The 288358-nt window shown below is 39.2% G+C and overlaps 1 protein-coding gene across 1 annotated transcript; it reads left to right on the top strand.

The window, feature by feature from the left end:
- Window positions 1-78654: 78654 nt before the first annotated feature.
- NXPH1 (neurexophilin 1) lies at window positions 78655-218128 on the top strand (the record flags this gene model as incomplete). Its single annotated transcript, XM_082015299.1, has 2 exons — window positions 78655-78823; window positions 217367-218128. The coding sequence occupies exons 1-2, from the start codon at window positions 78770-78772 to the stop codon at window positions 218126-218128; spliced, it is 816 nt and encodes a 271-aa protein (XP_081871425.1). The 5' UTR covers window positions 78655-78769.
- Between the last annotated feature and the right edge of the window lie 70230 nt (window positions 218129-288358).

The raw sequence follows: 288358 nt of genomic DNA, 5'->3' as shown, positions 1-288358 counted from the left end.
CTGACCAACCTGATCTAGTTGCAGATGTTCCTGCTCATTGCAGGAGGGTTGGTCTAGATGTCCTTTAAAGGTCCCTTCCAACCCAAACTATTCTATGATTCTATAGACATAGCTATTAAAATTAGAAAAAAAGGTAGAGAAACATAATAAAGGAATATTTACTTGAGCTGGATGTAGTTGATGTGCTATTACAGGAATTCTCATGTTTGTATCCGAGTTCTGCAAATGTATCAATTTTTAGCTTGTAATGTTAGGATTTTATTTTTAAGAAACACACAGTCTTGCTAGATAGGTCATATGCTTAACTGGGTTTTCAGGAGGAGCTCAGGACAACCGTGTGATCTTTGAGGTCAACTTTCTCAAAGCACATGAACAGCTCATTTCTACAGGGAGAAAGTTGAGCACCTGTGGCAGAAGGCCAAGATACATTAATTTTAATGAACTCAAATGCAAAACTAAAGCATGTAAAACATGGAGGCAGGGACAGGTTACTCAGGAAAATGCAAAAGCCTTCCCCGAGTCTGGAGGGATGGAGTTACAAAAGCCATGCTTTGGAAGGTTGAACCTAGCAAGGGATGCAAAGGGCAACAAGAAGTGCTCTGTAAAAACAGCAGCACCAAAAAGCAGGCTAAGACACAGGCCCTCTGCATTACAAAGAATACAGAAAGATTGAGGTACATTTTTATCTTGGCTGTCACTGGAAGGTCCACCCAGTCGCTCTCTAGTTCTCTGAGCATACTGTCAGGGTCTGTGGGTAGGTATCATTACCCATATTACAGAAAGACCAAGTTAAAAGGCACCTAAGCCATTTGAACATACACAAGTCCATAAGACCAGATGGGATGGCTCTTGGAGTGCTGAGGGAGCTGGCTTCTGTCATTGCAATGATGTTCTCTCTGTTCTCTTGGAGGTTATGGTGATCAAAAGAGGTGGCTGATGACTAGAGAAAGACAAACACCATACTAATCTTCAAAAAACATAGCAAAGAGGATCAGGAAAACTTCAGTCCCATCAAGTTCACCCCCAGTTCCTGGAAAGATCATGGAAAAAAAACCCTCCTGGAAACAATTCCCAGCCACATGAAAGACAAAAAAAGTGAGTGGGAACAGCCAGCATGGATTTATCAAGGGCAAATCATGCCACACTAACTTGATTGCCTTCTACTATGAGATGACTGCCTCTTGTCAATGAGGCGAGAGCAGTGGATGCTGTATGCTGATTTTAGTGATCCGTTTGTCCTGGTGTCCCATAGGATACTTACAGTCTCTTGTGGGACCACATGTGGAGTAGCATCCAGTTTTGTGCTCTCCATACAAGAAAAACACTGGCATACTGGAGTGGGTCCACCAGTCAGTTCCGGATTCCATAACATACCTGTTCAGCTGTAAGACCACCAGGCTAACAGGAGGCCTTATTGCTGTGTACAACTACCGAATGAGAGGATATAGAGCAAACAGTCAAATTTCTCAAAGATGCACACTGGAAGGACAAGTGGCCATGAACACAAGCAGGAACATGTGAAATTCCAACTTAACATAAGCAGGAAGGTTTTCACCGTGAGGATGGTCAAGCACTGGAACAAGCTGCCAGGTGAAGCAGCTTGTTCAAGAGTCTTTAATATGATACTGAACATGGCCCCAACCAACCTGCTCTAACTGGGCCTGGTTGAGCAGGAGGCTGGACTAAGTAATTTTCAGTGGTCCCTTCCAACCTATGTGATCCTGTGAAAAACAGTACAATGTAAAAGAAGATGAGATTGGAGCGCTGCAAGTTTGCTGCTAACATTGGTTTAATACAGACAACTTTCCACAAGAATGGTGTAAATGGACAGCAGAGTAACATTGCACCATGACCACTGTAGTGACACAAAAAAACAACCAACCACAAAAAAGAAAAAAGACTATAGCATGTTTTCTCTCTAAAAGTTATCTACAATTTTTTCAGCTTTTAGTCATATTGTTTATTTTCATTCATAGCTGAAACTTTAACATTAACAGTTTTCATTCTTCAGATATTGCTACATGTACAATGTAAATTGTCCTTGCAGTCATTTAACAGGGCCATAGTTTATGTATTTATTTTTATGATCTGTAACTTTATGTGTTGTTACTGTCTACTCCAAGTCCAAGAACCAAAAGAGGGTTAATATACTGGTTCACCTGTAACAAAGGACATTATTAAAAGCATCTGGGATAGCTGAAAGCAGTGAGATTTTTAAAAGAAATGCTAGAGTCATAAGTCTAGCCACAAAAATGCTAATAAAAGGGGACTGGAAACAGCCCAGGAAAATTTCAAGGAATTAAAAGGAACACTTCATAACCATGTACAAAGAATCCCTACAGTCATGAAACACGGTCCCTGAGGCTGCAGAGAGACCAAGGAACGAGCACATAACCTTTGACTACTTTAGGTTTTGAACTCTATTACGCTTTCGAAGAACAAGACATAAATGTCCCAAACAGAAGTAACAAGAGAGTTGCTGTGCTAAAGCTGACTACAATGGAAGCACATTGACACTAACTAGAGTCCACCAATACCTTCCCCGAAAACTGCAGTCAAACTAAAAATTATCCTATCTTATCATACAGTTTTATATATAAAAAACAAGCTTAACTTGCCACACATGGAGTTGATGTAAGGGTCTTTTTTTCTTCCCAGTGTACTAAAAAAAAAATTTTTCAAGAAATAACATTATGCTGACATTGATTAAAAAAAAAAAAAACAATCATCATTCACCACCCCATCAAAAAGCATTTGTGTCAGAAAGTTTCCCTTATCTTTGATGATAAAGAGTTACGCAACACTTGTGATCTCTGTGACAGCCAGCCTTTATCTTAGCTAACAAAAGGTAGGGATACTCTAGATAATATGGGGGTACACACACCAAACACAGGTGCTCTAAAGCGTGCTAGGGAACGCAATGCTACATTACAGCTGACTGTATGCAAATCCTCATTCACTGCTGCACAGTGCTGGATCCGAGATTTCCTGAAGAAGTTCACACACAGCTCCAAGTCATTTTGGAAGAACTTCCCAGTGTTTTGAGACAGACAGATGTTACCTCAGTTTCAGCATTACACCTGAGCTGGCCCTATTCATAACAATTCTGACCAGAACACAAGGGACCAGAGTGCCAAAACATCCGTTTCCATATGGAACCAGCTGGGTTCATAATCCTGCCAAAACCTTGAAAATCCTGATCTGGCCCTCTGAGGTGTCACCAAGGAGCCTCAGCATCATGTTCCACAAATGTCTCGGTTCGCAGACTGACACCAGAGAGGACTGGCACAGCCTATTGGCCTGGATACTGTGAAATACAGACAAAGTGTTTCTAGACAGCCTGGTTTCAGCAGCAGTACAGATGCATTCACGCAGTGCTCTGCCACAGCTAACAAGACATGCTGCAATCAAGATGGCCCTGCAAACAGCCAATTATGGCACCTCTGCACCTGTAGCAGAGTTTATCTGGGTTGTAGGCTATTTACCCACAAATTATTTCCACGGGTAGCCAAAATAGCTGGAATGCACACAGAACTTCATAATGTTTCTGGCATACCGCATGATCCTGTTTTCCTACTGAGATGTTTTATTAGCCATGATGCTGGAATGAAACTTGATGGGAGGGCACCCTAATTAGTGAATGGCATTTCTATTCCTATGGAAAATCCTCTGATTCTGTGTATTTTCCAAGACTATTTGAATACACCATATACATTTTTCTGTAGAAACAGGAAAACACTATCATTGTGTTTTGAATGATTTGAACTCCTGCATACCGTAGGCTTACCTTCCAGCTCATGCTCTGTACAACATCTGTACAACATTTGTACATGCCCGCTTCTCTTTTTTTAGCTTTGTTATATTACACTTTGTTGCAGCATAAGTTGTCCTATTTCCCAAGAGCTGAACAACTTTATACAAGTAGTACCTGAAGATTATTCATAAGAAAAAGACAGTGCCTTCTCTCCAACAGCTACATTGATAATTCTTCTGTATATCAATGTCACAGACAATTTTTCTTTTCCAGTGAGCGTAAATATAAGAAGTGTCATGTGACAAGGTGAAATTCAGATCTTAATGCTCTCCTAGGTTATGGGGAAATCAATTAAAAAATAAAATAAAAAAAATCTTTTTCCCCAGTTGAAACGTCTGTCCTTGGCTGAGCATTGGTTACACAGCTCTTACTGTGCTCTTAATATCTTAGACAAGGTCTTCTAGAAGAAAGCAGGAAGCAACCAGAGACAGCAAACAGGAATCTTTAGAACTGTGAAGACTGTATCTAAAACAAACTGTTGATGTAATCACAACTTCATAGAACCAGGAGATGAGCTGAAATCTCTGCAAAAATGTTTCAAATGCTGACCTACAGATCAAATTTAACATCCAAAGATTATCTATCATAGTTACGTAGGAAGGCAGTAGATTGAACAACACATTCTTCTGAGATACATCCAGAAACAAAAGGGAACTGAATGAGAGGCAAAGCAGAATTCAGCAAGTCTTATGTGAAAGTAATGTGTTCATCAAAAAAGACACAGATGAATCTGTAACTTTCACTGATAGCACTGTCCTCGCAGTTTACTATCTTTTCAAAGCAGCTAATACGTTCTGAGGTTCTGCAAATCCCAGCAAACTCTCTGCACCCTAAAAATACTGCAACTTATAACTTCAAACATGGCAGAATCATGCATCGCAGTCAATTTACTTAATCTAACAGTGTTATCCAAATGAATAATCTTCCAAGAAACTTTTAATACAGTAACAGTAGAGTGGTATGAAGTAGCAAAAGATAAAAAGAAGTTTAAGGAGTTCTATGCAAAAAGGTAAGTGTGATAGTTTCATTTATGCAAAATACTCTGAAGGGAAAAAAATGTGCTTAGGTGAGGGAATCAATGCCATCTGTGCCTTTTCAACAGTTCTTGGCTGACAATCCATCTCCCCCACTCTACTCCCTGGAAGCTGTGATAAAACTGAATCAAGTGCTTGCTTCAGCAGCACATATACTAAAATTGGAATGACACAGAAAAGACCAGCATGGCCCCTGTGCAAGGATGACATGCAAATTTGTGAAGCGTTCCATATTTTTTCAGCAGGTCAAGGGAGCTGATTCTGCCCCTCTGCTCTGGTGAGATCCCACTTGCAGTACTTGCGTCCAGCTCTGGAGCCCTCAGCACAGGAAAGATACGGACCTGTTGGAGCGGGTCCAGAGGAGGGCCACCAAAATGATCAGAGGGCTGGAACACCTCTCCTGTGAGGACAGGCTGAGAGAGTTGGGGTTGTTCAGCCTGGAGGGGCTTATTGTTCAGCCAGGGTGACCTTACTGCAGCCTTCCAGTACTTAAAGAGGGTTTCTAAGAAAGGTGGGGACAGACTTTTTAGCAGGGCCTGTTGTGATAGGACAAGGGGTAATGGTTTTAAACTAAAAGAGGGGTAAATTTAGGCTAAATCTAAGGAAGAAATTTTTCACAATGAGGGTGGTGAAATAGTGGAACAAGTTGCCCAGAGAGGTGGTAGATCCCTGGAAACAGTCAAGGTCAGGCTGGACAGGGCTCTGAGCAACCTGATCCAGTTGAAGATGTCCCTGCTCACGGCAGGGGAGTTGGTCTAGATGACCTTTAAAGGTCCCTTCCAACTATGCTACGATTCCATGATTCTAAATGGGCTTCCAAAGCAAGTAGTCATCTTATTGCAAGATGAAGATTAGGTAGTGCACAGTTACATCTTCTCTAATCTGTCTAGAAACACACAGACCCAAACAGTCAGGAGCTTCAAGCAGTGTTCCACTCTGCCTTTCCCAAGCAAAAGAGCATAGAGCAGCCTATTGGTGTGAATGATCCATACTGTCAATGCAGGAAAAGAGTGAAAACTGATGTCTGGGTCTATATGGGCATTCTGCATCAAGATTATACACAGACTTGTAAGTATTCCTACTCTAACTGCATGAATAGCTACCACTGTATTTCAGCTAAAATGAATCTAGAGTTTAAGTTATATTAATATATGACAAATGACAAGATTTAATTTTTCCTCTAAAGCTCTTAACACTCACCACTGATGTTCTAATCCTGCTGAATCATCTGTGCTTAGCTTTAAATCCAAGAGTATTTTCATTCTGTTAGACTACTCACTAATGCACTTGTTTATTAATTCAAACAGTTTGCAGAATTGGTCTGCAAGTACTGCATTAGCAGTTCCTTCCATCCACTACAACTTTTTGTCTATTCCTTTGTCTCAGACAGATCCACAGCTTTGCTACTTATCCTGAGAAGAGCATATCTTACAATTAGCTACAACTTCTCAGGAGAAGAAATACTGCAATTTTATAAGGGAGTTTTATCAACAGAATTACTCTTTCAACCTATTTCAGGAGCTGACATCCTGTTTCATATATTCTGAAGAGAAGCATAGGGAGAAATGGCATCTGTTAAACAGAGAGGGACTGCTGCTATATTCATACACCTGGGAGGTGCTGAGGGGGAAGAAGATCATGCTGTTTGGCCCCAGTTATCTAACTGTGGTGCCTAAATTACCATACAAGCTTCTCGATACTTAAGCCCCTGCACAGGTCATGAATAGAACCTTCAAAAAGCAACTCTGAGCACCCGAACCAGAACCTCACCACTGTCCTCTGAGTGCACAGAAATGATGGTTTCTGCATGAAGCACCTGAACTACACAGCTAAATCATACAGTAAGAGTACTTTTCTGCTCCTCTTAGAGCTGGGATTTCATGGTGGTCTGATGAATTACTGGGGAAGAAAGATGCAGCAGCGTACTGAGTAACACATCGTGCTTCAGCCACAGCCACATCCCAGAAGCCCACTGGAACCAATTTTTTCTTTCACTGCAAGCACTTCTGGAACCAACATTTCTATACACAATTTCTTGCATTTCCTTCTCCTCTCTATCAAGGTTTAATGAGATACCCCAGCAAAAAGTTCATTTACCCCATGCCATTTATTCCTTTGTCTTGATCCTTCAAAAGCATTAAAAGAAAAAATAATAAAAACCAAAATTTGACATGCAGAAAAACACCCTCCATGTACTTGAAACAGAAGTATCGGAGAAATTGGAGTATGTTTTTCAAGGAGGTAGTTTGAGTCAATATAACACTCCCTTTCCCTCCATTTTCAATCTACTAAAATGCATGGAGAACAAACAAGCAGGTACCTTAAATAACTAAGATTGCGTGATTAACGACTTGTACCATTAGAAACCGTGCACAAGGTATGAAGAAATCTGGGTATTTTGGGTCTTCTTTCTGTCATTTTGTAGTACTACCTAGGCACCTGTCTGCAAACAGTACATCCAACAAAATGAGTAGTACTATTGACATCAAGTATACAAATATTTGTCTTTCACTGAATTTTACACTCACTTGTAATACTCTATGCAGGGCAGATGACCAACAGCTACTGCAGAGAGTACTGTTAAGAGTTACTTTATTCCTAAAGCAATTATCATGCTTCTAATGTGGAATAATTATTTCAGAATACACAATTAACATAGGAAACTATTCTGCTTAATTTCCTGGTATAGTCTAAACAGAGGATGATATCCAGAGCCCTGTTTCTTATGCTATAATTTCGTCCTTTTTTTTTTTTCCCTCCCTATGCCCAACTCTGATACGTACGTAAGTTATTAGAAGACAGCAGCAGAGAAGCAGAGCAAATTTGCACATTGGTAATTTATTGCTTACTTATACCTAGAACTTAAGAGTATTAAGCCATCTGAACTGCACTGGTTTCCAGTACTTGAGTGGTTAGACTAATTTTTAGCTAACATGAAAAAGTGGAAATTTGGCACTATGTCACCATGCATTTTAAAACCTGTTTTTGATCCCACAAAGTGCAAGCACCAAGTCAACTGTTAGTATTCCTCTCTAAAAAACATTTTTGTGTCTACTAGGTACTATATGCCTGTCATATTATTCCAAAGACTATAAAGTCATAAGCTTACAGGTGTAAGTGATCTCCTCCTTTCTAGAGCATAACATGTTATTGAAATGACACTTGGAGTGGGGCTTTTTTTTTCATTTTTTAAACAGTTGAATGACCAATTCCTAAAAAGAGTGGTTTATTTCAAAAACACTGGTAAGAATGGCACAGGTAGTCATGACATAGTACATCTAGTTTCAGAACAAAGTATTTCACATAAGTGCTGGTAGACTCACAGTTGGAAGGATGATGAGCAAACAATAGCCCTTCCTAGATAAGTTAACTTGCATGCAGAACTTCATCATTGTCATAAAGACAGGGATATTTTGTTACACATAAAATTAATTTTAAATTTATTTTTCAGATTATACTGATTTTTCAGCTACTTACTGTGAAGTAATGTAAGAACAGCACATAGTATCACCTTGCCCTCACGTAATATCTTTTACTTGATTACTAGTTTTCCACTTATATTTATTAAGAACACCAAGCATATTTCCTTAAGAAAGAACCAGGTAAATAACCTAAAGTACTGTGTGTGTTTTATGGAAGAACAATTGGAATATAAGTTGTCAAGTGGCGGGTCTAACCTCACTCTGCAAGTGAGCAAAGCTGGGGATATATGCAACCGGTATTTAATCTCATTCTGAATGCAGACCGGCTTAATGCCTCTGAAATGACTATCAAATTGTTTTGTAATACACATTTGTTCTCTTAGTTTAAAAAACAGTATTTTTAAAGTTAGTAGCCGAATACTATGAAAGAAAATGCCATATGGAACACCTGCTGTGCATAGATTATAAAAGACAATATGAAAATTATTTTTGTGACACATTCTACCCATAATCAGTCTAGAGCCTTAATCTTAGGAAACCTTCCCTTTGTAGAAACTATGAGAAAAGCAGTGGATGTACAAAAAATCATGAAACTTTTTTCACATATATACTATAATAAATACAAACAAATACAGTTTTAGAAGTTCAGGCTAATGGCTCTTTTATTTAGATACCCCTTGTGCTGACATAGACAACGCTCTCAAGTTTCTGCCTCCCTCCTCCCTTTTCACCCATGCAGAAGCCAGGAAGCAATGCTATTATACCTGAGGGGAAACAATGCTGGGGGAGGGAACAGGGGAAAATAATTTTCCCTAGATTCCCTCAGGAGATCATTTCACATCCATGGATAAGAGATTTGATTAACAAAACAGTTTTAGCATGCACAGCAACAACAATACAGGGTGATCTTTCACCGCCGTTTGAGTAAACACCACAATCAATACCAGATGTATATTCTTGATAGACCCATGGTCCACTCAACTTTTATATTACCGTTCTCAGATCCTGGCACACCAGCTAACTGTTCCTAGAGCAGCAGTGATCCCTGTGAAGCTACTCGCAAGATGGACGTGAGTACTGTTTCAGTGACTCAGAACAGACAGTTCCCAAGGTTGACGTAAGCAATTGCGTAACCGGTCAAAATGCCCCTCAGTTTGCCATGGCTAACAATAGCCACAGGAAAAACTACCGTGAGACTATTATTACTAGCAACACGTAAAAGATCAAATGTCTCTACTGTTCTTGACTGCTTGGTTCTTTAACATTCTTCATTCTCCAGGCTTTTGTATTTTTAATGCTTCTACATCACATGGCAGAATTGTGTCTTTTTTTATGATTGAGAAGTGGTAAAACATCTTGAAGAATCTACTACTGCAGAGCAACACTGTTGGAGAAGATGTTGAAAAAGTATTAAAAAGAGTCTTTGAGGACATTTCTTGGCTTCTAGTTTTAGCTGAGATATTAGCACTTTTTTTTCTGCCAACTCATACCAACAGCTTTCAACAGTAGTTTAAGAGTGAAAAGAGCTGTTATTATTCATTTCTTCCAGAAAAGGTTACTTGGGAATTCATCAGAACAATTTAGCAGCCCTGTAGAGTATGGACAACAGACAAGAAAAGGCAAGATGGGTGGCCTTGAAACTCTACTAAATGGAAAAAAACCACAACCCTGTAGTAGAGTTCAACAGGAATTTTACTTGGCACTGTGGGATTTCCTCCACACCCCAATAATATAATCTTGTGGAAAAAAAAATTTCAGGAAACCTTTCCCCTTCCATACAGTCATAACTGGTCGCCTTGAACCTGCAAACCTTCAGTAACGTGCATATTTGAATTTGAATCTCAGCTCCCACAAACACAATGGAAGAAATCACCATTAAATAAAAAACACTTAATTCTTTCTAAGAACGCAGCAAATTCCAATTACCAGCATCTAACACTTGAGTAAATGTTGCTTGAAGTTTTCTGGAAATAACAATGCTTCACCCATGAAGTTTTGACAGTAAAGAAACTTTAGAAACTCGTTTAGACCAAGGTTTGGCAGCGTTTAACTGCCACATCATCTTCCCATACAGCTTGCCATGGGAAAACCGTGACTGGTTATACCAGTTATGGCAGTTCACTACGCAAAAGAAGATCTCTGGCTTTACGCTGAATTTCTTCTTTACTGGTATTAACATAAATCATAAATTTACTCTGTTTAAATCAATAGGCTACCCTATTCAAAGAGCAGTAAAAAAAAATGCTAATGTCTAAATGAGATGGTTTTGGACTTCATGCTAAGTACCACCAAGAACTACAACTCCTAGATCAGTGCCAGGCAGACAGCACTGTCAAGTGGTACTTTCACTGACTCCTCGGGAACCCTGGATAGTCAAAGTGGAAAAAGAGTAGATCACCAGAAAAATCAGATGAAAGACCATAACCAAACACAGCCTTCACTGTGGACTCCAAAACCCAGCTCACCATTTTCTCCACCCAACCTTTGGAAAAGTGATCAAACACAGTTTTTTTCTTTACAACAGCTGCCTTGCTAGACTGAAACATGAGAACAGTTTATTTCCAAGAAGCCTGCTCTGGAAATCTGCTTTCTGAGACCAAATTTAATAAAATCCATCCAGAAACCAAAAGAAAGAGGACAACAGAATGAAACGGGGGGGGGAGGCAATCCCCAAGAAATAGGTGCTTCCTGGAAATAAACGGTCGCCTTGTCTTAAAGCAAGGCATGGGGGCAAGGGCAAAATATTATAAACAACCAAACAGAAGAACAACTCCAATACCAAGCTTCCAAAATATCCACACAATGTAACTTGGGAGTAGGGTGTTAAATGACATACCCGAGATTACCCAATTCAGTTTCACATTTATAAATTTGAACTGTATTACTGTTTTAAGAGGGTCCATGCAGGACCTTGAGACTATCAGCACTATGCAGAACAGTGTGGAACAGAAGACTTATTTACATTTGGCACTGAACATATACACAATGATACCAATGAATAAAAGAGCACAGTGCCCTTCACCCTTTCCTCTCGCTAAAAACTGACCCGATGTTTCAAGTAATTTTCTTTTTTTCCTTCTTCTAAACGACTAGATAAACAACATTCATATGCCAGGTGGACGGATGCAGATCAAATCTGATTATCAAGACCAACCTTTTCACAAAATACAAGCTTTACATCGGAACTTTGGGTTTTTTATTTCCCACTTCACTAGCTGTTAACGCCTCGGTGCCTGGTTTGACAACTGACTATCTCAGCCAGAAGAAGCCCTGCCACCCCTCACAGCCCAGCCGGCCCAAAGCCCTCAGGTAAAAACAAGGGCCGCCGCCGCCAGCCCGGAGACGCCACACACCGCAGCCGGGCAACCTGCGCCTCAGTCCGCAGCCCGCCAGCCAAGCCGGAACGGCTGAGGAGAAGCGGCCGTTTTCCTCCCCAGCCTCCCCGCTTCCAGCGGGCAGAGAGCCAGAGAGGATGTACGGGAGGAAGGGAGGCAGAAACGGATAAATGCAATAATCATGGCGAGATAACCGCACGGCAGGAGAGAGGGAGGGCCGGCCGGCGGGGGGGGGGGGAACACAAGGCAAAAAGGAGGGGCAGATGCCATCTTGTGCCTTGGAAATTTCACCGCTGGACAGGTCCGGTCCCGGCTACACCCGCCACCAAGCCCTGACAGGCACCAGCGCCGCAGGCCCGGCCGCCGCACCGCCTCCTTCCCCCCAAGAGGCGGGCGGGCAGCCCACTGGGGAGGCGGCGCCCACCCGGGGCTGCCCGACACCGGCTGCAGCAGCTGCTGGCGGAACCCGTTTTCCGCGGCAGGCTCCGGCACGGAGCCCGGCGGGTCCCCCCTTCCCGCACTCACCTTGCCCACGGCGGAGGCGAGGGGAGGGGAGGGCCGGGTCGGAGGCGCCACCGCCCCTCCAGGTGTTCCAGCGCCGCCGGCGTCACAGCGGCGAAGGGCGCCGCCTCTGCCGGCAGCGGGCGGCCCCCGCAGCGGGGCGGAGCCGCCGCCGCCCGCCCAGCCCCCGAGACGGGAGGGCGGTGGCTGGCGGGTCCGTCGGCGCTTGGGTCTGCCGGCGGCTTCCTGGCCTTGGCCTGGGCCGGGTCGCGTTTCCTTCTCCTTTCCCGGCCGCGCTGTGAGGGGGAGGCCTGAGGGGAGCGCGGCGGGGAAGTCTCCTCGGATTCGGGCCCTTCTGGGGCTTCTCTCACCGCCTCGACCAAAATCCCAGGCCCTTCTCCTCAGCCCCAGCCTGCTGGGGACCGCAAGTGTTCCACGAGGAGCATCGAGGAAATATTAAAATGTTTTAGCTGCCACAAATAGGCAGTTGTCGTCAAGGTAGTGGAAAGGTGGAGAAAAAGGGCCTTTGACGTAGCAGGCAGGTGTCAGTGTCAAGGGAGGTCAGGAGAGCGTTGGTTTTGAGCTCGGGTCAGAAATGGGTCATTTGGAATTTTCTGAGAGTTGTTTTGCATAAAGTATTTGAGGTGGATTTTGAGCTGATTTCAGAGCTTGAGGGGAAAAGTTAACAGGTGGCATTTGAAAACGATCTGTTGGATAGGTGGGAGGTAAAAGGAGAAATGGGGGAGCAGCAAGATAGGGTGAAAGATCATCCCACGTAAATGGGGAAGTGTTAGCTTGCTTGTATTGCGTGTGAAGGGAATGACAGTTTGAGCACAGCACAGGGAATGAAGGCAGGAGTGGAGGAGATGAGGTTGAGTTGAGAGGGCCCAAGGAAAGGGTGGAGGGAACTATGGAAAATGACATGAAAATGCGGATGGCAATGGGGCATCATCTGCTGACCCTTAGCGAGGTCTGAAGCGTACATGTCAGTGTCTCCATGTTTCTTTGAGGCGTAGCTGAACAGCTTCACTGGAAGTCACACATCTAGGAGCAACCATGCAAGATATTTACAGCAACAGAGACTTTACTGGGAGACTAGCTCTGAAAAAGACTTAGGATCCTAATGGGTAGGTAGCCAAAATTGCACTCCCAGAGCCCTGAAGAAGTCAAAAGGGATAATTAACAGCTGTATAACTTGACAAATTTCAAGTAAGATTTGGGAGGCTGTATAATTTCCCTGTTTGACACTGGTGTGACCTCTAACAGCAGGTCATACCTGAGCGTGGTGTATATAGCGCAGACGGTGTGCTGACAAACTACAATGGGTTTACGGCAAGAAATACGGGATTGCTTTCCACAACTGCAGAAACTCTAATTGGATAGTCCTTGTGTTTAAACACAGTAACAGTGAGCAAATATTTTCATGGGAGACAATCTCTTAATGGGCTCCTCAATCTTGCAGAAAAAGGTAGAACACACTTCAGCAGCTGGAAGTTTGGCATACAGGAAACCTGATATGTTAGATATCTCATTTACCTTAAGATATTTTACTGTAGACACTGTTAAGCTGTGTTGGTCATCTAGAGCTCTTTTTAGAGCAAATAGAGATGAAAAGGTGCATTTTAGGATGTGGTTTATCTGATATATTTTACTTTCAAATGAGATGAATCATTCTCTGGACATGAGTTCCCTTGACTATGGAAGAGTAACAGGCTCAGGTGTAAATACTTGCATGTTACTCAGTCAAATGAATTCTGGGTATTACTGTTTTTGAGAGAAAACATGTTCATGGAGTTACTTCTTACCTCTCCAAAGGGAAACAGTGCTAACAAGTGACAAAAGGTCTCTCTGCAGTGGATGGGGATCTGGGATTCCTTCAGCCAGATCTGGCATTGTCTTTTGGTAGTTTTTCTTCATAAGTTAACCTGAAGAACTCATTGTGTCTTTTAATGGGATTTGTACGTGCAAACCTCCTAGAGGAGAGTGAAAAAAGAAAATCTCACAGCATGTGAAGGAAGTACTTTAACCACTGCAGGAGCAGAACCAAGACACAAAGGGAGATTTTATTTGGTAAATTTAAAAGTATTTTTTTTCTTGGTTGCACCAGGATAAGGTAGGAAGGCAAGTAGTCCTGAATAAACCTTGCTTCTGAAAAACGTTTTACTTTTGTAATCATGGAACTATTTTTATGCCAGCCATTATGTATGTGTGTGAATATACCTAGAATCAGGGACTTAGGCTAGCTCATTTCTAGTTTACAAGGCCAACATTCTGCAAGACAACTTCTAGCATTGTCCAGCTTAAGGTCTTAAAGCGTTAGCTGAGATTACTATATAACCTCAAAAAAATTATTTTTAAACCTTTATTCCTCACTATAGTGCAGGCATTTCTTAATCCTTTATGATATTTCATATAGTTTATCACCAGACCTTATATGTTATAAATATAAGCAAGTGCCATCTGGTTGTTCTAGCACCTCTCTTATCTCCCATGGAGATATTTTTAGTGCAGCAGAAATAGAGAAATGTAACTACAGAAACCAGTTATTGCAAGCAATGCATGAAATAAGGTGTACTTACTACTTTTCACAAGCTTAGTTCCTTGGCAAAGCTGATTGGATGCATGAAACACCCTGAAGCATGGTGCTACATTCATTCTGTTACTAACATTTTTTCCCCATTTGGGCACCAAAGTACTCTAGTTGCTTGACTCAACTAAGCAGTTGATCCACTGACCTTAAGAAAGTCCATTTTTGCTGTTCTGTAGAACGCCAGATCCTCTTGTAAACTGAGGTTGTTTGGATGACATCGTTAAAATTGTGGTAAGATTCAAGTAAAGATAAAGTACAGCCCTCTGGGGTGTAACTATTAACCACACCACAGTTGGAAATGTCACATTTTATGGTAGAGAACTGACTTTCCAAGCCCCCAATCACAAAAACCTACAGCTTTTGAAAGGGTGAGCTAGCAATAAATATTAGCCCTCTTCTTGCAATATCTTTTCTGCATCTGAGCCTTGTGTTACACTTTGACCTAGCTGCATTTAATTTGTGAAAGGACAAATAAAGATTGGAATCGTGTGTTAACTCAGTGAGACTCACGATGCAGTCATGTTTGCTCTATCACATTGCTACTACCGCATACTATGGGATATGCTCCTCTTGTCACTTATTTTGGTACATTCTCCTGTATTCTGTGCTATCTGTATAATACAATCTTAACAAATGTGTGTGTGTGTGGGGGGTCCAAACCTAGGTTATTATATTTCTTTAACTAATAAGACAGAAATTCAAATAAGAAAATGGAAAACCGTCAGGAGCTGGAGAGAGTAAACTAGAAATTCAAGTATTTTGGAAGCCCCGTGGTAGTGAGCTATTATCAGTTGAAGCAATAGGAATGATAATTTTCCCTTTTGTATGTTGTTTTCTTAAGATTTCTTAAGATTTGCATGTGCTGTAATTCTATCCCCCATTTAGATGTATCTGTGAATTAGTTACTTCAGGAATTTACGTAGTATCAGATATCCCAGAAAGGATGTTGAAGGTTTCTCATCTTCCCTGGGCTGTAACATTATTATTAATTGATGGTTGAACTTTCACACATTAAAATGTGTTTATTAATCTTCCCATAACATGTCACTTTCCCTCTCTTTCTCATCCACATAAAGAAGTACAGACATTTTCATGCTGCGTTTTATGGACACAGGTGGCTGCCTGTTTGAGTTTCTGCTCAAAATTTGGAAATCAGGGGGAGGGAAATGATGCTCCCCTTAAACTTCCTCCAGTCCCTTATATTAATATTTTCAGTCTTTTGTGTCCTCTCTGATCTATCTGCTGTTTTTTTATTTTTCTTGCCACACTGCTCCCAGTGTCTGGAACACCACTGCAGTTTATAAATAGCTTTTCAATCTTTAATCTGTTTTCAAATTTCTTAGAAAAATTATCTATCTAGTTTAATGGTGTTTAATTCTTCAGTTTGTGTTCTGCTGTTTTGTATTTATTTCTATAGTTAGATAGTTTAGTTCTATAAGGCATGTTGTTTTGTATTGCTTGTGTGACATACTTGTAAATGAAGGGCCAGTGGAAGGTAAGGCATATTCTTTTGGGCATTAACATATGAGCTGAAGGAGCCAGTCCATACAGAATGGAAGAGAATATAGAGTGTTATACTCCTACAAGCAGATTAGTGAGAGGCTAATGCAGACCAATTCTAGTCATCAGTTGAGGAAATTATGTTAATATAAGGACTGCTTGGCCACTTGTGTTTGTGATAAACATTATTCCAGCTTAGTGATCTGCTGAAAACCTTTAGCCTATTGGCAGCTTCAGAGATTTAATTAATTAATGATTTGTTTCTGCTTTCATAAGCTGGAAAATACATACTAGGACAGTGAAGCCACTGAAATGATAGCCAGGTTTAGAATTAGAGGGCTGGCGTGGTGCCAGCATCTCTGACCGTCAAGGTAGGACTAAAACTTTGCTAAGTAGGAGTCAGGCTGTAATAGTGGCTTTCATGAAAGCAGACTTAAAATGAAACAGTTGTGAGCACAAGGGCTTGTCTGGATTTTTCTGCATGCAGGATTGGTTTCGCTTCTAGCTATTGTCCAAAGTCCTAACTTTTAATGTTGCTGTCCAAATGGAGGTTAATATACTGGTTTTGGCAATTCATGATCAGTGAGCTGTGCAATACTTCTCTTTCCTCTTGTCTGGTTGACACCGAACATTGTTGTTACAGTTTTCCACCTTTTTCCACTATTCTACACTATTTCTCTCCCTTATTGTCATTGTCAGACTCCTTGGATACTCCCATAAACAGCATAAAAAATACTCTTTCCTGTTAAATACTTTTCATTTGAATGACAGGGATGGAGCATGTGGAGTGACCATCTATTTTTCATGCCTGACATTTTGAATCAAGAGCTGTGTCAGTTAATCTGTTTAGATGGAGTTGGTATTTGTAGAAATTCACCAGAGAATTAGTGAGGCATTCAAGAACTGGGTTTATCTTTAAGTAGACGGTAGGAAGGTGAGAACTGGCATGGTGACAATTTGCAGTGATTTCCATCTGAGAACAAAAATAAAATAAATCTCCTTTTTAAGTATTTACTTGAAAATACTTATTTAAACACAACCTGCAGTCATCAATTGTATTCTGAAATGCAGATACACTTCAATTGAGGTTATCTTCATCTACTGTGGACTTGGGTAAGCAATCCAGCCCCTGCAGTATGTTCTTACATTGATTTACCACTGCCTTTAACCATCCCATCTTCCTTCCAATGTTTTCAGAGGCTAGAAATTCATAAAATGTGCTTGTCTTTTCCATAAGGTTGGGGGTGAGAAGGGAGCAGGGTACTAAGAGAAACTATGTTTAATAAATAAAACTTCTTAGGAGGAGATTGTATCAACAAAATAGTTCTTCACTGAATAGATTTGCATGGTGGTAATATGAACCGAATGGCACATTTGCTATTAAGTACAATTCTTTAGAAGACATTAATATAGTAAATACAGGCTGAAGCTCCCGGATGTTACCACCTTCTCTTTGATGTGTTCATGAGAGTTGTTCCAGCTAAAAAAAAAAATCTTGTAACAATGGTAATATTAAAATATTCTTGCCCATTAAGAATATGAGTCACATAATTTTCAAGGCTCTCCTGGAGATGTTTCATATGTTAGGAGAAGGAAAGTCTATTAAAAAAAATCTAACAGCTGTTATGCTGTCAACTTTAGATACTGCTTATTCTCAGAAGTGTGAGAATAATTCTACTACATCAAAAAATGCTTGCAACTATTGCAAGCAACTGCAATTGATTTACTTTCAGCCACTCATATCATATAAACACTTCTATATTAGAATCTATACTTACTGAATTTTCTGAAGGTATGATCCTTAATAGATATTTGTTATCAAGTGATACTATGGCTTGGTATCTCTGGTTCCTACTGAGCACCCTCAACAATACAAACTGCAGATAATTTAAAATATTTAATTTTTTTCCAAAACATGTTAGTGTTCAATTTTGTAAAGTATTCTGGTATTTGCTTGAAAAGAAACTAAAAGGAAGTCATTCTGCTTAATAAACCGTTGTCATATGTGCCAAAGAATTCTTAGTAATAAAATGGAAGTAAAACCAAGGATCGTGGTTTAAATAATCTCTAAGATTTTGACAGGTTGAATCAGATTCTCCAATGCTGTATAATCTCTTTGCCCTCCAAGGCAATCTGATCTGGCTGTCCCAAGATAACCACGTTGAGACAGAAGATATTTTTCAGTTCCTTATGACATAAGGACTTTATGTTATTTTTACAGTCTAATAGAAACACTGTGGCATTGCTTGAAATTGAGGAAGAGGACATTGCTGAAGTTTCATCTTCTAACATCCTGAGATCTCCTATCTGAGGGAAATAACTTTACCAATCATTTTCTTTTTTTTTTTTTTTTTTTTTGTGTTGCCCCAACAGCAGTTGTGGAGACTGTTTTTCTGAAAATACTGCTTAGTCCAACTTCAGTACACTTGCATTTGAAAAACAAACCACTTTAGAAATGTAAGTGTAAGGCAGAGTCTTTTTAGGTGATGGGAAATATAAATTATTATTGAAAATTCTATTTTCCAATCCTTTTCATACTATTCTTTTGAAAAGCACTTCACCTCACCATAGGAATATTATTGAGCTGAACAGAGGAAAAAAAACGTTGAAGTGTTCTTTTAAATAGAGAAAGTATTTGTTCTTCAAAATACTGCTGCATCTCTCATTCAGCAGTGATTGTTTTCCTCTCCTCTTTTGGGAACAGCATGGATCATTTGTCCCAGGAGACAAGCTGTACTGTCACTGAGATTCAATATTTTCTGTTTGTACTGTTCTTTTTTCTATCACTTATATGTATGTGCCACATAACTAGGGTTGAGTAGGTTTTTTTTGTGAGATGATCTTCAGTCTGATTCTGTGAGAAGTGGTTTGATATCCTCAAAAACATTTACAAAGGTGAAAATGTTGTGGGCAATTAAACCATTTTGCTCACTAGATTGATGTGCTGTAGCTCAGCTCATTCCTGCTAAAGAGAGATTAACGTTTACTTGGAATATACATTAAAAAAAAATCTTGAGATTCAGCTTCTCTTTTAATGCAGGGTTTGAAAAAGTTTCTTAAGCTTCACAGATACTGTTAATAAGACGACTTAAAATATCGTAATTTTGGAGAAATCATCTTACTTTGTTCTGAAAGCACACTAGATTGATTATTTGTCATTTTGGGTTACCAAAAACATGGATCATCTTAATAATTTTGAGATAAAGCTGCTAAAATTTGCTGTTTTCTCATGATCAGCTCAGTGATTTGTACCACAATAGTTTACTGTGCTGAGCTGCTGCAGTGAGAGATCTGTCAGCTTTTCCATTATCACATCCTTTTTGGAGACGTTCCTAATTCATTCATTTCAATTCCCATCAGGATAAAACTTGGCTTATAATACATATTATTGGTAGTTTTAAATTTGTTTGCATTTGGAAATGCAAAATATGTCATATTCTCACAGCTCTATTTATAATCTGCTGCCTCTAACAGCAAAATCACAGAATCACAGAATCACAGAATGGTAGGGGTTGGAAAGGACCTCTGAAGATCATCTGGTCCAACCCCCAGTAGTATTCATATAAATTCATAAAAGTATTCATTAGACTGAATTCTGGAAAATACAATATTTGAGGCTAGACTATTCCTTTCAGGATAGCTTTGGTCCATGAATGATGTGCAATCTGTGCAGCTCAAAGACATTGTGCCTTCGAGACACTCTCCTCTAGTATATTATACTCTTGCTTCCCTCTGGTCTACACCAACAGCTCATTTTAACTTCCCCTATAGAGGTGGTTCCTGTGCAACGTAAAGAAGAGAGAGGTCTATCTATTCTCCTTCCCAGTGAATCTGAACAGTGAAAAATGTGGTACTTACTATTTCTGCATACTAGAATACAAGATCTAAGTAGCCTGCTCATTGGTACAAAGGCAAACCTTTTACACACCTAGCTGCTCTGATAGAGGAACATAACGCAAATGTTATTTTTCCTTTTCAAAAATGCAATTAACAATTTTTCAGCTAGCTGTATATTTTTTGTATTTGATGGCATATGTTATAGGGATGAACAAGTAATAACACAGTGCAAAATTCCACTGAATGTATTCATTGTGGGTATGTACAAATTTAGAGTTTGAGCCCCTTAAACATTTTTTCAGGAACTACAGGTCAAATCCAAAGTCTCAATGACTTCAATGACTGCTGGTTCAAGCTCCTGTAGTCCTTCTGTTTATGTAATTTTAGAATCTCAGGTCTCTCAGTGAGCTCAGTTCAGTCCCTTATCAATGTTTTTTACATGAGTTGCTTAAACCTGCAATGAATGCAATCTAAACCATCTAAACCAAACATTAATACTGTAACTTAGACTAAACCAACACACATTTATGATGCCTATAACGTCATCTCTCATGTTAAGAGTTCTCTTTTGAACCAGGAAAAACAATGCAGAAACAAATATTTAAGTTGAGTAATGTTGAAGACATTGAGCTATTTAGCCATACCAAACATGCACTACAAAATATGGCCAATAAAAAAAAAAATCTATTAAAAACCTCCTCCCTTCCTATTGGTTTTATACCTACATTTATAAAGCTTTTTTGAGAGCTACAGAAGAATGCATACAATCATAAGTATCTTTATTGGTACTTGTTGGCAAGATCTGCTTCCAGGCCTCCCAAGTACCTGTGCTTTGCGGCAGAATAGCGAGGAGGGAAGTACTACCCATGGCAGAAAAAGGCTGGGTTAAGGACCACTTAGGCACGCTGAACATACACCAGTTCATTGGACATTCATTGGACAGGATGGGATGCTAGCTGGTGTCATGGAGAGGGTGCTGTCTATCATCCTGGAGAGGCTGTGATGACTGGGGGAGATTTCTAATGACTAGAAAAAGGCAAACATCACACCTGTCTTCAAGAACGGCAATAAAGGCTACAAGGAAGCTGCATCCTGCTCAGCCTGGCCTCAGTCTCTGGAAAGACTGGGGAGTGAATCCTTCTGGAGGCCGTTTCCAGGCACTTGAAGGAGAAGAAAGTAATAACAACCAGCATGGATATTACAGGGATGAATCATCCCTGAGCAATTTGATAGTCTTCTGTGATGAAATAACTGTCCCTGTTAGTAACTGGGAGAGAACAATGGATGATGTATGCCTTTACTTTAGTGAGCTCATGTCAAAGTCTGCCATAGCATCCTTATAGCCAGATTAGAGAAAGGGATGGATTACAAGGCAGCTTGGAAAACTGGTTTAATCACTAGGCTCAAAGAGTCAGTGGTTCAAAGTGGTTTAAATTTCACGTAGCCACTAGTGTAGCTCTTCTGAGGTTGCTACTGGGCTGACATTGTTTAATGTCTTCACTAACAGCCTGGATGATGGGGTGGAACACCCTCAGCAAGTTCATGGCTGCTGCAGCAAGGAAACAGCTGATCCACTTGAGGGCAAAGCTGCCATATAGGTACATCTTGAAAGACTGGAGAAAGGGGCTGATGTACTGCTTAACATGCGTGTGTCTTACCTAGTAGATGCATATACATAGATTTACCTCATGACAGATATTACACAGGAAATGTCTATTATCTATTCTGCAGTATGACTTAATTATGATGAAGTGCTTTAAGTGTGGGAACATTATTCCTGTTTAATAGAACTATTAATCAGTGACATGGTTCAAATCTCTGAACACCTCTATGCCCTGCTTGGCATTTAAGATATGCAGCAGAACACCTGTCACCTAATGCATCCTAAAATGGCTGCGCTGCACCCAGGTATAGCCAGATTTGATAGACAGGTTTCCAAAGAGCTGTAACCTAAATGTCTCTCCACCAATTTCAGTCATGCCAGGATTTTACTTCTAGTGGTACAATCATGTCAACTGAGTATAGCTTTCAGAGAAAATAGCACCAATTTACCTTATAACCTGTTGCTCAAAAGCACAGAACAAACTTTGTCCTAAAAAATACGTATATTTCAGTGCTGTAGAAATATGTAAGCGCTGCTACTTGCTTTCTCTTTCATCTTCTCTTTCATCTTTCATCTCTTTCTCTTTCATCTTCTGTTACATTGCTATAAATGTGAAATGAATTGACTTAAGAGTTTCAGGTATATATTTCTAATTGAAGTCAGAATTTGACCCATGAAGCTAGAATAATCAAAAATCAAAACAGTCAAAAGACATTCAGTGATCCTTAATGTGTCAAGCAAGTGTGGCTGTTATGTGGAGAATCACAAAGAGGACAGTAAGTCTTTCTTTTGCAAAGCTTATACTCAGGTTCAGTAGGAATTGATTGAAAGAAGTCTTGATATTTGGCATGGATGGGAGGCAAGATAGGTGCTCTGTTATGGCATTACAGTCAATGTATCCTTGTAACATGAAGTTTTATTTGTTCCAAATTAACTTCTGTGATTGAGGAAGGAAACTCCATAAGGCCCTTGTTGCCAAGAAGAAATAATACTGTTTTGTGGTGAGCAAACGATTGCTTTGTAGGGCTAGTTCTCTCCACTTCTGAAAAAAATGGCTTATTTAATTGCAACATATAAAAGTGCTCCTTTCTATTTCAGCATACAGATATGAACTTACTCTTCTGGCCTTGTTTAAACTTATTATCTTGTATACTTTTCCAGAAAGATATCATTCTCTAACCCTATCACTAGAAAGCAATAGTATATCAGTGTGAAAGAATTTTTCAGTTTTCTGCATATTGGCTCTTGAAACAAAAGTAAGCTATGAGTACTTTGCATCTACATAGACTTAACATTATAGTAAACTTTTTTCAATAATGGCAATCATCTCATCTTAGGTGTTTTCAAGTAAGATTTAATAAATAATAGACATTTTTTGCTGTGGTTGGTATTCATTAGTGTAGCTCATAATTTCTAAACTCCAGTGTGCTGAAAATAATGAAATTAGATCAATAGAGTTGTGTTTAATGGCTTGTGTTAAGCAGCTCATCTGAAAGAGCTCTAAACGTACATTTTCATAAGGTCCGCATTACTCAACTCGTTGAGCAGACTGTGGTGATGAGCTAATGGTGTTATTTTTAGTTCCTGCTGGTTTCATCCAAGGCATTTTGGAGATAAAGAGCTAGAAGGAAGGACTGCACTGAACGGGGAAGCAGGATACATTATGAATGATTTTTAAGTTCTGTTTTTCAGGAATGAAAGTTAGTCAGACTTGAGTAGCGTTGTAACTGCAATTTCCTCATTTTAAGGACTCCAGTTTATAGGCTTGGGAATATGCCCATTTTCACATTTTTATAGACTGTGTCCACTGGCTAAAGGAGCAAAGAAATTGCACTACTGGATGAGACCTGTATGCTGTCCTGTGTCTAACCATGGCCAGCACTAGGGGAAGATGCAAAAAGCTGTACAGGAGCTTAGTTGCAGGTCACATATAGAATCTCAGCCTGATCCCCGAACCCTCAATTTAAGACCATAACCATGAAGTTTAATTACTTCTACCTGTTTTTTACTCATATTGACCATTAGAACCTTGATATCACTAGCACGTAGACATGGTTAGGATTACAAGGAGGTAGAACTGAAGTGCTTTTACTTTAACTCTTGTTCATTTCCTTTCTAAGAAAAGCAGTATCAGTACTTTAAGTCTCCCTTTGTAAAACTCCTCTCTTTTCTTTTTTTCATTCTTTTCTGAATCCCCTGTAATTCTGCAGCTGTCTTCTTGAGACACTGTGTACAATCCGATGCACACCCAACGCAGCGAGGGGGCTATTTCTGAGGCTTATCTAACAGCCTTCTGGTATGCCTGGTGATTTTCTCTAGCCTGTGTCTCACACCACCTGCCACGTTGCCTGTTTTTGTGAGAAGAAATGCACATTAAACAGAAGCTTACCTTTTTTTACATTTACCATAAAACTCCCTTTTACTCTTACCCAGTCATCTGCTTTGGTCAGGATTACTTAAACTTCCCCATCACCTTCTCTGGACTTCATTAATTGTAACTGTGTTTCCTAATTGTAAAATGCATATAATTTTTAGACTGACCACAGAGTTATAAAGGAATATCGAGTTTTAGTACCAGTGCTTTAGATTCTCATATGCAAGGTACCACACAGAGAAAATGGAAAATGATAACGTCATAAAAATAATTAACTGTGTTCCATTTCTGGTTGGAATTTTTTAACTCAGAGGACATTGTGACTGGTCCAAAGGAAACCTGGTTTCCTAACATTGTCTTTGCTCTTGTTTGCATTGTGTTTATAAAGACATTTTAAATTTACATGCAGAACCTGGCTGAGTGCGTCTTAACGAACCTTGTTGGCTCAGGTTCAAACTGTTTTAAGTAATTAGAAAAGTAAATATGGGGCCCCACAGGATATTTGCAGAGGCACAAAGGACAGTTAAGTAACCAGCCCCCAGGACAAATCTAAAGCTAGCTGCAATTTGTGCCATTGAAAAAGCCCCATAGCTACATAGCTTTACACAAGCTGAGAAATCTGGTCCATAGAAACCAGCATATTTCTGCAAACTAAATCTTGAAAAACATCTAATAAAATGAGTGAAGAGCGAGAGCTGGAGCAGTACACTGTGTCAAGACGTAAGAGTCATAATTACAGCACAGGAAATGGCAGCAGGTTATGAAAGATCTTTGGCCTGAAATGATGTAGCAAAAATCTCTAAGCAGCTGGTTAAAGAGGCCTATTAGCAAGTGCCTGAATTTCACCAGACCTTCTGTGTTATCTGATGTTGAGCATTTTCAGCTGATGAGAACAAGCGAGAGTAAGATGGCAACTTTGATTTTGCTTTTGATAAACAGTAGGAAGTGCTAGTAATTGTCAGCTTGTGTTTGTTAAGCTGGTACTCCATAGCATCAGCCCAGCAGAAGCAATTTCTTTGGATATATCTGGAAAGCATGGTGGAGCTTACTAGAAATGCCCAGCCTTGTACTGGCCTGTGCTTGTGAGCAAACTCTAACGCACCAAGCTGAGAGGTATTTGGTGGTGTCTGACCGTGCTGTCATCCCGCAGGCATGGCCTTGCTTCCAAGCTAATAAAAGACAAGTTAACGCAGAGGCAGCATTTTGATAGCGTCTTGATACTGCTCTGGTTCCCTTGCTGCTTAGCTGTGCTGCTGCCTCTGTATTCGCAGTCTACGGACTGCGTGGTGTAAATATGCCCAAAGAATATTTGGAATTTATACATTTATCCTCTAATTCTGATTGGTTGCCAAGATGATAGAAAAATGTTTTATCTTTACCAGTATCTCGTATTTGATTTGATTCAACTTTCTCCTGTTCTGGTCTTATATCAGGTACAAATCCAAATCACACTACCTGTGTTTGTAATAACCTGCATAATAAGAAATTTGCATATGTTTTAGTGTCATTGAAATCAATGTCTTTCACTTGTAAGGTCCATAAATTTAGATGTGGTGAAACTGCATTGATGTTAAAATATGACAGTTAATTAACTCCTTTATTGCATTCCAATGTACAAACAGCAATTCCCTGCATGAAATTCCAGTAGGACTAGATTTTGAGATTTTTTCTTTAAAAATTAAACACGTTTTTACCTGGAACTTTCATTACGTAAAGGGAACTGAAAAGGAAACCTGGACAAAAATTGTCTGATTTCAGGAAATGTGTAATGTAACATCATAAAAAAAAAAATTAAAAAGTCAATAAAACACGAGATGGATGGCCTTGCTTATATGAGCAAAACTGTAAAGCTATTTTCAGTGAGTTGACATTTGCCATGGTATCTATGATTTATTAATAATGTGGTTGTAATTGTTAGCAGAATAGCTGCATTGCTTGAGCACTCAGATATCCTGACAATATATGGTATCTTCTGTGTAAACACAATGTAAATAAAATGGAAGGCAATCTTTGTCTCTAAATAATCTTAACAGGCAAGACAGAAAAAGGATAGCAGAAAATGAACAGAATTATAGTGAGAGGAAGTGACTTATCTGTGGTCCCATCATACATAAGTGAGAAGGCTGAAAATAGAAGGCAAGTCTCTTGAGCTTTAGCCAGCTGAGTCTCAGTCGAGTGGTTTGTTTGTTAGTCTAATCTGTCTCTCACATACCTCTTGATCCCACCTAACTGCAATATCCATTAAATTTAACTGATCAATTTTAAAGGCTATTTTTAGTACTTGTGGTTGCACAGAAAACCTTCCAAATTTGCAGAACTGGGGTAATAAGGAGGCACTAATACACAGGCTCAAAGAAAAATGCTTTTTTCAGAGGTCATATAGACATACGGTAACACTGACAGGACAGTATTAAGCTTCACGTTGAGTATATGCTTACTATGAACATCTGCTTTGACCATATCCTGTGTGACACGGGGTATTGCTTTGCTTGATGGTGGTGCTTGTTGGCTGACCTCAAAAATACTGTTGGGTGTGTATTACTACAATTACTTCTGCTTTATTCTAAATGAGGAAGCCGTTGAATTTCCCTCTTTTTAATGCTAAATAAAGCAGTAGAAACTAGTGTTAAGCTGAACAAGGCCCAAGTAGATTTTTAGCTGGGCAGCCAAAGGGACTTGCCTCAAAACTGACTGCAAATTCAGGGACTGATGCATCAATTTGGTGCAGTTTTCTGCCTGAAGATAAATAGGAGTAGAAAATAAAAATAACTAGAGAGCAAGGGAAACTGTGAATGTAGTCCTGGGTGGAAGTCCTATTAGAGAAGGGGAAGCTAATTTTGAGCAGACGGTTAGGTGGAAAGCCAGACTTGGAAATTTATCAGTGGGAAACCCTTCCAATATGTTTTCATACCGGCTTCTAAGAGTTTTGTGTATGTTGTTTGTATGCGTTTATTATAAAAGGGATGAGACCATGGAAGTAATCCGAGACACGTACTATATCTCTTTTTCAAATGGAAACAAGATGGCTTGGGTATTAACTAACATTTGAAGGTTTTTGTGGTCGAAGCAGATTAAAGGGTTTCAAAGTGTGGGACCCAAAGGACACTTTCATATGAGGATAGGCCAAAAAATGATTTGGGGATCTCAGGAGAAATGACTAAACGTCCCTATGTCAAATAATGGCATGACTTAAAGCAGATAAGAAAATTAAGAGTCAGGAGTCTTCCATAGACACATTTTTGCTCTATTCCTTACAGGTGCTTCCTATGGGTTAGACTGTCCTGGGGAGTGGGGTGTGGGTTTAAAAGATCGTCAGAAAAGAACATCAGAAATAAACAGGTTTGGATGCTGCATCCATCAGAGTGACTGAGTGTCCCTGGGAATTGAGAGCGCTGTGGAAATTGCAGCGAGCAGGAGATAAGGAGCCTTTCAGAAACTAAATTGCACAAGGACTGGGCTTTTTTCACCTTTAGCATACAGAGTGTGTTACAGCATTTTGTCTTTATAAAGCTATATCTTAAAAATTATATTCCATGCATTTTTAATGAAAGAAACACTATATTTTGTTTGCATGTTGTGACACAGCAGAGTGATTACTGGCATTACAAAACACTCCCTGTGTGATGTGGATATCCTGAATGAAAGCCTACACATCATTTCACCAGTTAGAATTCAGTGTGAGGAAAATAAATGTCTTTCTCAAGTGAATGCCTTGAAAACAGGCATACATATAAATCTGAAGGAAGCATAGAGGTATTATGGACACCATTTTCCTTCTGGAGAAAAACATCACATGTAAAATGTGACTGCCAACTCAGAGGAATTGCTATTTAGCTTCTGCCTAGAAATACTGACATATTAATTGAATTTCTCATCAGGAAGTTGCTCCAGTCTCCTCATTCACCTAGTTATAATCCATCTGATGCAGCAGTTGCTATGGTAACAGCTGTTTCAACATTTTAACCTATACAAATATTGCTGGATATAAACTTCTTTGATAACACAGTTAACTTGTGTAACTGTTACTCCTCAGAAGAAAATTACTGTCAATATTAATAATCAGATCAAACAAATTTGCAAGAATTTGCTTGAGCCAGGGAGAGGCTGGTTGTATAAAGCAAGCCTGACACCTGCCGGCTCTTCCTCTCGGACACAAATGCATTTTCTGCATATGGGACACATCCAGTTTTATTTAAAATAGTCTTTTTAATTCTCTCTGCATCGGGAGAATTTTGATTTTCTAGCATTGTCCCCTATTTCTTATTTTATCCTTTTTTTTTTCTGCAAGTTGTGAACAATTCTTCTATAGGGCTTATAGCTCGTATTACAAAATGTAAGCATATCCTTAGTAAAAACCCACTCAGAATTGGGGTATCCAGTTCTAACTTCCCAGATTGCTCATTCATAAAGTTTGACATTTAGGACAAATTCAGTGGTGCAAATTGGCTAGTTAGGCATGCTGGTGGACTCTCTGATTCGAGGGTGAATATGGGTTTTTATATTCCTTTTAATACCCTTTGCAATTTTTTGAGGCAGGGAAAGAATGAATACGTAAGAAATAATCTCTTCCAGGCAGAGCCTATCTGAAGCTTATATCTTATTAAGCATCATGCATACAGCCAGTGCTTAAAAACACCATAAATAAATCCAGCAATCGGACACACACAAATCCTGTGTGATACCTATTCTCCGGGCACTAGCAAGGGCACAGCAAAATCAGGGGGAACTGCAGGTGCACTGCAGCGCTGGTAATTCCTGAAAGCGTTGTGCCTGTCGGCTCTCAAGGGCAGACGGGACGTCTCAGTGTCACGGAAAAGATTTCTCCAATGGCCAGTAGTTTGTACGTCTCCTTTGTGGGGGTATAGCATAAACTCCCTCTGTTTAGTTTGGTAGCTAATGTGAGAGAGAGCAGAGCTTTAACTGCCCTCCCTTCTGCTCCACTTTCCTTTGAAAAGTGTTCTGCTGCTGGCATTATTAACTCTGAATCTCCCTATACAGCTGTGGACTGCAAGGACTGGCTCTCCTATGCAACCGTGGAGGAGGCACAAAGGTTTCCTTGTGACCACTCATTCTTTTTGTGTCCCCACAAAAGGCCAGTCACAATGTAGTGTGCTGTTAATAGCTGAAGCACAAGATGCGGTAATGTAAATGAAGCCTGAGCAGCTGAAGCTAAGGTTCGGGGGAAACGGGGGCCTAAATGGCTGTGCTTTATCATCTTCCTTATTGAGTCACTGCCACATGACTCTTTTGGCTTAATCCCTTCATAGCATTTTATGCAGAGGCACTCCGTTCAGACGTTTAAACACAAATTCATTCTATGCCATGTATGCTCGGGTGTCCTTGCATGCGAGTATGACTTTGTTATTACTCTGTCCTCAAGTATATATTTCACCTGCCCATGTGAATACCGAGGTATTTTGGCAAAGTGCTTCCTTGCAGGGCTGTACTTCCCCCTCCTTGAGCTAGCATTACGCTCTTCTCATTAGCATGTAGGAAACTGCACTTTTTGGTTTAATAAGAGGTTATTAAGAATCTGCAAAATATCAATGTGGAAGCAAAGAAACTGAGCACCATTGAAGCTATGCGTGCAGTAGAGATGCAAAGAGCTCTGGCTTTTCAAAGAGAGGAGAGTCGGGGCTGGAGGGGGGCTGAGAAGTGTGTGCATGCCATGAATGTCCCTTCTGTTTGTTAGCCCTGCAGCAGTGTCAAAGAAGCTCCTATCTGAGACAGGCAGACCTGACAGACAGCATTGTTTTTGCTGTTTTTATTCCTGCCTCATCTTCCATTTGAGGTTCATAGATCCCAGTGCCAGGATACATTGGGGCTAAGTAAGTGGTCTCACGGGTCCTGCTCTTCTAGGACTCAGGAGTCCAGGATGTGGGTACTACATGTAATTCACATTTTGCTGGCAGGGACTCTGAGATGAAAGTGAAAGGCAAGATTTTTTTGTTAGGATGGATACAAGGCATTGTGAGGATTTGAACCTATTTCTAGATACAAAATATGTGACCCTCCATAGAATTCCTAATTTGTGTACTTTTCTGTGACAGCTTGCCAAGGTAAGGGAACAGTAGCAGTACAGGCTAATGCTATAGAGGCTGTGAAAAAAGAAAGAAAGAAGAAAGTCAGTCTTGTTGGTGCTGTGCAAAAATCCCGAGAAGTTTGTAATCTGCTGTTGCAGAACTGTACTGTTTTAGGACAACTGACAACCTCACCATATTGGTTATTATTTTATGGCAAAGGATTTCTGTTTGTTACCTGATACATACTGCTAGCCTGGATGTCTGTGATTCCTAAAGGGGAGAGCTACTGGACAGAAGCATCTGGGGTGACAAGAACCACAGTGGATTATTATTGTTACAGGAGTGTGAGCGTGTGAGGCATGGTCAGATGTCACTGAAATTGTAGATCTCATTGCAAGGAATCATACACAGTAAGGGATAAATATGGTGGGAAACATTTTCATCATCAGCCAAAGGATGTCCCAGTTCTCAATTTCTAGTGTAAATTGGTTTCCTAAATCCCTCAGATGCCCTTGAAAACCACACCCCACAAGCTGTCCCTGCCTGCTTCCCTCCAAGAAGAATGTCTCCTGAGAGCAATTTCCTGAGAAACCTGTATATAACTAAGCATAAAGCTGGAAGATCGCTGAAGACATGCAGAAACATGGGAGTTCTCTAGTTCCAAGTTTCTACTGCCCTTTTTCGTCTCAGGGGCACTTGAGAATTGGGCTAGAGCAAGCAAAGATGCTAAATTTGAAGAAATTCATCCAGCACTGTGTTCTTCATCAGCAGTTCTTAATTAATAGTTTTGAATTGCTTCTGTATCCCAGAGCAGCTCATAGTTGTGTTTTTCTGTTTGCATCTCCATGTCAGCACATTCTGATGTTCACATTCATATATTTTGAAGCAAGCATTCCCGATGCTGATACCTTTCAGGTACTCACAGTAAAGTAGCCACGGAGTTATTGTCTAGAAGGGTTCCTGAACTCACAGCATCGGAATGGCTGAGGTTGGGAGGCACCGCTGGAGACTGTCTTGTCCAAGCCACTGCTCAAAGCAGGGTCAGCTGGAGCAGGTTGCTCGGGCCGTGTCCAGCCAGGTTTTGAGTATCTCCAAGTATGGAGACTTCACAACCTGTTCCAGTGTTTGACAACCTTCACTGTAAAAAAGGGTTTTCCTTGTGTTAAAAATGCAATTTCTTGTATTCCAGTTTGTGCCCCATTGTCTCTTGTCCTGCCGCTGGGCACCAGTGAGAAGGGTCTGACTCTGTCTTCTTTACTCATAAATACTCAGGTATTTATGCACATTGGTACGATCCCAGTGAGCCATTTCTTCTCCAGACTGGGCAGCCCCAGCTCTTACCGTGTAAAGCAGGCAGACTGGGAACTCAGGACATCTGACATCTGGAACTGACAGCTTTGAGCAAATCAGACGAAACTCTGTGTCCTGTCTCTATGGAGTAGAAGCACAGAAGTTATGACCCAGAGGGAAGATAGGTTAAAGTAACTTCAAAATACTTCTGTGCTCCTTTAACTTTGGATTGCCCCGGGGTCTGATGAAAGCTCTAGTGTAATCTGTTCAGCTCAGACTGTGGTTCCTCTGCAGTGTCCTATAGGGATGTGAAATAGTATTGCATGAAATAGAAATGTCATGGCTGAAATAGCCGTAATGCTGTTCCTCTTGTCCCCACTGTAGCATGCTCCTTATGTAAGACCTTGAGAAGGGCTATTAGGAACAAGGCTTATTCCATCTTGTCATAGTGCCTCTTCTAAAGAAACTTTACTCAGTGTGAAGGATTTTTAGGGCTCCTTTAGACCTCCACATCGCTTTTGCATGGATAAGAGTGAAGATGAGACTTTTCTGTTTAATACCTCTAAGTCTCAAGTATAAGATGCCTGAGACTTGTCACTAAATTGTAAGATTTTTGGATTGGGTTTGGGTTTGGACTTTATTCCATGTGTTGGGCCTAGCAGAGAGAAGCCTATTTTTTTCTGGGGATTCCTACTGGTGCTGGAGAGTAAGTAATTGGGACAAATAATTCAAAACCACAACACCTGACTTTGTATTAGGTCATTTTACTTTTGGGGAGTGGAAAGGGCGGGGGGCCAGCAAATGACTCATTTTCTCTACAGTGACTTCTGGTTGTGAGGACAATTTCCAGAAATGTCACCGCAGTGGCAATGTAAGTCCAAACTTGTGGGAACTTTCCCTTAAGAGCTCTCCGATCAGAGGCTGCTTTCCTCTCCACGCTCCTTGTGCCGAGTTGGAGTTGCATCTTATCGTCCTGGTAATTTTGATGCAGGTCGTCTTGGCAGCTGCTGACTTAAAGGTGTGATGAGGGAGTTACATAGACTTTTAGTTTCTTCTCGTTGGAATACTTCTTGGTCTTTTTGCCAAATGGCTATTCCTTAAGTTGGTTTACTTTAAACAGAACAGCACAACACCAAAGGCCTTTAAAACTTTTGTAAAGTGGTACACTTCATCACCTGGAGTTTGGTGTATAAGAACTAATTAAAGATCAGTATACAGGTAGTGAGAAAATCCGGATTTGTCCTTGACCTGGTGACATGTCTGTTCCCCTTCACTTTACAACAATAATACAGCTACCATATTACATGTTATACTTTCACACAGTTACTCAATATTTGTCAATATTCCCATTGTTATTCAAATCATGTGTCCAACTCATGTATTCATGCAGCAGTTAAGATTGCGATTGCTGGATTATAGCAGCCTTTATCATCATAGCTGAATTTTTTACCTTGATTTAACTCAAAAACTTTAATGCTCCATTAATGTACAGTACATTGGATAGAAGAGAGATGATGAGATTTGAATGAGCTTCTATCTCTTGATATTTTCATCTCTATGAATATGCATGGGATAGGAATATGGTCTTGAGGGCAACAAAAGTTGGAAAGATAATGGAGAGTAAAAGAGTATTTGGAACTATTGATTTAAATATTGGGGAAGGAAAATATTTATAAATTATAGTATCCTTGAAGTCCAATGGTGTCGAAAAGACAATAAACACTGACAGCAAAAGAGAAGTAATTGGTAATAAAACAGTTGTGGAGTTGAGATTATGATCTCGCCACAAATAGTTTCATTCATTTCCACTTTAATCAGAAGAAATAATTTTTTTAAGTGACATTGCGAATAGCTCTTGGTTCTCCATGTGTGAAGGAATTCTCTGTCTTCCCTGAGGATGGAAGAAAAATTCAAGGGGTAAGTTAGTACCCATGTGAACTAAAACCACTTTGGATTTTTTTTTTAAGCCTAACAAATCTTGGACAGAATAGGAGAATCTGTAAGTACTGGTAAAAATACTTCAGCTCTGCAAATCGGAGACGACAAGTGCTGTCTCATGTGTTCATGATGATTATGAGCTACACTAAAAATGATCAAACTGTAATTATATTACCTGTCTGAAAAATTGTCATAATTATCATACAGGAAACTAAGATAATTTTGCATCTTTTCTTGCTAAGATTTCTCACTAGCCTGTAACAGTTTGGAAGGCCAACTTTACCTGTGTTCTCTCTCATTTCTCAGATCTCATGTTTTAGCTTTTGTACCTTTAACTTTTGGGATGTGTGGTGGTTTAGCCCCAGCTGGCAACTAAGCACCACGCAGCCACTCACTTGCCTCCCCCCCAAGGTGAGATGAGGGAGAGAATTGGAAAAAAACTTGTGTGTTGAGATGAAAACAGTTTAGTAGGACAACAAAGGAAGAGAAAATGACGATGGTGGTGGAATACATGATAAAGGAATATAAAAAAACAAGTGATGCACAATGCAGCCACCTGGTGATCAATAGCCCATCCCTGAGCAGTGTTTCCCACCCTCCGGCCAACTCCAGTTTTATATACTGAGCATGACATTACATGGTAGGGAATATCACAGTGGAAGTGTCTTATGTTTAATGCCCTTATTAAATGCCTATGAATGAGGGCAGTATTAACAGTTTATCACAGTGCATTGTCAATTTGGTCAATACAAGTCTTTCAGATAAACCACATTTTTCTAAAAGATCAGGCTTATCCGCCCCTGAAGTCTACTGATTTTTTTCAGGACATGCTTTAAGAGTCTGTTTTAAAATTCAAGGAGTGAAGATGACTCCTCATTTAATTTGTCCTCTCCCGGTGAGCTGGTGTGTAGTATACAGCTGGCAGAACAACGAGCAACAGCTTCCGTGCGCTCATTCTGATTTTTTGAGGCTTTTCTCAGTGATATTAAGACAGTCTTCATTTCCAGTTTATTCTTTTGGAGTTTTGTACTGAGCTCATGACCAAGGCACCAGAGTGACATGCAGTAGAGCACGGAGCAGCACAAGGAACAGCTGGTGTGTGTTTGTTCTCTCACCCTCTCCTTGGGGGGATGAGCGTGCGCAGCCAAATGTTTTCCTTTGGAATAACTTTTAATACTGTGCTAATGAGAGAGAAGCAAGGGTAAAAGCAATGTACTTGGTGTTCAGAGTATGATCAGGGAGACTGGTTATGTCCTTATTTTCTTGTTTACCCCAAGCATTGAACAAGTCTCCAGGAAATACCTGTCTACTTCACAGACAGGCTTTACTCTTTGTAGAGAATACGTTGTGGATATTATCTCTTTGCTGCTCTAGGGAGAAAAAAAGATGTTGTTTGTTTGGGTTTTTTTTAGTAATCTGAAGGAAAGCTCAAAAAAAGGTAATTTCTCTGTCTCCAGATCCATAGATGGCTATTTTTCCAAGGAAAGTGGATGCTCCTAAATACAGAGAAATAGCTCTGCTATTTCAGTGAAGCCAATGACAATTAGGCTTATCTGTGGTACAATCTCTCTGTCTGGAACCAGATGAAAATTGGACAGGAAGCAGCAGTGAGAATTGTTCTTCTGGAAATGAACTTTGGAGCCATTACGTATTGTCCATGGCATCCTGTTCGGAGCAGTAGAAATGAACCAGAATGAGGTTACTGTCATTTTATTCTCAGATACTTCTTTCTGTCAAAGGATATTTTCTAAGCTAAACCTCATCTTTAATCAGGCAAAATTTGATTCCATTGTCCTTATATTGTACTGCTACAGCAACACAACATGAAATGGTGTTTTGGGCTGGCTGTCGCCAATTGTGTCCCCCGTCGTGTCCAGTGACTGGCCTCTATTATGGACTCTGCGCTCCCCTGAGTGCAGGGTCCCATGTCTCCTGTTGCCTCTGGCAATGCTAGCTTAGCTCTGTGAAGGAGTCTGTGATGACTCAGAATAATATCATGGACATTTTGACATGTTTATACTTCCACAGGTACGGAGGCACATCAAAGGACCTGTTAGTGCAAATGATCTCCCGGAGCTGTGTCACTCCTCACGCCATGAAGACTCCTGGCTCCCAGCGGCCAGGGCATTACACTAGCTAGCTCGAGTGTGAGGAGCCGTCCCTCTATGGCAGCTGAGGCTTCACAGCTCAGCACTTTCCTACAGTTTTAGGCAAGACAGTGCAGTCTGAGAGAAGCTGCGCCTCTGCTGATGTGCTGCTGTCATTGCCAGTGGTGGGCAGGCTATGCCTACCAGAGCTGTCGTCATGCCCCTGGGTTGACTGAACCCTCAAGACTCCAGTCTTCCCCATGTGCCCTCTCGCCAGGGGAGGCTGGTGTGAACTCACTGCTCAGCACTGAGCCAACGCAGCCTGCCCCGATTTTACTTACTCCTTAAAGAATATGATAGTAAACCGATGTTTCTGTTCTAGAAGGGTAATAATGATTCTTTCTGGAGTGAAATTTTATCTGCAGCAGAATAATTACAGTGAATTAGCTGGGGGTACCATTCCAAGGCACTAGTTCCCAGGCACTTGCTTTGAAGAATGTACCTCTGCAAATGTGAGAAGGACGGTTTCTGACAATCTGCTATTGATTACAGAAAATTGTTGAGTTCCAGTTTCACCCTCAAACATTTGTCTCTCTGCTGCCTTGTTTTGGAAGATGAAGCTTCACAGAAACTGAACAGTAGGTCTTATTGATATCGACTCTATTTTACCTAACAGCTCATTTGCCCCCTTCTCTCTGCCTGCCTCCCTCCCTTTCCGTTCCTTGCTGCTGCTGGCAAGCTAATTAGGCTGCTCCCTCAAGAAAAATTCATCTAGGGCCATAATAGCCTTATCAGATGGAAGCTAGGATAAAACTCTCCACAGTATAGCCTTATAAGTGCCTCTCAGCTTGTCGTAATGTTTCCCTGCCTGCTTTCTTTTTATTCCTCACTTTGTAGGGAGAATTCTCTCACCCTGGGTTCTATGCAAGTATTAAGTAAATTAATTAAAAGAAATTATGATGTGTGTTTTCCTGAAATATGCCCTCTTATTTCCTTTTATCCCTCTTATTTATACATTTTAGGTGCTGAATCTCAAGCTCTATCCAAAAACCCCACCTTGTATATTTCTATATCTTTCCTTTTGTAAATCCTTCACCTTCCGTTAGACTGATATATTAAAATTTTTCAGACACAGAGTAGCAATGTTCATAATCTCCAGCTTATTATCTTAATTAGATCTGTCTTATATTATCCCACAGTTTATTCTCATTACTTTAAAGGTGATCAGCCTTAGAAGGGAATGTGAGCAGAATTTAGTGAATTCTATTGTGGCAACATTTCTCTGATCTGTCTTTGGATCTTTCAGGTGCAATAATGATAATGCTGCTGGTGCAGTTAATTAAAAATTGCATTTGAATGGTATGAATATTCATTTTGGGGAATGAACACGGGATTAACTCAGGGGGGGAAAATGTCTGCAATGGCCCAAGGATGTGAAGTGAACCTGGATCCCCATTAAAACACAAATGAATCATTAAAAATGATGGAAATTCAAAATCCTCCCACCCTGCAAACTATTAGTGAAGTATTGCCCGGGTTGAACCTGTCTCCTAAGGTGGCAACAGACATTAACGTTCATCCTTCAGTAACAAATTATATGACATATACCTGATGTACAGCTCTGCCCAGCGGCTAATAACAGTGCTAAATCTTCATTAAATAATTAAGAAGGCCTACTGGCTTTTTAAAATTCTCAGTTAAAGTGCTATATCTGTAAGATCCAGGTTACTTCAATAGCTTTCTGTGGAAGATCAAAATTGCTTTCCCAGAAAGTGATTGTGACATCCAGGATGCTGTTGGGGAGGATACAGACAAGAAGAACTGCTGAGACCTTTGATAATGAAGCTCTCTATACCCAAATCATTTCTCTGGCAAAACCCTGGACTTTAATATTCTGGGCAAGAATGTTAAAAATGTGTCTTTTCTTTGTCTTGTGAATAACACCACTGGTAATATCAAAGTGGTGTCTGGGTTTTTTTCCCCCAAAATTATTTGTTGTCATTTTTTCTGAACAAAGGAAACATCAAATAATGAACAGCTTTTTTAAAAGCTTATCTGGTGCTGCAGGATGCTTTAAAAAAATGAGTCTACAAACTAGAGATAAAGCTTCTTTGGTGTAGGAACCTTATGTGAAGTTTAATGGGCATTTGCCAGAGAATATTTTGCCGGCTGTTAGCTAGTTGCCAAGGGGATTCACAGGATGCATGTTCTAGAATAAAATGCTCTGTGAATAAACTGGGGTCAGTTAAGGTAAATTACATGGTGCTTTTGACTGGAGCACCAGGGTCCGGGCTTGCTGTGCAGCCAGAGATGAGGGCACTGATGTGTGTCCTCTCCTTCCTCACCTTGCAGGTAAGTCCTTCCTATGCCAGACACCTCTAGTTTCAGGTCTGCACTAGACATCTGCCTGGGAAAGCCCAAATCCGCTCATCACTTATCCCATGCAACACAGAATTTGGCATTCCTTGCGCAAGAGAGAAACAGAAAAGCTGTGTCTTAGCAGTCCAAGCTGTATCACTAAATAAAGGAAAAGGGGCTTTTCACAGTGAGAACCCCTTCCTCCTATCCTCCTAAACAGTGAGGATAGGTAAAAGTAGAAGGATTCTGCTGACTCCCATGTTTTCTTGCTTATGCTGAAGAGGAGGTATGGTCAGACTTTCTCTAGGGAGGATGTAGCAGGGATGTGGGTAGTCTTGGAGTCAGATTCTTTTTATAGTGGGGATCTCTCAGATAAGCTGCTCCTTTTCGACCCAGTGGGGTAGGAGAAGGGAGTTCTGCCTTTGGCCTTGCAGTTGTTTGTATTCAAGAGGAGATCTTTTTGCTAGTCCCATGTGGGTCATTTGGAATTGAACTATAATTTGAAAATAGTATCATAAGAGTAAATAAAGGAAAAATTAACAATTAAAAAAAGCTATTATAAATATTTAATCTGATTTTTGTTAGCAGCATTATTGTTTGTATATTAGGCTGAAGGAATGTGATAAATAACTCAGGGTCATTGTGTCTGAATACAGCATACATAAAAGCCAAAAATATCTTTCTTTGACTTATGGGGCACATTCAATGTTCCTAACTGTTGGTGTTTAGTGTCATTGAAGATTCTGTAAGGTATTGTGTGACTGGCAGGTCTGATATGGGGATCCACAGTGGATCTACTGCCTCTAGAACTGCAACTAGTTGATTTGCTCTGGATTGTCTTTGACATCTTAGTCTTTATACAGAGAAACTCTCTGTGTGTCAGGACATTCAGCCCTTTCTGAAATGAGATTCCTCAGTATCTAAATACTAGCAGAGTGACTTAAGAAAATCTCTACCATAGCACATTAGTGCAAATGTATGCCACATGCAAACTCTGCTGAACAGAGTAACATGAGGGCTTAATTTGGCCTGCTAATTAGACTTGAGAAGGAGACTGTGGCCAGACAGCAGCTGTGGAAGGAAAGAATGAACAAACTCAGACTTTTTGTTCATCTGGTCATGCTTTTCATCCTTGTTTAACTATCTGGCAATTATTGTGCATATGCTTGTGTTGTTCTTTAAAATTTATCCTGCAAGTGAATGCAGATAGTGAGAAACTGCTGTTTCTTTCCTCCCCCATGGTTTCACCCCATTGTGAAGGCCAGGCTTAAGGTGATAGTGTACCTGGCCTTGCGTTAGTGCCAACAGTTTTCCTTGGGCTTTCTTTGGAGGAGAAATCACATTAATTTATTCATGGAATGTCACGGTGCTCAGTTCCAAGGAGGAGCATGCGCTTGCCTTTTGTACCCTGCTTCTGTTTTGTATATTTTTGTGGAGTCCATGTGTCTACTGCCTGATAGCTAATCCCACTGATAGTGTGCTTTAATAAGAGGAAAGAATGATGTGGCTGCATCCTGCCATTATGCCCTTAGGAAGGGGATTTTTATTTGCTGTCAGATGTCACTGATGGAGCATTTGGCTTCCTTTCATCAAGTGACAACTGCAGTTTTAAGAGTACAGTACAGAGTGCCACTTTAAAGCCAAACGTCTCAATTCACAAGTGAGGGAAGGATAAAGTTGTGCAGCTGGAGGATGCTATTTCTTCTTGGCAGCTGTCATTGAAAATGCATGTGAATGCTGTAGATGTCAGGTGTCATAAATGCTCCATCCAGGGTTTATCACGTGCCTGGTAATACCATGTGAAGTGTTGGAAAGAAGTTTCTCTACACATTGAAATTCTTTTGCAGACAAGTTTGCCCTGGAATTTGCTATGCTGAAGTTTTAGAAAATGAGAAACTAATATAAATAAGATCTGCAGCAAACTCGGCATGTTTTACCAGAATCACAGAGCCTTTTTATATCACTCACATCAAAATGTGTGACTTTGATAGGAAAAATGTCCATGACAAGTCCTCTGCCCTTGCTCCAACTCTCCAAATCCTTAGATGTACCTACACGGCATCACTGACACCTTCTAAGGACAGATGCATGTATACAGTGGTAGCCATGAATTCAAATGGGGAAAAACCAGCATTCCAGTATAAGACAAGACTTTACACTAGGAAAATGTTACATTGCATGCCCTCTGTATACTCTACTATCAGTTCTTAAAATTTTCCTTATATGCCTCTTTCTTTTTTCTCACTCTTCTTCACTGGGAGCAGACTTCATCACTGGGGTAGAAGAAAAGAAGAACAGCTGAAGCCATGAAGAGCATCCAGCTCTTTTCACTTGATTCCCATTCCTGTCTTCTCCTATCGGGTCCTTGCTCGGAGGACTGCAATGGTTGGGGGAGACAATGTGTGAAGGTGGCTGGGAGCTCTGGCTACCTGAAGGATCCCAAGTCTCAGGTGTGTGATTGGTACATTAGGTACCCTAGCTTGCCTGTGGAGTGGTTCCCAAGCTTGCTTTTGGTCTCCAGAAAATAGATGTGTGCTGAGTTGCACTCATTTTGCCCCTCTCTTTCTATTCAGTGTGATCTGTGCTTGACAGCCACCGTATTGTCCACATATAGGAGCACTAAGAGTCAGTGAAGAAAAACATGAACTTAGGAATTGTTTAGGTCTGATGTCTAGTGACAGCTGGGTCCAGGAAAGGGTGAGGTTTGAATCTTATTTAGTGACCTGTTTGGCCTTGGACTCTGGTGTTAACATACAGGTTTTCCGTAATGTCCTGTTCCTTTTCGGTTGTCACTGGTTGGCTTGCTCTGCATATCAGTTCTGTCAACTATTGAAATCAGAGTGTCTTTTCCTATTCCAGCTGGCAGTTGCCAAAGCTATGTGAAACAGAACTGGATATACAGAAGAACACTTTCATTTGTTGTTATGTCAAGTGAAGAGGTAACACTAGAAACATAGGATGTTTATTGATGCAGGAGCCACCCAGCAGAGTGCTGGAATTCTGCTCAAAGGAAGCAAGCCAGATGGGAAGAGAAAAGAAATCCCCAGCTGTCAAGTGTCATATCGTTATAGGCAAGTCCAAAGAGTAAGAAGTGGCACCTTCTTCCAGTCCATTAGTTCCTCTGCACAAGGAATCCTTTGATAACACATGCCTGTGATTCATTTAATCAATTTTTAGATGAAGATTATGAAGACGTTATATACAGTGTGACTTGAGTCACTGTATATATTGTAATATTGCTGCATGGAGTTCGTATCAGATTTTATGAGGTAAGAACTGGACCACACTACACCAGTTTCCCTTCTGTTCTCATGACCATAGGAGATTTAAAGAGTTTAGATCAAGGCCAACAAGGAGGGTGAGCTATGGAAGTACCAGTAACATCTTACTCATTTTGCACTGCAGATGGCAAGTCAGTGAATATTGTGGGTGACTGGAGTAATCATCTGCATGGAAGTCTCCTAAAGAAAACTCATGGTTTCACTTAGTGCCTCAACAGGATACAACTGTTTCATGGTGCTGGTTTAGATCATGCCTTGGTTTAGATCAAAGATGAATTCAGGACTGTAGCTTTTTATGGTAATGATCTTTGTACTCTAGTCAATACAGAAAGACCATTTTGGATTATCATCAGAAAAACTCAAGCTGTTCAGTTTACCTGAGGTGATACTCATTGTTGGTTCAGAATTAGACTGATGAAAAAGGAGGCTGGCTGGACAAAAACCCCTTTTGAATTCTCTGGCTTCAAAATCCAGTTTAACTGAGTTTTATAGGAATTAATCAAAATAAACTGGAAAAAATTACTGCTAACTGCAAAAAAGTCTTTGCTGTGTGCTGTAGTTATGAAGCAATGACAATGATATGCTTTTAAAAAAATGTCTTATTCGTTTGAGCATCTTAGATACTGTGAATCATTTGTTTATGTACCATTAAAACACTTGCTGAATTTTCTACCCTTACCCCTATTGACTGCATTTCATTATTTAAAGGAACACTACATATAGCATTTGAAGTGTTTTGGAATCATACAGGATGAAATGAATTAAGATGACTTGATTTCTAGTGACAGCTGCCTTTAAGTTGATGTATTTTCGTTAATAGTAGTTGGGTGTTTTTTTTGAAGTTGATAATTTTTCAAGATGCTCAACTTTGGAGGTAAAGATTTCAGGACTAGACTTTGATTAAAGTTGATCATCTTTGGAATATCTGAAGAGAAAAATGTCTTCTCTATTTTTAAATTAAGGTGTAGTGGTATAACTAAGAACAATTAATTTATTGTGCAAAATGAATCTTAAAGTTGTGCACAGTACCTTTTAAGTGATAGCCATTGAAATAAGCAGATCTGTGATAGTTATAGCCTTATTCCCTGGGCACTTTGTTCTAAGTTTCTTTGTCAGTTCTTCTCTACTGAAATAATGAATTAACCTGTAAAGTATTTTTCTAGCAGAACATACTGGGTTTTGTAGACTTTGAAAAACAGTATCTACTGAAATAGGAGATGATTTTCTCAGTGGTCCAAGAAGAAGTTGCACATAGAGTCTTATTTTGGATATTTCTAAAGGCTGATCTATACCTTATAAATGTTAATGTAGTTGTAATGAATGGTAAATACTGCATGTAGATTTGAGCATGAGATTTGTGTCCCAATTTGTGTGAAGGGTAAATAAATACTCTGACCTCTTGACCGCATATCTGGTCTTACAATTTTCTGTGATACACTTGTATTTTATGTTGAGCAAAATGTGTCTTTTAAGATGAAAGCATGGTTTAATTTTCATATAAAAGTAACAATGACAGGAAGACAGGTATATGTAAATGTCAATCTTTAGAATATAATGAGAACAGGTGACATTTGTATTATTTCCTGTGCTTAAGTTTCATTACAGTAATTTTCCCAATGAATACATTGCATAGTATGCTATTTCCTCTTCTCATTACCATCTTTGTCATGGAGAGGAGGTTATAGAATCTTAATGATTCAGTTATTTAAACCTTTTTGATAGTCTCTGTATTTTGAATGACCTCTCTGTTTCACCTCTTCCCTAAGGTTACTGAACTTGAGAATAGAAGTTGCTTTCAAATAAAATTACTCAACAAGGAAAAGAACAAGGTAGTTCAGATTGCTATTATCAAAATTACAGAGATTATAGCAAGGATAAGGAAAAAAAAAACCCAAAGAAAAAGCACAGTCTGAATCTTCACTAGCTTTCCACTACAAAGCAGAGCAAACAATAGTTATTATTGTATATGAGGCTGATGCAAAGCTCACTGGAAATCACAAATCCCCACATACCAGTGCTAAGAGATTGCTCAGGCTTCAGACAGTATCGTATCGGGCAGTGCTGGACTTGGTGTCAAAAATCACAGTCCAAAACACCAATAGTCACTTACACAGTGATATCTAAAAGTTTTGCCATCTTGAAAAATGTAGAAATGTGATTTGTTGTGTGCATTTGAAATATTGCTCATAATTTATGAGACTTCTTTGTATTCAAATAAGAGGAGAACAGATCCCTCTACATTGGGATTCTGGCCCATGAGCTGGCCAGTGATATGGATTGAAATGGGCTGCAGACTGCTTGGGATCCGTAGTCCCTGGGTATGTGAAAAGTACTTGGTAAAACCCAAACATTTGTGTCAAGATGCAAAGTATGTTGCCACACAGTGTGACTGAATGGACTCTGTCAACCAAATAACTCTCACCATTTAGAGACATGACTGGGTAGTTTGGGATGCATCACAGACATCTGAGATGCTCAAGCAAGAACATTAAATGATAAAAGCTGAGATTAAGGATTCAATACTTTCCAGTATCATTAAGATCCTGAATGTGTTCACTGACCATTCTAAATGGTAAATACACTTCACAGGCGTATGCCCTGTACTTTCTATAAAGCTTGTTTTCCTACAGTGGCCAGGGAGATTGCATGAGAGACTCATGGAAAGTGCACAAAGAACAAATATAGGCAAAGGGTTTATCTGCAAAGAATTTTTAGAGTGCAGGGATGCTGTATTTACTCACATTCTCCAATCTTCATCTGAATAAATAAAGCAGTGTCATAGGACACGCTGCAATACTAATAATGAGTTTTATACTCATTCACCCTGAGAAGTTTCAACAGATATAGTTTGCCTATCAAATGGATTTAAAATTGTATTGTCACTGCCTTGCTTTCTGCACTGATTGCTTTTGTATTGCAGCTCCATGCCTCAATAGACATTTTGATTGTCTATATCTGCCACATTGTTCACATGAGTCTCCCTATAATCTGTAATATGAAACCCTTCGTTTTAATACTAAAACTCAACATGTGCTCCTACAATGGTTATTAACTTAAGGATATGACAGCTAAACTGATATTTTGCTTTCTGTTCTCTTTTTTTTTTCTGTGTATGTTGCATGGTAGGCAACAACCTTAGTTCAACAGCTCATCTTAGTGAAGGAAGCATTTCAGAAGGGGTGTTGTGGGTACAGCTGCAGGCATTTCCATGTGTTTGATTACCATGCTGCACACAGCTATAATAATGAACCTTGGCTACCCTTGGCTTAGCTATTATTTTAAATTCATAAAATCTGAATACTAACTTTCAGCACAAAGTATGACTGCAATTTAACAAGTCGTTTTAGCCTGTAGTCCATCTTAAACAAGTTACCTTAAGAATGAATGTTAAATGTTTTGCAGGACTGAGGTTTTAAGACTTGGTCTAATACACTGTAGTCTGATTTTTATCAGAAGTGAATCAACCTCCCTACAATTCCAAATCTTTATTCTTCTTTTTCTTATACTATTTGAAGTTATTTCAAACATGTTCATCTCAGTGTCCTTAAGAAAGGAGTGTAATGAAGTAATTGCTGGATTAATATGCATGTGGATACATGTGTGTGTTTACTGTTCCCTTCTCTCATCTCGTTATTACCACTTAGTTTCTTGGCCTATTCCAGCCAGTCTGAGAGAAACACATTAATTTCAAAGATAAATTTCCAAACACTTTATGAAATATGCAGCTGGGTGGAGACAGAGAGAAATGTCGTCTTCTTGGCCTGAGGAAGGGCTGCAGTGTGAGCATAGTCCTGATACCCAAAAAGATACCAGAGAACCCAGTTGTAGGACCCAAATCCATAGGGAATCTTCTGTATTGTTGCTTTTTTGTGTTGCTTATTGGGCTCCAGGGATGACTACAGTTCCTTCTGGAAGGTGTTGAGGTGGTGATGGCAGGTGTTTACCAGTTAGAGTCTCCTAATAAAAAGAAGACTATTTGAAGTTGTTTCAGTCCAATATGAAGAAATATATCAGTGGACTGTGCCTATGATATTCTAATTTCTTGAAATAAATACTTTGCCAGGAATGAGAAGTGGTAGGCACAAGGAATAAAAAGAGGCAAAGGTAAAATTTGGCTAGGAGAGTGAATTCACAGAATGAATTTTGAGTTTTGTTTCTTGCTGTGTGGGTTTTTTACTTAGGTCTTTTAACTTGAGTTGCATAATACTTTATAAAGGTTAATTATACCTCATACCTTATGCCCCAATTCTTACTTCCATCCCGTCTTCCACTCTGTCAACAAGAAAACTAAAGTACTGAGAGATTAAGTAGATGGCTGAAGGCTCTGCTGCAGGTCTCTGGTTATATCTTCAGAACACAGTGCTCTGAACAAGCCTACTTGGATACCAGAAGAACCACAGTCATTCTGATAAAATGGTCTTTCTAAGATTAAATTACCCTCAGCAAGTGACTTGAAACTGTGGTATATAATATAGATACATCCTCAGTCAGGATGAGGATAACAGTCTCTGATTCCAGTATTTATACCTTAGGTGACACCCTGGAATTTTGCCATTTCTTTAAAAGAAGACCAAGTTTCACTTTTAATCCATTAGAATACACTGGCTTATTGTGCTAGCCCCTGGATATAGGCTTTTAAATATGTACAGTATAAGAGACCTAACACAACCCTAACACTTTCTTTAAAGAAAGGTGGTATGTAAAGAAAGAATTCCATACACTGAAATAGAAACATAAAAGAACAACCAGATATTTCGCATTTTAATTCTTTTTGGGCTATGCTAGCACCACAATAACCTGACATAATTTTTACAACTAATTAAAGCATAATTTTTTTTGTGGGCAGAAGAAGAACCATACACTTTTCTCTTTGAGGTCACTATGTCTTCTGATTTTTGTATGCTTCTGAGCATTGACTGAAACACCAGAGAATTAAGTTTTAATATCAGGCAAGCATATTCATGTCCAGTAAAATTAAATTGTACACACTAGTCCTCTTTATGCGTTCCTTTAAAGTGGGAGCTTAAAAGAATTCCTAACAGGAAGACTAGAAAACAAGAAGGATATCAAAGAATCACTTAGAAGAAAGATTTTATTTTCCAAATTCATGTAATAAGGCAGCATTTGTAATTCTTAATCTTTTACCCCCCCAACTAAATTCAGTCATCTATTTAACTCTCACTTCAGGATTTGCATTTGAGCTTGATAGCAATAATAATCAAGTGAGATAAATTAATATCCTTGCAGATACAATTAGTTTAATAACTTTGCCATTTCCATTCCCTTTTTATCTGCATTATCACAATTCATTAACATACCACAGTAAACCAATTCTTCAATGAATTTCTGTCCGTCCCCAGCATGGAGAGATTAGGATTTCTTATTTTATTGCTCAGATTGTCATATCTTGCCTTATATAGCACTTTTTATTGCAAAAGCAAGCCAGTTACTTTAATATAGAGAGGAATGACATTTCTCTGACTTGATATGTAGGTACTTCTGGGGTGGAACAGAGACCTTTTTCACAGCCACCAACAACATCATACAACCATTAAAACAGAATGTCCAGAGAAATTGGATCGGGAAGTAACAGTTTTGCTGGGATCTTGGGGCTTCCAGGACACAAAGGATGTACAGAAATGCAGGTACATGAATACTCATGTACATTCAGGGGGTTTGATGCTTGATACTGGTACATCCACCCTGAGGGCTGCTCTGCTGTTATAGCCTGAGTATTTGGGCTTTAGGTGAGTGGAACGTGAATGGTCTGCAGAGGACAAATCTGCTTTTTAACCTCGGGCCACTGAGCAGGACCATGAAGCTCCTGTTGAAACCAGTGCCAACAAACTGCAGCCTCCATGCATTCTGCGTGCTGGAGTTACTGGATTTGAGCGAGGACAAGTCCCACACTATTCAAGATGATCTTCTCTATTAGGTGTCATGAAGAGCTTTTCTGTGATATTTTTTATATTTCTCAGTGTGAACCTAACACCAGTTATATACATAGGTATATACAGAAACACTCCCTCATTTTGTGGTTTTTTTTTTCTCCCTGCAAAACTGATTTCGGTATTTCTCATCCAGTTTCTGCAGGATGTGAGGGCCCAACTAGGATGTCCTTCTCAGCAGAAAGGACAGATACCTGTGGGAGTTGTGCAGTAGCAATTGTGTTGGGTCAGCAATCTATTAACACTGGCCGTTTAAGCCACCATGTCCATAATTGTCCTCTGTATGTTTGCAGAAAAGATTAATATATACACATAGAAACCTTTCAAGCCCATGTGTGGGCTGGTTAATAGTTTACCAAGTGTTATCAGCTAGCTTAGTCCTCCCACTTATCCTTACTCCTGCTGCCGAGTATGCCTGGAGCAATTTTTAGTGGAAGGGTTATTCATTATATCAACAGCTAGTGCTTTGGTCCTCAAGGCCATTCCAGGTGCGCTGGAAGGGAACAAGCCATTTGAGGGAAAGAGTTTCAATCCCTCACTCCATCCTAGACTTCTACATGACCTTGGTCAAATCTTTTATACTTAGCTTTTCACAGATAGGTTCAGATCTGAAACCGGACTGGCTCTGGGAGTGGAGTTGACAAATTTGAGTTAGGTGCCTAATGTATGGGGAAAGTTAAGCCCCTCAAACAGGAATTCCTTTTGTTTATGTCTCCATGTCAACTCACTAGAAAAGATAATTAAATCCTTTTTTTCTTTGTAGGAAAGAATAGGGATGGCACACATCTTTTGTATAGTGGTTGAGAGGTGAAAGCCTTCCGTCAGGGAGTAGAAGACCCAGGTAAACAGCTTTTGTAGGTGTTCATAACTTTTTGCCTTGAAAAAGTATAGCAAAGAGCAGAAAAAAGTGGGAAAGTAAAATCCATATAGAAGGCTGAACACACTGTGGTTTTCTTGTCATTAATTTCAATAGTTTTTCCTCTGAGCACGATGTCACAGTTTATTACTTCTGGTGTAAATCGGCTTTTTTTACTCAGTAATAAGGGGGAGGCGGGATATGAAATGTACATACAAAAGCATTACTTTTTTATACTAATGTGATTCCAGAAACATTTGAATGTTGCTGTGCTCACGTACACTCTGCTGAAATAGTTTTGGTTTCATCAGGGCCCAGAAGAGTGCTCTCCCGAGGTAGCTCTGACAGGCTATTTAACTCTGCAGAGCTCCGTGACAGCTGAAGCTAAACACATTCAGCCTTTGCAAAAGAGCTTAAGCATACCAATAATGAAAGAAATGGAAAACAAAGAACATTTGTAGGTCTAAAAAACATATATATTATGAACAAATGACACATATTCCGCCCTTTAGGATTTTTTTAAAGGGTGATTAATATTATGGTTAAGGTTTCTCAGGACTTCTGGGCTTCTCTCTGCCAGACCCTCTTTCCAGTTTTAGGTTTTTTTTGTACTACTTTTGTAAGTGTTGCTTGTAAATTCCAGTTTTAAATATCTCCTCCTCCTGTCCTTCCTCTGTGTTGTTTCCATTCTCTATCCCATCTTTAACTTGCTGCTTGAAATTATTAAGACTTAATATTAGGCTCAGGCAGTGACTTCCATTATTTTACTGGGAAGGAGCCACTCCAGGCTCTCAGGACTCATTTCTGTCTCTCACGCAGGGTCTCTTTTTGCATAAATTTATTCCATGTTGAAAATAACAGTCATAAACAGGGTTCATAAATTAATGAGAATTCATAAATCTGTTGAAAAATATTCTCCAGGCCGTCACACAAGACCAAAAATTGGAATATGAAGAGTTTCCAAAACTCTGTAAATTGATGATTGACCCTGGAATAAACCCCAGGAATCTTTATTACCAGCTCCACTCAAGATCAAATACCTATTTACTAAAATAAGTTCTATGAATACATTTTGACTTCGCATATGCTTCAAAACTTTAAGAAATAAAAATATCTGAGCTTGAGAGAAAAATAATGTAACAGAATTACATTGGACACTGAGTTTATCTTTTCCTAACAGTGTGTGTCTTAGACAAGTTACACTGTTCCCAAAAGGTAATAATTTAACATATATCAGTTGCTTCACAGTGTGTGGTCACTCAAGGTATATACAAGTTCACAAGAAGAGGAATGGTTTGATTGGTACCTCGAATTTTCCTGAAGAGGTTTAAAGCCATATGCTCCTCTCATATATTGATCTATACATAGCCACCTTTGAGCCTCGGTGGCCTGAGAACGTCAAGTGGGTCAATATGAAATTTAGTTTTATTTGGATGACACTCTGTGGGGTCTTGGCTATATGAATTTTGTGTGCTACTATGCTACTATGCTACATTGCTACTATGGACACTGACAGCAGATCCCAGCAGCCCCAAATTTCTGGAAAGCATTCTCAGAGCCTAAGGATCTAACGAACAGAGCAGAGTACCAGCACCCACGAGAAAAACAAGCAGAAGGGACTAGAAAAACAGGAGACAGAGAAATATGTGTGGCATGACTGAAGGAAAGCCAAAGGGAAAAAAAGCAGCTTTTGGGGTGAGTGATTGTTAAAAAGACAGATTTAGGATGCTGAAAGAAAAAAAAATTACATTATATTGCTCGTTCCTGCTGTATCAGGGATTTATGCTTGTTCCTGGTAAAGAAAATGGGTTGTACCAGAGCAATCACAGGCTCTCTCATCAATTTATGCCCCTAACAAAACAATTGAGAAACCCCCCAAATATCTGGTTAACTACTTGGATAAGAAGAATAAGGATATAAAATACAGAACAATATTTCCAGCTGTGGAATTTGCTAGATAAGCAGTGAAGTGTGTTGTTCAGCTGAATTTTGAATAAGAAATACATTTATGTTACATTTCTAATGCAAATTACCCGTATTTTACATGGACAGAATGAATCCTTGCTGGCTTGATCTTCAGCTTTTCAAATCAATAGAAAGACTCTAATATATTTTCAATAGACTTTGGAGCAGGCCCTTCCTCCCATGCACTCAAAATGACTTACAATCAATTTATGGCAAGAATCCACTTCAGAAAGCCTGAAAACTACGAATATGCAGTTTCATGGGGAAGCTAGCATCAGTCGCCTAAAAATAGACTCAATTTCAATATACTGATCCAGATGCCCGCCTGTGAAGAATTTACTCCCTGTGCATATGCTATCTAGCTTTTAGTGGTTTGAACAAAAGAAGCCGAAGACTATGTTTAAGGAAGAGAAGACAAGTGCCTCTTTTTATCAAATGTTCTCTGCTCCAAAATGGAAATACTCAAGGAGTTCATTTTGATGACATGTTATTTCTTCCCCCCAGTAACTTGTCAGGCGACTGATATCAGAATTGTTATAGAGAAATGAATCAGCCACTTACATTCATACAGATGGGTCTGTAAAGAACATTTTTATATGGTCTGTTCTAATGCAGTACCTTTTTTTTTTTTTTCTGGCTATATCTGTACCTTAGGATTTGGGAGTATTTTGCAGCTCCTGGCTGTGGAGGCACACACCAGCAGTGTCCCGGCTCCTTGCTGAGCTAAACCTTAGGAGAAATATTTCCCTCCCTTTGTGCCTCAGTGTCCATGCGAAAAAACATTCACATGCACTGGCTGGAAGGGGGGACACAGTTTACACCAAGATGTCTGCCAATCTGAAGAATCAGGGGATGATGTTTTGCAGAGTTCACATCCCCAGTGATACAGATATAGACTCACAACAGTAAATTGGGGAATAGAGCATATGTGCTAAACTCCAGAGCATTCCTGCTATTTATAAAGAGGGGAGGACTTGAAGGAGTTGGTAAGCAGAGTGACTAATAGAAAAAGATGGACTAGCAAATCCAAAAAACCACAGAATATTTTGGAGTTCAAAAGTAGGATAAGAAAAGATGATTAGCAAAGGAGATGGTATGTTGCTCTGGGGAGGCAAATGGCGGAGTAGAGAAAGAGCAATGGGTAGTTCAGAGTAGGAAACTACCTGCAGCAGTCTGTGAATAGAAGAGGAGAAAATGGGTTGAGGATGAAGGATTAGTATTCTGTTTTAGGAGCTGATAACTTACTGTTGTGCATCTGGCACCTTGCAATGTGAAATAAGGGAGTTCAGGGAGTCCTGATTGGGGTTGAGAGGGGTCATGGGAGTCTTATGTTCCAACAACGCTTTTCTTTGCTGTAGCAGTTAAAGCACATCTTATCAAATCCATACTATGACAGTCTGATTGGACAGCAGGAAAATTGGTAGAGAGATTGATTAAAAGGTCCCTGGCAGATTTAACTATTCCATAAGAATTGTAAGAAAATTGCAATCAACCTCAAAATGCTTTGCAAGGATCCCAGCTCAGGGATGAACAGGCGAAAGGACTGAAGTCTTGGTGCACAACTAACAAGCTATGTTAGTCAGACAGTTAATCCTAAAGCAGTCATGAGACAGAGCAATGCTGGGAAGCCTAACCCTGCCAAAGCAAAGAGCAAAACTCTGGACAGAGAGCCACCCTCATCACCATGACTGTAAGAGAGAACGACAAGTTTCACTGTGAAATGCCTGCCACAAGGACTTGGCACCACAGGTACTTGACCAGGTTCCTTAGTATCAGTCCTTTAGGAGACAACTGCCCAGCAAGGAGGATGCCCAGAATGATGATGAGAGAGCTGTGAAGGTGCCATGTACTCACTCGGGTACCAGACAGCGCAGCCGATGAGAAAGCTGTACTCTGGAAGCTGATGCAGAGATCATTTTAACCTTGCAAATGACAGGAAGACAGTTCTCCCCTCTTTTTGTTTTGTTGATATAAACCCAAGATTTCTTAAAAGTATCCACCCAAGAAAAATAAAGCTGAAATACACCCAGGCATTTGTAACTACTGCAAAAACAGCCAGCGTCCTGCTGCTATAGACAGGGATTTTATTGAGTCAGTGGAGAACAGAGCCAGCACCTGGTGTGAATGCACCTGCTAGCAAGGGTTGCCTAGGATCACTTCCTTCCTTTTCTCTCCCTCTGTCTCTGTTTTAAAAACACTCCCCACCATCTCCACCAACTGTTGATGAATAATTTTCACTGTTTACATCCTTATCCCTCCAGACTGTGGGAGAGGTGCACAGGGAGACTGCTCCCAGCCCACAGATTGGGTGCTCCCTGGCATTTGCAAACTCCTGCTGTAGAATTACAATCTGCAAATGGTTGAAAATGTTGCACTGAGCTGGGGCTTTAGTGGGATTACATCAAAGTGGCAGCTTCATCTGTGAAAGGAATAGAGACAGCTAGATAAAACATAAAATGTTGAGGAAATAACTATGCTTTTACATAAAATGAGGCTTATTCTGAATATACATCCTTTCATCAGAATACAAGAATTTTAACAGTGGTGTTTTTAAATCAGCAAGAATGTAACTCCTCAAAAAAAAAATACACTGGAAAAGGAGTTTCCTCCCTATTATTTTTACTTTTATTTTTACATTCCATTTCATCCCTAAATCTGTTGCTTCTAGGCAGTGAATCCTGGCGTACGCTGCCCCACAAATGCATGCTTTCATGCTGCTAGTTCAGCTCTGGACTTCTCTTTTCTTCCAGACCAGATGTTCTACTTCTCCCTGGTAATGGTTAACGTGGAGCTACCTCATTATATGCCTCTCTCTGGAAATTATGCCAGTGCTACTTCAGCATCAGCCAAGAGTCGTGCTGAATCAATGAGGCAGCTGGCGCCCTCCCTGGGGATGGAGTGCTTTACCTTTTGGGTTCAGGCAGCCACTGTGAGCTGAGATCCAGGATGCCGCGAATGATTTTTCATAGACAGGTGAGAACAAAAGAGCTTTGAAAACCTAATTCAATAGAATCTGGAGACATGGAGCTCTATTGATTAAAAAAAAAATACACATACACAGTCCAGTTGCATTTTCATCTTAATTGATTTTTGTATGAGATGGAGGAGAGAATTCTGTCTAACAAGAGTCCATAGAAATCTTTTCTTTACATGCCATTAAGTAAGTAGATTTTTTCATGCACAACAGCTGTGTTGTGTTTGCAAAAATCAAATAATTCCCTTATAAAGCTCACAAACTGTAAATTGATCTCTTTGATCTTGTCCATAACATATGCTAATCCTCAAATATCCAGGGAAGAAGGGGATGAGATAATGCAAACAAAATAAATACCTGGTTAACATAAAATATTTGTAAATTAGGGTTTGAGGCCAGCCCACAGTTAGTATATTTACTTTTGGAAAGAAAAAAAAAGTTAAGACTTTAAAAAGAGAGTTTAAACAGGAACAATTTGGTTTTGTTCTGTGAAGTCTCATTAAACAGAAAGTTGTAAAATTCTCCTGAAAATAAATGAGAATAGACTGCACTTAATTTTCTCCCTACAGTGTGTATACCTACTTTCACAGGAGTTACTTGACAAAACCCATCAGGAAGAAAGCAATCCATTTCTACAAACATGGCATGGCTAAAATAGACGGGAGGATTCTCAAGGTAATCCCTAACCTTACTTAGGAGACTGCCTGGCTGATTTACATCATCTAGTTCAGACCATCCTAAGGAGCGCTCTGTACATTGTACTACTTTCCCTTCTCTGACTTTATATTTAATTTAGGACTATAAGGTTAAGGACGGGTCTTTCTTGCTACTTGAAAGTCTCTCAGTCATGTTGCATGCTGCCAGAAGCAAGGATTAATAATAGCCATTATCCTTCCAAGGCAGATGCTCCTCCTGTGTAATAACTAGAGATGTTTCTGATGTCTCCCTCTGCCAGCACTGCATGGAATAACATCTAACCATATGTCTGCTAAGTTTGTTGAAACCAATGTTAACACCCAATTCTAAGCACATTCCCATGTTTCACCCCAAGGGGTTAATTTTTATGAGATTGCAAGTCTCCAATCTGCAAAATTCAATGAAATAGGAATGAAAGTGCAAGGTGCCAATGAAAACTAGGCATCTGCCATCGTTTTCATCAGGAGTTGCACTGGTTTGTGACTGCTGACAGAGATCTCTCTGTTTCCTTTTTTTTTTTCCTTTTGGTATTCAAAGCAAGCACTAGTTTTGCTGAATAGAAAGAAATAGAGCTGAGTCACATGTCTTCAGAGAGGCTGCAGGAAGAGACCTGAAAATGCATTAATATGACAGCCGTCTTTCACAATCGTTTTTATGCATCTTGTTGAGATCCTGCCTCGGCATGAGAGAGCTATTTCCCTTAAAGAAAAGCACCGTGGTTGGTTTTTCGTTCCTGTCTGGATTATCTTTCAACTGCTTTTATTTTGCTTAATCAAAACCAACTTCCTCTGATCAAAAAATGATGAAGGAAACCGAAATCTCAAAAAAATATGATCTTTATTAATTGCATTTGAAATTTGTGAATTCCTTGTAAATACACAGGTCATCTGTGTACCCATGGTGTTTTTTGTCTGAACCCTCTTAAAAAAAAAAAGGCTTAAACTTCACAACATTCCTGTGAGGCAGGTAAATCTTTTCATAAAAGGATTATTTCACCATTTACTGAGATACAGGCACCTCCAGGGTGAAACACTGTGGTTGTTTAACTGTCTATAGCCACACAACACAAGAAGTGAGGGTACAGGAAATGAAAACCATCCTATCCAATTTAATTTTAAGGAGAAAATAGATCAGAATGTAAGGTTCACAGCTGGGATTTCACCAGTGTAGAGGAAATAATACATCTTAGAGAAAAGTGGCACAGTCTCTTTAGTGACTGCAAGTAGCAGACTCTTGGTTTTACACCTTATCTGGAAAGCAGAACCCTCTGCAGGTCATTGCTCCTCACATCATCCTGCAATATCAAAATGAGAATTAGTGTTGGAAGGGAAAATGCAAGCTACCAAATTGCCATTTTCCCTTCCCGAGGGATCTAGATATTCCTTAGAGGTTTGCAGTGCAAATTCCGCCTGGGCATCACTGATGGGTTATGATGGTATCGCCATGCAAGGTGGCAGGATACAGCAGATGTTTGAAAGTGTCATTGCAGGAAAACACCAGAGGAAGGATTGTCTACCAAAAATGTTTATTCCTTTTCCCTAGAGTCTCACGACCTGTATCTGCCTGTTTATCCATAGGTCTGCAGCAACTGTCTTAGGATCATTTGGATAAGTCTCCCCGTCTGGGAATGGGCTTTTGCACCCAAGGTACAGCTGGGAATGGAGAAATGAGGAATGACACATTGTAGCCCTGAAGAGGCCCAAAGGTGTAAGCAAAAGTAAAAGTGGCACAGCAGGGACAAAAATATATAGTTTGGTCAAATTTGATTGAAGTGGAAGAAACTGGAAGAAAGGAAGATGGGGACAAAGAGTAAACACTTGCTGCATTCGGGCTGCGCTTGTCTTTGTTGAGAGTTACCATGAAGGTGCTGCTGCAGAGGAATTACTCAGTGCGGCTAAAGAGAGACGTAGATGTGGCCACAAGCAGAGCCTGTCTGATGAGGAGAGCCTGACTGCTGGCAGTGGGGTGGGATGGGGCAAGGGAGCAGAAACAACTAAAAAGACCCTGCCCCTGTCACAGCCAGAGGTGGGAATTGGTTTTGAGAAAATCAGGATTTCATCCAAGTTGTATTTTAGTGAGGAGGTAGGATAATTTATTCTAATTTCTGTACTTGTATCCTTTTCGTCCACTGGATGTGTGTGTGGCTTCTTTAGCTTTTAATGGTATAGTCCTTCAATAAGTCATTAAGGGAGTGTTTTGGACACATAAAAAGAAGGATGAAACCCATTTATGGAAACTCTGCTTTGTACCTTTTCTTTATGAATAAGTTTGAAAGGAAACCAAGTGTTTTTTCTAGAAACGATTCATCAGGAGCCACAACAGCTGCATTTGGAGCTTGAACGACCTCTTTTTCTGCACACCTCTTCCATAAATCAGGCATTTATTTCTGACTTCCCTGGGTAAACCCAGGCAATCTGCTGTGCTGTTTATGGGTGGCCTTCATGCCTCCCACATCAAGTTACAGCTATTTCCAAGCCTCCCCAGGATGTTCCTCTTAGCTTAGGAAGTCTGCAGGGCTGCAGGGGACTGTGGCCAAAAGGTGTGTGCTGTATCACACATGCGGCTTCTATGCTTTCCCAGTGAGAGGGAATTATTTTAAACAGCGGAGTCTGCCGTGATTTGTACAGGCATAAAGCTGTAAAACGTTCTGCAGTTTAAAGAGGACAACGGCACTGATAACTGTGGAGATTTCAAATAGATATTGATTTCTGAGTTACACAGAGAAGAGCCAGTGTTATTTATTTCCGGATCAAAAGAAGTGGGAACTGAAATACCCGTTGGGTGATGAAAATAAAGACCCCTGAGGATCCAGGCACAAAGAGGTTGACCAAGTCAGCCTCTGCTCTGAGGAATAACGTTCAGCTGGAAGCCACGGCAGCAGTGCCCACTGCAGCGCTGTCAGCTTCCCAAACCTGGGGTCAGTCCTGCAGTGGAGAGGGATAGATCTGACCCCACTTCAGCAAAGCAAGCAGAGCTTGGAGAAGCAATGGCCAGCTTGCCTTCTGGTGGTCAGTAGTGAGGCCTTCACCTTGCCTACAAAGTGAGAAGCAGATGGAGATGTGCCAGAAGATGAGGAAGAAAGGGAATGGTTCTGCTAATCTCTGCACAGGAAGAAATGGAGATGTGGCCTTGAAGCACAGAGGATACTGTGTTTAAAATGGTGGAGAGACCAAGATGCAGAGTTTTCACAGGACTGCCAAAAGATGGAAGCTAAAGGTGTGGAAAATGTTGTGTGTTATCCATTAATTCAATTTCAGTATTATATACTGGAAATTCATGATGATACAGTAGCCATGGAAAGGTCTCCGGCAACTGGCAGTGTAAAAAAATTAACTTAGCTGTCTTTCCTTTTATTGCATAAATGCCAAGGCCTAATAGATAGAATACTTGTTTTGAATCCATGATCTAATGCTCGGAGGGGATAATTCAAATTCAGCAGCTGAGACAGTAAAAAAGAAGCCAGTTTGCATGAGAAACCTAAAATGATTTCAGTGGAGTTTTGCAGAACAGACCAAGCTGGTGTCTTTTACAGATTAGTCAAGTGATGCCTGGACCCAGCATGAATAAAATCTTCTCATGATTTCTTTGATGTAGACTCCCATCTCCTTCTCTGCTTTCCCGCTATGTGAGCTTCTTTATCTTCTACTCTGTCTGGTACTTTGTTTGCCTTCTCTTTAGAAAGAGTGAGAGAGGAAAATGGTCTCAGGACTCATTACTTTATCCCCAAGGCAACACTGGAATGAAGACAAGGGACATCATTGTTGAAAGGCAGTAAAATGATGGGAAGTAACGAGACATACACTCGGGGAATGCCAGCTAATGCTCACAGCCCTCTCAAGATAGTTGTAGCACAGAGCATCTTGCATTTGTCACAACCAATCATCCTGAAATCATTATGGTACTTAACAAATGAAGAGTTTATAGCTATGCATATTTTATTGTATGCTCAATGAAGAATGCAGAAAGTAGTACTGCAAAGGCAAAAGAAATTTCTGATTAAGATCAATAAAAAAATTCAAAAGTTAAAATAGGACTGTGGATAACCTGAGAATTAATTTCATATCAGTGTCACTTACTTGAGATAACTAGGACTGCCTTCTAAAACAGGTCTTTTGAAGCATGTTGACGAAATATTAGCTTATTTAGGAGCCTTATGGGTCACTTGATGCTACTTAGTTGTTCCCAGATAATCACACTCCTACTCGGGGAAGCCAAACAGGTGTCATCAGCAGAAGGTTGGAAGGATGCTGTGATGAGGTAGCCTGGACCCAAAGGGAAGAGACTCAGCAGAGGCACACATGGTGTTCAGGACAGAACATCTTACATCTCTGCAAAGGTAACCGAGGGGTATTTCAGATCAGGTCTATATTGGACGCACCATGGGAAGCTAACGGACGAAAAGAAAAGCACAGAGGTTTCGGTGCTGTGAAGGGCACAGAGGGGTCTCACCACCCTTTCTGTACAGCACAAAATTAGCTAGCTGACACAACTAATACATTTTCTATCAGGTGCAAATACTAGTGACATTTCTGTGTTTTCTTCCTATTATTATTCAGAGCCACACTACCCAGCAGCTGCAGCTTCCAGAAAGTCCAGCTGAGGCTCAGCACTGTGAACTAATCTCGCTGTACCTTCAGGCATCATTTCAGCGAGCATCTCTCATTCTTTTAGCTTAGCTAAGACAAAAGACTGTCTTCGGAGTCCGGCTCCCCTGTTTTATGTGGGCAGGAACATACAGGCAAACTTAGACTCACAAAGAGCTACGTGACTGAATGACAGGATCTGCACACATGGAAGCCCTGCTGCTCTGGCAGCCCCTCCTGCAGGATGAAAAAGGAGAGGGGGTTGTTTCGGTCAGACTTTAGAGCTTTTTGGTAGGAGTAGAGGGGGTCAAGAGAGGAAGGCAATCTGTGGCTCCCCTACATGGCCTGTGTATCCTCCCCTCCTTGCTTGCTGGCAGTTCCTCTTCTGTGTCCCTTCCCCACTCATCTGCTCACGCAGCTGCTTGATTGAGCTTACCTACCAGTGCCTCACATTTTTACCACTGAGCTATCTTGGGGGCAATACTGCCGTTTGCACAAGTTTGCTTATTCCAAAGACATTTGCAGTGTTTTTCTCTTACTACTTATTATTCTTTTTTACTCTTTTACTTTCTTACTCTCTTACTGCCTACTACTCTTGCTCTTCTCTTTGATTAGAATTGAAGTGAAATGCAGGTAGACACCTCAGTAGCAGCCCCTGTAACAGGATTTTGGATTGCATCTGAACCCAGGTAGTCACCAGCCAGCTCCTTGAGACTTTCTTCAGTGGCCTGGCATACCTTCTTTCCATGGTTTTGCAGAATGACCAACTCCAAGCCAACATCTCTGCTCACTACCAGCATCATTGGGGATATACTGCACACCGAAGCTGCATCTTTTGCTGAGCGACAGAGACCCTCTCCCAGGCTGGCCTACCAGTAGTGATGGGTTGAATAACTTGTTTTCTTGGGAACATTGAACAAACTCTTGCCCTTGATTTCTTGTAGCTCTTTCTCAATGGCTGCTTTTGCAGTGTGCTCTGATGAACAGGTAACATTTTTGTAAGGGCATACAATGGCACTTTCCTACCACTCAGTAGTTTTTTAAGCAGTTTGGCAACAATTCCATGCATGCTCTAGTCTTTTAATCCACTCTTTTTTCCCGTTTCTCTTTGAGTAATGTTACTTTCATACAGTCTTTCACTAGCAGCTCATCTAGTATCAGCTGATACACAGTGGTACAGTATTTCCATTTTCAAGAACCTGTTGCTGTACATAATAGGGATCCTTTCATCACACAGCATTCTCTTTCATCTTTGTCAGTCACTGATTCCAGTCCAGTGACCCTTTCACTTCCCTTTACAATGAGCCTGTTTACAATCATAAACCATTTCTTGCTTTCATCTCACTTGGCTCGTCCGTTTCCAATCTTTTCCCTTGCAAGGCCAGTGTCACATCACATCTCATCGGTGCGTTGTTACCTCTTTATTTGGAACTGGTCTTCTTTTTTTTCTTTTCCTTTCACCCGTACACAGTGGTACCTACAGCAGTATCACTGGGAAATTCAGAATTTTGGCACTTCTCCTCCCAGTGGAAGAAAGCGCAAAGTTAGGACAAGTGAAGCTCAGCCAACATCATGCTACCGCTGCAGATTATTCTTACAGTATTTGATCCAGTGAGCTTCTTTCAAATTCTTTTGCAATGGTCTCTCAAACATGCAAGTTCATTTTTATGTAAGTGCTAAATACAGCTGTGACTTCTTACTTTTCCTTCAGTCATAAGCTGTATGTCACACATTCTTGTGTGGCAAAAAGGAGATTTCTGATTGAAGAGCAGCTCAGCATGTTGTTCCTATAATTAACACAGGAGAAAACTCAAATCTTGGTTCAGAAATGCTTGAATGCCTTCAAACACAAGGATGTTCTGACAGCTGGGTATCCACTGGGAGTTTTGGATAAGAAATAGATACAAACGGAGTAATTTTTCTTCAGGCTTTTGCTAATGAGGACAATGGCTGAGTGAAGCGGGCAGCATATAACTCAGCCAAATGGTACACAGGTCTTTTATTTATAAGTTTGCTTATTGGCAGCAGTAAAACTTGGAGGGGACATTGCCAGCAGAACTACACAGTGAATATTAATCTATTAATTTATTGATCTATTATTCCTCTTCTAGAGGAGGCCAAATGCTACATAAATTTGAGTTGCTGCTCCACCACACTGATTTTTGCCACATTCAGACTGTTTGTCATTTTTTTTGATGCCTACTAGGGCATCTCAGTATGAGAGAGCAATGAAGGACACAAGACAGAAATCCAAAAGTTGGAGACTTCCAGGTACTGGTTTGCTGCACAGTCAAAGGTGGCATCTACAGTAGGTGTATGACTACACTACTCATCGACTTAAATGTTTGTGTTAAACACTGAATGGGAAATTGTTTTACCTAGAATTAGAATGGCAAAGGTATCCCTGAAGTCTTTGTGCATTATATTATTCATTTGTTTTTATCTGGGTGGCTGAGGTGGGCTTCTCAGCAGAACAGAGCACTGTCCTAGGGAGCTTATAAAAAAGCTGCTTGTTGACATAAAGCAGCATGTGAACAATTCCACTGCTGAAAGTACCTGGGCTGTGTTTGAAAATAACTGCTTCTCCCTGACAGTAAATGTTCCTGGTTCATTCCATATATACATGGGGTGATGTTATGTAGATGCCTGTATCTCAGCAAGAGCTTTACATTATCCCTTAGCTGGTGACTGCTTAACATCCGTAGTGGAGAAAAAGCAAGAGGCTTTGAAGTTTGATCTTCAAAGTAATTTCAGATTGGTATCTCAGGCCATTTTTTTTTTTTACATATCAGCTTCTGATTTTGACCATTAAGTAATTTGGACTTTAAGGATAGGATTTTACTGTCTGGATGATGTATCTGGAAGCAAAGTCAGGCAAGGGGTTGCCTAGATATCATGTTTAAAATCCACAATTAATGATTCCAGCAAGTTAGAGGACACAAGAAATGGGTTTCATTCTCTCTAACTTTAGTTGTCTGAAAAATATGATCTAATCTATGTTGGCCCCTCTTCTTCAGCCAGTGGAGAAAGATGGCATCTTCAAAACACAATATGCTCTGACTAAAGTGGTGCTTAATTGGTGCCAAGAACCTAATCAAATGTCAAAGAGCTCTAAAGCTTCATGGTTTGAGTTAGGCAAGATAGATTGCCCTCTGGAGTTTCCTGCCCTGGTCCTTTGACTGTGATGCTTAGACAGCTAGCTAAGTCTGCAGGCTAAATTTCTGATGGCTACACTTAAGTGTGATGAATCCCTATCAGGAATGATAGCTATGAAAATACTTCCTAAACTAGATCCATTTTGTATGTTTGGCTGTCCGTACTGATAACACTATTTAAGAGCAAGGGATCAACTGAACAGTCCCTCTGAGAATAAATTATCCTGGTTCATGCCCAAATTGCACAGGGGAATGTGAAGAATATGAAGATTTTTACTTTGTATCACAAGCTCAGCAAAAACTTTGGAAATTTCATCCATAGCAGCTTCTGTTCGCATAACGAAGCACCAGGTTAGTTGCTTTCAATAAGTACAAACCACAGTCTAGCCTTAAGGCTGGAGCTAGTCATAGCTTTATGTTGAATAAACTAGAGTTTGTTTTTCTATTGAGGTTAGAGTATATTCAAGCCCTTACATTTTCCAACTTGCAATTTCCTGCATAACCAAACTTCTCTGCTTCAGTTATTGTTGTGAGAATGAGTTGTTTAATATTTGTGAATCTCTGTATGTGCTGAATATTAAAACATATGAACATTTCACACAGTTGAGATGAAGCACTGGGCATTATATAATTCAGTATTTAAGGTCTGTTAAAGTACTGTTATATCATAGACATAAGTACGCTGAAAACTCCGTCAGTTGTGGCTGCAGCTACGTCCTGATGGCTATATTTTTCAGCAAATTACTTCTGCAGAGGAGTCTATGTTTTCCATAAATAGGAAAATTAATAAAACCTAGATGATACTATAGTTAATCCAAAGTGTAGATACAATTTTGTTCATAGCACATTTGCCCAGCCAGCAGGGTTCTAGAAGGATGCCCAGACTTCCTTTGGTGAGAAGACACCAGAGACCATCTGAGATATGAAAGGTTCCCTTTTGGGCTTACAGAGTGGTCCATGCAGTGCCATGAAGAGGTGAAAATATTCACTATAGAAACTAGAGAAGCTGGGTAGAGCAAATAGTGTGAAATCAATTTTGGTTGGGAATTTTATGTTTTACAGCACCTCAGGAAAAGATGATGTAGTTTGTCCACACACAGGCTATTTTGTAGTGAAGACTTCTGCAGACACACGGTTTCAGTTACGTCATCTTACATAGTAGTACATGCCTATACCTGCCAGACACAGCTGGTCACACACCTGCAGGAATACAAGCTGTGATTCTGAAAACATTTAAATGTGTGCCTAATTTAAAGAGCGCTAATAGTACCATTAATACATGGTACTGCTTAAGTGAACAAAATTAAAGCAGTTGCTTAAAGGCCCTAGATTAAACAGGGGTCTAAAAAACTTATCTCTTCTCACAGAGTTGTACCAAAAAATCACATGTTCTGAGTGAGTCTGCAGAAACATCCCAGAACTGCCCACAGCATTGCCTGCAGGGTCACAACAAACCCCACAGGGACAGTGAGCAACTTTCAGCTAGAAATCTTCAAAACCAAAGTGCAACTATCAGCCTGTTTCCTCAGATAGATTATCACTGATTTCAAAATAAATTATACTACTTTTCCCGCTCTCTGTAAATGGACTGATATGGTTTTGGTTCTGGGGAGCTGAGCTGTGTGTCAGCTGTGTGCATTACTGAAGACTAATCACTGCACACAAAATTATAAGACACAATTAAACTTCGAATGTAGTACTGAAATGATTGGGTTTTTTAGGGGTTTTTTTCTGTTTTGGAAAGCTGTTTTATTTTCATAGTGCTTTCCTCTGCTCACTTATTTCTTCTTTTTTTCTTTGCAACAGTGGCTTTTGGGATGAGACCTGAATCCTGCTGTAGTGGATCTTCTCTTATACACTTTGCATTAGCAATTTCCTGCTTCACTGCTCCTCCACTATGAGACAAGCTTTAAGATTTAGTGATCGTATAGCAGAGTTGAATAACAGCACTTCCATTTCCTTTTACAAAAATTGGCCTCTCTCTTGCCTTCGGAGAGCCTTAGTCACCCAAATGCACTTAAACAAAAATTGCAACAGAGAAAGGGAAAAATGACATCGGAGTTTTTAACAGTGGCTCTTAGGCAACTGTATTTTTAGGAATATGAGACCAAAGAAGGTGACGCATTTGCATTCAAAGGGGGTTTTTTTCAGCCACAGTAGTTCAGCAACAACAACTGTCCCCCCCGCCCCCCGCTGGGTAGGTGTCATCTGCTTTTTGCAATTCGACTTTACTAGGGGAGGGATGTAGGAGAGGGGTAGAGCCCTTCATCTCTCTCGTTCTCGTCTGATAATTCACTGCAGTTGTGTCTTTTTGCCTTTTACTTAAGTGTTAAGCATGAGGAAGCTTTTTACATCTCCTGGAGGCTGCTGGTTCAGCAGAACCTTTCTGAGCCAGGCAGCTGCTGTCGGAGGCTTGTCCTTCTGAGGACTGGACTCAACAGTTTAAAGGGTTTCTTCTAGTCATGTTTTGTGCCTCTGTGCGAGTATGATATAAGGATGACTGGACAGATAAAAGATCTGTTTAGCCTGAAAGTCTGCCTCTGACAGTAAATACTGAAGGAAAGTGTGTAAGAACAAAGTTTCCCAGCTTCATGTAACCAGCAATTTAAACACTGACCTAGAAGGGTGCAGCTGGGTTATTGTCACTATTTAATAGCACCTGCTGGCTCTATCATCCATAAAGTTGTCTCTTTTTCAGTCCTTTCAGACGTGCAACCTGCATATCCTTTGGTCATGAGCTCCAGAATTTGCTTACATCTTGACCTTCGCTTGCCTTTAAAAAGACTACCTTCCCAGTTCACTGGGTGAGCATGTCTTCTTGTATTGAGAGGAGGAGTGCAAAATCATTGCCTGCTTACCTTCTCCACATCATTTTGTTCCTTTGCCATTGGTTTTACTAGGAGAGGAGGTAGTCTGTGGATGCTTTCCTTATGTGGAAGCTGTAACACAGTGGTGATCTTATCTTTTTCTGCAGCTTTCCTGCTTCTGTTAAATCCATTTGCAGATAGAGTGAGCAGACCCATGCACAGTCAGCAATGGGGACTGTGGTAACTGTTTGTGAGTGATGTAGTCACATTTTCTGACTTCTTTGCTCTTTATTTTTTTAAAAATTATTAAGAACTATTTGTCTACGTAATTTCCACTGACTGTTAAGCTGAACTTTCCACACACCTCTTTCCTGAGTGGAAATAGCTAGTTTAAAGCACATCTTTAAATAAGGCTCTACCTTTTTGATTTACTGACATTGAACTTCACTTTACATTTTATTACCACTTTATATGCAAGCCACTTTGTAAATGAGATCCCTTTGCAACTTTTCACTGCCGTCTTCATTTTTTCCTATCCTGAGTAATTCTGTATCATCATAGTGTGCAAATCTTGGCACATCACTATGATGATCCTTCCAGACCATTTGCAAATCTGTTGAGCACTGAAAATGCCTACACAGATCCCTGTGAGCCCCATGTCTAAATCCCTCCATTGTGAAAATTTTGAATTCATAGCAGGACCTCCACCTTCCTCCAGGCAAGCTTAGTGTTTTTAAAGCCCTTACAGAGGGTTTGACAAAACTTTTTAAGAAATCCGCATGCTCCTACTGCACTGCAGTATCCTTGTTTACATATTAATTGACTCTTCAAAGAAATGTAGTAGATTTATGAAGCATGACTACCCACCACAAAAGTCATACTGGCCCTTTACCAACATATCATGTTTATTTCTGAGTCTATAGATTCTGTTTTTTAAAGATGGAAAACAGATTTCCTAGGTTCATGTCAACAACTATCTAAAAAAATGGGCATCACACTTAACATCTCTGGCCCTGAGACCAGTGTATGTTTTAGGTTACGAAATGGGGTTGGTTCTTCAGCAGTTCCACACATTAATTCCTTTAGGAATGAATGTTATTTAGTCCTGGATCCTGATTTGTTACAACTTATTTTATAATTTGTTCTGAAATATTTTCTTCTAACATTTTGAGACAAATCATCATATTCTTCCCCCATATAAGGCACTCTGGTGTCTGAGCCTCCCTCAGATCCTCCACCATGAACAGCAGTGGAAAAATTCATTAAACATTTTCAGCCTTATCTTCCATGAGCACTCCTTTTACATCTTGATCATATATCTGCCTGATTAACCAGCTGGCAGGCTTCCTACTTCTGAGGTGTTTAAAAAGAGTTTTTATGAAACATTTTTATGCCTTCAGCAGATTGTTCCTAAAAATATTTTGGGCTTCCTTGTGATTTTCTTTAAACTTGCCAGTTTTTATGATCTTTTTCTCTTTTCCTCACTTGATTGTTTGAATGTTTCCAGGGATGGGGCTTCTACCACCTCTCACTTGGATGAAACTTCTTTTGTTGTTCTTTTCACTTTAAAAATCTTTCTTCACTCTGTTGTTTACTATAACTGACTTGTGATTTTGTTCCTTTTAAAGTTTTTTGATAGTTGTTACTGGCTTACCAAGAGCCTTTAATATGACATCTTAAAACAATTTCGACACCATACAAAAATTTTTACCCTTTTTCCTGTTACATTTACTTTCCTTTTCCCTAGCTTTCTCTTTTTTAGGTAGTTCTCTTTTTGAAGTCAAACACCATTCATGGTAATTCTTTCAACTCTTTTGCCCCTATGGGCATAGTAACTCTCCATGTAATATAAGGTTATATTACATTCCTTTTGCAAACCACTTTGAAGCAGCCCACTGCTTGGAGCTGAGTCAATAATGACTTTTTCTCATGTGAGCTCTCCAAGCCGTTATGCTTTGCAATTGTAAGTGGGCAATGTCTACACTGTTTTCTAAGGCAATCCTGAGGATAGGGCACAGCAGGTACCTCTGACATCCTTCTGCACAACAGCGGTCCCCAGGAACCTTTGAGCACCTCTTCAAACTCTTAACAGCTCACTGACCTGACTTTATCACATGCATTATATGATCCTATCCTGCCACTGTATTGAAAGGGTCCTGACTGATGTATCCATCAGGATCTTGCAGCAGAAGGAGGGAATGTCTGAAGTGAATGAAAATTCAGGAGCAGAAGTCTTTCTTCAGGGTATTTAGTCCAATGAGGAGAGAGCTGTCATCAGATGCCACACATTTATTCCTTACGACTCCTTACTAAGAAGGGATCCTTGTTTTTCAGTTCCCTAGCTACGGCCGCGAGCAAAGAACAGACCCTTGCAGTTAGTCCTCGAGCTCACTGTGCTTTCAAGCCTTGTGTTTATCAAGAACATCTCAGAATCATTAAGGTTGTAAAGGACCTCTAAGATCATCAAGTACAACCATCAACCCAACTCCACCATACCCACTAAACCATGTCCCAAAGTGCTACATCTACACGTTTTTTGAACACCTCCAGTGATGGTGATTCCACCACCTCCCTGGACATCCTGTTCCAATGCCTGACCACTCTTTTAGTACAGACATTTTTCACAATATCCAATCTAAACCTCCCCTAGTGCAATTTGAGGCCATTTCCTCTCATCCTATCGCTGGTTACTTGGGAGAAGAGACCAACACCCACCTCACCACAACTCCCTTTCAGGTAGTTGTAGAGAGCGATGAGGTCTCCCCTCAGCCTCCTCTTCTCCAGACTAAACAACCCCAGTTCCCTCAGCCGCTCCTCATAAGACTTGTGCTCCAGACCCCTCACCAGCTTCGTTGCCCTTCTCTGGACACACTCCAGAGAACTCAGTGTCCTTCTTGTAGTGAGGGGCCCAAAACTGAACACAGTATTTGAGGTGCGGCCTCACCATGTCCCAAAGCTTTGTATGCTCCAGCTCCCAGCCCATCTCAGGATACTTTGAAACCAGGCACTTAGCAGTTTGCTCTCAGCTGTCAGTTCTGGAGCTGGGCGTCACGTCATGGACAGGGGTATCTGCTGCCTGTGAAAGGACTGGGAAATTACAGGTGCTTGGGGTGTTTGAATCGCTTTGGCATGTCATTGTGGAAGTGAGGAAGCTCTGCCTCCAGGGGTTGTCATGCATATAGTCCTTTCTTAATGAGAATTTATGAGTCCTCTGAGGGACAGAGAAGAGAGAGCATCCCTTCAAATAGCATGGCAGTCAAATACACCACACAGTGAGAGGCTTAGATGCCTTGCCAGAGCTGTGGACTTGGTGGAGAGGAATGCCATTTGTTTGGATAGAAAGAGAGAGAGGTATAACATTACAGAGGGTTGGAAAGAGTATGTGCTTTTTCACAAGCATTGATTTTACTTGAGTTTTATTTTAAAAGTTCTCTATAAGTGTTTAGATGAACTAAACATGGTTCTAATTTGGTTTTACTTTGCTTCTTATATAGCTTTCAGCCATTCCAAAAGAGTTCCAAAAATTAACCTTTTTGCCTTTGCTGTTTTCTCAATCATGCTTTTAAATGTATCTTTTCTCTGGCTCCGAGCATGGTACTGGGGGTATTTCAGAGTACACTTTAGTCCCCAGCCTAAAAGATTATGTTTTCTCCCTTTAACATTGATACTCTCATAGTCCACAGCTACCATATCCTCTTTGATGTTGTATAAGAAACTGTCTAGAAGCCTTCAGAGATCCAGCATCGTCACATGTGGCATACAAATCACTGGCCCATTTTCCATGGCATTGGAAACTGGATTATCTGTGTGCCTGACAATTGACTCTTTCTGTAGTGTATCTTCCTTGCAATGTAAGCTAGATTCCTTGTCCTCTGACTGATATCCTTGGTGCAAAAGCATATATGGACATCCTATGGTTCAGGGAACCCATTTACTGAAGATGTTCACCCCTCTTCAGATGGATGCTGACCTACTGTAGGACTATTTAGTAGCACAGGTGGCATTGGCCGGCATCTGAGATTGCAGTGGTGTCTCTGTAAGTATTGGTAGTGCTCTTCTGTCTCCCCAAGTTCCTTCAATTTGTCACATTTACCAGGCCCAGGAGCTCAGTTGCTGTTAGCGCACCCCATCTGCTCAGAGGGCAGATAATTGTACAGATAATACCTGTGCATTAAGTGAATCAACTAGCTTCCGCTCTCCTTCTGGTCTCATTAGATAGTTTGCTGCAAGCTTCTACAAAGGAGATAGTTAATTAAGGGTAATTAATCTACCGTTGCAGTGCCCAGCACTCAAATGAAAAACAAGCAGCTACCTATTTATCATTCTCTCAGACTAGCTTTATACTGGATCCAGTTAAACATTGTTAAATCTGTGAATTTAATTGAAACTAGGAGTTTAAACTACCATGCTCAAGGATTTGCTAAATTTTAGTCAACAAGGGCTTAAACTGAACCAGTTCTAAAACTGTGAGTCTGTTTTATCTAAGTACACTCTACCATGCTGGCAATGTTTTAAATTTAGCTGAACTTAAAGCCTTGTTGAACTATGCAATCCCCACCCCATCTTAAATTTAAATGTAATGCCTCCTTAAGACTAACTGATTTCTAGAATACAAATTTACTCAATGTATTCTACTGCAGTGTTTGAAACTATTAAGCTCAGAAAAGCTGATTTTATTTTAAACAGTCTGTTTCTATTGCATAATATATACTATATACTGCATATCTGAATCTGGAAATATTCAAACCTGAAAAAAATAGTGCATCCAAGTTCTGATGTGTACATGGATGCCCATTTAGTCAGCATGTGCTTGGCTAAGAGTAGTATCATCATTCATCTTGAGACTGTCCTCCAGATCTGTAAAGACAAAATGAGATTGGCAAGCCTCAATTTACCTGGGGAGCTGGAGTGATCATGGCCACCTTGCTAGATTTAAACACCATTTTTGTTTAGATCAGGCCTCTGTCAGCCTCTGATAGTCTCCTTAAATCTATGTGTGGATATAAAACCATGGACACTTCTTATGTCCTCAAGAGGAAGATGAATCTTCTGAAAATGTGCTTCTTACAATTATGTTTTATGATCCTATTACCTTATGAGTGGTACGCTACATAAGCTCAGCATCTTTGAAAACGGCATAATATATACTATCGACAGATGACATGAACCAACAGATTTGTCAGCACGAGCCTGTAAGGAGTATAGGCTGAAAAATAAAAGACGGATCTGTCAGTAGGGTAAATGGTTGATTCTCCAAAACAGGAATCCAAATTTAAAAGGCCTGCTATGTAACGCTTGCCTGGCACTGCATGATAATCTAAGCCATAATTATCCAGGAATGATTTTGATCTTATTAGTCAATTCTGCCTTAGCAACCTGGAGATTATTTTCATACACGTGTCATTTGCGAGTTTCATGGATTTTCAGACTCATGGAAAACAAGCCACTTCATTTCCCTCAGTTTAATTTTTGATGTCCTCCAAATGTCTTTGCCATCACTGCAAGTCTTGTGTAGCTGAGACTGGCAGTTTCACAGCAGGATGTGGGGTGAGCCAGCCTGGGGAACTGGATAATCACAGTTCACAGTACCAGACTGAGCGTGAGCCGGTTGGCAGTTATTGCCAGTGTCACTGCCATTGCCGCTGCCATCCCTCTGCCTTGTACACTTTTCCTTCTCAAAGATATCTTTCCTGGTCAAAAAAGGCTATGTCCTCCGGGATATGTGTCAAGGAAATTGATCGATTTTATTTCTGGATGATGTGTATCTCTTCACTCCCAGCTTTAAGAAGTCCACTTATATGTTGGTGGAAAGCGCTTACCACCAAGGTACTCTGTGTGTGTGTGTGTGTGTGTTCAAGGTGTTCTTGCAGGAATGTGGAAGGGCTCTGCTCAGGAACCATGATCCCATTGCTGTAAGTGTGATGTGATAACGTAGCCTCAGATTGCAGCAAGGGAAATCCTGGCAGGCTTAGGAAGAAAAAGTCTTCACAGTGAGAGTGGTCAAGCACCGGAATAGGTACCTGCATGTGGTGATGCCTGCATATGGTGATGCACTTGGTTATGTTGTAAAATAAGAACAGTGGTTTAAACCAAAAAGTATATCCTTGCTGCTAAGTTATATGATGTAGACATGGAGCAATGTTAAAGTACTTCTGACGTGGCCTGTTGCAAAACCTCCCTGGCAGTCTTTTTGCAGTTCACTTTGGGGCACCTTGAGTAACACCAAATATTAGCATCAGGTGCGATGGGTGCAACTCTGTACCAGCAAAAGCTGCCATTTTGTTGTGGCAGGAGCAGAAGCTTGTTCAATATATGAGGAAAAACTCTCTTCCTGCTCTCAGTTTGTTATCTTAACTTTATGGACTGCTGCACGCATAATTGACTGCGTGTGCTTGGTGAATGTGAAGTTTAATATCGGATGTGTTTTGCAGTATTATGCTAAGCCACAAGGTGGCACTGGAAGATTGTAATAATCCAATGTAATTAAGCTTCTCCCCCCCAGTCTTTGACAGAGAAAGCATGAATTTTTACATTAAATGGTGCAAACCCTGGGAATTGGTTATTTCTCTTTCTTCTGGTTTTTGGCTTCACTTCCCAGCAATTTTTAGTAAAGTTTTCACAAAAGTGAAATGGAAATGCATCTATGTGCTGTATGGCTATTGCAATGGCACAACAAAGTAACCCTATGAATCAACATCCCTTTGTTTTTAAATATGTATTCATTAATACCGGTGATCCTGACAGCTGTCTCTCTTTTTGTAGCCAAGTATTCACACCTCAGTTGCAATTGCATGCAAAAGTAGGGATTTCATTTCCTCTGTAATTTCTTTGATATGTTGCCTGAAGCTTTCTCTTCCGTTGTAAAGATGAAAACCTATTTCAGGTTTTCATCAAAGGTGAAAGTTCTACCAAGATTTGTCCATTTCTAACAAAGATTTCACAATATTCTGGTCCAAAATATCTCACTTTGTTTTAATACCAAATGTAGGCTTGGGTATGCAAAAGCAGTTAATTATTGTGTTGCTATTACAGCTGAAATTTGACACATTTTCACATGGTCAACAAAGCATATAGCTCCTTCCCATATTCTCACATTTCTTTTTTATGCTCTAAATAGTGAAAATATTGAAGCTGGTTGGTAGTTGAGTAAAGTAACAAGGTACTGTCCGTTTGAGTGGGCTAACGTCTGACTGAAGATTGTCCTTTACAATTATGACTAAGAGAATCCCCCTCTAGTTAATAAAAAAATAAACTTTGTTGGGGCCTTTTCAGCCCTAATTACTGTACTTGCAATGTAAAGTCCTGATCCTGAAGTGCAAACAGCCTTGAATGGTTTTAAAGATATTCCTTGCTGGCTTTAACACCTGGCCACATGCAATCATTTACTAGATGAGGGACTTGGACAAAACCTGTCTTTAAAAATACTTGTCATTGCAAAAGGTATCCAAACGAGATTTCTTCACACAGGCTCAACTCCACCTCATTTGGAGGAAGCCTCAAAACTTTCATTTATCTGAAGGGAACAGACTGGGCGCCCAAATTTACAGCTCTTGAACAAGAAAGGCAGAATTGTTTCTGAGTTTTTTCCTGATGGCTCCTTCTGCCTTGTAAGAAAAAGGGTACGAAGTTATGTCATTATGAAAGGTAAAATATCCCCCTCACTCAAGTTCTGCTACTCACTGAGCTCCTAGCAAACTCAGCGTGGTAGGTAGTTTATAAACCTGCCGCAAAGTAAAAGCAATCTGGAAGGGTGCAGAACTCCACGTACTGCACTGAAGACTCTCCTAGGAGCCCATTTTTTCTCGGCTACAGCCAGTGGCAGCAGTACGGGGCATGAAGAGCCCAGTGCCTGAGCTCAGCTCTCAGGCTGTTCTAACTGAGAGAATTTATCCCTTTATCAACTGCTTTCTTAAAAGAGAATAAGCTTCCTTTTGGACAGTGGCAGTTCCAGTCATTCACCACCCGTACTTCCCTTCCTGATGTCAGCAGAGATCTGAGGCTCTTTATTCCAGTGTGTAAAAGCTGTAGTCCCAGCCTGGCTCCCCATGAACGGGTGAGAGTGTACCAGAAGACCCAGCACCACCGCCTGTCAGCCTTGCTCTTACGTGCTTGGCCCAAGACCCAAGGGATGGAGAGGTGTGAGGAAGGAGCTGCGCTCAGAGACATCAGTGGGACAAGGAGAGGCCAACCAGCGGTGCAGCCTGCCGTCCTGCCCCGCCTGGCTTCTGCCGCAGCCGCTCTGTGGAGTGACAAGTAAATTTTGTCTTCGGGACTGTTGGCCCAGCACTGCTGTTGAATGTACACAACTGATACAGTACGAATGAGAAAAAATGGCGGAGGGAATGACACCAGGAGATCTTTCAGTGACAGTAATGCTGTGTTAGGGTGTTTATTCTTGCTTACAATACAGAACAGCTTAAGCTGCTGCAAAAGGGGAAGATACATGGTGTCATTTTGGCACATGTGATGTAGAGCCAGGATGTCCTACCCTACCTGGCTTTTGGGGAGAAGTTTTGCCATTCTTTGTCATACTCCATGGAGTGGCCTTCTGCCCTGAATGCTCAGGGTTTGTGCAGCTTTCTGGCCCAAGCCTTGAAGAGCACTCTGCTCCCAAGAGCAGCTGCTTCAACGGTGCCCTGGTCTGCAAGCATCCCTCCTTCCTCCTGCCCTGCAGGTAGTCCAAGAAGTCTTTGGGGACTTCCCTGCTTTCTTCCTCTCCATCATAGAGAAAATGAAGACTACTAGCCTTGTAGACTCTCTCCCACATCAATTCCTACTTCAAGACAATTTAACTCTCATATTTTAGCTCTCTTGTATAAAGCCTTCCCAGCTGACATTATATACATTGTGTTATTTTGCAATTAAAAACCATACACACACAGAGAGAAATTTTAATAAAACTTCTGTTATCAAGTTTTATTATTTCAACAAGTGTTGCTGTCAGCTAATGATCCCTAGAGTGGCCATCATGAAGTATTTGAATAATTGAATTTTAATTAAGAAATTCAGTTAGTCCTACATTATTTTTGAAATCTAATTATGTCTTCAGGAAACTCACCCAAGCTGTGGTATTTTCTGGACAATGTACAGACTTGGTACAGACTCCCTCCATTACTTTAAGTACTTTTTTTTTCTTTTCTTTTCTTATGGGTATTATTAAAATTCTTCTATTTCCTCTACTGCCACTGCAGAAAATTGTCAAGATCTAATAGACAAAATAAACATGGAATGCAAGTAGAAATCTCTATTATGTTAACGCATAACACATTATGTTAGAAAAGACACTGCCTATGCAAATAAGGTTAGAAAGCTTTTTTACTTATGATATTCATGATCTTGAGATCCCCCGCCCCTTGATTTTGAAGCCATTATTAATGAGGAAATCCTGTAAATAAACTTGGCTCTAAATTTTATTCATATAGACAATAATTCATGTCTCACCTCATCTCAAGTATTTTGGGAAAAATCCTGAGTATATATGTACACACTGAGTGTCACCTGGAATAAGTCTAGTGAAGCCTGTAGGCTTGCTCATGTTTATATCACAGAAGCACTGAGTGATCCAGACACTGCTGTTTGTACATTACCTTTTAGTCTTTGATGTTGAACGTCACATCTCACTCCAACATTGTGTGAGTCCTCATGACATAGCGACAGGAGAAATAATTAAAACCACCATGAATTCAGGGCTTTTCTCTTGAATTGATTGGCATATTCCTGTATTTTTCCATATGGAATACAGAGGAACACCACTTAGTGGTATGTCTTTGACTGTAAGTAGGCAGAAATCAATGTAATAAAAATAAAAGTCTCGCAGAGATATTTTTATATTTAGAATTATGAATGGTACATACAGTCATATTCTGACCTTGAAAGAATGGAAATAAAATGTGACAAGGGATTCTGTTTGTAGTATTTATTCTAACCATAAAAATACTCTGTTCAAACATGAAGATTTCCTTGAAACAAAAGAAAACTATTTAAAATATGAAGAGGGGAAGAGTTAAGAAGAAAAGGTCTGATGAATTAATGGTTGGCAATATGAACGTTTCAGTAAGATTATTTACATGAGTGATATGAGGCATCTGGCCTGTACACTGTATAGTACAAATATAGAAAAGCTGTGGAGACCATAATCTGTCATTGTAGTGCATATGCAACTCCAGTTGAATTCAATAGTACTTCAACATGCATATAGATGAGATGATATTTGCTTATAGCACAGGATGATTTTTTTTTTAAGACAGCCATCGTTAACATTTTAATATATCCTTTAAAGAGATGGGACAAAGCTTCCATTGACTTTAACAGAGCCAAAATACCCAAGCGGGGTATGGGCTGTAACCATGAAACACTGAGAAAAAATTTGATTAAGAGCAGACCAAAAAATTGTGGTTAAGCTGCATTGGTTTTTCACCTTCTTGGACTTGCCACAGCCCTTAGTACTCTGGCCCACCTTTGCCTTCTTGGCTTTACTTGCCTTTTTTCCAAGCAGTATGTCCAAAATAAGACACATAGTCTATATGAATTGTATAATTAGGCTCTATTTACTATATTTATTTTGTATATAACTGTCCCTGTTTAGTCAGTTTAGCTACATTGCACAGTAAGTTTAGCACAGTCATTTGATACTTATCATTACAGCATTGTATTTTCTTCTAGTGCCTCAAGCAATTAAACCATGTGCCTATCTTCTGTTGGAACCTGTAGCAATTATTAATCATTTGCCATTGTCTTGGATTTTCTGCTTGTGACCCTTTCAGTTCTGCAAGCCAGGAAGCTATCTTCACAGTAACAAGGAAGATGTCTAAAGGTTAGAAAGTATTTAAAAGCTTTAAAAATAGTCCAATTGTGTTTTAAAGTCTAACTGGATTTTTTAAAAGTTCATTAGTAAACCTGGAATTTGTGATTCTGTAAAACTTCACTAGCTGACACTACCTTACTGGAGACCTTATTGCTAAGATTACAAACAGCATCCAAATGGTTGAAATGAAAATTCACTTAAAAAAAATCTAATATTCCACTTAAGCTGCTGTACCAATATTACAGAATCAGATAAAAGTCAAAAGACTGTGTCCAGAAATCCTAAATGTCAGATTTTCATAAGCATTGCATTCCCTTTGAAAAAGTATCACATGTTCACAACTGGAACACTTTGGAGCCTGCTTTTTGGGGTTTTTTTTAATGCAAAAGATCCATCCAGGCTCACATATGTTCCTTGCTCCTTTCTTCTGGGGTCACAATGGAGGGAAGGAGCAGTCCAAACAGCATTTCTGAAGGAAAGCTCAGTTCCCCTGTAGTTAACGAGTTTGTCCCAGTGGCCTTTGGCTGAGGAGGTCAACTGAAGAACAAAGAAGCCCTCAGTGAAGCCAGTGGGACCCTGGATCAGTCCCAACACGACAGAAAACATGTTCGTCTGTCCTTAAGAACTTTGCCTCAAGAGCCTGATGACAACTCAAGTAGATACTATACAGACAGGGCTGTTCATAGATGACCTTGCTGAATTTACAGGGGGAGGAAATTTTAGTGGGCTGAAGTAAAGAGGAGCCATGCTTGTGAATCCAGCGGAGCCAGGAGCTCCTCCACAGTGCTCCCCTAAATGAGACATAAGGATCTGGATGAGAAAGACTGGGAGGACCTTCTTCTATTTCGGAAGTAAGGAATAATTCTTCTCCAAGAACTACCTCCTTGTCACATCCAATATGAAGACTTTAAGGGTCAGGCTGGGGAGAAGCTGAATCAAGTTACACAGACCGTAGAGTTGAATCATTTCTTCTTAAAGAAATGATGTCTTCGTCAGGAACAAGACTCACTGAAATCTGGCAGACTTTGCATTTGCTTTTCCTGCTCCATACTAACCTAGCAATCTCATATCTAAGGTAAGAGTAACCATGTTGGGTCTAAATATGTAACAGCAGTTTATTGCATAGATCAGCAATTATGCTCCATGCAGCTTATAGCAAGTTCATTCTGTGTGAAGAGAGCAACGTCCATCTCTCTCTTTCTCTCTCTTTCTCTCTTACTAAGTGTGGACAAAGCCCCTCAGTTATGGGGAAGTAAGAGTGGAATAGATAGGAAGGAGGGAGTTAAAAGGGACAAGTCAGCTCTGATTTTTTTATTTGTTGACCATTTGAAACAAGAAGTCCCTAGGCAGCTTTAGCCTGCACTGTAATGCAGAGGCTGTCTGGAGGGGCAGGATGACAGTATGATTCCTTGCAGGCTGCATGCTTCTGTTCAGAGTTGTGACGTGAGCATCCCACATGTCTAGCAGAGTGATGGTGTTGGAGACATATGGAGGTCTCCATCCTCCAGGTATTTGGAACAGAAATGGCCATGGAGAAGGCTCTGGTGCAGCTCTTTCAAAAAGTACTCATCACCTTCCCCCTCCTTTCCCTGCTCCCCTTTTACTACAGTGTTCCAAGCTCAAACGCCCCAAATTAAAACAGTGTTTTGCAGCTTGGTACTGAAGCCTGAGATTGCAGATATTAATTACCAGGACGTGCTCTGAGGGAAGCAAGGATTTGGCAGGACAACTGAAGTCCTCTTTTTCTTTCTCATTTCCCGCACTGTACAGCATACCGGCTGGCTTCTTGGTTCCCCTTTGGGAGGTGATAAATCTAAGCTTTGCTATCGAGGCTGGGCATCTGGTAAAGGCTACTCTGTGCTGTTGGTATCCTCCCCTTCACCCTGTCCCAATGTCACACTGGTAATGATACAGTTTGGGGGATAGAAGAGGGCAGGAAAACACCCCATAGGACTCCTTGTAAAGAAGAAGGAAAACAAGGTCGATGAGACCTTTTCCTTTTGCGCGACAGCTGGCGGGATTAGCCACAGCATCGAGCAGGGGCGAACTTTCCAGCTTCACTCCGAGGGGCTGTCCAGCTACAGGTTCCTGCTTGCGGGGGAGAAGCAACCCTTCAATCCCAGAGCTTGGCTCCCGCAGCCGTCACCTAGCTCTGCTCCAGGCTCCCGGCACCTCCGCGCCCGGCGGGCGGGCGCTGCTGCCCCCACAGTCGGAGCAGCGCCGTGGTGGCGCGGGACACTCCTCGGGGAGGTGGGAAAAAACCTAAAATGACAGAACAGAAAGAGGAAAGAGGTCCTTTCCTAGGCTCCTTCCACACCGGCGGAGAGGGAAAGGGGCTGTATCCCAGGCGGCAGCGCGGGCAGCAGGGCAGGCAGCGCGGGCAGCGCCGGCACCCCGATAGAGACAGGCGAACAGCGCGGACAGGGCGGGCAGGTGGAGCAGCCCGGGCAGGGAAGGCAGCACAGACAGGGCAGGCAGCGCGGGCAGGGTGGGCGAGGCAGGCAGTGCGGGCAGCGCAAGGCAGCTCGCGCCGCCCGGGGAGGGCTCTGATTCATCACCCCGTTCAGAGGAGAGGATGGGACGCCGCTGAACTCCCTTTCTCCCTCCTCCCTTCACCCTCGCCGAGCAAGCCCCCCCCTTCCTCCCCCCTCCGCTGCTCTTTCTCTCTCCCCAAGCAGTGAGGCTCGGACAGTGCTCGGCTCCGGCGCTTTATTTTAAGATGATCGGTCAAGGTCTTTGCAGATAGATTTTATCTGAAGTTAAATAGCAGACGCTCGCCGCTCCCTCGCCAATAAGTCATTTTTAATAGAGACAAGTCGCCCTGGACGCCCCGGAGCGCCGGTGCCGCCGCTCCTGCCCGCGCCCCTGGCCGAAGGCGAGCGGGCAGCCCGGGCAGCTCCCTCCTCCCGTAAGTGTCCTGCTCGGCGGAGCGGGAGCGCGGCCGTGTGCGGAGAAGGGGAAGCGTGGGGGGGAGAGCCTGCCAGCCGCCCCGCCGTCCTGACAGTGTCTGCGCCGGATGCACAGCGGCCGCGGGACACCTCGGCGCGGAGCGCGGCGAGGAGATGCGCAGGGGCGGCGGGCTGCGCCGCGGCGCTCAGCCCCTCTAGGCTTGCCCATGGAGCCCCCCGCGGAAGCCCCGGCCGCCGTCGGACCCCCCACGCCGTACGTATCCCCGCCGCGCCCCCCTCCCCCCCACGGCGGCGGGGCTGTCCGCGGGGCGCGGGAGCGGAGGAGGACTGGGGCAGGGGATGGGGGTCTGCGCCCGTCGTGGAGCCCCCGGGGCGCGGCCCCGGTCCGGGGCAAGTCACGGTGCGCCTAAGGAGCGGCCGAGGGAGGTGGGCGCTTGTGGGGTTAGGCAGAGCCTGCTCGGGGGTCCCGGAGGCGAAGTTCCTCGCCCTGGCTTTAAGCACCCAGGGGCATTCGGAGCCCCGACCCCAGTCGTCTCCTGCCCCTTTTCTCCCCGCTCCGGCGCCGCTCCGCTCTCCAGCGCGCTGCCGCGGCTTTGCGGCCAGCGGCCGGGCGGCTGCCGCCCGGCCCCCGCCGAGGGCGCGCAGGGAGGCAGGCAGGCAGGGCAGGCAGGGCTGGCGGCGGCAGCCCCGGGCCGTCCCAGCCCACACCACGGGGCTCTCTCGCCCAGTAAAAGGACTGAGCGCCGGGGAGCGCTGCCTACAGGCGCTCTGCAGCCAGCCCGGACCGTGCGATCACTTTGCTCTGACGCTGGATTAACTCGATTTTAATCGGTTTTTGTTTTCCCCCACCCCCACCCACACACCCCATCTCCTCCTTCTCTCCCGCCCCCCCCTTCCCTACACACCTCTCTTCCCCCCGTGTCTCAAGCCTAACCTTGTCTTGTGGTCATGGGGTCTATAATTTCATTTTTGTCTAGGCTGGTGAGAGCTCTGCTTGTTCTGTAAAGTGGATGTCAGGTGGATCTATGTTCTGGAAGGAACAAAGAGGCAGCGAAGGCAGCGCGGGGGAAGTTTGAGCGGCGAGGATGCAGGCTGTGTACTGGTACGCGGTCCTTCTGCTGCAGCCTACCCTCTACCTGGTGAGTGCCCCGGCCCCTCGCACGGCCCGGGGAGGGGGCAGCTCGGCGGGGAGGTGGGCACCAGCCTGGCGGAGAACGAACGAACTCACGGCAACTACCGGCGCCCCTCAGCCAGCCCTGCTCCGTCCTCCCGGGATCGGGCCGGGGCGGGGAGGCGCGGGGATCGGCCGGGAGCTCTCGGCGGGGCGCGGTGAGGGGCAGACTCACAATTGCTCCTCCGCGGGGAAGGGGCGCGCCGCCGGGCGAGAGCAGGGCCGGGGGCTCCCGGGCCGGGTCCCCCGGTGCCTGCGGGGACACCAGAGCGTCGTCGCGGGGGCGCCCGCCCAGGCTGTGGGCTGGAGGCAACTTCTTGTCCTCTGCTCCCTCGTGAGGGTGGGAGCCCCTGAGGACGGGACCCCCCCAGCGTGCCACTAAGGGCGGCACGGCACTGGCGTGCGGGCACTCGGGGCCGAGCACAGCTAGTATTTTCTGGGTGAAGTGTCATTGACTTTCGTAGCAAATCTCCTTTAAGATTACCGGGGGAACACCAGTAAACAGCGCCGTTATCTCCTTTAACACACACTTTATTCCCTCTACGATCGCAAGGAACAAAAACAAGGCAGAGGCTGCTCCTTTGCAGCCCGTACCCTCGTTCTCCTGCGATGCATTAAGCAGGCAAACACTTGGCGGGATCTCGACCCCGTGGCGGCGGGGGCGAGAAAAGCCCCTTTGCCAGGGGGGCGGCCGAGAGAAGCACCCTTGCGCCCGTGCCGGGGGAGGCGGCGGCCCCGGCCCCAGCCCCAGCCCCGGCTCCGCGGTCGCCGGGCGCTGCCTGCGCCGCCGCTCCCTGCGCTGGCGCGGCCGCGCCGCCTGGGGGCGCTGCGGGGCAGCGCGGCGCGGCGGAGCGCGGGGCAGCCAATCCCGAGCGGGCGCGGGTCGGGGGGGCCCGGTGGGGAGCCAGGCCGGGCGGCGCGCTCGTCCCGCGGCCGCGCAGCGCCCAGCGCGGCCGCGCAGCGCCGGGGGTCGCGCCCCCACCCCGTCCTGCGCCCGCCCGGCGTGGCTGCCTCCTGGGTGCCCCTGCCCTGCAGTGCCATGTCTGCCGCGGGCGTCCCTCCTCCCCGCGAATTTTATAGGCGGGGGGGGGAGGGAGAAGAAGCGGGGAGAAAAGTGCGTGGCAAATAATCTATCAAAAAGCCGGAGCGAGATCGATACGTCGTGTTAAATTTTAAATGTGTTTGCTGGCAGTTAAACTGCTCTCGACTCATTACAACAACAGTGCTGGATTTATTCTAATGCGCTGCAGTCTGAACAACAAGCGCATTAATTCTCCTTTAATTGTAAACTGGGAGCATTTGAAAACCATTCAGTGTGCAAATTATGCTGATTCAATTACCGTTTAGTTACAGACTTCATTACCTGAATGCCTTTTTTTTTTTTTTTTTTTCCGAGGGCTTGGCATTGCAGAGTAAAGGAGACGATTTTCCAGTTTCCCTCGAAACAATGCGAAATATGATTTTTAAAAATCGGGAATAAAAAACGAGCTACGGAGAGGGGATGCACTCTTCGGCTGGGCTGTGTCTTCTGCCAAAACACTCGGGGGGGATCCAAAGGGTTTCCCTGTCTAATCCAATTCTTCTTTCAGAGTCGATACTTCCACCTTTATGCCAATCTCTTCCTAGTCTCTGTATTTAGGGAGTGACTCTGAAAGTTTGCATTAGGCCATTGTGTGATAATAAACTGTTTATTAGCATCGAAGCATGAAGTTTTGATTAAAGCTTTAATCTGGTGTCACAAACCAGCAAGGTGCAGCACTTTGCTGTGCCTATCCGTGTGTGCGCATCGCTCTGCGTGGACTACAGCAGTTTCAACTGGGAATTAAATTTCCAGTACCCAACCTGTTAGGAAGAGCAAATGAAATGGCAGCACAACCAGCTTCCTATCGAGTTGGTTAAAAAATATTTTTTGAGAGGGGTTAATAAAACGGGAGAGAGAAAACAGCTTGTTTCCCCTCCACCTAAATTAGGAGGTGTTCAGTGATAGTGAACAGCCGCAGTGAGGCTGGGCTGCCTCCAACTTACTCATTTACAGACACTCGCTGGCTTGTAATTTCTCGTCACCCAGCAAACCACTGCTCTTCCCCCCCCGTTAAATCTTTTCCTGATGAAATCTTAGGGAAAAGAAGTGCTTCTGCTTTTCTGCCCCTTTTTAATAGAGCCACATGCCATCCAGCCTTATTGCCTGAAATTTATAGAGGTCACGGCTGACTAGAACGAGTAGGAATTTTGCTGGGGTAGAGATGGTTCGCCCTATTATGTTTATTGATAAGAACATTAGTTAGCCTCTGCAAGACATGCATTTTCTCCTTGTTTCGAGCTGTGCAGTCTATTGAAAGTGTTACATTTGATTTGCAGTGGAAGTGCATTTCCTTTGGCCTAAACGGATAACTTAGTACTTATTTGGTAGAATTAGGAGTTAACCTTTAAAGGCTTGCAGTTATTTTGTTTCTTCAGATTTAGAGAGCTGCAGAAAGTCTTCAAACAGCTACACTTGGTCTTATTTACCATGAGACTCCACTTCATCGTCGTCTTTCCAAAAGCATCTTAGTCCTATTCTAATGGGTAATGTTTTTTTAACTAACAATGCTGTGTCGAGATCAAAATGGTCATTAAGTAGGCACGTAAATATTAAGAAAACAAAAATCACCTGGTGATGGTAGACTCTTTTAAGGTTTGATCTCTGTCTGTTTATAGGACACTGGGGTTTTACACCATTCCCTTCTCGTTTCATTCCTGCCTAGCTGCCGGTGAATTTCCAGTCCGACACCACAGGACAATAAAAAGCCAGGCTGTTTCTCCCCATTTCTTCCTTTTTTTCCTGGGTGGAAGCAACACGCTGTAGAAGCCACCACAAAACGCGCGGGCTGCTGGCAAAGACGACAAGGACCTTAGCTAGTTATTTCTCAGTGGGACAGGTCAAGGATGGTCCAGAAGGAGGAGGCAGATCGTTTCCCTAACGGCTGCTAAGGAGGCCCTTCGTGCGGGTGGGGACCGGCGGGATGTTGGCCGGCAGCTCCCGGCGGCGACGGGCGCTGACCCCGTCCTGCCGCTCCCCGGCCGCATCCTGCGCACCCCTCCGGCAAACCCGCGGCGCCGGGCGGCAAAGCACCTTGCAGGTTGCAGGTCTTCACCCCCACCCCCAAACATGTTCACGGGCTCTGCCTTTGCATGTTCTAGGGAGAACTTTCTGCACGGTACAAGCCTGCGGTGCGGGGATCGCCCTGGCTTGAAGAGACTTCGGCTCACTACCTAGGTACTCCTTACCAGGAGTAGGGGGTACGGAACTAAAACCAGTCGGAGTTTTGCGATGTATACTGCTAGGGTAAGGATCCCTCGCGCCTCAGCCCCCCCCCACGTCCGTGTCCCGCGTTTCGCACCCCTCCCTCCCTCCCCCCGGCTTGTCGTTTTTTACCCAGCAAAATGTTTCTTTCACCGGTGGGTTTGTAAATGAGGATATAGACACTAGAGCTGACTGGCAGAATACTTTAACTCCATGCAGAATTTAAGAGATCCAAGACAAAATGGAGAGGTGATTTTTCACACTCCCTCCCCCGACGAGGGCTGCGAGCAGGTTGTTTCACGGGAGGAGCTTTTCTGCTTCTCTCTGTCAGAGAAGTGCAACTGCGGGGCTCCCGAGGCACCTTGTTTTACAGGGCGAGGGCTTTGGCGAAGGGTTTTGGAAACAGCCTGCTAACCTCCTGCCCGTGCCGGACTGGGATTTTAAGGTCTGTTCCACACCGCCACTGTAGTTTGGAGGCCTCCTGACAACCGAGTGGAGCTTTTCTGCAGAAATGTTGTGAATAATAGAGGTTTAAAATTGTCCTCAGCGGTGGCACACTTGGTACGGTATTTGCTGAGAGGGTAAACAGGGAGTTAGTGGCTCCAGAGTTTGTGTACATTTCATTTCGCTCTGCGTTGCACTGTTTGCGGTCATTTCACCCCGGTTAATGAAAGCTATGGAGAACGTGAAGAGGTAACACGTGCCAGCGAAGATAAGTTGATTTTTTTTCTTCTTCTTTTTTTTGAAAGATAGTTGCTGATTGTGTCCTCCTTTGCCACGGGAAGAAAAACCCAAACAACTCTATAGGCAGCAAAGATAAAAGAAAACAAAAAACAAGAGAGAGAAGGCATTGTCCTATCATAATCACCTCCCACAGTATTTTCTCAAAGGCATTTGGTGCTGAAAGCATTCGGGTATTGCTTTTTTCCCCCCAAATAAGCGATTTCTTGCCGTTTCAATTTGACGTCGGGGGCGAGGGGGGCGGGGGGGGGAGAGCGCTTGGCGCAGAGGGAGAGAAATGTCTTTTTGTGCGAGAGAGTTTACGTAGCCTTGAGACGATCCCGCTCCTTCTTTCTAAAGAAGTTTGAGAGGCGCTTTCGCGGCGGTGTAGGGGGAATAATTACTCTTGCGGAAGGTAAGACACGGGAGTAGTAACCGGACTCGGGTCTCGTGTAGGCGAAACAGACTTATCTGCATTCTAGTTGTTTTTTGGTGTGGGTTTTTTTTTTTTTGTTAAGCGGAGGATGGTGCAATCTTTTCGGGGCTTCCTTCCTTCCTAACCACCATGGACCTGTGCTAGGAGTTTAAGAAGGTGTTTCCCCACACTGAAATGTCATTTTCCTAGTGCTTAGTACACACGATTTTTATTTCTTAAATCACTGGAGAAAGCAGTCTGGAACAGATTTCACCTTATAGGGAGGCACCTGAATATAATCCAATATCCCCGCCTCTCTTTGACTAGCCAAATCTTCCAAGTCAGTACCTAGAGGTATCCATTTTAAGCTCTTTAATATTTCCCTGCATCTCTAAACCGCCATTTTAATTAACAAAAAGCCAATTTCCCAGTCGTCTTGGAAAGTGCGGTGAAGCAGGTTAAGAAACCAATTGCTCGGAATAGCCAGCACTTGGAGAAAATGAATGCTTGAGACATCCTTTCCTCCGTAGGATTGGCTTCTGTACTCCCGATCGGGCTTGGGTGAAGTTATGCTGTGATTTATCAGATAGTTTAACTCCCAACTCGCTCTTCTTGTAAGTCAGCATTAAACCACCTCCTGGGTGCTTTGTAAATACAGCTTTAGCATTTTTTTCAGGCAGCAGATTGACATGTTGACGATTCTGCTTTAAGGAATGTGACAATAAAGTGGAAAACCAAAGGCTGGCAAGCACTTCATCAAGGATAAAAAGGTTCTGCTGTAAGGATGTCACTCAATTTATTGTGAAAGTCGAATGAATTACGTTTAATGAAAGTGCTCCCCAGATGAATATTACCAGCAATTTCCTGAGTTGGCTCTGTCAGATTGATATGAGGAAATGCCAACCCATATCAAAAAAGATCTCCAATCTCAATTACTATGCAAGCTTTCGAAGAGCTCCTTTTTATTGATATGATATATATTGGCGGGTTCTCAATGCTGTGAAAACTGCTCTCTGTTCAACAGGACAGCATATTTTCTAGTTTATTGTTTAACGCTACGTTTTTCTGGCTTTTGTTTAAACTTCTGCGTGTGCCCTTCTTTTGGAGGGGAAAGAGCCTCTCATCCTCTTTTCCCTTTCCGTGACCTAGAGAGACCAAAGTTGCGTGTCTGGCAGAGAGCAGGGGCGGTGTTCATTGCAGGAAGTTTGTTCAGCCTGGATGGACAAAGCCGAAGGTCAAGTGAAATAACTCGGCTGGGACAATGGCGTTGGATCCCCTCATTTTCAGTGTGTTTCTAGGCGATAATCCAGACCACGGCAATATGTGTTACCTAGCGATCCCAATATTCGCACCTTTTCTTCCTCATTCCTCTAGCGCTTCTTTGGGCAAATTAGACATTCACTAAGCCCGCGAAGAGAGAGAAAAGCTCTTATGTCGCCTCATCTACATAAGAATTGACTTTGTGAGAGGCTTTTCTCTTCTATTTTAACTACTATGACACCGGCCGCTGCTTAGGAATATAGATTCTTTTCCCAGAATCCATCTTGCTGGGCTTGTTTGTGACTAAAGGAGGGATTCTTCTACCACTTCTCCCTTATCTTTCAATTTTTAATTCCAAGACCAGAAAGAAAGAGACGGTATTGAAGGACAACCAGGAGATGCTCGGTACTCTGCAGCAGGACGGGGACATGGGCACCTTCACACATGGAGCTGCGCTCCTTGCATACAGCATTAAAGAGGAATCAGAAACTGCTTGTCCTTATCACACGTCTGGTTAGTTTGGGTTCCCATTTTCCTCTTCATTACTGGATCCGCGTCTAAAACTTTCTTCAGTGCGCTATTAATCTACGTGATTTTTAAAGTGTGTTTTCCCCCCTCTCTGTGGGAGATGATGACTGTTTCGAGCCGCGGAAGGCTAGCGTAAGCGCTGCGGGGAGAGCGGACGACGGCTTGCAGACGGACTGGGACAAGGCTGACTTTGAGGCGCCCCGCCCCGCGGCTGCTGCCCCGCGCTCCCCGCCCTGGCCCGGGGCTGAGGCCGCCCCTCCGGCCGCCCCCGGCCCGCCCCAGCGCCGTGCAGCACCTTGGAGAGATCCCGCGAGGGACGGGCAGCGGCGCTAGCACCGCGGACAGCGCCCGGCTCCGCGCCGCGCTGCACCGCCCCGCCCCGCTCCCCGCCCCGGCGGGAACGGCGCCGTTCGCTGTGCGCTGCCGGGGCCCGCGCCGGCCCGCGGAAACTCCTCTTTCATAGACGCCCTGTCCCGGGCTAGTCACTGTTTCGGGACACTGCCGCTCAGACCTCACCCGACACCCGCTGTGGGCTTGGGGTTTGGCGGCCTGTGTTAGTTTTCCTGAAGGAAGAAGTAGACCGGTGGACAAACAGATCGATGTATTTACTGTTGCTACTGACTGGCTTTCTTTTAATGGCGAAGCAGCTGCTTTATTTTCTGCAAAATGTGTGACCAGAGGGGCAATACGTGAGTGTGGAGGACAACAGGGATGGGATCTTGGCTTTAATCACCTAAGAACCCTGGCAGGATGAGTCTGGGAATCAGGAAAACTGTTCGGGGATGCTCGGGTTTCTCTCATTCCATCCCAGAACCACAGCATCTTCTCCTTTTAGAGACAGATCAGAGACATCCGAGAGCATCAGAGTCAAAATGGGCTATGGGACACGGCTGACACTGAGGCGTGAGACAAGGGAGTGATTGAGTAATTAGGACACTTCCCATCCCCTGGGTTACGGCAGGAGTGGCTCTTGAACATAGCTGATGTCATTTTTGGGGTAGTGGCACTCTAAGACACCTGTGAGGGGCAGCCAGGTCTCTCTCCCTCCACTTGCTTGTATCCTGGCAGCCACCGCTTGCGGTATCTCCCAGCTCCCCCCGTGCTTTCAAGAGGAGATAATCGCAGGAAGTGCCTCCACCTCTGTAAATCCCCACTCACTATTGACAGAGCTGTCCTCTAGAGGTCTGCTGCCTGAAAAGCACTTGTCAATGAAACACTGACTTTTGACAAGGCAGGTGTAAGTGGGTGACTGATGGAGAGTCCTTCAATAAAGGAATGTGATGGGAATTGACTGGGCTGAAAGGAAAAACAACCCACAGTCCCCACTAACGCTCCAGACAAAACCATAAACCATTTATTCCTGATACATATTCTCCCATGAATATCAGTAGCGATTGCAATGCTTTTGCTAGATGTGAACATTTTCTAGTCCATTTTGATTACACCATGTCCCCGTGTGTGGTGCATGGAAACTGTATTGTCTGCTTCAGAGATATTGCTTTTATCTTCCAAATGCCACCCTCATTAATGTCAGTGTCTCACAGTCCAACCAGTGACAAATGTCTCAGGGACGTTCATCAGCCTTGCACACTGCATCCATCTCTCCAGGTGTCCTGCCTTTTCCTCTCCAGGGAATGGTTTAATAATATTTTCTTCCTTGCCCCCTGTGTCTGCTGTGAAATGATTTCTCCACTAGTTGGTCTCTGTCCTGTCCGTTTGCATGTTAGTTTTGCCAGTGCCCTCTGGGCTATCACTTCCCTTGTTAATCTGTTTCATCACTTCGATGACCGGTTGATTAGCGCATGGAAAGATAATCTGCTCTTTCCACATCTGCAGGTTGTTGAAGGGGGAGAAATTAGGCTTTTTTGCTTTCTGGGAGCCTACCAAATGGTAATAATACTAGTGTCCTGTTTTCCTCAAATTTTGTTTTCTTATCCAGACTTGATGCAAGAACTAAAGAACAAAGTCCGGTTGTTTCTTTGTGTGTGTAGCCTGTTTTTTTCTTATTGTGTGTGCTTGTGATTGTTCTGGTTTTTTTTCTGAACTTTTGAAAAATCTCTAAGTAAAATATATTATTTCTTTGTATATGTCCTTAAACTTTGGTGATAGCTGGACAGGATCCCTAGGCTCAGCACACTCCTTTTAGCAGCAGAGCTGACAGCCAACATAATACCAGGAAAGATGTGATCTAGTAGCCTCAGTTCTTGGAACCAGCTGTAATTAAAGTATGACGTTTATGTATTACATATATTATATGTTACACATTACATATTCTATATTATATGTGATAAATGACAGTATATATTATAGAGTATATTTATTATACAGTATATACTATATAGCATATAGTATATATTTGTATGTTATATATGTATATAAAATTAGATATATTAAATTTATATAATTTATTTAGGACATAAAAAAATCACTTAGAATATGACCAATACAGCATTCTTAGTTGAAAAACAGAAGATGCTACTTACCTTCCTAGATAGAACATCTAATGCTTTGATTCAGAAAACCCTGAACTCAGTGGTGATTTCTGACAATTCCGGTAGTTTTGGATCTGGACCTATGAATATAGTGATTTTGCCTGATACTGCATACCTATGTCAGAAATAACATAAGTAACATTACAGATAACTAATGTGTCTTACTCTCCTGCCTCTCCTGCTCCACCATGACAGCCCTGCACTATGTAGGAGTGAATTTTCAGCTGGCAGTGTATTTCCAGTATTTGTCTTAGAGGTGCATAGGAACCACTGGGTAAAAGGAAAAAGAAAAAAAGATGACCCAGTCTAGCCATATATTGAGAGCACTATTGAAAAACAAAGGCTCCTGTACAGCCTGATCCTGCAGTGTTATACAGGATAGGATTCCTATGTAAATCAATGGTTTACTTGTGTGAGGACAGATTCTGTTTCCTGTTGAAGATTAAGTAGACCATTTCTATCACTGAGTATTGCTTGTCATTATTCAGATGCCACTTCAAATTGAAAGTGTAATTGGTAGCTCTTAAAAATTTTTACCTAACGGCATTTCCATTATGAATGGTTTAGACCACCTATACCATAATATTTATCTGCACACTCATAAGCCATTCTTGACTGAACTTTAGAAAAACAATTCTTCTGCTAGGCTATTTTGTCAAGAAATGTTGTCATAGGCCTTCAGGTACACAAAACTTCTTATATAAAATTAATGGACTGCTTTTTATATTTACAATCTTATCCATAGCATTTGAGGTCTTGAGAAAGAAGGTATGGACTTAGAATAGGAATAACATTAAAGCTGTGTCCTCATGGTTGTTGCACAGTCAATAGCAATGTTGTAAAATACTGGTCTGTTTAAAATCAGAATGTTAGTCCGTAACTTTGGTCTCATTTAGAGTAATTTCTGTTGTCACTTTCTGCAGCTACTCTGTACTGCATACAGAATTTTTTCTTAATGTTTACATGGGGAATGCTTTCCACCTTGAGAAGATTTTGTAAGAAATATTGCTAGGTAAAACATAGCAATAATACTGTAGCTTTATGGAGGACAATTGCTGAGTGAAGAGATCTTTAAAGAGCAGGGAAATAAGAAGGAGTGCAAATACAGAGATGTGACATAAAAGTTGTGCATAATAAATAGTATATCAAAAGCCTCACCATTGAAAAAGATGGCCTCCATCCTGCTGCCTTCATCTGTAATGGACATTACCTTAACACAGCCCGCAATTTTATAGTCCTACTTATTTCTTCTCCCTGCTTCCACAAACAATTCTAATTGTTTAATTAGCTTGCCTGTAGTAGATGGTAGTGTAGTACATGTTGCAAAGAGAGGTGCAAGAGTATGACACTTTAGTAACACTATTTTCTAATATTTGAATTATAAAACAGTGGGATTTTGAGTAATTAATCGCACAAAGGATACCCTTAATCTCAGTGGAGCCACTTCTGTTAGTGGTCACTTGGAGTCAGTAAGGAATGACATCGTTTGTCCTTGATAAGAGTGTTGTGTGTGAATCATCTGCTGTATCTTCAGCTTCTTTCTACTGAATCAAATGGTGGTACCTCTTGCTATGTACATCCTTACTCTGTGAGCAGCTCTGCTGCCCCTACTAGCATTCATCATTGAAATAAGGTACTATCCCATAGAATTATAAATGTATCAGAATGTAGTTTGTGTTTGCAGCCTAAATGCATTGAATATTTGCTAGCTAGAGCAGAGTGTGATTCTTGGGAAAGTTATTGGGTAGATTAGCAGATTGTAATGATATGGTTCAGTTTTTCAGTGTAATGCAGTCCAAATGAATATGGAAATGTGTGACTAAGTACATTAGAGGGGGTGCGAGTGCTGCTTTTATTCTTCACAATTTATGGAATATTCTGAAATTGTGGGGTTGTGGCAGACACTTCAGAATAGATGCCAATGGTTTGTAACTACTTTGTAGAAGAAAAACACAAGCTTAAGTGAAGGCAGGAGACTTGCTCACATATGCTTCAGTGCTTTACTGAACTAGGACTGTAAGAAAGTGAATGCGGTATGGCTTTTGTATTTCTGTTTTTAGGATATGAATTTTTTTTTCCATATCAGAAAAGATCACACAATATCTTTAGGAATGTTACTAAGCAATATTTTTGACAAGAACTTGCTGAATTTACAATATTATGCTTATAAGCAAGCATTACACTACCTGTCATCTCTTATCCTAAGCATATATTCTTTATTATTGTAACAATAATTATTGAATAATAAAAATTATCCATTAATTATTGGGTAATATATTTTCTTGATTATGAAAACTTGGAGTCATTATTTGTGACATATTCTGACTGCTATTCAGCTTATGAAGAAAAAGTCTGCAAAGTATCTTTATTTTTGAAACAAAACCAAAATTAGGCTCTTCAAATAGATAATTCATTTGCCTTTTTTTTTTTTTTAAACCATGTTTTTTAAGTATTCAGGCACCACCACTTACTCTTTTCTTGAATTACAAAGAGGTAAGTGGTGGCGTATCTGAGAAAGCCATAGAATCATCATAGACTCTTTGGGTTGGAAGGGACCTTTAAAGGTCATCTAGTCCAACCCCCCTGCAGTGAGCAGGGACATCTGCAACTAGATCAGGTTGCTCAGAGTCCGCCCAACCTGACCTTGAATGTTTCCAGGGAAGGGGCATCCACCACCTCTCTGGGCAACCTGTGCCAGTGTTTTGCGGCCTGTATGTAGTATTATATATGTGCTCTAGATTTGAAGTCTGACTGCTACAAATGTATATTTTTTGCAGACCACTGCAGATTTTTTTTTCCTTTCAGAAGACATATGTACCTGAATGATGACCATATAGGGCAAAAAACATACCCTTATTTATTCTTCCACAAGAAACTTGCCTGTTGATTCAAGACCATTCAGACTCATGAGAACTTTGCCATCGATTTCTCTGGTCAAAATGGTGTACTTAGCTTGAGAAATATTTTTTATAAGTTGTTGGGAATGATATTTCATTACATTTTAGCTTGAGTTGCTTTGTGTGAATTGGCTACTCATAGCTAGCACAGGAAGGAAGAAGTCAGCATTTCTAATAAACGTGAAAGAATATGTATGTGTAGCTATGTGGTATTCATAGCCTTTGGTCTGAGCAACTTAGTGTCCTGTGAAGTTAAAATTGCTGAGTGGGCTTTATATGCTTTCATTTCTAGCATTGTTTCTGTCATTGTGGTATGTTTTAGTAAATTTACCCAGAAGAATGTCGTCCTATCTTTGTTTCTGCTGCGAGACTCTTCCTTTAGATCCAAGTCCATTTGTTCTCTGGCGAATGTCTCAATGGGTACAGTACTCCTTCACCTAGAGTAATAACTACATGATTTGTCCCTAAACTTTTATGTTTTGTTTTATCCAAGTGGCACAGTGTTAGTGATCTATGTCTGGCAAAAAAACCCCGAATCTGTGCTGCCAGCTGTTACAGGTGGATGATTTGCTTTAGCTCAACAGGTGGAGCTGTGACTTCGCTAGCCTGTTGATTCAGGCTAAAATTCAGTTCGCTGGACAGGTCCCTGACTCAATTTTGTTCATGTATTCTACATTCTTTAAAATTGCACTTACATTTCCATTGCTCATGGGAAGTTCTTAACCTCCTGACCTGTAAGACACTTCAGGTAATGGGAGGCATATGTGCTCACGTATTCATCAGGAAAAGTTGTTCATTGGTGGGAATGTGATGGTTTTAGCGGGCTGCTATGGAAGTTTTTTCCTACCCCAACTTTGCATATTAATGGAGAAATTAGACTGAATCTAAGACAGTATTTCCACTTAGTCGTCTTTGAGTATGGTCCACCTTGCGTGATTGATTTAAGATTAGTGATTTTCTGTGCCCTGCCTTTTTGTTAGGACCTCAAAGACTGTAGAAATATTCAGAATGATTCTCTCTTCAGCATGTTTGGAAAAGGTTAGTTACAGTGGATTTATGTTAATAACTTATGTAAAAATAGCAATCTTATTGCTTGTTTGATCCCATAATTCCCATTCCATAGACTACTTGCATCTCTTATGGGCCATGGTCCATGTTGCCCTTTTTTGCTTGATTTAGCTGCAGCTGATCATGTAGTGGTTGGACTAATGGATGAAGGATCATTCTGTGTTGGGAAAACATGTCACAGGAAAACAGGGGAGTGGCTTGAAACGAGTTGAGATAATAGCACGAGGATCCACCTACCTAGTTCTTGCTCCTCAGAAGCTTTCAATCCTCCTGTGTTCTCATCCTTTTAACATTTTGCAACATACACCTGTGTAAACTTGTTTTGTCTGATTAATGTTTAGAGAAGGATCGTTTCCACAGGGATTTGTGCATCCCTTGGTAAGTCAGTGGTTCAGACATAATACTAGATGTTTACTAATCACATCCAAAGGGTTCCCGATTCTACACTTACAGTGACAAAGTCAATTAGGTGAACAAAGTTAATACTAACTGAAGATTTCAAGGCACACCATCTCCAGTAAAGAAATAATCATTGTGATTAGGTGAAGCAAAGAGCTCCCAAACAAACTCCAGACTAAAATATGCTGAAAACATTCACTGAATGCTTATGAATAAAAAAAGCAGAAATCAAAATGGGAGATGCTATATCATAAGCAGAAATGTGGAGTAAATTAATCAGATAAATTGTTTGCTATTAATAATGTGACCAGCTACAGTCAGGCTCTAATGAAGATGCCCAGTGGGGATGGAAAATCTACCCAACTGAAATTACATTAATAAATTTATCCTAGTTTCCAATGCCTTCTGAGTATGTATTTAGGAAACAAAAACTGTCATAAAGAGAGCCTGACAGAAAAAGGACTCAACTATTTTTTTTAATTGAGATATTTTTCTTTGACAATGGAAGCAATTTTCAGGTTACTTAAGGATGTTAAATGTATCACTGCTTAGACAGACAATTCTTAGTAGAAATGTTAGCATAAAAGTGACCTCCAATGGTTATAAAACAAACTGAGGTTATGCTCTTTTTTTTTGTTTTCATGGTAGGTAAACATGATATGGCAGCTACCCTTTTAAAAAATCATATGGTTTGACCTATTTAGCACCTAAGGAATGTTTGCTACGGTCATCTCCACTTCTGCTAGAGGACTCATTGGGAGTAGTAGGGAATGCATGTTATTTAGCTCTCAGGCCTGAAGGAACAGGAGGTTAAACTCTAATGAAATCCTGTTATTTCTAAAATATGAATGAGTCACTGAAGTTGCACAGAAATAAGTACAGTAATCAAAAGGCAATCCCAGCACAAATTCCTTCTTAGAAATCAAAACAAAATCTCAAAGAAAACAACAGAATCTGAATAAATATTAATGCTGTCCCCATTGCTTATATTTCACAGTCTTTTCTCCATTGATATCTGTTTCTGTGAGAGTCTGTCTCTGAGCCTGGACCTTTATTTTCTTCTTGGCTACTTAAGAATCATTTACACAGCACCTGGCATTATTAGTGACTGAGTCAGTGTTACCCACAAACCTAAGACTCTGACATCAACCACAGGCTTGTTTCAAGGCTGAACTCTTACTTAGTGTTTTTTTTTCTCATACAGTATTACTGCCATTGAGCACAGTAAAGAAACATTGCAAATGCCCAATGAAATGGCTGTGCAGAAAGTTTCTCTTACATGCAATATTCTTCATTATTCATCTTTATTGTCTTCTATCACAGCTTCTAGCTTTAATTGGTTAACTATTTCATATTCAATTACTTCATAATTACTTCACATCAATGATGCACTCGAACTCTGGCTTTCCTTAGTGCGGTGTTTTCCGTTCATGACACTGAATATCATCTTTGGACATTTTTCAGTGTGCATGTCCTCACTGCACAGTACCTTTTCCATGGCTGATATAAATGAGACCATAGCAATCTTGTTTTGATCATCCTGGGCTCAGCTGTCAGCTTCAGTCACACATTCAAGCATCCTATGTTGTAAGAAGCTAACAACATGCAGCTAAGCTCTGCTCCCAGATAAATGACTGCACCTCACATTCAGCTATCACTTACAGCAGAATTAGTATCAACTGTGATCGTTAGACTTCTGGGTTATTTCTGAGCTTAAATGCCACCACTGCAGCCTAAAATATCATAACTTCTTTAGTAATCTTGCTCTTGACTCACAGAGGCACATGAAAGCAAAAAATAGGGCAGTGCTGGCCATTGGGAAGTAGTTCCAGCTGGATCTGTAACACCCTATACATATAAAAGATACGGAAGGCTCACAAGACTTTTCCACCCTCTATTTCCTTGGTCCCCCATCCATATTTTCTTCATCAGCCCAGTACCTGAAGCCCTTGCTATGAGTTATGTAGATTCAATTTCTTCTTCTGCTTCTGTAAGTGTGAAGCCAAACTCACAATTTGATGTAATTGCTTTAACCACTGCCTGGTGGAATAATTTGGGGGATTTTATTGATTTTGCTTATTCATTTTATTCTGCTTGGTTTAATAGACTTAGGTACTCCTACACTCAGGAAACAGGATCTCCTGGTAGCTAAGTTCTGAGACATTTGAAGATGTCCCTGCTCATTGCAGGGGAGTTGGACTAGATGACCTTTAAAGGTCCCTTCCAACCCAAACTATTCTATGATTCTATGATTGGTGGTATTAAGTCATTCTCTCTTGCTCTTTGAGCCTATGCGTATGAGTTTATTCTTAGTGGAAGGTATAGATGGTCCTAAATCAGAAAAAAGCTTTATTCTGATGTGAAAGAAATTTTTGAACCAGAACGTAGAAATTATGTTGCCTTGCCAACTCTATCCATTGGGCATATTAGCAACAATAAAATAAGGTGCTTAATTCTAGGAGCAGTTCATGCCTAGGAAATGTCATAAATTGTTTAAGTTAATTCCTTGTATTCCTTTGGTTGCTTGGTTTGGACTACTTCTTAGCTTCTGTGAATTATGCTTTCAGAAAACTTCTCCCAGCAGGGACCTGTGAGTATCTAATTCCAGGTTATGATCTCTAACAGGTCCCAAGGACAGAGACAGTGAGCACTTCATTGTAGTGATTATAGACACCTTCTGGATCTAGCCTGGAGGAGCTTCCAAAATTGCTAATACTAAGCATGAGCAGTCCTGTGTTTTCCTGTTTTTAATCTGCTTGCTAGACTTCCTTTATCTTCACATCCAAGTCCAATTCTTGTCCTTACATTCAAAAAAAACCAACTTGTCAGTCTGTCATAGCACAGCTAATTAATTACTTCTAGAAAGCTGTGTATGTGCCCAACATCCTGACTGCTTTTATTTTTTCCCTAAGAGCAATACTCATCGTTAGACATGGATGTATTGTAACTCAAAACAAGTTACCAATTTGCAGGCCACTTACCTCACTCCACATCCATTATTTTTAAGCTTATAATTGGCTTTGTTTAATGATTTGTATCTATCATTGCCCATAAAAATCTATCAACAAACTACTGCATGCTCTCTTTATGTCTAGCTGCCTCTTCATCCTCAGTGGACTAGCAGGAACTGTCAGTAAAAGAACAGGGGAACTTGGCTCCAGCATCTTATTTTATCAGTCTAGGACATTAGGAGCGAGGATTACAGGGATGTTCTAGCTTGGTCCATCTAGCTCTATAGGCTGAAAAAAGCACACTCTGTTTTGCAGCGCTAAAACATGTCTAGGTTGTTCCACACAAATAGCTCTAGGGGGTTGAAGCATTTAGAGAATATTAGTAATTTTTAGCTGTAAAAGCTGGGGTGCTTCTGGGAAGAAGTAGTTAAAACTTGAGATTAAAAACACCCAACAAACTAGACTGGCTTTGAATGGGCATTTCAGGATAAATTATATACCTGACAAAAAGACCATGCCCTACCACATTTCAAAGGTTTTTCTTTCTCCAAAAAGGCAACATTAGGACTTCTCAAAGAAGAACAGTTTTTTTCAAAGCAACGTATATTTTCCTGTAATCTTGTTCTCTAAACTGTTTTGTATTAAACTTTCCACAAAGACTAAACAAATATTGAGGCAGATACCTTGCAGGGAAAATTTTACTCCAAGTGGTTAAAGTTCAGCAAACTTATAAGCAACTGAAAAAAGGTCTTATTATGGGAAGTTTCAGGCAACCTTAATCATAGCCATTGCTACCAGAACCACCTATAATTTATAGACATATGTACCCTCTTAGGTGCTATGTGTGACAGTACTTTCCAAAACGGTGTTATCCTATAAATACCTGTTGCTTTTTTTTTTTAATGTTGTTCCTTGGAGAAGTTCAAAGTGTTAAATAGAATGGTTAGAAGAATGCAGTTATTGTTATTATTTATAATTTCTTTATAACACTGCCCACTGTATAGTGGCTACAGAGTGGTTGCAGACCAGACTTTTAGTAATAACTTTTTCATCATCAGATGCTTAGAAAAGGTAGAGGAAATGCTGGGATGTAGTGGATAGATTTTTTTTTTTTTTTAATTAAAAGTGGAAGATAGCCACATTTGGTATGCATAGAATGAAAAGTGCTGTTCTTTAAATACTTAAATGTGCAGATTGTATCCATTTTTACATGGCTTTAATTATTTTCTAAATATACTGTTTGAGAAGCATAGACATTATAGTGCTGTTTGTTCAAGAGGAGTGCGATATATTTCTTTTTGAATAAGGCTTTTTCACCCTGCCATCTCTTAATGAGTAGACCTTTTTAATCTGTACAGATGAAACATGTAGCTTGTTACAGCAGCTCAAACATAATTAGTGATCAGTTTGCACAGAAACAGCTAAGGGACAAAAAACCCAGTATCTATTATTTCTTACTTCTCCATCTTAAAATAAGGAGATTTTTCAACTGGTAAATGAAAATAGATCACCAGTGCCACCAGATTTGGGTGAAATGTACTAGTAGCATGATTAAGAAAGTCTTGCTTCATTTCAGGCTACATGTGACCTTGGGAGGGCTCAGTTATGCCTTGGAACAAAAATACTTGATGTTTCATTGTGTAGTGGTAACATCTTTCACCTTTATGTGGATTTAAAAATGTAAATAAAATTGGTTTCTGTCAATGGTATATGTGAAGGTCACTGTCATATTCACCACGAGAATTCAAACTGCTATTTGACCCATTGTTGGTTCAGTAGATAACAATGCATTCTATTCACTTCCAGTAATCTAATTTGCAAGCATTTTATAGCCCAATATTTTATGGCTAGTTGCTAAAAAATAAGGAACAGGCTGCCCAGGGAGGTGGTGGAGTCGCCATCTCTGGAAGTGTTCAAAAAACGTGTGGATGTGGTGCTTCAGGACATGGTTTAGGGGACATGGTGGTGCTGGGTTAATGGTTGGACTTGATGATCTTAAAGGTCCTTTCCAACCTAGTGATTCTGTGATTCTGTGATTCTGTGAAATAAACCTTTAAGCACTTCATTGCAGTTTTATTTACAGAATAACTGTGTATCAAATAGAGAAGTTTTTTAGAATGCTAGGACATCTTGTATTGCAGTCTTGCAAAAATGGCAAGATTGAGTACTATAAAAGATAGTAGGAATGACTAGCTAAAGAGTTCAAGGGCTCTCTTAGTTTTACTTTTAACTTGTAGTGCTTATCTCATGCAATTCTCTAACAAATCTTTGTGGCAGCTTTGGCATAAGTTATATTCTTCTAAAATTGAAAAAAAGCAAAAGCCACTGTGCTTGCTGTTTAGAGGTGGGGATGGGTAAAAACAGTCTGGATTTAGATGATACGATATAAATGCCATTTTTCTAGTTTTGGCAATGCAAAACCTGGGAATAAGTGTGAGGTTTGTTTGCCACAATGCAGACTACCCAGGTGCCTTCAGATTTCTCCCTGGATATCTGGAACATTTGTTGGCCAGTGCTTCAGCCAGTATTAAGTCCGGATGGCTCCCTTGATCTGGCCGTATGTGACTATACATACCTTCTGCTGTTGCTTCCTCTCTTGGCTAGCAGACCAATTGTTCTGAAAGTGTGTAAGCTGTCATGCTTTGAGACAGAAACAAACCCTTAAATGTGAAATGTTAGCATGAGACTTTCCTACATGCAACTGATTCTGCATTTGCTCAGTACAAAGATAGACGTTCCTTTCACTGGAATGTGAACAATATCCTATTTTTAAGTATTTCTGTGCTGCATTATTTAGAGCTTCCTTAGAAACAGCTGATATTTGACATAGGTAGAATCAGGACACTAGATTAGGTGAACTGATTTGGCCATTACTCTGTTTTTGTATCAAGTGGAACACACTAAATACATGTTACCATGAGATTCACAGAATCACAGAATCACTAAGGTTGGAAAGGACCTTTAAGATCATCAAGTCCAACCATTAACCCAATGCCACCATGTCCCCTAAACCATGTCCTGAAGAGCCACATTCACACTTTTTTTGAACACTTCCAGAGATGGTGACTCCACCACCTCCCTGGGCAGCCTGTTCCAATGCTTGACCACCCTCTCGGTAAAGAAATTTCTCCTAATATCCAATCTAAACCTCCCCTGGTGCAACTTGAGGCCATTTCCTCTCATCCTATCATTAGTTAGTTGGGAGAAGAGACCAACACCCACGTAGCCACAATCCCCTTTCAGGTAGTTGTAGAGAGCGATAAGGTCTCCCCTCAGCCTCCTCTTCTCCAGACTAAACAACCCCAGTTCCCTCAGCCGCTCCTCATAGGACCTGTTCTCCAGACCCCTCACCAGCTTCGTTGCCCTTCTCTGGACATGCTCGAGCACCTCAGCATCCTTCTGGTAGTGAGGGGCCCAAAACTGAACACAGGATTCGAGGTGCGGCCTCACCAGTGCCGAGTACAGGGGCACGATCACTTCCCTGCTCCTGCTGGCCACACTATTTCTGATACAGGCCAGGATGCTGTTGGCCTTCTTAGCCACCTGGGCACACTGCCGGCTCATATTCAGCCGGCTGTCAACCAGCACCCCCAGGTGCCTTTCCGCCGGGCTGCTCTCCAGCCACTCCTCCCCAAGACTGTAGCGTTGCATCGGGTTGTTGTGACCCAAGTGCAGGACCTCAGGCCATCGATCCAGCCTGTCCAGATCCCTCTGCAGAGCCCTCCTGCCCTGCAGCAGATCAACACTCCCACCCAATTTGGTGTCATCTGCAAACTTACTGAGCGAGCACTTGATCCCCTCATCAAGATCATCAATAAAGATATTGAACAAGACCGGCCCCAGAACCGAGCCCTGGGGAACACTGGTGATCAGCCACCAACTGAATTTAACGTCATTCACCACAACTCTCTGGGCTCGACCATCCAGCCAGTTCTTTACCCAGTGAAGAGTACACCTGTCTAAGCCACGAGCCACCGGTTTCTCCAGGAGAATGCTGTGGGAGACACTGTCAAAGGCTTTACTAAAGTCCAGGTAGACAACATCCACAGCCTTTCCCTCATCCACTAGGCGGGTCACCTGGTCATAGAAGGAAATCAAGTTGGTCAGGCAGGATCTGCCTTTCAGAACCCATGCTGTCTGGGCCTGATTCCTTGGTTGTCCTTCATATGCCCTGTGAGCACTCTCAAGATGAACCACTCCATGATCTTCCCCGGTACGGAGGTCAGGCTCACAGGCCTGTAGTTCCTGGGATCTTCCTTCCAGCCTTTCTTGTAGATGGGTGTCACATTGGCAAGCCTCCAGTCATCTGGGACCTCCTCTGTTAACCAGAACTGCTGATAAACGATGAGATTGTCTCCACCTGTTTGAGAGTAACTAACTGGTGAAAGCTAACCACTGTTAGACTCTACAAATGCATTCTGGCAACAGAATTGTGATGGAAACCACTTCCCAAACTCCCCCTGGATATCCATGGGTCTCTAACAAGATCTTATTTGCAGTATTCAATGAAGACACTGGGGACTGAATTTTTACAAAAGTATTCTTAGGTTTTCTGGGGGGTGGATTTCATATAGCTTCTTATACCAGGAACAGAAGGAGTTGTCTCTATGGCTGGTAGTGGGAAACTCAGCCCCTCTCATACAGTAGAAAAGATGTCTGTAAAGAGTTGCTGTAGAGAACATACTTGTGGCTCTTTCTTAAAAGAAAACTGCATAGCCAGATTCGATGTGCTTGATTAGCCTATCTTTTGAGCTAGGGGAACAGGAAGCACCCCTAATCCTGAACGTATGTAGTTGAGTTAGGAATGACAGTATTTGAGCAAAGAAGTCCTGACTCTTAGATGGACTGTTAGTATGGGTGAAGCCATGTAAAAGGTTTGAGCTTGGAAATTGCTCACATACAGGCAAATAAATGCACTGTATTTGACCACACAGATACATTCTTGGTGAGTTCTCTCATGAACCTCAGCATAAACGAACAAGATGAATATTGTATCATTTGAGACACAGGAGTAGAAGATCCATCTTCCTGAAATTGTTTCATCGTTCCTCTTGTCAACTACTTTTCTTGATCTTTGCTTACAAAGGTATTTCTAGGTTCAATAAAAGATATGAGCACAGTGTTTATTTGTAGTATTCACAGTAAGTCTCAGCTTGAAGGAAAATATGTGAAAGCAAGCCCATGAGCCTAAAGATAATAGTTCCTGTGTTTATTAACCAAGAGGGAATATTTTTCAGAATGGATGTGTTTAAAGGGAGTGTTCTGTTAAGCTCAATGAGATCTAAGAATATGTGCTGACTATAACCAAGATCACTGCATGGTTTAGAGAAGTAAATCTTGTTTTGATTTTTTTTCCTTTTGCCTTTTATGTCAGGCCTTTGAGGAAAAATACAAACAGAAGAGAGCCCTAAGGGTTCTAAACTGTATTCTTAACATATTATAAAAAACAGTAAATATGGGAAGAAAAGTATAGTAGTTCCCTATCTTAGACACAGTTTGATCTAAAGTCCATCAATGAAATAACTGTACATTTTCCCCACTGCCTACAGAAAAGTTTAACATAGTCTTCCACCCAAAGATTTCAGAGCTTTGAAAAATTAAAGAATCGTTCCCTTTCCCCTCTCCCCTGCAACAAAAAAACCTCACAACAAATGAACAAACAAATCAGAAGTGCAGGGGATTAAAAGGTGCTGCCCATTTTTGTCACCTCTAGTTTTAGATGTTCAACTCCAGACACATCACTTGTCTGATAGACTAACCACAAGGGTACTGGTGGTGAAGCTGGAGGTGCAAAGCAGATCTCTGCAAGTCACATTCTAACCACAGGCACTCAACATAAACAGTAATCCTGAATACTGAGTGGGACATCATACCACAGCCGCAATGTCTCTGTGTGAGGCAATTGTCCTATCTGCCATGAACAAGGACATTCATATCTAGCTAGGAATATTTCACCAATTCAGGACAATTAATGGTATGATAATTCAACTTATTTAATCTTTAATTGAAGTTGCAGACCTTATGAAAAAATAAAACAGTGAGGCAGAAATAGCAGAAAAATATATTGATTTGTCAGTAATTGATTTAAAAAAACCCAAAACACAACACCCCATGAATCCTGCTCTCATTATGCCATCTCAGATTGATGTTTTGGGTTATTATGTGTTTTTGCAACTAACTCATCTGCAATAAAAGCCCAAAACAAGGAAATATGACTCAGAAAAGGATTTAAAAGCACCAAACAAAACTGAACTCCTCATGATGCCTTAGAAAGCTATTGATAGCTCATCATCAGTGAGAGAGCCTAGCAGAAGAACAGTGAACAGTCTCCCTTCTTGGTATTAGCAGAGCTGTGCCATAATCTTTAGATGTCAAAAGGTTTTGCTGTGTCTGACCTAGCTTGAATAGCTGGGATGAGCTCTCTGCAAATCTTTATACATTGCTTATGTGCTGTATGTATTATTTTGAAGATAATAGCAGATAAACCAAAGGCTCTTTGCGCATGTGTCCATTTTATTGTTGCAAATAATTCCAGGGTGAGTTTTAGTGTTAATTACTATTAATTTGTTCACTACTATGATGAAGAGGAATTGCTTGATGTCACTTTTTTTCTGATATGGAAACCCTGTTAGTGCCAATCAAGCAAAACACAAAAGCATGTGCTGAACTCTAAATACGCAACATAGGTTACGGTGAGACTCTTCACATGTTCAAACATTTGCTTCCACCCTCTGCTGGATTGAGGCATATGTCCTGCAGGTGCATCTCTGAGTACTGTAAAATGGACTTAAGGCTAAATTCTTGTACTACCAGTGAATTAACATTAAAATTTTCTATCTGAAAGATTATACTGTAATATATTTCTTAATATAATACTGCCTCATTGTTCTCTACTGTGAATTAAAAGCTAAACACCTGAGCAGTGCCAAAGTTCACATGACAATCCACTGCCTGAATTGTATACAACTCTTGAGGCAATAGCCTGAGTATTTGAACTAGAAAATGGAACTAAGAAAGATAACTGTTTATTATTTTATATTGTGTCTTACATCTTTGTTACCTAGCTTACTGACGTGTATCTGATTGATGAGGGATAATGATGATTTTGTACTGTACTGAAGCTGAGGGTCTTTGTCCTTTGGCAAGGCCCACAGAAGATTTAGGTACTATCCAAAGCAAGGTTATAAGTAGGATAAATGAATGGTGAAGGGTTGGCTTTCTAGCTAGTATTCACTTACAGTGAATTCTGAGAAATAATTCAGCCCTCAGGTGCTTGGAAGTAAATACTTATCTGGTATCAGTAAAACCAGCTGTAATACAGTTTTAACGCCTATTGTAAATTTTAAGCTATTGAAATAGCAGACAAAAAGGTGGAATGACCTTGTTATACATTGGTAAATGACGTCTATTTCACTTGCCTTTTGGTCAGAGTTCTGTTTGGCTATTGGTTTTCTATTGTAAACTCTGGTGCAGAATAACCCTGCTCAGTGCTGGAGAAAGCTGATTGCCCAGTACTTGGTAGGAGATTATGAGGAGAGTCCTTGGATACACCATCTCAACTGAGACTCTATCTGCTGCAGCTAGACAAGTTGGACAAGATGTGTCAAGGGTTCTTGGTTTAGACAGAAAACATGTCTTTTTGCCTTATATGCTTTTGCTGATGATGCTGGTCAAGTATTGAAAAAAAATGTAACCCAGATTTGCCTACCAGCTCTGTTGCAAACCCTTGACATCAGACAGTTACAGTGGCTTTTTGTGGGCAGCGCAACATGCGTAAGTATGCATGGCGTTACTCTGAGTTCCCACAGTTACCACACAGGTCTGTGGCTGCTTCTGCTTGGTCCTGCTTCATGGGTCAACCAGTGGAACCACTCCTAGCTTTATTTATGTATGTACCAGTGTTGTCCATTGCCAGTCTGCACCCACACTTAAGCAAAAATCAATCAGGAGCTTGGCTGTACCTCCCTGCTGTTGAAACCTGCCCAGATCCCTCCACATGGCTTCTCTCCCTTCCTAGGTTTTTCAGGAATACATACAGAGAGTGGTTTAATTTGGTACAGTTAAGGGCACTTGTGTAGGGAGTGAATACATTCCATGTGTGCATATTTATATAAATTCCCATATTAGTCTGTTTACCTTAGCATAAGTACTGACGCAGAAGACAAAATGTGACTGACACCTGGAAAGATATGTGACCTACTTTATCCAGTAGTAATGGTTTCCCTGGTTATATACTGAAAGTTCATTGGGATGATGGCTGCCACATCTCTGCTTCTGTGATTATCCTGGTCTCAGTTACTCTTGCACATTCTCTGAATCAGCGTCCTGGGCTATGGCTATGCATCCGGCAGCTGAAGAGACTAAAAAATCAAGATTGTAATCTGTGGAAGATGCTCAGGTATGCACATATTTGGTTTGGCCTTGCTCCTCCCCCGTTCCAAGCTCTGCTCTCTCACTGTCTCCCCTGCTTGCTCTTTTTGGATAACCATCTGTTGCTACTCCATGTGGCCATTTTCCATGCTTTGGGATGCCTTAGATTTATCCTCTCTTTTCTTGTTGCATGGGGAAAGAAGAACCCTGCCCACAACTTAAGCCGTCCAGGTGAATCCTACCAAGTGAGGTGACTGCTGTCCTGGGAACAGGCATGTGAGAAACAGACTGCCTGTGAAGGTGGCCCAAGCACAGGGCCAGACTTGAAACAGCTCAGGTGTTGAGTGTTGGAAGGACATGCTGGATGAGTGCAGAGGCCAGTAAGGAAAGCTGTATAGCTTAAAGAACAGGTTTTCATGTGCTGGTTTTTATTGGGGATTTTCCTATTAGAAAGTGGGGTGCCTTGTATTTTTTTTTATCCAGATTACTGTGCATGATTGCTTGGTCAGATGGTAACCAGTTTTGATTCAGAGATCTTCCAGGGAGGACAGAGAGTTTACTGTGAATAAAGATCCATGTTTCTTTGGATCAAAATTAAGTATGAAGAGCACATAAATGCACACATATAAATATATACAAATATATGTATGTGTGTAAGTGACAATTATCTTGGTCTATTTTTGTGCAAGTCTGTATTGTGTCTGGCTGAGATGGAGTTAATTTTCCCCATAGCAGCCATCATAGTGCTGTGCTTCGTATTGGTAGCTAGAACGATGTTGATAACACACTAGTGTTTTGGCTACTGCTGAGCAGTGCTTGCACAGCGTCAAGGCTGTCTCTCCAACATTTCTCCCTCCACCACCAGTAGGCTGAGTGTGGGCAAGATCTTGGGAGGACACACAGCCAGGACAGCTGACCCAAACTGGCCAAAGGGATATTTCATACCATATGGCATCAGCTCAGCAATAAAAGCTAAGAGAAAGGAGGAGTGGGGGCATTCGTTTTTCCAACGTTTGTCTTCCGGAGCAACCGCTACGTGTACTGAAGCCCCGCTTCCTGGGAAGTGGCTGAACATCGCCTGCTGATGGGAATTAGAGAGTAAATCTTTTGTTTTCTTTTGCTTTTGCACACAGCCTTTGCTCTTTGCTTATTAAACTGCTGTTACTTGACCCATGTGTTTGGTCATTTTTTTTTCCTTCCTAATTTCTCCCCCTCGTCCTGCTGAGGAGGGGAGTGGTAGAGCGGCTTTGTGGCACCTGGTATCCAGCCAAGGTCAACCCACCACCAAGTCCATACCAGGAGAGGATTCTTAGCATTGTCTGCCTTTGGCACAGCCTTCAGATTAGCACTTGGACAGCTGAGGTATGGCTCCCCATGAAACTCCATGTTTCAAAATATTACCAGGTGGACTAAGGACAGGGTCCTTTGTGACAAGTGACATACTTGCCTTCTAGATAAACCAAGAACACAGAAAAGCACTCAGGATGCTGCTCCTTGAGGAAGGGGTGTCCAAATTCATTCTTTGTGAAGAGAGCAAAGTGTGGCATGAGGTGAATGAAGGTCTTTTGTCTTGCACAACAATAAAGGTTTTTAGAGGAATAAAAATGGTGTTACTTGTTGACATGTGGCTCACCTTTTGCCTATATGGCTTGGGAAAAGAACCTTGGCCTTGGTAGTATCTGTTCTCCTACTGCCTCTGTACCTCTTCATGTGGACCCAAGAAAGTTGTATCCAGTATTGTGTGCTCTGTCCTGTGTGTGGTGTTTTTAAATCTTGGTGACTTTTGATGACTTCGAATCTTCTTAGTGGGGGAAGACTGCTTCAGTACATCCCAGCATGAGATATACCCAGGAAAATAATGTAAGCAGTTCATAGTGCCTGCTGGAGTGTTCTGGCCTGAGTCCTTGGGAAACCAGATGCTTGTTTGCTACCCAGCCCTCTTGGGCTGCCAGCTACAATGTGCATGTATGCCTGATGAAAGGCTGATAGCCAAGTCCTGTTGCTGGTCTCCTTTTCGTTTGGCTATAAGTTAATCAAGCAGTGAGACTCAGGCAGGGCCAGCTAAGTTTTGTGGTTGGTCCCATGATGCAGCTGTCAAAGGCATGGAAAACTCTAGGCAGGGGCTTGTGGGAGGACAGCAGAAGGCCTGAGGGCATGTCAGGACATGTGTAGTGTGAGCACATACGGGATGGACAGGAATGTTAATAGCTGCCTACAGGGCTGTAGTATAGGTTGCCCTTAGTGAGAGAAACTGAAGTGAATGATGTGAATGGCATCATGATGTTCAGTTCCAAGGCTGTGAGCTACTGATTTTACTGGATTTTGTACTGCACAACAACCAGGGTATCGCTATGGAATATGAAGGTAATTACGTAAAGCTAATTCATTTGCATGTGGTCCTATTGCCTGGAGGAGCTTAATGCCCATTGGAAAGCACATCTTATTATACTCCTTTTATCAGGAACCACATCAATACACTAACCCTTATCTGTGAAATGTTTCTGTGTTGTTTTCTCAGGATTTGGCCTTCGGTTCATGGAAGTCCTATTTATTAGATAATAAATAACAACAACAACAACAAAAATTCTCCATTTTAAAATAATTATCATTTCACAATACCTACACTTTAAGCAAAACTTCTGTTTTACATTTCTACATTTGGAAAGGCCAAAAGGCCCCATCTCAACTCTTTTGAAAGTCAAAGGGAGATTGCCACTAGGCAGTAAGCATGATAGATGCATAATTTGCAGTTGCATCCATTTTCTCTCTGATCTATTTTTCTCTCTGCTATTTAAAAAGTAAATGAATGGGGAAGTCAGATCTACAAAGGAGTTAACACACCAGTCTAGGGTAAAGCTTTATCTGCCTACCAGGCTGCCATGGCTAACAATAAAGTGAAGCTTCTCTTCTTATGCAAACAATTTTAACAATTTGGAAGCCTTTGTAGGCCAAACTGTACAGGGATGCAAGTATTGCCAGGCAGAAATCTTAATTTCAATCCTATGCAAGACCTACCGTGTTAACATTCATAAGGAGTTTATGAATAGGAATCAAGAGGAAATTACCTACTTCTTATCAATAGTCAGTATTTCCTCCATCTGCTGAGAGGGTTGGGGGAGAATATTTAGTATCTTTATCATTAAAATGTCAAGTTATTTCTTTTGTAGACTTTTGGAGTGCATGTGTTGCATTACAGCACAAAGAATGCACATCCTCTGTGCACAGGGAACACAAAGTCTATTATACTTTTTAATACTACTCTTATGTGGTGTGTGGAACAGAAATAATCAACATTATTGGCTTTCTGCATATGGAAGGATTCTTCAGCTGCCCCTAGTCCTGTGGAAGAGAATCAGGGAGTGGAGTACAAGGTTTGCAAATGAGAGATTTGTAGGAACCATATAACTGCCTACCAATAAACACTGGCTCTCTATAATGGAAAAAAGAGAGGATGGGCCCTGGACTTTCCTTGTCCCCTGCAGTGATCACTGAGAAGGTTGGTAGCTAGACCTGATTTGCCTTCCGTAGTCATTTTAGAAAGATGGAACATGTGTAGAGTAACTCATGACTTATACCAGTAGAAAGCAAAGGAGGTTTTGGCCCCTTATGCCTTCCTGAGATGATGTGTGTTCAGGATTTTTGCACCACTTCTTGCCAAGGCTGGTGAATTTAGGATGGAAATGAGCCCATTCATGATTTTTGTGACATGAAATTAGATGTAGCCGTTGGTTTTCTGTACCTTAAATTGCCTGAGGTGAGACAGTGGGCAGTGTTTTCCAGAAAGAGTATGTTCTGACTGGAGGACATCTCTGAGCCACAAATGGTTAGAAGCTGGAAGGGTATTCTGGGGAAATGTCATTGCAGACCTGCCTTGTTCTTCCCTAAGCACCTTTTGTTTGCTGGTGTTGAAAGTAGACCTTTAGTCTCACCTATCTGCTTGTTCTTGTGTGCTTATGTGAGTGGTGCTGAATTTGCTCCATGTAAGGATAGTGTCCTCTAACTGGTGGAGGAAGGAAAATGGTTTTCTGTGTCACATCCTGAGACAGAGTACAGCTATTGAGTCTGAGTCTTCTGATGTCTGCATCCATCCCTTGAAGTAATAACTTCTGAGCTGATGCAAGTTAAGTATAATCAACTCTTTGCAGACAATTCTCTTTTCTGCAGCTAAAATATGCTCATGCAGGTGGATAATCTAATGCAATTTGACTATACTTTCCAATGTAAAGGGAGCAGGTGTCTTGTCTAAGAGACATCTGCCTCTACTCCTGAGATTAAATATTCTGGCTCAGCTGATAGAAAATAAAATTGGCAAGCTCTAAAAAAATCAACATTTTTCTATGACAAATTTGAGCTTGAGATCAGCCACCTGAAAAATGAGAAGCTCATTGTGACTTAATTTTCATTTACCTTGTTCTTTGCTGTTCAGTCATCTTCCTTTCCTTAAAAAGATTTTAAAAATGTGTATTGCTGAATATTCACTGACTCACAAATTAAAATTATGTACTGCATTTTCATACTACTTCTAGTTCTGATATGAAATGTTGTTCATCTAGCAGATCTGAATGGTATTTACAACCTCTGTGGGTCTCCAAAATCACTGTGGGAATTCTGAAATGCACAAAGTTCCATTTAAAAAAAAAAATCATAAGATAATAGCCATATTTCAAAGCTTGAATGGAAGTTTCAGCTGTCTTTCTTTATAAAGAAGTTCCAGTGTGTAACTGTATTCATGACTCTTTCCCTGTTTTCATGTTCAGAGGTTGACATGTTCAGAGGTTGACATATCACAGAGGAAATTGAACAAAATAGAAAATATGTCTATTTAAAAAAAAAATTCAGATTTCTTTGAAATGTGTCTTTAATTACATTGAAATATAGATCTGATCTTTTACTGTTTAACACCAATTCTGACTTATCTCTTTGACCAGAACAATGATTAGAAAAACACCAGTGTATTACTCTTACTTTATATGAGCATAAATGACTATCTGAAGCACAGAATGATAAATCAAGGTCAGTGTTTATCTTGCAAATAGAAGACTAAGGAACAGCTGGTCACTCTGATTGAGTCTAAAATGAGATTCCTCAGTCCATGTTTAAACAGTTCAAGTTGTAAGAGGTGGTGACAATGCAGTATCTCCCATTTTCTACAATAGATAATTAAGGATGTTTAGTGTTTTTGAAATGAAAACAATTTATGTAAGTGCCTTTTAAAATCTAGGACTCTCTAGGGATGTCTAACTTTATACTCTATTTTGGTATTTTAGTACTCCTTGCAAATGAAATAGCCCTAGAGTCTATTTTTTTGATATAAAAAAGAAAAAAAAAGCTTGCTTTTCATAGTATGGAAGTCAAGTTGGTTTTGTATACTGTTATTTTTGAGCACCTCAAGAACACAAAGAATAAAAGCATTTGATTTTGGGAGTTATCTTGTCTGCATGTGGATACATCACTTCTACATGCAGCACATATCTATGTATTTAAAGATCTGTACTGGGAAATATGTTGAAAATAATAAAGACAAGGAACACAACCACTGTAAAAGTGAACAGAATAAAAATCTTAGATGATTATTTTTGCACATTTTATGAATATAAATATCAGTTGCAGCTACTCGATCAGTTTTTGTTTCCTTCCCTTCTGCTTATTAAAGGGAACTTTAAAAACATGAACAGTGTATCCGTAAAATGCTTAAGGCTTGATATCAGAACAAGCTGAGTGATCACAGTATTCATATGCATAAGAGTATAGAGGTGAAAACAGAATTATACTAATATGTGTGGGAAACTGATGCAGTAAATTGACTTTGCAGTGAAGAATTTCTGCATTTTCAGTGTTAGGTCCGTCAATAAATGTTGCTCCCCTTTCATTGTCCCAGGTGAGGAAACTGAAGTGGAAAAGACTTTCTCTTCTCTCTCTCTCCCTCTCTGTGTCTCTTTGTCTCTCTCTATGTAAATGAGAAAGTATGAGAAGAAAAATATCGATTTTTATCATGTGTACAGATTATATTTTCACAAATTAAAGTAAAAACACTGCATGAAAATTATTGAAGATGTGAAAAACCTATTTATATTCTATTAATTTAACTCTGTTGGGGAATCACAGATCTTGAGTAATAAAACACAAAATTAACTAGATTTTTCAATAGTGTAACTTCATCTTTATCACCAATGGCAACAAATAACAGTCCTGGTGTTTTCACAGGGTGTTGGAAACATAGCTGTGAATTTTGGGGCCAAATCTAGCCATTTCTTATTGTTCACAATGCAGAGACCAGTTCTTGTTGAAGCAGCGGGAAGGAACAAGGAGAAGGAAGTGTAGTTTTGGGTGGTCAATGGGTTTGTGAATGGGATTGTTTATAGTGAGGAAGAGCTCTGGAAAGGAAAAGCAAGTGATTTTTAGTTGAATGTGTGGCATCCAACTGTACATTCTAGACATCTACAGTGAATGTGGCAGACTTTTGAAGTCTTTATTGCATCAGAGACCTTCCTATCACATATCTTTGTGCTGACCTGATTGCCGAGTGAATTGATACAAGGATGTGTCAAGAAGGAGTAGAAAATATATGCAGCAAAGAACAAAATTATTCACTGAACAAGGGCAAATAGACTGAAATGTTCATGGAAATGTGTCATGTATGTCATGATTTCCTTCTTGTATAGGCTGCATTAAATATGTTGCACCTCAGGAAACCCCCCCAGCTTCTGGATTTGTGTGCATGACCTGGTTGTTTCCTGATGTGTCTTGTACCAGTTTTATTCTACCTCTTCCTCTCCATCCCTATGCTTTCACTTTCCTAGGAGAAAGAGCACATGAGCTTTGGGGGGACTTTGATAAGTTTTGGGTAGGTCCCCAACTAATTGTGAATATAAATTACAAGTTTCATCCTGGATTGCATTCATTGCAGTCTATGTATAGTCTTCAGGTGGAAGCCCTTTCTTTTCAGCTGTGTCACTGGGATGAACAACAAAACTCAACAGGAAAGCAAGGTTGTTTTAAAGCACTTCTAATCATCTGGAGTTTTGGAAGTTTCATGTTCCCTTGACTTCCTTGTCCATTTCCGCAAGGTCCCAAAAAGCCATTGTTTAGTTTAGGGATGACCTTTTATCCTGGTCCTTATCCTATTCATTTCCTTTACTCAGTCTATGAGGATGGGTTAGATGCTTTCCTTTGTGTTTCTGAAGTTCCCCATCTTGAACAGTTGCCGTAGAAGACCGTGTGGTCTTTAGGCATGCTTTGCACTGATGCTGTGGCAAATGCTGTTCAAGTACAACTAAGGATCGGGACCATATGCTAACTGTCAGACATGATTGTTTTTCAGAACTATACCCACAGAAGTGAGTCCTTTGATCATATCCCAAAGGCAAGAGCAAGAGGTTCTCTCTGGTCATATTAATGTCATGCTGGTTTTCATTTATTTTTCAACCAAGTTTTTTCCTTACTATGGTGAAAATCCTCATAAATAAATAACGGAGCATTAAACGTCTCAGTACGCGCTTGGTATCAAAAGTGTTTGCCTTTTAATTTTAGAATGCTTTAAAAATTATTTTAGATGACTCTGTGCTGGTATTATATCACATGCTCAGTGTTCAACAGCTGTGGCATTTCTGCTGGTTGCTTGTCTCCGCTGAGGAGATGCCTGAAACAACATTTCCCCAGAGAATTAATTTCCATAAAGAGGGCTACTTACTCATGAATACCTTCTTCTAGGTCATGGTGTAACTCATCAGCAGATCAGAGGGGGAGAACTTGTACTTTAGCTACCTGCAGTGCTATTGACACAAAGATAGATGGTGTCTAATTTTGGGTATTATACTATAAGCCCCCCATGACTGAGAAGTTTCCACTTCAGAACTTTCTCTTCTGACAAATACAGAAGGAAAATACTTCCGTCAGGGAAAGCATCGTGCCATATTTAACATTAACCTGTGTCCTGTGCTTGCCCCAAAGTCAATGTCACTAGCAAGTCTGGATTAAAATTATGAAATTATGGGTAATATATACCCAGTTAGTGTGCTTTCTTTGTGTAAAATCTGGAAATATGGGATAATATTCCATCTACTAACATAAAGTCTTTTCTCTCCTTGGAAAAGAGAAATATGCAGTGCGAAGGTAGTAATGAATAAATAATACACTTATATGGCTGCTAAGCAAAATAAAGTCTTGGTGTCTGTATTTTGAAATGGCTGCCAGCAAGTTAGTCGGAGCAAGTTCAAAATCTATATGCAGATGAAGTATTGTGTTGTGACTGTCTACCTAGATTTATTGGATAAATATAGCTGGACAAAATGTTTTCCATGTGATTCAGATGGTGTGTCACCAAGAAGGCTTCCAGAAAATGATGAGACTCTGGAGTGGAGTGATGGGTGTCACAGTAATGTAGGCTGGAACACAGGTGTTGAGTTTTTTGTGCTGGTTAAGAAAGGATTAGAACAATCACAGCACCAGAAATTGTGCTTCCACATGAATATGCCCCATCAAATACAGAGGAATACTGAACTTCAGTCTTGCAAATATCTATATGTACCTGCACATGCAGAAGTGCTACCAAAATCAATGGCATAGCATGTAGAAGGTGCATGCTTATGAATTTCTGTGGAATAAACAAACCATGATAGGTAGCATGAGCTTCTTACAGACTAGAAATGAGTAAAACAACCATGTGTTACTGTTACGGCTTTGTATTTCTCTTTCTTTTGCTTTGCTTATTTTCATTTGGAATTTTACTATTTTTTCCAGGACTTTAACCAGTGCTTTATATTCTCTTAGGTTAATTTATCTTATTTCTTGCTTCTCCAATCTCATTTTCTTCCTCTAAAACTCTTTCCCAAGACTTTTTCTCCTAATTTTATAGAATCATAGAATGATAGAATAGTTTGGGTTGGAAGGGACCTTTAAAGGGCATCTAGTTCAACCCCCCTGCAACGAGCAGGGACATCTGCAACTAGATAAGGATGGTCAGAGACCCATCCAACCTGACCTGGAATGTTTCCAGGGATGGGCCATCTACCACCTCTCTGGGCAACCTGTGCCAGTGTTTCACCACCCTCACGGGGAAAAATGTCTCCCTTAGATCTAGTCTAATCTACCCTCTTTTAGTTTAAAAACATTACCCATTGTGCTATCGCAACAGGCTCTGCTAAACAGTCTGTCCCCATCTTTCTTAGAAACCCGCTTGAAGTACTGGAAGGTTGCAGTAAGGTCTCCCCAGAGTCTTCTCTTCTCCAGGCTGAACAACCCCAATGCTCTCAGCCTTCTTCTTTGCTACCGTTTCTCTCTTCAAGGTTTATTTTTACTCTCTTTTTCCCTAGTGTCCCTATAGGTGTTTTACACCTGTCTATTTCTCCTGGTTTTCTGCTACTGTTTAACCCTTTCCAATCTATTTATTTTACTCCCACTTTCTCAGTCTTATGCCATTCTATTGTCTATGGCTTTTGTCCTGGGTTTCATTACAGGTATATGGGAAATTGCAGAAAAACAAAATTGTTTATGAGAATCCATATATTTCAAGAGTATGAGTAATAGATTTCTTACACTGCAGTGATGAGAAAAGGAATATTTGGAATTTCTATTCTGTTTAACAAAATAACTTTTTCATAATTTATAGCTGTTAGTCCATAGAAAGTGTAGTAATTGTGTACTAAAGCATCTAATAGATAGGATTAGCTTGAGCCAATTGTTTAGGTTTACAAATTGCATCAGCATAAAGGAGAGTGAGACATTTTTTGAGCTTGAGGAAGAATTGTTGATGAAAGCCCTTTAATGAGGTTTGAAATACACATTCTTCTGATTTTCTTTACTGTTGTGCATTTTTTGCAAGGCTGGTTAGGTGTGAACTACATCAGTAGTCTTTAAGAAATGGTCAATTACTGGGAACTGCAAATTAGGTCTACCTGTCAGAGTCTCCAAAGGGAAAGCTTTGCTCAGGAAACAAGAGAGGAACCGAATGTCATGGGAATCTCTAAATCAGCTGTGACAACAAGGAAATCTGTTTTCAAAGAAGATCAAGCCAATAGCCCTTCCTGCAAGAGTGAGGAATTTAAAAGGAAAAATGGGCAAGTTCAGAAGCGGCACTGCAGGGTAAGACTTTAATATTATTAACAGGTCAAAGGAAACAAACTGGTGGGAAACAGATGAACTAACAAACTAAGAGAACAGCCTACCTCATAAACTTAAGATGAACTGCAGGTTGTATTCCTAAACTTGTTTTGTCCACCTTTTCACTACCCACTCCCCAAACACCCTTTAAGGGTCCACTGCCCTTGTCTTCCCTGCACTTTTGCAGAGTGGCCCATGCAGAACAGTGGATCTATCTCGTGTTTGGTACCATGAGGATGCAGAGGCAGGAGGCACTAGGAAAATCCTAAGATTTTCTATAATTTTGACAACCTAAAATATTCTAACAACAGAACGTATCTGCATGAGGTAGGCAATATCAGGGTTTTGTCTTCTAGAGTTTTAGCTAAAGCAACTAGACTAACACAAATAATTACAGAATCACAGAATCACAGAATCACTAGGTTGGAAAGGACCTTCAAGATCATCAAGTCCAACCTTTAATCCAGCACCATCATGTCCCCTAAACCATGTCCTGAAGCGCCACATCCACACGTTTTTTGAACACTTCCAGAGATGGTGACTCCACCACCTCCTTGGGCAGCCTGTTCCAATGCCTGACCACTCTCTCAGTGAAGAAATTTCTCCTAATATCCAATCTAAACCTCCCCTGGCGCAACTTGAGGCCATTTCCTCTTGTCCTATCGCTAGTTAGTTGGGAGAAGAGACCAACACCCACGTAGCCACAATCCCCTTTCAGGTAGTTGTAGAGAGCGATAAGGTCTCCTCTCAGCCTCCTCTTCTCAAGGCTGAACAACCCCAGTTCCCTCAGCCACTCCTCATAAGACTTGTTCTCCAGACCCCTCACCAGCTTCGTTGCCCTTCTCTGGACACACTCCAGCACCTCAACGTCCTTCTTGTAGTGAGGGGCCCAAAACTGAACACAGGATTCAAGGTGCGGCCTCACCAGTGCCGAGTACAGGGACACAATCACTTCCCTACTCCTGCTGACCACACTATTCCTGATACAGGCCAGGATGCTGTTGGCCTTCTTGGCCACCTGGGCACACTGCCGGCTCATATTCAGCCGGCTGTCAACCAGCACCCCCAGGTCCCTTTCCGCCGGGCTGCTCTCCAGCCACTCCTCCCCAAGCCTGTAGCGTTGCATGGGGTTGTTGTGATTAAAGTGCAGGACTCTGCACTTGGCCTTATTAAACCTCATACAGTTGGCCTCTGCCCATCGATCCAGCCTGTCCAGATCCCTCTGCAGAGCTCTCCTACACTCCAGCAGATTAACACTCCCACCCAGCTTGGTGTCATCTGCAAACTTACTGAGGGAGCACTCAATTCCCTCATCCAGATCATCAATAAAGATATTGAACAAGACCGGCCCCAGAACCGAGCCCTGGGGAACACCACTTGTGACCGGCCGCCAGCCGGATTTAACATCGTTCACCACAACTCTCTGGGCTCGGCCATCCAGGTGTCTATTTCAGTTTGGGAAGAATTTCCTGAGGCTCCACTGATCCTGTAGGCTAAATCTCGGTCAGAGACAATGAAACTTTAAACACTTTGCTCGTTTGCACAGACCTACATGTAGCCACCTAAATTTAGCTCAATATCATCCTCATTCTGAAAAATAGTAGGCTGGAGGTGGGAAAAAGTTTGGGAGGAGACACAGCTGGGACAGTGGACCATAACTGACCAAAAGGAAATTCCATACCTCGTAAAAGATACTCCATACCATATAAAGTCATGCTCAGCAATAAAACTGAAGGGTAGTTGTTCCAAAGTAGTTGCTCAGAGACTAGCTGGACATCGGTCTGCTGGTGGGAGGTAGTGAGTGATTGCCTTTGCATTGCTTGATTTATTTTTTTTCCTTCTTTTTTTTTGTTCAGTTAACAAACTGTCTTTATGGTGACCCATGAGGTTTTTGCTCTTCTGATTTTGTCCTCCAGCCTTCTGGAGGGAAAGTGAGTGAATGACTGGGTGGGAACTCAGCTACCAGATGGGGTCAATCCAACAGAGTTTCTCATCGCGTCATGACTGCTGATCAATATTGAATGGGGTGTGAGCACTATTATCTTTTTTCTTTTTTTAAGTGTTGTTTTTTAGCTTGGGTATGCTGCAGATCACTTCCTCAACCACAATGCTGAAGAGAGGGACTAGGAGCCTCATATGCTGGAAAAACAAGATCCATCAGCTATAATATTTTCATTTGCCTAAGAGAGGTGTCCAGCAGAGCCCCATCGTAGAATGGTTCAGGAAATGATCCACAACATAAGCCTAGCAGCATGCTGGAGAAATGCTGAAGTTGTATGCAGGAAATTGTGTGTGAATATAGAGTGTAACTAATGGTATCTTTTATGGAAGAAAAAAACGTGCCTTTGCGGTTACTATTTTGATCACTGAATTTGTAGAGGTCACTGTTATCACTGTTATTATGGTAATTGTAGTAGCCACAACAATTTGCAGTTGTTTCTAGAAGTGTTTTGGCACCTCAATAGGATTGAAAAGAGAAGGTATGTGAAGAGATGCTCTCTTTTTGCTGACCGTTTACAGAGTGAGGCTAGGCTTAGATTCAACAGGCAAACATGTAAGTATCTGAAAAAACACAAGACAAAAAAAGTTAGTATACTCAATGGTAGTAATTTTCCTTAGGATAGAGAGGCTGGAAAGATCCCTGAATAGTTTCTACAAATGTGAAGGAATGTTTTTATATAGGAATGTTGGGAAGCTGCTTCTTTATAGTAGCTTGTCATATATGCATTTCTGAAGTGTTGGGTGTCTTTTAGCTCATCATTTTATAGCACCATGCTTACAGGGATCTCATGCCTGCAAGCTTGCTATAGGAATGGAGGGGCTAGACACCATCTTAGGAAACTTAAATTTCCTAAAAGAGAGATTTGCACCACTCTTTTTTGTCCCATGACACCAATACTATCTGTTGAATAGATATGGAAAATGAGGCTAGAAAGCTAAATGTCATGGCCAAGGTCGAACAGAAAAGAATGGTAGAGCTGGGATTTGAAGCCACTTCTCTCCCAGGTGTCTTAACCACAGATCTAATCTGTCATTCTTTGTTTTAAAGGTAATTTATTTTGTAAGTCAAATTCTCCTTATATTACTCCTAAGATGTAGCAGGGTAATAAAAATAATTAAGCAGATGTTCAAATCACTAAATGAGTGTCATTTTTTGTTTGAAGGCTGTCCCAACATGAACTCAGATTTCAGTCTCCAGTGAAAATGTCTGATATAATGTTCGATTTTAACATATTACCAGAGAGAAGGATATTTAGCTACCTTCATTGTATTCTGCTATTTGATTAACTGAAGGGCTCAGCAGTCAGCGGACATCTCATTAGCCAATTCACGTAGGCATGCTGTGACTATTTTGGATCGCATATCCACAATTCAAATTGACGGTAAAAGTCCAATTAAAAAATAAATGTATTTTCATACATTGTAACAGTGGTGGTGTCATGTGGCTTGGGTTTTTCCTTTTATTCCCAATTACTCATTTTAATGATGTTCTCCTGAATGTGAGAAACTAATGTTCTTATTTTGAGCTCTGCTTAGAGAAATTGTCAGGCAACCTTTCCCATACTGTTCTGCTCAGCTACTGCAAAGTTGTGTACTTTGACTACATGTGCAGAGGTTATTGTGCCAGATGGTGTGGTTGTTTCCGGGATGTGAAAAACCACAGAGAGACCCCTGAAATATATCCCTTATGTCATAAAACATCACTTTAACTGGCTTTTCAGAGATGAGACTTAAAGGTAAATTAAAGTCCAGAGAGCCAAATTATATCTAACACTGAATATCAGAGAGGTCAGCTGATACATTTCCAAAGGCATTCAATTTACCTCTAGTATTAGACAACTTTTTAGCAAAATGTTCTTTGTTGACATCAGTTTCTTGCTTTAGTCTACTGTTTAAACGACAAAATGTTAATTTATCCATTAAAATAATAAATTAAGTCCCTAAATGCTGTATTTTGTTATTAATTATTCATAAAGTGGAGATTATAAAAAGCATTTGCTAGTACTTCAAACTAGGTAGAATTCTATAGTTCTACAAATGATAGGTTTAGTCTGAATATGTTGGCGCCAAAGCAAAGAACTAGAGAGCTGTGCCTGGTTTCCTATCTACCCCAACCCTCCCCAAGAAAACAAATAATGTTTTTTTTCCTAATGGTTTAGCTCCCTAAATAGCCCTTGTGTTGTATGGAGCAAATGTCAGTGCTGGAAAAAGTGAGTGGGCAGAAGAGGGGACTCTTTCAAAAGTAATCATCAGTTCTGTTGACTGAACTCTATTATGAATCTGACACCACACCCATTCTCCCCCACCCTGTAAGGACGTGCAGAGGAGGGTACAACATACTTCCATGGCCAGTGAACAATGGGTAGCTGGTATAGATCAGGGAAATCTAGGATTTTGCAAGTCCTTTTCTGCATACTCCAAGGGTAGCATCTGAGCTTGCTCAAGCACCTGAAGGTGAGTTCTTGGTCATCCTGACAAGGCTTTGTGAGCCACTCATGAGATCCCTTTTCTCCATGGGTGCCTCTGTTCCATCACATAGCAACTGAGCTCCAGGATACCAGTAAATGCAGTTTTGTGTAGGAGCTCTTCTTGCTCTGACTGACCAAGAACAACGCCTGTGAATATGCATATTCTACCTATTTTTTTTCATACATATATAATTCCCTTTTCCCAAAGGCTCTTGGAACAGTGCTTAGCCATGTCTGCTTATTGGGCTCCAATAATATCCACAACAGCTGAGAGTCAGGGAGGTAGGAAATGAATATGAGTGGGCTAAATCACAGCCCTATGTGGCATATACATTCCTTAGATTTCAGTGAATAGCAGCTAACATCTGATATAAACTGCAGTTCCCAGAAACTATTGTAGATCTTTATTTAATCTGCCTGCTCAGTGTGTGAACTTGCAGCCTGTATATTATGAGGAAAAAAAAAGGAACAGAAAATATTTGCCAGTGACTGTAGACTTACAAGTGCAATCTTTTTCCAATCTGTTCTGGAAATTAAAGGTTTTTTTCCTGTGGCAGCTTGTAAGTGTGTGTAATTCAAGATCCTCACATTTCCATGTTGGCAACATGGTTGCTACTTCAATATTTTTAATGTTTCATGGTCAGCTTCTTTCATCTTCAGCATACTTCAATTACTGACAAAAATGGCACATAAGTGCTTTGCGTAGCAAAGTTCCATTTGTAAATCCCCACACAATGAGGAGGTGAACAAGGGTACTGTGACCAGAGTTTAATGAGAAGCAGTAGATTGATCCAGTCAGATTGATGCGGACTTTTGAAGTTGATCATTCAGTGCCTAAAACAAGCATTTTACTAACAAACATGCCATATAGATTAAACTAAAAGGTTATTTTGATTAACTTTTTTTTCATTTGTCAGTCTTTTGTGGCTACCCAGTATTCATTTAAGTATCATTTATTCATTGTGATTAGTAATCAGATCTGGGTAAGAGAGAAAACAAATGTAAAAATATTCCTCTGTCTCTGAATTATTTCTTGCTTCTAAGGCAGAGGAAAAGTAAAACAGGTCATCAAGAAATTAAATACATAAAGATCAGAGGTGAGATAATGAGCTCATTTGCATTGCATTCAGCTTTTGTTTTGAACTTCAGAACATGAGATCATAAATCAGTCGACATTTAAATACTACCAGCTATATGAAAAACTAAATAAAAATATTTTTTTTCCATTCTCTAAGAATTATTCTCTCACTGGATGCTTTCAGTCTTTCATTTGGTGGTGTCTGAATGTGAAGTTCTGTCATGTTTTCTTTCTTTATTTAAAAAAACCCCAACAAAACAGCCAGAAGTAACTCCAGAAGTCTACTGTAAAGAACAGCTAGTGGAGAGTAGAAGACTAGAAGAGATATTGGTCAGGAAACAGAATTACAGGTGTTGGGTTGTTCAAGAAGCTGCTTTAAAAATGTTTGTCCACTGGTGCAGTTCAGGGCTTGACTTTGGGCAAATGAGACTTGTGCTATGGCACAAAAAACCAGAGCTGAGGTAACTGACCCAAAATACAATTTTCCTGTCCATTAGAAGATATTCTATAGGCCTTTTACACTACTGTTGGTATCTAGTAATTTCACAGACATAATATACTATTCAGGCTTCTGTGAGGGCTGGAGAAAAAAAACCTATCTTATTTTTTCTGGATTGTGGCTTTACAGTCTGCCACTGAATGGTGGAAAATACACAGAACAGCTATACTTGCCCTGCTCCAAGAACAGACCTAAGGACAACCTGAGCCTGCGGTTACGATAGTGAAGTGTATGTTGGTGTGTATGCTAGAATAGTGCCAGTAAGATTTCCATCTTTGTCCTTCTATTCCTTCCCCATTTAATTTATTTGTAGAGGATAAGATGCTTCACAATATTTTACTGACCAGACTATTTCTCATATCCTTCTGGTAAGGGTGGAGGTGGGTTGAACATCTCTTATTTTCCCTTTCTCAATCACTGGATGAAGCCTTCTTGCTTTTCTCACAACAGAGAAATTCATGTTCTGAGCAGAGCCAGGCAAGGACCCATAGCTGTGTCAGGAGTTTCCTTTCCTCTGTTTCCCTGAACAGTCTACCAAGGCTGTGACAATTTAGCCTGCTGTGATAAATGATAGCTCAGCTGGCTCATGACTATAGTGGAGGAGGGAGCTTAAAGATATAACAGGATAACCTTTCAGAGATGCCCAAATTTGCTCAAATAAATAAAATCAGAAAAGGGCACCATATTTTTCGTTGGTTTTTTTGCTGTGTCTGAAACTAACCTGCGCCCCAGTTACCACATTACTGTAAAGTCATTTGATTTTCCATTATGTAGGTCATCGGTTCAAATTCAGTCCAAGATGTCACTTGGCCCAATCTTCTGTAAATTAGACATGCTTGACTAGGGGTACTGTCAGATACTCAGTGACCATAAGTGGACACGCAAAATTACATCTTTGCTTTGCCAATATAAAAATGGAGACAAAGACAAAAAAAGATAGTGATATGAGTAAAAAGCAGCTCAGGTGACTTTTTGCAGAAGCCTAATGGAGTCTCCAGTCAGCCCCACTGATAAAGCTGCTATTCCTGCTTGCAATCTATTTTCCACTGAATATAATCAGCCAAACAAACACAAAGTAATCTTGTTTGGTGCAGACTGCTGTGTTGGCACCTGCACAGCACCTAATGTGCCAGCTGCTGCTTTGTTTTGTTTTGTCTGTTTGTTTGTTTCTTGCTGTATTAATGGATTTTACATCACTTTTATTATCCAGTGAAAATATAATAAAGACCATTCAGGATATGTGGATGCTAAGGTGGTTTTGTGGAGAAATTTGGGTGCATAGCATCTATTTTTGGAATAGGTGATCTTTGTGTGTTTTCACTTGGTTACACCTGTACAAAATGTGTGGTCTGTTTACTGCTTTGATCCACTGTGGATTTTGTAAGGGTGCCTGTACACTGTACACCACATCGTTTTACAGCAGGCACTCTGCTGAACTGCTGCTATCACCCTAAAGAATCAATCTATGCCTCTCTTTATCCTCAACTCCTTTTCCAAAGAAAGACTGATTTCAAACATGCTAAAATTTTTAGGGAGAAAGTGATAGAAGGAAGGAGGTTTGAGTTTTTAATTGCATTGGCATTTCAGATAATTCCATTTTTTTTTTTTTGCTTCACTTTCTCAATGGACTATCTCAGGTATACCAATACCTTCCATTCCTGGACAGTGAAAATAGTGTGATAAAATAAAATATTATATTATTTTGACCTATAAAAGACTAACCAGAAAAAAATACTCATAAATGTGAAAGCCAAGATATTTAAGGTTCTGTTAAATTTAGTTGGACAGGCTTGGTTAACAGATCATGTACTTTCCCAGGTGAAATTAGTGCTAATTTCTGAAGCAGGTAAGGGGTGAATTTTAGGACTTGTAAGAATTTTTGAATAGTTGTGGAGGAAAATATCAGAGAAAATCTCAGATAGCTAAGCACTAGTTATGGCCTTTTGTGAGAAAAATGGCTATTACTTATCAAATTATTCTCATAACTTTCACATATATAATAAGCATAGATCTTCACATACCCTTTAGCATTTACAATATCTGTAAGGGTTTTAAAAATAATACCATAGTAATTTAGATAGGAAAATTTGATTTATCTTGATTTTGTGTATTACCCAGAGACCTTCCCTCAACTAATAATCAATTTCATATTTCTGATAAAAGCTTCATGCATTATTTATGGGCTTTAAAGAGTTTTAGACTGGAAGTGTTTATAAAATACTTTGGAGAAGTCCTTGTTTAAAAAATGCTAGGATTAAAAACATTGATGGTATTAAAACAACAACATAGCATTCAGACTATTTTTATGTCTGGTAGCCTAAGCCATATGACTTAATCACAGCTATCCCAACCTTGTATTCTTTAAATTTTTAAGGTAGAATACATTTCAGGAATAAAAGAGATAAGTGGTTTACGGTATGTGATTAAACATGAACAGTAATATGAAGTACATAAAATATACAGAACACAAAAGTATATACAATGGTGTGTCAACACAGGCAAACAGATAGGCATTTGAGTGCATACACATACATGGCTTTTTGATATATCAGGATACGGAGCTTTAAAAATCATTATTACCAGTGTTTACCACTTGCTTGCTTTTCAGTTTGCATGGCTTATTGCATATTATAATTTGAAAAGATTATCTTACTAGGGTAATGAACAATAAAAAATTTGTAATTCATCCTAATAAGCTTGAACGGTTACCCACATGCCTTGGACATTTCTAGCCAGGCATAATTTATCCACATCTTTGGCTGTGAAACAGTGTGGATCTTCTTAACTGAGTCCCTGACAGATGGTTTAAGCTTTTTCAGGACTACATTTCCAATCATTTTGCCCATATTGCAAAATTGGCCTTGAAAAAGGGTAAAGAGTTGTTATGCTGCATTAACATCTCTTCTGAACTGCTTGCTGTGAAGGACATGAAAAAAGAAGGAAATCGGAAGAGGAATTTTTTAAAAATACACTTTTCAAAGTTACAAATTTTAGACATGATGATGATGATCTTAAATTATACCTCTCACCTCAATTTTAATGTGAATGTAGTCACATTATGTGTGATAATGAAAACACAACTTCCAGTTACTTTGTTTCATAAGTGGTTCAGATGGCATTCATGGTATAAGAAGTATTAAATGTGCTGTAATTAGAAAGACTTCCTATAGTCTTAAACCCTGCTGATGGATGGCTCAATTGACTGCTATTAGATGAACTGGGATTTCTGTGGCACATTCAAGATTTTTGCTACTCTGAATGGAAAGGCTCAAATATCTGCATTCATTTCTACACGAAACATAGATTGATCACACATACTATGCCAAATTTTCATTTTCTTTTGCAGCTTCAGCTGACTGTCTTCTTCATATAAAGTGCTGTTCTTTTCTTCTTGCCACCTTTTAGTTTATGATAAAAATCAATGAAAGCTGAAGCCTTCCACAGTCATCTATAAAATGCAATTACTGTATACAACACACAGTAAAACTCCTGTGGTGTATATGTTGAGACATAATTTATGCCACTTACCTCCAGAGAGGTATTGATCCTGCTCTGTGAATATCTTACAAAAGGCTGTTGAATGCAAGCTCAAGGAAATATGTGGTTATTGGGTCTGATCTATAATTTGATTAATAATGACCTATTTCTTGAGCTCTGCTCCTTACTGCACTGTTTTCTGTGACTGAACCTCTTATCTTTGAATATTGCCCCTGCTGCTCTCCTTCAGAGGCCCACCCTGCCTTGCTCTTGCTTAGGCTCACTGTGGTCTCTGTGATCCCCACCAAAAGAGCTGTAGGAGAAGGCTGAAATGACCTGGCAGATTTGGTTGTTATTTTTTAAATGGCTGGCAATCTTTGCTAATCCTGAAAGTGGTGGTTGCCCACCACAGCCTGCACCCATTCTGTGATGGGATCCAGTTCTTATTCTCCTGCTGTGTGTAGAAAGGAAAAGCAATCCTGAATAAATAGTCCAGCAAGGATTCTCCAAGATATGAGGTAAAAACTCCATCACTTAGTTTAGCTCATGGTTTTGAGAGCTGCAATCTAGCACATAAAACACTAGGAAAAACCTTCAAGAATGATATAAAACAGGAAGTGGGTGGATTTTATGCAAAACCTTACAGCGTTCTGGTGGTGGGGTAATACCTACACAGTGAAATCAAAAGAATAAACCCATTCTGCAAGAATAAATCCCTGTTACGCAACATCTTAGCACCTTGTCTCAGGTAAATTCTTCAAATAAAGAATTGCTGAGTGGTGTCTCTGACCTGACAGTTTCCATTTCAAAGTTCACATTCCTTGAGACGCTTGCAAGAACGTTAGCAATTTGCTGTACTATGTGAAAAAACCATTGTGTATTCATAGAATGAGAGTTCAGGAGAGTTTAATTCACTTTGGGCAGAGACCTGGGTAGCAGGGTAAGCTTCTCTATTATATGATTACAGTAAATAGTTCAACCTTGTTCTGACATAAATGCCCTGTTTTGGGATTTGACAGAAGTTAATTGCCTATTGTGAGTGCACTGTAGTTGATGAATGCCATAGTGGGGCATGACAAAATAGTATTTATTGAAAATGAGAAAAATAGCCTGTTAAAGGAATAGTAGCAACATAATTTAGGCCCAAATTGGCCTAAACTAAATCAAAGTAGAAATATGCATAATAAGGAACACTTTCCATCTATTTATTGGTGGGGTTTTCAACCGAGCATAAGCTTATTTCATCAGTTCTGGAAATCTAAAAGTGATGCTTGAGTAGAAACTGAATAAAAAGCAAACTACAACACAATAGCCTCATTACACATACAGAAGAAAACCCCAACAGGCTAAGAAAATAAAACCAGAACCTGAATTTGATTTTAAAATGCCTTTTGTCTTACTAATCATATTATTATGAAAACCTAGTCTCAGTGAAGTCAATGCCGGTCTACTGTTAACATTCCTCAGTGCAAGGATTACAGCTGTAATTTCTGCAGCCACCAATATTACCTATTTGGGCAAAGTCTCATCACGGCTTCTTGTCTCAGTTTCCCCATCTATGAGATGCTTTATATCTTTGCTTGAAGATAAAAGACAGAACTGCTTGAAAAATTAGTTGTTGAGATTATGAAGCTTGACTGTGCATTTAACAAGAGATTAAAAAGTCACTACATTTGGAAGCAAATCAACTAGTCTAATTTCTTTGCTGATTTAATATCTTTTTTCTTGCAGTGTATTTTGTAAAGTTTTGTCTGCTCAAGTAAGGAAAATGGCTTTTTAACATTGAGATGATACATATAAAAGAACTGTGTAAAGATCTTGATACAGAGCAGTAACCCAGTCCGACTATAGGCTGGAAGTCCGATCCATGCACAGCTTTCTGGAAAGCTGTTACATCATGAGTGAGCTTGATTTTTCCTTCGAAAAACAGAGAGGAACAGTAATGAAGTGACTGTTTTTAGAACTCATCCATTGTGCTTGGGAACTAATAACAAAACAATTATTTTATGAGCTGCTGTTTCTGATGCCAGGTATTCAGCTAGAGTAGCCTGAAGCTAAAATCTCTCAAGAGGACGTTAGATGAACCAGAGCTTGACAAAATGCAGTCATGTTCCTTCAACAATCTTTTTACTTACTATGCACACTGCCCAGGGAATGCAGGAGAGGGCATTGTGGAGACTATGTAACACTATCCTGTTTGGATATTTCCTATTAATAGAAGAACTTTCAGGCAGCTGGTTACCTGTGCCGTCTTTTCATCTTCTGGAATGACACCAAGCTAACTGTGCTTGCCCAAGTATATTCTAGCTTGATAAGTTAAAAAAAAAAAAATTCTCTATTATTACACAGTAAATGCTGAACACCCTTACTTTACCTGACAAGTTGTCTCTGTAAGTTTTCATTCATTTGTATTTGAGTTCTGTGGTTATCAGCTGAGGCCAATGTTACCATGATACCAAAGCTTAGTTTGGTCTAGCTTGAGTGTCCCGGAAGGGATTAGACAACCCAAACGGTGTTTATCCTCAATTTGATGAACAGCTTATCAGACTGTGCCTGATCACTGGCATGTCTTGCCTACCATTGAGATTTGATGTGTTTGATCCACAGGATCATGACATTGGGAGAATGAACCCTCACATTATCTGACCAGTGTGTGGCCAGCAAGGAGTCATGGGCAGATAATTACAATTCCTGACTGGGAAATTAAATCTGATGGGAAGTAATACTTTACCTATAGCATATCAAAACTTCACAGAAGCAGGGGGTAGATACATGGTTACTTTGGTCTGTTATTGTCTACTTTCCCATTCCCCATTTCTTGAATATTATGTTGCATTCTGGCAAAGGATTTGGATGGTGGGACTGGGGACTGGCACAGGAGACACAGAGAAGCCTCTGCCAGCTTGGAATCCGTCAAGTTTTCCCCCAGTGCAGAGGAAATGCGTAGTCAAAGGGGAATTCCTGGGGGACTTTGCATGCACTTTGCACCTTGAACATAACACAAAGAACATTAACCCTATATTTACATACTAAATGTTACATACAGATGAAACACACAGAGAGTTTGTACTGCCTCTTTCACTGGTTGTAAATCCTACCATGTTTCCCCATGCATGTTTTGTGAGTTAGACTTTGGATATAAAAGCGTACTAAGGCTAATTAATTTGAAATCTTGGTCTCAGACGGGACTTAACTTTGTGAGCTAGTAAGAACCTAGTACCTGCTTTGAGCATTTATTTTTTAAATTCCATAGGCTGCATATTTGACATGGAATTTAGTCCTTTACAAGATTTCTTGGTCTTTCATGATCTTTGTCTACCGAGTCCTTATTCATATTAACTTATGTCCTGTCAGTTTCCATTTCCCATTTCAAGTGCAAAATCTGGACTTAGAAAGTTTTCTAGTGGTTTGTTACAATAGGAAGTTGTGATTTTGGTCTGCAGTCACATAATGGTGGTTTAGGCTAGTATGTTACTTCGATTCACCCAGGCTTAGGCTACTCATAGTCTGTTAGTTGCTATGCATCTGCTGATGGCTGATAACTTGCCAGAATCTTAATTTTATTACTTTCAATTGTGTGACTGTATACCAGAAATCTTCCGTGGAAACTGGATCAGAAAACAAGGCGGGTATAAAAACTCTGCCTTGTTTCTGAAGAAAAGGCTCAGCAGCACAAACACAAATGATTTGTACATCTTCCAGCCATGTGATGGCAGACAACAGTTTCCAGGTGTGTTTAGAAGAGTGTTAGGCCTGTGCTTGTCTTGTGTACAAGATGCAGCCTGTTGGGTTTGTTTGCAAGTGTAGCAGCTACTATGGAGCATATTTTCCCATATCAAGGTTGACTCAAAGGAAAGCAGCCGCCAGGACATGAAGGGAGTCCAGCAGCAGACTGGCCCTGCACCAGCCTGAGGGCTGTTGCACGGCTGGGAACAAAGCCAGGGCAGAGGCTAGAGATAGGGCCGGTCACAGATGCAGATGCCAGTGCTCAGGAAGTATTATCTGCATCTTGACAGCTGCCAAACTAGCCCTCAGAGTGGCCAAGCTAGTTGGCTTTTTTTCAGAGGAGATGACAGAAAGTGGCCAAAGGGACCAGTAATGGCAATTCTCCAACTACAGAACTAAAACAAAGCCAAGTGAGTATTGTGATTGTACTGGTGTTTTCGGAAGAAGAGGCACTGTCAGCAGAATCCTAATTCCAACATTCCCTGTTGCATCTGCACATCCTGGAGGGTCTGAGATGAAATGTAAGAACAAAATGGAAGCTTCCCTCTGCTTTTCCTAACTCCATCCCAGTCTGGGGCAATGGCATAATAAAAAATAGACACCCCTGCTTCCTCAAATCTCATAATCCATGAAGCAAGATGGTCTTCAAAGTAGCAACCCAGCCTCGACTGTTAGGCAGCTGGGCACTGGCCAGGTGGGCCACCCCCTTTAATGGAGTCCACTTGCTATTACACAGCATAAGGTAGGAGGTATTTAGAAGCAAACTGTGACAGCTCGGCACCTCCCTGGAGTTCGTATTGAACGCTGCTAATTCTCTCTAACCTCCCTTTGGTCTGCTGCTGTGCCTGGTGCTTGCAGCTGACCTAGCAGCCTTCCACCCTGTGGCTGCAGACTGACCTCTCTCACCCACGCCGTGGGAGGTCAGGGGCAGAGGCCTCTGTCATCAGCCTGAACACCTCTGGTAGCATGCTCAGCTAATAAAGCTCCTGAATTGTTGTGTTGCTGTCCCAAGAGGAAGATCGACCCTGCCACCAAAACAGGCGAACCTTTCTCAGATTTAGTTGGGTTTCTCTAAAACCTTTTGACGCAGTTATGGGTGAGACCTCATGCTAGCAATGAGGGCAAGAAGAGATAGAGACATAGACAGTTTGAAGTTAAAGAGATGATGATTTGGAAGTAAGAAAAAAAAATCTGGGGAGCAGACCAGGAGACAGATTTCATATTGGAGAAATCTAGTGTGAAAGGAGATTGATTTCTGGGGGAAAGGCAATGTGAAAGCTGTTACTAGAATTTACTTTTATACAGTATGCATCTAGTACATCTGAAGAATTTCTTTTCACGTCATACATGCAGGAAGGACCATATGGTAAGTTACAGAATCACATGAGAGCTGAACACATCATATTCCTATGATCATCTTCACTTATCATAAGTCCTTTGTCAGGCAGTTCATGTTCTTACAATTGAACCGTCATCTTAACATGTTAAAATTAGTGTAGAAGGGAAATGTTTCCTTCTTCTCCTACTAGAATTTACTCCATAATAACCTCAACCAACTTGAGGTTAACCCAGGATGGACAAGATACAACCATACTTTTCTATATGCACAAATGTCACTCCAGAATAATATATTTCAAAGCTTGAGGTACAAAGAAAGCAGTTAGAAAGCGAGATACCTGATTGGTGGATCATCCACTCCCAGCCCAGGAGACAATGAAATATAGCTTATGTTTATATATCTTAGGAAGCCAGGTGATTCGCTGCCTAAACATATCTGCTTCTCTCCATTGACAGCAAAAGGGAGCCTGCTTTGACAAGTTCAGTTGTAGATGTTTACTTTGTAGACATCTGTAGGTAGATCAGGTGATTCACACTCAATGGAGTCTTTACGGCTTGATGAGAGCTTGGAGTTGAGACCCCAAATTACTAGCACAATCCTTTTCTTAGGGCTTGCCTTCAGTTCAGTAAGTGGGATACCCAACTACTTAGAGACATAGTTCCATTGCTTGAAAAAGTGGAGTGTGAATTTTCCCTGTCTGCATGCTTCACTTAAAGGGGAGTTGCACCCTGGAGTTATAAAACATGAGAGAAACATAAGGTGTTATTGTTACAGCTGTTATCACAGAATCCGATAAAACATGTCTGGAACCTATTCTGAAAAAAATCAAATGATACGGATTTTACAGTCTTTCCAGGCAATCTGTTCCGATGCTTTGCTCTCCTCATGTTAGAAAGTTTTTCTAATGCCTAATCTAAAGTTTCCACATTCCATTATTTCTTGTTCTAATCCCTATGGACATGGAGAGCAATTGATTCCAATTCCTCAGCAGGACATTTCCTCTTAAGTGTTTCGTTCTCCAGACTGAACAACTCTGATTTTGTTCAATCTTTACTTGCAGATCACTTTTTCCAGCCCTCTAATCCACCTTGTTGCTCTCCCTGGACTGCTGCAAGAAGTTCACATCTCTCTTAAAGCACAGTGCCTAAAGGTGCATACAGTACGTTAGCTGCTTGCTAATTCTGGAGTATCTACAGACAAATCTTACACATGATGCTGCCTATACAACCTGTGCAATAGTTTTCACAGGGAGGTGAGATTGTTTATTTCTGTTCAACTTTTGATCCCCCATAGACCACAAACTGTTTCCTACTAACTCATTTTCCATTTTCTCTTTGTACAGTTGATTACTTCTACATAAATGTAGCACTTTCACTTGTCCTTACTGAATTGCATCCTATTGATTTCAGACCACTTCTTTAAATTGTCAGGTTCATTTTTAATAGTGAAAAATGAGGTCTCCTACCTCAAAGCCTGTCTGTGCGTAGTTCAGTACAATAACACAGGAGGCAGGAAAGTATCACAGACTTTCCTCCACTTGTACTCCCATGGGGTGGCAAAGCACACTGCGCATCGCTACTGGCACGAGTCCATGCTTTGGGATAAGAAGAAGTAATCATCTTTTGTTACAGTAGAGCCTGAAGGCAAGACAAGTTTATCCTACTGTTAAAAAATATTTTCTAATGCTTCACATAAACTTCCCAATTCCATTACTTCTTGTCTTGGAAAAGGAGAGGGAGAAAAACTTACTCCCATTCTTCAGCAGGAGGACCCTTGTTTTAAGTACTGCATTCATATGAATCAGTAAATGATTCCTGCCCCACTAAATTGAAAACCTAAACAGAAGAAACCAGGAATGGAAGCGAGGGCCTTAAGAGATAATGGGAACGTGGCAAATGATATGTTCTTTTTTTTTTCCCCCCACTTTCTAGGGAAGGGCTTAGTCAGGTGTTGATGAGAGAAAGGGAATGCAAATATATAGGGAACATCTGTATTTTTTTCCTGCTCCAGGGACACAGACTTCAGGAACACTTGCTATGGTGGTGTTTCCATGCTGCCTTTAAAGCATGGTCCTTCCATGCACCTTTAAAACTCTCTAGCTCAGTGGCTAGAAAATTGCAGTCTGTTTTCAGTTGCTGACTAGTTCACTGTGAATTAAAACGGGGTGTTCGGAAGGGTGAAATCAGACCCATTTATAATCAAAGTTCTCCTTTTTTTTTTCATTTCTTCTTCCTCCCTCCTCCCCTCCCTGACATAATTGGGACATATTAGCTTCACTGTCTCAGTTCATTAGGTCATTTCTGAAAATTGAAAATCACAGTTTTGTGTTTATTGGTGTCTTTTTACTTGTAGGAAATAATTTGCAATGAAACTACTTCTAAATTTCCCACTGTGTAGAAGACTCCAGAGCTGCTTGCTTATACTTCATCAGAAGAACTGCTGGAAATAATAGCTCTGAGTTAGGGATGATGTTGCCCAAGGACTCTAGCTTTGATAATTAAGAATATCAGTCCCTCATGATGTTGAAAACCCTCAGTTCTCGTGGGCTCCAGGGTGTCCTCAGATATTTGCAACATCAGGACCTAATTGTGAAATGATGGAGTAAGCTTTTCAGAACATGCGCAAGGGCAAGTTTATTTCTGCTGCAGTGTCAAACAGTGCACGAACAGCTGAACAGCATCTATGGGATATCCAAGGGTAGTTTCTTTGACCTAGGTTATACTGATGATGCTCTCTGCAGCCTATGATGTTTATAACAGCTAAGATCTGTTTTGTTTCTATTTACATCTGACAGAAAATAAAAAGAAATAGAAACTGAAAACTTAAAAAGATGACCTGTAAAGAAAAGAACTTACAGTTTGCCTGAGAGATGCTTTTATTGAATCTTTATGTGGCCTTTGCAGAGGAAGAAGAAAATTCAGCATTATCTCTACAGGTGAAACAGTCCAATGATTATATGTTAGAAGATTATGGGTAAAGAGGAAATACGTTCCTTTCGCCTTTCACAGCCTTTTTTCCCCTGCTCCACTTCACTCCTTTCTTCTTCAGTCCCCCTCATCACTTTTCCTGTCAATGGTATCTCTTCCCTCATTTTTCCAAATTACAATTTAAAAAGTCAGCCTACTCTGTGGGAATAGTAAGCCAATTTAGTCTATTTTTAATGGTGTCTTTGAGTCCAGAAGAACTTTTTTTGCCCGTTTTACTGCTTGTTTAAAGATATTTCCAAACAGTCTCTGTGAACAGGCATGAGAGTTGTGAGATGCGATCTTGAGCAGCAAGACTTTAGCTAGGGCTTGTAACTGTAGAAGCTGAAGGTTACTCTGAACTTCCAATGTGCAGAACACTTTTGCAGAATATTTGCTTTATATTCTAAAGTCAGCCCTTAGCTTACTTCTAGGACTGACTACAGCCTGAGCAGGAACTGTGCTGATTGCACGTAGGTATGACTTAGAAAGTAAACACTTTTATTAGGACTTCTGTAATAGACCTGGAAATCTTTTAATCCAAAGTTTTGTTCCCAGAACGGTTAGTTGCTTGTGCTCTAGCCTGAGGGAAGCTGCCACAAGGGAAAATGATATGAAAAATGGATGTAATTGGAGAACTGTGCCACCACCACTTAAAATTCAGTTCCTTGTCTCTGATGTTTTCAAAGAATACAAAATCATTTAAATATGAAAAAAAATTTAAAATGTGCAATCCATATCAGTCATAATAAATTGGGACTTCCTAAAAGAAAGAAATTGGAAAGATAATTTGCACATTTTGTTTGCTCATTCGTTGTAATTTGTTTTCTGTGGAAAATTTCAATGATCTCAGCAGTTCAGACTAGACACTCACAAGTGGTGAAATTGTTACTCCTGTAACACCAGGAGATGGAGTTGGCAGTGGGAAATTCAGTTACTAGTCTGAATAAATCACTTACTGGGTAGGTGATGTTTGGCAAGGTATGTGTGACAGGTATCAAAATGGGTTATTTCCTGAGATGTCAATGAAGTTCTGCCAAGCCTGGGAGACTCTTCTGGCCAAAGTCTGAACTTTTACCTATGGATTTGGAAGTGGGAAGGGAAATGAGTCTTTCATAAATTAAAATTAAATTACCAGGAAAAAGATGCACCTCTAAGCAACAGTTTTGTGAAATGTATCACAGTTTGCCAACACAGGTAGCACAGGGCAAGTATTCAAAATCTCAGAACTGTGGTGGGAGAACTGATGTCAAGACAAGGGATTTAAATCTCCTCAGAACCATAGAAAGTTTTGAAGAACAAAAACCCGGTACAGAAAATGATGCTTCCTCTTTGCCTAACAGGACTAAAGTGCTGCCACAGAGAACTGACAACGTTTAGAGAGATTCTTTAAAGCAGGAGCCGGAGAAGGCTGACAGGTGCTAAAGAGTATTCAGGTCAGACAAAGACATCTGCCAAAGACATCAGTCACACGAGATAAGGAAAATTACAGTTGAACTAGGGGAGGAACAGGTGCTGCTCACAAAGGAGTATCCTGGAAAGTCAATGGTATGTCAGAACACAATGTTAAATAAAAGAGCCAGAAAATGAAATAAAACCTATATATCTTTGTGCACAGCTGAGAAGGCTATGTAGGTGAACATGATTGCTTGGCCATGTGGTAAGGAGACTCCTGAAACATGAAGGAAAGAAAAGTAAAAATAAAATATTTAAAAATCTGTCTTTGACTCTTCATAATAAGTAGATTAAGTCATCAAATAGTTGAGTAGTGCTGCACCTGAATTATTCTATATTCTCTAGGGAGGTACACTTTCTGAATATATGGAAACACCTACAGAAATACCAGCTTTATCTCACAGATTATTAGGTTTATTACATTGCGAGCATCCTGACCAAGCTGTTTTGTATGAAAAAAAACAAAGGAGATCAAAAAGCTATCAACTGGTTAAAGACCACAAAAAGGGTGACTTTGGGTATCTGGCTCTAAACTCCAAAGAATAAAACATACTCTTTTTGTAACATATGAGACTTAGTCCAACTGGAAACAGCTGAGATGCCAGATGTGACATTGATATAATTAAGCCCGATTTATTAAGTGACCGTGGAGTTGAAAGCACAGTATTGGAGGCTACTTTGCTCACTATAAATCTCCACAGTGATCAGCAGAGAGAAATAATATAACATGGAAGAAATAAAATGATATAATACCATCCCTTTATTAACTCTATACTCTAGTGAAACCGTATACATATAAACAAGAAGAGGCCAATAGGTACACTGCAAAAATGGATAGAAGCATGAAGCAATTTTAATCTGAGGAAGGAGATGTAGTAATGAATTTTAGAAAAGAAAAAAGATACAATGAATGTATACAAGATAGTGAATATTAATAAGAAGCTAAATCTGAAGCTTCTATTTACTTTCTAAAAATTTCATCAAAAAGGGACTTTGGTTTGAAATTGAAAGCCTCTGCAATTAGAACTGATAAAAGGAAATACATTTAAAGATAATATTTAATTAACCTGTGACATTTATGTAGACAATGCAAACATCCACAGTACATTAAATAGGAAACAACAAACAAAAAAATAGTCAGAGACTTAAGCCCGCAGATGTCAGCATGTTTGCCAACCTGGGGAAAAAATCTCCTTTGTGGGCAGGTTATTCTAGAAATTGCCACTTACGAATTTTGTTTTTTATTTTCTCTCATGCATTGAGTACTGTCTAGGTTACTGGAGTATCTGTGGGTCATTGATTTTCAAAGAGAGGTGAAAAGTTAGATGCAAAAATATCCCCTGCAAAAGTTGCAGTAAGTACTTCGACTTGCCAGGTACTTTCTGAAATCTCAGATTCCAAATCTTATAGATAGAATATTTTTAAAGCCCTTCTAAACTGCTAAGAGAGAGAGAGCATATACTTTTTCAGCATTTTCTTTACTTAAAAATAGAAAATAATTTACTGTCCCAAAGTGAGGGACAGTAACAGTAGGTACTAGTTGGTTTGTATCTATTTTTATCATTTGTATATGTGTGTGAGGAATGGAATGAAAAGAGAAAATACTATGTGTATTTTGTGATTACTTTGGGGAATGTGCAGCAAGAAAAAGAAAGGAAGTGATGGCCCTGAACCGTCTTCCCTGAGTCTGAACATTGTTTCAGGTTTTGAGGTTGTGGTTCCTGTTAAGAATGGCTTGCTGGGCTGGTGTGGTCGAAGCATACCAATAAGAGGCAGGAAGGTGATGTGATAGTATCTTATCTGTCCGTCCTTGAATTCCCCACTCCTGTGACCTCGTCTGCATTCACATAGACTGTCCGGGGAAGAAAGGCTGGAGAGATTACAACAGAAGTCCATAAGGAAGTCAACTCATTTCAAGCACAACACCAGGATGCTCTGACTACTCTGTTTTTGTGCCCCATGATGAATTCCCTGGCAATGTTTTTTTCAGATTACCTGCTGGCTATGGCTTATTTGCATATCTCATGACATTTGTGACGAAGAATGCATTTTTAATGAAGTTTTTTTAAGACAATGTTAATTTTCCTCATCCAAAAACAGATTGACATTTTCACAGATAAAAATATATATTTTAACAACTGTTCTTTCAGATTGGTTCACACCCTGCAAGCTTATTTTGGAGATCACACATAATGTGCTTTAAAATCACATCAGTGTAGGTCATCATTTGGCTCTGTGAGGATACTCAGAGGACCAGGGAAGTAAAGGAGCCTCATGCTCACCTCAGGTATAGTGGAGGGGCTGCTACCTGGGTTGTCATCCCTGAGATGGAGGAGGGATTAAAAAGGGAGCTCTGACTCTTAGGCAACACTATAATGGAGATACAGCAGCTAAGATTTTCCCATCCACTGGGAGTAAGAGGAAATTCTCAGTTACTCCTTAGCAGAGTATTTTTCTTATGAATGTTTTTTTTCAGTGCATTCTCTGAATGCTTTCAATATCAATAATTATATGTCCCTGATCTAAGAAGCTAATAATTGACTTTCACACAGGGTACTCTAAGAGGGACAACAAAACAGTGGGATGGGGAAGATCAGAGCACTAAGGCTAGGGAGATTACTCAGAGATGGCATGGACACAGCATGGAGGAAGACTTTTTTTGCATTTACATCCATTTTATGACTGCTCTACACTGCTAAGGGAGCATAAAGAGGCCTCATGTAAATGAGTCAAAACTACATGGGTAAGTGATCAAATAGGTTTTAGCTGACACGCGTTCTTGTAGCAATCATGGCAGAGTTGTTTTAAAGAGTGGCTGAAATCAGTCATGATATTGGCATTGACAGCCTAGTTTGATATTGGCATGGGCAGCCTGGTTGTCAATTGGATTTCCTCTGAACATGTTTGAGATTACCACAGAAGTTCACAACTAACCATCCTCCAAGATGGATGATGGCTGCTCCGAAATGATTAGCCTCATGAGGCTTCTGTTACCTTGGACGTTTTGTGGGAGAAAGTATCAGAAGCCTGCTGAGTGTGGAAATGGGACATATTTCCAAAACATCTGTTGACATTATATATGCCGAGTAATTTAATTTCAAAATTGTCATGTTTTTCAACATAGGACATCTGTGCTGGTAGGCAGTATCTGTGAAGTGCAAACAAAAATGGAATTAAATGTACAATAAATATGCTCAGACAAATACTTCTCAGTCAAGAAGCAAACACACAGAATAACTCCTTTATCAGCTATTCCCTTTTCTCAGGGAATGCACTTTCTCCGTTCAAGAGTCTAGCAACAGACCATTATATAGGTTACATGCCGAGTGATTCTGGGACTACAAAAGCTTTCTAGCCACGTAAAACAAGTTTGTGATCCAAGCCATAGCTTCTACACTCCTTGGTACTTGATCTTTGCTGAGCAAGTTGAATTCATAATGCCAAAGTTCCCCACACACAGAGCGAGGCAGGTTTAGTACTTAGTCTGGGAGTCACAATAGCTCCTGTGCTAATCACTGGGGTAGTTAAGTTACTCAGTAGGTTATGCCAAAAAAGAGGGGTGTCACAAGCTACACTCCTCTATCAAGCCAGGAATCAGAGCCTGGAACTGCTGTGTACAATTAGGTGTCTCTGTGACGCAAGATGTTGACCTCTCATTTGCAGGATGGTACCTAATAAATAGTATAGTATTCCTATCCTGTTATAGAGCTCTCACTTGCATTATCTTTGTGGATTTTGCATACAAGACAGTGCCTTCAACACCAGTTTTTTGGATGAAAGTACTCTGTGTCCTTTCTGTTGAAACTGGGCTCCTGTTTTTGAGGCAAGTGCTTCAAACACGCAGCTGCTATGTAAGAAGTGAGTACCATCCACTGCCATGGATTTTCACGCAACTCAAAGCAATCTGAATGAGTTAAGTTTGGTCAGAGTATGAGTAGAAATATAGGCTCCTCTGAGGTCTCAGACATTAGCACATCTTTCTGAATTGTTAATGAGAGGTGACTTATCTAGGCAGCCAGCTCAGTAAAGAGAAAGATGCCTCCGAGTTTCCTCAGTAGTACATCTATAATTACCAAAGAGGACTTTCCCTGAAACCTAAGTGGGTTAGGTAGGATTTTCCTCAATTGCTTTTCTGATTTTAGTAACTTAAATTTTATCTATGTTGTATTTTGAGTTTGAAGGATGTCTGCCCATGTTCCATCAAAGGCCCGTGTTCCAGCTATCACAAAGTACTTCAGGGGAGAGACATGACAAGTGAGTGCGAACAGAGTTCTCAGAGGCCTAGGCAAAACTGAGGTGGTTTTGAATCAATACTGGAGCTCTGGCTCTGCCCCACTGTCCTGCAGGAAGGAGAGGAACACTAAATGGGGGAGAAGGGACGGAGAATGAGGGAGGTTGAGCTTCGGAGAGGATGTTGATCTACAGAGAACTAGATTTACCAGTCTTGCTGTCACAAGCAATTGCTGACGTGGTGGAGCCTCTTCCACCAGCAAAGAGTACTGCCCAATGTATTCCCACCTGTCCTTCTGCAGCAGCAGCAGCAACATCTGTTTTGGGTTTCTAGGGCTCTGCAGTCAACAAAGTAGATAGAGAGGTAATGGCTGGTTTTGTTGTTCCTGCCAGTCTGTTGATCTAAACATATGCTTATGTGGCTTTTACCTAAAACAAGCCTGCCTTTGGCATAGTAACACGTTTATTGAGCTGAAAATGAAAATGTGTCCAAAATCTAATTGTTTTGGAGGTGAATGCTCATTCTTTATAAGTATGCCTTGGAATTAGGACCAGTCTGAAAAAATGCTGAAGCACTTGCTTTATGACAGCAGCATTTGAGCAAAGCCTTTCTTTTACTGTGTGTGTAGTCATTCTGTTAAACTCTTATATGCAAAACAATGGATACAATCAATTTCTTTGAAAATTTTCACAAGTTCTGTTTTGACACATCTGAAAAAAAGTTGTGCTTGGAAATAGATTTCAAAATTTTGCTTCCTTGTATCAATTCAGAACAACAGGAAGTTTGGAATCGTGCAATATTTCCCAGGCTGGCAAAGATAGCTTACTCTTTGCCTGATTTTATAGTGCAAGATTAAGCAAAACCCATTAAGTTTTGGTTCGGTGATTTAAATTTGGATTATTTAAGCCAATAAATTGTCTTCTAGCATTACAAATAGCGGTAAACATGTTTTGAATTGCTTGCACTTCAGCAGAGATTTTTTAGTAATTTCTTTCCTGTCCTTTAAAAGGGTTATGTTTGAGTGGACATGATTTTAGCTAAGCAGAGTAGGTTTTGCATCCCATTTCTTGTTGGATTTCTGTGGTTTTCACCTGCAGGTGAATATCAAGTGCCTTGGGACTATCCCTTTTCTATATCTCTTGTATCTCCTGAGTTTGGGTGTCATTTGGCCATTTTTGTTCCAATTCAACAAGATTTAACATCAACAGTGGTGGCCAGGTTAGTAACTTTTTTCTCACTTCAGTGCCTGTGTTGTTTTTTTTCTGTTTCACCTGCTCTGACTTAATTGTAATAACTAGCAGATACTGTTTACATGTATTATTTTTCTCCTCAGTGGTTTACAATACCACTATAATATTGAGAATAACTGGTGAGAACTTACTGGTAGTTGAACAAGGCAGATGCTTGAAGTTCATTATCTTTGTAATCTTGTGCTTTTACCACTTAATTTTTTATCATAGAGATTGTCCATTTCCAATGGAAATTTCAGTAAATTTCATCACACTCTTTATTTGGTCTGCTGCAGTAATTTGGAGAATTGATACCCCCATATATTGAGAGAGAGGTTTCACAGGATCACTTGGAGAGTTTTCTTGCCTAATGCCGTTGAAATCCTTTCTTCTCCCTCTTCCCCTTCCTTCAGCTTTTCCCTAAGTCTGAGAGATGACACCTCAGTCTCTAAGGCAATTAAATCTGCTTTTAGACCTGTGTGTTTGAGCCCTGATCCAAATGAACATTAAGTACAAAGCTCGTACCTACAGCTGAGGCCAATGGAAAAAGCACTAATTTGCTTATCTTACCTGAAAGGCTGTCTGTTAGATAAGCTGTGAAGACTGGACATCACAGATATGTCTTCTTTCCTTCAAAACAGGGCCTTCTTATAGATTCATTTACCATCTATGGAACTTACCCAGACCATCGGAATCTGGGGTTCAGACACTTGCTTACTGTCCTTCCTCAAACATACATCCTTCACCTCTTCAGAAAGGGTCTGTTGCTGAAGTTTTGTCTTCAGTGTCTCCTCTCGTTCACTGGGATGCTGGTTTTTTTTATACATTGCATGCTGAGGTGCCCGGTTTACCTTTGCATTGTACAGGGAGTCTGTTTTTCTTTGAACTGTGTCAGGACAGCCAAAAAAGTAGGCAGATGCTTAGACTCATGGTGGCTATTTCCTTTTGTAGACCTGAAATATTAGCAGAACATCAGCAGAAGCACATAAACCAGAAGTCTGCTTATGGCTTGGTCTATAGTCCCTGGGCAAAGAGTCATCCTTTCCTCCATGAAACAGTTTTTGTTTTCTTTATTTTCTGGTTATCACTAGCTTATTGCTCTGTTGTAAATATAATAGCCCTCTGGAAGCAGTGGGAAACGGCTGAAAAAATTTAACAGGAGCTTATAACAGGGAATGTTTTACTACCTCTTAAGAGAGGCAGGCATAGTGATTTGGGTAGGGTATGAATAGCTGAGATAAGTTATATTTCTCATGTGAGGTACCTGCACAACTACAAGCATTTTGTTAACTTGTGCTATAAAGAAACATTGCAACTAGCAGTCAGGGAAAGTTTGGGAAAAGTTATATTTACCTTGGATAGAGAGTATAAATGTCATAGAGAGTACTTTAAGTTTGCTCTTGCTACTGCATACAAACATTTACATTCAAGATCTGTTCCATTACCTGCAGTTAGGATCATCCTTGAAAATATATTTGTTAGCATAACTGTGTGGTGTGCTGTATGTCAGGTTTATTGATGACGAAGAAAATGTCCTTGATATAGCGTTTGTTCCAATTTGTTTAGGTATCAAATCAGTTTGGAACCTTATGTTCCAGATTTGACATAAATATATCTGCAGATATTATAGAAATGATCCTGAACTTATAATTCCCAGGAGTTGTTTGTGATGCAGCGTATTCTACAAAAAATATTCGGCTATGAAGCATAATTTATTGGGTATAGCAAAGACGTCCATGCATCTTTCACTGTGTTATGCTATTCATTGATAGTGTGAAACATATTATTGATTGCTACAAGGTATTCTGGTAGAGTACTGTGCAAGGATTGAAGTTTACAGATTTATTATAGTATCATGCAGTACATTTATTCTTGGCATAATATCTACTAATCATATATTATTTAGAAGACAAACATTAGTTTATGAGTGTGAAATGATATTGCTTTAGAAGAATGCATATAAATCTTTCTGTGGAAGATACTAACTATTGGTATAAAAGGGATTTCATTTCATGCATTCTGGAGAAATGATGTTTATCAAGGATTATTAAGGTTGAAAAATCAACCCTTCGGACTGGTAGGAAATACTGGATTGTATACATACTTCCAAAGACCTTCAATCTTTGTAATAAGTTCCAATAAAATGTGGTAGAATATACTGATATGTTGTAGATGGTCTTCAGTTTGGGATTCCTTTGAATTTTATTGAGATGGCAAAATAAGTAATGTTCAAAGAAAAGTAATAATTCAATTTTTAAAACGGACTCACCACATACTAAAATGCTGTTCATATTGTACATATTCTGGAGTAACCTTCAGAGTCATCTCAGTGGTTACAAAAGCTGTCCATGGGTCTAGAGGCCATGTTGAAATTAATGATATTAAATTTTAAAGCTTTAATTTCTAACCATTTTTTCACACTTTCCCCTTATTCTTCAATAGAGAAAGTGAACTGTTCAGTGTGGGAAGATGAGACTTGATTTCTTAGATCTGCTGGAATGAACAAGCCAATTTTGAAGATTGCTGATGAGGAGCTGAGTTTGCCAACACTCTAGTCCAAAACTGTATTACACAAAGATTCTTGGCAAATTTAGTATCTTTACATGTGTGTGTTTTCACCTGTAATGCCACACACTGAGACTTACTAACTTCTTTTCCAGTAATGGATGAATCATATTTGATCAAAGAAAAGATTTTTGAAATGTAAAAGGTATTAATGAGAATGAATTTTCAGACATATAAGCAACTGAAAAAGAGAATGGAGACCAGAACACCTTCTGTGCATGAGAATATGTGCATCTACCTATCTTTACTGCTCATCAGAATAATGAAGAAAATTAACTTCAAGTGCTGGAGATCTTATATGTTCTCTAGAAATGGAGATTTTTTATGGATAAACTAGTAAACAAATTTCATATATACAATAATGAGGTGCTTTCCCATTTCCCCAAAATGTGACATTTCATGATAAGTTTGAAACTGACTTTTGCAGTGATATGTTATGAAGACCACAGCACTCTCATGCAAATATATACCCTGTATGTAACTGAAATAGTAAAACTTGACATCTAGTATTTTAAGGATTTGGCATAAAGTGTTTTGAGTTTCAGCATATTATTAGTGAAAACTATTTTTGACTTCACAAGTTTTTGTTTAAAGCTTGTTAAAATGAAATCCTCTTTTCCTTCATGTCTAAAAATAAGCATAGGTAAACTCTGTTTTTCTGAAGGTCGTGACAGATGACAGAAATCCTCATAAAACCAGGGTCAGTTATACGAAATTTCAGACTTGATACAATTTTTGGGTGCAAGGATTGCTATGACTTTTGAATACCAAAGACGTTCAGGGCTTAGCTGCATTTCCTTCCTCTACATGAATAGTAGTGCTTATTCTTTATAAGGTGAAATTATTGTGCTTTGTCCAGTGGTCTTTCCTCTGACAGTAACTATTAGAACGAAGACCCAGGCATTTCCATCCCCTCAGCGGGCATACAGTGCCTGAATAACAGCAAAATGTATGTGGCTTTGCTGCATGTAGTGGTTAGGGGATAGTCAACAGAAAGCTCATGCAGAGATGGAAGTGAGGGTTGTGTGTACTTAGAGCAGTGCTCTCAAGGTCTCCGTTTATCGTAGCAGAGGGAATGAGGGCTTTAGAGACCGGGAGAAAATGTGGTGAATGCAGATCTACCAGTTAACCTCCTGACAGTGAGTGAGTATATAGGGAGCAGTTGCTATGCAGGATTTAATCATAAGCCTCCAAAAGAGTGTGTCAGGCATGTTGAAAGCAGGCTGAAATTTTTGGAAGAATTCAGAGTCTAGCAGAGGTGGTTAGAAACAATTATAAAAAGAATAACATCTTACATGTTTGCCTGGCTGCTTCAGTGAATTACTGAATCAATAGATAAAGATGTGGCCATACATGCTGTTTAACTGTATTTCTGACAAGCATTTGGTGACGTATCAGGAGTGAGCTGATCTGTAATATCACAATGTGTAGCTTGCATGCTTGAGTCAAAATGAAACACTTTACATTGGAGAAGTCAAGGTGAGAACATACAAGCGCCAAGAAATTTTGGCAAGTCTGATGCAGGTTGTGGTAGAGTCTGCATTATTATAAAGGTCGTAAAGTGTAGATATATAAACACACTTTGAGAAAAATCTGATTTAAAAAATGTTTAAATATCTGGATAATCAATTTGATAAAAGGAGTACGTACAGGGTGCCAGTTATTAATGGAATAATGGTGATCAGGAAAAATCTGAAGTGAATACATTTTGGCATATACGTCCATGTTTAATCCATGTCTTTGATGAAGCATCAAATACTGGGTTGTGGGGAAAAACTGTGATCTTAATGAAATCAGTGGCTCCCAGTCTAAGCCTTGGACACAAGATCACCTGCCTGCACTGGCAAACTGTGGCTGGGAAAGAATGTTTAAAACTTTTCTAAGGTTCTAAACAACTACTACATGGGCAAAACCTCTCCCTTATCACTCAGGAGCATGGCCAGCTGGTGCCCAGAGTGCAGATGAAATGTGTAGGAAGTGAAATTTTGGGTTGTAGTTTTCTCCCTGTTTGAACAGAAGTGGCAGAAATTAAAGGTGACTCTAAGGTAACAAAACACAGGTCAAAAGGAATTAGGACATGACTTGTAAGCTTTGCAAAAAGAAGACACAAGGAACTTAAGCAATGGTAGGAAGGAATCAGCAATTGATGAAGAATGTTGTGAAGACGGGTACGAAAATCATCTGGTAGGGAATAAAAACTAGTCCAGAATACCAGATATGAACTGTGTACTGATCTGGAATGTTGTTCTCAGTGTTAGTATTACTTTTCAGCACAGATTAAAGAGGTAAGGAAAAATGGGGTTAACACAGAGGAGACCTAGAATTTTCTTGAACATACAACATTTTCTGGTTAGGCAAAGCAACTGGGAAAAAAAGAGGATTGTTTAAGACAAAACCTTCTCATCTCATTACATTTCAAGGGATTCAGCTATTCCTGATTGAGAAATTCTGAAAGTTATAGGAATCCCATAAAGCACATTTTAGTATCACATCTCAAATGATTTTTTTGGGGAGTTGATAAATCAAGAGGAATTATAAGCTTCTGCTCAGTAGTGACACCTTTTATGCTGTTGCAGAATATAGTGCCAGAAAAAATCAGTGGATTGCCTAGCCTTGTTTTTGATACTTATACCTGTTTGGTGCCAGCTATTTGTGTTATCTACAACTCCTTGAAGTCCTGGAGAACGAAGAGCAAGGGATTACATACACGTCCCATGAGAGAATCTAAAGCTGTTGGTATATTAAACATAGCCAGAAACAAATAGAGATCCCCAGAGAAAACTGGTAATTAATATTTACTTACACCTAACTAAGTGTGTGTTTTTAAAATCAACATCTGTGCATAGAAGATGAAGAAACATTTTCACAGTGGAATTTTTTTGAGCATTAGAATCTCTCTACACAGTGGAAAGAATACCTGTTTATGTCCAAGGTGTATCATGAGCTCTCTAGGTATAAATACGTCTAGTGTTCCTGATGAGAGAAAGGGATACTAAAGTGATATATGAAATGCCTGAGATACTTGGAAATAAATGAAATTTAGCTCCCAGAATGAATAACCTGTGCAGTAATGCAAAAAGTAAAAGAAACCCATTTCACTAAATATTGGTACTGTGATGATTTCTTGTGAAGTGCTTCTTTAAAACATAATGCAAAATAGGAAGGCATATCATCAGCTCGTCCTGAAAGTTTCATTCCTGCTCAGGAATAAGCAGAAGCAGAGTAAGTGAAAGAAGCAGAACAGAAACATTTCATTGCAAATAGTTGGTTCGGTGTACGTGGACTGTACAGATAATGGCCTAAATGGCAGAGCAAAATACTGTGCGGGAAGGAGGAGGAGTAGTGGAAGTACCTCTTTGATGTTCAAGTCTTAATCTGGAATTGGGTTTGATTTGATGCTTGGCGTGGCAGGACTAAGCCTGTGATTTGCGGAGTTGTAAAATCTAACTTGTTACTGGACTGTAATAGAAAAAGAAGCTGAACAGGTTATTCTCCTCTCAGCTGTACATCAAAATACTTTAATTCACATTTTGTGCTCCTTCTCATTTAAACTAGTGAGAGTTACAGGAAAACCGGGCCCTAGAAGAGGAATTTGCCATTGAATACAATTTTTGGATTTAGTTCCAGATCAGATACCTCAAAGTAAGTGTCTGCATGTCAGCTGGGAGTCTAAGTAAAATCAGCAGGACTTGATTCATTTGCTTAAATGTAGTTATCTACTACCGTTTGAAAGTCAGACTTCCCTGCTGCAATCTGTAAGTCTAGAAAGGCTTGAATTTCCCATGTGCCATATGTTACATTTACCACATTTGTGCATCTGGATAGCCAAACCCACCCGTTTATGGCAACGGAATTGAGCCTGCAGTAGGTATGGTTACTGGACCCTAAAGATGCATTGAGCCAATCAGCTGGAAGATGCCTGGTCTCCACCACCTATTTTCACCAACTCGCCATTGACTACAGTAGAGGCCTGGACATCGAGTTAGTGAGTAGACACTTAAAAACATATGGTTTAATCCCATGCTGAACCATACCCTTTGTGACTGGAACAGTGCCTAGGGGCTCAGCTCAGCTGCCCACACCAAGATATGTAGTGCCACTGGAGACACTGTAGGCATCTGTGATATCAGTGTGGCTCTGGCAGAGATGGCACAGGACCTATAGTACAGCCATGCCCTTCTGGAGTGGCAGCTGGATGCAAGGTAGGCAATCCAGGGCTGTCCCAATGGCAGTAAATACCTATTTTTAGGCAAATGTTTTGTTTTATTGGCAAAGATAAGAACAAGAGGATAGCAAGTACCCTAGAAAAGTTCTGTGTTAGGGAGTTGTACAATTCCTCCCTTTCATCTGTTCCAGAATAAAGCCAGGTTATTAGGATGCTCCACTTCTTTTTTAAAAGGATCAGTTTTGTTGAAAGATTTAAATTACTTTCAGATCTACTTTTAAAGGAAGAAAATTAATATAATAATGAGTTCTTTGTAAAGACACAGTCTTTAAGTCCCTATAAAAAAGGACTCTAAAGACAATCACTGTAAGAGATTCAGCTTCAGACAAGGTCTGTAACCAGAACTCTCAGGGCTAGAGCCGGGTTTGGATCAGCAGCACCCACCCACTACAAGGGATTCAGAATCAAAATTTTTTAAATTATAGAAGAATTAAGAAAGCAGTTGTTACAGGATTTTCTATTCTGTGCTTAAATCTTCACAAAACCATGGTTTTACTTTAATGAGGTCCTAAACAGAAGAAAAATTAATTAATGTCAAAGTTGGCACTTGGCTTAGGACCCTAGAGTGGGTTCAGATCTAGGTATTCCAAACTAGTCACCCTGCAATGCACTGGCATGTGGGCTCATTTAAAATTGTGAAGCTGGCCAATTGCTAACTCTATGTCATTTTATAACCAATTAGCATCTATAAGTGTGTTTTATAACAATAAAGGATAATGCTGAATTTTTAAAATTGATGTTGCTGATGCTGAGGTTATATCTCATGATTATGACATCATTATATTCAGCAGTCAAACTTTTCTGTGTGTGTGATAAAAATAGAGGAGAAGTTTGAAACTGTGTCTTCATCAGTGCCTTAAACTGTGATCTCATGGTTATTTTGTATGTGTGGTAAAATTTGCTGCCTTTCCCCAGATCATCAAAGCTCCACGACATATGCTGAAATAAGAATTAATACTGTGTTATCTAGAATAATAATAATAATAATAAAAAAATTGGATCTTTATAGCCTTGCATGTATTAAAATCCACAGTGTTATATTTGCAATGAAGTTTCTACTGATGCCAAGATACAGTATTTTAATGCTATCAAGCTTAAGGAATGTGCAAAATCTTATCTCTCATTGCTAGGAGAAATGGCACTGCTCTAACATCTTAGAAGGTGACTGCAGGATATCAAGTACACAAATTAAAAGGTGGGAGACAGGCCAAGTTGAAAAGTCTTCAGAGTTCCTGGCTGTCAGTATGCAACTTCCAGATAAAGTTGAGAGAAATGAAATCCAGTCTTTTCTGTGGATATAAATCCAAATTTCTTCTGATGGCAAGCTTCTTTTTTATCAGATGGCTTTAGCAGCCTTCAGACCTTCGTTCAAGGAGAGCTGCAATAATCTGTAAATTATGCTGTAGCTATTATGGCTATTTATTCATATGGTAAAAAGACAACATTATTCTGTCAGTACATCACAGCATTCTAAAGGGATAGAGAAGACCTTGAAAAAGCAAATATATTTTTGGGAAGAATATTTCTCTCACTCTCTGCAGTAATCAATAAGTTAATTAATGGCCTATTTAAAAAAGTACAAAAATCCTATAATATTGATTGTTTTCATAATTAAAACAAAGCAAATTCTAAATATCAACAGTTTTAGTGCAAATGGCTTCATTAACATGCGTCAGAGAACATATGCCTACAGTGTTGATAACATTTTTCTTGTTTAATCTATGGCAGTTACGCAAACTGGCAGCACTTAACATGATTATGTCAAGTCCTCACACAAGTTAGTTCACAGCCAAGGGCTGACATGTAGAGTCAATATGCCAGGGTTAGTTGATGTCAGAAAGTTACCTTTCTTTGTGCATGATAAATGTTTCACATAGATTAAAGCATGTTTGTGTGCTGTGAATTTTACCCGAAAGATTGTACCAAAAGGTCAGCAATCTTTGATGCAATTTAATTACAATATTGTTGATTATGCATGCCTTGTAATCTGATACTCTGATCAAAGTCAAGTGTGGGATTCGAAATAAAAGTATGTATTATGACTTTTAATCATCATTTCTGCTCAATGATTATGCCTGGGAGGACTAGTACAGTCTGCACGTTAACCTTTGAAACGAATGCTCAACTACAACCATTGTACTTCATTTTTAGTAGTTCACAAGTTGAAGGCGTTACCATATTCTTTTCTGTGAGATTTTGTGCAATCCATGGCATGCACATGTAAGGAGCAACAGAGCTCCCAGAGAGCCTCTTACAGACTCCAGGCTCAAACTTTTTGTATTTTGTTGCAATAAAAATATGTCCAGGGCTTCCAGCTCTCCATTCTGATTTCATACCATCCACTTATTGCTAATGGAAGGCATATTGCTTATTTTGCAGTACTTAAACACCCCTTTCTTCTCCTGTGCTACTTAATAATTTTAAAATGAGCACAGTTCTTTGGTACTGCATACGGCTTAGCTCCTGGGAAAAGCATGAATACAAGTGCACCAGAGGATAAACTCCTGCCCTCATTTGTCTGGTTTGCTTCAACTTCCCTCAAAATTGTACGGCTTTTTGGCTTGCCTTCCCAAAGGGACTATCTCTGGGCAAGATAATCCATAACCTTTCCATCCTCCTCTATTATAAGAATGGTTGCTAGTTTATGCAAATTATGGAAGGAAGAGAATTGATATGAAAATACATCGAATGTCCCACAAGTACCCTTCAATTTTTTCTTGATCATACTTTCATTGTGAGGAATACAGTTTCTGTAGGTTTATATAGTGCAAAATTGCTGATTTGTCCCCTTTTTCTTGCTGTCTGCTCCTAGTGCAGGCACAGTACTAATTTCTTCTACAAAAACATCTGTCAGAGGTTGGCAATATGCATGCTGCCCATATCTTGTGGTTGTATTTTTTTCTATACATGGTGGAAAGGGATGCATATAACTGTCAGCTGGCATGCACACCTTGAATGTGTGCAAGATAACTGGTACTCTGGAAACAGAAATGGCTCTTTCACAGAATCATTAAGGTTGGAGAAGACCTCTTTATCCAGTCTAAGATTATCAAAACAGATTAATGAACTATTTTTTCTTCCCACAACTGAGAAATCAATTTTTTATCCTCTTTTGATGGATAAATGTGTTGTGGCACAGCTGAATTCTTTGATCCCTCTTTCCTTTCCTCTCCCTCCAAGTACATTTCTTCAGTAATGACAGTTCACAGAAAAACTCTCCAGAGGGATATAAAATCTTGGCATCTGTATTTCTTTTTGGAAGCAAGTATTCTGAAGAGCTATCCTTGTTGCCTAATGAACCAAAACCCCAAACCTTGGATTTCATTATGGTTATGATTCCTTAACCCACTAGAGTCTCTCATCAAAATGTGGTCTCATTAAGTGAAAGAGACACTGTGCACCACTCCATTAAAATATGCTAAACTAACTTGTTGTCTGACGTGAGATGAAATGAAATATAATAATTTCGGATCTGTTCCTAGTGGACTGTAGCATACATGATAAGCTGGAAAAATATGTAAGACAGTTTGATATTCTTGGTTCTGGAGGCCCAAATATGAATGCCTATGCAAAGTATTGAATCCAGAGAGGCATGGTCTTCTTTTGAGGGGGGAAACTTGTCTGTGTTGTGGTCCAGATTAAGCCAGTGATGACTTCTGTTGCTTTGAAAATAATCACTGCAGCTTGCCTTATGCCTGGTGTTTGCACATGCATCCAGGAGGTTAAGGAGCAAGGAACCTTTCTTCACATAGCATGTCCCAATTTACAGACCCTGGGCATGAGTTCAGTCTCTAATTTCTTCCATATGAAGGGACTGTTCCTTGCTAATGACAACTGGGAGACCTATGGAATGATTCTTGTGCTTTTGCAAATAGAAAGATCAGGTGAGCTCCAACATGCTTTGAGATAGTAAACAATGTATTTGCCCCACGGAAGCTGTGATAAAAGTTAAAGATTCTGAAAGTGAAGAAAATACTTGCAATAGAGTGACTGAGGTGCTTTGGGAATTTGTTATCGAGGGAAAATCCAATGAAGATCAGATTTACAAACAGAAAGTCAAGGGTCTGAGTATGCAATTAAGTACGTAGTTTCAGTGCAGAATTGCTGTAACTGGGGCATGTAAACTTAACTCATAAGTGGGTGTTCAGCTAGCTATCTACATATAAGCTATATGAACTTATATTTGTAGTACCTGCTTATGCAAAAAAAGTTTATTGTTCTAGACCCCTATTTCATGCAAAGGAAACACAGCTTTGGGTTTCTATAATGCGCTGAAACTTAAAATATTCCTCCATGATTGATTTGAACAATTCTCTGAAAAGAAATCTTGTAAATTACTTTGTGGGTTTCTAGACGCACTAACATTAACGATCAAAAGGACATAATAGGATAAGATATTTATACTCAGCTGCTTTCCTACCTCTTCTGGGAAGGTGGAATCTGAGCATCACACACATTCATTAAAATTTTCAACTGAAGTCCTCTGTAGTTGTGAATCAGTAAGTTGGTTCTGTTGTCCTGTCTTATGTTGTGCATACTATTAGCATGGGGGGGAAGATCACGAGAGCATATGAGAAAAAAAAGAGAATTAGCATAGTGTGTGGTATTAAACCATCTCCTTTGGACTGCTGCTTGCCAGAAGTCAGGAAAACACGCTGGACTTCTCTGTCAAGAGTGTTCATGTTGACTCAGTCATCCTAAGGGTCACTGAATACTTGAATAATCTTGAACATTTCAGCACATTTAATTCCTCAAATACTACTTTAAACACTGTGCACAAGGTTGATACAGCTGCATAGTGAGTTCCCTTTTTTTGCTCACTCCAAGAATTAATTTGACTCTTCCTGTGATTGAGAACAGTACTCCTGTTTGGCTTAAACTCCAATATTTGTGAGAAAAAGAGCAAACTGGAGAAAGAGTAATGATTTGCAGAAAGCTACAGGAGGTCTGAGTCCCAAATCCAGATGTGACATTGCTTGTAATTACATAAATAGCGTTCCCATGCATTTATCCCAGCTATAAGCAATAGCTCATAACAAATTATAGAGGCCCAACGTGATTTACACACAGAGGTTTCTATACAGGACTTTGTGTGAATAAAAATGACTATTATTTCTTTTTCTATCCAAAGAAAGGAATCAATCGAATTCTTGTGGAGAATATAATTTTCTTCCATTTAGTTTTAAATAGCATTAGCACAGCAATCAGATTTTAAGGTGAAAGATAAATACTTCTGGACCTGGGTCTGAAAATGTACAAAACATTAGACAATAGAGAACAACTCCCTTGCTTTTGTATTTCAAGGCGCATTAGCATTTTGCTGTATAGGCGGGTAGCTTCTCAAACTGTTTTGCTTCTAAGTGATCTATTCCATTATTTTTAAACTGTGTTAAATGACCTCTGAATGTTTAAAAAAAAAGGAAAACATTTAAACATTAAGATTTTATCATTAGTTTAAAGACACTTTGATATCACAATATAAAAATGTTACCTATTGATTGCTTCTGATGGTGCTGTACCTTCCACGGGTGAAATTCCAGAGATTATTGTAAATGTGTGACAGTATGGAGAAAACAGTCTATCCCTGTCCGAAAAACAGGATATGTAATAGCATTAATCCATAAACTACGTTTGAAAATACACGGGGAGACCAGTGTGCTGGCAGTATAAATGTCAGCAGTGACAATGTGACAAAGACAACCCTATGCGGTCATCTCCAGCGCTCAGAAGACAAATAAGGGCAACAATCCACTTCTCGGCGGTGGTGGAGGAAATGTCTGCCCCTGTGTAGGTAGCAGGGGAGGGGCCGGCCGGGGCAGGCGGGGAGAGCACCCAGGCGTGCGGGTGGGCAGGTGGGTAACAAAGGGAGAGGATGGGAAGGTTTGGGCACGGGGGCTGGCTGCAGCGGCCTCACACGCTGCACCCCCGTAACTTTCGGGCTCCGAATGCTGCGTTGTAGACTTCATTCGTCTCATCTTGTAGACAGAAGAAAGATTTCCTCTTTAATCAGGGCGCGCTGCACAAACGGAGATGAGATCATGGCTCTGGCTCACGACTTTTATTTTCTAACAGAAAAGGTTATCTTGTTTCTTCCTCATAGTAGGTCAGAGCATGTTTACAGCACCTCACATGTCAAGTGGCTTTAATTATCCCTCTAAAAGAGAGTGATTAGAAATAAAGCAAGTAGGGTTAAATCTTTGGGCTGCTACTCAGCTTTCCCCGGTCTTTCATTGGATAGATTCCTCTGACCGCAGTGAATATTTGCTTCAGTAAAAAATGAATAAGAGCCTTTGGTTATAGCTTTAATCACGGAACAGAGCTACAGGAGAAATCAATGTCACATTCATTTAAATTTGCCATATTGGAGCATGCTATTTGCCTCACGAAACCCGTGCCCTGCCTTTGTTAGCTGTGCAGATCGGAGGCAATCTTGCAGATTTTTTCACCGTTTCCTTACAGGTGGATTGCTACAGTTCCAAGTAGCTGCAAGGTGTGGCAGCAGCTGCTGCTCTTATTGATAAATGGTGCAGCCAGTTTGACTAGGACGCACTGAGGTGCCTTTGAGGTAGTGAAATAAGAGGATTTAAAGGCAAAGCCCGAGACAGAGTGATGTATGGAGTACTCTGCCTGCCTGGTTGCGGATGGTTGTGTTAGGTTGATAGCTGTGCTGTAAAGCGTTCACAGTAAAGTGTTACTGAAGGCAACACTGCGTACTTTGAAATGTCTGGGTAAACACTGTATAGTTTCACCCCTCCTCAAGCAGACCTTAGGGCAATGTCTGACCTTCTTCCTTCCCATTTTGGGGAAAGGATGAGCTTTTTTCTGTTTCTTAGGGGACAGCTTGCTCCCAGTGTATGCCTGCTTTGGTGTGGTCCCTCCCTCCTTCCCTCTTGGCTCTTCGCTTGCTGGGGAGACCCAGGTTCGCTGCCCTTGCTCTTCCTCCTACAAGTGGGCTTAAATACGAGGAAGGGTCTTTCTCCTCTATTGCTCCACATACACAGAGCTGTATCGTATTGTTTCGCTGGGATCCTTCCTCCAACTTTCAGACTTTCTTATGGGCTCTCGCTGTACTTTTCCTTTTCTGTCACTTGCAAGTAGATGTTCTTTCCTCTGTTTTTATGATTTTGGATGTGAGAGGGAAAAAATCAATAAAACATTCAAATAAAAATACAGTGAAAAGGAAAGAAGGAACCACACACAGAGCCCAAGGATGTGTGCTCTTTTGGTTGTAATATACTTGAAACGCCTTTATATTTCTGTGCAAGAGGGAATGATTGCCTTTGAAGGTTTATTCAAGGATATTCACAAAAAAATGCTTTGTGAGTATCAGTAGATGAAAACTTACATTTATAGTAGTCAATGACAGAAAAAAAACTTGACACAGAAACAGCTTTTCAGCTTACATGAGTTATGAAAACGCAGTGTAATATAAAAACGTACTGTCACTATCTGATTCCAAAGATAAGCAGGGAGGAAGCAACTAGCCACACTGAAAAAGCAAACATTAGGATTAACGATTAGAAAAAACGACTGTGCCATTTTGCTAGAATACCCAACAGGCTAGTTTGTTTGTACTCGGTAAAGCAAAATCTTTTGATGATGTCGTCACATTGTTTTTAGATGACATTTTGAAGTATGCATCTATGATAAACATGTAGGGAAAATAACCTGCATTGAGATGACAGGATATATGATTCGATCATGAGGAATCCAGATCCCTCAGCAGAGAGACAATATTCAGAACAGACTAAGATGCGACTAGACAGGTTGTGAAGAGATTAAGGTTTGCATGACACAAAGCTGTGAGCTGGTCGCATACCATGGGCTTATAAAGCAGGCTTTCCTCCCTCCTTCCAGGAACCTTCAAATCACTCACCCTGAAAACAGATGATTGCTGAGAATTTAGTCAGGATGCCTCGCATGCCTAGGAGGTCGCGGCTGACAAGTGGAGGAGCAAAGCGCTGATGTTACAGCACATGGTGGTAGAGTGAGACCCAGTGTGCTGGAGAAAAGGAAGTTACAGCGGGCTACCTAAAAACCATAAACACTCAGGATATTCTATTCTGCTGCTAGAAATCAATCTGGTTTGTACACTGATTTACCCAATTTGCCTTGGAGGCATGACAAAATGTGCTCGATGCTACCCTTTTGCATATAGAACATAAATGTTTTGCTCAGTTGCTGGGACTGTAGCCTTCACCATGACCCGTGAAGCAAGGTACCAAAACGTTTGTCGTCACTATTTCTTTATCACCCTGAATTTGAATGTGGTCTGATGTTTACTTGCCTTATTTCCTTCAATCATACTGCATGGGCTGTTTATATATAAAATTAAAAATAATCATTGATACTCTTTCTTTGCAGAAAAAAGGAGATTTACAGTCTGTACATCTATGATTTGTACCCCATCTTTACTTGACTAACATTTCTAATTGATGTAAAGTTTGTGCAGAAGCAGTTTGATAGAGACCTGGGATTTTTATTTACTTGTTTCTCAAGTGGTAGACGTGTCTTCAACGAAAAAAATCCCGAGTTTCCATCACTATTTAAATCTTATTGCTCAAATCCATAATGTCTGCAAGAGAAAAGATAATGCATTCAGTTGAATTAAACATACTTCAGATAGTTAGAACCAGTAGATTTTCAGATGATATATTTATAATTATAGAAATCTCTTATCTCTGAAATTGTTAAGTCAAATTGCATTTTAAATGTAAGTTCCTTTGTTACATTTGGGTTGCCAACTCTTCACTGCCATCTCCAGATGTCTCAATAATTGGAAATAGAGTAGGAATTTCACATCATTCCTACAGGGGACACAGATGAAAGGATCAAGGCTGAAGGAATAACACATGAAAAGAAGCAGAAGGAATTATTATTGCCAAGTCCAACAAGCGTTCAGAGCAGGGTGTCAGAATGGATTGACTTCAATAAAAAAAAATTGCCCTAGTAACAACTGAGTTAAATGTATGAGTAAGGACCTCAGGAATTGGACTATTGTTTGATATTTCCACAATCACTTTGCATGTCAGTCAGCATTAGTGACTGTCTGGGAAGCTGACACTCTCTGAAATAGTTTGGTTGTTAAGTATTGGCAATGGTCTGATTAGCCTTGCTTTGAAGGAGCATTTGGGGTGTAGATTACTGTCTTTATCCTTGGCTTGTTGACTGCTATGTTCTACCATTTCTCACACTTGTTGCAATCCATTTTGAAATCTACTTTGAATATAAATACTTCGTGGTAGTGTTGCCTTCCTTAATAGCTCTTCAGCATACTCCGTGCTTATTCATAACTTATTTAATGATGAATGGAAAACATCAGTAATACTGTGTGTAGCCTGTGAATATGTTTTTGTAGGTCTAATAGAGTGTTCAGGCTTCTACTGTAACTGATAGAGTCTGAAATTATTTAAAACTCACTCTTGAATATTATGAGTTTCTTAACCCAAGTTAATTCTTTATGAGCTGCACACCAGGAGCAAGCAAGTCAGTAGATGGCATGGAAATTTTTGATTTTTATTACTGTGAATATATAACTGTAGGGTCTCTATTCTAATGCGGTTGTGTTCTGATAAGTAAAAATGCAAAAATATTACTTTTATAAACATGCTCCCATTCTGCATGAGCTTTAGATTTATTTATAATAATGACTTAAAAGAAGGAAATCTTTCCTAGAGGCAAAAGGGAGGGCTTGAAATAGGACAAGTGATATATAATTCCCTGGTGCTAGGGTTTCCCTAAGCTTGAATCAAGTTGACCAAAGTGTTAGCAGCTTACTAAGTTTCTGAACCTTGGCTGCGTATGATTTCAATCCTTTTCTCTCCCCAGCACTGCAGCAACCTTTCTGTACATCAGAGGCCACACAGGACCTTGGCTTCCCAACCTACTCTGGGTCAAGGGGTGGACCCAGGGTCCTAAGAGGTAACTGTGTCCCCTCACTACCAGTCTTTGCAACAGCATTTGTTGACCTCGTCTGCCTTACACGTTGCTGTTCTGTGGAGGCAGCATCCACCCTTGCCTTTATCATTAGATGTAAACAACTGAATAACCTCTCTGGTTTGTAGGAGCTCTTGTGCTACCTCTCTGGCAAAGAGCTGTGTCTGGAGAGAAGGGATGTGGCTGAAGCCCAGCTAATGGCTTGGTGCTACAACTGCTGCTTCAGTCTGGGAGCGGTGAGGAGTGCTACAGCAAGTCCAGACCTTTCACTTCAGGTACCCAGATCAAAGAACTGCAAAGAGAATTTAGCTGCGCTTTTGTTGTCATATCACAATTTTTCATGGAGCTCACCATGATGGAGCACTTAAGGTGCCATCATGAAACAGAGTAGTGTAGTAAACCCCAAATCAGTGTATTAGCTGTGGAAATGAGAGAGCTCTGCTGCCAAAGATCATTGTTGTTGAACTTTGAAGAAGCAACAGGCAATATAATGCCTAGCCACCTAGTAATTTAACTCTGAATCATAGTACATCTGTCAGCATCTGATTCCTATTACTGGCAGGAATTGAGACAAAATAAAACCACTGCCCGTCATCAAAACACACTGTTCTGTAGATCATCTTGTAAATCTAGCCGTAAAGCACCATTCCCTCCCTTGTAGCACACTTAATTACATGGGACAAAGGGTACAGCTGGATAATTAAGCAGACTATAAAGTGTTGCGTATGCCTTCCTGGTCTTGTTTTCATGCCAGGTGGGTCAGTTCACAGACGTGAACTGTCTTTTCAGAAGTTACTTATAATCTATTTCCTTTCCTTTTCTGGACATCATTACATTCTTGTTTTAATTGATGCTATTTGAACTATAGGCAGATGTTAATTAGGCAATGATACAAAACCTAAAGGAATTAGGTGTCCAAATACAAACCTATGTCATAGACAACATCTCTCTTCTAGGTGGGCTTAATATATCACAGATCATGTTTCACCGCTGCATTGAAGATTATTTTCTGGGTAATTGATAGATGGGGAAAGGAGAGAAGGACAGCTGGAGTATTGGACAATATGTCCAAGGAGACATTTTGCTGGGGAAAGGTTTAGGGAAAGAAACATAAATCATATCTTTTGTGATTCAGATTACATAAGCACTCAGACATGCAAGTAGACAGCTTTGACACATAACAGTGAGGTACGCATATGTAAATTGTAGTGTATTTTATATGTCTGATTTATTTTTTAAGACTCAAGCACTTTGCTGGTACCCCCTCATCCTCTCTTTTACAATAGTGCCATATTTTTCTGCTGATATTGCAACACTTGCACTGAATTTCTCGGCTCTTCAACACAGTTTGAAAAAAAGCTTGCAAAAAAGAAAAGGGAGAGAGAGAGTGGTATGGATTCTGGTTTTCCCCTTCCTCTGCCTGTATTTTTATATCTATCTCTTCCATTAACACCTTTTAATCTTTTTTGTGGAGGAGGTGATGGGACTTATGTTCTACACAAGCCCTGGCTCAACTGAAAGGACTGTAATGAAATAGGGACACCTACTGAGAGCCTCATGTCCTAGTCACATTTTATACATTGCATCCATACAAGTCAGAGCAGAATAGCTGTTACTTTTTCAAATTGTGCTTTAAAGATTCCTGTACTATTTCAGACATTGTCAGATACCACTCGGTTCAGCTCACATAGAAGGTAGACTCTCAGTAAAGCTGCAACTTTGGATGTAATTGGTGGAGACAAAATTTCAACAGATTTCAATAGCTTCTTGGTAGTTTGTGTCTTTACCAGTTTTTTCTGCTTGTCTAGCATGTTGACAAAACCAGTCTGGATTCTGGCATGACAAAAACATCCTTTCTTTGTCTTTGAAAGGTCGGACAAAATCTGAGATAGGTGTCCTTGAGTAAAGCAGTATGAGAACGAAGAGGAAGCTTAGTGAGCAAATGGGTTGGAATATGTATTTTTAATTTTCTAGGCATTTCACAATACCCCAGAATGAGTGGGAATGGACCTAAATTTCTTAGACTCACTTTATGCAGATGCTTTAGCTAACAAAAGGACACTAAAGCACCCAGCTTTCAGTATATTATCTCCCTCCCTTCCCTGATAAATCTGCCGCTGTTATGAGTCACACACCTACATTTAAGAAGTTATTCTGGTGTTACCTATTTTCTCACTGCAGATGAACTCTACCTTCTTGTTTGCAACCTCTCAAATGTAACTTAGAGATTTTAAAATAAAATCAAAAGTGACTGTGTTTTCATTGATATTTATGGTGCAGGTTTGAGGGGGCAGCAAGGAGGGTAGAAAAGGCATAGTGAAAAATAAGTATGTTTTTAATAGTCATTATTTTTTGTAGTACAGGATGTGCTTAGTAAATAGTATATGTGAAGTTGTGACTTTCATTTTTTAAAATCTAAAACTTGGATAATTTGCTACAGTTGTCGGTAGTAACTGAGACAAAAGCTGTCTGGAGCAGCACCAAGTGAACTGGCATATTTACAGAATGGGATTGTTCTGAGGACACTGCTGCAAGGCGAGCTTCACATACACATATCACAGAAAATCGCAATTCAGAACCTGTGATTGCTGGTTAAGTATGATGGGATAGTAAAAGGGGCAAAAAAAGAAAAAAAAGAAAGAGAACATGATTGCCTGAAAGCACCGTTCCTGGCTAATGGCTTGCAGTCACTAAGGAAAGGAGAGCACAAGAGCTTCCTACCCCAAGGGCCTTGGAAGCTGGGGCTGGAGGGAAAGGCAGGGCAGAGCCCAGGTATCATGCATGCCCTGCTCTCTCCCAGAGCAAGTGGCCGTGGAGGAAGGATAGGCATCCCCCAAGGAGCATCACAGGACACTGGGAGGCTGGCCTCTTCAGCGCGGCCCCTGGGCTGGGCCACCCTCTGTGAGAAACTTGGCTGAAATGGCTGAAATGAGGTCACTCTCTCATTTTCCACATGCTCCAGTTCCACCTGGGAATTTACTTAGTTATTTTAGCTGCATCTCCAACAGAGAGGGAGGATACACTCCCACTGCTCGAACACCGGAGGTAAGAAAGGACGTGAACACCTCTCCCCTCTACAAGTCCCTGGGCAGTTTTCCTAACCTCACAACGCCTGCTTTAGTTCGCCAACCTATTTGCCACAGATCTCTCTGTTAGTGGGGAGAGACAGCTCTCTCTTGATCTGCAAAAGCATTTGCCGCTGCTCTGATAAACAGATTGCATTTCAAATGAACTTGAAACACGAGCAGATGACAGTTTGGGAAATGTAAAATTGAAATATGAATGGGTTATATGCTACTGTATGTGTGGGGGAGGGAAACGTGATAACTGAGCAGTTTAAATGGCAGGGTTCCCCTCCGTTTCTTTTCTTCCTAGTGCTTGTGGTAAATTACGGGCTTAGTACTCAGACTCCAGTGCATATTTTACCACCTTGTTTCATAAGTCTGAATACAGCATTTAGCGGGAGGACAGCCTGTAATTATGTTGTAAGTTATCAAACAAACTGCAGATGTATAAATGTGAGGGTAGGCTTAACTACTTTGTTTTGAAAGGGAACTTTAATATTAAACAAATGTGTACTTATTGGAAATGGCAATGTTGAAAGCCTGCATTGTGAGTCTGACTTAATAAACCTAATCTTTCCCTAAAGCTCTGTATGGAGAAGTAATAAGATATCTTGACTAACTTAAATATTTCCTTTCATCTTAGAAAAGGAACCCACTCCTAAAAGTAATTAATTGCTTGATTTACAGCATCCCATGTACATGACCAGATTTTTAATAGTACCTGTACAGATACGATTGGTTGCAAAAATGAGGCATGTGCATGCGCAGTATCTAGTTAGAACATGAAAATTAAATATTTATGTTTATTTAGAGAAAGGAAAAGCAGTATTTTCTTGCATCTATTTTTAGAAATCCTCCCTGTAAGAATCAAGCTTTGACAAACAGAGCTGAACCAACCTCCTCCAAAAACTGTAACTGAACCTAGGGCAAATATTTAACAGTTCTCATGAACTGTGCTTTGTATTTCTTAAGTTTTTACTGCCTTCTCTTTTCCTTTTTTCACCTAGGACAGAGCAGAAATGGGGAAATGCACAATTTTTTAAATAATTGTAATCCACCTTAAAGGATGATGTGCCCCAGACCTCATTTTTTTAGTCCACTTTTGTAGACACAGTAGGTTTGGATCATTCATACACACACCAGATAAGCATGTGGATAATGGGCACTTCTGTGAGCCAATATGAACTACTCTCAAACCTTTTCAAAATTTTCCTGCTCTTTACTGCTAAATCTGAATGAGGTGCTAGTATGGGTACTATACAGGAAATAAAGGTTGTGTCAGTTGTCTCATGAAATAGTTTAAGTGGATGTGAATGAACAGTTAGACAAAGTTGATCTCTTCTGATTATGTGGATAATGATAATAAAAAGTCCAAACATTTAAAACTTATTTGGCATGGAAAAATATGCAGTTATTGTCAGCAGGGACAAACAGGAATCAACATGAATTATCCTGAGCTGGTGATTTGGCTTTAAAACCCAGGTCATTACTCTTCCAGTGGATTTGTTTATTGTTGGCTATGCATATTTAGAGAGCAAGGAAGCAGAAGACAGTAGTGAAGATAAGTTGTGAAGAAGCAGCATATTGTTCACAGTGCTGACAAACAGAAAAAAGGAATGAGAGAGGAGAGGAGGGGAGCAGGGAAATAGTGTCTTGCTACCCCCGTGACTCTCAGTGGGGGCACTGTCTAGAGACCAGGGTTGGGGGCAGATGGATCCAGGAAGTCCATTCACAAATTGCACAAAATCGTCATTACAGCCATCTGCAACCTTTGCTCAATTTAATGTCTTTAAAGGAATTTCTTTTTTTTGATGAATCCGTCCTACCACAAATAATGGGACTACAATTTCTTGATAGAACATTTCCAACGCTGTTAAAGGGCCACAATAAATACCAGGATAAAGTCCTCTCATATTTTCTTTTTGCATTAGATAATAGAAATTTACAAAGAGCCCAGTTAAGTAGAGCACTAGTCCATGACTGTATTCATTGTTTACAAAAGCAAAGAGTTAAGGACTAGCCACAACAGCAACAAGAAGTTATAGGGAAGAACAGTTGCATTGCTCAACACTTGGACTGAAAAGTAGCTCTGTAACTGTCTCTTCCTCAAGAGACCAAAATTGCTCTCAGGAGTTCAGCTGACTGCTTTATTCATGCTGAATTCAGCAAAAGTGTATTCTGATAAACATACATGATTGCTTCACTGATTAGACCAAGTTTTGCCTTCAGTGCCTGCAGCTATGGGAAAGTACATTAGATTTGCCAACAACACCAGGAGAACTTTTCTATGAAGGTCCCAAACCTTCTCAAAAGTCTTTGAAAATTCCCTCTTCCAGTGTGTGAGAGTGATATATCAGAGAACATATTGAAAGCATGGTGTAATGGAGAGGAAAGAGTACCTGGCCCTGGGCTGGGTGAGTGCTAAAGACAGAATGTGTATCAAGGCAAGATGTAGCAGGAATCTCAGCATGTAAGATCTGATTCTGGCTTAATTTGTGAGTCAGATGCATACTATGAGTCTTTTAGGTGCAGGCTGAATTTGAGGGGCTGAAGGGTTGGGAGGAAATAATCATTACTTTTGTGTTAATAAACCCAGCTGATGGGCTTTTGATAAAACAGAAGAACACGACAGCAGAAATCTTTTCATTTGAAAAACTCTGTTGTGATAATTTTGTACTTAATTATGCTTATTCACTTAGGTCCTATGTAAGTTAATAGTAAAGCTCCAACAGTTATCTACAAGCTCTGTGTTGAGTCCTGGGAACCTGGTCCTGATTTTACATGCTGTAGTGGTCAAAAGTCATAAAAGTCATCTGATCCACAGGTAGAGCTGGCATGTATGTTCTTAATCTACCCCAATTGCAAGATAATGGGAATTATATTAAAACCCAAAGGAAAGTCTAAGCTAAATGTCATTATGTTTGGTCTGAGGTAGTCTTAGAATGTGCACACTGAGTGTTATGATTCAGGTGATAGTTGTTAACTTTATAAAGCTTTTGTAGCTTTTAGGTCTTCGGTCTAAGCCCTGCTCTTCAATAAGATTTTGTAATTGACTTAAAGGTAGATATCATATTTGTCTGAGTCCTGTGTAAGAGTAGGTAGGTAAAGTCTGCTGCTTGTGAAAATGTGCTTGAAAATGGGAACATATGTCTAAATGTGTTACTGCTTAAAAGGTCTGCTGTGCATTAATATTAGTGTTTTGACAGAAACAAGAGACCTCAGCCATAGAAACGTTTGTGTTAAGTGCTGTTCATGAACATGGCATGAGACAAATTTTGTTCTGAGTTACCTGAGACAAATTTTATTCTGAGTTACCTTATGATCAAAACACCTGGTTTAGTAGGAAAACTCTTCATTATTTTTAAAGAGAGGGCATAAAATCAGATATACTACAAATTTTCATGATAGAGAACATTTTAATAACTTCCCTCTTTAGCACATGGAAAGTGAAAATGTCTCTTGAAATAGCTTTCCTCTTATTTTAGTGTCAGCTGTGCCATAATTTGGAAGAAGTTAAAAGTACTACTGTATCCTTTGTTTCACTAATAGCATACATTTATTGTGTTTTTATATTTTTATTTATGAAGATTTGGTGAAATGAGGAGCAGGACTAGAGAAGGTAGGAATGAACATTTGTCCAGAGTACTAATTGGGGACCAAATGTATTGCAAACATGAATCCATCAGTGACAATCTAATTGGATCAGGATGTCTCTGAATGCATGAGACTGGCGACAGCTGCCCCGTTAACATATATTTCTAGCTACGCAGATACTGAGACACAAAAAAGGTCATTTACAATCCATGAATCCCTCAATGGAGACAATGAAATTGCATTGATATCTTTAACCTCTTTCCCAGTAATCACGGAGATATTTCCCATATGGCCAACAATCTCTATAAATAATAGGCCAATAACATGCAGATGCAATCACAGCCACCAACAGAGACAAACTCCACTACTGCTAGCATAATGAAGAAGGAAACTTGATGGACATACCAAATGTGTTCCTCAGAAGAACACATATTCCCTCCTGAGAGGAAGGGAAAAAAAGAGTAGGCTAGCAGAATGAAGAGATCTGGAGAGTTATTTGTACTACAGCATTAAGGGGCACTATTTGTTATTGCTCTGTGCCACAATATCTGTAGGTAGCAGGGAAGAGAGCTGTAAGCATGAAAATTCAATCGGGTCTGTGCTTTGTAGCATCCACCACACTATTGTTCTGGAAGAGGTAAGGAGAGACAACATTGCAGAAATAATAATTGGAGAATCTGCCTGTATGGGCCATAAGAAGGTCTAATTCCACTCAGAGGTCTGCAAGTCACAGTAACCAGTGTATTGAAAACTGTTAGTGATGCACCAAATAAGCATTTTTTAAAGTCAAAAGTATGTGGGGAAAGGAAAAAGATGTCAGTCACTGTGATGACTCGGCAGCTGCCCAACAACCACTAACTAGAAATGTGTGGATCAGCATTTGAGAGAAGTTTGTGAAATGAAGTTTTATTGGCTCTTCAGAAAAATTCATCTTGCCAAAATAGTTTTCTTATTTACTTCTCCTGAGAAACTCACTACCTGGTCTGTATCAGATAAAAAAAAAATAAATAAATTGAACCCACAATCTTCCACAGCTGAATGGCAGTGGTTTTGAAAATCATAATGTCCCTCGGACACAGTCCTGCTCGTATTATAACTGGTTGCTAGAAACAGCTTTCTAGTGAGAATGCTTTTCTTGCTTCTCAAACACACAATATCCTTCCACAGAGACAGATTATATAGTCTACAGGCCTCATTTTGTATTCATTCCATGTAAAATTTTGTTGGAATTGATAGGAAATTTGGTCTTGGTTCTACCTCTGAAGTCACTGGAAGCTTTCCTATCCTTTTAGTTCCTTCAGGTGCCAGAGATCTTCAGATTTTAGTTCAAAGCAATTACAGCAACTATATGTAAAAAATCTGAAAGGATCTTCTAGCAGTTTTAAGAAAATCCACTAGAAGGAACATAAAACTCCCCATAGCTTTTGTGATTACACAATGTAAATTTGTGAATTACAAAGTTTCTCTGGTTCAAAGGAATTTAGGTAAAGGTCTGGGCAAGAAACTGGCAGAGGTGGTAAATGTTGGAAGATTGCACAACTTACTGCTTTCTGTGTACACTTGGTGTTCTTTCTTCTCCGAGACTACATTAAGTTCTAAAGTTTGGAAACAGTTCATAATTAGTGATCATTTGAACTCAAAGTGAACACCTTTTTCTATTTATAAGTATCTGATAGAATGCTGTCTCATGTATATCTTTCCTTCATATCCTAGAATAATCAAAAATACAATCTTTACATTCTGAAAAATCCTCTATAGGAGTTTGATATTGGTTGTGAGTCTGTTACGTCTGACCAATTAGGCAATTGTGATTGATTTGGAAATTGGCATTCTGCACACATTTTGCTTGTACAACTTTCGTTCATGATGACTTACAGAAGGAAAGCACGAAAAACTAGAAGTAAAATGATTTAAAAAATCCAAAAGAAAAGAATAATTTTGTGTATGTCTGTCTGCATCCATCCAAATGGTTCTGTGAGACATAGGGCAAACTCAATTTCAACTTTTCAAAAACCTGTAGGGTCTTTGCAAAAACAGGGAGAATTGTGTATCATGCTCTATTACTCAGATTGCATGTGTCTCGAGTTCTGAACTTTCTGTGGGTATAGGAAGGCCACAGCACGCACTTAATACTTGATCAAAAACTTGAATAAATACTAATCCCGTATCCGTTTTTAGTTTTCTCCTTCAACTTCTAGATGATTTCTATGATTTTCACTGAGATTTGCTTTTCTGACTCCTTTGGTTCTTTTTAAAATTTCACCTTGTACATAATATTTTACATGTCCAAGTGTGCTGTAGGTCCAGTTCTGTAAAGTGCTTTCAAACCATACAAAACCCATATGATCCCCAGCAACATTCCTGAGGTCATGAGTACCTTGTCATATTAGGCGCTTCTGGTTTGACAGGTAAGTTGTGTTTTAAAAGAAGAGAAAAGTGCCTCATAAAAACACACACATTTGATCTTTTCAACTATTTTTAGTTTGTGTCAATCTTCTATGGCCCTGGGCAACGTAGGCAAAATGCCAACCTTGGCAATCTTTTCAGACACTCTAATATGCCAAGTTCTGGCAGCAGCACATTTTTATCAGAATTGCTTTCCAGCCTTGGTAAACTGCTTCAAATGCTGGTGTGCCTGTTATGGATATGACATCTGTGGAGACCACAATGATTGCAATCAAAAAGTAGCGGAGAAAATAGAAAGAGTTAGTGTCAGTTCTGATTTTCACTATCCCCTTCATCATGACAATAAATTAATACAGCTCAGCTTCTGCTCTGGTAAGCTTTTTCTGTAAGAACAAGGTATTAGAATCCCAGTGCTTAACATTCACAGTGAAATATTCTGGTGTTACAAATGTAGTGAAAGCGTAGTATGAAATGCAAAAAAGTATGTCTGTGCAATGTCATGATAAGAATGTACATGCACAGAAGAGTCAAGGAGTTCAAAGTGATGATTCTCACAGGAATTTTAACTTAGTCCCCTTTTACCTTGCAGAGAATTTTCTAACACTTCCTTTGGCAGATATTTTCAGGCCTACATGCAGTGTGGATGTTGCATTTGCCATGGGAATCATAACTTTGAATTGCTTGACGTTTTGGTGAGTGTGAATTTCTTAACCTAATTTCACAAAAATATTATTTTAAAGGGTGCTTTTTTTTTTGATTGCTTTCCTTCCTTTAAAAATGTAAACATGTAAAAAGCAAAAATAGTAAATTATGCTGTGTAGTTCGATATTTCACACAGCTGACTGTGTAATTAGTAACCTAACTACATCAGTGTTTGGATAATGGTAACGTTTGACTGGAAGTGCTGAAAAGACAAGGAAATTGTTTTGATTATGTTACACACATTTCAGCACTTCCCAGGATGCCATGATGCATTTTCTGTATGTTTAGTACCTAATGCAAAACCCAGAGATTTCTTGTTGACTTCACAGAACTGGATCGGTACCTGAAGCCTTGACTTTCTAGTACCTTAAACATATTTGTGCTTTTACATCGGAGCATTAAATCAGGATTGTTATAAATATCACATTCCACATAGGCCCATAGATGTGGCCATGACTTATGTTCTAGAATATGTTTGGTTTATGTGTTAATGCATTTGTTTCCTATCTGCTACTTCCAAACTCAGTCAAGTAGGAAATCTTCCCTGTTGACTACATATATACAGCATTTGAAGCTTGCCAAATAACTCTTTTTGGACTAAGCAGCATGCAAAAAAATGACAAGGACATTTTCTTTAAAGTACAAAGACAGTTTTTAATGAAAAATAGCTACATTTTACTTTATTCATCATGAAAAGTGGTAAACCATGGACTGAGCACAAAAATGAAAAAAGTCAGCTCAGATGATATTTTTGCTTCAGAAAAACAAAAAAGAAGCTCTCAAAATAGGATTTGGCACAAAATTGCCTCTATGCTTATATTTGCTCTTCAGTTTGCTATAAAAATATGACCTTTTAAATGTTTTCTCCTTGGGAGGAGGCTCTTATCTCCTGCTTCCTTTCCAAAGGAGATTAGAGCATTAGTACTAATGCATCCCTCCCCTAAAAGAAGCCAGCAGCAGGACCAAACATGATTTCTTCCTTCACTAATCAATATGGTGGTACCATGCTATCAGCTGGACTCAGAGAGAAATAAGTCCGTTCTTTGCTTCCCAGGACAGTAGTCTTAATGAAGAAACTGAAAGATAGAAGCAGACTACAGAGCCTGCACTTAGTACGCTGCAAGGCACAAATGTTGTGTGATTTCTCAAGTGAGATTTGGCCACCAAATTTTTGGAGAACTCTTTCTCTAGAGCTCAGTAGACAAGAAATAACATTTTCTGCTCTTAGTTCCAAGTATCAGTTGTTATTGGACACTCTTGTTTGTCAGGGGACTTCAGCAAGATGGATGGACCATCAAACAGTATTCTGCTTTAACGAGCTAGCTTCTGCTTCCCCGAAGGAGGACGTCTTGATCATACACAATCATGCAAAGTACATCTGAAGCAATAGAATACAGGGCAAAATCACGCAGGTTTCCAACCACCTCCCCCTCACCCCAGGAATGAAGTCAAAAAGGGAGAGTGAAAAATTAATGCACTGTGATATACATCTACTAAAGCTGTAGAATGTCACAAGTAGACATGTTCTTGTTCTCATATGCTGTGCTGAGGGAAGGATAGAAAATTGTCTTTGTTATTCTTTGCTGGCAATCTTTTGAACGTTCTCAGATTTTGCTGACTGGTAGGTGACCTAATTTATGGTAACACAACACTTATGGCAATGTAGTTGGAACTGTTATTGTATACTGACTATCTACCCTGGAAAATTAATATTTGAGTAAATTATTGAAAACAACTGAAATATTCTGTGCAAAGGTGTTTTCCCTTGGCTTTGTGGTTAGAATTGGAAACATTTGGCATTTCTCAAATCTGCTTTTAAGATGCAGCTATGACTCTTGAAGTCATAATATTTGTCAGATATATCAACTTCAAAAATTCTGTTTGACCTTAAAGACAGAATTGGGGCTTGATTAATATTCTGTGTATGCTTTTCTTTTCACATTTACAAAATTAGGAATGTAAGAAAATATTAAAATAGAGTTTTCATAAGAAAATCTTGCAGAAAATAAAAACAAACCATAAAGGAAATAGATGCTTTGACTGTCAGAAACTTCTCATTTATAAAACACCTTTGAAGTCAACTAATGGTGAACAGAAATAAAAATACATTTCGGTTATCCCAATGTAAAACGTAAGAAAGCAGGCTTTATGGAGAAATGTTCTGTAGCACATCGGAGTGGGGACATGGGAGACCCCTCCCCTTTCAGACCAGTAAATTTTAACACAGCTTCTGCATAGCTGCCAGTTTGTCTCTAAAGATGCTGTTCCTGCAGTACTTTTCCACAATTGTTTCGAGCAGACTATCTCTACTGCTCAGTCTGACCATAGCTGACCTAATGTCTGTCCCTTCTAATCTGCCTGGAGGTCTACACACATCTTCAAGCCTGAACTGTCCAATTTCTGCTTTTTGCAAGTTGCACCATTGCCTCATAGTTCTGCAACAGAAAGACAAGCTAATATGTATGTTTCATAATTAAATATGTTCCACTTCTGAAAGTAAAGCATTTTTAGTTTCGAACATTCTGTAAATGTGGTGAGGTGAAAGTGGTGTAAGCTGAGAAACTACTTTGTCTAGAAATTCCTCAGCTTGTGGTAATGTCATACTTCAGTGAAAAAATTAAGATTAACTCTTGATGTAACATTTGGGATAGACTAAGAACATTAAACCTGACAGTTACTCCCACAGGTCAGCTGCTCTTGGGATCCTTACTAATTTTCTTCTACTACTGAAATACCTCTGTTTGTGATCTTTGAGTTATGGTGCAGTGCAGGTTGCTGCAGAGGGCAGATATTATTGTGAATCATGAGGTGTCCGGCCTGTGTCGTACTGTGTTAAATCTAAAGATATGTCTGGCTCTGAGGCATCTGCCCATATAGACAGTGGCCAGATGCTTAGAAATATCTAAAACAAGCATACAATGACGTCTCCTCAGAACACATCTTCACTATCCACCAATCTGGAGCTCAAGGACAGCCTCTGCCAGAAGATACAGAATTGTAATTGTATGATACAGGGACAGAGTTAACACAAGTGAGGTGGCTGAATCTTCCTGGTGGATGATGGAAGTGATGACCAGTTGACCAAAAGGTCTGACTCTAAAGCAAATATTTTCTTCTGCAATGAGATTGAATATAATGAAAATCCTGAATTTCACATTGTCACTGTTCTTATGTACAATGAAGACTAACAACAGAGTCTACACAGGCCTTCCTTAAGAGTTTTTTAAAAAATGAAGCAGTTTGTGGGGAAAAAAAAAAAGCACAATTATTTCATATTTAACCAATGAGTAAATTCAGTAAATGCAACACTCCAAAATTAATTGCTTATGTTTCTTTCCATTGGTTGTCTCTTTAACATATCAAGTTCACTCCCATTTTGTATTCCATGTTGACAATAGCACTACATTTAGACTGTCTTTCTGCCAACAAAATGCACAGTTAGGAGAAATCTGGAATATGGAAATATCAGCTGCTGGCTTGGCTAGAAAAAAACCTTCCTCTTTGGTAAGTCCCAACTGTTGCAGACTGCTTTGTAGACTAAAATCAGGACCTTCACTGTTTAACACTCCATTTAAATATTAGTTATGGTCTGTCTTTACCAAAATTCTCATCTGAAGTTATACTGGCAAGCTTTATAATGCATGCCTATAAAGTATCTGGGAAATGAGATTTTGAAGACCTTGGCACTTAAAAGGGTCTTTACTGATGAGTACCTTCAAAGAATTAGCTTACATGCCCATGAAAAAAGAGATGAACAAGTGAGAAGCAAGGAAATATTTGGGAATAGAGAAAGCACAAAATGTGCTCTAGTTTGTTTCAATATTCTACCTTTTAATTGCTAGCATAATTAAAGGAAGGGAAATATTTTCATGTTCTTTAACAAGGAGAGGAAAGTTTGTTTTGGAAGATGCTGATGTTTTGCATAAATGAGAAAATCCCAACACTGATGCACTGAAAGTTTTCTTGACACTGGCTTGCTGGTGTTCAAGTGGGAGTGTACAGGCATTCATTGATTTTGGATATTTTGTTTGACTTCCTCCCTGACTTAGTTCCAGCGATCTTTTCATAGTCAAGACTTGGGATTTTGCCATCTTCAATGACATATGCAAAGGTCTTATTGCTTGCCACACCTGTGATCCTCATTTTCCTTCAAGCCCTGCAATTTTACTTGGAAAACCTGAGTCCGTAGCTGTGCAAAGAGGTTGAATGTCTTATGGTGAGACAGGGTACTTGTCCTCCCATTGCAGAGGTGATGTATGGCCCACAGGGACCTAATAGTTGCCCCTGATGGCAAGAGCAATAGTATCTACCTTACAGAATACTCTTGATTGCTCTGAGTGTTGTTAATGCAGGCTGTCTAAGTTTTGCTATGAGATAGCACTGACTGGTGAAACATCAACAAACCTTTACATGCAAACTGTTAGCATCTTTTGTCAGAACTATTCGGAGACGGAAAATCACTGATATTCCACAGCCTGCAGGAGCACTCCTTCTGGGTCCTCATCCCTGGAAAGAAGAGCTGCTCTTGTCTGATGGAAGAATCCTTATTTGAAGCCTTCTGAAGTTGTGAGACCCTTTTGGGCTCCCCTGCATCTGTGTGATCTGGGCATTTGGCAGTAGCTCAGTTCCTCAAGGTTGGGGAATGACAATCAATTCTAATCATTGGCTGATGTTGTAAATATACACTTCGTCCTGGAGGATCTGAGATTCTGCCAGAAATTACAAGCATTTAGTAGTCCCATGGCTAGTATAAACACTTGCAGCTACTAATTAACAGTAGCTTTTCACTTCCCTGCTCTGGGGAGAACTGAACTGCTGCTAAATAACAGTGCTGCTTCTAAGTCAGTAGTGTTATGTTGCACTTAAGCTAGTCTAATCTTCATGACCAGCATGAGGAAGAGGGTGGTCCTGCCCTTCCCTCCAGCCATACCTGCTTGTTGTGCTGGCACTAGTGAGCATGTGGTTGTGTGATGGCTTACATTGAAGACTAACCCTCCAAAAAATAGAAGCTTTCCTTTGGGTCAGTAAACTGATGTGACTCTTTGCATGGCTCCATTTAGTGTTAGAGCTGATGAAAAGCAGGAAATTGCAATCTGAGGCCGTCGGAAGGGGGATCATTCTTTTTGACAGCAGGGCAATCTTGGATTGACTTAAACTATCATGAAATGACCCCTTCAGACCTTGTGATCCCCTCTGAATAATTTCTTGGCTTTCAAGGGATGCACGACTCACAGTTTTAGAGCACAGTCGGGAAAGAGAAAGGAGCAGATGTGACATGATGAAAAGAAACAATGCAAGAGTGGTTCAGCAGTCATGGGTGGTTTAATGTCTCTTTGAGAATCCCTTGTAGAATATGTGTGAACCTGAGACTACTTTAACTTCTGCAAACTTACTTCCAGCAACATTTTAAATTAAGCTGGTGGATAAGTGACGCATGTTACTCACCCTTTCCAGCCATTTACAGTGGTGCCATGGATCTTGTGCTTGAATATATTCCTCTTTAACCAAAAAGTGACTTGTAGTAAGTAATTACTACAAGGTTTGTTGCTGGTAAAAGGTAACTTCATTTGTAGTCTGTTTGTGGCAAGGCTATGTGCTCAGGGCAGTTTGGCAGAGCAGACTATCCCATTCTAACAGTAGGAGATTTTTTTTCTAGAGGAATAATATTTCTGTAATAATGGAATTTTGTCTTAGCGTTTTTTCAGTCATTACTGGAAAGAGTTAAAATATCTTATCTCTTGCATTCCTCCACAATGGCTGACTTTGTATAGAACATCTGTCATTTGCTCAGTCTTTATTGCCATTCATATTGAAGGCGATGATGAATTACTGTTTCAATGTCTTCACTAGATTGTGCAGATATTTTCTTTGAGCATCTATCCATTTATCCTCAAAGGACTATCTGGATGGCTTAATTGATCTAATATAGCACAATGGCATGTGTCAATCTACTAGCCAGGCTTTTCTTAATATCTCACTCCTCTTAATTCGTTTTTAGAGAATGCTACATTGTAATGAATGAGTAATAACTACCATACCTCCTGATTGCGTAGATGTATTGATTGATTCATTGTGTCTATTACGGCCTCAAGATCTTTCACAGAGTTAAGAAAACAACACGCTTCTCTATTTTTTTAAATAACTCTGCATTTACTAAGTAATTCAGGATAATTTTTATGACTGTTGCTGCAGTCATGCCTGGTTTCATGTCACCTCTCATGACCATTGAATTTGTGCTAATACGGTTTTCAGACTTTCACCTGTCACGTAGCCCTACTATATGGCATATTTGTTGCATAAAGCTTATTTTATAGGCTTTTGCCTAACTTTTAACAGAAGGGGATCACAGTAACTCTTTTGATAGAAGCTTTGATTCTGTTTCAAGAAGTAATAGTGAGGTCAGTATTTCATCTTTTTTATGTTTGTAAAACTGATTTTGGTGTGAAATGAAGAAACATATATTTCACTATGATCAGAATGAGGGTCTGGATGTCACTCAGGCTCAGTTAACAGGACATATTTTGTGGTCTTCAGAAAGTTTGTATCTGTAATAGGGGATTAATTTTATGGCTAGTAGCCAGCTTAGAGAGTTGAAACAAACAATAAGATGAATTTTGCATATATGTTTATGCAGCACTCCTGAAACACAGAGGAGCAGTATAAATAGCCTTTTTTTCCCCTTATGTATTCCCCAGATAGACTTCCCTCTAGCTGGCTTCTGTTATCTTCTTTGTAGCTTCTATCACATTTCCCCTTCGCCTAACATGCTCTCTGTACTTAGAGCTGTGGATGATATAGCCTAGTGTCCTTCCATACAAGATAAAAGCTTTTGTCTCCAGGTTGTTCCCAGATGGATGAAGGAAACCGTGAACCGTAAATCAGCTTCAAAGTCTAATGAAACTATTAGACTTTTTGTTTAATCCAGTACTTTGCATTTTGACTCCACAGATGGCTAAATAGTCTGGATTTATAATTTTCTCTAATTTGGTCCAATTTTGTACTCTTAGAAATCACAGCAGATTGCCCATTGCACATTTATGTGGCCATTTCTCCAGCCTTTGTACTCCCATGCTCTAGTGGAGATCTCAGTGAAGATTCTCAATCCAGCTGTGTGTCTATCAGTGAAGATGGCCTGTAGCATTATTTTGCTTGGCAGCATTTTGAATTGTCCAAGGCTTTGCATTTGAATATGAAGAAGTTATGTGCAGAATGTTAGATTTATTTTTACCCTATCCTATAAAAGCAACTACAAAAAACCTCAGCAAGACAACCTTGACAAACATTACACTAAAATGCTCTTAGTTTAACAGAATGACCTCTAATTCTTCATCCTCAATTTTGATTCAAGAAATAACTGTAGCTGGAATTTTTCACCTGCAAATAATTGCAGTTATATTTTACAGCACTTAGCCTGATTACAGTTCCCACAGAGCTATGGTGAAGTGTGAGTTGCATGTAGCTGTGCTTCCATTACGGGGTCTGAGTTTATCCTGCATTTTTTCTGATCCAGCTGAATCTGAAGAATTACACTGCTCAGGCACATTTTGATGAAATGGTATGTCTTAAAAAACATAACAATTTATTAAAGCCAAAATTTCTCACAGTAATGTAAACATTTCTATTAGCCTAATTGAGGAGATTCTTTTCCTCTAGGGTTGAACTTCTGATTAAAAACAGTGAGATAGATGGAGAGAGAGCTGAAACCCAAGAGACCTACTATCTCATAGTGCTTTAACATGGGGAGAGCATGAAAAGGAACTGAAAATGAGTCTTCACCATATTGGTGGCTGATCAGTTTACTCCTCAAGATATTAGCTCTTCTGGATATTCTATGCTCACTTGTTTTCTTTTATAACCTATCCAACAGAGGAATCACCTCCCATATTTTGGAAAATCATGTGTTCCAAAACCAGCAGACTTGAAAGAAGCCAGCTACTCTCTCCCATCTTCTACGCTTTTCATCTATTTTAAAAATGAAAAACATGGATAATGATAACAAGGAAAATACCAATGAAAAGTGCAGGCATATTGGCAAGCTGAGAAGGTACTGGGAGGAAAATCAAAACAAAATCCCGGCTATGGTTCCACACATGTTTTAATGTGCCTACCCTCTACTGCTCCATTTATGTAATTTAAGAACTCAAGGTTATAAAGATGACATGAGAGTCATCTAAAGTTTTGAATTAAGCAAACTGAATTAAATTTACAGAAGCTGATTTCTGTGGCTCTAAACCTCTTTCCTGTCTAGGCAGTCAATACGCTGCTAGATCAGCAGTCTCCAAAAACAGGGACAGCAGTTACAGTTCATAGTACCTCCATTACAAAACTGTAGCACTAATAGTAATCTTTGGTTTGTTTCCAAAACAACAATACTAAGTGTTTAATGATTAGAGTGTTCGCTGGAGTACCATATTCTTTTGCTTTTTTGTAAGTTCAGGTAAAACTATGTTCTTGATAAAGTTATGAGTTCTAAGCTACTACAGTTTTATTTCAATATAACACTAATAACTCTGATTGATTAGTTGAGTATGGAACTGGAGGCAGTTTGTCAGGAAACATCAGGCTGCATTTTGTGTACTGTGGTCTGCCTGGATGTTGTGGAATTGTGTTTATTTTTCATAGCATTGTTTGTGGTTGTATGTGGTATTTCTTTTGCTATACATGTTCATGGTTCACGTGACTTTTCAGAAGTGAGAAAGGAGAGCTTTTGCTATTAACATTTTGTAAGAACCTCCTTCACACTTGGCTGTCTTCACTCTTCAGTCAAATTCACTTCTGTGACACCCTTACACGGCTTCCCTGGCTGAAGACGATAGATTGAGACATTATTTTCCATTCAGCTTGTTTTTACAGATTAGAGAATGAAACCATAGTGTCACAACTTTTCCAAAATAATAACCTCTGAAAATAAATGTAATGCAGATGATACGTTCCAAGCATAAAATTTCACAGAAAATTATTAGTGTAACTGTTCCCAAAGACCTTTTCCTCCTCATATGACAATCTTTAGCTCTTGCCTTCCCTTCATAGTCAGTCCAACCCAGGCAATGAATACTCACAAGATCATTGGTGGTTGGTTTGTTATATCTGATAGAGTTCTTTTCTGCTGATTGGATTTCCTGTTGAAACTATTCAGTGCAGCGCTCTTTCGTCTTTTTTTTCAAACTGATGGTCACATACTGTCTTTGAAGTACTCACCATTAAAACCTAACATTTGCTAGCAAGTACCATGTGAACTTTACAAAATCATCTTAATCATCTCTGATGTAGCAAGTGATAATGCCTAAGTGAGGATTTTGCTTATAACGATCTCTTGCATGGCAGGAGCAGTGGGAATGTACATATTGCTATGGATGATACAGGCTGCTCCATCAGTCTTGTGACTGATGAGCTCTCTAAGCTCAGGGAATTTCTGATATCAGAATATATTTATCCCTTTTTATCTTCAAAGGGACTTGAGTCTTCAGAAAACAAGAGAAATTTTTACGGTCTGAGGTCTGGGGACTCATTTCTGGCATTCAGATGCTGGGACACTTCTGATGCTTTGTTGTAAATGAGGGCAAATATTGACATTTTATAAGGATAGCTCTGTGAATACACTATGTAATGGTATTATGCTAGTACCCCACATTACCTTGCACCTAAGACTCTTTACAGATTTTGATTGCAAAGTAAAAAATCTGTTAGGATGTGGTTTTGGGAATACCAGACCTTAACATATGCTTAACACAGTTTCATTAGCTTTTCATGCATGCATATCTTGCAATGGTGAATATTGACTGCAATCCCCAGCTCTACACTCCATAGTGTTTGGGTGTCAGTGCTTGAACTACATTTATTCTTTCTGACCTGTTTTCTTGATGATTACTGGCTCTGTTAACACTGTTTTGTGGAATTTCTTGCTCTATATGGAAACCAAAGAGAAATACAAATGTATACAAGTGTAGTATGATGACACTGCTTATGTGTTGATTTTGGCACAACAGCGTGCCAGTTGGGGGAAGGCAAAGGCTAATATTCAACAGATGGCAAAGTCCTAAACCCTATAATAATGGCTGCAGTTATTTTCATTACTGTCATCTGATGACACATACAATAGTTGGAAAAGACCTGAACTGGGTAATCACAGCAAATATACTCCAAAGAACCAGATGCACTTCAAACTATCAAAACGGTGATGGATGTTCAGGCTGAGTGCCACTTCTGTCCATATTCCAGGTATATTACTGCTGAGGACTAGAAGCCACATGGCCTGCTGTCATACACAGGGCTGGCATTTTCCCTTCTGTAGTAACCAAGAACAAAACGCAAAAATTGGCATCTATTGGCAGGGAAATACTTCTATATTGCTGATATGTCTATGTACTGTTATCACATACATAGTGACATATATTAGTTTGTGAATTTTTCAACATCCAGATCAAAACGTTAAAAACTGTAAAAGGTTTTTCTAAAGAATTTTAAAAATACATCATAAGCTTCACCGAATGGTCCTGATAAAAATCATACCAGTTTATGAAAAAAAAGCATGAGATGATTAGATGATCAAAGTTTTACAAGATTAAAGGTGTTTTGCCCCTATAGATTAAGGAGCCTGTGAACTGTTAGTTATTACGCTTTATAGAGGACTTACATTTAATAATTTGAAGTTTTAAAAAATGATTTAGATTTTTATGAATTTTCTTTCTCAAATTTGAAGGATAAAATTATGATAATCTGTGCTGTAGCAGAAAAAGACACTGGCTTTTAGAAAATTAATTAGATCATATCTGAATATTCATATTACTACTTTGCATCTGTGTAAAAATAGTTCTTGTTGATTGCCTGGAGATTTAGGACTGAACTACTATGACCCAATTAAAAAAAAATTCCAGTGAAGCAGGCCTTTTTCTCAGCTATTCATTACAGCATCTACCATCATGATACATTCGCACGCTTTGACTCAGTTTGTGTTACAGGGGCATGCAGTGATCCCTTCATGTTTATTCTATTTTTCTAAAAAAAGAAAAAGAAAGCAAAATCATGTTGCTTTATTTAACAATTCTGTACAAGCCTTCAAACACTACAACAAAGCTGGAATATTTCACATCTGCCATCAGTGATCTAACACTTAATATTAAGACAGCTCCTGCTGTGACATGTTTGAAACTGTTTCTTCCCTCTGCTGGGCTAACAACATAATAGGGATCAGGAAAACAGTTCTGAACATGGCATTGCTAAAACCTCTGCAAAAAATTCTAGGTTAAGCCTTCTGTAACTGGTGCAAAGCAGATTGAGAGAACCTGAAGAAAAAACCTTGTTAAATCAGACTGCTCTTTTTTCAGCTGATGTTGAGCTACTTATATGAGGTCCTTTGTGCAAGTCCTGGTGTATTCATGGCTTCTGTAAAGTGGAACATTAAAAAAGCCATAAACAAGGAGGGAAATCCATAAATCAACCTGAATGGGAAAATGAAATTATAACAAGACTTCTACAAGTCTCCTAATAAAACGAGAGAGGTTGGTGGGTTTTTTTGGTTGGGTTTTTTTGTTTTTGTTTTAAACTCTGCAGCCTTGAAAAATATATGGAGCACATGCATCTGGACAGGATTTTCTTATTTTTGCAAGAAGGCTGTGTGTGCATACTTGCTCTGCAATATCAAAGCCACTGATACCTGCAGGAAATCACTACCCAGTGTTTTCAGTGCATGTTAGATCAGGCTCCTTTAATTTTAAGTCCTCTGCAGAATTAAGCTGGACATCATCTGAGATCAGCCTTTCAAACTGATTTAGAGATAGTCAGGAAAGCTCATATCACATCCAACGGTATAGGATCAGAACTCAGGAATTTAGGATTTGTTTCTGTGATGTCCCTTGTACACTGGTGAAAGTCCTTTTGCTCTAGACTATCATTTTAAGTATCTGCAATCCAGGACTAGCTCTGAGATGCTGCGCATTGGAAGGAGAGACCAGCTTCTCACAGTCCTTGTCCAACATCCTGCCTGCTCCAGGGGTGGAGAGAGAAAATTTTTACTGATGGGAAAATTAGGATACCTGTTGCAGAAGAGAGGAACAAGGACCCAACTAGCCCAGGTCTGAAAGAGTATTAGTGAGTGGGATTTACCTCCTTATTTGAAACAATTTATTCGAGGTTATGAGGAAGGTTTTTTCTTCCTTTAAAACACTGCAGAACTCTACATCCAAGTTTCAATCTTAATAAATTGGGATGCAGTTCTGCCACCTTTACTCAGTCTGGGTGGTCCCAGTGATGATACTCTGAGATTTTGCACTCAATGACAGAAACTAAATTGTAAGACTGTACTGAACACAAATCAAAGTTGATTCATGTGTGTCTCCATCCTCCAGCTATGCAATAGGATAAATGATGCTCCCTTAATTTTAAAATATTCTGAAGACAAACAAATGATTGCAAACTGCATGACTACTAAGGCACTGTGGTCTGTGTCAAGTAAACAGCCAGCCAGCCAACCTGACACAGAGTAGCACAATCACAAAAACACCAGCCAACCGTTCACACAAACCTTCCTCCCAACTTGTCTGAATAGCTCTGAACCTCAGAAGTCTTTTGGGCAAAGGCTATGTGCGGATTTCATCTGAACTCTTTTTTTTCCTGGACTTAATGAATACCTTTGAGCATTGCAGTCAAGAAAACATTCCATTTGGTGACAGCTTTTGTACAAATGAGAAAAAGGGACATTTTAAGCAAATGGTAGGGTTTATTTTTGGGTTTTTTTGTTTGTCTGTTTCATACTCTGCTAATCTTTCATCACTTTGGAAGCACAGTTTTATATTGTACAGTTCCAACACAAATTAAAGATGGTCATTAGGCCATTAAGAATATACCTACTGCTATCAGTTAGCATCTCTGTTAAACTGAATGTTTTTGTACTACTTGGAAAGATGCATAAGAATTTTGTATCTATACAAACTTTAATAATATTGTTGCAATGGAAAACCTGTTGACCTTTGGTCCTAGTTTTTAATAGATTGACATAATTGCAGATTCACTTACTGTAATAACAGGCACAAAATTAAAAGCACAAATAATTGTCATGCTGATACTGGAAACCAATGGCTGAAAGTGCAAACCTGTCTCTACCCTTTTAATTTGTATTGTTGAATAAGATAAAAATCAGACTTATGAGCAGAGGGAGTGTGTGGAAACTACGCTAAACTAGTCCAGAGGAATCAGCTTAGATTCTCAAAGGTAATTAGAAGCTCCAAGTCCTGTTCTGATGCTTTCAGACTCACTGCAATCAGCGGGAGCTCAGGAGATTGGAGCACTGTTGTGGAACTGGTTAATTTGACGCAACTTGATTCTGAGCTTACTTCAAAAACTGATCAGCTGAAAACACACTAATACTGAGGCTGTGTGTAAGAACATAATCTCCCCAAGGCAAGATTAAAGTGTAGAAGTCTGGGCTGTCAGACATCTTATGAAGCCAAAGAAAGAGTTGCATGGCCCTGCTATTTTGTGATGGTGTTGCTTGAACTTGTTTACCAAGAACAATCCTGTACCACCCTTCCAGTGCCCATAATCCTGGACACTGAAAGACCTCCACTAACCTGTATCTCCAGTCTCCATGTCCATTTTCTTTCTTTTCCTATTTGCTTTTTTCTCCTTTTATTCTTCTTCATGTGGACATCACTGGTGACAAAAATTTGTGACTGAACCAGATGCTTCTTCCAGTGGCTGGATGGGGTTTCAGCACATTTATGGGGTTTTGTCTCCTTATGAACTTGGGAAGTGAATGAGGTCCCCAGATCTGTGTGGAACCTGCCTCTGGAGATATCGTGAGTTGCTTTGATGGAGCTACTGATTCTGTATGTTTTTACTTTTAGAAGGACACAGGGACTTAAAATGAGATTGAGGCCACATTGTACTAGGAGCTGTGTACATAAAGAGTAAGAGACAGTATCTGCCACACAGAGCTTGAAGTCTAGACAGTGTAAGGCCAAAAAGGAGAAGCCAGTTGTACAACGAAATGATGAAGGTTACACACCTCAGAGTAGCCAAGTTGGAATCAGTTTCCTAATCCCTGAAATTCAGTCCCCTGCTCCATACTGCCCTTGCATACCAAGAATACTCTTATACAGGATGAATGGGTGTAGCTTTAGGGATTATCAGTTGCTTGATAGTCCAGGGACCAAAATAATCAACGAAACCACATATTTTATCACCTGACCTGTGGTTATTGCCATGTTCACTAGAGTATATGCCAAGTAATGTGGGTTTTTTAGTCCTCTGTCATTAGATTAGTATCCAATTATAGTCCCTGAGACTAATGATACCTGTGGAATAGGGTAAATGAAGAACTACTTCAATTATGTTATCAATATCTTTCTCCTTTTAGCATCCTCCATAGGTTGATCTGGTTTACCATCTGGGACTGTAACAAAACTGTCTGTAAAAGACAGATAACATTCTAAAATTCCAAGTAGAATTGCCATCAGCCTTTTTACACTAAGGTCTTTTCCTTAAACTCTTACCCTAAATGAATTTTTAATTACAAAAATCAACCAAAAATTTAATTCCCGTTACAACAGCTATACCAGCAGCTTAATATCAGAATAATATCTATTTTGAATTGTTGCATACAGATATAATGGGATTTCAAACCCCCACCAAATAAATCAATAATGAAAGAATTTATTTATAGCATTTCCTTTTCAGTCACATCTCATGTCATTATAGTTGTAGAGCTGAAAGCTAAGATTAGTTTCTGTGTTTTTGTATTGATGCATCCCATGTTTGACATACATAGACAAAAGATAAAACTTTTCTCCTTGTTTGCTTAGGCTATTATTTCTGCTAGAAGGAAGAATTTCTACTGTTTAGCCATCTGTCTGTGGTGAGTACTGCTGAAATTCATGGGGATCTTTCCAGTGATAACTAGAACAAGCCCTTCCTAATTAGCTGAAGTAAACAGGTAGGCAAGCCTCTCATGCAGGCTGCCAAACTTCTGAAATTCCTGGCTCTTTCCTGACAGTGGACTGTGAGATCTCATTTAAATTTGGAAATAAGTCCGTGAATATCTGAATTTAGGCTCTCAAACTGATACCTTTAAAATAAGCAACTACTACTAAAAATGCACATTTGCCTACCAAGAGTGTAGTTAAAATATATGGTACACTACTGAAAGACAGATTAGGTAAAAATGGATTACATAGAATTACTAGACTGTAATCACAAAGTTAAGAAATAGAAAAATGTTACTGTTAATATATCATTGTCAAATTAGGTGGTTATATAGTCATATCCTGCATAGTTCGGCTCTTTTATTAATGACTTATGAGTGTAATATAGACTTTGTATGTACACAGTGTCTTTAGAAATAGAAAATACCTCTCTGCATCTTTATATTGTACAGAATCTGAACCTGCTCAATACTTGCTTAGTTCACACTATTTAGAGAGTTTAGAGTTGTCCCACAAGGAAGCAAACAATTTACATAAAGTGATAGAAAAGAAATAAGAACAAATTATTTCTCTGAATAGGTAGATTTTAAATCCATTGTTTGGAAAGCTCTTTTATCATGAGCAGAGTGATGGATTATTTCTTTAAGGGAAAATGGCAGTAATTAGTTATAATACCTGAGAGAACTCAATAAATATTTGCTAAATTAGATTATTTATTATTTGTATTCTAGGAGTATCTGGAAGAATCCCGAGAGATCAGAGCCCCATTGTTCTAGGAACTCTGTAAGAACAGCTGCTATCCTAAACAGTATACAGTCCAAAATAGATGGCAAGCAAGACAGGAAGGGAACAGAATTGCAAAGAAACAAAATTAATCACCTGAGGGCACAAAATTAGCAACAGAGCTAGGACTGTGATCAGGTAGGTCTCTTCAAAGCCACCCTGGAGCTTTACTTATTGGAGCAGGTACCTCCCCTTCTTATCCTGCCCATTTTGACCAAGATCTTCTCTAATCTAGATAGCAATTGAAACACCCTCACCCCTCTTAAAGCCAAGATGAAATTAATTTCACCCCATCTTCTACCTTTTGTTTAGTGAGCATTTCCTTCCATGAAGTCTGCAACAAATGACGTTGAACTAAAAAGATACAGACTTTTATGTGCTTAAAGATATGGTAAAGTACGGTGGGATTATCAGATGTGTAGGTGCTCATTTTATTTTGTTTTCTGAATACACATTTTCATACCTTAGTGCACAGATACTTTTGAAAATTAAAAACATTATGGGAAGATAGAATCTACTTCTTTAGATGCCTCAATAGCTTGACAAACTTAGCCCTTCATTCCCATCTGTAAAAAACAGGTTAAGAACACTGTGTATGTCTCAGAGGTGTTGTGAAATTAAATCCACTAAAGATTTTGGGTTCTTTACAACATGCAGCAGGGACATCCGTGTTAGAATGGTGAAGTAGAGTTTCAATCAGTAATCTGTATGACATCATCACACAATTATATTTGACATGCAACAATTTTAACTTCTGTATCAGATTTAGAAGTAGAAAAGAACTGTGCCCTGATATAATATTGCATTAAATGTTGAATTTTATATAGTTAACTTGAATGTGTTCCATTCCAGGATTTGGAAAGGCATTATAAATTACTAAGAATTGGGCCTTCAGCATTTTGTGGTTTCTCTTTCTTGGGATTCGTACAAGCATTTCCCTTGCATGGTAGCTTTGAAACTCCAAGCTGAATCTCATTGTCCAAACCCCTACCACATCAGAGTAAAAACCCAGCTGAAATCTGTAAGGGGTGTGGAACCCAATCATATGTGAGTTTTCCATTATTTTAGTGAAAGTCTAACAGTACCAGATTTTAAAGGGTGCTTACCGGGGAATATGGAAATGATTTGGGCTTTTATTTTTTTACTCCAATGTTGTCTATGGCAGCCATAGCCATAACTTACAGCTTGTGCTCATGGGAGTCCAGGCACTACTCCCTTGACATGCTAAACCAGGTCAAGAACTCCAGGACATCTAAATGCTGTAGTGGTCTGCAAAGCCAGTCAGACTCATAGAGAACAGTGTGTTGTGTCATTCTTTTGTTCAGTCAGAGGAGTCTTGCAAAAAGTTTGGAACTGGGAAGGAAGTTTCATTTGAAGTTCAGGTGACACTGATAACAAGCTAAATCAAACAAAGTTTGGAGCCTTTCCAAAATGGGTGAGCCTTTCTCAATTTCTCTGTCTCCTTAAAAGCAGAGCCTGTTATGCGTAGTTACCAAAGCAATGATATTATTTCTTCTTGGGCATAGTTGTTTGACATCAGGTGCAATATTACTTCAGAAACAATGTTATTTGTGCATTATACTTATTTCTTTTGGTTTGCATATGCATAGGTGTGTGTACACTGTTATGCAAGTATATTAATGAGATATCTTCAGTTTCTGTCTAGAAAGTCATAGCTCCAGGTGATGTGATCTTATGATGTGGAGATATGAGTAAAAAATAGGTATAAAAGAAAAAATACAGAAGACAACTAAGAGGCAGTCAGAATCTAAATGTGAAGTATACAGGAGGATCTCAAAAATCAAATTCTAACAAACAAATGGTTAACCTTCATAATTCAGCTACAATTATCCTTAGGCACAACTAGAGTTACTACCCAAGCACAAATGTTTGACAAATATTTTCACCATATTTACTGAAATTACATAGTTATAACGTAGAAACAACAGAAGGTGGTTTTATAAAGGCACACCTAAGAGTTCTACATGTATTATAGTATCAGTGTTCTTTTTTTTAAATTCAAGTAAGGCAGAAATAGCAAATAGATAAAAGAATAAGCACAAAGATCTTTCAGTTATGACACTGTATTCAGGAAACATTTGTAAAGATCATTATATAGCCCTAGATAAATGACACTATCTTCAGCTAATTTTTCTTGATTAAAAAGCTATTGATGATCTGTGAAAGGGCAAACTCTGCCTCTTGAAGAAAACCTCATAATAATGAAATGCTACATGATAGACCTGGTTTCTACATGTGATTCTTTTCCAAGGTCAATGACCTATTTACCCTTCTTTTGGCTCAGAGATGCCAATTTGCAGCTTTCTTCCTATTAGAAGTTGTTTATTAAAAAGGAACAAGAATACAAAATTGTCTGTAGCAAGATATGCTAATCTCCAATAACAGTATCAGGTGACTCTTCTGCTGATTTTGAAGTAACAATATGACTCATCAAATCAGAACTAGTAACAAAAGAACTCAATCTAACTGGATCTGACAACGGCCTAGAGCAATAATTACTAGATAAAGAAGAGGGGCATGAAATGGTCATTGAAAGAAAAAGGGAAGGCAAAAATGATTCAGGTAGGTCACTTTAATTAAATCAAAGCAGAATAAAGACAAAGTACAGTTGCATCATGCATATGAATATTAAAATCAGCCATCAGCAAAATTTTAATGTAATGAAGTACAATATTAAGTCAAGTCTGACAATAATTCAGAAACATACCTTAAACAAGGTATGACTCCAAGGGCAGGCCATAAATAACCATAACAACAGAAGCTCTAGTTCAATGAATAAACACAACTCACTACTGAGTTTATACTCAGCCTGACTCACTATTGAAATTATACTCATGAAACTATCAATTTCAATGAAGGCCAACTGTTATAAAACTGGAATATCACTGTGATGAATCAAGCTCAGATTGTCATTTCTCCTCTTTCATCACCTTGACATTAAAGATGCTTAGTAGCACTTGCCACATTTTTCTGCCTCCTCCTTGGTCAGCATTTTATGTGATTATGCAATAGCAGTATAAGAATGGTTTTCCAAGAGATTTGTGACTGGAATGTCTTCCCAGAATTCTGACTGTAGGCTTTGCTACAGAATTTGCTTGAGACCTAATTTTTTTTCCTATCCTATGTTCTTCATAAATGTCCTACAGGTTCCTGCCAGACCTTTTCCACAACTCTTTTTTGCCTTTCATAATCCCCTATTGCTGGCAAATTGCATAGGAACTTCCCATGCCATAGTCTACTTTTCAATTATTTACACACAATTGTACTGCCCTAATAATTTTATTAGGCAGCTCTTTCACTGCAGTACAAAGACCGTGTTGCAAAATGTTATCACACAGTTCTTAAAATCTATTTAAAATATGTATGCTGATCATACTACAATTTTTCTTTGTCACTGAAGCATTGAAAATATCTGATACATAGAGATGAGATTTATGAAATGTTATATATGCCTGGAAACACTTGCATTCTCCTATTGTTTGTTACCTGTAAGGGCAAAATCTATAAAAGTCTTAAAGCTAGGATTCTATGAATCATAATAAGTAGAGAAAGCAGACTGCCTCTTTACATTTTGTCTTCCTTTTTGAAATTATAAATATGCCTGCTTTCTTCAGTTCCTTTAGCATTTTCACAGACCTCCATATCAAACAAATTATTGGATGAGGTCTCTAAGATCACAGCATCTTGTTTTTAACATTTCAGCAGCAGCACTGTCAACACCTGGTGCTTGTTATTCCTAAGAGTTCTGATTGCCTCTTGAATCTCTTCAAAATTTGGCTCAGCTGCCTGGAAAGTGGCCATTTGTTGTTAGCCTTTTCATTCTCTTTATGGAGCTTGTCTAAGTACTCCTACCATATTTCTGTAGTTGCATTCCTTGTAATAAAATGATTTCCATTTTTATCTTTTATCAGACTTTCTCATTATTGATATTCTTTCCCTCATGCATCGATACCCTTGTAAAATTCTTGCACAGACTCAGCCTCCTTAAACTCAATCATCAGAAGCAAATTCTCTACCAACTATAATCCTCTGAATAGGCCCACTCTTGCCTGAGGAACAAATGTACAACTTGCCAATGCTCACCATCACGCCATAGTGAAGCATCTCCTCCAAAGGAACCATTGAAAGCCCTGAATCTTGTATTTGAATTTCCCAGAATATAATATATTTCACCTAGTACACCAAATGTCCTTATGGAAACTGGGGAGGGGAATTGGTAAAATTGAACAACAAACCTACACTTCAATGAACTCCTACAGAAAATCAATAATGGATATAAACATCCATATTGGATACTAAAAAGATAGTCTTTATAGCTACAGATTTCATGGAATAGTAATGGTCATCCATTTTACACTAACTTCCCCATACTTCTTAGCTAATAATCAGATCATAATTACCTCTGCCTCTCAGCTTATCACCTTAAGTCTTACTAAAATTCTCCGATTTCTCAGTATCAACTCTTCTTTCTCAGATTTTGTAACTGGTTGTTAATATACCTAACTGTTTTCAACCTGTATTTAACTTTGCAATTTGTTACTCCCATTTCTGATCTGAAGGAGGGCTTGCATAACCACGGTTTGGTCTTCTGTGTTTTACTTCTGGAGGTCATTTACCCCAACCTCTTGCTCATAGGAGAGCTAACTTTGAAGTTAATCAGGTTGATCAGTGTTGTGTTTAGTCCAGTGTTGCAAATGAAGATGTTACAATCTCTGAAGCACCTGTGCCCATGTTAGACTACTCTCATGGTGAGCAATATTTTTCTCATGTTCAACAGGAATTTCTCTGTGATTGTTGCTTCTTGTCTTTACATAAAATTTCCCGGAAAACCTGTCTCCATCCTCTCTATACCTCCCTTTTAGGTAGTAGAAATATGGCAATTAGGTCCTTCCTTAGACTTGAATCCAGTTTCTTCAGCCTCGCATGTCATATGCTTTAGCACCTTAACCATCTTCATGACACTCCACTGGATCGCCTCCAGTTTTCTGACATCTCTCCAGTATCAAGGGGTCCAAGAGTGGACATAGTATTCTACATGCAGTTAGCTATGTTCTGAAGTCACAAAGGCTACTCATGTTTTAAATTTATTCTGATTCATTCTCTCCCTGAAGTTTTGTGTTGTCTTTGTAGACCTGCAGCTTCTCCTTCAGCCTTTTCATATTCCCCAGTAGCACACTGATTACACAGGCACATTGTCCATGTTGCAAATGAGTTCGAAGTTACTCATTTACAGTCTTCAGTATATGGATGTATTTCTGGAAGCTGTGCTTTTGTACTGCCCTTTATTTTTCTGATGTCTTTCCTTTTGCTATCAACACATCTGCAGTTTAATATAGCAGGCTCTGGAATTTTTTTTTTAATTAATACTTCACATTTGAATGCACAATTTGGATTATCTAAAGACAATGTCTTATACATGTACTCATGTATTTTGTACTTTCTCTACTTTGTTAATTTTTTTCTTACATTTCTCTTGCAAGCCAGTCATATGAATTACAGGTGCCTCCCTCTAGGTTTTTGATGCCAAGACACAAAAGATTTCTGTTTCGACTTAGTAAGTGCATGGTCAATCTTACTGATAATAACCCCATCTGTGCTATTCATGGATGTTTGTGAGTAGTCGTAGCAGAAAACACAATACTCTGTAAAGGCACTTTAAGTCTGTTCAAACTAACCTAGTTTCACTATCATGAAACACTTCTTTCCATTTCTTTTTTACTTCTTCTTTTCCTGTGCTAAAACTGTAGGAACTGTAAGATGTCCTACAGCTGTTGAAGATATTCAGAGCATTCATCATTTAATAATCTTTATTTTTCTTCAGTGAAAGTAGATCTATTGGTTAAGTCACTACTGAGCTATCTCCTCTTAATCTTAATTGCATGTTTGTATACTAACGGCTTCAAAGGTATTTCTTGGTAACATATGTAACTGTTCCAGTTTCATGTCTTGTAGTCTTTCTTCCACTGTGAATGTAGATTCTTTTGTATTTCTCTGTATCTTTTCTCTGAGAAGGCTGTGACATATGTGCAACTCTGCTTTGGTTGTGCTATAACAGTTTGGGGAACTTTTGGCCTATGTAAGATCAGATGTTCCACATTTCTTATTCCTAGTCTTTTCCAAAGCCGATGGCTTTTATTCATATTATTATGTGTGTTTTTTCTGACATTTTTTGGGATGTCTCCTTAAAATTGTGCTCTGCTGTAGATCAGAGAAGCCATTATTAAATTTCTGTTTCCCATATACATTCTTTTAAGATGTAGATCAAATAATTCGTAATCTTCTGTAAAAGTATTGAGCGTTTGGAGTATTTAGCTATGAACAGATCTGATCTGCTAAGCATGCTCAAGGCCCTTCTGTGAACTGAGTACAGTTTTTCAACATTTCTCTGAAATGTAGACAGCAGATTGGGACAGTATGTCCTGGCAGGTCTTAGGCCATCGCCGAATGTACAAGATAATATTACTACACTTCTCCTTGAAATTTCCTTGTCCTTTAAAATTCCTGAAGATGCCATGGTGATGGGATCTTTCAGCTGATTCAGTTTCCTCTCTAGGTACTGGTTCCAGGCGCTGTAGTACACGGTGTGTTGTACGATTCTGACAATTCTTTGTTCATAAAACTTATATTTTGGCTTGGGCTTTAGAAAATCTATTCAGTTGCTTTTGCTCAATTTATTAGATTGTCCCACTGGATTTGTATTGTCTAGTTATATATAGGTTTGCTACCTATTACTTCCTTCAAAACCTGAGTAATCAAAAACCGTTATAGGTGATGATTTATGTTACCTTGCAGGTCAGTGACAGATGTTTGTAAACAATGTGGGGCCACAAAACCTGCAATTTGCATGTCTCAGGTTTAACATAAATATCTTGCCTTGGGTGATTTCTCTAGCTGGTTACATTTCTTTTTTCTCCTCTTCATCCTTTATTTCTATTGCAGTAAAGCTCAGAATAAAACATTCAAAGGTAATAAGCATTTATTTAAGTTAAGGCTACATCAGGCAGTTTGACATTTTATACCTATTTTACTTTTCTTCAACTAAATGAACACTGGTAATGCATATATTTTGTGTACTGGAACAGGTCATGTCCCTTTCTGTCACAGTCCACCTTGTTTTGTATGGTGCACCCTTGGATGCATAATGGAGATATGGCCACTTGTGCATAAAGAAACATAGCTTAAATGAACCGTAAAGCTTTGTGCTTTATTGGACAGCACTTTTTGAACTTTTTTCCCCTGAATTATTCAAAAGATCTTTGTAAATGGTGCATAACTTTAAATTGGGTCCATAGACTGTAGATCAGGTAATTGATTCTCCTCCTTAACTTCATTTGTTACACGATCACATTATTGCTTTTCCTTTTTTGATGAAGTTTTTTTTTTTTTAATTCATGTTATTACACAAAGAATCTAAACCAAGGTCTAATATCTTAATCTGTTGTTATTTTACATTTCTTTAGCTTACTTAAATTACCCTTCATGCTGTCTTGCAAGGTCATTTCTTGCTAAATCAGAACACAATTTCAGGTGAAGATGTCTGCTTGAATTTGGAGGGAGTTTGAAATTGATATTGATATGAAACACATTGAAAGTGATATTAGGAAAGTAATCAAAATCCAATGAAGAATATCAGAAAAAGTTAAAGAGAAATTCTGGAAAATTATGGTTTGTTGGTTTTCCCCCCTTTTTTTCCCCTCCTTTTTCTTTTTCTTTTTCTTTTTCTTTTTCTTTTTCTTTTTCTTTTTCTTTTTCTTTTTCTTTTTCTTTTTCTTTTTCTTTTTCTTTTTCTTTTTCTTTTTCTTTTTCTTTTTCTTTTTCTTTTTCTTTTTCTTTTTCTTTTTCTTTTTCTTTTTCTTTCTCTTTCTCTTTCTCTTTCTCTTTCTCTTTCTCTTTCTCTTTCTCTTTTTCTTTCTCTTTCTCTTTCTCTTTCTCTTTCTCTTTCTCTTTCTCTTTCTCTTTCTCTTCCCCAAGAGCATTTGAGTTTCTTCTTAAGGTGGCTCAACATTTTAAGATGGAACTGTTCACTTTGGGTAGCATTCTGAAACCACATGGACTAAGTCAAAAAGTTTGCAAGCAATTTTTGTGTGAAAAGAAAGTCCTTACACTGCGAGTTGTCAAAGCTGAGCTTCTGGTGTGTTTATAACACACGAACTGTTTTGTATACATTGCATGGAGTGAAAGTCCATTCTTTTATAACATGTATTCATCAGAGTTGCATAGCTGCTAGTAAGGCATTAGCAGGTGCTGACTATAGGAAACAGAGCTTCCTGATAGGCTGCATTATTCATTATTATTTTTCCAATAGGTTTCTAATGTGAAAGTTGTAGAGAGTTGAATTTCTCTTGAGACAATAATTTACAATTAAATGGAGACTGGCTGATCAGGCTTGACACAATGTTGTCAACACGAAATCAAAGGGGGGACATTTGCTGTCTTTGTAGAGTGAGATTATGCTAACAGCATGGAGCTGCCTCACTCCCCTAGGAGCACAAAGAAACTCCACAGTTGCAATTCTGAAATGCTTCTTGAAGAGGTGTTTACACCTGCTCCATGTTGTCTCCAAAATGCTTCTGTGCTAGAATAGCCTCTGGCTCCTGCCTAGTGCTCAAGCTGCAGTTCCAGGCTTACCTCCCATGGATTTTCTACAGGATTAATGAACTACTAAATCTCTATGACTGCTAAAATTCTCATAATTAAACTATTTTCCTATAACTCAGATTGATTAAAAAGATAGGACACAGAGTTTAGTCTTTCATGAACATAACTGATATAATTTGTCAGCTTGCTTTATTAGTGTTCTTTGCTTACAAAATGGAAACAGAGGAGAAATTTAGTATTGAGTTTTCCTGAAGTTCTATCTCACTTGAGCAACACAAAGTCTATAACTTCATGTGGTTTTGTCTATATAGAATATATAGATGTCAAAAGTGACTTCTTACATGCAAAAACGAGTTATGACTTATTGACGTCTGTGGATAATTTGATAGGTATATAAATTTATACTTTTTTTTTCACAGGTGTACCTCTTGTTAGAAAGGTTCTAAAGTTCTTCTCCAGGTGATAGACAATTATCAGCTGAATGCGTTAATGAGTTGTACTTCTGTCTAAAGTAATTTCTACATCTCTGTGTAGTATCCATAGTGATAATGTGTCAGACTGGAGAAATAACTACCCTTCTTGTCAATGGGTGTTGTTCCTTGAGCATGAGTGTTAGATTAATCTAGTAAAAAGGACAGAAAGGGGCAAAGTGTAAAGGAAAAATACAGTGGCTAAGGACATATTATATATGTAGAGGACTTAAAGCCAAACTGGGAACATCAACCCTCACTGTCACTCTGAGATCCATGCAGCGGAGGCTCATTCATAGGAAGGGTTCTTTTTAGTGCAGAGGCAAAGCTGCTTTGGGTGTATGTATTATGGAGGATTATAAATAATTTTAAGACCTGAGCATGGAAATAATGCTGAACTGAGAGGCTGTGAAATGTGTGATGAGAGAAACATTTGCGTTTCATTCTGCTCTCCATCATCAGCGGGGAAAAAAGAAATTCTTTCCCTTCCTGAAGGAAAACGCTTCCCTTTCCATGGGAAGTGCCAGAGCAGGAGTGTGTGCCTTCAAAAGCAAAAGGACTTGGACTGTACCAAGCAAGCAGTTGCAGTCAGGGAAGGAAGAAAGGAAATCGCTAATCCATAGGAAAGACCTCATCCTTTCCTTGAAGAGAATCTTATTTGTTCTGTCCTAAGGGGCAGGAACAGGATGGAGAGAAAATGGGGCTGATCTTTCTGTCCTCTATGGAAAAAAAAGTGCTGAAACATGAACTTTTCCCTCTTACCCATAGTTCTCCTTTTCAAATATTTTTTCTGAATAGAGGATGAATTAGTCCTTCACTTGTATGTTCCCTTCTGAAAAGGGAGACAAGACTTTGAGATTATATTATAGTGCTTTCTATAATTACTTGCTAGAAACTAACACAAAAGGGAAGTGTGAACATGTTTTCAGGAGCTAGCAAAGTATAATGAGAAGAAAAAGCCTTTTCTTCTGATTATTATTTATATTATCAGGATCAAAGATCTCTAAGTCATAAACCAGGACCACATGGGGAGGCTATGATTCAAACATAAGATAAGAGATGACACATTGATCCAGACAACTAAAGGAACACAAGGAAACAATGAAGCAATGTTGGTCAGTATGAGAGAAAGTGTCTCAGTGCATGATTAGCTTAAACATTTTCTCATGTTTTTTTGTAGGCATCACAGCAAGAGAGTTTTAATGAGGGATTTGAAGTAGGATAATGAGGTTGTGTGGCAGATACTTGGGAAAAAATCACAGAGGAACTTATTTAAAAATATCTGACAAATGGGTGATGGAAGACAACATTATGGTCTAACTGGAGACAGAGCTCACTGGGGATGATAGGTACGATAAAAATGAGAAGGAATTTGAAGAAATGAAGGCAAATAGCTTATATCTGATTCTTTAGAAAATCATAAACAGGCGCTGGTCAAAGAGGCTGACACTTTTGTTCCATTGGATTCTGTGTGAGGGTATCAGAGTTCACCAGAGGAACAGATGTTATGATGGTGGAGATTTGAGGTGGATTATGACAGAACTGGACAAGACCTTTGGCTTTGTGGGTAAATATGAATGTGCATTCATTAAAGATGCTATGCAGAATGATCTACAAAATTTTGACTGAAGTGTATCACATAGGACATTGACTTGTTTACAAAGAAGATTATATTATCTCAATTTCTAGAAGCATGTGAGACAAGTTTTTATAGGTAAACGTGAAGCACTGGCTGGTGTCAAGAGGAATTTGTGTCAGTGGTGCAGTCTGTCCCTCTTTTCTAATGTGGAAAACTGAGAATCTTTTGTTTGAATGAGGGCAATAAAATTAGTTAAAAAATAATACAAATGCATAAAAATGCATGCGCTTGCATACAAAATTACAGTGTGAGTAGTCACAGTGACAGAAACTCACTTCTTTCCATTTCTGTTGGACAGATACTTATGCCATCCTCTTAAATTTTTTTAAAAGCTTTAGCTGGTTACTTTGAATTTTAAATAATCCTCATCATTATAAGTTCTATTGCAAGACTGGCTATATCAAAATGCTTGCAAAAAAAGGTTAGGTTCCCTGAAAATCAGGAGTTTAATACAGTTAATCAGGCAATTACTACATGCCACAGCTGAGACCAGGTAGTTAATGGGAGATTTGAGAAAAACTAGTGCACACAATAGATTTCCTTTTTATCTTTTATAGATGAAGGCAGCAAATATGTGTTCTTTGTGGGAAGCCTAAGCCTATAGAAAAAGTCAACATGGTAGAAGACATGCTGAGCTGTTTTGTGAAGTAATTTTAAAGTACTATGCATGGGAAGTCCATAAAGCATAATTAATGGACAGAACTTCTAGACATTAAATTAATTATTTGCCTTAACATTCACAAGAGAGTGAGTGACAGATGCTGGAAATGGATGTAAATTTCCTATGAGAGGAAGAAGAAATACTGAGGGAAATCAAGACCGTACCTGAACAGATGATCAGGATATTAGAATGTCTAAAGACTAACAAAGCTCCTGGGGCAGATGGAATCTGTCCTGGAGATGAGAAACACAAGAACCTGAGCAGGTATAGGCAAAATTCTGGGGTCCATTTGTCAGAGAAGGGGAAGAGCATCTTCGATCATAGGCTTGTCAAACTGGTGAAGAGAGTTTTAGACTAAAGTTGCTGGGGGAGGGGAACCTCAATCCATCCCATTCCTACCACTTCGATGCCAGTGCCAGCGATAGAGGCCCAGAGCCTAAAGAAGGATCACAGGTCAGCAGGAGAGCAACTGTACAGTAGCACAAAGGAATTCCAGCCACTCCAGCCAGTAAGTCAGCTTCATCGGGGGCCCAACTTAAATGCCTCTATGCAAACACACATAGCATGGGCAATAAACAAGAGGAGTTAGAGACACGTGCATGCCTGGCTTCTGTGACTGGAATGTTGGAGTGGAAGGATACAAACTCTTCAGGAAGGACAGGTGGAGGAGATGAGGAGGGGGTGTCACCCTCTATGTCAATGACCAGCTGCAGTGCATGGAGCTCTGCCTGGGGATGGATGAGGAGCTGACTGAGAGCTTATGGGTCAGGATTAAAGGGAGGGCAGGGACAGGTGACATTATAGTGGGGGTCTGCTAAAGGCCACCCAAGCAGGAAGACTGAGCAGATGATGCTCTCTAGAGACAGATAGGAGCAATCTCATGTTCACAAGCCCTGGTCATTGTGGGGGACTTCAACCACCACAAAATCTGTAATTGCATAAGCAATCCAAGAGGTTCCTGAAATGTGGTTATGATAACTTCCATCTCCAAGTGATAGAGGAGCCAACGAGGAGATGTGCTATGCTGGACCTGGTTCTTACCAACAAGGAGGGGCTGGTGGAAGGAATTCTTTACAATGAGGGTGGTCAGGCAGTGGCACAGGCTGCCCAGAGAAGTTGTGGATGCCTCATCCATGGAAATGTTCAAGGTCAGGTTGGATGGGGTTTTGAGCAATCTGGTCTAGTTGAAGGTGTCCCTGCCCATAGAAGGAGGGGTGGACTAAATGATCTTTAAGGTACCTCACAACCCAAACCATTCTATGATTCAATGAAAATCATATTACCATAGAAGGAAGGATGTTGGTGGACTTAGAAGTGGTGACTAGAAACTGGGAGACAGGAAATTACTGATACTTAAACATCACTTCAGCTCTTGTGAATGGTGATAGCTAAACATTCACTTTCACAAAGGTATTATTTGGTTACAGGCAGAACTCGCTCAGGAAAGGAAGACATTTAATTGTTTTAAGTAGTTATCTACCTCAATTATGCTAAAAGTTAACTAGGGAGAGTGAGACAGGGATGCAAGTGCTGATGATTTTAAGAAGCTTTATCTATAGCACAGTCTAAAAGACACGACTTTTTAAAGCCTTTCTAGCTAGCCAACATCTCTTTGCATGTGTATGCCCCTGGGACTTCCTTTTCAGAGGTGGTGATTCCTTGCAGTATGTTCTGAGGGTTCAGGCATACCAAGAAGACTCTGCACCCATCAGATCCACAGTACAGTCAGTGCCTGTTTGGGTTAAATATTGGTCAGTGTCAACTGCAGCAAGCACTGAAAAATTCAGCTATTTGGATAAAAGATTATTAGTTTCAGGAGATGAAAGAATCCTGGAGTTATCAGGTAATGGCAAACACAAATGAAGGCAAATTACTTCAGCCATTGTGCAAGGATCAGCATAATGATAATTTTCATTTACTAGAGCAACACAAAGAAGGAGAAGCATAGGTAAAATGATGAGAAGTAATGATTTGCAGCTGTGAAGAATTTGGCATTATAATACACGTAAGCAAAATAATTCACACTTGCCTGGGATAGCTCAGGAAGATGGTTTAGTGAACTAGTTTGTACATACCAGGTAGAAAAATGTAAGAGAATTGTAGGAGGAACAAGAGAAAAAATATAAAAATGACTAATCCCCTATAGTCACATGTAAATCAGCATTAATCAGGAGGATGATCTCGATGAAAGAATGGTATGCATACAACTAATTTTTCTACGTAATGTGTTATAGCAGCAAACAAAGCAAGCAACATCAAGGACACATAAATACAGCTATTGAATAGAAATTAATTTAGAATGCTATAAAAAATCACAAAATATGTGATGCAAAAATCTACATGTCAATTTAAATCTTCTAGTAGTATCTTGATACATAGAGAATGTCGACATAAAAATACATGGGCTAATAATTCTGCAAAAGAAAAACATATGGATCTGTGTTTATTGTAGCCACCGCTTTTATTTCTAAAATGAAAATAAAAATATCCGTTTGCCACCACTCAGGAAAGCAATCAGTCAAAAAATTTGGTGACGAACAAAATGCCATTGATTCTATACTTAATTTGTCATCATCGTGCTCTATTTAAATATAAACCTGGTCATTATAATCTAACAACTGTGGCATGGGTGTGAGTACGTCCCCATAGTTTTTCTTGTCTAGTGGAAATGTCAAGATTTTATTTTTTGTCTCTGTTTTTCTAGTACAAAACCTCTCTACAAGACCCACAGTTCTTAACAGTGCTGATTAATGACTTAAGACCAAAGTTTATTAAAGTTAATGGAAAGACTTTGTTGTCTTTTTGGTCAATCCATCTTTCCTTTGGCATTTTGGACTTGTGGCTTTTCCATTCAGTAAGAAATTATTTCAATTGTTCCCTCTTTACAGAACAAGAGAGATTTACTTTTAATCAGACTTGACCGGGGCAAACTTTGTTTCTTAGAAGACACAAACCCAGTTTTCAGAGTCAAAGAAGATTTTGAGGAATCTGGGAGAGGAGGAGGAAAGGCATTGCTAGATGCCTCAGGGAATTTGTGAGAGAGCAGGCTGAAAGATCTTGCTTCATCTTCAGTTCCATGGATCTGGAATTTGAAGGACTACACTAGGAGGTGAGAGACTTCTCCGGGGAGGACTGATCATATATAACAAAACCTGAAAGCTACAGAGTCAGTGGGAACTACTGGAGAGATTATTTCATATTGTATCTTAGTGATGAATAACAGATTGTAAATTCTGTGTGGGTTGATGGTGAGACTGCAGAAAGTCTCCCCATTCATGAAGCAGCACATTCTTCTCAGAGAAAAAGCTGGTTAAAGTCTGCTACCCTGTCATCCTATCATGTTTCTGGTGTAAACTTTTCTGCTTCTGCTACTAAATATTTGCAGTAGATTCCTAGACTAAGCAGATACTTTTTGCCATCCCATTGTCATTGCAACCATCAGCTGACCAGTTCTGCACCCTTTAAATCTTCCAAGTCAGACCTGCTTAGTTTGCTGACAAAAAGAAATTTCCCCATTCAGTACTGTGGAGTCAATAAATGGCAGAGCAAGGTGCATTCTCTTCTCCCTGATGTACCATAATCATCAAATTGTAAGCTAAGATGCAATTCCAGAAATACCATTGCACATAATAGTTGATGTATGAAGCAGAAAGAACATAGTTAATTTGCAGATGTGAATTTGAGCTTTCATGTCCATCAGACAGGAAAATCTGGTTTTGACTGAAGACAGAACATTTCAAATGGAAGCACTGATGAAAATATATACGGAATGCAAAAGAGTGTTTGTATGGTCAACTTTCTATTCAGGTGAACTTTCTTATTTCTTCCTGTCAGCTTTATTGGGACTTGGTATTCATTTCCTTGCTGCTCTTCCTTGTACATTCCTCTGACTGTAAATTTTCTCATGGTTTCTTGTTTTAACAGACGTGTTTCTTGCTGTGCAAGAAATGGCACCTCTTTAATGAATTAATATAGAGGTTACCATAAAAAAAAAAAAAAGTTGTGTATCATTGTGATACTGCATTTCTAATTCTTTCTCTAGTCAGTGTTACTGTATGGGTCTCTTCTCATAGAAACAGCTGTTCAGGACAACATTTAAACACTAAATTTAGTTTTTGATTTTAAGATATCTTCAGGAACTGTACCTTAATCTGCATCCCTGCTGGCCAGCTAGTATTATTTGGGGGTGTAGGAGGCTTATTGCAGTAGAAGCTAAGGTGTGATCTTGAGTATTCTGTAATCTATGTTCTTGCTTTTTCTGATAAATCTTTGTTGTTGTTTTTATGCAGAAGTGATATTGTCCTACCTTGAATTTACTACCTGCTAAGGACAGGCATGTGGGTTCTTACTATGGAGCAGCTGACATACAGTATCTGAATTCTTTGTGACTACTTGTTTAAGTATCAGTATGATCACAGTAGATACACAGCTGGAAGTGCAGCTCGCATATGGCCACCTTTCTTTGCAAGTCAGATATTTGTACCAAGACATGCCATAGTATCTTCAGCTGGTACTTCACTCTTAGCAGATGGCAGGACTGAGCCCCGGCTAACTACCCTGATACCAGCTTCCTGCACATTTTTCAGAAAAGGCTATTCTTGGAGGTTAAAGAGGATATTTTTAAATGTTGCTGTCCAGAAGCAGTAGATTTCAGAATGGAGTAGGCTGAGAATTTCTTAACAAAGCTCTTCTTTGTCAAGACTGAGGGGAATTGTCTTGGTGAGTTTGAGTTTAAAATTTTCCTGAACACATTTGTTTTGTTCAGAAGGAGCTTCTTTATCACAAACGAATGAAAAACTTCTGGGTGCAGGGGCAGGTGATAGTAGTATGCCCATCTCCATTTACACAGTTGGTTATTTTTTGTTCTTCCAGTACAAATCTACTTAAATGTTGGCCATAAACCTTGGCTGCATTTTAATATTGGCTGTGTACTTGTGATCTTTCTCTACTGATGCTTAAAAAGGGCATTGACTCTTCCTTTTATTTGATTTCTGTCTGCAGTTATAAAATTAATCTCCCAGCCTCATGCTGCAATGAGCTGTGTCAGTGGAAGAGAGATGTTTCTTTTTTTTTTTTTTTGCATTAAAACTTCTTCCAAAGTTACAAGGAGTTTAGCACATTTACTTTCTCTTTTCAATTTTAACAAAGCCCTTGTCTTTTTTCTGCATTTTTATTTTATCCATGTCATTTTGGTTCTTTTGTTTTATACTTCACATTTTTTCACTCTCTTTTTTCCTTCCCTTCAAGCCTAGTTTATAGTCTCCGACAGGATTCTTTCTACGCTATCTGCCAAAACATCTGTTCTTTTTCTGAATAAAAAGCTTGCTTCTCCAGAAAGTGTCACACGGGTCCACACCAACTATAAACCTTCATTTCTCTCTGCAACTTTGCCAGTGATGGACCAGCACTGGGAATCTTTGTATTCTTGTCTGTCTTGTCCCATTTTTCATTATGCCCAATTCAGGTAGTTTATTGGTCAAAAAAGAATTGCATCATTTGGATTTCAATGTACACATTTACTTTCAAAATCTTGTATTAGTTATTTGTACTTTCTATTTTTAATCTTGCAATTATTTTCTGAATTTCTGGTCAAAGCAGATACTTATTATCTTAAAATTGATTCCACTTAAACAGATTCTATTGCCTGTTCTTTTCTGCTAGGGCCACATTTGCATTAATACTCTCATCAAAAATGCAATGTAACTGTCCTTGATTCTTCTTGGATTGATTTTTGGTGACGCTACAATTTTGCAGTCAAAGTGGCATTCAGAGCAATTTTGGGTTCCCTTGAGGAAGTTGTGTAGCTTTCAGTACTTGCTTTTGCCATTTAAAATTTTTAATGATTATAATAATTCTTATGTAGTAGACAGACTTGATTCTATTGTAAAGTTCTTTGACATCTTTAAGGAAAAGTGCTGTATTTGAACAGGATATGATTTTTGTATTGTGTTCCCACAGTATAGCAAAATTCATGTCAATAATTATTTCTCATGTTACATTGCATAAATGATCAATACTAGCAATGACATTTAAATATTTCCCCCAAATGCAAAAAGAAATAAATATTTGCTAATAGTAATATTTAATATTTGCTTATTAAATAAGCAAAGGGAAAAAGTGGTTTTCATATGTATTTGTCTGTGACATAATTTGCTGTTGATATGTCGCTGGGATGATTGTCTTTTGACTATATTAATAACTAAGAAGAAGAGGGTTTCCTGGTGAAGGATTTTAAGTTCCTGCAAACATCTGAGCCTTAGTGTGGTAAATAATATGAGACAATAATGGATAGAAACTCCCCCCTAGAGTAACTGTAACTGTTTCACTATTTCAGTCCCCTAAAGTTTCAATTAATTTTCACAGAAATTAATAAGAAATTTCTTCTTTTTTTTAAATCTGCCAGAAATTTCTTCATCTTCTTCCCAGGAAAATGGTATATTTCCATTGTAAGATTTGTAGCAATCACTTAGGGGTGACCAGGTACGGGGATGAGGAAACACGCATTCTGCTCCATTATTCCCACTCTCTGCTAGACACAAAGAGAGTTTCTCCAGGTGGCAGAGATTTAATAAATGCTGGGAAGTCATGTAAAGAGAATTGCTAAGGAAATGGAATCCAACCCCTCTCCATGGCTCGGTTCCCCCTAGAACAGGTGGCCTGGCACACTGGCCACAAGTTCCTGTTGACTGAGTCCATCCAATATCTCAGCCCCCTTGTGCAGGGGATTTGTTTGTGGAAGGTGCCAAGCTGCCGTCATGGAGGAACTGCAGCAACAGAAAGAGGGCTGGGAATGGTTCAAAAGTCCTGAGTCTTTTCACGGCTCTTGCTGTGTTTTCCTGGCTCTTTGAAGTGCTTAAGAGATAACAGTGTGTGATTCGTTATATGAAAGTTTGAAAATTCCTAGTCAAGGAAATATTTCCAACACAACACAAAACACACTTTCTCAGTCAGCTTTCTGTGGGGACTCGCGTGTGTCTCTTGCTGAGATCTTAGGGCAAGACTTGTGAGAGAGTTCTTTCCTTTCTTGGCTTAAACTGATGAAAATATTAATTTAAAAATACTTTTTGTTACCTGTGTAGGCCTGACCCAGTATGACCAAAACAGCAGGAAAGGGAAAATGTTCTCAGTCCTAACAAACATTAATTTCTCATTTCAGTAAGTTGATATTGACTGGGCTATTCAGCAACCATGTGGAGAAGATTAGAACTTCCATCATGCCAGTGTAGTTCTGGAAAAACTCCACTAAAGTGCAGTCAACTCATACTATAAATGGTTTTTATTTGTATACTAGAAAACCAGTGCTCTCTTTTTGTCCCTTGAGGTGCAACCTGAGCAGCTAGTAGCCCATCAAACTGGGAGGTACCTTTCATGAGTCCCTGTGTGTAAGCTATGTAGTGCCTGCCAAAGTCATCGTGCAACTGGATTCATGAAACCTGAACTCAGTTCATACAGGAAATGGCTCATTCCAGTGACTACAACTACTGTGATTTGTATTTATTTTGGAAGATTTACATTTTTCAATGGATAAAAATGAAGAAAATTAGGGCTCTGCCGATACTGTGCAACAAATACAGTGCAGACCTCTGAGCAAGAACTGTGCTAGCTATCTCCTGAACCAGAAAGCACAGACCTGCATAAGCTCAGCACAATGCCCAAGTTAATAAGTTCTGCTAATAAGTGGGTCTAATTAGTCCCTGTGCAGCATCATGTTCACACAATTTGTCTGCTTTGAGGGATCTTGCTAGTACTTCTGTCTGAGATATTAATCAGTACAATCTTAGGACAGGAGGATCTGCATTCCAGTAGGATTTGCAATGGTGATATGCTCTAACTGTGTGCAGAAAAGTAAACATAACCCATTTAGAGAAGTCTTCAACAGGCAAGTTTAAAGCAGAAATGTGGTTCTAAGTTTAGTTACAAATGTGATCTTACATCTTGTAAAAAACCAATATATATTGACATACACATGTAAGAAAGATGAACCTATATGACAAACCGCAACAGTAGTAGGCACTGGCATTTAGAGGAAAATTCATATCAGTTTAATGACATTTTAATCTGGCAGACAACATGCAGGTAGAACCCCATGTTCTTCCAGTTTTTAGCTTTGCAATAAGACCTGAGTGCATGGTAGACCATACTGCCTCTATGTTTCCTCTCTCCCAGTTAGTAAATGTTAGTCTGAAAAATAATTGAATGTAAATTTGAAAATAACCAAGGAAAAAGATTAGATCTGGAGATAAGGAACTGAGAACTAGCTAATCATATTCAGAGAAAAAACCTCAAAGAAAATGCTCTTCGTGCTGTAGCTTGAAATTTGAGGAGGAGAAAACCTTTTGTTCATCGCTTTGCTGTATGATCATTTTTTACGATGAAATTCAACACAAAGTGGATCTCAGCTGGTTTGGAATTATATTACCATCTGGGGGAAGATTTTGAAAGAAGCCAAAGCTAACAGATTTTCACCCAGCCCCATAAGAATTCTAATTGCCAGGAGTTGGTCATTTCTTAGGAGCAAACTGACAGTGCAGTAGCATGAGTCTGCAAGATCTTGTTGGCTGCAAAATCTTAGCTGGAGATACTTTCTGATTCATGTAGAATCACCTACAGCTTGGCAGATATTTTTAATGTTTCTAGTTAGACAGTTTCATACATACTTCATCTGGAAACTATGGCCAAAGCTGTAATTAACATTGTCAAGTCTGAGCATATTCTTGATGATGTTGTTGGTTAAAACCAATGTTGAACAGAGGGGGTCAAGCTGCATGCCTCAGGGGCTCTATAGTGTACTTCAGAGTCCCTCAGTAGGGATTAGCAATTAAGTTACTAGTTCAAATCCGGGAAAGGTCAAGAGTGATTAACAGTCTTTTGTTCCATTGGTTACTGGGAAACAGATGTAAAATGAAGCGATGATCAAAATCCAATTCCTAGTAGATATTTTACATCATAAACACGAAATTCGTAATGATCCCTTGCCGGCAATCTGATTAGAATGGGCAGTAATAGAACAGGCACAGAGACTGCCACGCAGCCCTTACTGCCATTCCCCGTAACAAAAAGTACTGCCATTTTCAGACTGAAAGACAAGCTGGAAAATTTCAGTGTCTCTGCCTGAGCTTTTTGTGTTCTGTTGATATATGTGGAAATCTTTCATCCTGAGTAATATCAAATCATATTTTGGACCACAAATATAGCTGCAGATTTTTTTAAGTGCTCTGAATACACAAGAACCTCCAATTAAAACTGACAGCTTTTTGATAATTTTAAATATATGTGGTCAATCCTCAGCTGGATTAATCTGACATGGATCTGCTAAAAAATTAGTTAAGGGGTAGTCAATGAAGCTGGCAAAGGATCCGATTCTGCATTACTCAAAGTACATGATCATACTTGAAAATGAATGAGTAGTTTTAGAGAAAGTATATCATAGCTAAATTATATGCATTGTACATACAACCCCTGCTTCTTGGGCACCAAACAGGTTACAGTTAGGGTTAGGTGAGAGGTTGAAGGTTGGGTACTTAGAATGAGGAGTTAGGTTTCAGGTTGGGCCTTTTAACCAGGCATTTGGTTAGGGTTACTACCATGATATAGCAAAACTATAAATTCCAAATCTTGATGTTCTCATACTACCCTGCAACTGATGAGTGATAGAATGTCTTTCTTGTAAACATGATATCTTTTAGACCAAATCTACGTATATGCTGTCCTCCATGGATAAACTGCTCTGAAATTACCAGAAAATCTATTCTATTAATTCATCCAGGATATTACTGGATTCCACTTGATGAAAATGCTTCCATGTTTTAGCAACAAAATCTGTAAGACAAATGCACAAAAAATTTTCAGTGGGTGGATAAAATGCTTAAAGGATCTTGTGACAAGTACCAACTGTACTTTTCTTGCTGCCCCACAGTCCCTTGTCTTAGTTATCTATACAGTGAACTGCGAAAGAAAGCACTCTAAAATATTAATAGCTTCAATAAGAGTGAGTAGGATGTTGCTGTTTTCCAGTAAATTTATAAAAATTATATCATTATAATTTTATTAAGTAAATTTAAAGCAATGGAAAATATTTTTGATATTCACTAGATAGCTGAGGGACTACCCATAGCTGCTGTTGACTCACAGCTGAAGGATAAAGGGGGAATCGAAGGATACACATTTTGGAAGACAGATTATATTTCTATGATTACTTTCACTGTTGTTTTTATCAGAGGAACAAGTAAAACATATCTCACTACTGAGGGCAGGTGTCCTTGCTCCTGGAGAAAACTGGGACCTCTTAATGCTCTGCAAGTGGTTTTCAGGCTTCTTGATGACATGGACTTAGTGAGTTCAACAACACAACTCACTTCTGAGATGACTGTTTCCTTGAGTCTGCATCCTTTTTAAAACAGCTAGTGGCATTTTGCACCTCAACCAGTTATTTGAATCAGCCTTTTTGGGACATCTTGGATATGACATTGGAAAGAAAAGTCTGGAGATTTGTTCTAACTCTCAGCTCTGCAATTGAGTTAGGACATCACCAACATTTCTTCTTTTAGCTTTGCCTTTGCCAAATCTGTCTCAATGAGAAAGCTCTCTAGGGCAGTGATTATGTATATTTAGTTTCTAGTTAACCCTGACCCTGACCACAGGATGGTCCATGAGCATTGCAGTAATAGTAATAATAGATAACACTAAATGTGGATTTTGAAAGGATGTCTATTCTACAAATGTATTTCAAAGAAACACAAGCAAAAGCGTCATTTAGTCCCTGAAAAATGGAACTGCTAAGCATTTATATTTAAATTAAATGCTTTTATGAGTTCATTGAATGTTATTTAGCAAGTATATTATAGCAAAGGCATGTTACCTATTGCCTTAGAATGAGGATTTTATTGCTTTTTCATAGTTATCTTTTGTATCAGCATTTGGCAGGTAACAAATGAAATTTGCTTGCTGAGGTTAAATTGTTTTGTGCTGCTGCTTAGCCACACAGATATAGAGGATAAGACAATGGAAGTAAGTTATTTGCTTTTTTGGGCAGACAGAGGAATATATTAATATACAGTGATCTTGACCTGCCTTTGAAGAAATGTTTGTTCTCTGAACGGCAAAGAACTTAATTCCTGCCTGAATCACTCCACCGAAATCCTGTTAATGCAGGAGACTGTATGAATGGAACTGCAGATAGAACTGGCCCAGACAGTCAGTGTGGTCACGGTGGTGATGCTCAGAACAGTCTCAGGTCAAAGCAGAATGGACTCTAAGTATCAGTCAAAAAAGATGAAGGCTCTCTGGAACTTGGTATGAAAAGTTCCCGTTTCTCTGTCCATTTTCAGTACCACTGCATTTCCTGACTCATGCAGATTTGGGACCAATAATGCCTGATTCTTCCTGAACCCTCAATTTTTTCTACTTTAAGAATATGAAAACATGCTGTTGAGTAAATACTGAAGTCCAAACTTTTAAGTATTCCAGCCTAATTTTTTGGAATCCAGTGTTGTTTTTAAATTTTAAAAAACTTCTGGAAACCATGCTTTGCAGGTTTCCCTTTAGTCTAAGTCCATTTTGGTGGGACAGTTGAATTTTTTTACATACTTGAGAAGTCCTTGTGGTCCAAGGTCAGAATAATAAATTTTATGTTTTTCTTCTTTATGTACGAAAAGTAATATAATGCCATCACTACTTTATTACTCTGCAGTCATTCTGTTACTATGCAACTTAAAATATTTCAGCCATCAGCATTTGGCGAAAGTTCATAGGTGTAGGGCACTCCATTAGAATTTGCCTTTAAAGACTACATTTCTTCTAGCCACCCTGCCTAGAAATGCAGTTATGGAACAAGACACTGGAGCTAGTTCTGAGGTGAGCTGAAGAGATGGTAAGCTGAGAATGCACCGTATTTGCACTGGTATAGCCAGTGCTCTAGGACTCCAGTATTCTGTTTATGAGTTAATATTTCTTGCTAATTGGAAATATTTGGACCTTTTCTGAAGACTGGAGAAGTCTCTGAAGGGTTTATGAAACTGGTACTCAAGTTTTGGTTAAAAAAAGAAAAGTCGTTCCAAAATTTGAAGATGCTCAGCAGAAGTCAACAGGCATAAAATAAACCCAAAGATGTCAGTTTAGTAGACCTCGAACTATCTTGTGTTCAACTTGCTTCAGTATATCTTAATACAAATTTAAAGCAATGTATCAGAACTACTGTTACTGGAGAGGGCTCGTGGTCCTCCACAATCTCACAGCACTGCTCATTATCCTGGAAATTGGTGTGCTGGAGCAATGTTCACGTGTTTTCTTCCTAAGTTTTTCACTTCAGTGTGAAAAATTTAGCAAGGAATAACCTCCTTCAACTTACTGTGTCAACGCCCAAAGGACTCTTATCTCAATTTAAATTAATGACCTTAGTGATAGTAGTAGCAATTGGACCATGGCTCTCATCAGCCAGATATTTGCATATGGAATTTGATTAACCCTGCTGGCTATTAATTTCACTTTTAATTAGATGTGATACTAATGCAGGAAGAAAATACAAGACCACTATCAGGCACAGACAACGTTGATTTTCTATTGGGTATTCTATTCTGTTTTGTTTGGCTGTGCTAGGTTCCCTCACAATGTCTGTTTGGATCAACTCAGAAAGGTACCATTGACCTAAAAACTGTTCTGTGCAAGTTCAGGGATAATCACTGCAAAGAAGTACCATACTGAATGAATATTACTAGTTTACAAGGATGTACAGTATCCCCTTCTAGTACTCTGTAACTTTATTCCTCTTAATGGCATAATACGTTGTGGTGGGTTGACCTTGGCTGGATGCCAGGTGCCCACCAAAACCACTCTATCACTCCCCCTCCTCAGCTGGGCAGGGGAGAGAAAATATAACAAGAAGCTTGTGGGTCGAGATAAGGCCAGGAAGAGATCACTCAGCGATTACTGTTATGGGTAAAACAGACTCAGCTTCAGGAAATCAGTTTAATTTATTGCCAATCAAAATCAGAGCAGGATAACGAGAAATAAAACCAAATTTTAAAAGTCCTTCCTTCCACCCCTCCTTTCTTCCTGGCCTCAACTTCACTCTCCAGTTGTCTACCTCCTCCCCAGCAAGCTGCAGAGGGGGACGGGGAATGGGGGTTGCAGTCAGTTCAGCACATGTTGTTTTCTGCTTCTCCTTCCTCCTCAGGGGAGGACTCCTCACACTCTTCCCCTAGTCCAACATTGGGTGCCTCCCATAGGTAACTTCTCCAATGTGAGCCCTTCCCACAGGCTGCAGTTCTTCACAAACTGCTCCTGCCTGGGTCCCTGCCACAGGGTGCCGTCCTTCAGGAACAGGCTGCTCCAGCCTGGGTCTCCTGCAGGGTCACAGGTCCTGCCAGCAAACCTGCTCCAGCCTGGGCTCCTCTTTCCATGGGTCCACAGGTCCTGCCAGGAGCCTGCTCCAGCGTGGGCTTCCCAAGGCGTCACAGCCTCCTTCGGGCATCCACCTGCTCTTGCGTGGGGTCCTCCACAGGCTGCAGGTGGAGATCTGCTCCAGCGTGGAGCTCCATGGGTTGGAAGGGGACAGCTGGCCTCACCATGGTCTTCCCCAGTGGCTGCAGGGGAATATCTGCACTGGCACCTGGAGCACCTCCTGCCCCTCCTTCTGCTCTGACATGGGTATCTGCAGAGCTGTTTCTCTCACATGTTCTCACTCTTCTCTCTGGCTGCAATGGTGCATGACATTTTTTCCCCCCTTCTTAACTCTGTTATCCCAGCGGCGCTACCACTATCGCTGATGGGCTCAGCCTTGGCCAGCGGTGGGTCCATCCTGGCGCCGGCTGGCACTGTCTCTGTCAGACATGGGGGAAGCTTCTAGCAACTTCTTGCAGAAGCCACCCCTGCAGCCGCCACCACTAGCAAAACCTTGAGACAGAAACCCAATACATAGGTCTCTTGTGATACCTGTGTACAGAGTCACAGAAAGACCAGCTGGATGAGAAAATGGGGATAGTACTTTTTCTGAGGGTACTCGTTCTCCCTGCATCCCGACTGAGCAAGTGTACACTGACGGTAGAGTCCTGTTCAGATTTGGATCAAGAATAAAGTTTGCCTGGATCTTGTGAATATGTAACATGTGATGTCTCCTGGTTTCCAGTAGTACCATCCGTATTTCTTTGACATCTCTGCACTTCGGGAGCGTTGCGACATGTTTGCATACGTCATAGCCAGGAAAGCAATGTGCAGTCCTCAGCTTGCTCAGCAGAGCCCGTGCCCACGTGCTGCTTAGTGCTGAGCAGACCCCTGTAAGAATTAGCAGGCCTTGACAAAACCACCAAGAAAATATCAATAAAAATTAATTAAGTACCCTTGCAATAGAATAGCTGTTTAATCTTCCCTTTCCTTACCAGAACAAGATTAAAGAAACACACCTTTTTCCTCGGAAATGGATTTTGATAGATTTTGATATCCATTGACTGACTGAATGAATGGTCAATGCCTTTTAAACAAACACAGTTAGAAAGGGAATATATTGCTGCTTCAGGCTGAAATTTGAAGAGAAGAAAACCACCTTCTTTGTGATCACAGAAGACTTCTGAGAAGTCAGTACACATGTCTGTCAAGAGCATAAGGTGAAGATGAAGGCATAAAAGTTAACAGGGATACACCAAACTCCGACTGAACCTTGGAACGGCTTCCTCTATGCTTTAAAATGCCTCTCCTGAAGTATTCAGCTGTTTGTAACTCATAGTGAACAGGAGGCAATTTCTATGAAAGGAGTCTATACTTTTGCAATAGAATTTCATGTACTTGTGCAAGCCCTTTTTTGTATTTCATGAGCATGTCATACAGATATACAATTTCTTTGTATGGAAAAAGACACTCTGCAAACATCAGTGGGAGTTAAATCTCCTCAAAAGACATCATTTTTCTAATTCAGGTTTCTAGAATGCACCCATGAATATCTATGTGGAAAGTGACTCAGCTGTATCAACATTCTAATGCAACAAATTATTTGGGTAAAATGTGGGAGTATTTTAATTTTATGAAACTTCGACATTAACAGTGGATGATTGGAAACTTTATGTAGAAAAGGAGTAATACTAATAGAGCATGTTAATAGTACTGGGATATCACACATTAGTCTTTTTCACCTCTTCAAAAGGTATGTCTACCCATATGAAAATGGACACTTTCTTTAGTGTGTTATATGTAAAGAAAACTAGAGTGCAAATTTTGATTAAAATGTTGCTCTGTCGCCTTTCATATAAAATCTAATTTTATTTAATATTACTTTCTACATGTATGCAGAAAACGGCAAGCCAATATTAATAAAAGAAGGCTTATAGAAATGGGGAATGAGAACAATAGATCCTTGACAAAATTTATTTACCTAGCAAGACTTTCATTTCAAAGTTAGCAGCACTCTGTGATACTGACATAATACAGGGGTCTTAAAATTTTGTTAGACATTTTTAACCCACTTTAATTTATTCCATGGATGTTTAATCCCCTGCTGAAGGGAGATGGGGTGAATTTTCAAAAGTCATAATCCACTGAAGTAAAAAATCTTTAATGACAACATAGGCACTAGGCTTCAAGAGTTTAGTCTAAATTCTTTCTAAAAATGTAAAACAAAGGGCAAGAGTTAATAGGATATTTCATACAGTTATATTTCAATCCTTTTCCAAATCTATAAAAATTCACTTGCATCTCCACCATTAGAAATATTTGGGCTGAATTCCTGCACTTTTAAGGCAAAAAGCAGAAAACTCTAAAATTGTAATGTGAAGATTTTCACAGTGTATTGTAACTCATTTGGTCCTTCAGTTCACAGACTATTATGTAGGATAGTATAGTGTTTTCTAAATTGAAAGATAAATGATGTTTTACAAAACCAACAACTTCCATTCTGACTTAACTAGGCAAGAAAATGAAAACAAACCAGATAATACCACACTGTGTTTGTCTTTCTTCTCCTCTAGGATTTTTACAGTTAACTTCAGTGGTGGGTCAGGATTAGGCCCATAAATTGAGCCAAGAGACTCCATACACTTCCTATGTATTCCAGAAACACATTTTACACTGCCCCTTGGCTACCACCTTTGGAGATGCCTAGGTCTGGAAGTACCTGTAACTCAGAAAACACCTCCTTTTTTTGACCTGGAAGCTCCCCTATTGCCAGGCATAAACTTTTACAGCTCTGCTTGGCTTGAGCATCCAGGCACCAAGCTTCTGCTCCAACCCTACAGGAAAAATGCTGCTGCTATGCTAGATTTTGTTGTGGCCTGCTGGACAAGAATGTATGGGGCATCAAACAAAGCTAAGAGGTGGCTTGTTCAAACAAACAGGAGGAGAAGGTTCTTCAGAAAGTCTGAAGTTAAGAGGTGGAACTACTTGTTGCAGGTTATTTCAGATGCTGGAAGTTTCAGAAATAGGCAAGTGATATTTGTTGAAGGTTATTAAATTCATAGCCACAAATCCCACTTAAGAATCTGCAAAGAGTTGAAGGTGGGAAAGATTTTCCAGTACAAGTAGTATATCCTTTCCCTGATTTTGGATTTTTTGACAAAAATAAACTTTTAGCCATTGTTGGATACTTTGTACAGGATTAGATGGACTTTTGGTTTGACTTACTAAGGTTCGCAGGCTCTTAAATTAAATTGTCAATTGCAATCGCTTCCTTTTTCTCTGGGAGCTACCTTTTTGAAGGAAAAAAAATGAGATTTCCTCTTTGAAAGACAAAAGTGACAGTAGCACCTGTCTTCACCCTTGATTTCCAGGAAAAGGGTGGAACATTTCTTAGGGCTGGCTTTTCATGGCTTCCTGCTGTGGATCTGTGGTTTTGGTTCCTGGTTGAAAATTCCCAGCTTTCTCCAGGCACTTAGAGGAACCTGGATGTTTAATTCTGAGTCTGATTTCCACTCTGGAAGTTTGTGAAAAGAAAAAGAAATCCGTAGGTTCTTACAAAGAGCACTGCCACATCTGAGAGGGCAGCACTGGCAGAGTGAAGCAGAGAAAAAGGAGAAAGAGAAAAATACCAGTTAGGGTACTGCTTCCTGGAGAAATGTCTCTGTAATTACAGTCTAAGTCAGACTGATTTCAAGTGCCTATCTGTATCTTTAGATGACTAAACTCTTTTTAAAAGTCTGCTTACTAAACATTTTTTCTAGTCACTAGTGAACAAAACAGGCTCAAGAAGACTTTAGAATTTTTCAGATTCTAAATACCTGTGAAAATTATTTGTATGATTAAAACAAACCCAAAAGATAACAGAATAGTACAAAGCTACACTGTTTCCAAAAGGAGACCTCCATATGGGAAATTTCCTATATCTAAAGGAAAGCAGGAACAATAGTGGCAGGTCTGCACACCTTACTGTGTAAGGAGTAACACAGCACAAGCCTGAGCACGTTTGCAAATGCATAGGTAGTAGTGCACTTGAACACAACCACAGCATTTCAGAACGTGTTTAGATAGTGCAATCGTTGTCCTGCTTCCAGCCTGCAGCCTTGGTGTTCTCTCCAGGGCAAACTATGCACCATAGGTCAGATTTTTCTTGCTTACCCTTAGGCATCTAGATGAAGAGCATTTATTCAGTCCTTGAAGGTTCATCAATAGCTAATGGAGATAGAGGAGGTAGTTCATTCTGTTTCTCTCTCTATTGATTATGGAATAAGACTAGATGAATAGTTTAGACCTAAGACCTGCATTCCAGGTGAGTGAGGTGATCAGTGAGATGATTCCCATCCTAGATCATGGTGCAGAACATTTTTCTAACTCTTTCCTAATATGTGGTGGCAGGCTGCCACTTTCATCAGTCTGTTATTCACCATTCACAGGGCTTGTGGTAGTGTCACAGCTTAGCCCACAGTCAACATGAATGTAAGGGAGAAGTGATTCTAAAGCAAAATTTGACAAAATAATTCTTAAGTATTCTCATTGGAAACTAACCACGGAAAGTGTTTTATCACCTTTGCATTTCCTGAAAGTTATGTGAGACTTACTAGTTTTCAGACCTATTTATAACAGGCAACTTATGTTGTGTAGAAGAGCACTGTAAAACTGTAACTCGTGCTAGTTATTTTTCTTGTGCAGAATGGTCCACTGCAATATCTTAATATTTTATGATCAACAACTGTTAAGAATTATAGTGTCTCTAAACAAAGCAGTGTCTCTAGTGTTTTATTAGTGCCCTCATCTTTCTGTGGGTACAAATTTTCTAATTAGTCTTTGATTCTTAGTCAGATCTCAAACAGATATCAACAGACATAGGCACTCTAATTTCAATGATGTTAAATTTCACTTAATTTGTATCAGCTGTCATCAGCTGAATTTATATCAGTTTCTGGTCTTGCATAACCTCTGTTGTATGAATGAGGAAAAAAGCTCAGGTAGCCATATTTTCTTTCTAACAAGGGCCATTTGGAACAAGCACAATAGTTCATAGATTAAAACAAGAAAAATACAGAATTTAAAGCTGAACTGAGCACAGCTCAGTATTAAGTTGGTCTTTATGAATCCTAAGGTAGACCTACACAAAAATTGCAGTAACTGTGTATAGTAAGTTCAATTTCCCAACTTAAAGACAACAAAAAAATGTTACCTTCCCTTTTATTTGTTTGACAAAAAATTCTACTTTTTTATGCTTAAGCAAATGATCCCAAATGATTACTTTACAAAATATTGTTGAAAACTTCAGATGTTTCTTTTTCTATGGTCTGTAATGGAAAGAATTCTGCAGGCCTCTGTGCAAGATCCTCTGCTGTTCAATATATTTGTAAATGACCTGGGGAAGGTGAGTGAGAAAGTTTGTTGATGAAAAAATATTTCAGAGCAGAAAAGATAAGAGCCAAGAGTGAGGAATGGCAGAAAGATCTTATCAGAATTGTAAACAGGCAGTAAATTAAGGAATGAAATTCTGTGGTAGTAAATGTAATGTGAAACACATGGGGAAAGTATAAATCCCAGCTTCTAGGACTGAGACTTTAGGGTTATGACAGTTCTATACAAGCATCAGTTCAGTGCCCATCAGTGATCAAAACCAAATAAAAAACTATGAATTAATAGAGAAAAAAGAGTGAACAAATAATAGAAGGCCATTTGCCACCATACAAGACCATGGTTCTGCCACATCTTTAATACTGTGTGCCATTCTGATCTCCTTATCTTAGAGACAGAACTGGGAGTAGAATCACAGAATCACAGAACCATTAAGGTTGGAAAAGACCTTGAAGATCATCACGTGCAACCGTTAACCCAAGACCATTACGCCCACTAAACGATATCCCAAAAGGAGACAGAACTGAGGAGGCTTCAGAGAAGGACAAAAAGGAGATTCAAAAGTATAGGTATAGAAAGGCTTCCATACAAGGGATTTTTTGTGTGACCCAGGAGGCTGGCACTCAAGCCTGGAAAAGTGTTCAGCATATGTTTACTACTCTGAGTAGACATAGCTGAGGCACGTACTGGTGTGCTAGAAGTAGGCTTCTTTGTGTAGCTAGAAATCATCAAATTTTCCATTCATGGATATTTGTAGAAAAAATACGTAAAGTGTAGCAGGAAAGAAAAGAAAGGAGAAGCATGGGAAATTTGGATAGAGACTGAATTTCCCATCTGGAGAGTGAAGGATTCTCTAAAGAAGGCAGCAGGAGCCAGGTTCAAAATAAACAGCAAGAGAGAATAGAGTTGTGGAACTCATTGCTGAGGGATGTTATGGAGGTTAAAAGTTTACAAAGGGTCAGAGTGGACAAATGCACAGAAGAACAGTCTACTGAGTCTTACTGAAACAGAAAACATATACAGAAACAATATCAATCAGAGGAAACTAGAAATATTTGACAGCTGGGAAGAAATTAGGGGACTATCATACGCTTGTCATATTCTTTCTCTTCTCCAGGCATCTCTTATAGTTGCTATTGGAGATAGGACGTTTTTCTAAACTAGTCTTTGGTTTGATCCTGCATAACCCCTTTTGTGTTCTTATTTGACACGGCAGATCAGGATTTACTGTTCCATTTGTCAGATTCATCTGAGTTTGCATGTTTTGATCAACCAATCCACATTCTTATTCTTTTCAAGTGATGTGGCAAAAAGGCTTGTAAACTAAAACCAGAGAGGTCTGTTTCAATGAAATATTAATGTGTTTGGTTTTCTGTGTTTGTCCTACTTTTTGAAGTATCAGTTTGTAACAGGTGCAAGTTCTTCACTCTGTTTTACTCCTCCCTGTTATATATCTCCATTAACTTTCATTCTCAGTTTCTTTGTTTATGGTCAAATTTCTGCAGAATATTGGCTTTGACTTGTCTGGAAATTACTCACTGAATGAGATATTTCGATGCCACTAATAACTTTGTACAATGGGTACACAAGTATAGAAAGAAAAATTGATCAAAGTAGAAGAGTAAACTAGGTCCAGATTTTCCTCCACCCATTGCATAAACAGGATTAATATGAGGAAACAGGATCCAGCTAAAATTTTCTGAATTCTGTCCTGCCTTGATGATGGTCCAGCTTATAGTTATGCCCATCAGTACTTTCCTACTGATGTTGTATCTGAGATATCTGACCGAGGAAAGACAATTCTGAATTCTTTTCTAACAGGGCATATGCAGACACAGTGCTGCCAAATTCTTACACTGCTATGCCAGCAAAAATGATCTTGGTTTTGATTAGTTATTTACCTGAAGAGAGAGATTTTCTACCTTGAGTATTAGATTGTTTGTTTACATTTTCATTTGCCCTCAAGTAGTCATACATTCAGAGGAATAAATACATAATTTCTAATCCAATACTGTAATTACAGGTAATGAACTGTAACAGAGCTAGAATCAAAAGAAAAGGGTGAGAAATCAAGAGTCATGCTGTAACTCTTTGAATGACTATTTTTTAAAATCTCAAATTGATCAGTCTTAAATTGATGTTAATATACCTGTGGTTGATTTTACACTGAGGGCCTAAATAACCACTTGAAGCCTTCATGGTTTCTTGATATCCCTTTCCAACTTTGTTTTCTCTGCTCCAAATGTTCAGGTTTGACCTGACAAAGCATTCAGAGCTCAGTGTTTTGAAAGAGAACTCAAAAATTTCTGAGACAAATAAACTGCTTATCCTTTACGAAGTCCTAAATTAATTACACATATTCATTGAAATATATTCAATGATGTTAAACATCATCATAAAAAATTCTTCACCCTCAAAAGGGAGGATAAAGAATGAATATTTTAATGGAGTAAAAAATGAACTACAGGTCAATTCCTGTGTCTTTTTTAATGATATCTTGGGATATTGTGCCCAGTGAAACCACTGTTTTTGCTCCTTCCTAGAAGCAGAAGAAGAACTGGAATAACAATTTGTCATTATTCATTGGAAAAGAGTTACCAGGCAGTAATCTCCTTGTACCTTTTTGATATCAGTAAACTTTACTAGGTAGTGGAAATTTGTGCTTTCCATTAAAAGTACAAGACCGGAACCAAAGGTCAGTCTGCTGTGCTAACCAAGTGCTTTTCCACTGACATTTGTAACATTGGATAAGCATTTCTACTTTTTGTTCCTTGCTATTGTTCTATACAGAAACTTCTGACATCATAATAATTCAAAACCACTTCTAGCTATGCAGTCCTGGAGGAAATCCCCCTCCTCAGCCTTTTTGCAATGTTGATATACTGCACTGTAGTGGTGTTGTGCAGCTAGGCACCACACAGCGGCTCACTCACTTCCACTCCCTTCACCAGTGGGGCAGGGGAAGAGGAAAGGGAAACTTGGGGGTCAAGATAAAAAAAAAGTTTAGTAAGTGACGAATAAGTGGAAAAAGAGAGAAGAAAATGAAACAAAACAAGTGATGCAAAGACAACACTCACCACTTCCCACAGGTAGAGTGATGCCCAGCCATTTCCTGAACAAAAGATGTCTGACCCACCCCTAACCCCTCTCTTTTCCTTTTAATTTCTAAGCATGATGTTACATGGTATGGACTATCTCTTTGGTTCGTTCAGGTCATCTGGTCAGTTGTGACCCCTCCCAACCTATTGCACTCCCCCTGCCCCCAGTCTATTCATTTGAGGGGCAAAGAGGAAAAAAGAGGCGGCCTTGGTGCTGTGCAAACACTGTTCAGCAAGAGCTAGAACATTAGTGTCTTACCAGTGTTTGGGTTAAAAATCTAAACCACATGTGAGTTTCTGTGAAGAAAATTAATTCTATCCTAGCCAGGCCAAATACAAGTGGGCCAAACTTTTCAATGTTTTGTCTAGGAGTGGCACTTGGCTGTGGAAAAAACAACTCTGGTTATAGTGAACTAAGTGATAAGGTAGAGTATGCAAGTTTCTGAATTATATGCAAATATATTCAAGGAAGAGGATAAAAAAACCACTGTAGAATTTGGGCTGCTCAGTGTTTTAGCTTCCCATTAGCCACTTCAAATTGGCTCTTTTTTCATGCACTAGTAACATAAGCCTATGTCATGGTTTCAGCCAGGATAGAGTTAATTTTTTTCATAGAAGCTAGTGTGAGGCTATGCTTTGGATCTGGGATGAGAAAATGTTGATAATGTGCTGATGCTTTGAGTTGTTGCTGAGCAGTCAAGGACAGTCCAACTTCTCATGCTGGCCTGCAGTGAGCAGGCTGGGGGTGCACGGGGAGCTGGGAGGGGACACAGCCGGGACAGCTGACCCAGACTGGCCAAAGAGATATTCCCTACCATCCGACATCATGCTCAGTATATAAAGCTGGGACAAAGAAGAAGGAAGGGGTGGAGGGACGTTCAGAACGATGGCGTCTGTCTTCCCGAGAAACCATTACTTGTGATGCAGCCCTGCTCTCCTGGAGATGGCTGAACCCCTGCCTGCCCATGGGGAGTGGTGAATGGATTCCTTGTTTTGCTCTGCTTGCGTGGGCAGCTTATGCTTTACTTATTAAACTGTCTTTATCTCAAACCATGAGTTTCCTCACTTTTACTATTCCGATTCTCTTCCCCATCCCGCTGTGGGGGAGTGAGCGAGCCGCTGCGTGGGGCTTAGTTGGCAGCTGGGGTTAAACCAAGACAGTCTGTGTTTCAGTAAGCTAGTTTTCACACTAGTAAGTGCAAAATCTCATGGTTTTTCATGATCTTTCCTGTATTATTGCAGCCTTGTGGTTGGAAAGAAGAGAAAATTGTGGATTAGTTCATGTGAAAATAACTGCTGCATTTGCAGAAATTCTATTACACAGCAATGCTCTGTATTATTGGGTGTGTGAGTCTCTGAGGATACATATAACTGCTTTCTATAGCACATAGTATACTAACAGTATATGAAAAAGCAGTTGGCTGGAAAATGTTAGTGAAGAACAATGAATTCTAGAGCTTTTTTATTAACCCTTGTGGGCTGTTTTTTCTAGTGCTTACACAGACACTTGACTATGGAGGGCAGGTTCACGCCTTTAATCATGAATGCAGCCAGTTATCCACATGGAAAATCACAGAGGTCTCAGGGCTAACTGCATGACCAGAAGTCTTTCAGGTATTACAAAATCGATGACAGTAACAATCAATTCTATTTGTTAGATCAGGTATGAAGTAGTACAACATGCATGGAATCTGAATCATCAGTTTCCATGAAATATACTGGCTTTCAAAAAAACACATGTATTGTATCAGTCAGCAACTTTTTCAGAAAATACCTGCTTCTTTTCCTCGGTGTTCAGTTTTATACATCTGAAAAAAAGACACCTTCCCTTTAAAAGGTTTTTATACCGTTACATTTTGTTACATAGCACTTGTAGTGTAATCCCATGAAATGTAAATCACTGGATGCAGAAGGGAAAACAAAGGAAAAAAAAGCTGTGAGCAAAGAAAAATATAGTGGTAAGCAATCTGTATCCTACCTACGGATTGCAGGTATACCAGCTCTGCTAGCTAAGTGCTTAGATTCATAGCAGGTTGACAGATCCATGCCAGACAGGCACATTTTTCCTTTTAACCACATTTCTTTTCTTATTTTGCACTCCATCCCCATATGCCACAGCAAAATTATATTCTGAGTCTCTTTCTCTCTCCCTGTGACATCTTCATTGCTGCTTCATTAACCAGTGCACCATCAGTGCATTTCATTACAGCTTCTGTCCTGGCTCACTGTGTTGATGCTAAGATGCAGCTACAAACTGGCTATCAAAATGCTACTCTGTGTTTTAATCCTTCCTTCCATTCAAAAGAGGACGAAATAATGCCTTTGGCACAATCCTAAATAAAGCCCATATTTTATCTATTACCCTTACTGGTCCACCAACCTGAAATTCACTGGGGAGGTATAGTGTGGGATGTGGCAGATTTATTTACCTATTTGTTTGCTGTAAAAGGCTGGGGGCATACCTCCTATGTGATCAGTGTATTAAGACAATTTAGACTGATTTTATGTGTGTGCCTTAAACTGACCTTGAAAAAGTACTGAAGTTAATGAAAGCATGCTTCAATTCCATGATTGTTAGGAAATGAAAAGGCCATGCTGTGATAGATGTCCTCCGTGACATATACCTCCAGTTGTACCAGTAGGGAGGGGCCATGATTTAAATGCTAGCTGGTTTCCAATGGGTTTCCTGGGTTGGGAATATACACAATTCATTTTTAAGTGAAGAGAAAGATATAACTGCAAGTATGATAGGAGCACATAAATCAGTGCCAGAACACAGAAGAATAAAACAGGCATATTCAGAATCTCCTATGTCGCCATGAAAAGGCAAATAGGAAGCTTGATGGCCTCTTCAGAGCAGTCCAAATGTTACAAAATGTGGCAGTGTGTCTGGTGCAAATTTTTAGGGGGAATGAGGCTAAGGGTGCTGTTCTTCTTATGCCCCCGCTGCTCCCTGCCAATTCCACTCCTCCCTGCTATGCTCTGTCAGAGCTCTCTACCACTGCTGCATATTAGGCAGCTGCGAGGCTGCATCTGTTCTCTGTTTTCCACACAATTAGGGCAAAGAGAAAAAATATATATAAGACAAATTGCTCTGACACTAAATTCTGTGAAAAACTATGTCTGAAGTTTATAATTTTGTAGGAACTTTGTGCAAGATTGTATCTTTTTTTTTAAATGTGATTTTCCTGGATTTTTTTATTGCTACATTTTTATTACTAATAATAGGTGGCCTTATTTTTCTTGTAAATACACAAATGGCTGTTTTGCACAGATCACTTTTTGGTTTGGGGAGGGAGATGTGAAAAAAGAAGTGAAGTGAGGAAGGAGAAACTCATGTCATACTAGATACAGACAAGGCAAATCAGTAGCTAATCTGTAAAGGACCATAAGAAAAGACTGTGACTCCTCTTGCATTAATTGAGGTACAGCACACAGTATGTACAGCTGTCACTGCAAAACTCATTAAAATTTTCATTATTCTATTATTTATATTGTAGTTGTAACTGAAGGTCCCAGTCAAGAACACAGACCAATGTGTACTCATAAAAGGAGTCAGTATATTATATTACTATTATTAGATTGATAATGACACGGACTCAGCATGGTCAGGCTGCCATCACCAAGATAGCACCCTGATAGTGGACTCCAGTGGCAGCAAAAATAAATGAATGTGACTTGTGGAAGACACAGCCAGTTTGCAGAGAGAACATTCAAGCAAGAGTACCTCACTCTGAGATGAGAAATGGCCAGTGAAAGCCACACACAGACTGAAGGATGACATGGCTTTGTACCTTAGTTTTTGCAGTATTTCATTACATAATTATCAGTTACAGGCATCATAACAGAAGTAGCTTTCAGGCTGAAGAATAAAGCGAATGGCTGGGATTAAATCTGCAGGCCAGTGTAAAAGACTGGCAAAGGAGATTTAAGTAACAGCTACTTGGAAAGAAAAGGAAAATAGACATTTCTGTTTTGTTTTACTGAGTACAGAGATATAATTTATTTTCTAAAAAAAAAAAAAAATTCCCTGTGATTTTGAAATCTGATCATTTTGGTCTGAGGTGGGAATGATGGGTTTTGTATTACCCATCTCAATATATGCTTTCTTTCTTCTTCCCTTCTTTCTTTTTCAGGTTACCTGTGCAAATTTAACAAATGGAGGAAAAACAGAACTTCTAAAATCAGGAAGCTCCAAATCCACACTAAAGCATATATGGACAGAAAGTAGCAAAGACTTGTCCATCAGCCGACTGCTGTCACAGACTTTTCGTGGAAAGGAAAATGATACAGATTTGGACCTGCGATACAATGTCCCAGAAACTTATTCTGAGCAAGATCTCTGGGACTGGCTGAGGAACTCCACAGACCTGCAAGAGCCTCGGCCCAGAGCAAAGAGACGGCCCATTGTCAAGACTGGGAAATTTAAGAAAATGTTTGGCTGGGGCGATTTTCATTCCAACATCAAGACTGTGAAGCTAAATCTGTTAATAACGGGGAAAATCGTTGACCATGGCAATGGGACGTTTAGTGTTTACTTCAGGCATAACTCCACCGGTCAAGGGAATGTATCTGTGAGCCTAGTGCCCCCTACAAAAATAGTGGAATTTGACTTGGCACAACAGACAGTGATTGATGCCAAAGATTCCAAGTCCTTTAACTGTCGAATCGAGTATGAAAAGGTTGACAAGGCTACCAAGAACACACTCTGCAACTATGACCCTTCAAAAACCTGTTATCAGGAGCAGACCCAGAGCCATGTGTCATGGCTCTGCTCCAAGCCCTTTAAAGTAATCTGTATTTACATTTCCTTTTATAGTACAGATTATAAACTAGTGCAGAAGGTGTGTCCTGATTACAACTACCACAGTGACACACCCTACTTCCCATCAGGGTGAGGACCAACACGTGTCTGAGACTGAAGCCTGGGTAATGAAAGAGGTCATATGACAGGGCTGTAACCTCAAGGAGGAAGGCCACATCTATTGCCTGGAATGTGTCTACCTGCTGCTGCTGATGTCAAATGGCTGCAAATATGTTAGTGGAAAACAATCTAATGTAATTTTTGCCCAGTCAGCTCCATGTACCAATCTAGTTGTAAATCACTATGGATTTGAAATAAAACCATACACATACACAGAGACACACACTCTTTTCTGCTCACATTGAGATTCCTGTTAAAAGAGCTTTTATTGTCTGATATATAAGGTTTCAGGATAACCTATCATCAAGCAAAATGGATTAACTAGACAGAGAATGTTTTCTAACGCAGACTGTTATGGAAATCTCTTTGAAAGTCCTTTGAGTACACGCCCGTCAGTAATTCCCACTCCTGCATCCTACTGCTTGGAGTAGCTGTACTGGTAAATAATGCCGTAGGAGTAAATACTTCTTAAAATGGGAAAAATGTGTGTCTAGAGTTCAGCATTCCTTATTATACGAACACAGCAAAGCATCGTGACTTTTTTCCAGCATACAGTAGGCACATTCGAGGTGGTGTTAGGTGGCTCTTTTTCCGTGGAGCGAGCCTGTTACTAGTAAAGATGGGCAAACATTTGGAATTTACATGTGGGTAGACATTCTGGTTTAATGTTTCTCTGACTCTTTAAACTCTGATTCTTTAAACCTGGTTGAGTTTAGGCCAGATAAGCTACTTAAAAACTCTCTAACTGATCTCTAAGAAGGAAAATGCCTGGCGGAGAACATGTAAGTTATAAGTGGCTGTCTTATCTTTATTACAAAATATTGTAACAAATTCAATATCCTAGTCTTCATTTGTATGAATGGTTTGTATTGTACATAATTTAACCAGTGTTATTTGAGCTGCTTATTAATATTAACTTGTAATTGTCTCTCTGCTTGTTATTGGTTAAAAACAATCAAGGAAATGAGGAATCCATTTTATCAATGTAGCTGTAAACTCCATTAAAAGACAAAACTATGTACAAAGCATTTATTCAGCTAAAGTATTGTTGAAAGCTATACAACATTACAGTCTGTCTGTATTTAGATATTTTATTTCCAGAGGAAAAAAATGAATTGTACATAAAAATAAAAAATCTTAAAGTTGAGTTTCAATATGTACTGTGTAGATAGTAGTTTAAATGGTTCTGAGAAGCGGATAACACTCCAAGTCTGACATGGTTTTCAATCTTGTCTCTTTGCATATGTACATATATACACATATATTTATAAATCTTTGTGTGTGCATGCTTGTGAGTGTATATGTACGTGTGTGTGTGTGTGCAAATAAGCAGAATATACATGCATATATGTAGGGTATATAAAAATTTCTTGGGCCCTTATTAATGAATAATGATTCTTTATTGTTTAGAAGTGGGAAAACATGGAGCCACTCTCTGTGTACACAGGCCTGCCTTTGCCTTAACTCTAGCTTCCTCTGAGGCACTGATTTCTCTTTATGGAATGAAGAGATCCCTTTTTATGGTATGAGGGAATTTTCTTCCTATAAACAAAAGGCTCATAGCTTTTATATATTTTTTTTGTTTGGTGTGTAGTGGCATACTTTACCCCCAGCATCCAGATAACCAGCAACTATAATAAGTTTATGCCTAAAAGAAGGCTGCCCAAAGAAGAACTCAGTATTTCATCTCATACTTTTCAGAATTATCATTCCTGGCAATGCTGCCTTCTCCCTTCCACCCTCACCCCCAGGTTCGGTGCTCTTCTGTCAAAGCTGTGAATGCAGACATGGGTCAGCTTCCAAATATGCACAGCATCATGAACAGCTTCTCCAAGGTCCCAATAAACACTCCACTAATGTTTCAAAAAGTGAGAACTTTGAAACAACTTCCACTTATGGGCCTCTCCTGCTGAAATTTTCTAGGTGCAGAACATAAATAAGAATAAAACAAAGCAAATGGATAACATTATTGGCAAGTAAATATTTTCCTGTTGATATATGAGTAGGAGAGAAGATTTCCATATTAATATTGGTTTGGCTTCTTTGAAGAGATATGCTTGTGAGAATCTCTTCATTGTATATGACATTTCCCAGGACAACCTTGTGACCCTGGACCCTGTGTAGATTTGGAGAAAGAAATGGTCCAAGCCATACAGTCCAGATTCTGATCTCATTCAGGAATGTGCTGAGATACACACTTTTTTTCCTTTGACAGGAATTGTAATTATGCTGTTAGTGTTTCCTCATTTGTGCTCTATGGAAAGTATCTGTTCTGGTTATAAACCATAAAGTAATTTGTGCTATGACCAAGAGCAAAATCTTTGCTCTATTAAAGTCAATGGGAACTTTGCTATTGAGTTCAATACAAATTGCCATTTAATAGTATGCAGAATTCCAGTGTTAAATATGATTAGCAATCTCAGCAATCTGTATTACAGTTGAGCATTACATGCTTTGTGTTCTCATTTGTATTTCTGAAAAATGGATGTGAACTACTATTACTGGTACAGCTGCATTATTTTCTTTCTTTTTTAAAACTTCCCATAAATATATAACGTATATACATTCTGGTCACATATATATATCAACTTTTCAAGTAACATAAATACAAAAAGGAATTATCCATTGTGCAATGGTTTTGATCCTTTTAATTGTGGTATTTGGTACTCTATTTGCCTCTGTCACAGTCAGTCATATTTTTAGTCTCAAGCCTTTGAAGAACTTGCTATTCTTCATAAGTGTTCTTGAGTTTGAACTTGGAAGAGTTCTTCTGATGATCTGGTTGTGAAACTGTGATCTAATATTAAAATATATAATGTGTTACTTAGGTGCTAGTTAATTGCATTTCATTCAATCTCTTTAGAAAATATTTAGTCTTTGCTAACTTTGTTAAAGAATGGTTTTGGTTTTGCCATTTGAAAAAGGAATTTAATGAACATGAATGTGTTAATTAATTTAAGCAATATCTATTAGTTATCTGGGTCTTTCACATGAATAATGCCTTAATGGATTGTTAGGCCAGGAAAATGTTGCCTCACTATAAATTGCTAATTCTAGACGTGATAAAGAGGTATAACTCTAAAGGTATATTTTTAGGATTAAAGAAGGTTCAGTTATTTATTTTTAAGAAATGAAGAGACTGGGTTTGTTAATTATTCTTTTTACCATTTAAAACATATTTTGTGTCTTATTTTCACTACACAGGGATATTTTAATGAAACTAACTATTCCTGTTGCAAGAATACATGGATCATCCACTTGAGCAAAGGTCAATATATTAAACTTGCCTTGGATAGGTCAGTGGTAGAATTTATTTGTCAGCTTCTGTGCTTTTGAGAAAAGAAATCCAGGATATATGAAACAGGTGGTTTTACATTGCAAAAATCACTGATCAAAGTTCTAAACAATGACGGAAAGCTGGAAGTCTTCCACTTGTTAGTTTTATCAAAATACTTAAGCATGGGACAGAAAATATATTTTCTTCCTTTTTTATGAAGCTACTCATAAAGTTTTAGCCTTTTCTCCCCTTTTCCCAATTTTGCATGCATAGTAACCAAACTAATAAGTCCATCTTTTCAAAGACCTTGTCTTTCAAGGTTTCCCTTACTTAAAAGGTATGATGTTAGAAACTGTGGAAATTTGCTGTACTCATTTACAATGAACTAAGAAATTTTCAGACTCCATTTACAAGAGAGCAGAATAGAAGTTTTGTAGTGTTCTTACGCTTTTTAGCCTAGATTTAAGTAATACTACTGAAGGCGTTCCGTCAGAAGGCAGTTTTACTCTGATAAATTAGTTTTACATCTTCATGTATACTGAGTCCTATGTTGTAACTTGGAATCCTGTAGGAATGTCATAAACTACTCTGAAAATGGTGTGTTAGAGAATTATGGAGAAAAACAGGGTTTACAAAGTATCTGCTACTTTTACAGCAAAACCAACCTAAAGCTTAGGCATCTGATCTGAAGAATTATTCTTCACCAGAAGACACTGAACTGCAAGTCTTAACATCCTGTGAGTCCTCCATGTCCTTCTGTCACAGAGATAGTCAAATTGTATTTGACTGCACCTAAAAATGGAAGAGGATCTTGTCTGTAGTGATCGGTACTTAACTGTGTGTCTAACATTGCCAGGGACCTCAAATGGCTGCATCAAGGATCTGTTGTGCTAGGAGCTGCATAACACAGAAATGTCTACACAATACCTATTCAGAAACAGTTTTGATGCCAAGAACTCCCAATTTTCAAAACAGTGTACTGCAGAGTTCTTGTGACTCATGAGTGTATAAATTTGAGGTATATTTTTTATGAAATTAGTTTTTTAAAAAAATATGAACAGTTCTCAGAAAAGTACTATTTTCAATACTCATATATACATCAGCAAACTACAAGCATTCTGACCCTTTGCAAAAATTCTGATTCCATTGTGTCAGCCTGGAATCCATGAGAAGTGAAGCAACTGATTAATTTTGTGCATGTATTAAAAAAATGAAACCTTGATCATCATTTATACAAAAGTCCTTTGATAAGTTACCCTGTTACCACTTTAATGTATGAGTATGAATACTATTTCCAAAAACATTTTAACAGTGGAAGCACAGACTATGGCCTAATAAAATGTTTTTTCTTTTTCCTCTTATTTTTCTTTTCCTAAAGAATGGGGAATATCTTACTGAAATTATGCTAAAATCCACATACTAATTAATCTTCTAGATAAATTTAAGAAAGTCAGCACAAAGTTAACACTTTTTGCTGTTTGTGAAAGGATAACTCATTAAAATTAAGCTGTCATTTGTAAAGATAGAGTAAATTTCAGGGAATATTGTGTTTCCTTGGGTAGTACACACCTGACAGTATGATCTAATACATGTAGCATGATCCCTCCAAAAGGGTTGATGCATCCTATGGGTAAAAATGAAATCTATTCATTGTTTTCTCTATTCCCTGCTAATTAGTTAAAGTACTATCATTACTGAAACTAACAAGGAGATAGCTTTGTTTTGTACAGCAGTTTATTTTCTCATTGGAATATGTCTATACAATTTTTTTATTCTATTTGAAGGGCACAGCTGGTGGATCTTTGCTTCAGCTTGGCCTGACGTCCTGTGCATGGTGTACATGACTTTAAATCTTTTATCTTATTTTGTCTTTGGGATAAAGAAACAAATGTAGTTTTTTGTAGGTGCTTTAGATCAGGAACAAACCAATTACGTTAACTTTAATTGTAAGAGAGTTTTAGTCCTTTGTCAAAGATAGGATTTGAGAAAAGGGAATGTGTGAAATTTATTCCTAGTTCAAAATGTACCTCAGCCATGTAGCAAGTAGAGACATTGTTATGAGGGAAAGTTTTAGCAGTCTGTGAAATGAACTTCTGCCTGTTGTTAATAGGAAATTAGAGGTACCAAAAAATTTTTATAAAGTTGAAACAGTTTATACACATCAGTGAAGATGTGGAAATTAACCATTTCAGCAAGTAAATTAGATACTTTTCCAGTATTTTATGGAAGCACTACTGAGTTTCTGGGAAAAGCCCAGTGTACTTACAGAGCTTTTTATCATAGAAAATAAGTAAAACCAGAGTTGGCAGAGGCATAAATAACATGAGACCTTCAATTCCTCATCTAGGTCACAGCAAATCTAAAATGAGATGCAAAAGCCTACTTAGAAAGAGGTAACCTGAGGAAAAATGAGATCACTTATGGAGCATGAATAAAAAGGCATATAATTCTTACAGTATCCAATAGCTATAGTTGTGGTGAAATTTATTATGCCATATTTATGAAGCATCTTTGAATTTCTTGTATTTCGATTAGTCATACAGCGGGGATGTCTTGATAATAAAACTGGAATCTTTTGCAAGGAAGTTTCAACAGTTGCAACATACTCCCTCCAGTGGCAAATACTCTGGACTCCATTCTACTCGCTACATTTAGAATCCAGAGCTGTTATTGCTGATGTTGTATGGAGCAGAAATAACAGAGCTTGACTGGCAGGGACCATGGTGATCTTGCATTCATGACAGTTTTGTTTGGTTGGGTTTTTTTCGTTTTGTTTATCTAGAAGTATAGGAAAGGCATTTACCTAGCATTCATTCATTTTAACCCTCCAAGGGTCAAGTTTGCTCATAAACTGTGTGAAAGGGGCTGATATATAGGCGTGTGACATTAAGCACACTTGTCGTTATTTTGCTAATGACGTGTAGGTTATCCCCAGTTAAGAATGTGGGAAGTCAGTAGCAACACAGCTTGTGTGTCAATGAGACTTTGACAAGAAGATTCCCAAATGGATCTTCCGTGACTTAAAAACAATTAATGAAAACTTTTAACTGATGAGCTTCAATACATTAGCTATAGCCCTTCAGAAAACAGAAGTAATAATCTCTATTGGATTTTTGACGCAAACTTTGCACTGTGTTTTTCTCAAGAGCTCACTAGTACTTTCCAGTACTAAATCCATACATATTATGGGATGATAATATCTCCTCTGTGTATCACAGACTTATTGGCCACTATTTCTTTAATCAAATCTACTACAGTGAGAACCATTTTATTATGTAATCTCCCCCTTTACTAGTCAAATATTATTTTCTCAAACTTTTTCTACCACTGTTCTACAAGATTTCTACCATTGTTCTTCTTTTCCATGCAGACTATACTGTTTTTGATTTTAGATACCAGAAAGAAGGTTTTTCCTCCAATTGAGATAAAAACATCTCTTTCATTTATTCATGGGAATCCTACAAATTTTGTCCAGTTAGATAATTTTGCTAATTGCAGAAGTACCACCTGTACAGTTGCCTTTCATTAGCCACTCCAGAAAAACTGTGTTGGTCTTTTCAGAACAACTCCCATTTCCTTAGTCTCTGTTACAGTTAAACACTACAAATGAATGCAATATTGTAGATGGAATCCCTATGATAAAGGGTCTCATCACCTTTCTCTAAAGAAATTCCTCCATGTTCATAGTTCCAGTGGTCTCTCTCAGGTCTCAAACTGCAAAAAACTTACCTCCAATGAGCTCTCCACTATTACTTCTAATAGAAATGGTAAGCCTTAATTACACTGCTTTCCAGTGCTCTTTCTCATTCACCATTCAAGTTTTGAAGTAGCAGTCTTCAGATATCTTAGTAGCTGCTTTCCTAGACCACTGTTTTCTGCAGCTCTTCTTTAGGCCCATTTTTGATACACTTCTAACTTCACAGATGTAAGAATCACCTGTGAATTTCATTAACAAATTACTTAGACCTGGTCTAGATCGTTGCTGTGATGTCATATATAAGAAATAATTTATCATTCTTTTCTGACTGATTTCTGGTCTGCCTTCTTCCCTGTTTGATGTGTTTTTTCTTACCCTACTTTTTGTTCAAAGTCATTTTTCCTGCTTGAGATCACATGCGAGTAGTGCTCTACACTAATGTGTTTTACACATAGGAGAGGATGAGATATATAATTACCTATTTTACTAAAATTGAGCTAATGAGATGATTGCATTAACTCTTTTAGAAATACTAAGTAACAAGTGGTAGTGGTGCTTATAATTAATCCTCAGGTAAAGATTTAAACATGCCATAAAAAAAAAAGTAGGTACTTTATTCATGGGACAGGGAACTGATGTAAAGAAAGTTGTTACCTGTGTCTGAGTATCACTAAAAGGCAAAGCGATTTGCTTGGAGGAAGAACAAATCAATAATAGAATTTCACACCATTTTTAGTAAATACACGCTATTTTCATTCTGCTATATCGTGTATGTTTCTAGGTAGCAGGCTAAGACACAATTGTGATTTCCAGCCTGTAAGTGTATTTTGTTCCTTCTACTTCCTCTCATTTTTCCCCAGATATTATTAACATTATTTTAAAAAAGTCTTTACATTGTGTTCCTTTTGATTCTTTTCATATGCCTTAGAACATCTGTTGGCTAGTTGCCAAGAGAAGGCAATTAACTTTCTGTTATCATAATTTCTTCTTTCACGTTTTGAATTTGCAAATTTCCAGAACTTTCAGTTTATCCAGTCGGCATACTTGAAATTTGCTCTCCACTCTTTCCCTGATTTTTCATCTCCAAGTTTTAGATCTTCTGCGTCTGCTGTCTTTGTGGAAGAGAAATGCAGTCAACTCAAAGACTTCTTTTTTCAGGTTAACTGCATCCTAATATAAGCGATGTTGAACCCATTATAACATGCAAGCTGTAAATTCAGTGTAGAACCTGTTCAATGATGAAAATCATATATGGATAACCAGGAGGCACATAGAACGCCAATTAAATAATCAAATGCAAATGAATGATAAAAAATGCATATAAATATAAGCATAATTTTACATATAATTGTAAACATGATGTTTATTTATTACTCTTTTTAATGATAAGTATTATATTTTAATCCCTTTCCACATACAGAGAAGACGAGGAAGATAAGTTAGATGAGACACTGAAAACTGGGTGGTAAATGATCAGACATAAAATTAGAGTCCTGGTAACTTACTCTTAGGCTTCAGTCAATAGATATTTGAGCCAAGTACAGCCCACTAGAAGGTCTACATTTTAGCGTGACTGCTGTAGATTTAGAGAGATAAATGAAAGGGAGTTACAAAGCTGTCTAATTCTGAGCTCCTCCCCAGAAAAGGTTCAAGAATGCTTAGAACACACTTAGAGATGTTTGTCTAAACTATGAATTGTTTGTAGGACTCTCCAGTGTGCTTGATTACTTGTTCTCTCAAGGTAACCTGGCCCAAAGCTCATCCAGTATTTCTCAAGCCATATATTCTTGTGCCTTTTTCCCAAGGGAAGCTACTTTTGAAGTCTCCCTCTTTCTCTCTTCCTCTTCCTCTTTCTCAGCCTCCGTCTCGCTCTCACTCTCGCTCCTAGAACTGGCATCTCTTGATGTCAGAAATGAAAGTAATAAACGCATTTCTTCTTGCTCCCATTGTTGACCTGCTCTTGTACCCCTCAGGATGGTATACCTCAATGCTTCCAAACAGCTAGTATTGAAAATCACTATTGCAAATGAGCAAATTACCTCCTTCCAAATCCCCTTGGACTGAACAAATAAACAGGAGGTTCTTTTATAGCATTCTTTTACATCTTTGAAGGCTGTTACCAGACTCAGCCATCAGCCATAGTTTTTCTAGACTAAGCAGCCTCAGTTCTTATGGCCATTCCTATGACTGCTCTAAAACTTGCTTACCTTTTCAAGTGTGGAACCCCAAAGAAAACAGACTATTCTGGATGACGTTTTACGCACAGCGAGCAAAGCAGAATATGAATAATTCTCCTCTTTTATTTCTATATACTAGTAACAGTGTTGTATGTAATACTGATATCATAGTCATTTTTCATAGTTTATCACTGACTATGCTGGCTATGCTGACTACAACTTGCTTATGCAGTAATGCTGTCTAACCTGTAACTCCACATTTTCCATTTGTGCATTTGATTTTTTCTGCCTAAGGGAATATTTACACTGGTAAATTGCAGTAAGATAGGGTACAAATTTATAGCACACTAGCTTCTCTATGCCAGCTTCCCCTGTGGATACTTGTAGCCTGCGCTAATGCCAGCTCTGTGCAACATGTGCAGTAGACAACATCACACAGAGCTATACTTACTGCTTAGCAAGAGTGTCAGCATGAAAAGTTAGTATGCAGCAGCATGTGTACCATAAATTCATGCTTTAGTTTGCTGTACTAACCTGCTTATGTAGACAAAGCTCCAAGTGTAGTACTCTGCACTTGTCTCTGTTGAATTTCCTGTTATTGATTTCAGACCATTCCCCCCATTTATCCAGATGATTTTGGTATTCAATAATGTATCCCTCTCCTCCCCCTTTCAAAGTTACAACATCAGCTCTTCATAGTTTTTAATGATATTGTAAATCATTGCAAGATGGGACATGTGGGGTTTTAACATTGCCAGAATAACAAGGATGGCATTTTTAACAGTTACAGTTTTTAGCCTACAATCACATAGGTTTAAAGAAATGATTATTTGGGGACTACACAGAAGACTCACCAGATTATTCAACAGAGGAGATAACTTTCCTGTGTTGATGGAATGAGATACTTCTGCAATTTATCTACTTTTGGAAGGGAGGAAGGTCATAAACTTTAAACCTTAAGTAGATTTTTGTGTGTAAAGTCAAAGCACAAAAGTATTTCTCTTGAAACTATTGACAATTAATAAAGACCTAATTCCTTCTCATATTAATGAGTGAAATAATTTACCAGAGGAGGATATCTGTAGTCTCTTTGTGTTTTATGCTGAGAGTTACTAATGGATTAGAAGTAGCCCTTACCTCTGACCTGTTAGTATGTATTCCAGTTTGGGGAAATGGCTTTTGTATAACTCTAGGAGAAGCTTCTACATTTTAATGGGTACCACATGGCTAAGAAAAGCTATGCAAGGTTGAATTATATGTTAATACTACCTTCTGATCAAAACAAGGATTTTAAACGTTATAAATATTATTTCTTTTTTATAATAATTAAATTTTGGTCATTCCATTTTAAACTGAATTTAATCCTTTTTTATAAAATTTAAACTGCAAATATTTGGAAGGCAAAATACACCTACAGCCACTCTTTACACTGTTTTATTATTAGCTATCAGCTCTCTGTTTACCTCTAGTTCTAATGTGGCTATCGTAACACGTGGCATAACTTCACGTGAAAAACAAAGGTTCAGATCTATTTGGTTACTTGCAGGCAGAGACAGGCTTTGCCAGTGCTCTGCTCGGAATGGGTATCAGGAAGCCATATAGCTGCATTAACACACTCTCCTGTGCTAATAAACCTCTGTGGCAGGTTTCAAAGTGAGAACATCACTGAGGTGATATGGTTGAACAGCTTTTGGGCTGGAGGGAGGTAAGTTCATATGATAGGTGAAGTCAGTTCAAGCCTGGCTGTAAAAAAATACATGAACAAATTTGTGGAGCCTGAACTGAAACCAAGGAAGTGATTTCATTTAATACCAGTCTCATTTCTGCAGATTGCTGGTAAAAAAAGTTTTCTATGCTTTCTTCTTCTGGCCTGCTGTCTCCAACTGCTCAGTCTTATCTTTTTCTCCAAATCAGATTTCATGGCAGCTGCAATATAAGTAGAATCAGCCCTCAGTCCTTTCTTTCCTTCAAAGAACTGAACAAAGATTTCCCTTTTAAAATATACTGGGTTCATGCTTGCCATTCCTATGAGAACCATCCAATTACAACACTTGCATAGAAACATGAATTCAGTCCTCTACTCTGTCAACTTCCCCATAGTAGCTGCATTTTCTAAGGCTATGATTCCTATCCTTTTCTGTTCTATGTGCTCTGAAAAAGCCCACTAGACTGAGTGCTTCCAAGGGTTCAGGGAGGGAAATATCTCAGGCTTAGGCATATGTTAGGTAGTCAGATGTTCATTGTAGTCAGTACTTAAGCAGGATAGGAGCTTTCAAGAGTCCTGGAGTTTTGTTGTTACAAATTGTGAGAAGTATAGGTTTTACCTCCTCTCCATGCTAGACAACAGATGAAGAAGCGCAATTTTGGCCTGAAGTCTTTTGGGTAAGGGGGTCTGGCTATTCAAGGTGACTGTATGGCCAGTCATCAGCTAAGCAAGAATTTTGTGAAATTTTGGTTTCAGTGTCATAAGGAAAAGCTTGACAGGCTTCAAGGTGCTTTTGTCCTGTGAACCTAACCTCTACAGCTTAATTAAACAAAGACCATTTACATTGCAATGGAGGGCAGTGTCTCCCTCTATATACTTATTCACTGATAAGTCAATATACTCAGTTTATTTTCAGTGTTGTTCACTATTAGAGCTAAAATACCAGTTATTCTGAGTTGCCTCACAGCCTGAGCAGCATAAATTGGCTCATTTCCTGCAGATGTTCTGTCAGAGGTGGGTTCTTCCACTCTTCAGTTATTTATATTTCTGTTGTTATTAGTCCTGTTAAGCATCAGCCTAAGTAAGGGACAGCATGGAGCCTCACCTTTCCAAGGACTATACTGCTGGGAGGACATGACTGCTGAGCAGCTCTCCTCTGTGGCACTGCATAAGCTCTTGCATTCATATAGTCTCTTCTCACTCATGCTGCTTCCTGCTGTTCAGGGAAGGAAGATCTACCTCCTTTTCCTACCTGTGGCCATTTCTGCATGTCCTGTGTGAAGATCCTCACACTTCCCTCTGTCCTCTTCACCACTACTCTAGACAATTATGTAAGGGTCTTTATTGCACATATTCCACTTGAAGAAAAGCCGTTCTGCTGAGAGATGACAACATTTCTTCATCTACAATTACAGGTCATTGTTTTGAAGTTTCTGAAAAGAGCTATTGAAGAGCATCACTATTGCCAATCTTTTCTTTGTAAGTTTGAACTACAAATGCCCCTAGTGTATTGAAAAAATAATCTATGGACAATCTGAATCACGAAGAGTACTTTGGAAGGTCTGTGGACTGAAAATAAATTGCTGGTTATAAGAGATTTGACTGTAAATTCTGTCTGTCTGCCAATCATTTGAAGTAACCTAACTGGACATCATCTGCAAATGGGTGCGGTGTGTTTAAGCGTTGATACTTTCTTTTGTATGTATTTTCAGCTATGGAATGAGATATCATGCTCATCATCATAGCATTTCACTGTTCAGGCAAGTCACATTGCATCTTTTTCACAGAGGTCATAGTTGCAAGGTCAAATTTACACTCTGAGGGATTCAAGTCTTCTAAGTATTTACATGGGGTCAGTTTTTAGTCTGTATATACTGTCATTCTTTTCTTAAATAAAAACACTATCATGATTTGAAGTACTCAGTTTTGGAGCAGTCTCAAATGCGTATCTGACTGTTCATGTGATACGTAAATTCAAGCCCATTGAAATCTATGATGAGATTCACATTGGAGTCACTCGATTTTCTGTCAGGATTTTAGTGAATATTACCACAACCCAAAGACATCACAGGCTACATAAAGATTTAACTGTCTCATAGACTACCATTACTGGATCTTCTCCAATGAGATGGACAAGATAGCTGAATCAGTCTTTCCTTTCTCTTTTTTTGAGAGGCAAGATCTAGTCAGTGGATATATTACTTCATGGCTTGTCTTCCTCATCTTCAAAACTAAACATCTCTTCATCCCACTCCCAGGCAGCATGAAGAGTATGGTCTTGATATTGCAACAGGAACAGTCCTACACAAGGTTCTGTCTTCCTTCAGACCATTGCAAAAAGAGGAATAGAACTATTGCTTTTTGTCAATTTTGCTTATTATTTCTTTTTGACAATATTGCTTATTTATTGCTCACTATTCTTTACTTACTATTTACATAATAGGATCTGTGATCTCAGTCATTGCACAGTTGTTAACACAGAGAGAGTCCCTATCCTAGAAATGAGCTAAACTGACATGGGAGCTTGAAAATATGTATTATGGATGATAAAAAGGAAGGTTAGGGAGGGAAAGGAGGAAAAGGAGATATGGAGATACTGCCTAGTATCTCAAAACTGTCTAAATGCTGCTGCACCCTATTGCTAGGACAAAATGTATATCTCATAAGTATGCTCTAAACTGGTCTTATCAAACACCTGATCCCTTGTAGGCCTATAAAATGAAAGCCTCAAGGACAAACATAGGGGTATACAATGAAGCAACACTTAAGAGAAGAGCAATAGAATAATTGTGAAAAAGAAATCCAGCATGAGACCAAGATAGAAAAGTAGATAATAAAACCTACCATCCTATTCCAGTAGCTACAGGAGCGATTTCTGTAGTGTGCTCCATTATATAGTGTAGATAGACCCTTGGTTTTAAGCCTCTTTTTGTTTCCACATCCATTTTCTATATTCCTTCACCTGATGGGTCTTCCTGTCCCAAGAGGAAGACACACCTGAGCGTGTCATTTTTTTGGGTGGGGTGTAACTTAATTACTAAATGGCCTGATCTCATCCTGACTGGAAGCTAAAATTAGTTTTATTGCAGTAAGGGACCCTGCAGAACACTACTGCCCATATTCCAGATTCAGCCTGATTCTCTCTACCACAGTATATGGCAGGCTTCTGAAACCCTTTTCTGAGATGCTTAACTGTAGCTTTGCACCTAGCTAACATGGGTCTTCTTGCCACCAAAGACTCATAAAGGCTACCTGAAGGTTAAATATTTGCTCTGTTGAGCACAACAATACCTCAAGAATTGTCTAAATGGTCAGACGCTGCCACCCCATACGTGACCCTTCCCAGTGCTATGAGTGGTGAGACTGGCTTATATCAATAAATCCATTTGAGAAGCAAGGATTGTTAGCAGGGATACAGTCACATATGGACCTGTCTACATGGCTCTAGAGTCTCAGCTAGCTTTGACAGCTCTGGCTTGGAGCATATGTGGAGCTGGTGCATAACAGTCACCGCCTGCCTGTGGAGACTGGCCATAAACCTTAAAAAGTTGACCCTAAGGATTTATGCATTTGAAGAAAAAAATTTGCAACATTATATTCTGGAACACCTTCTGTCAACTTCCAGCAAAGTGTCATAATCCAGGTGAGATATTAAATGGTCTCATTGCCTGAAATTCCATGGAGTTGCATTTAGCCTATAAGTAGTAAAAAACGCTCTACTACATGAAAGAACTTACGGATTTTTGTCTTCAGATCAGACATCTGCCACATGACCTATTCTCTTTATTGACAGACAGAAGCTGCATGAATTGATAAGCAACTTCTGTGTCTATGAACTGCTGGATATTGTGTTTCACTGACTACTTGAGTTATCATTGGGTAATTTGGCACATATCATGTAGAAAACACAGTAAACTGCTCACTCATGGTTTTGATTTTTTTTTTCAGAGCAATGTAATTTTCTTCTCTGCATTCATTCTACTTACACTAAAGTTGCTGTCTATTATCCATTGAAGTCCTTGCGATTATCTGAATTTTTAGTACATTTTGTGGCAGAAACCATTACAAAGCCTGAAAACATTTCCATCATTTATGTATATGCAGACAACTTCAAGTGATTTTCTTCTAATGCAAGTTTTCTTTTTCATAACCCTAAAGAATGTTTGATATGCTTTTGACAACATACTCATTTGAATGTGTAGAAGAGCTGCTGTGAGTGAGCACACTGTCAGTTTTGTAAAAACATTCAGCACAGCCCACATTTGGATCTGTATTTTTGATACATAGCGTCTAAATACTCCATTTCCATTGAAAATCATCTTTAGAAAACATATTTCAGTTCATTTCACACTGTGTTAATTGTGTAACACACTGTAACCATTACCTTTTACCAGCCACAGTTGCTCATCTAATGGGAAATGATGACTTTAACAAGGAATTATTAGATCTGTTTGATCTGAGAATGCACATGTGGACAATGGGGGCTGCTGGCTGGAACATACACTATTTTCTCCCCCTATGAGTACATAATTGAATTACAAGTCTCATTTTAGGATGAAAAAAATTGCCAATAAACCTTGTGTTTTGTAGCTAGCCCTGCTGAGTGGCAAATTTTAGTTAACATTAGTAAATAAATATGAGGCATTTAGTGTTACCTCAAAGCTAGTTTAAAATATGCTAGATTTTCTAAATGGAAGGCAGATAGACAAAACTGTGTTTATTGTAGGTTAGAAAAATTTTGGACTATTTTTCATTAAATACTGCTACAACTTTAAAATTTTATACTGGGGGTCAGCATCTCAGAGCTTTACTACAAACAGGAGGACCACATGCAAGTATCAGATGGTAATGTTCAACACTCTAAAGAGAAAACAGTGTTTTTTCAGCAGTATTGCTTTAGATATAAGATGTTTCTGGATTTGTTGCTTGGGGAAGCGAGACACTCACAGTCTTGCTGTGAGACAGATGTCTCATGGGAGCATAAGCCCTGAATGTGCCATATTTAATTCTGCCATTGCCATCTACTCTTTGCTGGTGGAATAGTCATTATTTTTGTTCTAGAAATTGAGAAAGAGAAGTGAAATGACACTCTAAGATGACTTGGGAACCTGAAGTCCAGTTTTCATAAGTCATTGAGAGACACAGGAGTTTTGGGATATCTACCATGCACAGCCATAAGCAGAAAAGACAGTGCTCTCTCCTAATTGAAGTTTCTCCCATTCAGCAGCTATGCCAGTCTCAACAGTGCTCTTAGTCCGAGCAACCATCCCATTCTGAGAGGGTAAATACACTTATTGGAGTGGACTTGATGTGAATACTCCACCTCAGGACCTGAGATTGTACCTCTATGAAACATCCCATTACAAGCTATAGCTGTAGCCCTAAGTCTCCTTGACAGTAATTTGCTAGGGCTTTCAAAATAACTCAGACTCCCAAAACAACAGATTGGTGCTTAGGTTCATTGTATCGGCATCGCTGCTGTTTTCACAGCTATAACTACAGCCTAACCTCCCAGGTGACCAATTCAGTTACGTCTATAGCCTCTTGCAACTGGCAGCTTCAAAGCAACCAAAGCACTGCTGCAACTTTCCCTACTGAATAGCTGCTCAGAGGACTAGCTCCAGCCTTGAGGCCCTGAAAATGGACTATTACAGAAAATGGGAACTTCCAGTTTGTGAATGGTATATAATTCACATAAAGGGCCCAACAATTTCTATCCTGCAAACTCTGTAGCAGAAGGGCCAGATTAAAGTCCCAAACAGCTGGAACATCTGCATAAACAATAGCCAAGTGGCACTAGCTGTGTCTGAAAGAGGTACTGTAAACGGGAAAAGAGATGCCCAATTTCTTGTGAGATCCACAGTGGGACAAACTATCTCTCTTGGTGCTATCAAACCCATCTCCTTAGTCCTTTCTCTGTCCGCTCCCACTCTTCCCACAACCTCTGTGTGGCACACCCCAGGCACCTATGTAGCAGCTTAGTCAAATCTGCTTAGGACCACTGGGAGTGTGTTTGATCAGCTAAAAGACCCTTAAATCCTTCTGAAAATGGGACTCAAAGACTTGTATAAAAGATTGTGCTGCCACAGATGAACCTGCCTTTAGGTGGCCCTGTGGATATCTTTTGGGATAAGTGTGAGTCTGCCTGTGGCCTGCAGCACATACTAGGCTTTCAGGTCAACGCAGGTCATGGAAGTGGTGCTCAGTGGATGCAGACCTTATAGCATCATGAAGTCCCGAAAGGCCAAGTTACATCTGTGAGGTGGGATGTAACTGAACTCGGGCATTGCAGGACCACCAAATGATGTTACTGCTAAAGTGTGAGCCCATTTCCTTGTGACTCCCCTTTTGTCATTCCTCACACTCTCCTAGTTTCACAAGCCCATATTTGCCAAAACTGGCCTTAAAAGCCCTTATTATACTTCAGGTACTTTCCAAAGGGAATGTGAGATACTGGAGTCACAGAATCAAAATCACCAAATGTTTGAAGTGACCTGTGGAAGTCATCTTGTCCAACCCTGCTCAAGCAGTGTCACCTAGAGCAGCTTGTCCAGGACCATGTCCAGATGGCTTTTGAATATATCCAAGGATGTAGAGCATACAACTTCTCTGGGCAACCTGTGCCAGTGCCCCATCACCCTCACGGTAAAATTGCTTCCTGATGTTCAGACGGAACCATCTGTGTTTTAGTTTGTGCCCATTGCCTCTTGTTCTGTCACTGAGCACCACTGAAAAGAGCCTGGCTCCATCTTCTCTATGGTCTCCATTCAGATATTTATGCACTTTCATGAGATTCCTCCTGAGCCTTCTTCAGGCTCAATAGTCCCAGCTCTACTTGTGTGAGGGATGCTCCAGATGGTTAATTATCTCTATGGCCCTTCAGTGGACTGTCTCTAGCATGTCCATACCTCTCTTGTACTGGTGAACCCAAAACTGGACCCAGTACTCCAAGTGTGGCCTCACCAATGCTGAATACAGGGGAAGGAGCACATCCTTTGACCTGCTGGCAGCAATACTAATGAAGCCCAGGACATTTAGCCTTCTTTGCTGCAAGGTCAAATTCATGTTCTTACAAAAATATAACTAAAGGTACACAAAATACTGTGTTTTTTCACTCCTTATCTAATCTTCCAAACACAAGTATTTAAAAATTGTTGTATGGAATTTTGTTTTTTTGTTTCAAACCATCTGAAATAAGTCTTGTACTGAGTGGAGAACAAGCAGAAATCAAAAGCTCTGTTGAACCTCAGACAATACTACACTCAGTAGAGTGTACACAACTTTACATGTCAGGGTGGTTCAATTTACATCAGTGGGACCAGTCTTGTATGGATAAGGCCTCCAGAATACAAGAAATAACTGCATCCTTTCTCAGACTTTTTTATCCTATGTGCAAATAATGACTAGCAATGCATTTTGTTGTTGCTAAACAACAAGAAGTTGCTAAATGATCATCTGAATCCCATTTAAACCCCACTATGTTAGTGTTTGCAGGAGAATTTGACCCATTCAGAAGACCTAAAATGCTTACAACTGTTCAACAGCAAACACTGGACTTTCAGTGGCCCAAGACATTTGCCACAAGTGAAATACAAGCTTGATAGAAATACAATCTATGTATCTCAGCAGTTTATTTACAAAAGTCTCAAGTTAGATATCTGAAATTATACATTCTGATATGAGTTCTGATCTTCATTAAGGCAAAGGGTCTCACACCCACCTTGTAACCAGTGTTGGAGGTTACTGATATTAACCATTCATCAAATGCTGTACAAAAAGAAAGCACCTGACAGTTCCATATTCAGTGAAGGCAGCACTGAGTGGAGTCAAGCTACCTCATTGTTCTCTTTCAAGGCTACTATACTGTCTTTTGAATATAAAGACAATATAAAATCATTCTGAATCCAGTAAGATACTGTATTTTCCTCTGAAATTGATATTATTTTGATTTCTCTCTCTGTGCATTGGCTTTGAGATTCACTGCCTCTTAGAATATGCCATCAGAAATGTCATTGCATTTCTGGGCAGCTTAATGGAAATATTTTTGTAGCTTTAATTTTTCTTCATTACACTGTTTTTTATTTAGCTTATATGATGGAATACTGATAAACTGGACTTTGCTCATATTCCATATCACATTGGTTTGAATTACAATGCTCAAACCTCCCAGTAAGCAAAAGCAAAACTAGAGAGATTACATCTTTGATAAGATTACAATCCCCTCTTGTAAGTAATATTAAAATTGACTCTCTGAATATAACCAGGAATTTGTTCTGTTATCTTTAATTGATCTCCCTAGAAAGATAGTACAAACTGCAAATGAAATTGCAGTACATTAGAAATCAAAGCAATAATATAAAAACAGAGAGTAAAACAAAATGACAATTTGTGCCTATCTTGGACCTTAAAAGTTATAATTTGTCTCTAACTGACAGGAGAGGTCATGTCCTGTCTATGGAAGCAGTAAGTAAAGTGAGACATCTCAGACAGGACAAAATGACATACTCAATTTTTAAAGATGTTGAAAAATGTTTTCCTTCTTTGTGGGTGTTGTTAAGCTTAATAAACCTATGAAGAAAATCCAGAACAAAAGTAGCAGTTCCATAAACGAATTGGCATTACCAATCACAGTAGATTCAAGATATTTAAAATTCCTTGCCACCTTTATTTGAGATCATTCCAGTACTCTAATTTTAGCCTCCTGCTGCATTTTCTACAAGGCAGTAGGCTGGAGTCCCAGGCTCCAACTATTTAAAAGTTGGAAAGCTGTTACACCAGTGGCTTATAGGTAGATGTTAAGTCCCTCAAGGCACCTTCTTTTGTGAGGTAATTGTGCAGTCTTGTAGTCGTTTGCACTCATCACCTTTCTGGATGTATTTCAAGATACACAGTTCATTGGCGAACCCAGCATGTGCTGGCAGCCTTGCACAGGTTTGGCCAACTCTTGGCATTCTCAGTTCATAATTTCTTATAGATTCAACAGGATGTCTGGTCACTGTAACGTACCAGTTCTTGGGAGACTGTCATATGCTACATCTCAGCATGCCCTTTTAATCATAGAATCATAGAGTCATAGAGTAGTTTGGGTTGGAAGGGGTCTTTAAAGATCATCGTCCAAAACCCCTGCAATGAGCAGGGACATCTGCAACTACATCAGGTTGGTCAAAGCCCCATCCAACCTGACCTTGAATGGTTCCAGGGATGGGGCATCTACCACCCCTCTGGGTAACCTGTGCCAGTGTTTCACCACCCTCATTCTGAACAGTCTCTTCCTTAGATCTAGTCTAAATCCACTCTCTTTTGGTTTAAGACCATCACCCCTTGTCCTATCACAACAGGCCCTGCTAAAAAGTCTGTCCCCATCCTTCTTATAAGCCCCTTTAAGTACTGGAAGGCTGCAATAAGGTTTTCCCAGAGCCTTGTCTTCTCCAGGCTGAACTCGTAGGAGAGGTGTTCCATCGCTCTGATCATTTTTGTGGCCTCCTCTGGACTTGCTCCAACAGGTCCATGTCTTTCCTGTGCTGAGGGCTCCAGAGGTGTGGTCTTACCAGAGTGGAATAGAGACGCAGAATCACCTCCTTCGACCTTCAGCCTGCTGTTTACCAATTATTATTTCTTTATCTGTACACATAGATACCTATAGAAATTATTCACACACACTCACACAGAAAGGGTGATACTTTTTTCTTCATTAAAACTTTGCTACTTGGGTAAGTGCATATGAGGAAGATGGTGAAGAGGTTTTCCTCTGCAGCCTGCCAAGAAGTGATAACCAGATTTATCTGGTTATCACTTTCAACAGTACTGACACTTTCTGCAGATGCTGTTTATGCTAAATCTCTCCAGTGAAGTCACTGACAAGTTGAAATATATAAGTAGTTATAACTGTATGATTGTGTTGATACTCCTGTGACTGCATCTTGATAAGTCACTATTTTGTAGGTTAATAGTTGCTTCAATTATTTTATGTCTTTGTCATATGCTGTGTTTTGGTGTACATGTAGATATACAAGAGCAGAAACAAATATGTGTAAATACATGGTGAAATTCTCTTTGATTAGTAGTACATTTACCATGATTAAATGTCCTGTCTTATTGCAAAAAAGTCAAAATGCTTAAATACTTAGTGCGGTATGCTTAAAATAATTATTCATGATTTGTGCTACTTGAGCACTTGAAATCCCCCAGCCCTGATCCTCTACTGTATTAGGTATTGTGCAAACCATTAAATCAGCTGAATAAGAACTTTCTTTTGCCCATATACTGTCAGTGATGTTTCTCCATGGATAAAAAGAGAAACAAGTGTTCAGTGCATCTACATGCAATTACAAGTGCAACACAACTACACAAATAACTCAATATCATATTTCATATTTCTGTCAGATATAGGATTAAAGGCTCATTGGAAAATTCAGAATGGAAGAAGCCTTCTGTTCGTGGTTAACTATGAGCTCAGCCCAGGATACTCAGAGCTTAATCCAGTTGGTTCTTGAAAATCTCCAAGGACAAAGACTGCCCAACCTTTCTGGGCAAACTGTTCCCTTACTTAGTTGTCCTCATGGTGAAATTTTTTTTTCCTTACATATAGGCTGAACCTTTGTTATTTCCACTTACGACCTATGTCATCCTTCCACCATGCATGTCTGTGAAAAGCCCTTCTTGATGCCCTCCTTGTAGGTTCTGTCATTCAGGTTCCCCTCAGAGCCATCTCTTCTCCAGGCTGAACCAACCCAGTTCCTTCTGTGACAGTAAGCTGAATTTTCTTGAATAGTTATGACATTCTTGTACAGAAACCTGTAGAAAAAATATTTTTTATATTATTGGATCAAAAAATCAATTTTTGTCAAGCCTGTGCATGCCTCATTGCTATGAGGTTCATACTCACATTGGATGCAATGCGCTGAAAGGTCAAATACTGCTAAAATAAATATTTGTCTTAATTATTTTTTCAGTAAAAAGAGAGAAGAGGGAGAAGTTAGAATGGTGGGAGGGGAGAGTTCTTTGTTTTATTACTTGTTATGGTTATGAAAACCATGAAATTACAGTGAGTAACATAGCTGACAGCTATGATTACCATCTAGAAACAACTCAGGGATCTTTACAAGATTATTCTCAGTCATAGGAAAGAGGTGAAATCAATACCTGAATGGCTGACAGCCATTACAGGTCTGTGAAGTCCTACAGTCTCCATGATGGAAAAGCTCTTTGTAGATGCAAGAGACAACATTTGTCACAGTTCTTCTATGAGACTCCCCCAGGAGAGTTTTGAGACAAATTGCAAACTACATGAGCTTATCAGATTCCTTTCCAGATCTTTCCAGATTCTAATCTAAAATGATTATTCAGCAAATGTAGTTATTCCTTTCTGATTCACTAACAGACAAGCTAACACTGATTATCCAAGTCAATTCATAGTTCTTTCAAAATTTTTTTGAAACAAATTACTTGATGTCCAAAACAATTTTCACTCTCTACAAAATACACAAAGAAAACAATCTCTGCATTGAAGAGGTCAGGATCAAATCTAGGATGGGTCACAATGAACGCAAAAAAAAAAAAAAAAGCAGGAATAAGAAAAGATTGAAAGGACAGAGGTGTAAAAGTTTAATAGTTTCATGACTTGCCACACACACAAACAGAGCTTGGTAGTTACAAATCATGTAGAAGTTTTGCTTTGTTTTATGTGCCTGGCTAGAAGGTCTGTTTCATGTCAGTGTGTAAACAAGCTGATGCAGGTAGAAGTGCTACATGTCAATCCAGAGGTTCTGGATTTCAGCTGTGAGAAAGGTGTTTCCTCACAGGCACTATGCATCTACAGTTGTTTTTCCATTTACTGGGTTGATAAAGCCTCTGACTAAATGAAGGCCTGCAAAGGTTCTGAGTGTTAACATCCAGCACAAATTATAGAATTTACTTAATGCTGTAAAAGTATTTTCATTTTTCTCTCTTTACATCTGCATTATTCTAGTCATCTGTTACATTGGACAGCTTTGTTTTTAACATTGTCAATACGACACTGTACAAACCACAGCTCAATGCAGTTCTTGTGTTTATTTCTGTTCTCATATTTAAATTCTTTTATTTATTCTTTAAGATCTATACAATGAATAAGGCTTTTCCATTCAAGGTGTATTAAATTAGTTTTGTATCTTTGGTCTGTCAATACATTTAAAAAGAATATTTCACTTTTTTTGCTTTTGCATTTCAATGAACTGTTTGTAGAATGACAGCTTGTGGTCAAAGAAACTTTCAAAGTGAGTGATGACATTTTTGTTTTGCATGTTAATCTCACCCTTTACTGGAAAGCTGAAAGTGTACATTTGATTAGTGAGGATGAAAGACCTTACAATGGACACTCCAAGCTCCTAATGGCAGTTGCTATGTTCACGGTTTAGCTCAAAAAAGTAACATAAAAGTCCTATTAAAACATACTTGCCAAAATCTCTAGAGGACAAACTACAAAAAAGGCGGGGGAGAGAAAATAACATTCAACATTTCTGACAAATGGTTGGGGTCAAATTAGGCTGAAGTTAGAGTCTTCAGTGGGAACATTAGGAAACTTCAACTTCCCTGCTATAGATTGGAGAATAAGTGCTGCTGAAGACAGTAGGACCTGTATATTTTTGTATGTGTTATTAACAGATCTCTTAACTGAGTGATCAAAGACAACAAAAGTGCATTCTATTTCCTTTTGATACCTAATAAATATCTTTTAGGAGAGTCACTCAAAGAAGAGGACTCAATAAAAAACTGCCTTGTATCAATAGCTTAAATGAGGAAAAAAAAACTATAGGAAAAGACTGAATTCAGATCTATATGACTGAATATCATATCCAAAATGGAGTGAATGCATATTGCACAAGTGAAAAATTTCAGTTGAAAGCATAAAATAAATCCCTAAAAATCATCTGGTGAATTACAAATGTTTTACCAAATGTAACACTATAGTTATGAAAAAAACTATTGGCTTGCTGATATGATCCCAGTAGTATGTTGTGTAAAAGATTTTGGGAATATTTTAAAGAAAAAATAAAACATATGAAAGAAAGCAAAAAAAGGGATAATATATTGAAATTAACTTTGAAGATTACTAAGTTTGTGAATGCAGAGGAAGACTGGATAAATGTGAGAAGTGTTGACTTCTAAAGGTTGAACTTTGAGCAGTTAAGAATAAGTTAGTGAAGTCACTGAAGTCAGAAAACCTCATGGAAGAATCAGAATCCCTAAATCAGAGAATACCATTTAAGTTAACCGTGTGCATTAAAGGTAAAATTGTACTGGAAAATCTACAGAGGAGGTTATCAGGATGAATCAGAAGTCTACCTTACTGTAGATTATCATATGTTGACCTGTTTGGTACAGAAGACGAATCCTGAGAGGCACAGAAATATCTTCTATATTTATTTCAGGGGATTAAAAAACAGAGAGGGATAAAAATGGTTTAAACAAAAAGAAAACTTTGACCAAAAAAACCCCAAATAAGACCTTCCTGGAAGAGGTCATTACAACAGGTGGCAGGCAACACTAACAGAGCTGTATGGTTTCTGTGCCGGTGCTAGTCTGTTGAGTATGCGGCGCAGACAGATCACAGAAGGGATCAGGACAGAGATTATATTCCATTGCACCTGTAAGGCATTTGAATAGTAAGCAGCTATGCAAGAGAAACAGGAGGCACAAAGGATTAGGGCAACAGTGATTTCAGGTTTGACTTGAATGCATGGCTATATCTAAGGATGCGATGGTACTCCTGATAGAGCTTTTACTGTGTCTTCCAGGCATTGGGTCATCCTTCTTAGTCTTTGGGGTACACTTGAATGGATAAAGAGGCTCTTCTGTTTAATTGTGTTAGTTCACTTGATTTTAGTTAATGTCATTGCAGAGCCAGGCTAACACATCTGAAGCCATGTTAATTGGCCATGTTGTCATGTCCCTACCCCTGACGTTTTCTCCTGAGGCTAACTGAGACTGAAATGCAGTAGCCTATTTTGTGAAGGGCTTTTTAATTGGGTTAAAGTCTCCTGAGCAAGCACCACCGAGAGTTTAATTTATCGCCTGAACAGAGGGCATAAATAACGAGTGCAGAACTTTTGCAAACCTTTTGGTACTGGGTGAATTTCCCCTTAAAAAATCCCCTTGTCAGCTAAAAAATTAAACATAAAAATGGGTCTTCTGCTGATTAATTGTCTTTTAGAACAGCTAGTAAGATACAAATTGGTTTCAAAAATTAGGCTTCTGAGGGGAAACTTTGATTAAATCCCTAGAAACGATAAATCAGCTATAAAAATAAGCAAAGTAAGAAAGGGGTTTTTTTTCCTTACGGATGCCCTCTTGTGTGGGAAGTAACACAGATGTAATATGTGTGTAAGACAGAGAAATAACATTTACAAAATTATGGCAGTACTTTATGAATGCATATTAAAATCAATCAGTTGTTTGTTGCACTCTGAAAATGACAAACTGTTCCTTTAATTTCAAGCAACATTATCTTTGGCAACAAGTAGTTCAATGATTTTGTTCTTATTTTTAAGCAGCCAAAGCGCATGGTAAATGATTGAGAATGCAGATAATGGAAAGATATCGTAAAGTGATCTCTTTATTTTCTGTGATAGAGCAGCTTCAAAGAAATGCACTTTTGGAAGGTATCTAATAGTTAGAAGACATTTTCAGTTATACCTAAATTAAATCATGTGTCTTCACTAATTTCCTTGTTAACCATTCAAAATCAAACCTGAATTTTCTGCAAGAACAGCAAAATCTGGAATCATCTGTGAATTACTATAATGACATTCACATACATTTTATAGAATCAGAATAGCCTTCTGCTCTCGTGACAAAGATGACAGCTATGGATAAGGTACCTTATAAAAGGTGTAAGAAATGGATATTGTGTTTTTGTTCCTTAAAATTACTTTTTATTCCCAGTGTTTCTTAGGATGTTAAATGTTTTTTACCTGTACTGGAAATATACAGAATGTTGGGTAAAATGGAGAAAAAAGTTTGTTTCAGGTGTCAGGTTCAGATTTTTTTTTCTGTGCTGGAACAAGATGAGTACCACATGGTCTAAGTCATGAACAGAAATCTCAGGTACTCCTTTAGCACAGATTTTAGATAATAACTGATTATTTGTAAAATAATTGATAGGGTCAGGAAAAGTCCTGTTAAACCCACAACAATTATTTCTAGATGGGGAATGATTTAAGACATAAAAAGCACACTGAACTTTCTGTCACATGATACAATCAAGTTAAATCTAAATAGCCATAATTAAGTAGGTATAGTTTTTCATGCTTCTTGGTAATTGAGACTAGTTTTTTTGTTTGTACAAATATTTTTTTGTCTGGGATGTGCCTATACTTGCCTAAAGTGCTATTATTCTAGTACAACAGATTTGTATGTAATTAATTTGAAATTTTCTGGAAAAAAACTTCCTGTCATCTCTATGCCAAGGGTATTTATATTACTTAGAGCTAGGTCTGTCACATCAGCTGAAAATAGTAAGGATACCGTAAAAAGTGATCTCACCAAAATTGACGGGCTCAGTGAAATTCATTTACATAAGTGGAATTGAGGGAAAATTTTCGTCTACTAAGAAATGGAGAACAAAGATCTAGAGTGGACTGGAAACAAGGACAGAGCAGAGATAAAAGAATGAGATCATTAGGTCAAGTCCTTCAATCAGCTAGTCTATTTTTCAGGCCCAGGCTAACTCACTGACGAAAGTACCTTATTACTCTTCAATCACACCTCAAGTCTGCAAGCCTCTTGATGTCTAGAAACTTTGAATTGTTTTGCATGATTTATGCAGTCATATTTCAACTTAAGAACTTTAGTCTGCTCAGCAGCCATTAGCTTACAGAAGAAGTAGATGTTAGGGTTAAAGCCAGACCAGCATCATTGTGTTTTTCACATAGATTTTTATTTAATTTCTAAAGTCTAATCTCTTTTTAAAAGAGGTAATATTAAAAGTGCTATGTGAAAAAATTATGTAGACAGAACCAAATCTGCATAACCAAATTGAATTAATTAGAAAAAGCCTTTATACCCTACACTAGGATTTAATATGACTTTGAGGATATGTAATCTCTGAGAGAGAACAGTTTTGAAAATAGGAGGATTATTTCCTAGTTCGAATGTGTAAAAATATTATAAATAACTCCTGCCATCCCCACAAAATGACAGTCAACTAAATGGTGATGTATCTGCACATGCATGTGGTAGAATGAGACAAAAAGGTCCATCTGCAGATCCATTGTCCACTCCCATTAGTCATCTCATTTGGCAAACTGAACATGAATCATCTGTGTCTGGCAGCTCTTATGCAGAAAAGATCACAGCAGTAATATAAGATGTCAAAATGCTAAAAAGTCGTGCTCCCAGGACTGGGAAGCCTGTGTTACAGGAGGTAACTCGGTATGGGTCAGGATCAGAAACGGGAAAGACTGGTGGGAGGAGGAACAAGAAAGAAAAGAAGCAAAAATATATAAGAGGAATTTGAGACCAAAAAAAATCTAAAAAGCTTTCAAAACTGGTCTAGCTGGTTGTACGAACTGAAGTGTGGAAGCTGGTTCTAAAGACCTTGATTGCTGGGTGGCTGTACTTTGTGCAGCTGTGCAGTGTGGGGATTGGGCTGATGTAAATGAAAAGCTGAGGCATTGAAGAGAGGAGCCCATAACAGGAGTATGAGGTGTTGAGTGTATCGAATGCTTTTTCATAGACTAGTACTGGCAGCCTTGTATCCAAATGCTTCTGAGTCTCATGTGGATTATCTGTCAAATATTGTGAGATAGCGAAATAACATTATTAAGCCTTCAGGGAAGGCCAACACAGAAAAAAGAAAAGCTAATTGGTATGTCTAAGGACATAAAGACAGTCAGTGGCAGAGCAAAGAATTGACTTCTAAGTCTCCTGCTTGCTTGTCTAGACATGGGTCGTTCTCTTTTTCTGGATTTTCCATCTTGTATCTTGTGACAATGATGCACATCTTTCAGAAATCTGTGTTTATGTCTGCTTTAGAGTGAAAGATGATAACCTGGTCCGACAATAAAATTATTGCTATTGAATTTTAGACAGATTTTTAATACTTTTCATTGTGTGGAGACATTTCAGTACCATATCAAGGATGAAACTTAATAAGGGTTCAGATTTGATGCATGTAATTAGAGGTCTAAGTATGCAGTCAATATACTCTAAGCTTTAGACACTCACTAAAAGCATAACAATTTGGAATCCATTTCTGCATTTATATGTAATTAGAAGAATTTCCCTGAAGCTGTTAGAATCTGAACAGACCATGGTGACACAGACACATGAGTTGCATTGTGTTATGTACTACAATAAGGACAAGAACAGGGTAAAACTCAGGACTCTCTGAAGACCCTAAGTACATGGATCATGCTACTTTCTTATTCAGTCTTGAGAGTGAATACAATAGCTACCCAAAGCTTCACTGTCTTCAAAATCCGATTAAAATTAATGTCAGAACAGTGTCTGAGTCCTCAGCCTAGAATAAACCAGCTCCTGGCAACTCTAGTCACCCAGTGTGAGTTTACCATAGCACTGATATCTATGTGTACTTGCACAATAAATTTTTTTAACTATGGAATTCTTAACTAGCTGTAAATTTGATTATCCTCTTAAATGTTTGCTTTCAAAAACTGGAGATGCCTCTTTCTAACACCCAGCGTTTCTTTCACATTGTTACAAAAAGAGAAAACTATTTCTTCAAGGACTCAGTTGTGCTTAAGTACAAAGTATACAGGTTTCTTACAACTGCTGGATTCCCTTGTTTAATAAGAGATACTATCCTCTAAGTGATAAAAGAGAGCTGTGAAATAGAGCATTCCCTTTGTATGAAGAAACAATTTTGAATATTTTTGTGAATGATTGTGGTAACTCTGATTCCCCTTATTGTGTTTTTTATGTATTGGTATTTAAAAAGTCATTGTTTTCCCCATGAAAATATTGCTAAATCTAAAAGCTAGGAATGAATTTCAACAGCAATACTCTCTTTTATATCTGAGGAGCATTAGCCTTTTCTGTTTTTCATTTATAAGTCTCCTGCTTCAACTCCTCTGTTACCCATTCAAGGGGCAGGGACTATACCAGGAATCCTGGATGAAAAATAATCATGTAGCAGAAAACATGATATAGTTCACACATTACAGTGGGTGACAGTGCTACATGTAAAAGCATTTTTTGAGATGATTTTGAATAGCTAGAAGACTCTGTGAGACCAGGATATGTTTATATGCAGTTCTAAAAATTCTGCCTAGGCCACAGCCATGGCTGTGGATTACGTTACCTAAGCCTAATTGCCACTCTTGTTGTAAACTGCCCTCCCTATCCAGCAGCAAAAGCTGCAGTCCTTCTGTGGTGCTTAGGCAGTGCCCTAAGCAGGCAGGGTTTTATTTAGGGATGTCAGATGCCAGCGTTTGCTTCGGTGCTGGAACACTGGGAGCTTACATGTGGCCTATACAGAACTAGTTTCCTTCTTCCTCTACAGAAAAGCAAAACACACACTGCTACTTCACTTGGTTATGTGATGTGACACTAAGTTGTATGTCTGCAAAGTGATGTGACAGAACTGTGTTTTCCCCTTGTATGACCAACGTGGGAATGCAGTTACATCCAATGGATGTAGAAAGGAAAGTCTTAGCGCTTGCACTGACTCTGTGTCTCTGTGCTTCTGTTGGATTTAGGCATTTGAACCCCGTGATCCAGCACTACCTTCCTTAAGCAAAGGTGGCACAGCTTTGTATATTATCCATGTAGTCCAGGGGCTTCTTTGCACGGCTCTTCTGCAGACAGGAAGCCTGATGAAGACAGAGCAGATGAAGCTCTGAGCTTGGCACACCCAACTCTTGCTTTCTTACTTTGAAATAAATCTGCCCTATCATTTTTTAATATTTAAAAATAAAAACAAAATAGTTAGGCATTTAAGATCTATATTTGATCGAGCTAGTGATCTGTGAAGCAAAAACTCTCCTAGCAGTATTGTTTTGATGAACTTCTGTGGCTCCCACGGCCTACCAGAGGACCAGATCATAATACTGTGGATTTCCAGTTCTCAAAATGTGCCTTGCAACAGCTCACTGCTGTAGTCTCCAAAGAAATGAGGCAGTTGTTATTTCTCATATCAAAGATAAATAGAGGTGCGTTGTCAAGAATGATCAATATTACATTTATTTTTATTGCATACCTTAACTGAAAAAACAAGATACAAATAGTATATATCTAGTCCAGGTTCTGCTGTTTGAAAATGGGGCTGTTGAAATTGTGGAGAATTGGATTTTAGGGAAAAACTCTTTGCCTTTTTATCTCAAAGGAAGTGAAATAGAATATTTACAGAGAAATACTCCAATGAGCTATACGTATGGCAAAAAAAAAAAAATATTTGCACAAAGTTTAGATCTAAAACTTGGATGCTTAAGTCAGAATTAAACACTTGAGACTCCCTTTATAGCAAATATAAACAAAAATAGGTACTCACAATTAGTCTGATGCATCTATGCCAATTTTAGGTAGATAAATTATCATTTAGAGGTGTCTTTTTTAGCTCCATTGGCTATAGCAGGATCTTGGCGTGACTAACTCAGCCTCAGAAACTAAGTTTTGGCTTTCTTAGAAGGGAGAGATAAATCCTCCTCGTTGATGAGTCCTCTAGCTGATATGCTGAAAAAGGAACAACTTCATAGCCCTCTTCAGGCTCACTTGCTCTTGCTAAATAGTAAAACTGAACTCCAGTGAAGTCGATTTGGCTCAGTTCCATAATACTGAAGCATGATATTTAGTCTTACTCACTACAAAGGAAGAAAAAACAACATTTGTTGTGAGGTTTTTTTTGTTTGGGTTTTTTTTTTTTATTTTTGGCAACACTGAAATGTGACTTTGAAAATAAAGTTATAGCAGGATAAATGTTTTGTATAGAGTTGATCTAATTAACTTCAAATGGCTTATTCTTTTGGAGTGGAAAATCTGATGTCCAATTGCTCTTTTACCAGAAAATAATGAAATTCTTAACTGTGCAGCTTGGTGGCAGCTATGAAGATCTACTTTGTTTTTTAAAAATCCAGATTACAATCTTTCTGAGGGAATAAATGCGGAAGGAGACTAATCTTTGGTCTCTCACAAGCGTGTCACTAAAATTGGAGAAATATATTTGGCATGTGTCTTTTTCTTATCCAATACTGCTAATCAAAATTATCAAGAATTACCTCTGTGCTTAGGCAGCAAAAAGAATGAACAAATGTGTAACCACCTTTAATATTCATAATGCCATCATAAATTATCTTGCTTTTCCAATAGAATACGGTTATTTCTAATTAAATGTGTGCTGGTCGTTGAAACTATGGCTTCACTTTGTTTTTCAAGCAAAACTTAAAATATAACAATCCTTGTCATATTCAGGGAACTTACAAGCTAGTTGGCCAGATCCTGCCATTTGGTCTTTGCTTTATTGTTCTTTAGGTGCCAGTTATGGTCAATCCATTGTGTTTAAATTGTTGGCCATCACTGTCTCCCTCTTTTTCAATTGACAGCACACAGCAGGAGAGAATTTCAAAATGTCTGGCAAACTCATTACTACTCATAACTACTGCTGTGCTCAGCTAACTGGAGTTGTGGCAGCATAAGCCTTAAATGGCTGACAGCATACTAAACATCGTATTCATTAGCTTTCTTTTTCTTATTTTTTTCACATTTTTTTTTCTTTTATGTTAAAAACTGCTCTCAGAAGAAACTTCAAGTCACTTGAATGAACAGCAAATGAAAATGTAGCTTATTTTAAAAGGAAAACGAAGGTCACAATTTTATTACATACAGATTTCTCTACAAAACTTGTTACATACTGTAGAAATATATTTCTTCCCAGATGCTACACAACATATAAGATTAACATTATATCCTGCCTATTTACAGTCCTTTGTGCTTATTTTGTTCTTTACTTACAATTTCTTTTTACCTGAATCCCTCCTACATTCAACTGCACACTTTGCCCTTTTGGTGTCATATTGCTCACACACTTACGTAAAATGCATGTACAGAGTGCCTGCCTATGACATTGCAGTTTTACAGACACTCGTTTGGCTACAAATTGAATGAAGGGGCCTTTTTCATTTACCAAGAAGTTGAAAATGAATCAGATTTCTTCTGATACTTCTGTTTATGGTTGATATGACACTTTGTCACCTCATCTATCCAATATAATTGTCTCAATTTTCATTAACAGCAAAGAGCTACTGCTTGCTATTGCTTATTTGTGCAAAATCATTACAGGAAGTAAAGCTCAGTAGAGACGTAAAAATACTTATCATTAAAATAAATTAAAATTTTTTTCGAGGGCTTCTCTACTTACTGACTTGAAGAGACGCTTTTACATAAGATGCTTGAAGAACATGAATATCACAGTATATAAGTATGACTGGGCAGTCTTTGACTGCAAATTTATTGAGATCTGCAGCCTAAATAAGGGAATGCTAAAAGAGCCATACTTCCTGTCATCCATGAAAAAAAGAAAATACTAGGGAAGATAGCACTTTGTTATTCAAGAAAGTTTTTACTAAATGTGCATATTTTTCTACAGATTTTAAACATATGTGTTAGAAAACCTTTCCTGATTTGCTTTTCTAAATAAAGTAGCTTCATTTTAGGAAAATGTATGTGAACTTTGATGAATATGTTTTTTATTTTTCATAAAATACTTATCAGAAGCATCTGATTGTGGGTGGTGTGGTTGCAGGGGTGGCTGCTGCTGGAGGAGGCCAGGGGTTGCCTCATGCTGGACACAGCCAGTTCCAGACAGCTCCCCTCTGGCTCTACCACAGGACACAGTTGAGCCCATAAGCAAAACTGGTGGAGCCTCTGTGAAAACATATTTAAAGGAAGTGCAAAAATGCCAGACAAATAGGAGTGAGGCAAAACAGTGAGAAGCAGCAGTATGAACATGAAGGTCAGAGAACCACAGGGAGGAGATGCTCCAGGGCCAGAGCATAATTCCTCTGCAGCCTGTGGAAGAGACTGTGGTTGAACAGGTATCTTCCTGCAGCCCATGAGAGCCATACTGAAGCACGTATCCACACTGCATGGAGGACTCCATACTGGAGCATGTGGGTATTTTCTGAAGGAAGTATGGTCCATGGAGAGCCCATGCTGGAACAGGTTTACACTGAAGGACTGCAGCCCATGGAGAGGCCCCACACTGGGGCCGGGGAAAAGTGTAGAACGAAGGAGCAGCAGAGAGGAACTGTTATCGACTGACTGTAACTCCCCCATTCTTCATCCCCCTGTGCTGCCTGAGGCAGGGAAGAAGTAGAGAAGTCAGGTGTGAGAGAGTGAAGTTGAGCCTGGGAAAAAGGAGGGGTGGAAGGAAGGTGGTGTTTTAATTTTTTATTTATTTCCCACCATCTAAATCTGTTTCAACTGTCAATAAATCAAATTAATTTCCCCAAAGTCAAGTCTCTTTTGCCCATGATGGTAATTGGTAAGTGATGTCATTATCTTTATCTCAACCTGCGAGCTTTTTTTTATCTTTTTTTCTCCCACAGCAAAAAGCATGTGAGAGGAGGGGGAATGAAAGAGTGATTGGGTGGGTACCTGACATCTGACCAAGGTCAAACCACCATAGTTGGACATGGCAGGTTATAATATGTACCACTTTGGTCAAAAGACAAGCAAATCATAAGTTCTTACCAAAGAAAATAATTCATCTTTTAAGATACCAGTTGATCTCACAGCTAAGTATAATCTTACCCACCCAACAAAATGAAAATGACTCAACAGACCAATCACGAAAAATTCCATTACTTACAATAATTCAAGGGGGACATTCAGAATAAGTATTATTACTGTGTACTAAATCCAAGTCTGTTAGCAGGTTTTTTCTTTCTTACTTTTGTCTTTCTTTGGTGATAAAATATTTTACAACATAATAAAATTCTTAGTTTAAGCAATTTCATAAGAATGCTAGAGGATTTAAATTTTAGACAACACTGATTGTTGGAATATGTTTTACAGAAACTCATTACTTTTAACTTATTCATGTTCTTTCTCTGATGGAATCTTTAATTGTTTCTCAACTATTTAAGATAAGGCTCTTTTGAAATTTGTAGTTAAAAATACCATATGTCTAAATGTAAACCATTGCATAATACCTTCCTGATGGCCATCTGATGCTATAACTGGATAACAAAATAAAAAGACGTTTAAATGCAAAAAACCACAAAAAACAAAAAACAAACCCCAAACAACCCTATCATTTGGGGAATTAATTAGGAATCTGGCAATGTTCAAGCAACTTCCTTACTGAAGTAAAAAAAAAGACAAAATCCATCTTTCGAAGATGAAAGGTAAATGAGAAAAAAGAATCCCTTCTCAATTGTCCATTTAAATGTAAAAAGGCCCCTTAGGAACAACTAAATTAAAAAAACCCCCACAAACCTACTTGGAGAAGAGAGAAATAAGGGTGTTTGGATTTATCTGAAACAGAAATTCAGCTCCTAATGGGCCCTCAGGAAAATAAAGGGAAATATCAGAAAATAGGCTAAATAAAAGGGCAAGACATTTAACTTTAAAAAGATTGTAAGAACTTCCTGCCAGATAAAAACAGGTGAAATGACTGTGATGGTGAAACAGAACTATAAACCTACCAGACAGATCATGAGTTTAAATTGCTGACAAGGCAATCTAAAAAAGTGTTAAATGAATGCAACTATGACAGAATTTAATTCTGAATCTGGGGAAGACTGACAGGCTTTCTTTCCTTCTTCCTTGAAGTTGTGGAGAGAAAGGCAAAGGAAGCTCCCTGAACTGAATACAGAACACAGTCTTGTTCCATCATTAGCTTCACAATGCTCATCACAACTACGTATTGCTGCTAAGTCTGACTCACAAACAATTGTCCTGGTTTCAGCCAGGATAGAGTTAATTTTCTTCATAGAAGCTAGTGAGAGGCTATGCTTTGGATTTGGGATGGGAAATGTTAATAATGTGCTGATGCTTTGGGTTGTTGCTGAGCAGTCAAGGACAGTCCAGCTTCTTGTGCTGGCCTGCCCGCGAGCAGGCTGGGGGTGCACGGGGAGCTGGGAGGGGACACAGTTGGGACAGCTGACCCAGGCTGGCCAAAGGGATATTCCGTACCGTATGATGTCATGCTTGGTATATAAAGCTGGGACAAAGAAGAAGGAGGGGGTGGAGGGACATTGGGAGTGATGGCGTCTGTCTTCCCAAGTAACTGTTACGCGTGGTGCAGCCCTGCTCTCCTGGAGATGGCTGAACACCTGCCTGCCCATGGGGAGTGGTGAATGGATTCCTTGTTTTGCTTTGCTTGCGTGTGCGGCTTTTGCTTTTCTTATTAAACTGTCTTTATCTCAAACCATGAATTTCCTCACTTTTACTCTTCCGATTCTCTGCCCTGTCCCACCGTGAGGGAGTGAGCGAGTGGCTGCGTGGTGCTTAGTTGCCGGCTGGGGCTAAACCACGACAACAGTGAAAAATGAGTTTATAACACAGCATTGTTAAATACCATGAAAATCTGGGATAACAATATTACTGTACTTACATGGTTTTGATGACATGTACTTTGACTGGAAATACAACTAAGACCAGCATGAATGGTAAAACTTATTTGAAAGACAAGTTCAGGGAATTAGGTTGAAATTCATTTGAAGTATTTTTCATTTAAAATTGTTCATACTAAATAGTGTGAGTGAAGTAATCTTTGTTTATTGTCATTCTAGTTATACTTTGTTTTCATTTTCGACCCTTTCTTAAACATAGACTTGTCAAACTGAGAACACAGAAGTGCTACTATTTATCCTCCAGTTGGTGTAAATGAAACTGTTTGTATAGCTATTTTGATGCTCTGAGAAATGTTGCTGTGACACATTATGTCATCTGTCATAGCCAAGATTTGAATGTGATGGTCATAATCAAGACTGGTCATTGTCTTTAATGTGGTGTCCTAAACACCCAGTAAGTGACTTATTTGTGACTGAAAAAAACCAGTAGTTTTTAAAAGGACATTGTAAAATTCAAATATATTTTCTTGTTTCTTTAGACTTCAATTTCTTTTTACAGAAAAGAACTTGGCACTCAGCAAACTGGAAACCTGCTGATGACATGGAGTGATTGCTCTTGTTTAAAAACAGGAGCCTGATATTGCTCCTGCCTCATACTTTTTTCCCCTGGGTCATTTCATTGCTGTTAGATGGTTCACATTCACTAGAGTAACGCATTGGTGAGTGAAGCCTCAAAAGTTAAAATGAAGCTATACAGATTATTATATTTTGAAGGACTATAAAATATATTTAGTACTGAAAACATGTTCTTTGGAATTATATTACAGATTAAGAACATCATACCACATCTTCTGCAGATCAAATGCAATGTCATGTTCTTAACTAATGTAGATCTTCATCTCTTCAAAATATATCAGTAGTACTATCCTGCTTCACACCAGATGAGAATCCAACTGCTGTTTCCTCATGATCACATAAGATTTTCTTATCTGACCAAAACACTTGTCTAATTCTTATTCAAAAACAAATGTGCAACAGTACATTAGAGATGAACTGAGATTTAATTATACTTCAGGCACCTGGAGTTGCCTTTTCTTGCTACTAGAAATTCTCTTTACTCATTGACACTACAAACAGTGTGGATCTGTCATGGTTTTTTACCTTGTTGCCACAAAGTTTTCATTGTAAAAGGTGATACTGCAGCAGCACAGACATCACAGATTATGCTAATCAATGAAGAGCTGTTATATGATTAGTTTTACATAAATCTGTTTTACAGGACAACACGTAGGAATTAGGTAATTCAAGATGTTCTGGGATTGATTTGGTGTTTAAATGACAATTTAATTTCCTTGAAATTTAGATGTACTCAGTCACAGTGTACCACAACTTAAGGAAACAGGGATCTCAGTTCTCCTTACATTATTGTTTTGTCATTGCTTTCTGTGTGAGCAGGGCATTTTTTTCAAAGAAAATCCAACTCTCATGTTTGACAGAGACACATAGAGTCCTGGAATTTGTAGCCAGGGAAATAAGGATCTATTGTATTTTCACTTGATAATTTTGAGCCTCAAGTCCAGATTTTGTACAGCAGAATACAAGCAGAAGTGTTCGGCAGTAGAGACTTTGACTTCTGTGCTATACAAGCCAACTATATCCCAACTTTGTGTTTACATCCATATTACTTCAAAAAGGTATTACTTTCTGTTCCTCCAAGGCCCATTTGTAGGTGTGTGCTGTAGGGTATACCTTAAATTAGCAATTATTTCCTTGGCTAATCCTCGAAAAGGGTAGAAAATTACTTAAAAATTAGCGACCTTAAATTTGCCCCTCCAATTGCATTCTCTATGACATTTTAGTCTAGTACTATATTTATATCCTCTTTTTGATTTTAAGTTTTTTTGCTATATAGTATTTTAAGTTTAATCAAAAGTCAGCTTAGAAAGGCCATTCTGCCTAAGGGATATTTTTCCATTAAGTATTTGACATATTGGTGGCCTTGAGGGATTATTGGTTTTTGAAGAAATATTAACAGCTGGAAATTTGCATTTTAATACAGTTCTCCTCAACTACTCAAGCAATTTTATTTTTAAGACCTGTGACAGGCTTCAAAGCCTTAGTTCTAAAGCAATCTTGCCAAGTAGTAGCTAACATAATTTTACTACAAATCATTAAGTTTCCTAATAGGTTTTCCTTTTCAAAATCTTGTTTGAGGTGTCTGTGAAATCAATACCAAAACTTTGTGATTTGTGCTAGAACTAGCATTGCTAATTTGGCTGAACTAGAGAGGGAACTGGAGTAAGAACTCCCTTCAAAATTTTCAAATCCAAAGAAAAAGCAAAGTGAAAATTAAATCCAAACTTCACAGTGGTGCCATAATTATGTTCTCTAAATCTAAGGAGGATGAGAACATCTGTAAATTGGTATCCTTGAGGAGTTTGGTAAAATTATGACTATACAAACAGGTTATCATAAACCATACATATCATTTGTATTGTTTACTGATATCTAAGGCTTTTAGGTGCATCAGATACAGGAAGAGGCATTTACAGTAAAATTGGAATGGATTGTACACTCTGGAACTGCTGATACTATCGCTATGCACGTGGTGTCTGCCCCAGCTGCCATTCAAGTGAAAATGCCCATTGACTTCATGCACTTTGTGTCAACCCAACAAAGAACTTAGGAGTCAGCAACAGTTTTGAAGACACATTGGACTGAGTAAATCTTTCCTGACATGTTAGCATTGCAGGTTGAAACTGAACAGACCCAGTTTGATCATTTCATCATACATTATAGTATGACAGATTTATTTTGAGAATGCAGGGCAAAATATGGATGATATAGGAATTTAGCTAAGTGTTTAAATTTTAGAATATGATTAAACCACAATTGGCTGCAGTTGCAGAATGGAAAAGGAAAGACACTAACTATGAAACATTGCTGCCAAAGATTTCAGTACAATATCAAGTCTGGTTAACTATTACCTTCAATGAAATCATTTCAGAGGAAAATATGAAGTAATTTCTCTTTCAGAAAAATCCCCACATATAAACCTGATCAAAAGTTCACCCTAACTGTTGGGAGCTTTTCCATTGACCTTAGCAGATCTCAGATTATGAGATACATGAGTCAGCTATCTTCTGAGTTTAGTTCCAAAATAATAAGAGTATTTGTTTTTAATTAATGGAATTTTTCTGTGTTTGCCTTTTGGTTTCTGAATTTTAACTTTCCATTCCTGGTGTGAAATACTTAACATAGTTTACTCTCCACAACTTATTTTAGTTTCACCCTTTCACCAACAATCCCCTTTCCACATTGTTTCCCAAAACTGTTAAATCAATTCTGGACCCAAAAGGCCCACACCAAGTCTGAATTCAACCCCCATATCTGTCCATACCCTCGACTAGCACTCAGTCCCTTATTCTGCCCCAAACCTCCCTGTTGATTTTTCCATTTTCTCTTCCACGCTAAAAGGTCTGTGTGGCCTTCCACAAGGGAGTTCAAGCCTACAGATTAATGTTGTATTGAGTGTATCTTGCCAGTCTGCTGGTTGCCATTTTCTAGTTTGCATAAAGACTGAATGTCTGCAGTGAGGTGAAGAAACAAATAAGAAAGTAATCCTTAGAAAGGTTAAGATGCTTTTAGTCCTATTGGTCCTATATAATGATACTCCCTGGTAGAAGCAAAGGGACATTTACTTTACAGCCTATCTCAGATGGTGGCTAGAATTGGATGTCTCAGAGAGATGGGCAAGGAATACTGTAGAAATAATTTGGATTAACTTACTCATCAAGTCTTTTCTTTCAGATGTCCTCAAAAATTGTTTTATGTCTAAATAAAAAGGTTTCTGTTTCTTTTATACATACGTTTTTGTGACTATCAATTTTTTCAAACTGTAACAACTTAAACTGTAATGAAACTGGTTTATTCTTAGGTTTCAGTTATGCCTTTTGGATTCCATAGGCTAATTCAGAACTGTTAAATGATAAGAATTATAAGATGTGTTTCTTTGCCTTGGTCTTGAGTGAATTTTCTCCTCTCATTTGTAATTTAATTTAAAATCCAATTGGGACTATCATTATTCAGAGGAAGATCAGAAAAAAACCCTCAGTTATACAGTAAAAAATGGTTCTGAAAACTATGTGGAGATAAGAAATTTTAGGACATTTGGCAAAATCTCACCAATCTAAAGAAAAAGAAAATCTAATTTAAATAAGTAGAGGTGAATCCATTTGATGTAATGACCTATAAAATACTGTTTAAAAAGAAATATAATTGTCTACACTACCTTGGGCTCAGTAAAATGTCCTCACTGATGTAATGTGAGTTTGTATGTGGGGACTGCAGTTGTACTTTGAAAGTTATGTACATAACCCTTTGGTGTATTTCCTAAAAATGAGTAAGTTTCAACATACCAGTAACTGAATACATCCCAAACCCCAAAAACTTCCTTTTAAACTGGTAATTATGTAGCAAAATATGTATTTTGTCAGACTTGGTAAGACCAGTGTGTTGATTCAAACACCTCAGGCAAATAAGATACACACATAGGAATATGATTACAGCTAGAGGCTGTAACTTTATTAACTCAATTAACATAATGATAACTGGGGAGATGCAAGCCAGCTATTTCACCCAATATCACTACCTAACAGGTACGCTCCAGAGTGCTTTTACCTAGGATGTATCAATCAAGTTAATAACAAAACAGTGAACTTCATTTACATTTCTCAGCAGCTGACAGCTAAACCCTTTCCCGTTTTCTTCTTGTGTCAGAGATCAAGGTGAAGGTTGTCTCAGCCTATTTTTCAAACTTTCCCACATACTGGGGCAGATCAGACACTAACTTGGAAAACACTTGAGACTGCCTGAAAATTTTTCCATTGAATCAATCACCTTGGACCTAGGACCGTAAGGTCCTATATTTCAAATTGGCAAAAATGGCAAGAAAAATATAACTAAAACTAAAACAGTTACGACTATAAGCTCCTCTGAGCCTGCTAAGTTTCCTGGGCCTCTGAAACATGAGAAAATTCACGTTGCAGAAAAGTAATTTCTAGTTACAATAGAGGACAAACAATACAAGGTACAACACTGTCACAAAACTGAGGAATCAAGAAAGAATGGCTATAACCTAGAAATGCAGAAAGAACTAGAGACCAGACAGATTTGCGTAGTAAAAATTAGAAGTTAATGGTAACATCGAGTTTGCAGATGTAGAAAAAACTGGAGTCGTGACTGATTTTACTTTTATGTAATAGGCTATAGTTGAAGTACCTTTTATCACTAACTCTAGGCTTTTTTTGTGTTAAGGATATTCTTACTAAGGAAGACCTTTATAATGGTACTATGACAAATTTTATTAGTCCCAAAACCCCAGGAACTAAGTAACAGAGCTTATAAAAATTAAACTAGAAAATGAGACATTTTTGGTAGCAAATATGGAGACATTGGAAGGGAACTTTCCACATTAATGCACCTGTGTTTTTTGGTTTTTTTTTAATCAGGAAATATTTCTCTTTTTCAGGGTTTAATATCTGTGACAACTAGAAAAAAACAATCCTGTCATTGCCAACAGATAGCCAAGCACTGGAAGTATGAAAGTGCTCACATCCTTGCTCTGATTCATTTGGAAAGAAGGACTTGAACTTGCAACTCATATCTCAGGGGAGCAGCACCTACCTACTGCCTCTTCTGAAGAGACGCTCTCTATTTTTTCCATAAAAGCCCTTCAGAAGTCTCAGTTCTGGCTTGATGCAGAGCCATCACAAGCTAAGTAAATAATTTCCCACCCAATTCTTCAATGCTCATGCCTTTAAGTGATATTTACCAGCACTTTTCCTTAAAAACTAGCTAATATTTACAAATTTCTTTCAATGCAAGTCTAAACTCCCATAGTCAATTGAAGTATTCTTGGATTTAAAACCCAATACCACATGCCTAAGAGGTTAAGCAAGTCCTGAAAACATAGATGAGGATTTATTTTTCCATACACAGGCAGATGAGGTGGTTTTCTCTAGGAGCGTTTAAACTATTCTGTTGCAATGCTCCATATTTCTATCCTCTTTGCCTGTGGACACTGTAGCCATGTTCTCATATGCCTTGTTTCTGTTGGGACTGATGCTCATGTGATCCTGATGAAGAATCTAAACAAGATCAGTTAAGAAAATTGTCATGGTTTACGCCCCACCAGCAACTAAGCACCACATGTCAGCTCACTCACTCTCCCCTGGTGGGATGGGGGAGAGAATAGTAAGAGTAAAAGTGAGAGAAGTCATGGGTTGATGTAAAGACAGTTTAATAAGTAAAGCAAAAGCTGCACACTCAAGCAAAGTAAAACAAGGAATTAATTCACCACTTCCCGTCATCAGGCAGCTGTTCAGCCATCTCCAGGGAAGTAGAGCTCCATCATGCGTAATGGTTTCTTGGGAAGACAAAACTCCATCACTCTAAACATACCCCCTTCCTTCTTCTTCCCCCAGCTTTATGTGCTGAGCATGACTTGGTCAGTTGGGGTTGTCTGTCCCAGTTGTGTCCCCTCCCATCTTCCTGTGTGCCCCCAGCCTTCTCGCTGGCAGGGCAGCATGAGCAGCTGGACAGTCCTTGACTGCTTAGCAACAACTAAAAACATTCCTGAATTATCAACACTGTTTTCAGCACAAATCCAAAACATAGCCCCACACTAGCTACTATGAAGAAAGTCAACTCTATCCCAGGTGCAACCAGGACAAAAAATAAACCAGCAGTAGAAAAAATGAATTGTTTAGATGTAACTGTTTGTCACCTTTCTTTAAATAAAAGGATTTAAGAGGAAATCCTAAACTGGAATCATCTGGCCAATGTACACAGTATGATTACAGATTTTTTCCAATTTTCTCTTTTCGCTTAAGACCATTTTGTCTTCTAAAACAGGAGTCAGTTTCCTAAGCTATTTCCTTTGTTTTCTGCTGTTCTGCATTTAGTATAATTTACTGGACTTGCTCTATGACTGAAATGAAACATTTGGTTCAGATAAGCTTTTGGATTTGTCCAGGCTTTTATGCCTTGCCATGGGTTTGAGAACAACACAGGCTTCTGAGTGTGTGGTCAAAAGTGCATTTTTCCATAAATGATAAATTTTTTATTCATTTATGTAAGTAAGGCATTTTCTTACTATAAAATTTTATGACAGTTTTTAGAGTGTCAGTCTGGACACTCATTACCTTAGACATCACGGTCTACATCCATCAAAAATACGACTGTCTTCCATCTCCTCATTGTCTCAGTGTATAAAATGCAGTTACATTTTCACTGGATGCAAGTACCTGAATCTCTACAATTAATACCATGAAAGTAAACTATAATTACAAATATTGAAATCAGTCTTGCTACAGAAACCAACTGTTCTTAACTCCTGAGCACTGCACAAATGATACTCTAGAGAGGTCAAACTTCCATTTCTTTATTTGTGAGGTTTTTTTCCAAAGCTTGCTTTGTTTGAGAACACCAGGCTTACTAGAAGCCATATCTGTGATTCATGAAAGATGTTTATTTTAAATTCTGATAATTTACAGTTCCTTTGGAACCTGCTTAAATTGATTCCTTGAGTGCATGATAACACTATTCTGTAAATATTTTTGCATTATGTAAACTGAGGGATGTGAAGTTTCCCAGAAATTTTGGTAGAGGTCTATGACATCAGTAAGTCAGTTTTGACAACCACAAGTGAGAGTGTTTGAGCAAGTGACAGTCTCTGATGCTCCACTCTATGACTAAGATGCACAGCATAAACTTAGTTAGACTTCTCTTTCCAGGGGGTTTACTAGAATTATTCTCTGTGAAAGGAATCCAATTCAAAAAATGAAAATTTACTCTAGTTTGCTGGCTACTTTACAGAGTGTGCTTATAAGGAAATCATACATAATGTGGATGTTAGCTTATAGAAAAAAAATGAAGTGTGTTATTTTTTTCTTATGAAGACATTACTACTCTGTATTAAAAATATGAAACATTAGAGGAAAAAACACAGGTGGAAAAAGAGGGATTTTCAACAGATTTTTGTAAGACATTCTGCGAATAAAAGAAGATGCATAATTTACTGCAGCCTCAGGGCAGCTATAAATTATGTTCAGACAAATCACTATTTGTTCTGTTATTGTAGTGAAAAATTCTCCTAGCAACTACTGTGCCTTACTGTATCTGTTCGTTAATATACAGAACATGCTTTCTTAAAAGAATGTATACAAATGGATGACAAAGATCTTTATCTTTTCTGGCAAAGCCTACAAGGTAAAATGGTTAATTTTCAGTTGAAAGAATAAACAAATATTTTAGTTGCTCTAGACTATTTGGATGAAACAGTAGAAAAGTAAGATGTAACGTGTCAAGAAAAGAAAGGAAAGGGCAAGAAAAGTGCTAAATCAGCAACAAAGTAGAAAACATAGACCAACATATTACTAGGTGAGAATTAAAATGTAAAAAAATTGAATGAAAAAAGTGATAATAAAGCCTGAAATAAACTATTTGAATAATTTTATAGAAAATTAAGAAAACAAAACAGTACCAGTTAGTGGTACTGTATGCCTTGGAAAAATAAGTGGTACAATGAAGAAATGATTGTGTATATTTGTTATGTCATCTGACTTGGAATGGAAAATTCCTACATCAACTCTTGAAGTGTTAAAAAACAGAAGCTACTATATTCATGAGGGACTTAACAATAACCATTTTGAAACCCATTAGGTAATGAAGACTGTAAAACATGAAAGTAGTTCCTAGAATACAGAGAAGACAGCTTTATGATCCAGAAAGTAGAAAATCCATCCAGAGGAGAAAGCGTCCTGGATCTACTTCTTCAATAGGGAGGAACTAATTGAGAACGTGAGTATAACACAGAGCTATTTGCATTACTCACCATATGTATCTTATTGTAAGAAAGTCAATCCTGTTGAATAAAGAAACTGAAGAAATATGGTACAGCAGAGAGAGAATATGAGACAGACTAGAATACATCTGTGCCAAACAATTAATGCTGCCTTTCAGTCCTAGGAAAAACGAAGTGTATAAGCTCTAGGAGCATGCAGAAAGTTGTGTTGCACAGCAATGATGCTTGACACATCACTGATGAACCAATACTAGTGGTCACCAATTATCTACTGAGCTGTTTCTCTCCTGCAGTTTGCAGCATTGTGTCAATACGGTGAAGTCCGCTGGCAGTGAGTTCAGTGGAAGAAGACTAGTCACAGAAGAATGAAGCATGATGCAAGCTAATTTATCTGGGTTTGTATTTTAGGCTAACTTGTTCTAAAATAAGATACATAAATCTATACTACACAGAATGCGACACAGAAATGTTTTCTGCTGTTACTTGACCCTCAGGAGGATGAAGATAGGAACAGCATAACATAGAAGAGTCTGGACCACTCAAGTTCCTTTGGAGTAGTGCGTTCTCCAAGAAGGTCTCCAGTACGGTTTCCATCTTCATTGGCTATTTGACTGGGTAGTCTCTATCTTACTCTGTCTGTTTTCATCTACACAAAACTCACCAGAGTCAAACAGGACAATGAAGTACTAGGGCCAGTTTATAACCTTGCAGTACCAATAACTAACACAATAACCACGACCTTTGATGGAGTGAAAATTCTCTAAATTATGATGTAAAGTATCCTGTGTAGTGTAGTTGTACAGGATGAGAGCCCAGCTATTCAAAACATCAAGAAGTAGTTTGGTGGTCTCTTCATTCATCCAGTGTAACTGTTGTACTCTCATGAATAGCACAGACGGTTCTCATCTGTTGCTGATCTATGGACTTAATCAATCCAGGCAGCATAGAGACAGTTAATGCAGAGAAAAGAACTCAAGAGGGAGTGAATATCTAGTTGTGGACTCAAGACATGGACTGACTTCTCAATTAAATGTTTTGGAAGGGCTGTCTCCTGCATGGCATTATGTGAGCTGCCTGGCTGAGGGATCTTAGAGGGCCATTTTCTCAGAAACCTCAGGGTTTTCCTGCTATATCAAGAATCACCGTGTTTGTTGGAACATCTGTCACCCTCTTGAATGCTTAAACCCCTGGCTGAAAACTCTGTGGGGAGATTATGGGAGAGCTGTGCTGTGTTTCAGTTCTTAGCCCAAGCAGTGACACTAGACACTGTGAGACTGGACTGAGGAAAGTATGTATATTCTGAGGAGATAGATACGGTGAAATATTAAGAACAGATAATATTTACTCCACCTTTGTAATGGAAAACTTCTGTAGATTCTGTGATATAGTTTCTTATTTTAAAAAATATTGAATAATTTACTGAACATTAAGGCCATGCTGCCTTCTTATTTAAATAATTTATTTTTTAAACCCCTTAATACATGATGTTTTAACCCTGTCAAAAGTTTGACCTCATTATTCAGCTGGTTTGACTAGCTAATTTGGAAGAGCAAATCTGGCAGAAAAAAGTGAAAAAAACCAGCCATTTTTCACTTTTTGCCTCAAGCATGTAACTATGAATGATTCATAGCACTTCTTGCTCTGTGACAGATTCATTATTAAAAGTTTATTTAATTATCAATACTGTGCTCTACTCCATTAAGAAAATCATATTTTATATTGACTATTACTTGTGAATGAAGTTGTCAGTGTCATTCAATCCACTTGGAATCCTGAACATCTGTTTCATTAAGATGATGGTGTTTGTTATCGATATGTTTAAGGCAATATATTTTCCAAGGACATATTGGCAGTTTCTCCATGTGTTAAGAGAACTCTCTGGTGTAAACTAGTATATATGATACTGTGTGTCCTGTTGTTGTCCGGATGTTTGAAGTATTTTTTAGGCTCAAAACCACTGAGAGATTGTACTGCAGTGGCCACTTCAGTAGTGATAGATTAATTTATTTCATTGCTATTTTCATTGCAAATGTGTGACAAGGAACACAATGATCTCAGCATGTGAATTACATCTGGACATACAAAATAAAGGGATTTATTATCTGCTATTAATGTCAGTCGTTTCCAGTTTGACTAAATACATTAAAAACATATTATGATACTATGGATATTATGCAAACACTAATATTAACATATTTTAATGCATGTTTCTATTTTTTCTTCATTCCATTTCAGATTAATATCCATTACCATTATCAATGTTTTATCTCTTTTGTGTTGGAAATTGAATTCTGCATTAGAGAAGGTGGATAATGTTTAATAGGAAAATTAGAAATATTCCAAAACAGAAAAGGTTTATTTTTTTTCTATTTAAGATTGTTTTCATGCTCAAATGATATTTTCTGCTTATCTTCATTATTCTCAGTAATTTTTATGTTGGAAAATACCCGTGTGAATAGTTGGCTTTTTCTAAACAGAGGTTCCAAATGTTATCCAGAAGTTTTCTTTATAAAACAATTACGAAATTAGTTTATTTATTTATTTAAAGTATACAAAGCACAGGGAAAACAATGATCTTTTTGCTCACTTCAGTGGACTAGATCTTACACTGATTTTCGTTGCCAAGGTATGTTACATTATGACAAATCAATATTCTGTCTATATTTAATGTTGCTTTCCATGCGAAGCCAAATTTTGTATCTTGCCATTAAACATTTTTCTCTCTCAAATTTACACATATAACTGTGGTTTAGCAAGTGCTTTTGTAAACTTGATGCTCTTTTAGAGATAGGAAAATGCAGAAAAGAAAGTTTTTATGATATTTTGAAATGTTTACATGTTTCAAGTATTCTGAGGTTTTGTGTGTTGTTTTTTTTTTAAAGTTTATTCTTATTGTATTAGCTTTGGAAATGTATAGAATGGTTTATTACAAAAACTGTTGTAATACAGACCAAATTAAGGACAGGGAAATGCAAATGTTGATTTTTTTTTTTAAATTTTGTTTTGTTTTGTTTTTTGTAGTCTACAAAGGTTTATTCTAGTTACTGGCAGAAACATCAGACTCTATTTTCCATGCATGAGCAAGTCTTATGATGAATCATGTGACTGTCTTTAAAATACAAAACTACAAATAGCGATAAATTAATATGCAGTTAGAAACATGTACACTTTCTGTCTTGATCAGTACAACCTTACTCAGTAAAAATCAAGCAAGAGTTCTTATATTATTATTGACTGTTCCCTGAAATTTCATCTTTCTCTCTCTGAGTCTACTGAATAAGGTAAATATCACTAGAGGATACATTTTTTCATTAGAATCTTGGAAAAAATATCCGTTTTAAGATACTCATCCAAGCTTAACAGATGAGACAACTCTTCCCCTCTGTGCTGGTTGTATCTGGGATAGAGTTACTTTTCTTCATAGTAGCTAGTATGGGGCTATGTTTTGGATTTGTGCTGAAAACAATGTTGATAATACAGGGATGCTTTAGTTATTGCTGAGCAGTGCTTACACAGAGTCAAGGCTTTTTCTGCTTATACCACCCACCAGTGAGTAGGCTGGGGGTGCATGGGAAGTTGGGAGGGGACACAGGTGGGACAGGTGGCCCCAATTGACCAAAGTGGACCATATTCCATACCATATGATGTCATGATCAGCATATAAAGCTGGGGGAAGAAGAAGTAAGAGGGGGATGTTCAGACTGATGGCGTTTTGTTTTCCCAAAGTAACCATTACACGTGATGCAGCCCTGCTTCCCTGGAGATGGCTGAACATCTGCCTGCCGATGGGAAGTGGTGAATTAATTCCTTGTTTTGCTTTACTTGTGTGCACGGCTTTTGCTTTTCCTATTAAACTGTCTTTATCTCAACCCATGACTTCTCACTTTTACTCTTCTGACTCTCTCCCCCATCCCACTGTGGGAGGAGTGAGTGAGCAGCTTTGTGGTGCTTAGTTTGCCAGCTGAGGTTAAACCACAATAGCCTTGATGATTGTTTATTATCTCCCTGACCAGAAATGATAAGAAAAATTTCTCTTATAAATGAAGTGCTTTGTGGGACTGTACCAGTATGGGGTACTATACCAGTACGGGACTAATTTCTGAAACAACCTCATAGACACTTGGGCCAAAGAGCATGGCAGTTTGTGGGTATATCACATCCCCTATCATGCACAATCCTGGGGGAAAATCAAACAATACAATGGACTGTTAAAGAGAGCAATGGGTGGTGGGACATTCAAACACTGAGATACACATTTAGCAAAGGCCACCTGGTTAGCCAACAGTAAGGGATGTGCCAGTTAAGCTGGCCCTCCCCAGCCAAACTTTTACGTACTGTTGAAGTGGATAAAATCCCTGTAGTACACACACGGAATATGTTAGGGAAGACAGTTTGGGTTATTCCTGCATCAGGCAGAGGCAAACCCGTCCACGGGACTGGTTTTGCTCAAGGCCCTGGGTACACTTGGTGGGTGATAGGGAAGGATGAGGAAGTCTGATGTGTACCTCAAGGGGATTTGATTTTGCGTGAGAACAGCCAATAATTTCAACTGTATGATATTGCTATATAATACTGTATGTCAATCACTTTTATAGTTGCTATATGCCATATCAAAGGTAGTACAGTAAGAATCACCCAAATTGATGAAGAATGAACTTTGATGAAACTGAGAAAAGTGCAGCAGTGATGGAGCCAGAACTGGCTTCAGCATGCAATAATCCAACACCATGCACCATCTCTCCTGCCCCTGAAGGACCTTTATGACAGATGGAGCCCAAAGTCATAGACTAAATTAACTCAGTGGACATTTTAGAGGGATGACCCATAAACTAAGGGAATGATATCTGTGTGTATATATCAAAAGACGGGAAAAGTGGTGGTGATTAATTGGGATGTTTTGGAAAGCATAGAACCTGGGCATAGATGGTGGATACTGTCCTGGTTTGGCTGGGATAGAGTTATTTTTCTTACGAGTAGCTGGTGTAGAGCTGTGTTTTGGATTTAGTATGAGAATAATGTTTATAACACATTGATGTTTTAGTTGTTGTTAAGTAGCAGTGATGATACTAAGTCAAGGACTTCTCAGCTTCCCATGCTCTGCCAGTGAGGAGGTGCCCAAGAAGCTGGGAGGGGACATAAAGAGGACAGCTGACCCAAACTGGCCAAAGGGATATTCCATACCATATAATGCCATGCTCAGTATGTAAATTGGGGGGCGTTGGCTAAGGGGCAGTGACCATGGCTCAGGAACTGTCTGGGCATTGGTCAGTGGGTGGTGAGCAATTGTATAGTGCATCACTTGTTTTGTATATTCTACTACTACTACTGCTACTATAAAACTGTCTTGATCTCAATCCGTAAGGTTTTTTTTTTTTTTTTTCTGATTTCTCTCCTCCATCCTGCTGGGGAGTCAGGGAGTGAGCAAACGGCTGTGTGATGCTTAGTGGCTGGCTGGGGTTAAACCACAACAGGAGATATTTTCAGAAATGTGCAGAAAGTTTCTTTGGATCTAAATATGATATTCAATCAAAATTGAAGAGGTCCAAGACACAATACTGAATAGCATAAAAAAATGGAAGAATAAGACTTGGGATCTTGATTCCAGATCTTCTATAAGCTAAATTAATATTATAATTCATGTCTATATAGACAATGCTTGTTCTGGCATTGGGACAGTGACCATTTATAGGCCAGTCTAACATCTCCCAACTAAAACTTTCAATGAATTCTCATTCTAGCTATTATTCAAATAAAAAGTTTCCAGTTTGATATCTCCCTCCAGACAGACTTCTGTAAATGTATGTTTTTGTATGCATGTGGTCCAAAAAAATCCCAAATTGCCATATATTTTCAAAGTATTATGGGATCAAACAATTAAGGACTTCATCATAAAACACAAAACATCACACTAGCTAGCAACTTAATGCATGTATGCAGTTTCCCACTGCCTTAACACCATGTACAAATTTAAAGCAGAAAATAGAAGCCAATGAAGTTCCAAACACCGCAAACGTTATGGTTCTAGTTTTCACACAGTATAACATAAACTAATCTATATGAAAATCATTAAATGATAACAACTGATACTGGAACGCAATATCTTAAAATACTTTTTCCCATTTCTCACTCTCAGAAAGAAACTTCTTCTAATTTTCACACCATGTTGGGCTTGCCAGACTCATCACAAGAGCCAAACATCCATCAAGCTAATATCGTATGGAACCAGACCTTACCAGAACAGTTGGCAAACCTGTCCATTGAAGCCAGCACAGTCAGTCACTTCCCCTTCTATCCCAAAGGGAACTTCAAAATTCATGAATACAACATATGCTTCTTTCCAGTGGTACTTCTGTGCCCAATGCTACTTTGAAATTATGCAGGTGAAGCAAAGCAATCACCTTGTGTCAAAATGGATTCGCTTGGTCAACTAACAATCAGTGAGAGAAAATTTTTAACAAAATAGCCATTAGATCTGATGCTCAACAGAGAATTAAAAAAAAAAAGAAAAAAGAAAGAGCAAAGATAAGTCTTTAAATTAAAATTATAACTCCACAATATACTACAATTTAAGGACTTAATTGTGAGATCGGCTTTCAGACACATTCCAGTCTTTTCTCTTGTCTTTGCTGGTTCATACTTCATTATTTTTTACCTGTTAAATAGCTTGTCCTTGCAGATCATTCAGTATAATGGTTTACCTTAAATCTGTTATTTCAAACTATGATTTATTTCGAGTTTGCTACTATTGAACATTAACATTGGGAAACAATTGAGTTTTAAAGTCTGTCCTCTATTTCCAGATACTTCACCTGATGCATTATATGATATTATGGTCTTCTAAAAATCTTACCTGCCATGTACTTATTATGTAGAGATTTTACAGTACTGGAAGCTATTTTGTACCACTAACATTTGAAACTGAGAAAGAAATATCAAGAAACATCTGTCGGAGACTAGTCAGTAGGCAACATGTCAGAGTACTGTTTTGTAACACGAAAAAGATATCCAGGTTTCTGCTCTGAATACGGAAATGTCTTGAACTTAGGTCTCCCAGCGTTCAAATGTGTGTTCCAGTAAGTAAACTTTTGACTTTATTTACATCATTTGTCTTTGAAACATTTTGCAGATTTTAGTACAAGCCTAGTGTGGAAAGGGAAGGGAGAAGAGGAAAGGAGAAGAGAAAGAAACAAACTCTTTCTTTGTGTTATTACTAGCTGAGACAATATATCTTTTTCCACACACTGTTGCTGTACCTGGGAGAGGCAAAGTCCCTGTTCCAGCAGTTCACAGTGCATGGGTTGATAGGAGATGTGAATATTCCCTGTGCCAGAAGTTTCAACTCACAGCAGGAGCAGCCTCCACAATGCTACCTTGAGACTGGTGGGATGGATGGATGGATGGTTGCAAGTGGGAGGTGACAGAGGATTCAGACAAGGATTAGCTATTCTCACCTCACCGCAATACATTATTTTGGGATGGTGAATGCTTAGAAGTTCTTCTAGTTGCTAGTTCAGAAGTTGAGAAGATGGAGAAACTATGTCCCTTTCCTCCACAGCACACAGTCCCTGCACAGCTTGGTTCAACAATTTTCCCTGGACAGAATAGTAATCCTCCAGACCTGATGTCCAGCCTCAGTAGGTTGTTTTATTTATTATCCACATTTCTTTGTCCTTCCAGATACTCTCATAATCTTAACCTTTATATTTATTCAACCATAGTTTTTTAAGAAAACTTTCACAGGTTTTAGGGCCTGGATTTGCTGTATGCAATGGCTCCTGACTAGTTCATAGTGCATACAGACTGGACTGCATACAGAATTATCAAGTTTATCTTAACATATTGAAGGAGTTATTCTTAAGGCTCAATTTATAGTATCTGTTTCTATCACAAGGGGGAAAAAAGTCAACATTTTTTTCCTGTCATACAATATTTTTTCTTGATGATTTATATTGAAATTGAGCTTAAATGTAACCAAAATGGAGGGGGAAAAAAAAGCCCACTCAATTAATGAAGTATGTCTTGAGGTAAAATAAATTCCAAACTGACTTATTTTATAGATGGCGATATTTTTTCTTCCTTGTGTGAACTTTTTGTCCTCCTGGTTAGACTTTGCACAGTGGAAATCAGACACAACCTACTAACAGCATTAACAGTGTTTCAAAATAGCTAGACTGTTTAGAAATATTCTCTAGAATTCCCCTGGAAAAAACAAACAAACAAACAAAACCCAATTATAAGCCTGCATCAGTATAAAAAACCCACATGAAAATATGGCAAAAAAAAAAAAAAAGATTAGTTGAATGTTTTTCACCCTTTTTGTCACCATTTACCTAGAAACTGCGTTTTAGTCTGATTTTAAGAAACAATGTAAGATTTTCCTGAAACAGTCTGAATGAATCCCTCTGGTAATATTATTTTCCATTGGACTTAGCATAAACAATATATTTATTTTTATCTGCTGCAAATGAAATATAAATCTCCCTCTTTCTCTCTCCTTTTCAGTACTAAAATTTTCTTTACAATAGAAATAAATTGTTGGCATCACAGGAACTAATTTCTTCAATTACTTTATGATACAGATATGCTTTACTAGAACAACCTATGGTATAGTCTGCTGATTCAGCAGAGCATGTAGGGTTAACTAAATGTTTTGCTTCAGTACATTTATACTTATTAAACCTTCACTTATTGCAGTGAACCAGTTTTGATTAATGTTGCTATTTCTGTTTGATGGCTTTGCCGCAAGGTTCTCACAGTTTTATGAAATACATTGCTGCTTAAGTTTGTTTGATCGATCAACTCCCAAATCAGATAGTTATGACAATTTACAATTAACTTTTATTTTGGACTTTTAAATATAGTTGATGTATTCTTTACAACAAGTGCTTAATCTGTGAATTTATTGTCACTTTCTAAATATTGACTTTCTCTTGCTATTTTGGTAGAAATTAGGAGTACAGTATGGTACCAGGAAAATTATACAGTGGGCAGCCAGATTAATTTTGGGAAACTTAATTAAAGTTTGTGCAGTGTTTTGTACAGAGTAGTACCACATATTGCACTTGTAAATTATCATGCTGAATTAATAATTAATCTTTGTGATGAACTGGTGATATGCAAATTCTAATACGTATTTCTGGGGGAAGTAAATAACAGCTGTAATACAGCAAACAATAGAGAAAAGATTTACTAATCTTACATACAAGAGAAACTTTGTTCAAGTTTATAAGGCAGGAGGTCAGGAGCTAATGGCTGCAGTGAGCTCTACTAGCGAACTCCCAGAGTAGTTAGCCTAATAACAGAGTATGTCTAACATACTTGTGAATCTGATAATTTTAAGAGAGTTCATTAATATATTAGCAAAAGTAACTGAATCACTTTCACTCTTTTCAGATTCTCTGTTTCATAAACAACAGAAATGTCATAAAGCCTTCTTGCTGAGATGCTCAAAACCTAGTTCAGCAGCATCCAAACTACAAATTGACAACCTGCAGAGTTAAAAATTCATTAACTCCCAGAAAGAAAAGATCATCTCATTTTTAACTTTAAAAAAATGGAGTAACTATTACTGCTCCTTATGGAAGTAAATAATGATTTTTTGAGAGCAATTAAAAATGGTTTAAAAGTGTTTGACAAAAAAACCCGAAAAAGTTAAGACACAACTAGATCTGTGCCAATTTACTTCAGCAAGTCCCAGAGAAAATAGATCAGTTATACACAAATACAGCTGCTAACTATAAAATATCACAAATATCTTATAAATAATGTGGAAATAGACTGATAGTGATAATCGGTATCATTAAGGCAAAATCAAAGATGACATGAATAATTTCTTCCATCTTCTTCCTTCCAAAACTAAAATCTTAGACACGTTTTTTTTTTTAATTTCTTTAAAAGATAATACATTAACCAAATGAGTTTATAAGAAATAAAAATGCTAATAATGGAGAACACAAAGGATTTGGTCAGGATCTCAGAATCTGAAATAGTGAAAAATAAACCAACCTCTACATATATTTCCATTGATGGTGTTCATTTTCTCATTCAGTCCAAGAATCTTACAGGCCTTTCATACCCTGCCCCTCAGACTATGTGATTTATAACATTGTCATAACTTGGTTCTCAACCCTCTTATTGACTGTTTTGATGGTTTCCTCTTTGCAGTTAGTCAAGCAAATTTCAACTAAGGTATCAACTGAGCAATTTTGATTTTTGTTTGGCTTTTTTTTCTTTCTTTTGGTTTGTTTTGGTTTTTTGTTTGTTTGTTTTGGTTTTGTTTTCAATTTGGTGGGCATTTGCTAATACTGGTCAAAGGAACATATACAACATTGACACAGTTCTCTTCTCTTATCTTCTTGATACCATGAATCAGAGACTCTCTCACATTCTATGGTGTTCACGCTCCTAAAGGGAAAAATGCTTTTGGCTGGTAAGTCTATTAGCAGACTAATGAGCACATTTATGTTAATAGCATGTATTGCAAAGGGTTGAATAATCTATTGATTTCCATTAGTTGAACTACTTATTTTTCCACTTATATCTCTTACCAACCCTGTGTCCTCGTTTGTTACGCTGTTGCCCATGCTGAATCGTGCCTAATTCAGAGAGTTGTTCCTTGGAATGACAATGAGGTTACTGGTAAGGAGAAGGATTATTCGGAGTGGGTAGCCAGGTGAATTTTCAGTCTCCAATTCTGGCTTATCAAGTCTCTATAAGCACCATAAGACTCATTTCTAGGTGATTCCTATAGCGTGGGAAGTGTTTCAGGGCGGTTACATAGTTACCTCCTACCACATAGGGAAGGGAGGTAAAATAGCATGATAAATTACCTTAGAGTTGCTCCTGGCCTATGAAAAAGCTGTGGAAAATATTGCCTGAGTCTATGCTGTAGGACACAGATCCTCTGAGGTTGGTCCTGAATTCCTGATGCCATGAAGAGACAGACTGAATTCCTCAGTCCCTCTGATTTGCTTTGTAAGGAGTGTCAGATGAATGTGCAGAGAGAAAAGAAGGATGCTCTATGGAAAGCCCGATGGAGGGATTGAGCAGAGCTTCCAGGGAAAGCTATTACCTAGTAAAAAAGCCAAAATCAAAGTCAGCGCCACTGCTTGCCAGAGGGAATTATTCTTCCTAGAAATTTTTAAGACTAGTATTTTCTCAAGAAAGCACATACATGTTGAGTAATGTGCTACTGTTGCTGCATTCGTTTATCTACCATTATGACCCCCAAAGCCAATGATGCAGTAGATTTTAAAATATTATCCTGAAATAGACATGTGACTCTTGCTTATGAGTAGAGTATCTGTAACCTTTATATTGGTTAATTAAATAACATTCCAATTAGACAACCTTTCAGAGACAACATGCATACATCCTCATTTTCTCTGGTGTTTAGGAAGCAAAAGCAAATAGCCAGTTGCATAATATTGTGCAATAGAAGCTGGCTATTGCATGTACATGTTGTGGTGAATCTATATTTGTATATAAATACATAAGACTTAGTAAGGTTAAAAAGGTAATCAATACTCCATGGTTACATTACTTGTATAAGTTTATGCATTATGGGGTAGATTTAGTATTTTGAAACAGATCTAAGAGAGAAAGTTCAGGTAGATGAAGGTTACTATTCAGCTGACCTGCTGATTTTTTTTTTTTGCCAGTGAGGAGCATATGTATTTTTCTGATCATGGAGCAGCTGATACATTACAACATCCTTAATCTTCTTTAATTTTTAAGGGTTAATAATAAAATGTTAATTTCCAATACAAAGCAAATGGAGACTGTTACCAAGCTGGGATAAGATGTTAACACAGCAGAGATACAGTTTAGAAAACACAGATTCTATTCTTGATGCTCTTATTTCTTGGGATGTCTGACAGAATAACACATATGACAATAGGTTTGAGTGATTTTTTGAGAGGGCAGGCTATTATTTTTCTTATGGCATCATGAAGGGTAAGTGATTTCTCTTGTAACTGCAGGGCAGGTTTTCTGGAGATACATGACCCAAGCCATAATAAGACTCAGTGAAGGGCATCGGTGTAGGGAATAGGGGCCTTTATTTTCCAAGTTGCACTGGATTACAGATGGCTGGATTAGAAATTTTTTTCTCATGCAGTATTTACAGATGATGTGTTTTACTTGCTGTGTAATGCATGCAGTGAAAAGATAGATATGTTTTTTTAGTGTGGGACACTAAAAGTGATTACATTGGGCTCAAGAGTTGTTCAGACTTCAACTCCTAAAGGAGAAGTCAACGCAAAGCTTACTGTTCCTGTATTTTCTGCAAGAATGACAAAGACAAGATTGAAGAACTGTGGCAGAAGATAGTAAAGTGTCTTAACTATTAATATGTTTCATTAATTTCTTTCTCTATGAAATTATAATACTGTTAAATACACTTTCCTAAAAGAGTATCTTAAGGCCTAGCAATTTGTCACTGTTTTAGAGTGTTTTTAAATCCTCAGGTAAAATTCTAAATATACAATATACTACTATTATTTATTACTCCTGTTTTTCAAAACATCATTTTTACCTTGCTAACTTTATTTTCAGTTTGGTCAAGCAATGTAATGCTTATTAATATATTAAAACTATAGCACTGAAGCTGTAAATAAGTCATCCCCTCAAAAAAAAAAAAAGAACACAGATGAAAACAATATGATAAAGCTTGTAATCAAAATAAATTATGCCTTGGGAAAAATTGTAATTTGCACAATTAGGTGATACAACAGAATGTTCCATAATTAGGTGCAATACAAGTGTAACCATCCTTAATATCAGTAGTATGCAAGCCTTTCAGACTTCATTAAAGAGTTCCACTGGAACATGTGAATAATAGGATTAATATAGCCATGGGCACTGCTGGGTCAGCTGGCAATAGATCAATCCAAAACGTAGAGCATATTAAAAGGATTATAGATTAGCAATTAGATGGCTTTTTCATGAGCAAGGAATAGTTCCTCAAGCTTTGCCAAAGGTTAACAGAGATAGGATGTCGATTTTTCCAGTTTATAATCCAGTAAGAGCCTTAAGGTGAGGGAAGTTATGGCATTTTCAGGATGATAAGAATGATATGAACAAAACATAACAAACCTTTCAGGATCAGTGGCTTGGCCTCATAGGGAAACTGTTCTTACACAAAATATAGGCTATAAATATGTACTGTTAATAACTACATCTCTAAGAAAGAAGATTTCAAGTGAACTACCTGAGAGGGGTTAGAGACAGTTTTTAAGCCCTTATCTATAGCATTCAGTTTGAAAACATTTGTTGCATTTCAGAGAATACATAAATAAATTCTCTAATTAAAACTCTACAAATCAATGTTGAGTATTACTAAGACTATACACCACTGGAATTATAGTTTTACAATTACTTTTAGTTTGTCAATAACACAGATATCTAAAAATTTTTTTATAGCTTCCTGATGAAATACTGGATGGCAATATTGGTATGTTTTCAACTCCATAAAGAGAAGGTAGTATGGCGAATCAATGTGTATTGATCATACTGGGAGATGAGTCTCAACATTTCTAAAAATCAAGTCACTTATTTGGATGCCTCAGTGCACTTGTACTTCAAATGTCTAGCTTGGAAAATATGGGCTTTTGTATAAAAGGAGACAGTAAATTTATTAAAAATTATTAAATTGACTTTCAGATGGGGAAAAAAATCAAGCATACCTGGAAATAAAAGAATGATTAACAGTGAATAATTTATTCAACAAACTTAAACATTTATGTCTGCTCATGAACAAGTTTAACTCCTTTGTTATTCAACAATTTCTGCAGAAATTTTGGGACAGAGGTCCAACTGTTAATATTCTGCTGTATCTATTTGTTACTCTGTAAGAAATATGTTGATGAATTTCTTGGGATTAGAGATAAACAAATTGCAATAAGAAATTTTCTGAATAATGTTTCTGCTAAGGAATAGAGTTTAAGAAAATTTTTAAGCAGCAGAAAAATTTGCAAAGTTTGTGCAAAAAAATGTCTAGGAATTTCTTGAAAAATATATTCTTTTGAAGGATTAAATCTCATCTTTGTCCAAGTTGTATGACATTTATACTAATTAAAAATACCTCTTAATACATGAATGAAGCCAGTTGCAGCTGCAAACCTTTTCAGAAATGGTGTAATATCGCTACAACAACAGCCCCTGTAGAGATCTGTGAGTTGGATGAAAGGTTTAAAGCTAATTCTCCCTCCTTATTCTGCCCTAAACCAGGAGCTTTGTGGGGGCTGTAGCTGCATCAGGGTTTTTTTTATTATTGACTGGTTTTTAATAACAAAAATTTTCTGTTGGAATCTGTCTCTCTGAGGACCTGAGAAACTATGATGCAAACTCAATCTCTGATTCTGAATGCCTCTTTAACATGCCCACTACGTTTTATTTGTTTTATGATAAATACCTCAACTTTGTACATAGAAAATACTTAAGGGATAGATGATTATATGTAATAAGTACATAATTTAAAAAAATAATACACAGTATTATTTTCTAATACTGGGGATATACAGTAATATTTTAATCTCAGCTAAGTTTCATTTTTCATAATCACATTCATGACATTCATAAAAGTGGAAAAGACAGTGTTTTCTATTTAAAAAGTTTGAAGACTGCATTTCTGACTGAAATCTGTATAATTATTACCTTGACTTTAGCTAAAGTATACTGGAAATTTTATAAACTAGGGATTTCTAATTACAATTCTTTTCAATTTAGTTGAATTGTGACAGCTGTTCTGATTTTGATAGACAAGAAACAAAGCCTTTGCGATGCAATGACAGCAATGTCCACGACACTAATTGCAACTTTTGTTGGAAAATGTCATGAATTACATTTCAAATAGGATCCGAGCATAAAGATGACTCTTCACTCGTTTTACTTTGCAGCAGGACTCCGGGACGTTAACATTATTTTTGTCTTTGTTAGACTAATTACAGCAACTATAGAAACTGGTACAGGTAGCAGCCATCAATGAACACTGAAACAGTCCAATCAGCTCTCTGGCTTTATCAAATGTTGTTTGGCAGCCACTGCTCCTGGGTGACCAGAAGAGTGGTGTTATATACCTAATTATTTTCTTTTTTAATACAGCAAAATAAGTGGAAACAATTAAAAATATCTATGTGATCGTTACCTCTTAAGACTGTTTAAAACATGAGGTGAGGTTGCAATCATTTCTAGAACTGGAGCTTTTTTTTTTTTTGTCAAAATCAAAAAGTGACAGTTGCTAAAGGTGGAATTTTCTTAAGCTCATAAATAACATAGGAACAGAGGCACACTGATTTTTCTATGTTTTGTGCTTCTAAATTCACTTTAGACTCTTTAGAGTGTTTAAATATATTGAGAGATTTGTTTTCACATTTCATGCTTTTCAGCTTAGGTTTTATTATTTTAATCCATCATTAAATTGGATGCTTTTATAAACCTCACTCTTAGTCTTACTTTTCCTTAGGTGCCCACATATCTCATATAAATATGGCCCTCATAGAAAATCCTACCTGGAATATGCTGAGATCTTGCCCAAGGGAATGAAAACTGTTAAGGAAACCTACCTTTCCCAGCCAAATATTACTGTTTTGGGGATAACAGATAATACCCTTTAGAGTCTGAAGAAATTATATTGTCCCACCTTTATAACATTTGTTGTCATGTATATACTATACGCTTGTGAGGGAACAAGGTTGGAAGACACATTTACGAAATGGAAAATCGTGATTTTAGCTGTTCAAAACTGGATTTTGGATTGGAATTGAGTTAACAGAGCATTTCCATCTTGGGAAAGATGAAGGTGGGGAAGGGGAGACAAGGGGAAGTTTCTGAAATTGATATAGAGATGAAGGAGTATCTTTCACTTAGGCTCAATAATCAGTGCGTTCTCCTGAGGAGTACTTTGGCAGAACTTCCTTCTGTACGTCCCAGTACTTGACAGAATTTGCCAAACCCACCTGCACTTCCCATATCATAGAATCATAGAACAGTTTAGGTTGGAAGGGACCTTAAATATCATCTAGTTTCACTCCCTGCCATGGGCAGGGACACCTTCCACTAGACCAGGTTGCTCAAAACCCCATCCAACTTGGCCTTGAACACTTCCATGGATGGGGTATCCACAACCTCTCTGGGCAACCTGTGCCACTGCCTCATCACCCCCATTGTAAAGAAATCCTTCGTTACATCTTATCTAAATTTACCCTCTTTCAGTTTAAATCCATTACCCCTTGTCTTATCACCACATGCCCAGCTAAAAAGTCTCTCTCCACCTCTCTTGTAGGCCTCCTTCAGGTCCTGGAAAGCTGCAGTAGGGTGTCCCCAGAGCCTTCTCTTCTCCAGGCTGAGCAATTCTACTCTCTCAGACTGTCTTCATGGGAGAGGTGCTCCAGCCCTCTGATCATCTTTGTGGCCCTCCTCTGGACTCACTGCAACAGGACTACATCTTTCTTATGCTGAAGGCCCCAGAGCTGAATGCAGTACTGGGAGAATCACTTCCCTCGACCTGCTGGTCATGTTTCTTTGGATGCAGCCCAGGATACTGTTGGCTTTCTGGGCTGCAAGCCCACATTGCCACATCATGTTATGCTTCTCAGTAACCAACACTGCTCTGAACACTTTCTTTGTAAGTGGTAATAATCAAATTTGATTTCTTTTGTGTTTGTGTTTTGCAGTTGGATTCTGTGATATTTAATAAGGTGAAAATGGTAACCGTAGCCTTCCTACAGCTGTAAAGCTTGTAATGGCTCTCAGTGGAACAAAATTCCAGTGACCAGGCAATAGCTGAACATCAAAGCAACCCTTATGCTTCTGTCGCTATTCACCAATGCTGTCTTTATCCTCTCTTGGATATCTTGCAGACTCTTAACTTCTGTCCAATGTGTGTAAGATTAGAAAATAGATTTGAAAATCATTACTAAGGGCTCCTAAACATGTGTAGATGTAAACACACCAGTATGGACCTCTAATATACCTCTAATACAAAATGGACCTGTTAAATAGGTCCTTAAGATGTATTAATTTGCTTGTTTGGATATAGATGAATATTAACAACTCTGTTTCAAAATCAGCTCTTCTGAATTAATTTGTTTAGGCTTTTTTCCCCTTGACATAATGTAATGTGCACTTATGGTTATGAAAGGCTGTTTTGTCCTTCATTTATTTACATGTTTCTACTGTTGCTGTTTATGATACAGAAAACATAAAGTTTAATATTAAGCCTGTGATATCCTGAAAGTTATTACTAGTATTTGTTCTTCTAAATTACATACTCTGTCTTTTTTTTTTTTTCACTTACAGTGGTAGGCGACAGTGGTATGTATCTATCTGGGTATAGATGCCTATATCTTTTTGCAGTTACAGAGTTGCATGCAGAATTCTGTATGTCTATAGATAAATCTACCTATCACGTAGAATAGCCATTTTAGTTGATAATGATATCAAACTGTACCAAAATAACACACAGAAAGAGTTTATTATTATTGTATACTTTATATATTGTCACAGAGATTTCCCTAGGAAAATGCCGATTTCACAAAAGCTGCTAGAGAACAACAGGATTTCATGTAGGTTTAACAAAAATACTTTTTCAAGTTATAGAATTTTAAGAAAACAACTAATTTTGAGGGACTGTACAAAGGTGGTCTCATTTTTTTTTTTTAACAAAAATAACTAAGTTGTTTTAGAATCAAAAAAGAAACTTGGGAAGTAACTTTCTGGTATTATTTCTACCCAAAGCATGTTTTCAAGGATAACATACCTATGAAAAAGATGTGCTTCTGTACTGTGTTCTCTACTGTTTGACTATTGCAGGAGTGCAACAGGAGAGATACGTAATCTGTAACTATAATATTATGGTATAAAAATATCTCAAGCCAGAGACAGCAGATTTTGCATGATTCCTTCTTACCCATATGTACAGTATTTTTCCTATGCTTAAAGTCTTCCACTTCAAATTACTATGGACAAACTAAGTCAGATTTGCTGAGAAGCTCAGGACCTTATTTTGGTTTTTAATATATTGTATTTATGTGTAAGGTGTTGTAGGATTTCTGAATCCAGGCAGAAAATGGTAATTTCATAAGTGCTATGCCCATCACAGGCTAAATAAAACTATCTTTTTCTCAGAGGATAACTTCTTTGCCTCTTCAGCTACTTGAAGGGTAATATTCAGATTCCTGATGATGCTGAGAAACCATCACTGATCAGCCATCGTGATCAGTCTTGTTAAACGAACAAAGTATACAACTTGTGGGTCACAAACCTCTTGACAGCTCTTGTTGTAGAATACTGATATACTTGATTGTACCTGCTTACCTTCCTTTCATATCTCCTTTGGTAATAATTTCAATTTACTCATAGCATGAAAAAAACCCCAAACCTACCTCCTCTCCAAAAAACCACAAACAAACAAATATAAACCCGAAGAGAAAACTGTCAGGGTATCACTGGAGGAAGTCTATCAGTGGCTGTCCTTCTTCTCTCTAAAGATTCTGACTAAATGTTTCCACTCTACATTTCTAGGCTGACCGTAATCTGTCTGTACAGCACCCTTCTTCATTTCATTGGCAAGTTGCATTTATTTGCTGACCTGTTATGACAGAAATAATCATAGAATCATAGAAACATAGAATAGTTTGGGTTGGAAGGGACATTTTAAGGTCATCTAGTCCACCCCCCCCACAATGAGCAGGGACATCTGCAACTAGATTAGCTTGCTCAGAGCCCTGTCCAACCTGACCTTGAGTGGTTCCAGGGATGGGACATCTACCACATCTCTGGGCAACCGGGACCAGTGTCACACCACCCTCACTGGGAAAAATGTCCTATATCTAATCTAAATCTACCCCCTTTTAGTTTAAAACCATTACCCTCTGTCCTATTGCAACAGGCCCTGCTAAAAAGTCTGTCCCCACCTTTCTTAGAAGCCCCCTTTAAGTACTGGCAGGCTGCAATAAGATCTCCCCGGAGCCTTCTCTTCTCCATGCTGAACAACTCCAACTCTCTCAGCCTGTCCTCATAGGAGAGGTGTTCCATCCCTCTGAGCATTTTGGTGGCCCTCCTCTGGACCCGCTCCAACAGGTCCATGTCTTTCCTATGTTGAAGGCTCCAGAGCTGGACGCAGGACTCCAGGTGGGGTCTCACCAGAACAGAGTAGAGGGGCAGAATCACCTCCCTTGACCTGCTGGCTGTGCTGCTTTGGATGCAGCCCAGGATACAGCTGGGGAGCTCATGTTACAGAATCAGAATCACAGAATCATTAAGGCTGGAAAAGACCTTTAAGACCATTAGGTCCAACCACCAACCCAACACCACCATGCCCACTAAACCATATCCTGAAGCACCACGTCTACATGTTTTTTGAATACTTCCAGTGATGGTGGCTCCACCACCTCCCTGGGCAGCCTGTTCCAAGGTTTGACCACTCTCTCAGTACAGAAGTTTTTCCTGATATCTAGTCTAAACCTCCCTTGGTGCAACTTGAGGCCATTTCCTCTCGTTCTATTGCTAGTTACTTGGGAGAAGAGACTTACACCCACCTTGCCACAACTCCCTTTTTCAGGTAGCTGTAGAGAGCCATAAGGTCTCCCCTCAGCCTCCTCTCCTCCAGACTGAACAAGCCCAGTTCCCTCAGCTGCTCCTCATAAGACTTGTTCTCCAGACCCCTCACCAGCTTCATTGCCCTTCTCTGGACATGCTCAAACACCTCAACATCCTTCTGGTAGTGAGGGGCCCAAAACTGAACACAGGATTCGACGTGTGGTCTCACTGGGGCTGAGTACAGGGGCACGATCACTTCCCTACTTCTGCTGGCCACACTATTTCTAATACAGGCCAGGATGCTGTTGTCCTTCTTGGCCACCTGGGCACACTGCTGGCTCATATTCAGCTGTCTCTCAACGAGCACCCCCAGGGATTGCTGTGACCCAAGTGCAGAACCCGGCACTTGTCCTGCTTCTCATCCACCAGTACACCCAAGTCCTTCTCAGCAGGGCTGCTCTCAATCCCTTAATAAGCTTCATAAGTGGAAGTAACAAAGGAAAGTAAAGATCGGTACAGGGAACAGGCCAAAGAAATAGCAAAGCACTGTATAGTGAAAGGATCTGAAAGAGTAGAGTGGGCATTATTGCTAGAGTACAGAATGTGTATGGTGGTGGCAGGTAATCATAGTGCCTACTACTACTCTAATATAGGATTAACAAGGGAGGGATTGTATGAGTGCTGAGTATATGCCTGGAAGAAGACAGAAGTTGGATGAGGGAATCCTCCTTAGTGGTTAGAGAGACAAGGACAGAAGGATGCAGTATTGTTATGGGAGATTTACAGTCTGTCTGAGCAGCTCTGCAGCTCCTCTGGTGCATGCAAAGCTGGGAGTGCCCTGAGCAGAGCAGGGCTGCAGGTGTGTGTTTGATGTTTTCTGTTGTCATTACAAAGAACCGTGCTTTTCATCCTTCAGTCTTAACTGCCTTTGTTTCTCACCTGCTTGCTGGCCTTGTTAATAATCAATCACATTTTATTCACTTAACCTTTGTTTGTTTGCCCCCTGCCTCATGCTTCTTCTTGTCACAGTAGATGGCACAACTTCAACTGCTTGTTGATTAACGAATGCACACTGTATGTGCTGCAGCCATTTTAACTTCACTGAGTGTTGTGCTGTAGCCACTTTAGCTGCTTCTTTGCATATTGATTGAACACTGCTCGCATTGAGTATTGACTGCCACAGACAATGTTCCTCACTTACCATTATCGCCCTTGTTTCTTTCTCTCTCATCACCATTCCTGTGAACATTTCTCCTGCCCTTGTATTTCTTCACCATCTGCATCTTTGTTTCATTCTCATCCTTGTAAATTAACCACATACAATAATTTCTTTTCTTTTTTTGCTGTTGCCTCTGAGGAACGTTTCTCCTATAATCAGTATGGCCAATCTCAGGAGTTCATCATTCAGAAATCATGAGTCAGCCTCCTTTTTCTCTCAGATCAGGATACTGATATAATACTGAAACAAACTTTTTTATTTTTCATTTGTTTCCTAGGAAAGTAAATACTGGCATCTAGCCTTTAAATTGTGGAGGAAACCTAGGTAGTAACATGAAGGTATTGTTTACAACTCCTAGGAAAATAACTTTGTCTTAATAAAAATAGAAACAGCAGTTATCACTAAATAGCAAGAGTTTAGGATCTGAAGATAAACATCAGCTAAGATAAACGTAAGATGCAGCAGAGAGGAATACAGACACTGCCTCATGTGGCAGGAGATGATACTGAAAATCCCAGCTGTATTAACCAATGGTCATTTAATGAAATGTAACCTTGGAAAAAAATGGTTTTAGGAATAAAAAGAGAACAAAGAACAAATATCCAACATATCTCTGGCACTCTGGATATTGTATGTTTGCCTGAAATACAAAGTTGAAGATCAATGAGAAAGACCACAATATGAAAACACGTTGGAAAATGTGGAGACACAGCCCCAAGTGGAGGAGGAAGAAACCGTCAGCATCATGCTCTTCCTGGCGAAGAGGAAGAAACTCCATCACCAACATCACTGGCTTTGCTTTGAGTGAGAGGCTGGACTAAGTGACCTCCACTAGTATCACTCAACCACCACGTCTTTGACTCAAAGAAATTTTAAATAGACTTGTGAAAATATACATTTAATCCTGTTTTCCATTTATATTATTCTTCTGTTTTTTTCATAAACTTTTATTCCTATCCCTATAGGAAAGACTTATTGGCAGTTTTATGTCAAAATATTTTCTGGCACATGGTTGCTGCAAGGAAACATATTTTCAGTGTGAAGATGGGAGACTGGCTGACCTTTTTATTCCAGTTTTGGAACATCAGAAGAGAATTTGTCCTTATTTGAAATACCTTAATTTTTTAACGTAAGGAAAACATTTTATTCTGGGACAACAATCACTACATTATTGCAGTTAGAGTCTTGGAGCTTCCTATTTCTCGTCTCCTTGGTGGCTCAAGTTCTTTGTATGGGCCACATTGCTCTTAATGTATCCTAGCCTCATCCTTGCCTTGTCTCCAAGAACATACTGGAAACCCTATGAACTTGATCTACTATGAGAGATGTAGTTTGGCAAAAAGCCAAGCTCGTAGAAGAAAATATCATTGGGCATCCAAATGAGAATTCCTAGTAAGGTTTTGTCAAGCAGATCTCAAGATGCATCGTAGAAAAGGTGGGGGAAGTGCTAAAGGTAGGACAGGAAATAAGAGATCCAGCAGGAGTTCCCCACTGATACACCAGGGCAAGGGGACAAATTTGCTTGCTAAGTCAAGCACAGGCAGTGAAGTGATGGGGCAGCAGGAACTGAAAGCAGGAATTGCTGAAGGCGAGAGAGACAGAGTCAGCTGTACTGGGCAAATGTACCAAATTAAACCCTGTGTTACGCAGTCCCACTTAAGACAATGACAGTGCCAAGGGGCAGACAGGTACTGCTCAGTCCTGTATTTAGCAAACCTTCCCCACTCAACACAAATTTTCTTTTTTTATATGGAATTTTTACTTATTTCCACATGTATGTCTTTCCCATATTTTTTTTGATCTTTACAGAATGCATAGCCATTTTTTTAAATAAATTTTTGTTAAAAATGAAGAAGCTGTCATGTTCCTTTGAATTCCTGTAAAAACATGAGTGTTTCAACTTTCATTTCAAAAAAGTTCCAACTTTTGTTTCATCCCTCCTGTGCATCAAAGCTGTGAAATAAGGCTGTAATACTTGACTCAAACATATCCTATATACGGTAAGGTAAATAGGGACAATGTGTATTATTTTAACAAATAACCTGAACTTTGAAGGTCTGAATAATCATTTTTAACACTACAAAAAATACTTTTATATTAAATGTTGCATTTGCTATTCTACCTCAGATTGTTTACTTAATCTCACCTTGAACTTTTTTCTACTCCTTGAGAGAATTCTTGTACTTAGACACTTTAAGTCTCTTCCCATTTCAGGCATTTTCTTGACTCTGAATGTATTTGAGCTCACTCTGCTGATTCTTGGACTTCACAGTTCTTTCAAATGATGTTATAAATTACCCTTTTCTTTCTGGTTTGTCCACTATCCTTTGCTGTTACATTCTCCACGATGACTCTGTCTTGCCCTGTTCCTCATTCTCTGATTCCTTTGAGATACTAGTATTTTGCTATTCATTCTGTATTTTCTACTACTTGAGTATAGTACCCAACTCTTGAGAGTCTTACTCTCTTGTTTGCTCTCAAACTTGGAGGCAACTGAAATTCTTTACAATGAATTTCAGTTGCCTCAAAATTAAGCTCATATTGCCAGCCAATACATTCTTTAAATGGTCATACCATACAAAGTGGGGTGATAGAGGAGACATAGCAGCAAACCAAGAGAATATCTGGTGTTTTGATTGGCTCTATTGTGGATGTCTATACACCTGAAGGAGATGATATGTGATTTTGCTCACATATATGAGTAAAAGTTTCTTGGTTCTTGTCCTTTAGCAATAATACTGTAGGAATACACTTAAGCAACTTTAATTATAATTACGTAATGACTTGTTCTGTGTGGTTTGCACTAAACTGCTTAATGTATACTGGCACTTTTATAGTCTCTTTCTCATGCACTGCTTTTGGGAATGTGCTACAGTGGCACTGAATTTTCTTGTTTAATTTCATTTTGCTCAGACCTAACTGCTTTTCAGAGACTAACTGCAGTTTTGATAAATGTTCTTTCTAGACTAGTTAATTTCTTAGGTGGTTAAAAGTTATTTTAATAAAAAATGTATCTTCTAGATAGAGCCCAGATTTCAAAAGATAAGAACATCTAGTTTTCCCCTTTTTTTTTTTCTGAATTAGTTACTTTAGTTTAAAGACATTTTTTTCTAGATTGATTAAGAAGAAAGACTGACAAATTGAACTTCAAATTTACTCTTCCACCAGACTGATACAAGAAGCAGGTAATGAGATCAATTTATTGTTAGAAACAAAGAGGTTTCTTTGAAATGAAACTTGTCAGACATACTTATGTCTTTAACAGTCACAGAGACTGATATAAAAAAAAGGAAGACACTTAGGCCTACAGTTTCCCCCATAGCTGTTAAAGCAACTATTGTGTATCCTTACAGCTTCTCAGAGCTGCTGCCAATTGGATACCTGTTTGTATGCTTAAAATTGCATTTCCTAATAGTCATTTGCCAACAGTATACTCTATTTTTTTGTTTTAGTGGTGTGAATCTTTTACCTCTCTCCTTCCAAATAAGTTAAACCTCAGTTCTCATTTTTCCTGAAAACTAATAGTTTTCTATGTATTAAATGTAGGAACAGCAAAGAAACAAATTAGCAGGGTTCAGTACTCCCAAAGTACTCAAACTGATTAGTGAATTGACTTTTCCTGTGAGCAGCCTGTTAATGGAATGTGCTTATTTACAAAAGAAATTTGTCCCTTCAGTACTGACCTGACAGGTTAAAAGATTATAACCAAAGATGAGGTCTTCAGTCACATTGTATGATTCTCCCAGGTTCAATAAGACCCACCAGTCTTGGTATGGGAGGAAGATGAGCAAGTTAGAATATTATACATAGAAAGTAAATCGGAAGATGAGAGGGTGGAGTGGGAAGAACTAGTCACCTGGTGATAGTGACTATTGATATGGACGGTTAAGAAATATTAAACGAAGAACCTTCACTGAGCTTTTTTTCTGTTACATACCATTCAATGCTATAGAAAGGAGACAGATTGCAGCCAGTAGCTAATGGAGAGGAAGAGGAGGGACTATACTAATTTCCCCACTATGAATCATCATAGATAGAATTGGCACTCCTCTTCCACCTCTTCCTCACCCTCTTTCCTCCACACAGGAAAGATGATGTTCACAGCTTGAAGGAAAATTCCAAGAAAAGCACAAAAAAGCTTCTGTCTACCTACCAAGGAAAATAATTCTAAATTTTGCTTGTAAAATATCTAATTTTACTAACTTTTCCTGGTTTTGCTAAACCAAAGAATCTATTTTCTCCATCCACCAAGAATCCTTTTCTCACCTAAAGGAAATTCCTCTTCTGGGTTTTTTTTTTTTCTTTTTTTCTTCTGATTTCTGCATCTCTCCTACTGAGAACCCTTGTTTACTTTCATTCCCCACAGTACTCATAGCACTCATACTTCTGCTTTTCAGCAGAGGAAACGACATCTCTCTTTTAGGTTATATCAGACTCCCACCAAAACACAGGTGAAGTTGCCCCTTTTTTCCAGAAGGAGTAAGAATTAGGGAATAAATTCCAGCATGTCTGAGGAGACCTCAGAAAAGCATGACATCTTCTATACTCTATGCAGATTTTAAATACCCTTCTGAAAAAAAAAAATTGCTTTTGATAGTTAAGAAAACGTGTTGACTATGAAGAATTTGGGAAGCAAAGTTCTGAAGATGTAGTCAGGTATGTTTTTTTTGGGGTGTCCTTTTGGGGATGTCTTTTTGGGAGTGAAAGGTTGCTATTCAGCGAGTCATCTTTACAATGGTGAGTGAATGAGTCCATCTCATTCCAGTCCTAATGCTGCTTTCTTAATACATGGTCTATTAGTCCTGCTATGGGAAAGAGTGACACTGCCCACTATGTCAAAATCCACATCTGCTTTGCTCCTACTGGGACACTCATGCAAAGATAATTCCCAATGACAGATATACAGTTCTTTGTTGTCCACCCTTCCACTGTAAAACCATAAAAAACAGAGCACAAGATAAAATATGACTCAATATCACTAAAAATACCCTTTTTTTAAAAAAAAAAACAAGTAGAGTGTGCTTTTATTTCCATTTTAGTATGAAACAGTCTCTGTTTTCCTCCTGGGATCAGCTGATCTCTCCTTCCTGCAGTCTCTGTAATTTACCTCAGACAAAACAAAACAAGCAACACCAATGTGGAGAGAAAATCCACCAGCTGCTCCTGTGTAGATAGGCAGCCTGAGCATTTCTAGCCCTTCCCTGAAAATTTT

The sequence above is a fragment of the Phaethon aethereus genome (assembly GCF_964289735.1).
Source record: "Phaethon aethereus genome assembly, chromosome: 2".
Taxonomy (NCBI): domain Eukaryota; kingdom Metazoa; phylum Chordata; class Aves; order Phaethontiformes; family Phaethontidae; genus Phaethon; species Phaethon aethereus.
The sequence above is the reverse complement of the archived record's forward strand: the minus strand, read 5'-3'. Positions and strand labels throughout refer to the sequence as shown.